The 209,977-nt window shown below is 40.9% G+C and overlaps 7 protein-coding genes across 9 annotated transcripts; 4 read left to right on the top strand and 3 right to left on the bottom strand.

Annotated features, from left to right (window-relative positions):
- The first annotated feature begins 5,002 nt into the window (after positions 1–5,002).
- Positions 5,003–12,449, top strand: LOC104261482 (cytochrome P450 2K1). The gene is made up of 9 exons (XM_009817521.2): positions 5,003–5,231; positions 7,451–7,613; positions 7,807–7,956; positions 8,243–8,403; positions 9,636–9,809; positions 10,337–10,478; positions 11,033–11,220; positions 11,713–11,854; positions 12,244–12,449. Exons 1-9 carry the CDS (start codon positions 5,034–5,036, stop codon positions 12,447–12,449), a joined length of 1,524 nt encoding a protein of 507 aa, XP_009815823.1. The 5' UTR covers positions 5,003–5,033.
- A 5,682-nt stretch (positions 12,450–18,131) lies between these two features.
- LOC104261483 (cytochrome P450 2W1) lies at positions 18,132–31,265 on the top strand. Its single transcript, XM_059826192.1, has 9 exons — positions 18,132–18,329; positions 20,798–20,960; positions 22,861–23,010; positions 23,104–23,261; positions 24,060–24,233; positions 27,920–28,061; positions 28,444–28,628; positions 29,150–29,291; positions 31,075–31,265. The coding sequence occupies exons 1-9, from the start codon at positions 18,132–18,134 to the stop codon at positions 31,263–31,265; spliced, it is 1,503 nt and encodes a 500-aa protein (XP_059682175.1).
- Positions 31,266–35,378: 4,113 nt separating this feature from the next.
- LOC104260195 (cytochrome P450 2W1) lies at positions 35,379–44,854 on the bottom strand. The gene is made up of 9 exons (XM_059826592.1): positions 44,672–44,854; positions 42,224–42,386; positions 40,787–40,936; positions 40,519–40,676; positions 38,530–38,700; positions 37,340–37,478; positions 36,837–37,021; positions 36,083–36,224; positions 35,379–35,566 (listed from the first exon to the last, which is right to left on the bottom strand). The coding sequence occupies exons 1-9, from the start codon at positions 44,852–44,854 to the stop codon at positions 35,379–35,381; spliced, it is 1,479 nt and encodes a 492-aa protein (XP_059682575.1).
- Positions 44,855–62,959: 18,105 nt separating this feature from the next.
- Positions 62,960–193,968, bottom strand: C18H7orf50 (chromosome 18 C7orf50 homolog). 2 transcript variants are annotated; one of them, XM_059826538.1, is made up of 4 exons: positions 193,833–193,968; positions 89,137–89,312; positions 67,580–67,661; positions 62,960–63,209 (listed from the first exon to the last, which is right to left on the bottom strand). In XM_059826538.1, exons 1-4 carry the CDS (start codon positions 193,959–193,961, stop codon positions 63,027–63,029), a joined length of 570 nt encoding a protein of 189 aa, XP_059682521.1. In that variant the 5' UTR covers positions 193,962–193,968; the 3' UTR covers positions 62,960–63,026. The 2 variants fall into 2 exon arrangements, with proteins under 2 accessions (XP_059682521.1, XP_059682522.1); XM_059826539.1 differs by lacking the exon at positions 193,833–193,968 and adding an exon at positions 96,959–97,051.
- Positions 144,147–149,039, top strand: GPR146 (G protein-coupled receptor 146). Of its 2 annotated transcripts, none has more exons than XM_059826434.1 (2): positions 144,147–144,369; positions 147,126–149,039. In XM_059826434.1, exon 2 carries the CDS (start codon positions 147,170–147,172, stop codon positions 148,172–148,174), a length of 1,005 nt encoding a protein of 334 aa, XP_059682417.1. In that variant the 5' UTR covers positions 144,147–144,369; positions 147,126–147,169; the 3' UTR covers positions 148,175–149,039. The 2 variants fall into 2 exon arrangements, with proteins under 2 accessions (XP_059682417.1, XP_059682418.1); XM_059826435.1 differs by lacking the exon at positions 144,147–144,369 and adding an exon at positions 144,764–144,805.
- GPER1 (G protein-coupled estrogen receptor 1) lies at positions 180,162–181,235 on the top strand. Its single transcript, XM_009816823.2, has one exon. It carries the CDS (start codon positions 180,162–180,164, stop codon positions 181,233–181,235), a length of 1,074 nt encoding a protein of 357 aa, XP_009815125.1.
- A 4,661-nt stretch (positions 193,969–198,629) lies between the features above and the next one.
- ZFAND2A (zinc finger AN1-type containing 2A) lies at positions 198,630–201,763 on the bottom strand. Its single transcript, XM_059826523.1, has 6 exons — positions 201,684–201,763; positions 200,886–200,980; positions 200,104–200,235; positions 199,748–199,899; positions 199,105–199,194; positions 198,630–198,666 (listed from the first exon to the last, which is right to left on the bottom strand). Exons 1-6 carry the CDS (start codon positions 201,736–201,738, stop codon positions 198,657–198,659), a joined length of 534 nt encoding a protein of 177 aa, XP_059682506.1. The 5' UTR covers positions 201,739–201,763; the 3' UTR covers positions 198,630–198,656.
- Between the last annotated feature and the right edge of the window lie 8,214 nt (positions 201,764–209,977).

Raw genomic sequence — 209,977 nt, 5'->3', positions numbered from 1 at the left:
ATCAGTTGCATCTTCTGGAGTTTCCTTTAAAGGTACAGTTTGTCTTAGAATCTAATATGTGTGCTTTAGAAGATTAGTATGTATTTTTCCCAAGGAGATCAGATGAAACCCCCATTAGATAATCAGTGTAAAGGAAAAAAAAATCTCATTTGCAGATTAAGCCAACCAGTTCCAAAAGATTTCAATACAAACAGTGCCAGAAAGAGCAGTGCCACAAACAGAATTAAATGCTTTTCACATATTATCTTTCAAAGAAGTGAGAGACTTTCACGGCACCAGGGAAATCTGAAATAGCTGTTTCAGTAAAAAGGTGTCCATTGTACAGGAGAGATCAGATCATTTGTAAAGCATCCAGTGCTTTACAGTATCTCTAGTCTTGAGTCCTCAGCCCTTTCCAAAAATTTGAAGGCTCAAATTAGAAGGCTCCCCAAACTAGGGAAAATCTTGGATCTTCCCCTTTCAAGTTACACAGCTTGATAGATTAAAAAAAAAATCCTTTGCTTGAATCAGAGCTGTTAGTCATTAATTATGGACTGAAGAATTATTAATTATGGACTAAAGTAACATTTAAACAATGTTTGCTCTTTTACAATGTTGTCAGATCACGCTGAAAACTTACTCCATTATTGGTGCTTATCTGTCAGTTGTACAAATGTACCTTCAGGAGGAGTTTTTACACACTCAGCGTTACTTTCATTATTTTCTCTCTCTCACCATGCTGCATCTTTTAAGAGCCTACAGATTCAAATTATCAGGTAGTTAATTTGAAAATAATATATTGACAAGCTGCGAAAGGCTTTGAGTAAAGTACTAGGGGATTTTGTAGCTTGACTTGGGATAACTGTAAGAAATTAATTGGTTGAACAAGACCAAGCACATTCAGATGCTGGAATTTGTGCCCTTGAGACTGCTGTTCCCAGCCCAGGCACAGAACACACCTCAGAGAAACATCCTTCCAGGATCACTCATTCCTACGCCTCACCCTCACGCAGCAAGCACGCCGCCAGCTCTTACATAAAGTCTCTTGCTACATCACTGCCACAGGCTGTTGTAAACCATTTTTCTACCTTTTAATTCAGGTTCCTAGACAAGCAAAAATGCAGAATATTGCCAGAATAGTCTGGGGAACGGGGATTTCTGTTGTGGATGATTAATGAAATATTATTGTTTTGCACTTACAGGGAAATCATAGTTTCATGCCAGTAAGGTCAGGGCCTTAATATGTTATGTGCTCTGCAAAGATGTAGAGAATGATAGCTCATTTTCTGTTATGACTGAGCCAAAGCCTCATCAGGTTAGAGGGGAACGTGGTAGAAATAGCAACACTGCGCTGAAAGCCAAAGCAAACTTTTTTCTTACATTGCTAGTTGCAGTTCTGGTGTATCTAAATCCACATCTCTATCTGCATCAAGATGGGGTGCCCAAAAGTAAGATGCTGGGACCCTGGCTCTGAGATACCTACCAAATAATCATGCTTCATGGTATGCCCCAAATTGCCCTTGGATTAATATAATTTCTGCAATACTGTGTTGAGATAGACTGAAGCTAGAGACCCAGAACAAAAAGATCCTTGGAGCTATTTAGTCTGTTCAGTTGTATTTTGAAAATAAATTCTTCATAACCTGACCTCCTCAATACTAACTTCCCAGGTCAGGCTGCCTTGGCTAGTTGGCGTAAGTGTGGGGTCTGGAAGATCGTGCTTCTGGCTATAGTCACAATGGATTTTTCTGCAAATATTTTTACAGATATGTATATTATAAAGTACATTACCAGCACCAAATCCCAGGATGTCCCATGTATTTTGTCACTGAGTGAGACTCATGAAGGAATGACATCTATTCGGTCCAAGAACAAGGCTTTTAAAAGCAACAGAGTCCTTGAGAATGGTTTGTTGCTAAAAGGGGTAAATGCTTAACACGAGTGGGAAATACTGTCACTTTAGGCTCTGCACAGAGACAATGCACTAATCCCATGCACAGACTTTTTTATTTTCTTCTTCCAGTGACCAGACCCATCATATACAAACCTTCAGCTCACAGTATGGAAAAAAACCAAGAAGCTTTCATTGAAAATTTGCAGTAAAATAATGATTTTTGAAAGTATGTTTCAGGAGTCTTTCTTCCCAAAGTAGATGTGCAACACACAGTGATTTGAAAGATAAATGAAAAGAAATTCAGTACAAGTTATTTGTATCAAAATGAGCATAGCAAACACTTGAGATACTGATCACTACCCTGTAGTGATCCTACAGAAATACCTATTTGCAGGGTGGGAAGAAGCAGGTGTAATCCAATAAAACTGCAATAATTATGAAAAATGGAAAGGGGTCAAGGTCGGAAAGCTTTTGATTTCTTTTTGCACTGGCAATAGTCAAGGTGAGCAAAATCCATTAGTAAGGAGCAGCCTGAGTTTTAACACATCTGAGTCTTTAAAAATGTTAATGTTTAATAGGGTGTGCTCATGCTTTATATATCCCTGCTAACAATGCACGGGCTGATAGGCATCTCTTGAGGTTGTAAATCAGTTGCAGAGCCTGGCAAGGCACACAAGCACTTGGTGTTCACTCTCATGGTTTATTATGTTATCAGAACTCATTGACTGAATTATGGCCTTATAACAGCTCTTTCTCTGCATTATCCTCCTGTTACTGTAGCATTATTAACCTATGTCCCATTAGAAGATTATATGTCCTTCTCTAGATGAGCACACGGAAGTTAGATGACTCTGTGGCTGTTTAACGTACAGGCTCATTTTCTAGGAGGAACCGATTATTTCCCTGAGCTATGCCCACAAAGTCTGCTTACCTGAAGATGGTATCAGTTCTGGCTTAGGCTGGTAGAAAGACCAAGACACATGAGCAGGGAGCAATGTTTTCTCCTTGGTCCTGTGTGGGATGCCTCACCTGCAGGCCAAGAACTCAGTTGTAGGCTGTGTTCAGGATTGCATACTGGAAGCCAAGGTATATGAGGAAGAAATGGACATGAGGACATCACGTTAGTTGTATTTTAAAACTGCAATGATTCCCTCCCACTGGAGAACTCATCCATCATTTCCCACAGTGCATGCATCAGTCCAGCAGGTTGCAAGTCCATGGGCTCACTGCTTGAGAAAGGGTTTCACCCTATATTATCATCAGGTACAACCTGAAGCTTGAAACAGTCTGAAAGCCCTTGAACAGGTGCTTTTGCTGTCTATGGCAGTAGGCAGCTCTACTTTAACAGAGCAGTGGTAGCTGTATGTAAACAGAAACAGTAAATTCCCTCTATCAGTACCCAACTGCGCCCATATAGGATTTTTTCCTCACTCTTAATGTATCTTATAAAGTCTCAGGAGTCCCAGTGGTCATACCATTTTCTCAGAGAAGAGTCTGGCAGAACAGGATATTCTTGGAGATGTCTGAGAGAAGAGGGCATAGACCAAGACCTTCATAGTTGTGCAGCAAATCTTGAGATGGACATGACCATCCATTGCCCTCCTTTCTTTGCCCGCCCTGCCTAGTCCTCTTCTGCACAGGGTAATTTCCCATTGTGAAAAATTCCACTCCTGGTAACAAGCCTTGGAGAACAGGCAGACGTGCAGGCACCTTTTTCATGTCAATCTAGTTAGAGTTTATTGATTCCCCTTGCCTTCGGCTAATGTACTTTTATTATTATTAATAAATAATCATCATTTTTCCATCAGTGGAGCCTGCACCCGGGAGCCTTGGAGGATTCTAGCAGAAGTATTATTAAAACTGAAGATTTCTAAAGGGTTGAACAGCAGCACGGCCCAGTAATCTGACAGAATCTGCAACCGGGGAGCAAAATATCCCCACTTGAGAATATGTGATAGAGCATCCAATTGATTCCTTCCCCCAGAGCCAACATTTAAAACTCTGGCCTCCTGTTCTTGATCACTTCTGCTTTGTTATCATTCCCTAAGGATGCAGAGGGTGCGGGTGGCTCTTGGGGAGCTGTTGCCCGGGCACGCAGGCTCTTGTAGGACCCTGCCCTGGCATGGCGCATGACTCAATACACCTGGAGTGCCAAAGCTGTTGCTGTGTGCTCCTCCTGGCTGGCACCCCCTCTGCAATAGCTGCCCACGTAGCCTCTGTCCTCTGTCCTCTGCCTGGCCAGCTGCAGAGCCTGATTCTGGCTCCTCCCAGGTTACAAACATCCAGGATCTCTTTCCCAATCAGGCAGAAACATTGCCTGGAGGGGACAGTTTCTCCTAGAGGATTGCATGCATCTGCTCATGAATAGGCAGGACAGCCAGGAAGGAGTCATCACCAAACTCAGAGACAGAGATGGACATCCAGGCACACAGTCCTCTGGACAGTAAACTGCAAAATAGTGACTGAAGTGGTTTCAGGGGCATTTTGGGATTGCCAGTAGAGGATTTTTGGGACAAAGATCAATAACAGCGTCAGTAATGAAAACACTGTGTTGCTCAAGGAGGTGATTTTACTGGGGTGGCAGGAAAGCAAAAAGAATCAGAGCTGTCACCTGTAAGTGGGCCTGCTCCCGTCTGCAATCCTGAATTAGCACATCTTCATGCCACCACCGTTCTAACTCCTCCTTGGTCAGCCTTGTCTTACCTGAGGACTTCCTTGCCAGCTGCACCTTAGGCCAAGCATTATTGTGGGCTTTCCCTCCTGTGTCCTGCTTCCTCCATTGCATCACCAGTGGTCCAGCTGAGTCCTGTGACCTGGCACCGTGACAGCAATCCAGCACAAGTCTTGTACCTTAATCCTGCCCCTGAAATCACGTAGACCACAACATGCCCATAACACAGGTTTTCACTGGAAAACAAACACTTTGCCCCAGTGTTGTAGATGAAATAGGAGCTCCAGATTAAGATAATCCATGTTTCAGAATAAAATAGGGTGCTTTATTTGGCAGGGAAAAAAAGTACATCTGATCTAAATGGAAGTAAACAAGACCTCAGAGTCCTTTTCTCTGTGTAAAGCCACTTCCCCAGAAGGTGTGTTCAGGCAATGACAGAAGGGCTATAAAGGGACCCCAGGATGCTCGTAGCCACAGTTTGATCTAGACATGGCCATACAGAGTTTGCTGCAATACACGGGCTCTAGCTCGCTGCTCTATTTGGCAGCAGGGCTGGTCGCTCTCCTTTACTTTCTTACCAGCTTGAAGAAGTCGGTTTGCAGTTTGCCTCCCGGGCCACGACCTCTTCCTCTGATCGGAAACTTGAATGTGGTGGACCTGAAAAAGCCGTTCCAGTCGCTGACAGAGGTAGGGTCTGAGCGAGCAGACAGGATGAAAACATGCAATTCCTCAAGCAAGCAGACAGGATGAAAACATGCAATTCCTCAAGCGAGAAAAGCAATTAGGGACATGGAGATGCGATTGTGTTTGCCTTGTGTGGAGGGCAGGAATGAGATATTTGGTGTATAGGCAGGCTGGCAGGGTGACTTTACCTTCAGAGGAACACACACACATACATGAATTTATATATATTAATATAATACACACATTCCTTCCCTTATACACACACAAGCATAGACACCCATCCCTTGCAATTAGCTCCATATTGTTGGTGTTTCAAGCTCCTCAGAGACTGCTGGTAGAAGACTTGAGCTGGGCCAGTCTGCTGACAGATCAGGACCATTTGCCATCAAGTGATGTCTCACTGCAGACAGACCTCTCCCACGGACGGACGGACGGAAGGAAGGAAGGAAGGAAGGAAGGGAGGGTATATCATCCCCACAGGAGAGGAAATGGGGTCAATATGCACATTTCTTTCCAAAGCTAATTATATCCCTGCAATGCAAAGCTCAACTCTGCCTCCCCAACCCTTCCCCTGCACACACATTGGCCAGGGTGATTTAAGACTTGATGCATGGCTTTTGAATGTCTAGGTAAACAAACTGCTTTTTCTTATGCAGCTCCATGCGTATTTTATTTCTAAAAGAGAAGGACTTACATGTTTTAAAGCCAGGTGCAATGTTTGTTTCAGAAAGTGTCTGCTCTGCTCCGGTAGGGAGGTGAGGACAATTCAATGTGAATTCAGATTTATTCTGGTTGCTGTAAAGACGGTTGAGGTGCTGTGAGTGACCTGTCACATACCCTGTGTGTGTGCTTACTGGACACTATGACAGGGGAAACTCAGTCCCCAGAGAACTCCTTCAGCCCACCTGAGAGGGCAGGGCAGACACCAAAATTCTCCAGTTAGTTGTAGAAGAAGGGCATCCTGCGCTGCGGAAGTACAGAATTCCTATGGCAGTCATGCAGTGTTCATCTGCCTTGATTTACGGCGCAGAGGATTGTGCAGAGTACAGTTTTAATGGGCTTCTGGTCCTGAGCGCCCATCTGATCATAGGGTGCCAGTATGGAAAAGCAACTATTTTTGGTGGTACGGGGGGATTTTGTGATACAAATGTCACACAAAGGCACCAGACTCATTTCCTATAATCTGCCAAGCAGCTTTCTTTTGGCTTTTAGGCCTGCCATATCCAATACTTGTCTTGCTGAGAAAAAACAGGGTTGATGCCAAGAAGTACTAATGCAAAGAAATGACCAAAGGAAGGCTGGGAGGTGGCTGTGATTCCCTGCCCCTGGCTCTGCCACACACTCTGTGAGCTTCCGGGGAGGAAAGAACCAGTGTTAATGTTATCTCCCAAGCCGTCACACCACCGTTTGATGAAAACAAATTCAATTCATCTGGTGTAATAACAGGAGCTGCTTCTAATCTGAAATTCAATTTTCAGTATGTATCTAATGCATAGCAAATGGTAACCCAGGCACGTCGGAAACAAGAAGACATTTGGAGCGGATTGCTTGCAGTGTGTTTAAACGAAGTCTAAAATACCGAGTGAATGATTAGCTTGTCAAAGCCACCCTTCTGTGTAACAGATGATTCATATTTAATTTGCTATAAAAGCCTAGAGCTCCTGTGACATTATCTACAAGAAAATGCTTCCTAGTTGGATTCAGGTTTCTGGTGGCCAGCAAATAATTTTGCGATGACTGCAACACTACCCACCTTGCCATAATTAGAGACAAGTGCTGTCCTGAAAGAAAGAGTTATTGTTGAGCGTTGTTTTTTTAGTGTTTGTGGCTTCAGCCTCAAAGATGTGTGCACGCCTGCTTGCCTCAGGTCAACAGCATTAAAATAAACAGGCCTGCCTGCTACAGCATTTTCTAACCAGCCTCCGAATGGTGGTATCGCTGTGTTGGCCTGTTACTGCAGAACACCACAGGAATGCAACGGCATTTTATTGACTTCTCCTCTGATAGGAGCAGTGATAGCAGACACCTTGTTGTGCAAACAGGGTGCAAGCAGAGATGCTGGCAATTGATAGCCGTTGCTTATTAGTTGCATTACAGCAGCACCTGGAGACTTCAGGCAGGGCTGAGAGGCTCCTTTCAGGCTAGAAACCACCTAGGGCGGCTAGTGCTAGCATTTGGGTCCAGATCTGGTTTTGAATGAACATATTTATTCACCTTGACAGCTCTCCAAGATATACGGCAATGTCTTCACTGTGCATTTTGGACCCAGGAAAGCTGTGGTCCTGGCTGGATACGAAACCATCAAGGATGCCCTTTTAAATCATGCTGAAGACTTTGGAGAGAGGGCAGAAATACCCATATTTAGGAAAATGACACAAGGAAATGGTAAGTGACCTTTTGGTCAGTTTGTTGTTTGTCTATGTTCATACATTCTTACAGCAGGAGAGTATCATCCTCTTACAGATTGCTTTTTGTTTATATAACAGTGTATCAAGCAGCTTTGATACCAGTGCGTAAGAAGGCCTTACAAACATTTATTAACCACAGGTAACATAAGGATGTTATACCTTTATTTTAGGCATAGCATTCAGTCATGGAGAGCTATGGAAAACTATGAGAAGATTCACCTTGTCCACACTGCGAGATTTTGGAATGGGAAAGAGAACCATTGAGATTCGAATCCTGGAGGAAGTAAATTCGCTTATCAAATATTTTGAATCCTATCACGGTGAGTGTCAAGACTTTAACCCAGAGACAGAAAACATGTCTAGCAGAACAATAAAGATGAATGAAAGTTTAAGTCTGAGCAAATTATATCTCATGATTTAAGTTCAGCATATGCTGAAGTAGGTTATTAAACTGAGACCTGAAAACAGTGAAACCGAGTTCCCTGCTATGCATTCTGGGTGGTGAACGAGTTTTTTCTTCGGGAGCTCAGGACTACGTTACCATAGGAAACCAGACTGAAATGGGCATACTCATGTCGTCATTTGTTTTCATTGCTTGAAATACAGGGAAACCATTTGATACGAAGATGATACTCAACAATGCTGTATCCAATGTCATCTGCTCTATATTGTTTGGAGAGAGGTTTGAATATGATGATCCTGTATTTCTAACTTTGCTGAAGCTGTTAAATGAAAATACAAAGCTGTTGGGCTCCCCTATGGTGCTGGTAAGAGCTTGATTGTACATTTTAGCTTTTTTGAGGATATCTGGTTCCCCATGTTTGTCCTTCAGGCCTCCCACATCTTGCTTCTCGAGGTGAGAACATGAACATTATCAGCCACCCAGCCTGTACAGAACACATCTGCAGTTCGGTATCCACAGCACACAGATTCCCAGGATCCTGGGCTTAATCTGTGAAGCTTATCAGTAAAAGAAAAAAACCAAAGCTTTTACAAAAAGAACCATTTCACCCTCTTTGCAAAATCACAATATGTCTCTGATATTAGAGATCGGCCCTGAAATACCATCTCAAGTCTGCCTCCTTGTATTACACCTTCAGTAACTTATGTTCTTCCTCTCCTAGAACCAGGTTTGACAAACTTCTTTTTCTTTTGTTTTGGCTACTGAAACTCAATCTTAGCAAACTAACAGCTGATATAAGCCCATTCCTTCCTGACACAAAGCTTCCGCTTTGAATGCCAGCAGAGTCGTCTTTCCAAGCCGCACTGAGGTCTGTGGCTGGCTATAACTCCAGACTAGCTAAGCCCAAAAAGCATCACCCGAGCACAGGCCAGAGTTACACACTGTGTACAGACACTATCCCAGGATGAGGCACCAGCTAACAGCGGGTGTTTGTTTAATTGTCTGGCAGGACAGCTAGTGGTCTCCTTGAAGATGTGTACACCTCTCATGGGATGATGGGGATGAGACCCCTCCTTTCTCCTGACAGCAAATATGTCCATATGACATGCTGCAATGCTGTCCTCAGTCCAGCTCCTAGGAACAGCGTAGTTGGGTTAGCTCGGTGTTGTGCCTAAGCTAATTGGCTTGGAAAGCACCATGTTGACACAGCATTATTGTCTGTCTGTGGAGGTGGCCAGTTCAAGTCCCTTCTGCTGGCACAGGATGTGACACACCTGAGGGCTTTCCCTGGAATAAGTACAATGCTCACATTCCCATCTTTCACATCTGAGACCCTCTGTCCCACCACCTACACAGCTGGAAGCCCTGAAATGAGATTAAGCTGGTGAGGCTCTCAAAAGTCATGGCAAGGACTCATGCAGAGGTATAGCAGAGAGAACACGACTTCTGCAGCAATTCATAGCTGCTTGGACTGTACAAGTGAATGTGGGGGAACTATGGCCTGAAATGTCAGGGCATGGGACAAGGGACCATCAGTGTGATCTGAGATACCAGTATGTGTTCAAAATGCCAATTAAGAATTCTCTTTCTCCACAGTTATATAATTTCTACCCATCCCTTGGATTTCTCTCTGGAGCTTCGAAGACTGTGCTAAAAAATGTCAGTGAACTGAATGCATTTCTCCAGAAGCTCTTCCAGGAACACAAAGAAGAGTTTAATGAAAATAACTTAACAGGCTTTGTTGATGCCTTTCTGATGAAGCAACAACAGGTACTTTAAAGCTAAGTCTCAGAGTCTTTCTATTCTCTTAGCTCTGACTTATTATTAGGACTGACCATCTGTCAGGGACTGGGAATGAGTGGCAACAGAAGAACTGCAGTGAGCAGAATATATCAAAGCTCATACTCACAGTGAGCTGCGCTGTACTCGCTCCATAGCTCCACTGAAACTGCTGGTTAAAGGGATCTAGTACTCAAGGTAAGTGAAATAAGTTACCACACAGGACACGTAAGGACGAGATCATCCCAAATGTTCCTGCAAGAATGGTGCAGTGATAAACTTCATTGCAGTAACTAAATTCCAGCTAACCTAATATCTGGACCTAGGGATTGCACATACGCTTGGGACCAGACAAATTCCAGACAGCATAGGCCCTAATGCTGAAATACTAAACATTTAGTTTCCCAGAGCATATAAAGTCACAAAAAGCTAAAATGCAGATAAAAATGGTGGCAACACAGTCACATATTGGTATCACTTGCTGTAGAACTTACGGCCATTATCTGTGTGTTTTGAAGGAGGCAAAGAAATCTCACACTATGTTCAACAACGGAAACCTGTTGTTTTCAACCCTGGACCTCTTTGCCGCTGGGACTGAGACTACTTCTACAACTGTGCGCTGGGGTCTTCTTCTGATGATGAAATACCCAGAAATTCAGAGTAAGGCTGAGAAGTCCTCTTGTACAATATACTGTTGCATGCTTAAGGCTTTGGTTGTGGAAGGGAGTGGAACTCATTCAGTGTTGTCTAGAGTAATTATTCTGAGTACTCTGAGAGAGATAACAACCGTTGATTTTACAAAGGAATTTTATTCAGCTGGATTGCAATAAACCAGCCCAGCCAAGTGGGAGAGGCTAAGGGCCAGTCTACAGTTACAGTAAAGCTCCCCCATCGTTATTCTCCTGCAGGCTATGGGCTTACGTCACTAAAGGTCTCCTCAGGAGCTGATTCTGATCTGGTTTCTGTTGAGGGCTATGGGGTAATAAAGGTGTGCAATCAAAGTCAGGCATGGGTTGTACTGTAGTGACTCCATTCAAGCTCCCTTGGCTCAAAAACAAACCTGAAAGAACCACGCCGTGCCCTGACTTACCCACTTCTGCTCTCCCCAAATGCCCCTCAAAGTTTTCCCTTTTCTTCATCCTGGCCAAACTGGAGGCCATTTCAGTTGCAAGATAAGAGGGCTATCAGTTTCTTAATCCTTTCCTCCCTCCAAGGAAAGATTCAGGAAGAAATGAACCATGTCATTGAACCAGGAGAGATGCCTAAGTTGGAGGACCGGAAAAAAATGCCTTATACAGATGCAGTGATACATGAAATACAAAGGTTTGCCAATATTGTCCCAATGGGTGTATCACGATCAACTCCTACCGATGTGAATTTCCAAGGCTATGTGATTCCTAAGGTGAGCTTTAAAACTAGCAGCACAGATTCCTTACAGTTTTGTTTAAAGTAGACAGGAAGAAAAATATAAAAATCTAAAGACACCATGATGCATGGTTTCATCTATGATGTGATCCTTTTTCTTGGATCCAGGATAGCTGTTATAAACATGCACTGGACTGTGGTTTGTTACAGCTGTTTGAATCCAGAATAAGCAGAGAGTTTAATTAAATCACATATTGGTTTGAATCTCTTATGCCAAATGTGGAACCTTGACTTCAGCATCTTGAAAGATCTGGTTCTGTAAGAAAGGAATGTTTTGTGGTCCAAAAAGAGAGCAGCAGCTACTGATAACAGGCAGAGCCACAGTGGGGCAGGGAAGAATCCCCCAGTTCCATTTGCCATGGCTCAGTCTTATTTGCTTCTTCACATTAGAAAAAAGAAAGCAGTCCAACTTGACTAGGAAAGTGATCTGCTCTAAACAGCTACCGTGAATTTCTTTGATCCCTTTCAGGGTACAGAGATTATTCCACTGCTGACCTCCGCTCTGAATGATGAGTTACACTGGAAAACCCCGGATCAGTTCAACCCTTCCCACTTCCTGGATGCTGATGGGAACTTCATTAGGAGAGAGGCATTTATTCCATTCTCCTTAGGTGAGAGGGGTGTGTGTACACCACCTGGGGCTGGGCTGATGGCACAGTTCTCCCTGATTCCAGGAAAGTATGAAAGTCAGGGACTCAGGACACAGGATAAGGGATTTCTGGTCATTTCTCCTGTCCACCATTGCTGTAGGTAACCAAGTCTTCTTTGGGAGATCTGGGAGACACTGATTTACCCACAGTCACTGAATAATTTCACATACCTACAGGCTTCTGTATGGTTTGAGACCAAGTCAGTAGCACCCCTAATATACAGAGAGAAGGAAAAATTTCCTACCTCAGCAGCCTGCTCTTACAGACTGTACATCCAGTTTAGACGGTCTCAGACATCAACGCTAACAGTTACAGTGCTGATCATTTACTTCTCTCCTGGTTGTTTTCAGGACGAAGGGCTTGCGTTGGAGAAGGACTGGCCAAAATGGAGCTGTTCCTCTTCTTTGCGGGCTTGCTTCGCAAATTTGTTTTCCAAACCCCTCCAGGAGTGGACAAATCAGACCTAGATCTTGCTGCTGATGTCGGCTTTACCTTGAACCCCATGCCTCACCTGGTTTGTGCTGTGCCTTATGAATGTCAAACGACATGGAGTTAGAGTAGTGAACACTTCAAGCTTGAAAGCAAGTCTAGTTACAGGGGAAAAAAAGCTGTCTGTACCTGAGCTTTAGGGAAAGGAAGACACTGGGCACTGCTATTTTTCTCTCATTCATGCGATTCTTTCCAAGAGCTCTTGCGGTGTCTGCATAATGCAAACCTTTCAGACACCCCTGAGTACTGCTCTCAGAAACAGTGTGATTCATTCCTGGAACAGCACATCAGAGATGCAGTTTTCAGGGCTGTTTGAAAGAATGAAATGGTTTCAAGTCTCCTCTATAGATGTAACCCATCAGAGGCTCTCCCCTGAGAGCCTCCATGGGGAATCTCTCAGCCCAAAGTCCAAGCTCTATAGCAGAGCTGATTAGCGATGGCCCAGCTGGAGACAACAGACACTTAATGGATCTAGAAATCTCCCCAGGACGGTTGTTCAGCTGAGCCTCAGACTGAGCTTCCATTGTGCGATACAACCTGCCTTATCTTTATTACAGAGTCCCAGACACGAGGGTGTAACATGGGCTGATGCCAAGAGCCAGGCACAGGACAGTTATCAGAAAACATCTAAGTAAGTGGTTTGGGAAGTGGGTTCATTCCAACCTGCACTAGGCACTTTATGCTGAAGAGCCTATTTACGATGGGGCCAATCTAGCAGCTTTCTGCTTCTGGTAAGAAAGGCATTTCTACCACTCCCTCACCTCCCCTGGCTTCCTGCTGGCTCTGGCACTTGTCCCATCCCCTACTGGGCCATCTTAGATCCCTAAACTGGCAGAAAATGACCAGCCACAGAAAGTGAAGAGTTTCTGAATCAGCGCGGCTAAAGCTGGACACAAGCCTGAGGCAGTGTGAGGGTGATGCAGCCTGGGGCTGGGCAGCAGGACTACCACGCTCCCATCAGAGAGCTGAGAGACACTGAGCCCTTTTCTCTGCTTGCACCTTAGGAGCTATAGTTGCTCTCTAGATCCTCTCTGCCCTCCATAGAGAGAGAGAGGATCCTTCAGTGGATGATTGAACTGTCATAAGGTCTGAATTGCTCACCCTCTCCATTGACTGCAGGGTGAACCATCATCCACAGGCTCCTAATTCAAACTTCAGTCTCAAGTATCAGGTGTGTTGGGATGAATAGGGACAATATTTTCCATTTGACTGAAAATGGGGCTTAAACTCTTTAGAAAATGTTGCTGTCTGTCTTCAGCTCTACACCAGATACACAGCCCCTGGCATTTCAAGCTGTCTTCCTCTCTAGACATTCCTTGTGTCAGGCATAGGCAGCAAGGTCTCCAGGCAGAGTAACAGATCACCCTGCACTGCTGAGCAAGTACCACTGCCATGGGCTCCCATGGAAGTTGTATGTGCTCAGTACACAGCAGGAGCAGGGCCATCACAGTAAGAACTGCAAGCAAAATTTTGGTGCTTGCAAAAGTACTTTGGCCACTTAGGCAGGAACTGAAGTTACAAATTCAGAGCTGATAATGCTCACGTTCTGCCAGCAGAGATCCTGCATCACTGTCAAGGCTAATAGGATTTTGAATGTAGTCACTGTGAAAATAGATGTAAAACTGGTAATAAAGAGTCTAGAAGGAGAAGGGGTTTAGACTTTGTTACCAAGTTGCTCACCTGTACCATTAACTTGTTGTAGGGAGGTCTCTGTAGAAAGCTGGTCACACCCCAGAGACTGCAGCTGTCCTAGAGCAGCTGTTTGATTACTACAATTAATGATTTATTTCATGTAGCAGCCATTAGGATTAGGAACAACTAGCTGTACCCGCAAGGCTACACCCATTGAGGGAAGCATGGTACGTGTGTGAAATCTGAATGGTGGTGCAGGTACGAGAGAGGAGGCTGCTTTGTGTGCTGTGAAACAGGCAGAAAACCACATGTGGATTTGGGAGCAGTGAGTCACTGCAGACACTTTTGTGTTGGTTTGGAGGCAGGGAAGGCAGGTTAGGATGAAAAGAAAAAAGGAAGAAACAGAAAGTTACAGAGACTGAGGGGGTGGTTATAGTAAATCTGTAACATAAAACTAAAGTTGCTGTCTTTGTAGCTGATCTGTGCTGCAAATGGAAGGAAAGAAAGGAGGAAGAGAATATGAAGAGATGAAAAAGTAGGGCGGTCTTTGTTTGGCCAAGACATTGACTCTTCACACTAGCTTTAGTTCATGCAACTAAAGGCAGCACTCTAATAGTTGTACTGTACCTTGTACTTGTACTGGTGTTGCACTTGTACATGCATTGTACCATGCGGCCAGCTCCAGCTTCTGGATACATCTCAAGGAGTCTGCTTAACAAGCTATGTAACAAGAAAGCCTTTGCGGCTACGTTTGCTTACATTTGTTTTGCTGTTGCTCTACTTGCAGTCTAACTACTGCAAGCCTGATAAATAAATATTTTGCTCTGTTGCTGTTGAACTATCTCGTGTTGCAGGATGAAACTGATTTTGGGTCAAAGTGATAAAGTTGGGCTGCACCACCTTTAATACACCCACATTAGAGAGGTGAGCACAGGGATCCCTGGGCAACCTGCAGCCAGAACATGTTTAACAATGCAAAGAGTGAGCAATACTCATAGTCACAAACAGCTCAAAGGAAATGATTGAATTTCTAATTCCAGAAAATCACAACAGAAAGGTCTTTTTAATACTTAAATAATTGTCCCCTTCAAAAGTATCTCCTATCAAAATCATATGCACAGTCCATGTGTTGATGCAGTTTAATTATGTAAGGAACCTGGGACCTTGGAGCTTTGTTAGCAAGTCTACACTTGGCGTTGTATCCTTGCTGACTTACAGGACTTAGAGGAACAATTTTCAGAACTCACTATCTGGTGAATTAGGGAGTCCTCCCAGATTCCCAAAGTGCTTAAGACACCATGCAAGGCTTTTTCTTGCATTGGTCCCAGGGAGACAGGCAAACTTTGAGATGGTATTATGCTCCAGATACCACATTTCCAAAAGGATATACTGACTTTAGGAGAAGTTGGGACAGGAGGAAAGAAAAATTATTATGGAGAAGGAAAACCCTTCACCCCCTACACCCTTCATACTGGCTTGGAAGATTTGGTTGGTTGCCTGAAAGTGGAGATGGAGAAGTAGGAAGAGTAAGGCCATGCAATGTCCTAGACAAGATGAGTCATCTGCTTCCACCAACCTTTTCTCATCACAGAGGCAAAATGGAAAATTAAAGTGAATGGCAGTAAATTCAAACCAATAGAAGGAAATAGATTTTTATGCCTGCTACAGCCTTTTAACTCTGGAGAAGGGATGCAACTCCATGTATTTCAACAGAAAAACTAGACTCCAAACAAGACCAGGAAAAAATATTTTCTTGGCTGGGGAATACATTATCTTACAGTGCCCTCAGAGTTCCCATGGTACCTGGGTCTGGCCGCTGTCTGAGATGGGACATGGCTCTGGATGTGGCCTCTTACATTGATCCCTGTGGCTCCTGCCCTTGCTTAAAAGGAACTTGTCTCAGTAAAAGCCAGCAGGAGTTATCTGTGGCTGCAGCCCTGGCTGCACCGCCGGTCAAGAATGGGACTGGCGGGGAAGGCACAGAGATTTTGAGGGATTTAAGTTAATATAAAGGATATGGGGCTGGTGCTTTACTGGCTGGACCTCCCAAGGCTGGCTAACTGGCAGCACAGTGGCTGCACTTAGGGGTTGGTGGATGATGTCCATCCTCCACGTTCTCACCAGCACCACCCGGTTCACATGCTGTGGCAGGGGATTGCCAAGTGGGCAGGAGGGACGGAGGACAACCCGGCTGCGAGCACCCTGAGGGGCCCGGCTGCCCCAGGAATGCACCCGGAGCAGTGTCAGCGCCTGGCAGGTGTTTTGTGCTCGGCTCTGTGTGCTCAGGCAGGGGAGCACGTAGCAGCGCAGCTCCAGAGCGAAACACGAAACACGTACCAGACACATTTTGAGACAGGAATTTCTTGTCATCGCAAGAGCTTGACTTACCTTTGTCATTTTAATGCATTGCACTCAAAGCCTGGTTTAAAAAAACCCAATACACTCCCTCCCTGGCTTTTCAGAGATAATTTAAGCCTCTTTCTGAAAGGTCTTTTCATGATTTCAGCGGCTCCCAGTGCAAGGATGAAATACCAGGAGAGCAGCAGCAACACGTAACTTTTGCACTGCAGGGTGCTGCTGGTCAAACAAAACCCTGCAGGAACAAACATTTTGCACAGGGCACAGAGCACGTGCCATCACAAGTTCTCATCACAATGCCCATATTCTGCACCCTGTGCCAGCCCTCACCCTTCTTGCCTGTCTTTACAGCCCCTCTGCCTCTTTGCTCACTTGAGTAGGCAGGGTTGAGTCATCCTAGGCATGCTCTGGGGGAAACCGTTGCCTTCAGCCCATTTCTTGGAAACTATAAAAAAAAAAAATAATCCCAGAAATGTTGCAACACACTTGCCTCTTCTGCTTCTGGGCAGCTGTAACATCTCCACACCATGCAGGCAGCTCCAGCATACAACCAAGCAGCCATTTGCCTTGGGACCTTGCTAACCATAGCTATGCCCTCTGCCACATTTGATCCACTTCCTTCCCTACCTTCTTTGCATTTGCAAGGCTGAAGACCCGTATTTGCTGAATAATAGCCTTTATATGATCTAACCTTTGGATAAATGTACCTTCAGCCTTGTACTTCCTGATCATGCAAGACAGCTCTTTCTTCCCTGAAAAATCTTATTCCACTGGCTGTTTCTTCCCAATATCCTCCTGAAAGCCACTATTCAATTAGGTAGATCTCAATTCCTTCTGTACAAGATTTAAACCTTTAAGAGGGATGCAAGCTACAGGTGTTTCATATCTTTGACTTAAAATAATTCCATTCTCCTGTCTTCTTCCCCTTCTGAAGCCTGCCAGGTCAGCTGGCTTCATTAACTTCATTAACTTCTTCCCTCTATCTCTTAGAAGCTTCTCTTGCAAAATGAAGAATCCTCCCGGAAGTTTCAAATCTAATTTTGTCTTTCCATTCCACTCATGAATCCACTCATGATCATTTGATCCAAGCTAATTTTCCATGGCTAGCTATTACATGTCCTCTACTTCAGACGCAAAGTCTGAAATCACATCCCTTCTGGGCAGTTCAGAGCTGACTTGATGAAGAAGTTTATGGGCTACAGCCCCCAGGGATACATGGGCTTTACCATTATTAACAACCTTTGATCTCCACTTGACATCAAGAAAGCTGAAGTCTCCCATAACAATACTGTTTTTCTCTCTAGTGACACGGAGATCTCAAACCCTACCCAAATCTGAATCTGGAGGTTTCTAATAGGATTCAGGGAAACCTTTTTGTTTCCCCATGTTAGCGGAGTGTTTGGAGGGTCATAGCACTGCTAATAAAGGACCTTGAGGTCTCAGGGGGAGAAGGAGGTTATAGAGGAATGCCAAGCACCTTTTCCCATGTATATGTTCTTGCACACACATGCATGGGTTTGTAATTTGAAACTCTCTTTACTTCTGGACAGGCTTTGCAAACTGCTTAGACCACATTCTCTGAGGTGTTTAAAGAGGGTGGAGTATGCAGTATTTATGTAGGTACTCTACAAACCTTAATAAGAATCGAGTGCTTGTAGCAATCGCAGAGAGCAAACAGAAAGCCAGCTGGCAGAAACCGAACAGTGCCACTGCATTTTTATTGCTTCTAACCCCCAAAAACCAGGTTATTACTAAAAAAATGTCTTTTTTAATTTCATTTATTTCTGATCCTGCATTAATTTGTCTGCTGTGTGCAGCAGTATTATTAGCTGTACTCTATTTTTCAAATGGCTATAAAAATTCAGCTTTTAAATTTCCTCCTGGTCCAACTCCTCTTCCGATCATTGGTAACCTGCACTTGGTGGATCTTAGAAGACAAGATAAATCACTAATGAAGGTAGGACAAAAACCCCCAAACCCAGACCCTCATGCATTTTAAAGCTGCCTGGGATATATCAGTGAGAACTTTTTGTCTTTTTTTAATTCAAACTAAATTGTAAAGGTATGAAAATGGCTTTATAATATTTTTCTGGGCTTCTTCTAGCCAATGTCTGTGTTGATGCAATGACATTTATGAGTGATCAACCATCAAAAAAGGCCTCTGGGTAATATGGGAATTCATTATGTAATTGTGATGATGTATATGAAGTATATAATGCTTGTGGGATTTGAAATATTAATTTGACAGCTCAGACACCCAGAAATCTTTTAAAACATTAGGACATAACTAACATGGGATGAAATTGCTTCCCTCCCCTCCACCCTGGAGAACTGGCAAGGGGAATGCCACCATGCCGTGACCCCAAAACTGCTACGGAGAGGACCAAAATCCAGATGCCCCGTTGCAAAATCCACTTCCCTCTTGATGAATTGAGTACACATTAAAATCTAGACAGCAGTACAAGAGAGGGATAGAAAAGTTGCACTAAGGAACCAGAATTAATAGCCTGTAAGCTCTTCTATTAACCTGTAATTAAGAAAACTTACCCCACTTATAGTGGTAAACTGTTCTTCAGTGCAAGACAAGGCTGGCACAGCCCAGGGCATGTATGTCAGGCTGCTGGGTGCTCCCTCCTTGCCTTAGCAGACAGTACCCTCGGGGATCGACCTGCGCCAGGGTCAGGGAGAGAGTGAGCAAACAGACAGCGGCGGTTCACGACGAGGTGTAGACACGGCTCCCGTAACACCGGTGCTCAGCAAACACTGGCAGTTCTCTGGGAGCAGCCGAGTGGTGGGTTAGCACTGCCATGGGGTGAGGCTCCCAGCACCTGGTGTTGTTATGGGCAATGTCAGGGCTGGGGTCAGTTTACCCAGTGGGGCTGGGCAGACGTTGCTGCAGCCTCTAAATGGCGGTTTGGAATTACCTCCGCATGCTTTCATCACCTGCTAGCCTATATTTGGTATCGCCTGTGTTTGCCTTGACTTTGGGGTTGCTCCCGAGGGGTTATCCCTCTGTCTTACCCCACAGAGAGCAAAAAATGGTGATTGCATTGAGCAGCAAGCACCAGCATTTGTTGGCTGGGCACCCTGATGTGCGTGTTTGCAGGGCGCAGCGGGATGCCCCCTCTCCTCTGCAAAAGCTACTGGTGGACCCGGCACAGCTGAGGCTGCACGCATACACCGTGTATTTGCTTAGGCAGCAGATTTGGACTGTGGCTTCCCATCACCTTGCTCCAGCCCAGCCCACACTCTTCTCTGCTGTCGCCAAGTGCTGTTTTCTAGCTGCTGGGGAGCAAGATGCAGCCGCAGCAGCGGGGCGGAGGTAGGCAAGAGCAGTCAGCCTCCCACGGTCCCCAATGCAGCACGGAGGAGATGCACAGACAGGGGTTGGGGGGCATGACAGTCTCACCCTTGTAAAACGCAGGCGTGTAGCAGCCCGCTCACACACAACGATCCTTACGGAGCGGGGATTCCCCCGCCAGCCTGCCTCGCTCTGCGCAGACCCCTTTCCTTGGCAAAGAGGAGTGGGGATCCACGCACAGCACAGTGGCTCTGGGGACACATGTAAGACGTGCCAGCAGGACCGCATGGTCCTCATGGGATTTTCAACCCCCTGAGGCACTTTGCCTTTGTAAGCCACCAGCAAGGCCTAACTTTGGTGGGGAGCTGTGGAGAATTTATCCTGGGGCATGTGGCAGTGAAAGAGTCTCTCTGTGTCCTGGCAAAGATACATTCAGAGCCTTCTCGGTGCAAAATGAGCATCGCTTTATGTACAAGCATGGGGCCAGCCAGCCATTCGGGCAGCCTCCTGCTCCTGCTGTGGGTTTCCCTGCTGCGCCCGGCTGAGCTCTAGGTCCCAAAGCCAGGGCTGAGCAGAGGGGCACGCATTTGCAATTTGTGGTCATCCAGGGCAAACTAAATGCCTGGTATGGGAAAAACAGCTCCTCTGATCTAGTAGCAGTGATGCAGGAGTGCTCTGGCATGAGAGGACCATCGTACCAAAGCTTTCCTGTGCGACAGCATCATTATTTGCACTGAAATGCCTTCTCCGTTCTCGTTTTTCTCTGGTTTGCCAACTTGTGTTGCCATTTGAGGTCCGATCTTTAACTCTAGGTGGGTTTTTTTTGTTTTTCATTTACTTTCTCCTTAACAACAAACCCAGATTAGTAATGCACTGATGGGGGTGGGGTTTTTTTCATGGCAATAAGCCTAAAATCCATATGTATGCCAGCCAGGCATCTGTACGAAATGCCTTGTGTTTGACCATGATGAGCTCCAGCTCACAGATGCCATTCTGCAGGTAGCGGCTCCACAGCCGTTCCCAGCAGGGCATCAGGACATAATATGTCCTTTCAAAAATCAACAGGCATTTGCCCTGTGCACGCTCCCTCCCTTCCTGACCATCACAGCTCGCCTCTTTTTCAGCTTGCGGAAAAATACGGCCCCATCTTCACCCTCCACTTTGGGTTCCAGAAAGTTGTGGTCCTGACCGGGTACGAAGTTGTGCGGGAGGCGCTTGTGAACTACACAGAGGAATTTGTAGACAGACCATCCATCCCAATATTTGACCAAATTCAGAACGGAAACGGTACTAGAGAAATGAGCGGGGGCGGGCGGGAGGGACGACACCATCGCTTAGTGCCAGCCTAACTGTGCTTTCCCGGAGCCCGGCTTTTAAACATCCCCCTTGGACCCTTCTGAAGCCAAGCCAACAGAAAACATTTGGCTTTCCTCGCTTTCATGCAATGTCTGCTGGCTTTTCACTACCATCATTTTCACTAATGCACTTGCGGCCGATCTGTATCTTAAACATTTAAGGGTGAGGAGTGGGATTTTTAAAGGCACAGTGGTAATTCTGGGGTTAATTTCTGTAAGACATCAATGAGAATGGCTCTCTACCACCACCAGATTTACAAACCTTCCCCACGGTTTCAGGGGACTTTAGACTAACTGGTTTGGCTGTTCGGAGCTGTAGGGTTTTTCCCTTTCTCCCACTGCCGGGTGCCACAATTTTGGACATCATCATCCCCCGTGCCTTGCATCCCCACAAAAGCTCTTGGGTGGGCCATGTGAAACAGGTTCAGGCAGAAGCAATAGGCTGAGGCTGGAAATTTGCCCTCACAAACAACCTCATGGTTTTTCCAGGGCAACTGAGTATTTCAGAGAACTTTTTGCCTTGTTTTTCCATCCTCTGCTTCAGCTGAGTCTTTAGCTTTGAGCATCCAAAAGGCAGCTTTATATGCTGGTCACAGGCTGAAGTTGGGATTACAATTAGAAATTAAATTACCCAGCCATAATACCAATAGATGAATTTATTGCTACATAAGGAAAAGGAATTGATGGGGAGAAAAGCATTTTTCAGAGCTAATTTACATATAAACTATCCCTGTGGGAGACTGTCAGTATTGCACTATAAGCCCTTTCACACTTACCTTCTCAGCCCAAGTCTGAGCCACTTAGAGGTGACCCAAAGCTGTATATTCACAGGGGCTGTTAAGTAACAATGGTCACAAATTTTTCAATGAAACATTTTTTTCTTCAGAAAATGCCAATTTGTTGACTCCGAAGCTGTTTGCAGAAAATTAATTATCCAGATGAAAGTGCCTGAATTAAAGAAAAATTAAAAATAAAGTTTAGAAATTTGCTTTGACATTTCTAGAGAAAGAAGTTTTGCTTTCCAAATTAAAACTACATGGCTCTAAAATAGTGTTTATTCTAGAAAAAGCAAACACATTTAAAAACCTTGCAGCCAAGATGAAGATGTGAAGTGCTGGAATCCAGTTTCTCAATTGACACAATCTGAGATAGTCTTTGGATTATTGACAGAACTTTTTCTTTCGCTATTTCCAACACTCTGACGAGATTAAATACCCATCCCTGCTTAGTGGTGTTAGTGATCATCAAGGCATGAGCCCAATGACCTCTACAAAATGGTAGTATTTTTGCCACTACTGAAAATACAGTGTTACTGGGAATTTCTATAAAACAGTTCAGCACTGGCCGGTGTTGAGGAGACTGAGTTATCCCATCTCACACAGATAAAATATCTTTATGACTGGAATAGGACAAAGGAAGAATCTTCAAAGATACAAGGTTGTTGCTTGAGGCCCTAGACTTGCAACCAAACAGCATCAGAAAGGTTGTGTGATTGACTTAGACCAACATCTCTCCCCAGCTCTACAGCCAACCAGTACTGGTCTGAAAGCCATACCTGCTTATCTTGCACTCAGGAGAGGGCTGGGGCAGACTGGGTTGGGTGGGAGCTTGTTTTTTCCAAACTACAGGCTCAGTGAGACTGGAAGAATGGAGCTGAGAGGATACAGGGATGGGGCACGTAGAAATGGGAGAACTTTAGTCCCCAAATCCATGGGAAACTGGGCAGCAGAAACACTTGTGGATATCCCTCTTCATCCAGTCCCCTGGTTTGTTTCGTCCGGTGGGGCTCCTCTGTGCGTAAGCCCAGTGGTGATGTCTCATGGCCTCCCCAGGTTTGTTCTTCTCTATTGGGGAGCTGTGGAGAACAACTCGGAGGTTCACTGTATCCAGCATGCGCAACCTCGGCATGGGGAAAAAAATGATAGAAGGGAGAATTTTTGAGGAGCTTCACTTCCTTATCGAGATGATCAAATCCTTCAAAGGTGAGCTGGAGACCATCATGGTGCTGTACAGCCTCATATGCGTCACTGCTGCTGCAACATCTCACTAACATTTCCATCCTCCTCCTGTTGCAGGGGAACCTTTTAGCTTGACATCCTTCAACTGTGCTCCAATCAACATCACCTTTGTCATGCTGTTTGGGGACAGGTTTGACTATAAGGACCCAACATTTCTCACTCTCTTAAGACTCATAGATGAAGTTATGATTCTTCTGGGATCTCCATATTTAAGCGTAAGTAACCTGTCCCACAGATTAACATTTTTTTACACTGGCACATTACATTTGTGAGCCACACAAACCATAGAATTTATTTCAGCAGTTTTCAAATATTCAGAACCAGCCTTTACACCTGAAATGTGACAGTTCTTCTGTCGTACCACCTTGGTCACTACAAGTGTGCAGCCAGATTCCCCTTTGTTACTCTCTTTTTGAACCATCCTGCACATCTGTGTGGAGCTAAAATGAGAACTGAACTATGGTTATTTTAGCTCCACAGATATTTTTTTGGCTTCTTCAAGATAATTGCACCATCTAGGCTTTCTTTACCTTTGGTGCATTTTCTAAAATGGCACATTCAGTGTTGATGTTCAGGTGAGTGAGATTTCACAGACTGCATTAGAAATGCTTCCTTGGAAAGTACCAGGAAAACTCTGCTTATCTTCAAACTCTCATACCCCATCCTTCATAACTGATGTTGGAAAAAACTAACCAGTCTCATATTGATCTAAACTAACTGGTGGTCTGGCACACGGGAGCCCCAACTCCGTTGAGAGGCTGGCCAGGCTGTTACAGGTAGAGGATCTGTCTCCACAGAACAGCATAAATGCTTAAAATTAGGTAGTGCTAAATAAAGGCTCAAAGGTTGCAAAGCCCTCCCTTATAAAAATCTGTCTGGGAAGTCCCTGGAATGCTAAGATGCTACTACTACAAGACAAAACTCAACTGATATGTCATGCCTTAAGAAGAAGCTGTTTCAACATGCTGATATTTCTGCAGACTTAATGCTTCTCTTTTTCAATTCCTCATTAGTATTTCAATTTCTACCCGTTCCTTGGATTTCTTTTCAAAACCCACAAGATTATGCTTGGGAAAATAGAAGATGTGCGTGTGATTTTAAGGCAATACATGAAGGCAAGCAGGGAGGATATCAATGAGAACAGCGTGAGGAGCTACATTGATGCACTGATATTCAAGCAACAAGAGGTAATTGACTGCTTATCTCTGTTGACTGTTTGCAATGCCTTCTTTGGATTTTCTAGCTAAAACAGTTGTTGAGTCTTGATTTCAGTCATGTCATATAAACCTGTTGAAATCTGTGCTGTTTATTCTAGTGGTACTGAAATCACATGCCAGTCTCTTACAGTTGGTGTAATTTACTGCAGGGATTTTTCTATCAAAATTCAGATATGAAAGCCACTGTCTCAGTCCACTCCTGAAATAGCAGCACTAATAATATGAGATCAACTCCTTGTTCCTAGTAGAAAATGCATGAGTTGACATGAAAGCTGACTGCCTTTCTTTTTACAACAAGAAATCAATTAATCATTGGTACTGTTGCTCCAAGATGAATGATACACTTAAAGTACTTGAATGATAAATCATCAGTACAAGTCCTAGCCCTGCCCTGCATCTTACTTTAGTAGAGACTCTGCAGTTTCACACATCAGTTGACTTCATTCAACACAAAATATTTGGGTTCTGAGTTTTTTCTTCTTTCCAACTGGATCTGGGCCAACTTTAGGCGCTAAGTATTCTTAGTGGAGGGAGGCTCAGTACAGTCCTAAAGCCCAGCAGAAATGGCCTGAAAGGTAATTTTGAACATTGTTGGGGATTCAAACCTGCCCTTGGGCAGGAGGTGTTCCTCGGAGCTAGGATTAACTGCATCTCCGTCTGAATAGGGGAGAGACCAGGCAAGGAAGGAGAGGTGGTGGGGTAGCCCTGTATGTTAGGGAGTGTTTTGACTGTCTAGAGCTTGACGATGGTGATGATAGAGTTGAGTGTTTATGGGTAAGAATCAGGGGGAAGGCCAACAAGGCAGATATCCTGGTGGGAGTCTGTTATAGACTGCCCAACCAGGATGAAGAGGCAGATGAAATATTCTATAAGCATCTGGGACAAATTTCACAGTCTATAGCCCTTGTTCTTGTGGAGGACTTCAACTTACCAGATGTCTGCTGGAAATACAATACAGCAGAGAGGAAACAGTCTCGGAGGTTCCTAGAGCATGTGGAAGATAACTTCCTGGCACAGCTGGTGAGGGACCCAACTAGGGAAGGCGCCCCACTGGACCTGTTGTTTGTGAACAGAGAAGGACTTGTGGGTGATGTGATGGTTGGAGGCCATCTTGGGCACAGAGATCACGAAATGATAGAGTTTTTAATTCTCGGAGGAGTAAGGGTGGTGGGGGGGTGTCAGCAGAACTGCTGCCTTGGACTTCCAGAGGGATTGACTTTGGCCTGTTTAGGAGTCTGGTTGACAGAGTCCCTTGGGAGGCAGTCCTGAAGGGCAAAGGAGTCCAGGAAGGCTGGAGACTCTTCAAGGAGGAAGTCAAAGGTGCAGGAACAGGCCATCCCCATGTGCCGGAAGATGAGCCGGCGGGGAAGAAGCCCGGCCTGGCTGAACAGAGAGCTTTGGCTGGAACTCAGGAAAAAAGAGAGTTTATGACTTTTGGAAGAAAGGGCACGCCACTCAGGAGGACTACAAAGATGTCATGAAGTTGTACACAGAGAAAATTAGAAGGGCCAAAGCCCAGCTAGAACTTAATCTGGCAACTGCCATAAAAGACTATAAAAAATGTTTCTATAAATACATTAACAACAAAAGGAGGGCTAAGGAGAAACTTCATCCTTTATTGGATGCGGGAGGAAACATAGTGACAAAGGATGAGGAAAAGGCTGAGGTATTTAATGCTTTCTTTGGCTCAGTCTTTAATAGTAAGACCAGTTGTTGTCTGGGTATCCAGCCCCCTGAGCTGGAAGACAGGGATGGGGAGCAGAACGAAGCCCCCATAACCCAAGGGGAAATGGTTAGTGACCTGCTACACCACTGGGATACATACAAGTCTGTGGGGCTGGAGGGGATCCACCGAAGGGTACTGAGGGAGCTGGTGGAAGTACTCACCAAGACACTTTCCATCATCTACCAGCAGTCCTGGCTAAATGGGGAGGCCCCAGTTGACTGGAGGTTAGCAAATGTGATGCCCATCTACAAGAAGGGCCGGAAGGAGGATTTGGGGAACTACAGGCCTGTCAGTCTGACCTCCATGCCAGGGAAAGTTATGGAGCAGATCATCTTGAGTGCCATCACACAGCACCTATAGAACAACCAGGCTATCAGGCCCAGTCAGCATGGGTTTATGAAAGGCAGGTCCTGCTTGACTAACCTGATCTCTGTCTATGACAAGGTGACCCACTTAGTGGGTGAGTGAAAGGCTGTGGATGTTGTCTACCTAGTCTTTAGTAAAGATTTTGACACCATTTGCCACAGCATTCTCCTGGAGAAACTGGCTGCTCATGGCTTGGACGGGCGCACACTTCACTGGGTAAAAAACTGGCTGGATGGCTGGGCCCAAAGGGTTGTGGTGAATGGAGTTAAATCCAGTTGGCAGACGGTCATAAGTGGTGTACCCCAGGGCTCAGTATTGGGACCGGTCTTGTTTAATATTTTTATCGATGATCTGGATGAGGGGATTGAGTGCACCCTCAGTAAGTTTGCAGATGACACCAAGTTGGGCAGGAGTGTTGATCTGCTCGAGGTTAGGAAGGCTCTGCAGAGGGATCTGGACAGGCTGGATCGATGGGCGGAGGCCAATTGTATGAGGTTCAACAAGGCCAAGTGCCGGGTCCTGCACTTGGGTCACAACAACCCCATGCAATGCTACAGGGAAGAGTGGCTGGAAAGCTGCCCGGTGCAAAAGGACCTGGGGGTGTTGATTGACAGCCGGCTGAATATGAGCCAGCAGCGTGCCCAGGTGGCCAAGAAGGCCAATGGCATCCTGGCCTCTATCAGAAACAGTGTGGCCAGCAGGAGTAGGGAGGTGATCGTGCCCCTGTACTCGGCGCTGGTGAGGCCGCACCTCGAATACTGTGTTCAGTTTTGGGCCCCTCACTACAAGAAGGACATTGAGGTGCTGGAGCGTGTCCAGAGAAGGGCGATGAAGCTGGTGAGGGGTCTGGAACACAAGTCTGATGAGGAGCGGCTGAGGGAACTGGGGTTGTTCAGTCTGGAGAAGAGGAGGCTGAGGAGAGACCTCATCGCTCTCTACAACTACCTGAAAGGGGGTTGCGGAGGGGTGGGTGTTGGTCTCTTCTGCCAAGTGACAGCAACAGGACAAGAGGAAATGGCCTCAAGTTGTGCCAGGGGAGGTTTAGGCTGGATATTAGGAAAAATTTCTTCACCAAAAGGGTTGTCAAGCATTGATTGGAACAGGCTGCCCAGGGAAGTGGTGGAGTCACCATCCCTAGAGGTATTTAAAAGATGTGTAGATGTGGCGCTTAGGGATACGGTTTAGTGATGGACTTGGCAGTGTTAGGTTAATGGTTAGGTTAATGGTTGGACTTGATGATCTTAAAGGTCCTTTCCAACCTAAATGATTCTATGATCCTTTCCAAACCTGTGAGGCTGAGTCTGTGAACAGCATCTGGCCCTGGGCTTCAGCCTGCTTCTGGGTGAAGATGGATGTCAAACCAAAACTCCACTCCAAACCTTCCATCTTTGGCGCTCCCATCTTTGGTGAATGCTGTGCATTCAAGATCAGGTCTATTTTATCACCCAGTTCACAAACACAAGATCATAGTCAACAGTGTTGTAGGCTATGCAATATTTCCCAAGCTTGCTGAATACTAAGACTGACCGTTTTAAGACCTTTCTTACCACTTGTGTTTTTCAAGGAGAAAAACAAGAAAGACAGCCTCTTTCACGATGACAACTTAATAGCATCCATACTCGACCTGGTCATGGCGGGAACAGAGACCATAGCCACAACGCTCCAGTGGGCCATCCTGCTGATGATGAAATACCCAGAGATTCAAAGTGAGCTCCTTTCGCCTATGCTCTGTCCGTGGCGTGGCAGATATGGGGAGGGGAGAGGCTTGGCTTCAGATCCACAGGAGCTCTTTTGCCTTAAGAGCTGAATCCTATCTGTTTATCATTATTATGAACTCCTGATTAGATGCTGATCAAAGTCACAACCAAATAGTCCTTGTGCCTTGCTGGGAGAGAAGATAAGTGGAGATCAAAGTATGATGCTGGGAAAACAACCCATCCACGTGCCTGAACTAGAAGTAGAGCAGGGAAACCCAGGCTGGCGTTTTAAGAATCCTCTCCCTCCATACCCTGGAAAAATATGTTTTTCCCAAAACCAAATCGGGAACTGGCTTCTTTGCTGGAATCCAACTCTGTTTGTTCCTTCCAGAAAAGGTGCAGGAGGAGATTGGGAGAACAGTCAAAGCTGGAAGCTGGGCCACGTATGAGGATCGGAAGAACATGCCATTTACAAATGCAGTGCTACACGAAGTGCAGAGGTTTATTACCCTTCTGCCCCACGTTCCCCGCTGCACTGCTGTTGACACCCACTTCAGAGGCTACTTCCTTCCCAAGGTAGGTAACTGCTCCAGCCCAGGAACACACCACCTCATTTTTGCCAGTGCCATTAAAGAGTGGTTTCTTTAGAGGAAATTATAGGACTGAAGCCCAAAGTAAGCATCCAAAATCACCCCCAGAAGAGTTTTTTCTTCTCCAGTGACTATGTTGAGTCCAGAGAAACTGGTACTGTAGGACTCAATTCAGTCCCTCTCATGCTCAGGACTTCCTCACTGCACAAGTGACCCTGGTTTACCTCCTTGATGCCATCTGTACAGTGAAGTATCTGCCAGGGCATTTACAGGATCTGACCCTCTGCTTGAGATTTTCACAGCACGATGTAGGTTTTGGCTTCAACCCTTGGCACTGCTGGGAAAATCTCACTGACTTCTCTCTGTACTGGCTGATCGGATAAAACCCGCAGGGCCTCCACCTACGCCAGGTGGAGCAAATCTCCTGGGACACCAAAGCCTGTCACAAAATGAACCAAAACAGAGTGCTTTTGCTATCTTTTGTGCCTTCATGTACTTTTCTTCCAGGGTATAATTGTAATCCCGTCACTCACGTCAGTGCTGCTGGATAAGACACAATGGGAGACACCACACCAGTTCAACCCCAACCACTTCCTTGATGCTGAAGGGAATTTTGTAAAGAGAGAGGCTTTCCTGCCCTTCTCCACAGGTAACTAAAGGGCTGATCTGCACAGAGCTGAGGCTATGGCAGGACTATTTTATTACAATATACACTAATGGGGTCTTCATGGCTAAGTCCTTTAACTCGGTCAGTAAGCAACTGGGTAACTGAATGGAGTCAATTATTCTGCATCCAGGCAAATGGCTGCTCTCAGAGCACACCTCTCCCACCACTGAAGGGGTTGGTTCCCAAAGGTTCAACAGGAGAGAAGACAAAGATATATTGCATCCAAAAGAAGGTGGAAAAATGCCTCAAAGTTGTCAGGAGTAGGTGGATAACCAGACAGGATTGGTGGGGCTGCCAGCATAGCTGTGCACGGGGTTTCGTGAGCTCTCCTGGAAGTGAGGGTACAACCCAGGGACCCTCAAGTCCTCTCTTGAGGTAAGTCCCACGTGTCAATGAGTCTCAACAAGGCCTCATCCATTGTCCACCAGAGCCAAGGAAGAGAGTCCCAATAAGCCTTGCACCTTGGCTGGGTATTACAGCCAGCAGAGACCCAATATAGGACAGAGTACAGCAAACCATACTACTCTCACTGTGAAATCTTAAATCCAAGGCTCTGGATTGTCTCAAAAAATCACCTTGGACGGTGTTTCTTTCAGTGGCACTTTTAGGAGCTCCCAAGGATTCCCAGAAAGACCTGTTCTTTCAGAGGAAGAAGCATAGTCCTTGGTTAGGGGAGGTGATAGAACACTCGGCATCCTGACACTACCTCTGTCTGTCATTTTGGTCAAGCCACAGACTTTTTAACTTTTTCTTTTTAATCTCAATTTCATCTGCAAAATATGATTAACATTCTTTCCCTGGCGGCTCATAAACCCACCCCGCCTTGGGACTTAAACTGAGCTAATGGTAGGAAGAGTTGTTAGATATCAGAAACTCCCCTGAGCCATCCTAAAAGAAGAAATATCACTTATGCATTGCCTTCCCAACAACCATAAATGCTTCCAAAGGTTGCTCATTTCCAGAAATGCCTGCCCCCAGCCCATGCCCTCCATGGCTGCAGCAGCATGCATTATGAAAGGGCACAGCTGGATCAAGCAGTCTTGGTGGGAGTTTAACAAATCCCAACACTGCAGGAGCCTGTAAGTACGATAAAGGGAGATTACCTGCAGAATCCTACAAATCTTTCCAGCTGTTCCAGCAACCTTATACTTTCCAGCTGTTCCTCTGAAAGGGTGATTTGAAGGGATTCCAGAATGTGCTCCAAGCAGAGCTCCCCAGCAGTGACTTCTGATGTTAGGAAGCCAGTCCTCGCTGTCCACCAAGTGCTTCACCGGCACAGGGACCATCAGGCAAGGGCTGGGAATCTAACACAAAGAGGGGGTAGGAAATAAGAAACACAGTCTTTTGTAAAAGTGGGATGTTAGGATGAATTCCACAGGAAAAGTGAGTTTCAATCCATTCTGCTTTGGGAGGAGGTGGCATTTTTCTATCAGGCTGCTTTTCAAAGAAAAAGGGTTAAAGATGCTGAGAGGGTTGGAAGAGCTAAGGAGAGGAGAGGGTACATCATAAATGCCTAATAACCCTGTAACATGGCTGTGACTTGCTGCTGCAGGTAGCTGTGGGATAAAAGATACCAGGCGGGCACACTGGGCCAGTGTGACTGGGACAGCTACCTTTAGCAACACAGGCTCCTCTGCTCTGAAACGATCTGGTGCTTTTCAGGGTTTCATTCCTGCTTCCATTGCAACATCTCAGATGCTAACATGTCCATGGCAAATATTCTAGTTGGATTTTTCCATCAAGTGAACACTGCTTTCATCTGCAGGGCGAAGAAACTGCATTGGAGAAAGCCTCGCCAAGATGGAACTGTTTGTCTTCTTCGTAGGATTGCTGCAGACATTTACTTTTCAACCCCAGCCAGGAGTTTCAGAGTCTGACTTGGACCTTACCGTCCCCCAAACGACTTTCACATTAAGGCCTCAGCCTCAGGCAACCTGTGCTGTCGTGCGTGAATAACCACAGCCTTGCAGAAGAGCAACCCAGCAAGCAGGGAAGCTGCTTAGACCAAACTTAGCTATGCTAGGACTTGCCACCCCCCATCCTGCCATGTCACCCTCTTTCACATCCCCTTCCCACTGCCTCCATCCACTCCCACACCACTGCTCTCCACAGCTACATCAGCCCCATAGGTTGCTGACCCCCTCTTTGCTCCTGTGCTGTGAGGGGTGCATATGATCAATTAGAAACCATGAGTTGACAAAGAGAAACTTCTTCTCAAAACAGACTGTGCATGGACCCAATGGAGGGACCAAGGAGGGGGGTGCAGCCCATGAGCAGTAGGTGTGACACCCAGGCTCCCATGACACAGCAGTGAGATTCATAACATCACAGAAGTCTGCCTGAAGTCCCAAGGAAAGATGAACTGCCATTTGCTGGAAGCCACAGAAATACTCTCTAATTAACCATAGATTCTAGCAAAATCCTACCAGCCTAGGCAGCCAGGTCAAACACTGAGAGTGAAAAACCAGATTGATTCATATGATTTGAGGACGAAGTTATTTCTGCCTTGGAACAGTGTCCTGAAAGATGCCCCAGAGTCTGCAAACCTGTTTAGATAAGCAAGTGCTGCTACCACCAAGTTCAACATTGCTTTACAGTCTGAACGAAACAAGATCTATGTTTCTAAGTTTGCAGTCTAAATCATAAGGCCATGTGAGATTTGTACCAGCAACCAATCATAAAAGGTTAATGATACAGAAAAATAAACCTGACCCATTTCTAGTTTTATGGATCTCTGTCTTTCCTGACCTTGTTAAATAGGAGCAAACACTGTTCCTCTCTTCAGACCTCCTGGGTAATGTTAAGCACCAACATCAGCAGTCAATCTGGTCTTTGGGATGGTCTGGCTATTGGAACCAGCCATGCAATTTCCTTGCAAATGGTGTCTAATTTCACAGTGCTTGTATTGCATGCATACACGCAGGGAGAATTGGGATCAGGGATTAGCCAAGACCTGGTTTTGGTTGTTTTCCTTTCCTCTGTGGCTTTGTCTGTCTGTTGTCTCTGTCTGTAGCACTCTTATCTGCCATCATGTTCTGCAATCTTATTCCAGTTGATGTATAGCTCAGGCAATTTTTTTCCACTTATCATATGCATTATCTTATCATGTGCTTTATTATATTGTTTGTTTCCCCCTTCATGGGAATCAAATGAAGTTTTAATCCCATATCTTCATTATATTTCATATGCCTGCCACCCAATTTTGCGTTACACAGAAATGCAAATGCCATGAAAGGTTGATCCTGAGCCCAGAGTGAAAACGAATATCATAAGTTTTACTTGTATCTCACAGGTTCTGCATACCCTGATCCTGCTTAAAAAACAGCTCGACAGGAGAACCTCCATATCTGCAGAGTGGTTTCTCCAGGGCAAAGAGCTTTCTCTTTGTGCTCAGCTACAGGCTACTAGTCAGTCCTGGGGGTAGCCTTGGTTTTTCACTTTTATGTCTTTAACTCTTAGTTGCAGAGGCTGCATGAAAGGTTGCCAGCACAGCTTCACTGATGCGATGCTGTGCCTCTGCTTAGTGCCTTGGACCCTGAGCCTCTCATCTCTTGTTCTCCCAAAGCATCGCCTGCTGGCAATGTCACTCCCGAGGAGTGGTGGCAGCAGGATGGGGTCTTCTTCAGGGAAGGTGGGGAGAAACAGGTAAAGCAACAGAGGAGCAAGCCACATATCAACTCAATGAAGGAAGTCTTGGCCTTGCTGAAATAAAAAAAGACTTTTGCCTTTGGCTTCAGAGAGACCTGGGCTGTTCCTGCTCTAGCCCCCTCCAAATGTAATATGAACTCAAAAGGCAGATATGGCAACAATCTAGTGCTCTGGGGAACAAAACTGGGCTGGGTTCAAATCTGCATGAATTCACTGGTGGAACATCAGCCCTGACCCCTTGCCATGGGCTCTCAGGTCTTGGCTTCGAAGGAGAGAGATGGATCCCTTCCTACATGGCATAGCAGCCTTCAGAGCCTGCTCTTTTTGGACACCACCTTCTGCACTGGCATTCCCTGGCAGGCAGAGCAGAGCCTGCGGCAGTGCTGGCCGTGTACAGAAATCCAGCAGACTGCGCAACACCCGTGCCCCAACAAGAGCCATGAGCTACCAGGAGCAAACATCTACAGGAAACAGGTTTCTTTGATTCCTTTGAAAAGTGCATCCTACTTGTGCCTGTGTTAGCAGATGGATGGAAGTGATGACTCCCCAGCACACTGAATTAGACAGCCGAATGCATCTCCTCAAAAGAAAGTGCCTGCCTCCCATTTATTTGTTCAGCCGAACAATGGCAGAACATTGATTATGACTCAGCTACGTATTTACCCAGCAGAAAACATTGGCTCTTCCACATTCCTCAGTGGCCTTGAGGGTCTTCCCTCTAGCTGCAAAACATGTTTGTGCCTTGTGACACACTGACCTGACTTGAAGGCAAACATCTTGGGGCAGGACAGGTGGCTTGATTTTTAAAGTAAGATCTGAACAAATCCAACTCACACCGTGCCCGTGGCTCGTGCCACGTGCAGCTGGCTGGGCAGCACGGCCCATAGCCCAGCCTGCCGTCCCTGGCGCTGCATGGTGCTGGGACCAGGGGCTCCTGCTCTCAGCAGGGCAATGATCAGCTGCAAGGATTGCAGCAACTGTATAGATCTGTAAAACGAGGGCTGCCTTATATCTGCAGCCTCTCTGTGCAGTGGCCAGAGCGATAAGCATTGTGCAGAATAGATTTTCTATTTTCTTTTTGCCACGAGATGGCACCACGAGCCCTCTGAGGCACAAACAGCCCAGCCCTGCAGTCCTTACTGGGGTAAAACGCCCTGCCAGCCACAAATTAGGGCTGTACAAGGAGGGCAGAGCTAAGCCTTGAGGCTTTATGCACCCCCAGCCCACCTGCATTCACTGGCAAGCAAGGCTGGGAGCAAAGACATACGCACTATTTATTCACCATTAACCTGGAAGAATCAGGTAGTATGCAGGGAACAGGAGGAGTCTTCTCCTCCCCATCCTACAGCAGACAAGGATCCCTCCCAGGGGTTAACCAGCTCAAACCTTTGTGGGACAATGGCTCAGCCCACCTCCCATGGCAGTCCTATCGCTCCTTCACTCAGCACTTCAGACCAAGGAAGAAGCCAGCTGCTGTGAAAGAGTCCTGTTGCCTTCACTGACGAGGGGATGCGATGAGGCTCCATCTCTAGTCATCTCAGAGGAGGGGAAGAGGTGGGAATGTTGGGAAAAGATAGGGTCCTGACAACTCTCACAGAAAGCTGGGGAGATGGACAGGTTTTCTGTCACTTTGCCTGGATCTGCCCAGCTTCTGTGAGCATTTTAGAAGCATCTCTGCAATGTTTGCATGTGTGCTTGTTCACACATGGTGCTCTGAAAAGAAGTTGTGCTTATGTATGTGAGCTATCTTTGTAAAAATGTAGCAGGTTGAGTGTCTTCACTTGTCTGGGGAGAGCTGTTAAGCCTCATGTCAATGCAGGCATAGCAGAGCCTGTACCCAGAAAGGGCCAAAGACTCCCAAGGAACCGTGCTAAGGTCCCTCAGAGCAAGGGGAACCTAAAAAGTCCAGTGTTTGGCATCTGGGATTCAAAACCAGAAGTCTGGAAAGTGTTGGAAGCGCATCCACCAGACATAGAAAGAGCAGGTGTCTGGGAATAATTTATCCCGTGTGCAGTAGGGAATGGGAAAAGAGCAGGGATTAGACGACAACCAACATTTGTATCTAATATTGCTCTGCAAGTGAAGAACTGATGCACTCTTGAGAAGCATCTTCTCCCAGAAGCTCAGAACTAGAATAACTTTCTTCTGTTGTGTAGTTGATGTGTAAAGTAATGGCTGTGCTGTCATTTCCAGTCATGTAGGCTAGAATTTTCCAGGTAACCTTACCCGCTAGTCCTCCTCTGCTTCTTAGAAAAATATTAGTTCAACAGATATTTTAAGCATATAGCCAGTACTTGCAAGGCTTTGACTAAGAAGACACTACTTGTATCTACCGCACAGGGATCTGATTTCTCCTTTGTGCATCTGCTAGGCTCTGCACAAAACAGTAATGTGGATTTTTCTCAGTTCAGAGGCTTGGGCTTATGGGCGTAGCACAGCGCAGGCACACTGTGGATGGGGTCTCATGGTGAATCCAGCCTCTGCAGTTGTGTCCAGCTCAGATTCTTTGACCCCAGGTGGAGGCTTAAAGGTAAATTTCTGAATCAAGCCTGTGAAGAAGATGAAGAGCTCCATTGTGGCAAGACTTTCTCCAATGCAGTTTCTCCGCCCTGCAATGTGAAAAGCATGGGTGTTGGTGGAGTGATTGGGTAAGTGGTGGCTCAACCTGACACCTCTTCCCTACTACTTGGTAGCAATAATGTGAGGGACGGTATAGGCCTCAGAAATGCAAAACAGCGTGGCGTAATATTCAGCAGCCATCACTGTTGGTCTCCTACAGGCATTTGAACAGGGCTGTTTCACTCTCAGCCTGCAAGGAATTCATCTGGGACACCCTAGAAACTGGCCTTCCCAAGGCAGAGAGAAGGTTGAACTCTTGCTTGAAGGCGTTGAATCTTCTGTAGGTCCCAGTGGTGTCTTTAAACACCAGGACCCAGTGTGCCTCCCAGTGTGGGCTGAGGGGCTGTTTGCAGGTCACCAAAACCCAGGGTGGGTATTTCTAAACCATCCCCACCACTGATGTCCGTGCTGTTCCCAACAGAGGCTCGGCTCCTGCCACTTGGCTAATATCTTCTGAGGGGCACTGGGAACTCGGTGCCCTGGGCAGGATCAAACGCTTTCGTTACCTGTGGAGAAGGGCAAGAACGCTTTCTTCTTTACGAAGTTCCCATCCTTATCAAGGAAATGGTTGGGGTTGAACTCATCTGGCGTCTCCCATTGTGTTTTATCCAGCAGCACAGAGGTGAGCAGAGGAATCACTGTTGTTCCCTGCAGCACAACCACGCTCTGCTTTAGCACGTGTGGATGTGGCAAACTTCTGGCTTTGCCCATTCAGCCACCTAACCATTCCTCCCTTTGGGCTCTGTCTGCAAGCAAACTTCTACTTCTGAAGAGCTAATTCCTGGCCTTGTACATGACCATATGACCCTTAGTTAGTGTGGATGCCCAGTTCACTGGAATTACTGACTAATATGTGATTAAACAACAATGGTTGTTGGCTGTTCCTGAGTTATGACGCAGAAGAGGTGGGCCAGGCTTCCTTCCTGCCCAGGTGCTCTCTGCTTACCTCAAGCAAGGCAAGGAGACAATGCCGTGGTACTCCAGAGGCAGAACTGCTCTACAGGGCACGAACAGCAATGGAGAGTGAAGAAAATAAGGAACAGACTCCAGATTATGAAGACTGAGGTATAGGAAATGGGAAGTTGTGGACATAACCCTGAAGTCACACTGCCATCGGATGCGGAGAAGACGGGGGATTAGGGAACTGGTTCTTCCCCAGAAAAAGCCCTATGCTTCAAGCTCCCCCACTCCTTGTGACATTTTTCCCTGTGGGTCACCAGTGTGCTGCACCCCCCTCTTCGTCTGGAGAGCACCAAGTACCTTAGGGATGAAGTAGCCTTTAAAGTGGGTGTCAACAGAGGTGCACCGTGGAACGTGTGGCAGGAGGGTGACAAACCTCTGCACCTCGTGGATCACCGCATTGGTAAATGGCATGTTTTTCCGGTCCTCAAAGGTAGGCAAGGATCCAGGGCCAAGAACTCGCTCAATCTCTGCGTGCACCTTTTCTGCAGGGTGAAGGAAAGGCATGAAGTGAGTTTCCCTCAGTGGTAAAGCACCTCCAAATCCCAGCTCATGCTGACTGTTGGTTGGACTACCGTAGGGCAGGAGGTTGCCCAGCAGAGCAGAGAGACAACAAGCCCTCGGATCCTTTGGTCCTGAATGGCAGCATACAATGCTCGGATAGAGGTGGACAGGTTCCAGATGCTCAGATTTTGGATGCATGAGAGTCTATGAAGCTTTTACAGGTGAGCAGCACTTATGAAGACACTGCAGAGTACTTCAGTAGCCTACATGAAAAAGGCAAAACCATAATGGTGTCTTACTTTGAATCTCAGGGTACTTCATGAGCAGCAGGATGGCCCATTGCAATGTCGTGGATGTGGTCTCGGTGCCAGCCATGAGCAGGTCGAGCGCAGAGGCCAATACATTTGCATCATGAAAAAGTGTATTACTTTTATTTTGCTCCTTCAGGGAAATAAAAATTAAAAAACCACTGCTGTTAGCATGGAAAGAGAGAACTAGGATGGGTAACCTAGTCTTCAGAGACATTACAGTGTGATGCATGTGAATTACAAGTGCCAAGGCGCACCGCATTGACATACCATTACAGAAATGCTTCAGTTTTCAGCAGAAATATTTTCACACTTGAGACTTCGCCCCCCAAAACCAAACTGGACAAATTCATTGATTTTCCAATATCACATGACATTTATCTACTCTGGGCAGTGGTTATCTGATTGACTCAGGACTTCCATCCCCTGCCCGTGGATCCTGAGAAGGTGGAAAATCGGTGAGAGGTGCAGGACAGCGCCTTCCTGAGCCGGAGAGCTGGGGTTTGTCTGGGCGTGTGCCAGGCCCTCTAGGAGCCCAGGAAAGCCATGAAGGCCCAGGACACCACTGGCACATCAACTCTGCTGTCCCTGCTTCATGCTGCTGATGGCAAACACCCTGCCCAATCCTGTATGCAACAGCTGAGGCACACGCGCAAGGTGTCAAGCCCAAGTACTCATCCTGCCCACCATCCATCTCAAGTATGCGGTTGCAAACGCTTGGAGAAAAAGGGAAAAAAATACAGACTGATGCTTTCCTGCTCTACTCCCACACTATCATTCCTGTTGGTAAATCCGCTATGTGGGACCTGGTGATGTGTTTGCACAAATGCAACAGGAACTTCGGCATCTCTGCAACTGGGAATCTGTTGCCTCTTCCCATGCCGGTAGGGAGGGATGCATCTTCCTGGAGTGTGTTGGAAAAATGACATTACCTCTCTTTCACTCTCCAGCAAGGAAGAGTCTATAGCTGACACCTTAGGACAAATTTTAGACAATCATGCAATATGGTCTAGTTAATTATTTCTTGCTTTTCCTGCAGTATGCAGTATTTAACATACTAAAGTAGGAGGATGTTTACCCAAAATTTAAATATTTTCATATAGATTGTAGTAGAGCATGTTCATTAGACAAGCAACACTGTATAAGATACCACACTAGGAATCGTCATATTGTTAAAATACCTCTTGTTTGAATACCAATGCATCAATGTAGCTTGTCAGGTTGTTTTCATTAATACTTTCTTTGCTTTCCTTGATGCATTTCTTTAAGATCACACACACCTCTTCTACTTTTTTCAGTATTATCTTGTGAGGTTTGAGGAGAAATCCAAGGAATGGGTAGAAATTAAATAACTAAAAAGAAAAAAAGGAAAAAAAATCATATTCACCCATTACCTTGTAAAACTCAAGTATCATAATGGAGAAATCATTTATGTGAAGAACCAAATGACGTGTGATTGGAGTCTCTTTTTTTTGGTAACTAAAAAATTTTAGTGTAGAAAAATGCCTGCTCTCATTAAAAATTCTCTACAGAAATGAATGGAGCCTATCAGACTTGTCTAGACAGAGCCTATAAACAGGAATTAAAAAAAATACAATTAAGGGAAAGTGATAGTAAACTCACGAAACAATGAAATTACATTTTTAAAGAGGTAATAAAGCAAAAAGATAAAGCATTACTCTTTAGCAAAGAAAACTCCAAATGTTTAGCAAGCCAAAATACTTACGTTTTAAAGTTGTTAGATCATCATTTTAACTTTCACATGAATTATAAATCAATTACACTCAGTTCTCAGCATCGTTAAATTTTACAGCACAATAAACAGTTGCATTTTATGTGCAGGGGGGTTACTTACACCATCTCTCAATGTTATAAATAAACTGGCTGCAGAATAAGATTCACAAATCTCTTGCTTTTGCTAACTGGTTATAATTTTTGCTGTTTTCTGGAAAAAGTAAACCTGCCATAGAGATTAAAAGAAAAGGGATGTTGCCCATCTTTTTTATTGTATATAGTTCTCATTCAGGTAATAAATTCACCAGCATAATTTTTTTTAACAGCTTTTTGGATGACTTTCAATATTACCTTAAGTAACTAATACTCTATTCCTTGTGATGGAGGATTAAGTTTAACAGGAGCTTTTGGCTCAGGTGAGAACCTCTTAGTTGGAATAAACTTTTTATGCAGCTCTGTACTTTGTACTACTACTCTGTAACTTCACTAGTTTCTTAAATTGTAGGAAGAGACCAAAACCTAAAAGCCCCCAAATACAGGTGCAGTTGTCCCTAAGGCAAGAGGTTACTTTTGGGATGTTCACACAGCATCCAGCAGAAAATAACTGGAACGAGCCTGGGTATTTTTGTTTGTACATGCACAAATAAAGTCATTATTTCAATAGTTTTATCACTGGTGTGTTTTTAAAGAAACAAACTCTGGCCATGCCCTCCAAGAGGCACCTGATTCCCTCCTGTCTCTTCCACCTGAGCCTTCTTTGGACTGAAAATATTAGGGAGTAGGAGATGCTGGCGTTTTGTGGTTTATTCTGACAAAACAAAAAAACATCAAAAAACGGGTAAGCAGAGTCTTTTTAAACTCTTTGCCAAAAGTGATATGAACATTTTTGAGACACACTCCAGGAACATTTTCCTGCAGTTACTGTGAAACACTGAAGACAGAAGGTTGCCCAGATCCTAGTCCTACATTAGGGTCCATTTCCTCATGGGAGACTACAATTTACCATGAACAGTAAAGTTTACAAAATAATGTGACTAAAAAGAATAACATAAAGGGCAGAGTCTACAGCGCTTCTGTAGATTTCCACTGATGCTACTGGACACTGCCCACCCTGAGTCCCAGCACTCTGGAAGCCTCAGTTATTGCATCTTCTGGCTGTAGAAGAATCAAGCCCAGTGCCAACACGTGATGTTGGACCTCCTTCACAGGAGGATTTCACGGAGGAGCAAAAACCCAAAACAGAGAATCTTGTCCCTGCCCATGGCAGGGGGGTTGGACAGGATGACCTATAAAGGTCCCTTCCAACCCAAACCAATCTATGATTCTCCCATTTCAGTACCCTAAAGATTCTCCAAAACCATCCAGTAATAGTAAATCAGCTTGACCTACCAACTCCGATGAGATACTGGAGCATCTTAGCACAGAGGGTAACTTACATGCAGGAACGGAGAGCCAAGAAGGTGCATAACTTCGTCTATGAGTCTTAACAGAGTGAGAAACGTTGGGTCTTCATAATCAAACCTTCTCCCAAAGAGAATAGCAAAGGTGATGTTGGTGGGAGCCATATTCAAAAAACGTAATTGGAAAGGTCCACCTAGAAATGAACAAAATCATAACTATGTTGGTCATTTCTGGAGCAACCCAGAGGTCTTCACGGTGGCTTTGTAAAGTAGCGTGAAACGCCTGATGCCATATCCAGCTCACCTTTGAAGGATTTGATCAACTCGATGAGAAAGTGAAGCTCCTCGAGCATCCTTTCTTCTCCAAGATGCTTCCCCATGCCGAGATCCCGCATGGTGGCTATGGTGAACCGCCGTGTCGTCTTCCAGAGCTCTTGAGAAGAAAAGAACACACCTACGGAGGGATTGCATGCCCTGTTTGCCGAGGCAGTATGGGATTTTCTCAGAAACACCAAAAGCACAGCTGGGGAGTGCAGGTATTTTGCAACCTGGTGGAGCCTGCTTGGGAGAGGACTGAGGGTCTCTGGGGGGGGCTGGCTTGGGAAAGCACCATTCCAGATAGGTTCAGGAGGGCAGGAGGCAGTATTTTAAACAGTCGGCTGCTGTTCACACTGAAGCTCTGGTTTGGCCTATTTATAGCTTTGTCTCTTTGCAGCCATACACAGTAAAAAGCTCTATGCATGGTATTTGTCTCAGGCTGACTTGTTTTTCCTTAGAAAAATGACCCAGCTGTTTCAGAGAGCAAGGCTAGGAGCAGATGACACTGCTCCCTCCCTGTCATGAACAGGACAAATGATTTCACTGAACAACTTGTGTCTTAGAGGATGAACTGTATACTGTGCAAGGGGACAAGGAGGGGTGGCAGGGAGGCACCTTTGCTTACAGCTGGGGAATACCCGCCAGCTGGCTAACCCATCGGCCAAAAAAGTGCTCAGCCAAGAGGGCACAGAGGTGTTTGCGTACAGTTCGGAAGTCCTCCTTTCCCAGGAGGGCTTTCAGGGCTGAACACAGTCTACACCTTCATACAGCAGTTGGGAAAGTAGCACAGTGTACCCTTCCTCACACTGGGCCTCACTCTTAAAAACAAGATGAAAAAAAAAACCTCACACGCTGTATGCATTATATACATATTAGGTCATCAAATCTTTTCCTTTCAGCCCTGGATTATTCCCTTCATTGTTTTTCAATGTCTCGTCTTGGGCAATGTATTAGTTTTTAGCATGCGATTCAGAAACATGCCAAAAATCTGTTTACAGAAGTAATTGTTTGAGGTACAAACAGCCCGTGCTATTGCACTCTTGCCAGTTCTTGCAGTCTTTATCATGAGTCATGTGTGATCCACGTTTTGTCTGAACTCCCAGTAACTGTAGAAAAGACATTGCATAAGGACCTCAGCCCTCACATTGTGAAAAATAATTTCCTTCCCTCTGCACGGCAAAAAGAACCCCCTTGAAATGTGACCCAAGGGCCACTAAAAGCAAAAAACTGATAAGGCAAATAGGAAGATTCCCAGAAGTATTTTTCTTAAGAAAACAAACAACCAACTGCCCCCAAGCCCCACAAAATGTAGCCCTTGACGATAAGGATGCAGATCAAGACCCTTAAATACTGTTGCAATTGAAACAACACATTTGAGAAACAGCATAGCAAGCACGTTGTTATCTTTTCAACCTGCCAGTACCGTTTCCATGTTGGATGTGATAGAATATGGGTATAGCTGGTCTGTCTGCAAACACATCTGCCGTGTTCAGAAGGGCATCCTTTACTGCCTCATAGCCAGTGAGCACCACCACCTTCTGAAAACCCAAATGGACGGTGAACACGGAGCCATATTTCTCTGAAATCTAGGAGAGAAAAATCAGAGCATGGAAGTCATTAACGGGAGCTGGGGTGGCTGAAGAGTTGCCTTCCCTCCTCCTTCTGTGGCCAGAAGGGATGGAGGGATGCCAGAGATAAAGCCCTGAAGCACTTAGATGAAAGAGGAATCAAAGCAAATAAACAGTGGTCTGTTCAACCCAACAGCTTCCATAAAACTACTGTTTTTCTGAGCCGGTTGGACTCAGGTTGGCCCAGTGGGTTAAAGAAGCAGAAGGTAACAAGACTCTTTGGACACCACCAGCAGCATAAAAGCATCACTGAGATCTACCAGGCAGCGATCGAGCAACTGCTGCCGGGCAGGCTGTAACGCTACAGTCCACCACAAGAGGATGGAAGAGCAGACGTGTCCTTATTTATTATAAAAAGTTAAATAAAAGCTTTGTTGTAATTAATGCGAAGAGGTATATAACGTGATTCACCAAGGATGGATGTATGAAGGCATAAGAAACCATTGCTCTTTCAACTTGCCTTAGAAAATGACCACAATACCACACTCAAGCCACTGCACAGCAGGACTTTACACTGAGATCTGAGATACCGGCTAGCAGGAGCTCTCTGGAGACTCACAAACATGGTCCTGCCAGGCCTTACAGGGAATTAAGTCTAGACTGAGAGCACCAGAGTTGAAACTGCATAAAGCTATCGTGAGATCAAGCCTGGTGTCCCGTGAAAGGAGACCAGTTCTGGCAATGTAAACCAGAGGAAGCTCCAAAGCTCAGCAACCCCTGCCACCGTACCAAAGCAAACAGGTAGCCCAGGCAGAGTCTAATCAATGCTTTGGCAACATAGCCAGACTTGTTTTATTTATGCAAAAAAAAATAGTTCACAGGACACTGATTTCAAGCATTTGTTCAAAATAACACTTTGGTTGCTTCATCATCTACTGTGCAACTTTCACGGGGAAATCCTTTAGGGATTCTCCTTTCAGGGAGGATTTTCTACTCCAGGTCATTTGTTTGCTAATACCTTAAAAGTCTTCTGGCAACTCAGCTTTCAGATCATCACTGCAGTTCCACAACCCCAATATAAAATCTCACCCCATCCACAGCTGCGTCTGCTCTGCCCTGACTGCAAAGGACAGAGGTCGGTGAGCGGGTCCCCCGGGCTGCAACCATAGACCCCTTTCCTGGTTGGTTTCAGCAGTAGACCCCTTTCCCAGTTGGCTTCTTGGTGCTATAGTTCAATGGGGAAAAGAAGGCATCGGCGTGGCCAATGTGCCCAATACCTCCCCCCGAGTCTGTGCTTCGTTAAGATGCTATCACCTTGCTCCTGGGTCCTCAGGTCACCTCCTTTCCAGCATCTGCTTTGCTTATTCTTCCCAGCACGTCCATGCACCACCCCAAAATCCCTTCTCCCCTACCCTTCTCTGCAGAAGGATTTCTGGTCTTGCCTGAAACAGGAACCACAGTCCAAACTGTTTCCCACCTCCCAAGCTCTTGGGTGTTGAGCCCACTGTGAGCTGGCTGGTGTAAGATGAAGATGCATCTCCACAGGCATCTTGGAGGCCCCTTGCGTGGCACAGTGATGGGAATGAGACAGGGAAAGCCAGCTCCTCTTCCCTACATAGTGCTAAGCAGGTCGGAGGGCTGCTGGTAACCTGGTGTTAAAAGGCTTGGTGTAAGGTGCAGGATATTCACACCCCGTGTCCTGACAGGGGTAATGCCCACTGAGCCACATTTTGGCTCTGAGAGACTAAATACATTGAAATTTTCCCCTTTTTTCTGGAAGACAGGTGCAAGGCAACTGTGATTCCTACAGAGAACCTTGTCTTGCGTAAGTCCAAGTCATTCACTGTTTCAAATTATTTCTCCTACATCTCTTCTTTGGGCTGTGCTATATTAATTCCCATTCTCATTAAAAACTGGCAACCCGAATAAGAAATACAAACTATTTTGGCAACGACAGTTAAGCATCCATCTTTCAATTTGGCTACGTGGACACTCAAATATTTTGAAGTATTTCACAACACAAGGAAGATGCCAAAATTTAGGTCAATGGGTCTGATCTGATGCAGATATTCATAGTTTTCAATGTGTGAATAGTTCTCATGTAAGCACTGCTCATATTTAACATCACCCTCTGCAGAGTTGGAATTTAAGTTTCCTTGGTCGTTCTGAAACCTTTAAAACATCACAGTTTTTTAAAAACACATTTGGCACTGAAAATCATCTCAGAACTGTCACCAGAGAAGAATTTTAAATAGGTACATGCTGACATTCAACACCCTAGAAACAAAGAACGCTGTTCTTACCTTCATTAGTGACTTGTCTTGCCTTCTGATGTCCAGCAAATGCAGGTTGCCAATGATCGGAAGAGGAAACGGACCAGGAGGCAGATTTAAAGCTGATTGCTTAAAAACTTTTAAAACATAGAGTGCAGCGGATAAAAGCAATGCGCACACCCCATAGATGAAGAGGGGTGTGAAGGCAGCCATATTTCGGTGGAGCTTGCTTTTCTGGCAAGCCACTGAGACACCTTTATTAGAATGCTCGCATTATCGCATTATATTTATTCAGAGTAAATGATGTCAGAGTTTTTGTTGCACTTTGCACAATCTTCCCCTCCACCCCCAGCTCTCCACAAAAATTGGAATTTATGTCTGCAAAAGGCAAAGTCCAAGCACAACTCATGGAGGTGCAGGCTTGCAGGCTCCCCGCCGAGTGCAGCGGGGCAGGTTTGCTTCATTTCCAAAGCCTAGCTCAGATTCTTCTGCCTGCAAGAATTTCCCAGCCCCTGGCAGTCCACTATCTGCTTTATTATTAGGCATCGATCATGACATTTCTCTTAAGATTTCCTCTTCATCCCTCTCTTCCATCCTTTTCATCTAACCTCTTCTCTGGACACAGACAGCTCTTGACTTTCTGCCTTCTAGCTCTTCACCTTACAAATGCCGATCCCAAAACAATCCTTCAGGGTAGACAAGCATTGCTCATCCCACGGTACAGTGAAGGAGAAGCAGGTCCTGCAGGTGAAGAGACTTGCTCCAGGGCATGCAGGAAGCGGGGTGGACAGCTGGGGGACAGCATCTTCCCTCCTCTTCCACCTTCTTCTGTCCTTGCAGTGAAGCATTTTCTCCCAGCGAAGGGAAACAGAACCGGGCAATCTTCAGATGCAAAAAAATCAGGACCCATTTGTTGCCTCTGCAGATTCAGAGCTCTGTTGCTTATCTCTGCACTCTTCCTATTTATTGACACTTTGAATCTGGGCTGTCCTAAAGACCTATACGCTGTGCAGACAGAAAGCTAATCCTCCTTATGTCAGGGTAGCCCTATAGCCTGGTTTGAATGATTCGCCAGCCCTGTGTAAAACACCTAACGAGGCACTTTTACAGTTCTTATTCTTCCTTACTGTGGACTACATTATAGAAAGCTCAATAAAATGCAGAGTTGTTGACCTCCTCTTGTTTTTTTCCCCATCAGAAGCTGGTGAAAAACTAATTCACTGCTGCAAACTCCGAAGTCATAATTCAGTGTCATGCCTCCCTCTTTCATGAGTGGGTCTTTTAGTGAGGGCATGTCCTCCTGCTCCCCATCCAGTGTTAACTGGTACCACTTTCACTCTATACACCACAAAAGGGATATAAAAATCATCTCTTGGAGTGCTGGATTACTGAATCAATATGAATGTGGAAGGCTTTGTAAAAGATCTGCTCTTCCCACTGGTTTTGGGCAGCATTTAAGAGAGTGAGACCTGTCAGGGACATCAGTGGAAACACACATCACTTTTGTAAAATTACCCTGATCTCACAAACAACGCAATGGTCCCATAGGTAGGAAAAGAGCATTTGACATCTTTTTTTTGAGCCCTTTTAGATCACAAGGATTTTGTACTGCTCCATACTGTGGCATGAGATGGTATCAGCCTTGAGGATGCTTTGGGACTGTTCCAAGGTGCAGCAAGGTTCACACTTACGCTGGACACAACACCCATTCAAACCTAGACTCTCTCATCCATCTCAGGCAGGCCACGGACAGACTGGAGAGGACGAGATCTCAGCTCGTACCCAGCCCTCTCTCAAACTCTGCACCGCCCAGGAACCGTCCATCCATCCCAAACCCACTTGTGTTACAAACAACAGCATCTGTGGTAAGAGCAGGAGACCGGCAGTCTGGATAGGCACGTTTGCGTCCTTGCTGGGACAATGACTTGTCTATGTGGCTTTGAGGAGTGCAGCGCAGGGCTGTGCCCCGGGACGGCCCCGGAGCGTGTGTCAGGGCTGGGCTGTGAATGCAGCCGTTGTGCCCGGAGCCCCGCTCCCCCGGGGCTGACTCGCTCCTACCCTTTCACTACAGTCATTTCTGGGAGGTCTTTTGGGCTCCCTGAGGAAAGGAGGTGAGCGGGACACAGTGTAGGAACGGCATCTTCTCACACCGTAAGAATTACCGAAAGCAAGAGGCAGAGAGATGTCACTCTGACACTAAAAATGTCTTTATGATTCCCAAAGAGAAGGAAGCAAGGAAGCTATCAGCCTAGCTCTTCACGCACAGCCTTCCCTCTACCCTCAGCCTGCCCAATGGCAGGAAAAGTTACTCATTACCTGCTGGGTGAAGCAACCCGTGAAAGAGGCAAAGCTGGGCAAAGATAACAGCATCTTAGATGGCCTACAAAAACATTTTCAACTAAGAGGTTTAAGTTAAAAATTAAAATGAAAATTAATCTTTATCTAGGAGCAAATGATCTCTCTGAAAAAATCAAAACCTCCCCAACCAGGGCAGGGTCATGCCACAGGAGAAATTACAGAAAGAAGCACAGAAATAAAAGCCCTTACACGAGTGCCCCAGGACCGAACCACCCATGGATTTGTAGTTGGGAAAGTAAGTCATTCCTTGGGCTGTATATAATTATTTGGAGGTCGAGCCCTTCCAAATCAGCCACTCTTGGAGAAAGAGGACCAGAGAGCAGAAACGGAGGTTTCCTTCCCTGCGTCTGCCCTTAGAGCCAGCGATGGGCAGGTGGGGTTAGAATTCATCACCATTTCTGGATGTGTCCTGCTGTAACTTTGCACAGCAAGGGGCCTCGGGAACAGCACGCCGCTGGAGCCCTGCTCCTGCAGGAATCAGAAGGAGAGCGAGCCTTCAAAATCTTGCACTGTGGTATTCGGGACTCCATTTATCGGGTGGATAAATCTGTCCCCCAAAGCATCACCTGGCAGTTCTGAGAAGCATCGTGTTATTTACCAGCACATACAGCAGTGGCACACAGAGCGCGTTGGGATGTGCTCTCCAGCCCTGCAGCGAAGTCCCTGTCACACGCAGCCGCGTCCCCAGCCTCTCCCGTAGCTGGGCAGCACCCTCGAACTAATGTCCCTTCTGGGCAGCTGGTGGCTTGGTGCAAAAAGGGGGAAGAATTTAATTTCTGCTTTAGAGAAGAGGCCTCAGTCCCAAGCCAGGTTGCCCAGTTCCTTTACTGTAGAATATTTTTCAAGGCGAGTACAGTGAAACAACCTCGCAGCAGAGGCGAAGGCTCCGTCCCCTCCCCTGGCACACTTGGCAGCTCCAGTCTGAAGCTGCTTTACCTGCTGAGCGCTGGGCCGAGGCATTCGGTCTCTCTGGGGGCCAGCCTGGCAGAAACTCGGCTCTCAGACCTCTTACTCTTTTCTGAGGCTTCAGGGTTTGCTCTTCATCATGGCACTGGGCTCCTCCTTCCCCAGCACGGGCAAATCCAGCTGCAGCACATTGTAAAGCGGGATTTGCTGTGCTTTTTAAGTTCTCCTTCCCTGGCATTCTCATCCCATCTGCCTCTGATCCCTGAAGCTTCAATCCCAGGTTTTAGCTGGTGCTGAATTATGCCCAAACACAACATATTTAAGATAAATACTTTTTCACTCCTCTCTTTCTGCATGAAGATTTCAGCTTCTCCTCCTCCCTTTTCTCTCTAAAACCCAACCTGCTCCCTGACGGTACCCGTGGGCAGCCCTGCCCTGCCTGCACGGCGTTGACCTGCACAGAAAGCTCTGCACATCCGAGCCTGTGCCTGGGTGGCAAAGCCACATTGCCATCCCCAGTGCCACGGGAACAGGCACCGCCACTGCCCACATCGCCCCGTACCAGCCTGCGACGCATCCTCACGCCACTGCTGCCTTCCTGGCATCGACAGAGCCCGAGTCCGGCAGTTCTTCCAAAGCAAACAGGAAACCACGGGCAGGCAAAGCCTCCCACCTCCGCAGTCCCGTGTTGCCACACACCGAACAAAAGCCGACCTTGGCAAGATAAAAAGGTCAGGCCTCCAGGTTGGGATTTCAGGTTGCAACCGTGAGAACACCATTCCTTCTCTCTCTTTCCTGCCCTGCCCACGAGTGGGCTTTTCCTCCCCAGCCCCACGCAGCCCCGCGCAAGCGAGCACGAGAATACTGGGGGGCCGTGCCCCGGGAAGCTGGTGGGATCAGCGGGAGGCTGCAGGACCCGCGCAGAGGGCAGATCGGCCGGGAAGGAGCCAGCAGCCCTCCGGCGTGGGTGGCCGCGGCAGCACTTTCTCTGCTCCACGGCCGCAGCTTGCAGGCGGCCACAGGAAAAGAACTAAGCCCTTCTTCATTTATTTTTCTTGCAAGCTGTGTTTTAGATGTTACCCCGAACGGCCCTTTGAAGCAGCACAAGCTGCCTCGGACCTTTCTCTTCAGTTAATTAACACGTGCTGACAGCCGTGACAGCCTGGCGCAGGGCAGCCCCGAGCAAGCTCTGGCCCAAACCCCACCGCCCAAACCCCTCCATGCCTTGCACAGCCAAAATGCTGTTGACGCTGAAACCAGCAAGCGCCTTTAAGTCATTAATCCATGTGCAAGCTTTGTCTTCTAGGCTGGAGCTGCCTATCGTGAACTTGTGACTCGTAACAGAGCTCGGGAGCACCGGCTCTTACTGGCTTTGGAGAGGTTTGGGGCTTTCTGTTCAGAGCTGCAGGCCTGGCATTTGTCAGAGGTTAAAGTGCTTAAATGGTGTTAAGTGGAATACAAGCTTCTCCAGTCCTGTGTAGATTGTCTTTTGAAAAGCCCCATCATATTTCTGCTGCACTCTCGGCTCCTGGGGTCCATCGCTCACTCCAGGGATGCTAGATGTTCTCAGCGGCAGCACTTCACCCTTCACTTGAATGTGAAGTGCACTCCAGCAAAAGAATTGCCATTATCCCTGGTTTATAGAAGGAAAATCCAAATGGAAAAGGCAAAGCATTAGTTCAAAGGCCACATGAGACAGTGATAGCAACAAGAGCAGAATCGCAGTCATCGCTAACAGGCGCACCAAAAAGGGCGACAGAGTACACGTGCCCCAGCAGATAATAAAGCAACTCAATCTATCACAATTCCGGTATTTTATCACCCATGGAGCACTTGAATCATGACTTGCATTGTAAAATCCAGACTCTGGTTTTCAGCCTGTAGTCTCAGAAGTGACAATACCGAGAAACGAGCCCATCTCCATTTGGTCGTGAGCTGTGTTAAACGAACCCAGACCTCCCCTGGGAGCATTTTAGGGATTAGCAAATTGTGGGGTTCAGAAATGCTAACGTATCGCTGCACTGCATCACCAGCCAAAGGGGCACCGCGCTCTTCTTGAGGTTACAGATTAATATCTAACCCAATCAGTAGTTTTAAGTTAAATTGTAGCAGCATTATCTGACCAGGTTAACAGTGTGGACAGTCACCAACCTGCAGTAAGCGAATGAGGCGCTTGCCCATTTTGAAGAAGGATTACCGCACTAGCCGGCTTCATTTCCCTCTTGGTAGCGATTCTTCAGGAACCAGGCAATAAATCCTTACGGGTTTGCTCCATAAAACATTAGCCAGTAAAAGCCTAATTAGGTCAGAGACATACGGTCTTCAACCAGTAAAAAATTCAACATTGGTGTCTACAATGTTATTAACCTCACAAAATGTGGATGTATTTCAGAAGCTGCTGGCTGAGCATTGAAAATTGCATCATGCCCCATCTTCATCAGTGAAACTTTTGCTCTCCTAAGCCAGCAAAAAAGGGAAAAGGCAAGAGTTTTGCTAATGAAAACTGCTTTTTTCTTGCTATCATATCAACTCTGAGGATGAAGATGACACAAAAGATATTTTCTGAACAGGCTTTTCCCAGCCATTAAAATAGTCTTAGAGCTCTAAAGCCTTAGTGGAACAGGAGGTGATGGGAAGTGAAGGCAGAAATAGTCAGTACACCTTATGCATTGCAACTTCAGAGTTATCACAATGCAAATCTAGTTATAGAAAAAAATCTTTAAAATCACTGTGAAGTATTCATAAGTATTCTCCTTTTTATGAAGAAGAGCCCACTGTAATCTCAAAAAACATTGCAAGAAGAAATTCCTGGGTCTTTATCTCAGCTCTTGACTAACCTCACAACCAAAGCTGGGTTAACCATCTGTGCAGGTTATCCAGGCTGTTACCCCAGACCTGTGAACCATGAGGTGTCAATCCCACGTCACCGCCACATCCCCATTCTCCGGGCAGGTGAGCAACCTGCAGGAATCACCACTTGGTCTCAGAACTCGTTAGATCAAGGAGTTTCCTAACTCCAGAGAACGGAGGATGTCCTCAGCTTGCCACCATGGTTTGAAAGCTCACCTCGTTTACTCTGGGCTTCTGCAGAGCGGAAAGGGATTCAGAAAGAGCTGAGCTCTGGGATGAGATGTCTTAGGGAAGATGCACCAACTTCACCAAGGCCAACTCTTGTCCCTCTGACATCAGCTGAGTTTTACCCTCAGTTTATATTACAGCTTGCCATTAACGTCAGCAGGGATTTGGGACGCGCTGCAGGGGGGCTCAGTCCCCTACACAGGCTCCAGTAACGCTCCTCTTCTCTTTCCAGTGTTCCTATGACGATGTGTCCACGGCCCCTCTGTGCCACATTCACAGCTTTGCTGGACACACTGGTGAACCGTGCGCTGTCATCACCGGCTCCACGGGGGATTTCTGAACAAGTGCAGCTACATCTCACACCCTACTCATACAAAGACATGCGCAAGAGTGACACTGGCAGAAGTTAGCCTTAATTTGCAGCGTTATGGCCCTGTAATGAGCGCGGGGAAGTGTCTTTAAAAGGAGACTGCTTTCTAATTGCTTCTTAAAAAAGCCTTTAACATGGACTCTCTTTGGCATGACTCAGGGCTGCATTTCTAAATTCAGTTTCTCCCATGAAGTTTACTCTGGCTGTTTGGTTGGGTTGCATCCACATGCTATTTTTATTTTTTTGATCATCAAGCCTGTTTACTGCATAGAGGAACAATATGGGAACAGAAATAAAGCTGGGACAAACCCAAAGGAATGAGACCATTAATGGTATTGCCAGCATCTCTGGCGTGAAGAGCAAGAGGCCCTGCAGCTGTGCAGTACCTCGGTGAGACTCCATCCACTACTCCCTTCTGGTTATGTGTTTCAAACCTCAGTTGTGTTTGATTTACCCATCATCTGCAAACTTAATACCAAACAGTTAAAATGCCTGCATGTCCTTAAGCTGCCAGCTTCATATCCGGGGTACATTATGAGAGAGAATATTTTCTGGAATATAAAGGCTGAGGGACTGACTGTCACAACAGTATCACTTTTGGCTTCCTTAAATACAGTAATCAAAGTATTTTGAACAGTAGCCTACAGCTACTGAATGCCTTTCTGTCTCAAAATAGACACAAGCCTCCTCCCACCTTCTGCCATGAGCTTTTTGGTCACTCTGAGGTTTTGGTGGTTCTGTCCAGTTTCCTTTGCTATATTCAGTGAGCCCATCTGGTTGCTGGGTCTTTGATCCAAGTGCTACCAGCTTATTCTGTGAAGCACGGAGTCAAAAGGACACAAAATGTTAGCAGGGAAGGTTTGAAAAAGGAAATATTTTCTCTATTTGCATTTACATTTTTAATATAGTCGTGTTGTCTAGAGGCCAGATTTGGGGAATGGAAACCAGGAGCCTGGTTTCTATTTTCAGCACAGCCACTGATTGCTCTGTGTTGCTGGCAAATCTTTTAATCTCTTTCCCTCTGTTTTTCCCTTCTGTAATAAAGGGATGATCAGACCTCCCCAGCTATGCCTTGTGTGGCAGCATCCTCTGATGAAACATGGCAAGGACGAAGTATTAATAATCATTCCATATAGAAAAGCCAAGGGGTCACAGGTATTTAAGTACAGTTTAGTTATTCAGTGCTCCTTTATGCACGCACCATGCCTTGATGTTAATAGAAGTTATATATTAATATGGAATGGAAAAGCAGGCCCTTCAGGGCACAAAAATAACCATATCCAGAGCACCACTGAATAAATACAATATAAAGATGAAATCACTCCAAACAGTGAACAAATTGAAAAGCAAGGAGATATTAAGGAGGAAAAACAAAGTCATCCAGCCCTCCTCCCAGCTGGCACCTAACCGCCCTCAGCACAAAAACGTGGATGGAAAGGAGTGTCAGGTACCAAGAGGGGACACTACAAGTGGTCCCGTAAACAGTTAAGTGTTCCCAGTCCTCCATTTCTTTCCCCCTCTGGCATCTTCCTGAGGAGATGTCAAGGAGGTGGGTAAAGGACTGAGCTCCCTAACTGCGATACAGCAACACATGTGCTCAATCTCACGTGGAATCAACCCTGTAAACTATCCCATCAGTCCACGCCTGCAGCCTCCAGATCTGCCTCATTGCCACTTGTCCTTTCCTCCCGCAAAACTACCCCGGGGCTCCTTCCACACAGCCCTCCTGCACCGCCAGGTACCAAACCCCCTCTCTGGGCTGCTCGGCAAATCCGCTGCCTTTCGGATCCCTGCAAGCTGGTCACAGCTGGGCTACAGCTACCTGGGGACTGCCACATCTTCTCAGCCCCCTGCCTGCCTAATGCCAGCTCCTGCACCTCTGGCCAGATGTTACCCTCTCCCCACACCCACTGTCCCCGTCACTTGTGTGAATGCTCTCTGACACTGCTGCCAGGACCAGGGGATGAGCAAAGTCCTGCTGTTCCTATCATCTAAGCCACCTTTGCTCATTTTATTTATGTGAGCAGCTGCACTGGCAGATTTGGGGGAGGATTTGGGGGATCTTGGTGATGAGCAGTCTGCAGCAGAGATCTCTTCACTGGACAACTGCAGCCATAGGAGGGTGTGTCTTTAAAACCTTGAGCACCCTCCTGTCTATTCCTTTGGTCCAGTTATTAAAATAATTTCAAACAAATCTGTGTTGCATGACTCTGTGCAACAGTCAAGCTGCTTATTCTTTGCACAGCCTCTTGGATCACGCTGAAATAATGTGCATATACTTTTGGGCAGAGACCAGCATTTATTTTAAGAGATGCTTTAGGATCAAGACAGTCACCACTAGCTCGTCACATTTACTATTCATGATTATTGGACCACAAGTGACCTTTCAGATTCTTAAGACTTGGATTATGAAGGGCTTTATATACTAAGCCTAATGACTTGAGTTATAGCCTTAGCATCCTGACAATCAGAACAGGACTATAAGCATTTTACTTTCTTCTATCTACAAAACAGCTTGGGCCAGATTTTGAATCCGTTTCAAGGGTATGTCAAGCCACTGCCCATTATAATGATCTAGTTGACTTGCAAGAAAGGTAAGATGACCTAGGTAAAGGTCATGTCTGAAAGAAATGGCAGGATTTTCCAGATAAGCCAGCTGAGACATCTATCTTCCTTCATCTGACATAATTATTTTATCATTTCCAAATATTAAAAAATCACTCTGAAATGCTACAGCACATTTTAATCCATGGGGCTGCAGCAGCAGGACATGGTATTTTGTCATTTTCAAACCTCTGCAGCAAAAAGTTTCGGGGGACCGATAATTATCTTCCTGTAACTGGCTGAACTGGAAATACCTTTCAGCTCTCAAAAAACCCCAAACAAGTATCAGCAATTTATATGGCACCTGGTATCAAGGCATGCATGCTGCAGTTGCCATTTTCAATCAGTGTTTACACAGTTCAAGGTTACAGTGAAATTTGCTTCCTGTCTAAAATGCCTGAAGCTTGCCTTCTCCCTTACCTGCGGTCAGTAGCCCTTTGCCAGGACCGACGCTGGAGTCCACAGAGCATCCTCCGAAGTACTCCTGCAGACAATCCGAAACACCAGTGGCTTGCAGCCGTATAGCAGGCCAAAAGTTTAATTTGACCATTAAAGCAATTTTATGAGGTATACAAGACCCACAGCAGTGATGCAAATAAAGGTTGACTGATACGTTCTGCTGGCTGAAACACCGTTCTATTAACAAGGAAGGGGAACATCGGCACAAGCAGAGCAGAAAAGCGTGCAGGACGTGCTGTTTGCAGAAGGACGGCATTTGTCACATTCCCTTCATTCTTCTCTTGGAGTAGTAACCATCTGTAACACTTGGGTAGGGAACAGCATAAACCAAGACTCACCTGCCATGCTTTCATCTTCAACTGGGACCCCCCCAAAAAAACCCAAACAAAAATGACCTGAGACACTCTGTCTGCTCTGCATTAACGGGTAATTCAACAAGAGTCAGTGCTTTCTCATTAAACAACGTCAAAGATGTGCTCTTGATCTCTCTGCGGTTAGTTTTTTTTCTCCCTTTGTCCAAAGACAGCTGAAATAATAAAAAAAGGATTTAGAAAACAAAGGGGCAACCCCTGGGTTTTTTTAGAGAGCCAGTGAATATTTTCTAGGACTGAACCAATCTCTGGAAATAATTGTCAAGTTCACTGTAGTTTTCCTTCCACATACTGCGTTCTACAGTTGGCAGTCTTGGCTGTTCAAAAGAAAAGCAATACCATATAATAAAGTGCAGAGAGCTATTTCATGCCATATTGCTGCACAGGTGATCATTTTTGAATGACTTTTATTTAAATACCACAGACTCAGAATCCAAATAGCTATACCTGGCCTGTTTTGAAATAAAAGTTAACTTCTGCATTTCTTAACTTCGATGAGCTGTCTTCCTCCTCCTCTTCTTTGCTAATTCAGTCAGCTGAACTTTTCCATGTATCAGCTAAAGTGAGTTATAATCTGCTCAGGAGCCCGTACAGGAAGGAAAGAAGGACACTGGTGCAATACTCACAACGCAACCGTCCGCTCACTGCGGACTGTCCATCTCTGAGATTAAAAAGCATATTAAAAGCTCTGGAAATCATCTAAATGGTTCTCTTCTGTTTGACAATAAAAATATCTGACGACAGATTGAGTTCTGATTGAGGCGTGTCCCCTACACAAACAGTATGAGGAGATCATCATTTCTAAGAGCGGCATTTCACCGTGACTGTACCTTCACCCCGTTTACCCTTCAAACCGCTGTAGCCAACTGTACAAGGCGTGGGGTGCTCTCATTAGCAACTCACTAACTTGGCCAGTAAGTGTTCATTTATATGAAGGGACAGCTCAGACAACAATCCTCCTGAAGGTGATACTGTCTGGAAACCTGTATCGAGGAGCAAGGGGAGGTGAATGCACAGAGTGAATGCTGGAAAGCACTGACAGGTATTTCACTACCCAAACAAAAGGCAGATGCTCACAAGCGTTATCAGAGCACTGATGACCTTTTGTTTGAAGGTTTCTTTTTAGTTATCTAAGACAGTCTTAGAAGTGCTTAAATAATCTCTGCCATCTCCCCCAATTTCTACAAGTCACACGAAGTCTGGGATGAGGCTCAAACTGGCATCAGCTCTTCCAAGCAAAAGCACACTACATGTCCCGTGCTTGATGGGACATCTCCCCAGGGAAGAGCTGATGGAGATGGAAATCCAGAGCCATCTTGGGAAGGAATTTGGGGTGAATTTTAAGGATAATACAGTTCTTATAGGCTATGATATATCAAGACCTTTAAATCCCAAATGCCTTCTACTATCCTAGCTGAAGTGACAAGCACCAGAAAGCATTTTTTCACAAAAAGATGGATAATGGAAGCAGACCGTTGGGTGCATGGAGATGGTGTGGGTATTGCTGAGGACCTAAAAGGTGAGGACCATCTGCTGATGATTGTTCCTGCTTACAACAGGCACTGGACGCTTCCAAAAAAATTTGGTAAGGGTTACCAAGTAACAGCTGTACTGACCTGAAAGGCACCATAGCCTACAAAGAAATGATGGGTACAGGCAGAGCTGTGCAGTCGAACTGGAAATAAGTGTTGCCGTCTGCAGTCCTCAAAGCCGCCACTGAAACGGGAGAATCTGGCTTGGACACAGGCTGCAGATTCATCACAGACAGCATCTCACATTGAGCATGATCAGGAGGAGAAGGTAATTTGTAGGGCTCAAAGGAAAACTTGAGCATTACTATCATTTCTGATTAATTCTTAAACTGAAGCCAAAGCGGTGTTTCCTTCGTGGAACTGGAAGTGACCCGCAGGCAGGCGAGGTGGGGTGGTAACAGTTCGTACTTCTGGGATGAGTTTCAATTTCACCCACAGTAACTTCAACAGCTTCTCCATTATCCATTTCATTGTGATACACAGCAGATCTCGGCCAATGGACTGCAGCCATCCAGAGGATTTACAGGCTGGTTTGAATACACAGATACTCTGTATTTATGTTATAGTAACACGATCATCACAAAAAGGGACTAGAAGTCCTTCCCGGGGCTGAGATGTCACCAGTGCAGTGAACTGGCTTGACGCTGCTGATGATCATGCTTAGACACTGGAATTTCACCCAGATTTCGCCTGTTTAACGCCAGCAGTTTGCACACGGGGCCCTGCTTACAATCAACCCTGGTATTTTCAGCTGTTTAACCCTAAGCACTAACCACAAGCAAGAGTTCAGAGAAGCTCCATACTTATTCTTTCTGGCGTATCATAGTGTCCCATTAAACAAGGACAAAAGATTTCCTTATGTAATAGGGATACTATTTGTTATTTTTAACCTTATGGCAGCCAGGATTCGTGCCAGGTGGCATTTTGCCTTAACCAGGCAACTTCAGGAGGTTACATTCCTGACTGTCATCCTTGCCCTCTGGCATGTTTGATGCCCATACATGGTTTCTTGGCTGTCTGTCGCCGTGTCTATCTGCGAGTGTATATTTGTGACAGCTCACGGAAACATTGGTCTTATTTAACAAGGTAAATCAGGGTGCTGGTCAGTCATTTCCAGGATCCAGCAAGAGCTTCTCCTCCTAAAAGAGGGTACTATCTTTGTGAAATCCATAAAGTCTATTTAGACATATCTGTGCTACCAGAGAAACACTATTGCTGTAGCTTAAGCTTTCAATATGCCCAAATAGCTTTAAAACAGTTTGTTTAGTCAAATTAAGCCCACAGAAAGTAGACAAATAAAATGGTTGCAACTCTCAGCAGCCCAAGACTGCAAACAGGCAGCAAGGCCAAGGAAGGCATTAAGCTGTGTGCTGAGCATCCTGAGCAGCCGAGATCCTGCAGCCTCACGTCTCAAAGTGCTCCACAGACAAACGGCGCTGCTCACTTGGCAAACTCCATACACAACATCACTGTACCAGATTTGGGCAATTTCATGGAGCTTAAGAAAGCCTGGCTGATACAAAGGGTGCTGCCAAAGCCTGTTGTACCTCTGGACCAGTACAGGGAAACACAGCGTCAACATCCTTCTTTGGGTCCAAAGGAGCTCAACAGCAAATGATTTTCACAGTCCCGTAGCTAGGTCTGGCTACTTGTAAGCAAATAAGAGTGACAGATCCTGTGTCCCAGGGCTTACAATCTTACAAAACACACACAGGACCATGAGGACAATAGATTTAAGTTGTCACAGCAAAAGGCTACATGATACTTCAGTGAGCAGCAAACCTGCTTTAAACAATCTGAATAACTAAAGCTAATAGGAAATGTAATTCCACCTTCCTATGAACAGAAGGGTTACTGGTAATCTTTAACTATGCGCTCACATAATTTAGGGTTTTTGCTTGTTTGCTTCTAACACAATCCCCCTTCATTCAGTCTCCAGGCTGGAGGCACAGAGAAGTAGAATTTGAATTCTTCTGGCCATTTATACACATATGGCATTTCTTGACCTTGAAGTATTTGATTTTGAAACCTATTTAACTTTTTGACGTAGGTGTTTTTGTGGGTTTTGTTGGGGAATGCCAAAAATTTTCTGTGGGGGGAGGGGCGGAATCAATAAGAGCAACTGTATGACTGTTCTTCTGTTTTTAACCGAAGGGCTCTCCCTCTGTGTCTGCAACACCAGCCAAACTTTCTTAATAGCACAAGCTTCTTATTCAGCTTTGTTTTGACAAAGAAAGATAAACCACTGTTTTGCTTTGCCCTTCTCCCACCATCTACTCATTAGTTCTACTTAGTTATGTATTCCTTGCTCCTTGTAGGAAAAAACCATATTTTAAAAAAATAATTATTTTTGACCATATTAAGTTGTTGACGATGTATGTTCTTATGAAGAATTGAAAATAGAATGTAATTATAAATCATTGCTAAAATGAGCTTGTCCTGCAAAGGCAAGGACATTCAGTTGTGTCCTTGCATGACTGGAATCACTGTAAACAACTAATATTCCTATTTGCAGGGACAGAAATAACCACCTCATTCAGCTGTACAGAAAGGAAGACATAAAAGGAAACCAAAGGCTAAATCAGAATAAGCCACTGGAAAGTTTTATGTCAACAAAACTGGATTTAAATTAAGTAACATCAATTCAGTATTTTGACTGTAAATGAATCAGAACATTAAAACATGTTTTAAAGGGAACATTTGTGATGAAACATCTATGACTAGTTCCTATACTAAATGAAGAGGAAAGTTCCTGCTTAGGATCAAATCCACACAGCAAAGTTATTTCTTCTTTGTAGACCTAAATTTTGAAAATGAGAATAGCAGTAGAACTGCAAAGAAAACACTGAATAAATGACCTGTCAGTTATGCACAACGGAAAACACAGTACTGATGACATAGTTAGAGGTTGCATCATACTACATATGCGTGAAGAAGTAGAATTAAAATTACACAGACAATTTCCATTATGTTTTCTAATTTTCTGAGTGCTTGACTTTGCAACTTAAATCTCTTTTATGATTGTTTTTTCTGACACTGATTTGCAGAAACGTGAGTAGATTTTAACATTCGTTACTTTGCCTTACTCGGTGGCAAAAGTTTAAAAAAAAAATCACCACCAAAAAAAAAACCCAAGCTCAAACCAAAGAAGTGCATTTCTAAGCTATTTGAAATAATGGGAGATGAGTCAAGAGTCACCTTGCTTTAAAATCAACAGAAACATAGCAGAGCTATTCTCCAGTGAGAGGAAATAAGGAAATAAACCACACATTCAACAACTACGATACACCCCTTCCAAATAAGAACAGAGAATTCATTTACCCAGTAATTTTACAATGGTGATAACAAATTAGGATTGTGGGCAGACAGCAGAGAACCAAGAAGATATACAATTCATAGCAAGGAGCAGCCAAATTAAAAGGAACTTTTTACATTGTCAAATTTTGAGTAATTAGTACTTCCATTAGAGGCACAGTTCCAGCTTTAAGCAATTCTAAGTAATTAATGTTCCTTTATTTTGCCTAGAAGTCCTGACTTCAGCATTCCCTTAGGATACAAATTCTTCTAGCCAGAGCTACACAATACAGATTAACTCAACTAGAAAACAATTAGAGTAGGCAGATGAAGATGTAATTTGTCGGTCTGTACACACTGTTACTTCTAGCCTTGGATGCAATTTTTATTAACACAGCAGACTGATCTAAACAGAGACATGATTTTGTCCTATCTGTATCCATATGATTGCCTAAGCTACAAGTGATGTTGAGATTTGAAAATTCTACATGACCAAATGACAAAACAAAGTGAATGAAGTGCCAGATTATATCTCCTGTACAGCTTTGACCAGCTACAGGAATTCAATAACTGATTATACATTTAAGTAATTTAAAATACATCATTCAAAATACCTGATGGAGGAAATTTTGCTGTACTTACTCATCACGCCATGTAAATCCCTAAACTAAAATGCCAGCTGAGCAGGAAGCAGAAGCTAGCCTGGTGGCTAGCATATGGAAAAGATGGAATTTGATTGCGAGAGGTGTTACTGCATTTGCACACTGTGTTGGGTAAGCTGTCTGGGTCCTCACAATCTTGCCTTTAAAATGGGCCTAGCAATATATATCTCCTCAAAGTGTGTTTGGTTTTGCATTTCATGGGTGCTTTGAAGATGAATTGCTTGCCAACCAGTTGAAGATTCTTTAAGAAAAGGGGCAAAGTAAAAAAGTGAAATGCAATTAAGTGTCCTTTCCTATTTGCACTACAACAACAAGACAACACTGAAAATACTTCATACTGAGCTTTGGAACCCAAGACATATACAGTAACAATACAAAGCAGAAGTTTTACAAGCCGCCTACCCAATTTCCAGACACCACTGACCATTGGACAGTACCATATATCAAGAGACACGTGGCAGAAAACATCATACTTCACTTTCTCTACCAAACACAACCGTGGCAATAATTACCGTCATTTTTAGCTTCTGAATTTTTCATAACTGAAGAAGCAGAGGCCAAAGACCATGTCCTTCACTCAGTAATGGGTAGCACTGAAGGGAAAGTTGGAACTGCAGCTGAGGAAGAGGAGAGCAGAGCAGGACCTCACTCGCAGAGGGCTATTACTGCACTGGTGAGAGGCTCTAACTGTTCTTTTCCAAATGTTATTGTTCACATGGACTCCAGATTGGCAGGCCTTATGTGCTTTTAATATCAATTGATATAAAAAGAAATATGACATTCTTGATCTACAAAGCCTCTTTTCTCACAGATTTATCAACATTTGCACATGGTCAGAACCAAGGTCCAAGAAAGGCAAATGTTGCCAAATCTGTCACAATCATCAAAGATTCACATCTTTTTGCCTGGACCTTACCTTTACAATCTGTTTTACAAGTCTTTTCCAAAATACGGTTGCAATGTGCTTGTGCTTTTAAGCTACAAGGTATATTAAGCGCACGAGGACCCACATTTTTGCGTGATAGAGAAATCAAAAGTGGCGATTTTCAAATATCTTAAGAGAGAACACAAATTCTTCTCTGACACCTACAATGCAATCATAAAGTCGCAAAAAGACACTCTGAAAAATTAATCTGTGAGAAATTCCTGTTTTTCCTGATGTCACTCCTGCTTGGAGTGACAGTAGTTTTTCCCAGCTGCATATTCTCAGACATAAAATATAAGATCCACTTCTTTTTATTACAGACCCTTTTCACCAACTTTTACACTGGAAGCTCAGTTTTATATAGCTTTGGGCCTCAGAACGGCTTTGACACTGCATGCATCCTCTGCAGCCCCCATCCAACTGCCACCCCATGGTACAGGAACAGCCCCTGAGCTGCTGACGAACCGTCGGCAGCTCAGCGGAGAGGCTGGCCACTGCTGCTGAATTCTGCTCACCGCTGCGTTAAACTCCATCACAGTTATTGCGTCAGAGCAGGGCATGCTGGTCTCTAGTCTTTTTTTGGCTGAAAACATCATCTTCAAGATGTCAGAAAGCATAAGTTATTTGTTACTAGTAATATATTTCATACTTTTAAAGATTTGTAGTAATCCATGACTGTGAAGGCTGTCAAATCCACTCAAATGCTTCTTATTGAAAAATTAGGCCTGCATATCCACAGATCCTCCCCTCCTTCACCCCTCCAAATGAAAGCCGTAATTCCCAAAGACAGCCACTCTTCTAAAACACTACCAGTTTCATATAGTTGTTATTAATAAAGTATGAACAATGTTTGCAGAAACATTAAAGAATCAGGTCAAGCACACTGTCTGAATACAAGTGTTATTAAATAAGCCAATCATCCAACTTTTGAGTAATTAATGTCCTTGGTTTTTACTTGAAAGCCTCATTTTCAGCACATTCACAGGAGACAAATGTCCCACATCAAAGCGACGAACACAAATTAAGTCTTTTGGATGCCAATTACAAGAGAAAGATGAAAATGCAATATTGGCAGGCTAGATACAAAATGTTGCAGCACAGCACTTCTCACTGTAGGGTAAGTTTAGGTACAACCAGATGATTTCACTACATATAGTCAGAAGGATTTGATCTGTTCCCATCTGTGCATTATCTGAATATCTAAACAATTGCCATAATGCATTTGAAAACTTTAAAATATAAAAGGAAAACTAACAAAGCTGATGGTATCTCCAGATCACCGTGTGAAGTACTAATAAGCAACTGCGTTATACAACCCGTGTTCAACAGACTGAAAATGATCTTTCCCAAATCCAAATGACATACTTCTAAAGCTGAAAGTGATAGATTACAGCTGGCTGAGCAAGCACTGTACTGTATGTTCATTTTTAAAGCTGCCATTGTAAAAGACCCTCCAGGCTTTTTGTTGGTTCCTTTGCTCTCCTTATTAAGAACTGCAAAGCTCCTCTTATTTAACAGCAGTTACACGGGGAGGTGGAAAAAAAAAACTAACAAGGGAGAGAAGTTTATTTTTCTAAAGATATGCAGTAAGATTACGTTTAATCAAAATCGCACGTCGATGGAACAAATATGATATTTTTATTTAATCAGCTCAAAACATGATAAATATTTGCAATCGGAAACAATTATGAGTACAAAATCTGAAAATTTACTCTTAGAATTCTTATTAGAATTATTACATTATTCTTTACAACTAATTTATAGTCTCTGTATAGGACATCCTATCCTTCTCTCCACCAGACAACCATTAAGACACAAAAATACCCTCAGGACAGCAGTTGCAGAACTTGTCGTATGCGCTCGCACTTCTCCAACAGGTTTGGGTCTTCTGCATCAGAACCATCAAATTCTTTCATAAAAGCTTCAGCTTTCTGCACGGTTATTTCTCGTGCGCCGCCTTGAAGCCCTTGCAGATAATCCAGTAAAATGGTGAAATACTTGTCTGGAACCTTTAAAGAAAAAAAACCTGCTTTATTTTCCTCTCTCTCAATACTCATCCACAATCATGTCAAACCATCACCTGCAAGATAATTAGGAGGACTGCATGGGCTTTTGTGTTTGCCAATGCCCACCTCGGAGTGGAAGTGTTTCTTGCCAAGGCTCAAGCTGCCGGGAGGGATGGACCGTGGTGAGAGGACTGTCATGTGCTCAGATGGGCAAAGCATCTGAGAGGAAATTCTAAGCAGATGTGGAAATGCTGATCAGCAAATGCAAACACTCCCTGACAGTGAGCTCGAGGCTGTGAGGGTTGTTGGAAGAGCAAAAACCACTAGCCAAATCCTACTTTTGGAAACATGTATGCAAACCTTACTAAATTCAGTGAGAATTGCATGCACGTGTCCGAGGAAAGAATTTTGCTGGAATTACCCTCGCCCCTACCCAAAATTAATTGTTTGCTAAAATGAGATACCACCCACCATCAAGCATTTTGACAGAATGCTTATACAAAGGAAGAGAATTTCATTTGAAAAACAAATTGAATTTAGACATATGGAAATAATTTTTACATCATGCTGACTAAAACTGATAGGCTCTACTAACATGTCTAACATTAAAAGCAGTTTAGTCATCTACAGTTGCATTACCCCCATTTCACTCCCTTGCTAATTAACTAGTCATAGGTTAAATTTTAGCTTATCTGGTAGAACATTTAAACAATTAACAATTTAAATGATCATTACATTCAATAATCTTGGCAATAACCTAGCAAAGACTTTTGAATTATTTATTCAGTTATTTCAAAGCAATCTATTTTCAAAAGTATTAGGTGAACAGATCTACGTTGGAGTGTATCTTAACTTTATGTTGTATATCTGTGGAACAGGTTTCAGCCAATAAGAGAATATTTCTGCTGTGAATCAGGAGATGTTAAAATGACCTAATCCTGCAAATATTTTTCTCCATGTTTAACTTTGCACATATAACTTTAAAAGGCATACTCAACATGACTCAAGTTAAACACATACGTAAGTATTTAAAGGATTGGAGACTAATTATTCGAGGGCTGTTTCAATTCTGCAAAGTATCAACATTTCAGAGAAGACAGAGCTTCAACAGATATTTAATTTACAACTTATTTCTCCATCGACATTTGGAAGCATAACTTTGATCACTAAAACTTCTATCACTCCAAAAGAAGAGGAAGAAAGAATATTCCAACACTGCCTTCATCAATTAGGGATATTACAAAGTAATAAATCAAAACTAAAGTCTGCATTCAGCCTCATAACTTATACGCTATGGAAAACCTTCTTCACACAAACACTCTTGCGTTAAAGAAACAATACAGATACAAAAAAAATTAATTTTACAGTGACTAACACTAAAATGGATGATATATGAAGTGTTGCTACAATATACGAATCAAACACATTTAAACATAACGAAAAATGTCTATATTTTTGAAACCTTTTTACTCACAGTAAACTAGTGCTAATAACAGACATTCAGACACAAACAATTTCAGCATGACAGTGCTCCTTTAATGCAGATGCTCAGTACTGGGTTTTTAAAGCTCAGCAACATTTCTATGTTTCAAACCTTAGCCAAATTATCTGCATAATTTACACCTCTTGTTCTCAGACCTCGTGGTATAGTCATATCTCACTGTGTGGAATTACAGTTATTATTATATCATTTAAGCAAAGCGCTTGAAGGGGCAATTAAAAGCCTACTCTAAACTTAGAACTACTAAGTGTGCAGACAGACATGTGGCTGCCTGAAGCCTAGAAAGCATTTAGCTTCAAAAAGTCTGATTTTTCCTTTAACACAGCTATTAGGTTTATTTCAGCAAGAGCTTACAATACAGTACCATGTAGGCAAGATAATATATTTTCTCCTCCTAACTTACACGTACAATAGAGCCATAGCAAGGACTGGAACATAGAAAGTCCCAGCAAAAAGTTAATGAAATCCAAATTTTAATTCTTAAAATACAGTAGCACAAGAGCTGACATTTCAGGGACTCTTGGCAAGGTTTTACAATAAGGACCACAATCTTTCTTCTAAGATCAGCTTTTGGGGAGGCTTGAAATTGGATCTCAAGATCTCCCACCACGGCTCCGGCAAGTGGAAGTGACGCTTACGGGATTTTATTATTATTCTTTTGTTAAACTATTTTGACCTTTTTCTTGTTTCTTTTTCTCTCTCACGCACCAACCCTGCCTCTGTTCTAACTAGCTAATACGCACTGGAGCTGACTAACATGGAAATATCCCGAAGTGAAATAATTACCGTCATCAGGAAAAGGGGGGAAACACTACAAAATAGTAGCAGGAAAAAAACAGTTCTCACTTTTAAATTATACTGTGTAACTTAAGAGATTTCAGACTTTTTAGACTTGCAGATGCCCACGTATTTTGCAAAGCAAATGCAGATATCTGCACAGAGAACTGCAGCCTACTGCCGCCAAGCTTGTTTTTCTCAGTTACCTTCTGAGGAAGCTTCACAAACCCCTCCAGGGCCTTGCAGTCCAGAAGCTGAAGACAGCTCATATAGTTACTTTCTAAAAACGCTGTGCCAGATGACAAAGATCAACAAATGATCTAGTGTTTATTTTATACTGGATCCTGAAGAAGTATATACAACATAGGTATACAGACTTGGCTTGGAAGCTGTCAGCCAACCTCCAGATGGATTTTAAAGGGACTTAAAAAAACCCTCATGTTGCAAAGGACTTTAAAACCTCAACTTACTTCTTACAGAAAGAGGCCTATCAGTACAGGAAATTTCATTTACCCCTTTGCATGGTTTTTCAGTAGGCATCCAAGTGACACCATGAGATCAAAGACGTGGCTTAGGAAGGAAAGAAACTCATGTCTCCTTTTATATTGTAGTCATGACTGGATATCCAACAGATTTTATTCTGTAATGGGCAGGAAGTTGGATTTGGGTATAAAAAAAATATTCAAAAGAAGCTGGTCTGCCCGCCCTACAGTCCTGATGAAGAAAAAAAACTTCATCACGTGCTTAATTATAAGCACTTCAGCAGTTCTACTAACTTTATTGAGTCTGGATGCAGATGTTAATCATTATCTAAAGCTCACATTCAATGCATCTCTGAGTATTAAACAGTACAAAATACGTGAATTTAAATAAATCATTGCGCTTTCATCAGATTTAAAAAAAAACTAGAAAGGAAGTTTCATTTCAATGTTCAGAAATAAGGAGTTAAGCTGTGTTCTGATGCATAAAACGAATGTTACTTACAGTCAATTATTTCCCAGTCTATTTCAACACAAAACCCAAAGTAAACAGGTAAAAAAGTAAAAACATCATTCTACCTGTAAAACAATTTCTAGGTAGCTTTAAAGAGCACACATTGATTTTGAAAGGTTGATAAAGACTTTTAAAGAAGAAACTTAAAAATAGAAGACAGTGCTAACAACCTAGATACCTACAATCAAATTTGTATTCTGTAACTAATCTTTTTAAAGTATTACACTGTGCGAACATTTTTGCCTTCATGAAACTCCACTTTTAATCTGGTTCTATAAAAGTATTTTTAATCATATGAGTAACACCCTATGTTGGGTGACCGGCTTAAGAGCTGCTGAGTAATTTGGGTCAGGAAGATTGGTATGCTTAAATGTTTAAGTGCACACAAAAAAATCTGCAAAAACTAACTAAACGTCAACTAAATGAATCAATAAGTAAGGCACTGTGCAAATGGCTAGATGTTTGTTCTGTTACACAACAAAATGAATGACCTGAAACCCTCCATTCAATACCACAATGGTCACACACTTACTGGAAATTCAGTGTACGTTGTTTTTTAAGTTATGAAATGAATGGATTTCAGTAATGATGCAAGCCTAGCTTCTGGTTATACTTTATGCTTTTTACAATCAACATCAGGTTTCACTTATATTTTAATGAGAAAGCTATTTTAACATCTTGGCAATATGGCTACACATCTTATATGGAGCCAGAGATATCTGAAGCAATATGAGAATCGTGGTTTACAGTATTGGGTTCCACATTCAGAAATTCGAATTAAGGATATGACTCAAGTTCTCAGTAAGCTCCAGATTTATATAAAACAAGAATCTGCTCTATTTATGCTTGACTTATAGCAAGTGTGAAAATCTAGGATACACAGGAGAATGTTCACCAACGAAATAAAAAGATTAATTATAAGCAATTAAAATGATTTATCATTTTGGTTAAAAACATAGTAACTGATTTATAAATTATTTTTTAAACATTAGAAAAGTGCACGGCTAGTACTAGCAACTTTTGGTTAATAAAGAATAGCTATAACTAATGTATAAGAATTTATATCATTTTTGTTCTCAGAAAAAGCAGTGTTAATACAAACCTTCTCTTTATCATACATGTGCAGGAGAAGCCAGGTTTGTCTTGCCTTTTTAAACTTCCATTCTTCTGGATTTTCAGACCAGCTGTAGTAAATAAAAAAAAAATGCTTAAATGAAATACTGTGTGATCAAAATATTCATTATTTATACAATATTTCCTACAATGACTCCAAGTGACTTTGTATGCACGATGTGGAGTTTCATGACACTGTGTTACACAGCTATTAGCACGCATTTTGTATGAGTGGCAAAAACAAACGTGAGAGACAGCTACCTGGCTTCCATGCAAAAAGCAAAAAGATTATAGGAAGACATTATGGCCAAGAATGTTATAAATTTTCATCAGAAAGCACTGATTTCTTCGAGTTAAAAATCAAGTCCCACTCCTCACCTTTGAGCAGTCCTTTAAGAGAGGTCATTGCCCTCATTTGATCCATGACAAGTGAGAGCCCCAAATCCTTACCCCAGCTGCAGGGCTACCGGAGTATTTGGGGAGGTGGAGTGGAGGAGGAATCAAGTTTGGGTTTCAGAAAGCTGGCATTTCCCAATAAGCTGAAATTCACATGAAATTAAGTAGCCTTTAGAGGACTGGAAGGAGAGACTGGTGCTAGAATGGTCACCTCAGCAATGGCTGAAGTCCATCCCAGGTGAACTGCTGACTGTTCTAGAGCAGAGAAAGTTTGTTTTTCATGTTTTAAGGCTTGGATTTGTTTAAAGGTGTGACTTAAATATTGACATTTACAGGCTATAAAATGCTTTTAATGTCTCACTCTCCCCAGGAATTCTGATTCCAATATTTAGCTCAAAACATCAGGCTGCTTTAATACTGTTAAAGCTGAGCGGGTAAAATAAATCATTAACATCTGCAAATGTTCTTTGACTGTTTAGCAAACGCATTTTAAATACGCAAAATTTTAGCTGGGTTAAAACGGCACATTTATGTACATCTTGTACGTGATTTTAAAGCTCGTATATTCTGTTTTAGATGAAGAAAGAGACCTATTTATTTCAATAAACAAATGAGCAAACTAGCAAATCTCACTATAAAATGAAGACTGCTTTTTAAAAGTATGTGCTTGAAAATTAGCATCTTAACATGTATAAAATTTGCCAGTACACTGAAATATCATTTAAAGATCCAGAAGAAAATATATGGAGAAACACCAGCAAGTTTTACACTTATTTGATTTTTCTCTAAAGAAAAACAAGCCTCCAGAGGGTAGCATGCAAGATGTCTTTAATGTTCCGGCTTGTTTTACACTGCAACAGAGAGCACAGAAATCAATTGAAAAGCCAGCCGGGTATGAGAATTAGTATTGTTTAAACACTGTCAAGTCTAATAAAGCAAAAGAGTCCTCATATTCGGTGAATGCTGCACCAGCAAATACATTGTTCAGTCAATTCATTGAAATAGAAAAAGCCAAGACCACAAATGTGTACAAAAGGGCTTCATGGAAGTCTGCAGAAAACTCAAAAGAAAAAAAATTATTGTCTTGACTTTCAAATTCAGGATGAAGAAAAAGCAGCAACAACTCATTAGGGTTATCACTAGCTAAACTCAATAAAAATGTCTGTAACCAACATATAAGATAAAAATCAGACAAATAACAGTAAACCAGGAAGGACAGTCAAATCATTAATAACCACAATATATCATGCTTTACATGCTCAAGTTAAATCCACAAATGAACTGATTTAGAGGTCTCTTTTGGGACATTGTCAATAAATAGGCAAAAGCTGGCAAAACAACTATTGCACAAAAGCAGGAGCCCAAGAGCTGACTGCCTAAAGTTATAGAATCACATAAAAAAATACCATCACGGGGAAACCATCCTTCTCCCATCACCGCCAACCAAAGTACTTGCAAAATAAAGATCATTCAACCTTTGGTGTCCCTTGCCTTCACAGCAAGGTGCCCAACTGGACAACGACTGTTAGAATTACAGCACCTGTAATGCGAGGAGGTGACAGAGAATGAAGTAAAAAGGGCTTTTCTTGTGGGTGCAGTTTGTGGGACAAGCTACTTGCTCATTTATACCCGATTTCTCTGTTTGCCAGGCAAACGCAGTAGCTCCTAACTGATAAAATGGAACTTCTGCAGGAAGTGACTTAACTTCTAGAAGTCCTTAAAAAAAAAAAAAAAGAAAAAAAAAGACAATGATGGTGCTTGCTGTTAAAAAGAAATCCATTCTTCTATGAGGTTCCTCCTTCTGAACAATTACGTGGAATATGTTATAAGAAATGCTGTCTACTTGCACAGCACAAAGAAGGTAAGTTTAAAATTCTTTTTTACGTTAAATAAGCCTGGAAACAGTTTACATTATAGTCTTTGCAAGGTGACAAGAACAAGCTGAATGACAGATCTGTGACTGCATCCTGTGAAAATAGCCCCTCTTCTAATGAAAATCTTTAACACATGTTTTTATTTCTTTAAACTATACTATGTATTTATACATTTGTGATTTATTGTTTAGATACACCACATAGTACTCTGAATATTTTATTCTCTGCTAATTTTATGTTTGTATCACTTAGGCGATCACCTGAGTACTGCTAGGCATTAACTTGAAAAATACAGCCTGATTTCACTAATCTCCTATAAAGCTATAGGATGTTAAAATATCTTTATTACCTAGTTTATAAACAACTGAGACTAACAAGTGAGTGCATTATGAGGTTAATTGCTCTTATTAGCCTATTACCAAAACCATATGCTCTCTTCTACACGTTAAGGCAAGCCATTATACTCCTGCATCTAAAACCCCACACTGACTTTCACTCTCGTGAATTCTCTTGTAGAAACAAACAAAAGTTTCAGCTAGTCTTCCTGAAAGGTTTCGCACTATATACACCATAATAATTCATATAAACAACAAATACTTTAACATAATTAACCATAGAAAGTATGTTAGTGCCCATAATAGCACTGGAGCCTCACAAACCGTTTCTTTTGGTTTGCGCTCTGTCCTATTAGAATCAAATGCTACATGAGTATGGTACAAAAAGCAGTATTTTCCTTAATAGACTACGTGAGTACCCATATTTTCAGAAAACACTCCCAAATTTTTAACTCATACTCTAACCATGGTTGCATCAATTCCTGCTTCTCCCCCTTGAGGAAAATGGTCCTTCTCTTGACCTTAATTCCTATCAAACTGTGGGCAAAACACTCATGATAATGGGTGTACAATCTTTGAGACAGATAATGTGGCAGTTGCTCCCTGTAATTGGAACCCCCCACAGTTATTAAGATAAAAGTTTTCCACTGATTCCTATGACTATGACAGCTTTTTTCTTACTCCTATGACAGCTTTAAAAACTATAGAAAGTATCACTCCATGACAAAGTGAGAGGGGTATCTCTTTTTATCAGAATGACATAATTAGTACGTTTTTAGAAATGCTCAACTTTTAAACTACAAAAGTTAAAGCTTTGTAACACAAGAGAGGTCTCATTTTGCTGTTTATATGCAGATAAGCTTCCTTGACATACTACAGCAGTAGAAAAGGTTTTTCCTTTGAGTGATTAAATATACAGAGTAAGACCAACAACATTAGAGTTTAAAAAAACCTTTTTATAGACAATCACAATCTCTTTCATAGTTTGAATTAATTTGGTAGCCTTTAGGAGTATCTATGCCCAGATCTAATATAAACTATGGAATTGGATGAAAAATATACATGTATAAAATATGTATTTTTCCAGTACGCCTAGGGCTAATTTTCAATATATTGTACAAACACTAGTTGCCTTCTTTACACAGTTAATGTTTGAATCTTTCTTACAAGCTCTAGCTCATTGAAAAAACAGATTGGTTGACTTTAGTTAAAGAAAACTTTTATGTTTCTGCAAATGGTCTTCCTAACTGGCTTTGAAATTGAAGATACAGAAGAAATTAATCAAATTAATCAAGCGGCTTAGGGAATTTTACATTTGGGCTTTTGGTTTTTAGCATGAGAGTCTCATGTAGAAAAGCTGCCCAAGATTCTCACTGGTCTATCTCATAAATGACTTTTAGTCTCTACATTAAAGTAATCTCACACCAATCTATTCCCAAAACATGTCTAAGTTGTACCTTCCCAGCTGCTCACCACAGATGTAATTTGCCTTTAAAATGCTTAGCCACGTCCCTTCTCAACACTGTGACAGAAAATAGGACATTTTCTGAGTACAGGCAGCACAAGTAGGCAAACAGAAGACAACTGGTAGTGTGCAGGGCAGAGCGCTCTCTGGGATGTCCTAGTAGAAAGAGAAGGGGGAGGGAAAGTAGTCAAATTGGTTCCAGAAACACAGTAAGAGAAAAACATTATTGTTACAAATTGGATTCAGGAAGACAACACAATGCATCTGCTTACACTACTGGCCAGGACAAAACACCACAAAGCTGCCACAATTATTAAACAATCTCCTACGTGTAGAAAAGCACTATGCTGAGAAGCAACCATTTTACTCATTCAAGTGGAAAGATTATTGGGTAGGAGACAAGGCTCAAGAAACCAGAAAGACAGAGAGACATGTGACTGCTGATAATCTTCCAGAAGACACGAGTGCACTTCTGCATGTCAAATGCAAGGACATCTGCATCCAATTTTGTGCCATCGACTGTCCAGCCCACCTCTGATACACCTTCCAGCCTGGATATCTATCCACAGTAAAGCAGAGTGCCACCAAGTTTAGATTTCTTCCAGCATACAACACAGGCTTAGCACCAGGGAATTCATTTGAAAGGTTTCTCCAGCCCTGAGGACCAGGTCAGAGTGGAGCCTCCTCTTGCTCTCCTGTGATTTACCCGTGAGGACCCTTATGTCTTACTCTCTCAAGCTTCACTGAATCTCAAAGGAGGGACAGAACAACAGATCTGGTCCATTACACCACATCCAAGGCTACGCTGAAAAGATCTATTGAAAACGTTACAAGCAGTGTACTGCAACACTATACAAAAATTGTCATATTCTTCCCATCCCATTTATCTGGGTACTCCTCTATTTTGATACACTCGATTACTCATCACCCTGTAACCTGTCTTTAAGGATCACCTATGTTCTTCTATGTGCTCTAGAAGGAAGGCTGAACAGAAGTTACAGTACATGATTAAGGCTTGCAGGAATCAAGTTAAGCACTTTAAAATTCCCCCAGTGCTCTGCAAATGGCGCAAAAGGTATCATTTCGCCACTCACTGCCCTATCCATAAAATGTGGATAACAGGTGCTTCCTCAATAAAGAACAACCATACTCCAAAAAATTCCCTTAAAGATATTTAAAGCCTTGCTGAAACACTTGGCACTCAAGTGATTTGCTGTAATATTTCACAATGCAATGCATACAATAGCAGTGACTTTAAAATACCATGCACTTATGTTTAAGGCAAGCTCACTGCCCTTATAAGGCCCGAATCTGGAAACTCTGAATACTGTTATCAGGTCAGTTCAGCGGTGCCTGTAACGCTACATATGGCCAACAGGTGAGGACGGGAACCCGGCACCTCAAAGGGGCTCCCTGGAGCCGCTGGAAGCAGCACGGAGGGAGCAGAAATTTGGCATAAGCTCGTTCTTGTAGCAGAAGAGCCATTTTATGGATGGAGGTTTTATATGGATATATAAAAAAATATATGGATGTGAATGGAAGTTTTATATATGCCCTACAGTGCATACAGTGAAGTAGGAATAATAATTTTTTGTCCAGTTATAACACATACAATTATTTAAAGGGAAATGTTAAAGCATTTCTTTTTATTGGGGGTATTCAGAATTTCTTCTGTTTCTCTCAGGGGCATTTAAAACGAATTTACCTTTTAAAAGACAGTTTTTGAATGTCTGTCTTTATCAACACCTGCATGCCCAGAAAGCTGCCTTGCGGTGTGCTTCAGTACTCAATGCAAGATAAGAGGAAATCTCATTTCAAGTGCATGTGATGCTGATTTTCCTCATTTGGAAAAAATATCCAAAATTTAAATTCTAAATAGATTTTCAAAGACTTGACCGGAATGGCTGTAGTTAAAATCTTAGACACACTCATCTGCGGCAGGACTCAAGATATAGATGTAAGAGAGAGTCATAGCCTTTATTTTTAACTGTGCTTTTCTTGCATTATGGATGACTCTGTTTATCTCCCATCTCCCAACTCCAGTTCCTGGGGAAAGTTAATATATTTATACTGATATTCTCAAATCCAGTTTGGAAGCTAATTAAATTATGACTCAGATAAAGTTTTCCTTATTTTCCTGGAAGAGAAGAAGAGACACTAATGGAGCTCTTTTGCCAGAAGAAAACTTTCTAAAATTGTCAACAGTTTTTAGAATCACTGCCACATTTTTGGTAGAAAATCCTGGCACCATTTCTCAATCTGTGGTTTAAAAACAGTTTTTAATATATTCTTCCATCTGGTTTAGACGCAGCATAATGACTAAAGACTTGTGAAAAGGAGGGGGGGGGAAACTTTTTTTTTTCTTTTTTTTAAATTTAGGGATCACACATGCAGGAATAAATAAACACGCTTTTTACCGTCCCATTTTTGTCCTGATGTCCAATATAGGGACAGATTGTATCTGTACAGCAAACTACACTGGTCACAGAATTTTCTTAGAAAGTATTTATAAAGCAAAAGGAAAGGGCCTTTGTGCCTTAAAGCAAAGGCTTTGATTAAATCTACATAAAATGTTTATCACAGCCTATCTTTTACTGTATGCACTTTTATCACTTGCCATTATTTGTAACGTTTTATATTATGTTTGCATCCTGAAGCTTCAGCCAAGCTAGAAATCCCCTTCCTCCCCCACTATAGGCACTGTTCAAACGCAACATGAGACATTCCCTTGAAGAGCTTCGAGTATAAACAGATGAGACAGATGATAAGTGGAAAGGAAAGTTGACCCAGAAAATTGTAACAATGCCTCAAAATCATACAGCAGGTCATCAGTAGAGCTTATATCTCTTATATATGGTACAATACACGTAGGTTATCTTACTGTGATTCAACTTGTCAAGTTTTCATAGACACCAACCTACCTGCAAATGTCACCAGCATTCCACTGGGAAAAATACTTTTCAATTTTTTTTTTTTTTCTAAATTCTTTTTCTAGTACAGTTATTTAATTGCTGGTATCTGTATTAGCCTGCCTGCAGCAAAATTGCATTTTGATCTGAAAATGTATATAGCAGTAATAATATGCTGAGAACTTTCTGTTGTTTTCAGTAATAACAAAAAGGTCAGCAGTAGGCTTGAAAGACAACAGCTAATATTAGTATATTACTAAGCTAAACATGTTTTTTATTTTACATACATTCATAAAAAGAAGACAAACCAGGAGCTGAATCATCACAGAAGAATAAAAAATAGAATTTGAGCCCTTCACAGCTGATCTCTTCTGCTCCTGCAAAAACCATACAACTAAGTGCTACCCCAATGCTGTGCTGAAGTCCCATCTCCTCTCCAGATGTCCATCTTTTCTTGCACTTAATTCTGGTCACACTGATGCTCAGACCAGAAGTAAGGGAAAGGAAAAATGAAAACAACTGTTATGCCTCCCCCCCATGAAGAACATCCTGGGGGGTATGAGGAGATAAAGAGGGCCCCGCAGTCTGTATGAAAATCATGTAAGAAACCAGCTGCGAGTAAAATCATTTTCAAAAGTTGGCAACAATCCACTTATATAAATGCTTTCTGATGATCAGATGAGGGCTACGCTACCAGACCCAGGAAAAACAAATACGGTCAATTCTCTTCTGTCTTACCATTACACCACGTAACATCCAACTGTGGTACAGAACACTCCTGCCAAAGCACGAATTCAAGCTTATTTGCAACCAGTAGCTCATTTTCATTGCTTTTTTTAATTTTAAATCAGCTTTTATAACTGTTAAAGATTCTCCCTCCTAGCATCTCAAAGAAGAAAAGAATAACAGAAGAGATTAAACAATTAAGAACAATTAAAAAAAATTTCTTAATCTTAAACTAATTGTTGCATTTCAAAGGAGGGATGTGAAGAGCATGTAGATTGAAATCAGGCTGAAATCACTGCTTCTGACTCTATAATTCCATGTTGCTGGAAGAAGACTAGGTTCTGGGATGGTTCTCAGCTAGAGCAAATAATCACTGGATTTTACTGCTCACCAGGAAAAGCAGTGCAAGTCCTTTCAAGCTAGATCTAGAAGATTCAATTCTATAGTTCAGTGCCACAAAACTACAACAGTAACACCTAGTCATGGGTATACAGCTAGTGGAGCATGAATATACCCTAATCTTGCTCTGGGTGTCAATACAAAAAAATTCTATAGTTTCAACAGTGCTGGGTCATACCTATACTAGCTATACTTAGAATATTACAGTGTTAATGAAAGAAGAATTAGACAATCTACAAAAAGCTGCTATGAGAAGTCAAATATTTACTAATGTAATAAAAGAAGTCTGTATAATTTTTAAGGTCTATCTCAAAGCTAGCAATGATAAAAAAATACTTTGGGCACCAGAAATGTATAAAAGTGTCATGGTTTTCCATACAGTGATGCTGAAAGAAAATGCTGGAAGAGAAACCAACTTCATGAGAAAATTTATCAGTGAAAGTTTTTGAGGATGGATGAAAAAATGACCACTTGGAGAGGATTTGAATACTGAAGATATTAGCTGCCCATTTATTGCTCAGTATATGCAGTTGAAAGTTTGTGTTATTTAGTTATTATGCACGGGCTGTTTCAAGAAGCCCTGAAGCTACAAAGTGAGACTGGCACCCTATGATAGTGTCTAATCCAGCTGGGCCTCTGATCAGCAACACTGCTGAAAATGTGTTGCTTTTTTGTAACCAGATGTCTTAAATTTAACTTCAGGTTGGGTGTTCCTGTGCTGTTTCTACCTTTGCAAAGACCTAATAGACTTCCATAGCCAACAAGATCAGAAGTGCTCTTCTGCAGTTCCAAACTCCAGAGTAACGTTTGACTATAGTATGAAAAAGCAACGCTCTCTCATTATGCTAACTAGATGCCCACTTGCCAAATGCCTACCTGTGCTAAGTCCCAGCACCATGGACATTCTTCCTTTCTGACTCTCAGCATCCAGGACATCTAGCCCCAGCTGCAGGGAGCCCGACTGGCCTCCTTTCCTCCCCACAAGATTCAAATCCTGTTCCTGCAGACTTCCCAACAGGGCTTCCCACACCCTTGACGAACAGGAGCTGCTTAGACCATGGAACGTGGTCTCAGTGAACTTGAGGAGTGCAAGGGGTGCAAGCCACCCACTGCAATCTGGAGGACAGCCAGGCAGGCTGCATGCCAGCAGCATCTGTGAAGAAGTACCTCCTGTGTCCTCTCCTTGCTTGACAAGCAGAGATACTCATGCTGACAAATCGCTGGCCTCGAATCAATTCCATCCGTTGTGGTGTCCAGGGGCTCTAGCTGAAGCCTCCAGGAAAGGAGAAATCCCTCCCTCAAAGGGAAGCTGAACCTTGAGCCTATGCTGTAGGACTGGCCCCACACCTTCCCTACAGTGCTGGCCTGTTCTGGTGACGATGTTCCGGAGGCATACAGAAGACATCCTGGATTGTCAAATTCTTACTACCCCCTTTACTTAACTGAGTTCTCTTAGGACAGTATTGAAGAACAGATATGTATTAATTTGGATGCAAGTCCCAGATGCACTGTTGCAAAAATTACATTTGTGGGCCTTTTTTTTTTTTTTTAATGAAATCCAAATATTTTTATTGCTGGCTAATTAGACATAGCTCATCTTTGTTACAGGAAGTTCCGCACAGCCCTCTTCAAATAACCCATCACACAGATGGTTTTTACAGTGCATCCGAGAGAATACCACAATTGGGGCTATTCTGGACCAACAGCAAGAACATATATAGAAGCTTTTAAAAAAAAAAATATTACACGTCAACCCTCCTTGTCATTTTTTACATTCCAATTTGGACATCCCATGGCTGCATTCATTAGGAAGCGTGGCAGGGGCAGAAGGAGAGAGAGAGCGTTGCAGACCCTTGGCCATTTGAATCTCCTAAGTTGTAACCTTACAGAATGATTTACTCTTCTTTTTGCAGGAGAGTTCTAAAAAGGGACAAGCCAATGAAAATATCAAGATCAACCTAAAAGTGTATAGCCGTTGACAGCCCATTTGCATTTTCTTGATTTAGCTGATATGTTCAGGTATCTCTCACTGCATAATAAAATCTGCCGCTGCACTATGGTATTCAGGACAGTATCAGATTCTCCTCTTCTAATATCCTGTGATATGCATTGCACTACTAAGATTTTAAGTAATCTATGCTTAGAGAAGCCGATCTGCCAATTATGGCTTCCTGCAGATGGCTCTCATTCCAATTCAATTTTATTCATATAAAAGTAATTACTGACACCTTTTTGGGCATCATCATATTAATAAATGTGTGAAGCAGGAGATGACTTTTATTAAGGATCCAGTTTTATTATTTCAAAAATACTGCTTGTTATTTAACTCTGGCTAGGAAACCTTGACAGGTCCCTGGAGCTAATTGATTAATAATCATTGCCAACTGCATTTTAAATTTTAATTTTGGCTTTGGCTGACTAGACTAAATGATTCCCTAGAGCTACGAAACTACTTGCCACTATTTTGAGTATTTGGGCATTGGATGAATAGTTTGAATGTGTTTGAGGAAGTGAGCAGCAGCGCTAATTCTCCTAGATCTAAATTTTATGACACAGAGAAAACATAAAACCTTCCTTTTGCATTTCTGCCACATCAAGAATGTAGTCTGAATGGAAGAAGATGGGTGAGTACAAAATGCCTTTTCTCAAATCCAGAAAACAGGTTAAGGATGGGATGCCTGGTCTCGGAGCCAGGCACTAGGTAAGAAGTTTGGAGAGCCAGGGGAGAGCAGATTTCAGAGGCTGGGAGGAAAAAGCTATGCCTCATACTCCTTCAATGAAGCCTCAGTGCAGATGAAATTTTATTAAAACAAAGTAAATGATCCCTGCAATCTGCTTTTAGCATAAAAATATTAAGAAGTAGTTTGTTGTAATACCTATATGTGAAATGGGTAATTTTAATTATTCTGGTTTTATCTGACCTGAATAGTGCACAAGTTTTCCTCAAGACAAATGGAAAAGGTCAAAGTGATTGTATGAAGCGTTGAGCACTCACAACTTCAGTGGGCAATGAAGGTTGTCCAGTTACTGTCAGGATACAGTGCTGAAGCAGACTGGCCTGTTATTAAAGACTTCTGCTTCTGAATCTCCCTAATGTATCTTACAAGATTTCTAAAAGTCATTTCAGATGAAATAATATATTAAAGCTGCTTAATTATTCAATTAGATGCAACCTCTTTTGTATAATACTATGGACAGATGAAAGCTGGATCTCAATGAGAAATATCTAATGGCTACATTTAATAAACTGTTAAGAAAATCCATTTATAGTAAATTTTATTTTACTGGAAATGAGAGTCATTAAGAAAGGATGCATTAAATTTTCTTAACTAGGTTTGGAAATAAAGACGTTATTTTACAGGAAAGAGAATCAGGCAAAAAAACCTTACCTATTTTTACCCCAATATTTATGGACTTAACACATGTAATCTAGTTTTCCCCATCTGAGGAAGCACTTTACAGCATGACAGTTAATTACTGCTAATACAATTTATAGCTGCAACAACATATATGTGAAAATTTATGAGGAATCTTAAAAACCCTACTGAAAAAATATAAATAAATAAAAGCAAACTAAACTTCGAAAAAATCAGTTCACCAAGAATGCATGGGAAGCCTCCTCAGGCACATGAGAATGAGTCATCTTAAGAGCCACCAATCTCATCTGATACAAGATCATATGCAGGAGAAAAATCTTATATATGTGACTGAGAATGAAAGTGCTGTCTGTAACCTCCAGCTGGCTAACTCAGGAATTTTTGTTCCTAGTTTTATCAGCAGCAATGAAGTGGAATAAAACTGCTCTAGTCATTTGCAGCAATACTACAAAGGACCACAACTGCAAGGAGACCCCAACCACGGAAGACGGAAATCTCTGCCGAAGTAGCTAGAAGGGTTTGGAATATTAATCCATACATCGCACACCCACCCAAAGATTAGTATAGTTGCTAGTGGCTTTTAGGGATGTCTTGAGACGCCACTACAGAAAAAAATCCATGCAAACTCCTCTTTCAGAATAAGGAATTGAGAAAAATCCTACAGGTCTGTTGGGACCAGACATTGGTATAGGGCCAAAGAAAACAGAGCCTGTGTTCAGATGAGAAGAAAGTTATGTCTAGTTTCCCTCGTGTCACTTGCTTGAAAGGAGACCTTTGGATAGTACAAGGACTTTGGTGAGTCACAAACTTCATCACTGTTTAATTTATCCATCTGAAAAATGGGGTAATATAACAATTTCTCAAAAGCTGTCATAACAAGAGTGAATAAATTAGTGTCAAAATATTTTTCATTTATTTTGTCAAAATACAGTCATGATATGCTATCAGGAAAGGTATTACGGAAAAGCAAATTACCATTACTATGACGGGGAGAAGACAGAGAAAATATTTTTAAAAAAACAAAAATAAAAATCCCTTTAAAGATGGGGCTGGTTAGTTGATAACACATTTTTCAGCTGATCATGTAAATGATAGATGTCAGATGAAAGGATTTGTGAATTCATGCTAATGATGCTATTAAATACAGTATTTCCCTATGAGAATGTTTCAACCAAATGCCCAAGTAAATATTTTGACAGCTTTGTTTCACACTGAAAAAATGGCAGAAGCGCAAAGAGACAGAAGATTTCACAGTAACTCACTCTGCAGCTTTTACTGAAATATGCTTTGAGATATGTACTTGTGACCTTCCATAAAATTAATTCAAAGATTTAGAAAGATGAATTATTTGATTTGGAGCCATAAAGCAGGATTAGAGCTTCCTAATCACTTTCTCCCTTTTTGTTAAATTTAGTGACCATTTATGGTTGTGGAAATTACAAGAAGAAATCTCTTTCCTCTGCCATAAACTAAATAGGACGATGAGCAGCTTTAGAAAGACAGAACAGCTACCGACTCTGACTGAGAAAAATTTAGCATGGACATAAGCTTCCCTTGCTTTCTCCTCTTAAGCCATACATTAGCGCTAAGCAAAGGGGTAAGAAAGCTACTCCAAAACCATTCCCTATAGAAATGAGTTTATCCAGAATATTATTAATAGCTAAACCATAAGAGGTTTGGTTCAGGGAAAGTAGTGTTAGTCTGGCTGCTTTTCCAAAGCTCCATTGAATGAGTTGCATCATAAGCATTTACTCATTTGGCTGGAAAACCATGCAATTGTTGCTGTTTCTAAAACCTCCTATTTCTGAATGAGTTGAAAATACCACAGAAATATCTGCAACATCTGAGAACTTCCACGTATAATTAAGCTTAAAAGTCTTAGAACCTGATGTTTCAGAATCTTCAAAGCAATCATCTGTTTTGTCCAGAGTTGCTTACCCAGCAAGCTAGAAATGGCAAAATACATCCAAAAATATTTGTAAGTACCTAGGATCTTCACAACTTGATACACCAGTATGGACAGGACTTGCTAGAAATGACTGAAATTATAAAAAAAAAAGTAATTCTGTCCATCTGGAGTATTTCCAGGGTAGTATTACAGATACCCAGAATATATTCCTATGGTTCATTTTCTTCCCAGAAATTCTTGGTAAAAATAGCTAAGATCGGCTCTGAGCTACTTGAAGTTGTCTTTTGTTCTTACTTTTGGTTGCTGTTTTTAGAATTATGTAGTAAATAATACTATTATTTGTCAGCATTAGCTTTAACTGACAAGTTTATCTTCAGTAATAGCTAAAGAAGCCTCGGTGCCCACTGTGGCACTGGAAGCGGTATAACTTATAAATCAGCTCCGTGCAGTGCCTGAGCTCATTTGCAGAGAGCCATGACTTCTTAATTCAGGCTCATCTGGGTGTTAACCCGGTTATTCAGCTTCCAGACCCCAGTCAGTATTTCTGCACAGCACTGTGTCATGCAGGCACCTTCCTCTGTTCAGCGCCGGCATCTCCTTAACCGCCTGCATTGCAAAGCTGGACTCACATGGAAGAGCTGCAGACCAACACTGTTGCCTTCCTTTTATTTGGGGAGCCTTCTTCAAGCAGAGCCTGGATCACTCAGTCTAGATAGCTGTAATATTTATAGGTGGGAAAAGGGATGAGTTATACGTAAGTAACAGTAATCTGCACCAACTCACTAAATTAAAAGTAAGAAGATAACGTGCTTCTTGCAGAGCAGCAAAATTGTTCTATTAGAATGATAAAAAGCAGCTAACCCACCAAGAAGTTAATAACGGTTTAAAAGCAGTTCCTGCACAATCTGACATCCTGTGGATGTCATGCGGGGGTTAGAAAAACACTGGCATGGCTCCAGCACAGTTCTGCATATCACTTGCCACCAAGATACAGAAAAGTGAATCCAGAAGTCAATGAGTGTATCATAGGGACTGAAAATCATCAAGTCGGGCTGCCGTCAGACATCTTGATTACACAGGCAAAAGCTACATGGTGCTATTACAGAAAGTGTAACGTGACATTCATAGAATCCTAAATGCATAGTTTGAATAATCAGATGATAATGAGAACACTAACATCTGGAAATGTATATCATAAAGCCAACTCTGAAACGGTAGGGTATCTGACTTGCTGCACCCAGGCTGAAGTAGGATGGGAAGCACTGTCCCTTTTACAGTCAGTGAAAAATGCATTATGGCTGTAGTTGGCATGTTCATGCCAACACTATCATTAAGACAAAACTGAATAATAGCTTGGGGGGAGAAAAAATGCAAAGGTTTTTAGTGCGCAGCAAATTAAATGTGGAACCTCAACGTGCTATGGCTTAAAGATCAATCCAATGTCATTGCCCACAAACCAACGCCAGAGTGACAGGGAGCAGGAAGGAGTCGCAGACTCTCAGTCCCTTCTGCATGAAGCTGGAAGGCGGCTCCAGTAAAACAGAGCGTTTGCTTCCAGGTCTCACATTTCCAGAACAATCACAGACACAGGAGTTCAAAGAACAGCAATAGAGCACATCAGCGTCTTGACGGACTAGCAACATCTGAAGGATTACGGATGTACTGCTTCACAGAAGCGGCAGTGTGATTGAGAAAACCGATACAGTCACATGCAGGATGTAAACACCAGGATGGGGAGAAGTTATTTACAAAATGTGGGGCAATGCAATGATTTAGAAAAGCTTGCTCAACAACAGGTCCAACACAGCAGAACAAGTTTTCTGCTTCATATACCCTAACAGCACATTTTGCCTTCTGCAGAAGAAAATATGCTTGAGTGCGTTTACAGAATAGCCCTAAGCAACACCAAATCTGTAGAGGGAACATGCCCTCTCCATCTACCCCCACAAAAATAACTGCCGGCATACCGGCACCCTAAAAATAGGAAAGGTGTGGGCATTACAACAGAGAGCTTTGTAGAGTTTCTGAGTAATGCCGGGGCTGCTAGGGAACTGCAAACAAACTGAGGTGGCTTCATCAGATGCCATGGAGTACTGAAGTTACACAAGGGAGTGTAGGATAATGATAAGGTAACTCACTCTTAATAAGACAAGACTGCTTTTCTCTGCCACAAACAGAGACAGTGGCATCCTCTAAAATGAGTAAGATCTGTCCAACTATTAACATCAACTGGAAAACGCTCAGTTTTATGGGCATGCTGATTTAGGTCAGGGAGAGGAATCCCACTTAGAGGCAGGTCAGGCCCTAGTAGAAATTAAAAGTCAAGCAATATAGAAAGTTGGAGAAGTGTTAAAACAAATTCACTGATCTCTAGAGTATTAGGAAAAGTGCAAGCTTTTGAAATCAGACAGTAGCAAGTGCCTGCCCAAGTTCATATAAAACAGCCATAGAACAATGCCAAATGCAAATTTATCCTGTGTCTGATTCCCTGGATTCATGAGGCTTCTTATGGAACTGATGAATGTGACAAAATGACTAAAAGCATGTATGAATAGATTAATTGCATCCATAGTTAATGCTTGCCCCAGAACCTTTAAAAAATAGCCCTATGATTATTAAAGCAAAACTAGCCTCCATCACTATTCCCCTAATCTTTGAGGAAAAGCTGCTCATTCAAGACACCTTAAAGCACCAGTTGTTGAAGGGAATTCAGGAACATTGCTGTCTCATTACAATGGTTTCTCTTAAGTTCATATACTATTTTTGCTACTGGCTAATTGAGATTCACTACATGAGCAGTTCTCCAATACTTTATGAAATTCAAGATAACTGATGAGCTTTTATGTATGCTGCACCTCGCTATCAGGAAGGAAACTCATTCTCCATCCCGGAGGGTGGGGGAAGGAGAAATGACACTAAATGCTAATGTTAGTCGCTATCAAACCCAAGGAGTCTGTCTCTGGAGGGAGAAAAAAAAAAATATGTGTATGTTTAGATTTCTAGTGCATCAGTTACTCTTAATATCTAAAAGCTTAAGCCATTGATGGTGAAACATCAACACCAGTGCCAAGTTTGAAATTAGTAAAGATTAAGGCCACCAGCAATGAGAATGACTTATGTAAGTTCAAAATCAAACATCAAAAGTCATCACAGACCACAGCTAAAAAAAGTGCTTAAACTCTGAGAAGAAAATCAGCTTCAAAATGTTATGGATCAATGAAGCAAACTAAATCTTACACAAGCCCATTCAATGTAAATTAAGAAACTATTTTTCAGCATTAATGAGTGTGGTTGTATTTGCGCAGAAGCTCTCTCAATATAGTCACCTGGTCCCAAATGCGGTAGGATGAATGGGTTTGTGATTTCCTGAAGGTCCACCTTCATCTCAGCTATTCAGCCACAAATCTCAAATGTTGCTGCCCTCTCTTTACAGTCCAGCACAAGCTTCCGCTGATTCCTTAAAAAATCAGAAACTTCCCAGATGCTAACACTGAATGAACCCTTAGCTATCTATTAATGCCCTTCTCCAGATGGCCTCTGCTCCAGTAGGAGTAAAAACTTGTTACACTTTATACATGTTATATTTATATTTTATATATATACACTCATATACAAATATATATTATATATTTAAAAATATCAAAGTATCAAAATAAATGCTTACAGCAATGCCCCTCAGGTTTCTATAGTCTTTGAAAGGAAGAACAATGCTTCAGCTTTAAAATCTCCCATGCTTGGCACCGTTTGTAATAAAGTTTGACCGAGGATTGGGATCTGTTTCCATTCTGCAAACACAGCAGATAAACAACTGCCCTGGGTTGTACACTGCTTTCAGCAGTATTGCCACTGCGCTCAGCAAAAACCACCTTGTGTTCTGCAGAGTCAGACTATTCCCCACTTGATAGGAAATTCTGACTGCATCTCACTTTTGTGTTTCTGTAATATATGCCCTTGCTTTGTATTATTCTTATAAGCATCTTTTTCTTTTTTTAAAGTCGTCTCTGACATTCTCTGAATCTCACCTAAATTTCAATTAGGGATGAGAAAAGTAAGATCTATAAAGGAAGCTGAAAAGATAGTGCCTTGGGAAACATTCTGGTGACACATATTATTAGTATAACATAAATCATTACAGAGAGAAAAGAAAAGTAGTCCAGCAGTTTATTTTTGAAATTTTAACACATGATAAATAATACTGCAAGGCTTAGGTAATTCACAGCAATATCCAGATAACTATATTATCTATTACTTCTACTTCAGATTAGATCAATCTTGTAGTTCCACATACTTTTAGTGACAGCTTTTCAGATCTCTGTCTATTCCTTTGATGGGTGATGGAGAAAACCATATGTACAGATCCATATAGTAATGAACTTTTTAAACCAAACACAAGAACAAAAACGTTTTTCTAGGAGAGAGTGGCTTGCCAAGACAAACAAGTTCTGCCAACAGTTTAACACCACAGAAGGTCAGTTAGGTTATAATTAAGTCTAATTACCATTCTCATGAATTGCAACATCTTTTCACTTGAAGGCGCTTAATGCTGAGAAAAGGATGAATTTTTATTTCCTATTTTCCAAGAATCAAAGTAATAAGACATTCTAATCTTGGCTTTAAACCTGAATCATTACTTACTATCATAAAGAAAAAAGGCATGTCATCATTAAAAGGAAGAGATTTGTGCAGTTTATTCAACCACTAATACTTCTTCACTCCTGCTTTTCCCTATTACTCTGCAGTAATTGGGTTTTTGTCATTATTCCACATTTTCTTCTTTCTTTCTCATAGTTTTATAACATTTCTGCTTCCCTTTTTGCTTTAACTCCCTGCTTCTAATCCTCTGTATATCATCAGGTCTTCCTCTCCACTCCCCCAGCAAGCTGGGGAATCTGACGGTAGTAGACCTTCTTCTGTTTCCACAGGCCTGCAGTGATTGCTGTGTTAGACAGAACTGCACTGGAAAACTGCCTGAGCTTATCTCATCAAGGAAAAAGATGAGATAAAAATTGGTGAAGCAAAGACATTTTTTTCTCCCCTTTTCCTTTTCCCACAGGCCAACAGTAAGTGAGAGAGGAAAAAATCAGGAGCCATTTGGCTTCTTCTCCTCTATCAGGAGTGCAAAACCTGGTGCATGCCTGTCCTGGTCTCATTCAAGTGAGAAAGCAGCTGAAAAGCCTGGGCTATCATTGGCACCCAGCTCACAGGGGAACCCTTCAGCAGCCTCAGACCTAGCTGGGGGCTGCAGTTTGCTAGTTAGCATCAGCTGCTGTTGCATGTGGCCATCCTATATGCATGGGGCAAAAAAGCCTCTCTCAATTGCTAGGATGGTCCTCCAATAAAATCATGATTTGGCCTTTCTGGAGGCTGGCAAAGCATCAAGGAGTATTTGGTTTTAGACTCAAATAACAAACCTGGAAAATAGGAAGAGCTGGTCAGCTTGTAGCACACTGTGCCCAGCAGTATGGAGGTTTACAAAGTCCCCCAGCAGTCCCCGGCAGCAGGGGCACACAGCGGCAGCGCTATCAAGGACAGCCATGTGCCTCGGTCTAGCATTGCTCTTCGTGCGAAGCATCACTCGGAATCTAGCTGCGTTGCTGCAGTGCTGGTCTCAAAGGCATCAGGAAGGGCAGTATGCATTTAGCGGTCCTGCCCCCTGCACGCTGCGTGCCTTACTCCCTCTCCTCAATGCTCTCTTCATTAACTCATCTTGGCTAAAAGGATGAGGCACGTCTTTATGAAAGTCACCTTGTGCCTCAGCAAAGAGAGGAGTGCTGCCTGTGGGCTGCCTGCTACTTCCATTTTATTTCTTAAATGGAATAAAGCTATTGCAGAAGCAGGACTTTCTAAGCACAGGACCCCCCACAAAACAGTAACTAACTATGTTTTATTTCCTCCAAGTAAAATTTTGCTTCTTCTCCCTGATCTTACTGCTTGAAACAGAAATTTATTCTCCTGGTGAAGAATCTCACATACCAGAAAAGATGATTCTGCACTCTGAGGAAACTACTACCTCTTAAAATATGTACGACCTACAAAATAAGTTTAATTTTCCCTTGCATGTCAAAAGTCTAATGTGTAACAAAAAAATCTTTCACTAAATGCTTTCTAACATTTTTCTTTTAGAGTTACCAAACAAAATTTCACTAAAACAAATTCAATATTTACCTGTCATAGGCTAAAGCCTCATATGGTATGCTCTCATACTGTGAATAGTCTCTTAATAAAAATGACAATTTTAGTTATCATACAGTACTTCGAGTTCCACCTGTCCTACAGGAGAGTCACATGTCATCAGGGAATTAAGAAGCCACTTCACTTAGCAACCCTTATGTCATGTAAGGCTTTTTATTGTAGGTGGGGCAAAACATAAATCCACAGCGCCCTTTTGTTTACTTCCAATTATATTAATCTCTTGCATCTATAAGATTAACCTATCCTCCCACATATTATTCATGCCTGTAGCCCTACAAAAAGACGCAGACTGAAATCCTTGACCCACTGAAGTTGCTGGGGTTTTACAATGAACTTCCAAAGCTTAAATTTTAGTTTCCCTTCCCCAGCTAATATATTACTTCTCCGATTACTTTACATTTCTTTCTTTTTCCAGTCTTGCTGGGTTGAAAAAACTTCTGAGGTGTAAAAGGATTAAGTTGTTCTTCTGTAATTTACAACAGTGTAAGACAGTCCTGGGACATTTGGGTCTTAAATGCTGTCTTACGGTTATGTTTGCTTGGCAGTTCAGCATCTTATGACTATCCCTGTAAAATCTACAAAATTCAAATTGTCTGTTGCTGAAATAATCCCTCACAACCTCTTGCCATACATATAGCCCTTGGACTCTGTGTATTACAAGACCAAATGACATAATAGGTTTACTCTTTCAAAGTAATTTGGTACAGGTTAAATGAAACTCTGGAGTCGAATTAGTTCAAATACAGTTTCATATTCTCTCACCTAACAAGGCAAAAATCCATACAGATAACAGCAGAATATCAACCAAAAACCCACAGCTTGTTCCTTTGCTTTCCAAACCTGAAAACCATTATCTCTAGATCCACCACTTACTAGCACACATACCAGAGTATAGTCTGAGCAGATGGTTCAAAGCTAACTGTCAATCCATTTGCAGTTCAAAACAGTGGTGAACTACTCCAGCTGTTTTCCAGATCAAAAATATTATTGTCATTTTGCTATCGCTGCGTGCTGAGGGTTATGTAACAAAAATGCACATGTCCCTCTGCCTGGAATGCAATTAATTTCCTCCCTCCCCACTGCGAGTGGTAAGTAACAATTCAGACAGTCTGGATGCTTCAGTTTTGCGTATGGCCAGAGATGCAACCCTGGAATTATTCCACGTGGTAACCCACTATTTGTAACACACCAGCCTTCTGGAGGTCTTAGGGTATATTTTGCAGTTTGGAAAAAAATAAACACTATCATCCTGTTTATACATGGCCTCTTACTGTCTGTAGGGTACTATGAATGCTTTGTTGTAGTTCTTTATTTTAACCATAGACTTTGCTTTATGGTGGAATTTTAAGTATTCTAAATAAAAGCACTAACTAGATGAAGTAATTGCTTCCGATCTGAAATTGGCCACTATACTTGCTATATATTTTGGTATGCAAAAATAAGGCATTGTACAATACTATCTTTAAAATAGTGGCATAATCCCATCCTAATTTACAAATATCCAAATATCACACAGGCTGTTAAATTCAGACTCCATAACACTTAACCACTTCATGGAATTTGCTTATATAAAGAGAACAACTGAAACTCCTTTGCTTAATACAGTGCACTTAAACAAAACTAATTTCCTCAATGCAACCTTTTCTGCCATGTGCCTTTCATCTTTGTAAGTGCAGCTAACTCAGTGATATTTATATACAACAGTAAGATCTTCAGGACAGGAGCTGTCTTTCCATAAAATGTCTGCACCGTACTTAACATCCTTCAGTTGTTCCTGTGATATAAATACAATGGGGTGATCAACTGTATGCTAGGGTGTCAACTGAGATGAAACATTAACTTAGTACTTAATTGCAGCAATTCCCTTTAATGTGATATTACTTGGTTCAGCTTGGTCTGGATTTCTGGCACGGTTTACAGCTTACTTCTGTAGGGGGCACCTGCAGTGGCTTTAGTATTCTTACCTGGTTAAATAGGCGAGAGCCAGCTCAGATCCCGACTGCTTTTGGGGCTTCACCTTTTTAGTAGAGATTCCAGCTTCTCTCATCAGCTGTTTTTCTTTCTTCTTGCGCTCTTTTTTTAATTTTCTTTCCAGTTTCCTCCTTTCCTCTGCAGTAAGTTCTTCCTCTTCTTTTGTTGCCTGAAATAATCAACATTTAAATAAAGTGTTTATATTTCTATAGGAAAGTGAACAAAATATGCATAAATGCAATTGGAGGGCACAGGTAATATTTAAAACGAGACGCTTCAAGCTTCATAATTTTTCTGGTCACTATACTTCCATCACCTCACTACTCTGCTCAATTCACAGAACTGTAAATACTGCGCTTGCAGAAATCTGTAGAATTGTCCTCTATAGATGATTATACTGTTCTCAGCAATACAGTAATCTGAGCATCTTCTAGTTATGTATTAAATATCATATTTAAGATTCGTTATACTCCTACTATTTGTTCTCTCATACTCAAACAGTAGAGGGGACTGTGAAAAGCAGAGGCTGTTTCATAGTGAAGGAAGGGTATGGATTTTTTTTTAGCATACACATATTTAAGTGGGAGAGGCAGGGTTTCCTTAAGACCCCTGGTTTCTGGGGCTGTTGGTTGTGTAACCTCACACTGCTCCAGGCTGAGAAAACCTCTGTCTGCCACACAGGGGCTTCATCTTCATTATGCCAAAGGAGAAGATTGACAACTACCATCTTCATCCAAGACCTCTTGGAGATCCTTTAGCAATCTTGGGTAAACATAAGCACAATCTTGCATAAACATATACACATATATCCCACAAAGGTTGAAGTTTCTTTAGGTTTGCAGGCAGAACAGTTAATTATTCACATTGAAAACCAAATTTCTATCAATATATGCATAATTATACCCCAAATGAAAACATTTATTTTATGTACAGATGAAAAGCATTAAATAGATCTGCTGAGTTTATCAGGGAAAATCCAGTGTGAGGTCACACAGTGCAGAAATAAAAATCTGTTCCATAGCAAGATGAGACTGACTCCAGGGACTCCTAGAAGTCTGAGAGGTTCATTCATACCCTTCCAGGTAATAGTCCCACTGAATTGTTAAGTATAAATTAGAAGCCTAACAAAATTGCCGCTGGTCTAATACTATATGGCTGTTTACTCAATGCCCTCCTCAAGGTTTCCCTGAGAAAGATTTACTCTTTACAGAACCCTAACTCCTCTGATGATCGTTGTATACAGACCTTCACAAAACTGTAGACAAAGTAGCTTGTGGGTATCCAAACCCCTGCTTACCTCAGGAAGCAGGATGGATTTGGACACTGTGAAGCCATCTCTTCTGTGCAACCTCCCAGTAACAACTGAGCAATGAAAAAAGTATGAAATTCTGCAAACAAGACTCTTACACTGTATTGGTCTTGCTTTTGGACATTTCCAAGTCCAAGACTGAAGGTATGGCACTAATTCTTAGCTTGTATGACAATTATAGATCTCACACAGTCCCGAATAAAACTTTGATACCTTCATCGTGGTTTAAGGAACTGCTGCTTCTTAGCCACCTCCATGGGTCAGGCACTGCGATACAATGCAGGCTAAAGGTATGAATGCTAAGGACCATTTAAATATCACCTTCTCTTCCAACAGAAGAGAAGAGAAATCCGGTAACAAAAATACTAAAAGCATTAGCTTCTGTGATGAGCTCAGGGTTTCTAGCTCCTGTTTGCTGTGCTTCTCTACTATCATTTGTAGCCAACTCCAAATTGCAAACATTGACACATTTCTAAATTATGGGCTCAGATTCGAATAGGTTGTCAGGTTCCCATTTTTTATCTAGTTATGTTCAGCATCTTCTGTTGAGATCATTTAAATATCCTGCTCATGACATTTAACAAGAAGAGGTGGGGCTATGGGCAGCACTGTGGAAACATATGCATTGCAGTAATGTAAAATACGATAGAGACATTGCCCAAAGAGTAATGATTTGCCAATGACTCCATTAATTAATCCACTTCCTCAGCAACAGCTGTACTAGGTTTGTTAAGACAACCTGAGCAAGGAACAGTTTCCTACGAGGCCAGGCTACATTTATAAGAAGATGGTGTCTCTGGGTGGGAAAAAACCACCCACCACAGCAGTGAAAATGGCATGGATGCAAGGTGGCCCAGGAAATGTCTACCTTACCTGTACACAAGTAGACTTTGAAGCAGAATCCTGTATGACACGGACAGAAAAAGGCAAGATTACATGCAAGTGTTTGTTGATTTATTTAAATCTGTAATAAAGTACACTTTCTGATGTTTCTGCCAAATCCGCACGTCCCTCGGACACTTCAACTATAAGCTGATGAAGGTGGGGGATACAGAGACAAGGCAGGCAGTCCGGAGGAACCATCCATGCCTACAGCAGCTGTATTAGCATCTCACATCCCAAGGCTGGGGAAGATAATGGAGTCTAACCACCACCAACATTTCCAAGAAAAAGAATTACATTCACAGAGTGGACTTGGTTAAGATCCAGCAGCTTTACTATAGCATCATACTTGCCAGGGGAGGTCCTCTGCCAGAGCACTGGAAGCCCACAGAGGCCAAACTGAGTGCAAAAGAAACACTCTTCCTCCTCTCCCTGCTCCCTCCTCACCTGTTTGAGGAATGCGTAACTGAAACCTGAATGCACAAGAAGATCAAATGCTTTCTGGAAAGATTGGTTAAAACCACTTTATAAACTGACAAATCCTTAGCGTTATATCAATTTGTGTTAGTCAAGTGCTTTCAAACGAAAACCCAGAAATGGTGCTAAATAACATTATTCTTGCTGACATTCAAGCAAAGGATGGTTAAACAAGACAATACCTGAACACAATCTTATTTGCCAAAGACACCTGCTGAGGACTAAGCATTAGTTCAGTGTCAATTCACGTATCATCTAAGTTTACTCTGACCCACCTTTTCAACTTTCTGTTTTCAGAGAGCAAAAAAGGGCAAGAAAGCAGAAATCAGAATAAATGGGAGTGGGACAGTAAAGAGGATTTGCTTTTTTTGTTTAAAATACTTTCTAGCGACTTTTATGGAAAAGCCAGCACTCATGCGCAAACACATGCAAAAAAGCAACATATGTTGCATTTGTATAGAAGACATTTTACAACTCATGCTGGGAATAAAACAATATTTAGGGTGAAGGTAGGTATGTAATTGTTATACAGGAAACAACGTTTTCATTTGAAAAGCCACCCTGGTACTTACTAAAATAACAATCCAGCCGCACAAAGCCCAGGAAAACACTGAGGGTGGTCATTTATAAAGTGTTTGTAAAAGATTACCACAGCAGCTGTCCAACAGACGACACACTACAGTTAATCTTCTTTTAAAAATAATGTAATGAATTTGTTTACTTTTCTGTGAGCCATGAAGCTTTCAAATAAAGTGACTGTGGCACATCATTAGAGCCAGGCTGATAAAGAGGCCTCTGCTTCTTCATACTTACAGTAAATGCGTATCTCTGTACCTTCCCTTCCCCCCCACATTCCTTGCATTATCAAAAAGCTTTTTATCCCTCTCCCCAACCGCTCCATTAAAAACAAAACAAGTTGCTCCGTCCCTGTAGGTCCCAATGCAAATACCGAGCCCTAACAACATTTGTTCCCAGCATCGCAATTGATGTACCGTGGGCTGTCTGAAACAAGAGCGTTGTTCTCCCTGCGGGGCTGGCGCTGTCCCGGCCGTGAAAGAGTCAGGATTTACAGCTGGAGGTACCTTCTGCTAGCCCACAGCATCATCCAAGGAAAATCGGATCCAGCAGGCTTCTGTTTGGGACTCCCAGCACACGTACTGCGAAAGCGCTCACAACTTTACAGCTTAAACAACTTTTCTAGTTGCAACTATACTTTTCATCCATCCATGTCAACCTGATTAATCTAGTAGTACGTACCACAATCTGTCCGTGACTGGTTTTTAATTTGAAAGCCTCATAAAATACCTGTATTTGGTAGTATATTCTTCACTGAAGCTGATGGTAGTCATTACGATTTAAAAAAAACCCAACACAAGCAAAAACAACCTTCCCCAAAACTTGGGACTCGAAAGAAAACAAAACCAAACCTTTCACTGGAATTTAAAGCTTAGCTGTATTTATTTTAACTTGGATGATCTCTGTTATGATACTCTACTGATGCATCTCTCCTTTCTTTAAATCAACAGCCTTATTTCTTAATTTTGCCTTCCCTGAACCATTAGTGTGATTGTTTTTCAGAAAGATGGGTCTAAAGTTTGTGAGCCATTTGGATTATGAGTTTTAGTATTATGTATAGTAACAAATAATTAGCAGCATTTAAATTAAAAAAAACCAACCAACAGGCCTTCATTGTTTTGAGGTCATAAATATTCCACGTTGTCTCCTTCTATATTTATAGAGTGACATCACAATTTGTAGCACTGCAATTTAGTCTTAACTACAACATTGTAAAGTCCATATTTCAGCATGTGAGACACTTGTTTACTGATGTGATAAATTTAAACCACGTGCATACAGAAAAACACAACACTTGCTTATTTGCAAAGCCTGCTGAGAGCTACCACACCACCTTGGATCGTGGGCTCATTAGATCTCAATCTAAACAGGGTCAGGCTAGGTCAGTACACTTGAATGAATGACATTCAGAGGAAAGCCAGTGTTTTTTCTTGATTAAGGAGGTGGGAGTCTTCCACTTGGAAACTTTCCAGAAGGCCTGAAAAGGTGCTAAAAGGGATATTGCCACTGGACGCCACATTTTGAATAAAAGACAGACTCCCAAATCTTTAACACTTAGACTCATAAAAACCCATGTCGTCTTTGCAAGGGTATGGAGATGTGAGCTCACACATCTTCAAGCAAATTCCCAAAGTTCATACTATACCATGTCCATCTGCGTGCGAAGTGCTGTGACTGCCAATACAGCACCTTTCATCAATGCCAGTCTCTAAATTTCTGAACTGTATGTAAACATAGTAATATACTGTTAATAGTCTAAGACATCTGACTCGAAATATCTGGAGGCTTCAGCTGTGGCAGTTTTAGGTATCAGTTAAAGTTTTCCATTATTCTTTGTAATCTTGAAATATTGCACAAATTCAAAACATTTTGTAAGTGATCTTTATAAACTAGCTTACCCATGATAAAAGGGGAGCCATCTCAAACTGAAGTAAAGCATTTAATAGTGTAAAGCAGTCCTGCTAAGCAATTCAGAACAGAGAAAAATAACTATCACTGCAAGAGCAACTGGCAGAAAGATGTACCCAAGACAGGATTTCTTGAAGATATCTGACCCTCTTTTCTGCAGCAAGAATGGCAAAACCAAACAGGTGTAGTTTTTCAGAGACTGCATCTGCATAAAAGCTTATACTGCCAGGGGACTATGAACCACAATAGCTGGGCAGCCAGTGCCAAGATGCTATTAACAGCACACTAATTGTATTGCATTTCAGCAGAGCACTAAGTGCATTTTTAAATTTGTTTCCAGATTTACAGTTACCCAAAGGTCCTTGACTGCCTCATACTTGAGTAGAATTGAAGACATCTTCTAAACACTTCTGTTCTTCCTCCTCCTCGCTCGTCACTGTTTCAAAGACTCCTACATTTGCATCCCTAGTTGTCCATTGCCAGCACAGAATAATGTTGACAGAGTCAGAAACTCTGAAGAATTGCCACAACTAACTGAATACTCATTTATTACAAATTTGCCTTTGGGCTTCGCCTGTGTAGGTCTGAACTTTCCGCATGTTCAGGGGTTCAACTTTGCTGCCAAACCTGTAGCAGTAACCACAGACCAAGCCACAACACCAAATTTACTATTTATTAGTACCAGTGAATCCAGCTCCTCCAAAAGCCAATAGACTTTTATCCTTTTCTACCAGCACGGCAACACAAGTCTGTACAACAGCAAAGCAAGCAACATCAGAAATTCAGAGGAATAAATTATAACTTGACTAACAGTGACAAACGTATAAAAACAGCATCAAATTTTTGAACTCCAAAGAGAAAGATGGGGAAATGGATGATACTGCCTATTTCATAGTAGGAGCATTGTATCACCTTGTTTGTTCATTAAGCTCATGTTATTTCATGACTTTTAATATAGAGAAATGTCAAAAGGGGCTTTGTTCACTGACCAAGAGCTGACGAGGAGCCACCGACCCGTCACATAATGGCTTCTGCTTACAAGTAGCCTTTTGCCCCAAAAATGCCCCGTGCATGGTATCAGCATGCAAAACATTCTGCTTCTGTCTTACGTAATACACATGAACCCAGATAAATAACTGGCCATCTGCCAGCTTAAAAACAAAAAGCGGAATCTATAAACACAGATCAAAACCTACAAAGAAGAAAGGCTGGCAAATCCTTAGATGCAAGGTTCATAAAAGGAAGATTGACAAATGATTTACTATCCGAGGCTTGCCAAAGAACTGTGCTACAACTACAGCTACAGAATTTGCATAAAATAGTTCACAGCCATATTGAACTTCAATAACTATTTTCTATCATTTAGCACCATATGAAAAGAAAAAGTATGACCAGACAGGGCATATGAAATTTCATTACTATGCAGAAAGCAAATTTTGAATGAAAAGTAACATTTATAGAAGTATACCTCCTTACATTACGTCTGTAACACTTAACAGAGGAAGATTTTTTAAAAATTATACGTTGCTCAAAGAAAAAAATAATTTTTTTCATAAAAGCTAAGTGTTTTTTGAATTTAAACTCCCCACAACCAAAACACCGGGAATAACTTACATTTAGTTGATTTGGAAAGGTTTCTGTAGAGGCAACCCAGGCAGAAAAGCCTCAGAAAAGTTCTCCAGGAAGCCAGATTTAAATAAGAACAAGCTTTTTATCTTTCTGATCCAGGAAAGGATTCTTTTAGTGGTCATGTAAACGTGGGGTTTTTTTACAAAAAAAGTGTCTTTGTGTACACAGCTATGGTGTCTCACAAGCACAAGTGATCAGGTAGCACCCTAAATTTGCAGCTGTAATAAAGGTGCATCTATGCTAAATTAACTTGAAACCGGGCTTAATTTACAACTATGTGACCCTTACATGTTTCATAGATTTACAGTCAATTCTGAAGAGCACATGAAGCGTTATCATTAGGAACTGCTGAATAAGAAGAAATTGAACAATTTACTAAATTAAATGAAAGCATTTATAGGTACACAGAACAATATGGTTTACAGAACCTAGCTTGTTGAATTCCACTTTATAGATTGTTTGCTCCTATAAAATACATACTGCGGCAGATTAAGTTTTAAGGCATAAATTAGTACCATATTTTATTTCTCATTTTTCTCCACCAGTATCACAGTCCTGAATACAACAGAAATATTTAAGACACCACCACGGCTGCAGGCTTGGGGAATGCAGTTTTGCTTCATTTGCAACTACAGCACTGCCAGGAATTTTCACATATTTGTCGAAGGATTTTGCTTACTCTCTTACCCTTAATTAAACCACGTTAACCAATCAGGAGAAGATGGAATAAGAAGAAAAAAAAAAAGAAGAAGGAAAACCCTAGGAAATCATTTGTATCCACACCCCTGTGGCTTACACACAGCCCTTTTAACCCCTCCCCAGAAACACGCAGAGGAATTTTAATAGAAGCAGCACAAGACTTGTCGCAGCACTCGGTGTTTTCATCGCCACCAAAGTCGTCCCCTTTAGGGGTGGCTGACAATTTCTTCCGAAGTCCAAAAAGGCTTCGGGCTGCGAGAGGAGGTAGAAGCAGAGCGTAGGCTGTTTTGAAATCCTTGCTGGAGAATTAAAAAAAAAAAAAAAAATAAAACAACCCCAAACCACGAGCTCGATCTCCTCCAATGAAAGAGGTACCACAGGGTGTAGGCAGGTTGCCAGGCGAGCTCGGCAGCGTGACCGCACTGCATTGAGTTTCTTTAATGAAAGCCAGGAAAGAACACATTACACAGTGTTTCTTCTGAGAGCCAGCTAGCCTCCAGTGATTGAAATCAATAAAAACAGTCGGCAAGGGGCCCAGTGGGGGAAGAGAGAAATCTCCACTACAGCATTCAGTTTGCTTTCCACTTTCTCCCTCCCCCCTAAAGTTAAACTCTGAAGATCACCATGACAAGCTACTTCGCTTCCAGCCCGGGGAAGACGCTGGTGGGGATTTAAAGGAAGCAAGCACTTTCCTTCGCCTCCCTGCCTTCGCTCTCCCCCCAGCGCGAAGGAAATGAAAGGCTTGTTTGGAATTTGAATCCCGCCTGGAAAAACTTCATCGGACAAGTGCATCGTTCTGGATTTCAGGAAAGGGATGGATTTTACGGTCGGAGAATGCTAAAAGGTGAGAGGGGAAAGAAAAGCAAGAATCTGATTCAGCCAGAGCCCACGTACAGGCTAGGATGTCCACCGCGGCGGAGGGGACCCCTGAAGCTGCAGGAAGGACTGCAAGCACGCGCCTGAGATCGGCACGATCCGCATCCTAAAGCGGCCGAAACATTCGGGAGCACGTGACCGACGCGCCAACTCAGGTAAGCAGAACCTGCTTTTAATGATTCTTGTGTCCCAAACCTTCCTGCTTCAGCCTCTGTAGACTGCCCCACGTCCTCCCTCATTAACCTCAGGCAAGTTAGCACCAAGCTTGTCCCGTCTGAAAATGGTGTTGGGCCACTAATCCTCACTGAACTATAAAACACACACAAAAGCCCTTTGTTTACCGTTTTCACATTGAATTTGCTGGTTGACAAGGTAGGACAGGGCCATTGCGTAACTCCAGCCCCTCCAGAAGGAGCTCCCGCTCCCAGTCCAGGAGGGCCCGCTCGGAGTAAGGAAACACGACTGACACCGCACGCTGGAGCTGACTGTGATCTGAGAGAGTGCCAGTAATGAATTTCTAATATGGTCCATATTTATCTATTTTATTTATGTATTTTAATCACCATAGCAGCCACATACAGTACATACTTGCATCGAGTTCCATGTGCTGATCTGTACCACGAATTACAGCAACTTGCATGCACGGGGGCTAGTCTAATTGTTTTGTCGAAAAGAACTTTGCAATTACTTGTTAATACAGCCAAGGGGGATTTCTGGCACATTGTTTAGGAATGACCGACACAGGTTTACCCAGCACATGTATATTTCGCCATTACCCTAATGCAGTTTTTATACAGATATCCCTATAAAAATGGGAAAGACACAGATCACAGCTGTAGATCACAACATCCTTCTCAAGCTTTTGGCCAACTTCAGATGATTTATCTAGACTTCAGTGAGACACGAAGGGTGAAATCAAAGCCTGCCTTTTGCAAGGCAAGCAAAAATGATGATAGCTACATTTCTTTTCCAGCAGTGGCAGGAATTCACTGGTACAGGCAATAAATAGGTGCCTACAGATCAAGAGCAACTATGCTTGCTCCCTCCGTGCTGGCCGTCGTTAGATGTTGACAGCAACACACATGCTCACTGCCAGGGAGAGCTCGGAGGGACTGGATGCCTCCGGTTCCACTCAGGACCCCCCAAAGGGATGTTTCGGCACCTCATTATGCCAAACCTGTAGGGTACAAACACAGTCTGGATGACTCTGATGGTAGAGAGAAGAGACTTCCCAGCATCTCCTCCATTTCAGTACCACCAGACAGATTGCAAGAATTTAGTACAGCAAGTGCATATGCATTTCTGCAGGTGCAAATGTTGCTCTTTCTTTGGAAAAGGCAGCCTTTTAAGGGTGATTTTATTATTTTCACATCACATGGAAATGGAAATGACCCACACACTTGAAGACTGTCCTGAAGAACACCTCCATGACCAAAAGTAAGGGACTGTTATTTCTGCACATATGTTTAAGCATTTTTAAAACATAAACTGTTCTGACCAAGCTATGAAAATAACTGAGGATATATTTAAACAGTAATAAGTTTTTATGCTGATTTTATCAGTCCAGTTTTGAACTGTTCACACAGAACAGTCACAAAGTTATAGCTGAAGATGTAATTAAAGAACAGTAATATACAATTAAAAAAAGCAAAGTTGTGATTCATAATAGAAGATGGCCCCATATGAGTTTTTGGGCATATCCACAGACCCAAGAGTCACAGTTTTCAAAATCTGTTCCATGTTTTGCCTCCCCCTTGCACAGATCCTTTGCAGAAATGACAGCTCCTTCATAGTTTGGGAATCACAGCAATCACTCCCACACCAATCAACAAGTCTGTTTTGCACTGCTCTTGGAACTAAATTTATCCTTATGCAGAGGGAAGTCTTTACTTAAAATTTCAAACAAGGAGAGCTTAGGTGAGACTTAGACAATGCATATCACTTGTACTGACATTCTCAAGCTCAGATGATATTCCTCCCCATTACTCTCTTAGCAGAAAATATAAATATTATCTTTAAAGCAGAGTGCAGGTTATTTTTGTTCATAGTGATGCATTTTTCAGAAGCTAAGTGGTATGAGTTTCCACAGCATTTACTGTTAATGGAATGTGTTCTTTTTCAAACACACAACATAGAAAAAAAACTATCATGTGTTTTCTTATGCAGAAGACATTTTGACCAAATACAGATATTCTAGCAGGCATACCACAAAGCAAGACTTGTCGAAGTTTTTCAGTCATGCCAATGTTATTAGAGCAGATTCCCTGAATGGTGACCCAGTCCTTCAGACTCTTCCTTTAGAGTATGGAGATCTGGAAGATTCCCGTGTTGCTTTGGTGAGTTGGATACAACAAAATAGAATCAATGGGAACCTATTTCTCACATTTCTACTAGTCTTGATAGCCTCATATCATCAAGAGTACTTTGTCCTCAACAACAAATCACATCTTCACCACAGTGAAGAGTTCATAATAGTTCATGCCCATCGTCCTCACAGCAACAGATGCTGGTAAAAGAGCTTTTTGAAAACAATATATAAGGGTTTGTAACAGTCAGCAAAGTAGATGAAACACTTTTAAAGGTGGAAGGACAAACATTTTGTTTTAATCTCACCTATCTAAATCTTTATGAAGGGAAAGATCTGGGATTCTACAAAACAAGTTGAATGGCTATTCCAAAAATGCTGAAATTCAACAATAAAAGCACAAATATCAGGGTCTGCTAAACACCTGGATAGCCCATCTGGGGTGAAACATAATACTTTGTCTGCACTGGTGGAAAAAGTGTTGCTATCCCTTTCAAATGAACATGATCTGACACTTCTTGAATACTGTAAAGCTTCAAGGTATCTCCTTTCTTATTTACACCAGTGGTTCATGTTCACAGTACTGAATTCATTCAGCTGAGTATATTTAGTTTGCTCAGTCTCAAACTGACAGCTTCTCCATGATGTACCCATTCTGACTCAAAAATGGAACATAATTAAATATACAGTTGCACAAGGTACATTTTCCCCCATCTCTGGGAAAGACTAGTGAAGCAGAAGACTAATTATTAAGTGAAAAATAAAGGGTTATCAATCCCTAGGAAAGGCAGTTTTCCTTACGATTCAAATAGGAATCCTTATGTTTTACTTAAGAAGAAATCTTTTGTTAAAAACAAAGAAGTTATCAAAACCCCTAAAAAAACTCATACCTCTTTACCAACAAGCTGTCATTAGCTTCAGCTCCAGAGTTCAACAGGATGTGCAGCTAGAGGGCATGTCCTGGTACATATCCTCTACTTTCAAACTCTCTGTGTTCTTCCATTCAATTAAAAGAAAAAAATAGTATCTCAACAAATTCCTATTCATTAATTTCATATTTAACAAAACTAGTATCACTGTACTTTGCTCTGCTAAGATCTTTTTTTAAAAATATTTAAATATTCCAAAATGTATTTCATACATACATCTATCTAAATATTCAACTGCAGATGCACACATATGCAGGAACATGCAATCTTCAATTTGTGATGAGCGAGACCCAAAGGGGGACACTAAAGGAAATGGAGCTGGCAGGATGCATTTCTTTAGCAGAATGTATTCATTTCATGATTCAACAACCCTAAAATAGATGCTCAAAGCAACACCCACACACAAGCAGCCCCTCAACTGTCCTGCATATTCATACCGTGACAACTGAGCACAAGGGTGTCAACAACCTTTACTCATGTCTTGCCACTCGATTTGCTTTACAATAGAATAAATGGTTTGGGAGACAGAGAATTGGACCCTAAGTTTGGTTATGAAGAGAGAGACATCTCAACACAAAATAAGGAATGGATGTGATGGACGTTACAGATTTTTGCATTCGACTTTATGCCTTGTGATAACCAGAGAGGGTGACTGAGACTGTGACAGTTAATTCCTGTGAAATTATTATTCTTGTAAATATATATATAATTTCTATGAATAGACCTTTGAACACCTGTATGCAGAATCTGAACCTGTTTAAAGAAACAAGTACTATAAAGCTTCACTCATATCTCGTGTACAGTTCAGTTCCCACCAAACATCCTGTTTTCAGAAGTTTTGTCTGAAGGAGAAATGTAAAGGAATAATGGGTCTAAGAGTTGGCATGAATTACACAGTTTAGCTTTCCTCCAGGTCTGCTTGCTGCTCTTCCAATCACAATGATCAAGTGCAAGTAGTACTGGCTCATTAAACATGACTGGTAGGAAGAAAGAATTTGAATATGTTGTTTGTCAGTTTGAAATGGTCTCCTGAAAGTTCCTTAAGAAAATTCCATCCACATTTTCAGAATTTTTAAAGTCTCTGAAATTAAAGTGCAATCCAATCCCATTTATTTAGCAACGCTTTACATGTTTTCTGCTCTTGTGAGCTCCCTGATAACTAGATGTCTATGATACTAACTCTTAAGCTCTCTAAATTTTCACACAGTCCTGGAACACTGAAATGACATCTGGTTTTTATAGCATCAGGTGTGCCCTCATTATGCTTTTGTGAGGCAGAGCAGAAAATTGAAAAACAATTATGATTTAAGACCCTAAATTAAAACCTGTCGACTGTTTAGTAAAAATACTCCATAAAACCTGTTTGTATTTCAACAGACCACACTGAAGAATAACACTGTAAAAGCAGCACAAAACAAGGTGTGGTGGTGGTGGTTGCTTATTTTGGAATTAAGGCACCTAGCAAGTTATCCTAAAATAAAATTGTATTAATCCACATTTCAATAATAAGTAGCTTATATATATTTATAAAATAAATACTATAATTTATGTGGCTTGACTTTACAACATGTTAGTTTCAAAGTCAAGCTTTACATGCAGAAGTTACATTTTACATCTTTGATAAACCAAGTATAAACACAACAGAAAATGGCAGGCGCCCACATAATTTTGAAGTATAAAATAGAGAGGATAATTACAGACGGAATAACACGTGAAATACAAGAAAGCATGGCCCAACCCACAAACAGGAGGATTAAGTTCATCACATACCTGTTCTGTTAGGTATTTCTGCAGGGATCAAAAGAAAGGGAAGTTTCAAGGTAGGAAAAGAAGCAACTTCTTCACTGCACACGGGGCAGCACAGCAAAAAGCACTGGAGATAGTCACTAGACAATGCAGACTCTCAAAGGCGAATGTTGGAATTGTTAGTGAAAGAAGAGTCAACATTTCCATAGCGCATATGGGATAATGGCTAGAGCGGGAATAGATTGCAAAGCTTCGAAAGTGAAGTAGTTTATGCTTGGCAGAAGAAAAGGAGAGCAAAGGAAGAGAGAGATTAACAGCAAATGAAAGGTCCATCTCAAGGGAAATTCTGATCTTCAAGAAATTTTTAAAAAAATTTAACTAGTCTAGAAAAAAGCCAAGATGTCATAATTCTTTTTTGAATGGCAACAGAAAAGCCTCATATTTCTTTTTACTTGCAAACAACATGCTTTAAAACAGAAAAATCAAACTAAAATCAAAATTAAAATAAAGATTCTACCTTAACATGAGACATTCCAGTATTATGAATGTGAAATCAGAAAGTAGATATCAGACTTCTCTGCTGAGAATTAAATTAAAAGTCAATGTTTTCTAAAACTCTTTAAATAAAATTGCAATCTCCAAAAGAAAAAAAAAAATCAAGTTTGACAAAGAGATTTTCTCATTTTTTCCTTTTCTTTTTTTTTTTTTAAACTTTCTTTAGAAATGAGTACTTTCCCTTGGAATACTGGGAGCTAAAATCACACTGGAAGGTCATAAGGTAGAAATGGAGAGATGACCTCCTGCCAGTGATACAGGCAGCATGGTTACTGAAATGTGAAATCGAGGAGAACGGGGAACACTGGAAAAGTTGGAGAAACCAGGGAAGTCAACACCTAGTTTTCTTTCAACATAGCAAAAGCAAAACATTGTACTTCCTGCTCAGGATTCTTCCAGATTCTTTGAATGAACTCTTCATTTATTTAATGCTTTCATAAAATCTGATATTGACCCTTAAAAACTTCTGTTAATTGACTCAAAACATTCCAAAGCAGTTTTGAAGCACTGACTTACCTCCCAGTGTACATGACCAACCAGGCATCCAGTAACAATAAGAGGTGCAAATTCCCAATAAATTCCAACTTTCAAGTTATAAACAGGAGCATGAGAGCATGATTCATACTTTTCCTGGCTTTGAAAATGTTCACAACATACTTTTTTTTTTTTTTTTTGTACCTCTACACCCAGATCTTGCTATGATTAGACTTGGTATACAACTGGAAATGAAAGATAATGATCCAATTCATCAAGCACTCCTGACAACTTTCATGCCAGGAAGTATGGTTCATGTTGGCAGTTTTAAGGCAAACTTTGCAACTTGCCCAAGTAACATAAATTTAAACCAATTGTGGAACTTCTCTGCTTAAAAATTCCTAACTTTCAGGCATGTGTTCAGCACAATATATCACAGAACTACATTTTCTCCTTTCGTACAGTATGTATTCATTTTTACATACATAAAATAAAAAATGGCTATAGCTCCTAAAGCCTCCAGCTAGATAAACATTCCCAAACTATTTTGTTTTGTATACATTTTTGCATGTCAGCTCTCTTGCACATTTGTGTCTGCCCTACTGAGCTGCAATTAGCATGGCCCAATGCGGCAAACAGAGCTGACAGCCACCGCTGACTGCACCCCAGCCAGGGCCCTCTGCGCTCCCCGTCCCTTGCAGGGAGCCCTCCGCTCAGGAAATACAGCAACAAAGCCTAAAGCCCCGTTGTGCTTGCAAAACATACACGACAGAGTTCTTCAATAAGGTGGAAACACTGCTCAGAGATCAAAAAAAAATATATATATATATTAAAAAAATCAAAGAACTTTAAAGAGTTAGCCATGACGCTGTTCAGTCCCCAAAGGTGATACAGCTCCTCTCTTCTTCTACATTTTGTTACATCAACATTTAAATAATTTGATTAAGCACTTGATATCTTAAATCCACCATACCTTATGAAAAATAGGAATAGAAAATCTGAAATAAATACATGAAACCACCTGGACAACACTCCAGAGTCTTCTGCACACAGAACCAGCAGGAAGGCCACCAGAGATGACCCTCGTGCAGAACGACCATAGACCTGGGCCCTACAAATTCCACGCAATGTAAAGCTGGGCTTAGCCGCCAGAGGAGTTCTGCAGGAGAGAAACAGAGCGAGCAAAACTCCCAGTAGTAGGTAATACAGATTGCAAAACATTTTTCAACTCCCAGCTAGTCGTTATTTTAGGGAATCTGAGAGTTCAGAAAGGTACCAGACTGTGTTTTAACTACTGTAATTAACATACCTAACAGTTCTAGTCTATGCTTTCTGATGTTTAGACATATGATTCAATTCTAGCTGCAGTCAGGCCTTCTAAATTTCATGTGTTTTTAAGCATCAGCAGAGCCTGCTATTACTACACTGCTAGGCTAGGCTTGGCCAAGGGTGAGATATTGTGGTTAGATCTTAAACATTCGTTTATCTAATGACTAATCTGAGATGCAATACATAATTACTTTGAAGATCCCTGCTGCTCTAAAGAAGGCCATGGGACTTATTCTAATGAGGGGGCCAAAGAAGAACGGTGATATATACTGGAGAATTCTAAAAGCGCACAAAATGGAGAGAAAAATATAAACTCTGCATACGTGAGGCCCTCACTGGCAAAATATATAGAATGTTCTTAAGTTGACAGTTTTATAACTCTAAATGGTTTCGCAAACGAAATGCAAACAAAAGAGCAGAGATGTACTCTAAATCACTCAGCAATTGCTGCTTAGAAAAACCAGCAACCAGTAACTCCAGCAAACAAAAAGTCACTTTAAGTAAGCTTAATGAATGGAAAAAATGTCAGGATTTTTTGTTGTTGTTCTTTCAGCTTTCTTTTTCTATATTCTTGAATCTATAGGCATAATGATTCAGTTCACCCTGACAAATATTGTATAACCAACTATCCATCACATCAACTTTTTATATGTTGAGAGAAGTCAGATACCAAGTGATAAAACGAGTTCAGGCAGAGGGCACATGTTAAGCAGCTGTGAGTCCGTTTAAGCTGTCTGTACGCCTAAAACCTTAATGTCATTACACAGAGCTCTGATTTCTTCCTTTCCCGCCTTACGCTAGAATATCCACATTATATAGAATAGAAATTATTAACTTACTGGAAGAAATAGAGTCACACAGTGACTGCAGCAGTATAAACAATATGCTTATAAATTAGATGTAGTATATTTTGCTTAGAGTGAAAGATTACACAACCAAATACTTCTGTTTAGGCTCTAAAGAAAGCTTTACTTTTACTAACAAGAATCTCAGGTAATAGTTTCAGGAACAATTTAAACCCGCATAAGTTAGTACTGCTGCCAAAAGACACACTCTCCATTTTCTCCCACCTCTTCGTTGGGTTGGCACAGGCGTTTGTACAGTCTTGTAAACTCATCTGGGTTTAAATTACCTCTCTATCCCCCCCCAAAGGTTACTTTAAAACCAAATCAGTTCCTCAATTCAATTCACTGTGAATATTTCTGCCAGCAAAAAGAGGAGGTGACAGAAAGGTGGAAGCAAGTGGCTGTGGAGCTTGTGGGATCCCATTTTTTGCAGCCTCTGGCTGAAGACGCCATTCCTTAAAATAAATCTAAGTGTAAAATACGTAATGTAATAAACATAAGTGTAAAATACATAATGTTGCTATGTGTATCCTACCTTTTAAGTACAGGAATGATGAACTTCAGCTTGCCAGCTCTCAAATTATCACAGATCTTTTGGTATTTGCTGCTTTTTAGGAGTGCCACGCATTGCATGGTTTTGGGCTTTCAATTATTTCCCTCTAATTTCAAAATGACCGTAGAGGCCTGTACAGGCAGAAAACGTAATTTTTGCTTGTGAGGGCCTGAACTCAGGCTGCTCCCATGAAGAACGAGGGTACGTCAGTCACCAAGAGTCTGGTTCTATTATCAAAGACCGGTGACAACATTTCCAATGACCTCAGCCAGAAGCTGCAGAAAACTAGACAAAGGAGGGAGCGGGGAGTGGGAAATGTGTTAGTAAAAAGCAACAAGACACTGAAGGGAGTCAGAAGAATTGACGTTTATATGCAGGAGGAAACAGAAGGAGAACTGAAAGTACAAAGAGCAGGAGTATCTGCTAAGTGCACAGGAGGATGCCGCGGGGCAGGAAGGGGGACCCTGTGGAATAGATGGGGTAACACAAGGAGCAAAGAAAGGTTGACAGATGTGTTAAACCATGTGAAATACCACAAAGGGAGAGTGCAACTGACAAAAGGGAAACAAAGGCAAAAGTAAACACATGAGAAAAGTGGAGGACATAAAACCCTTGAGCACCTTGAGTAATATGACTGGAATAGCTGTTGTTCTTCTATGTTTAGAGAGATGGTCAAGAGTAAAAATGGCATCTCCCCCAACAAAGCACAGGACAGAGCAGGTAAACAGAAACACCTCCAAATGGAGAACAGGCAGCTCTCCCTGCTCGTTGGTCAGAAATGGATGCTTAACATTGAGTACAGAATCTGAGAACATCATCCAGAAGGCAGCTATTATTTCTCAAAGTTAAGCAACTGAGAAAGCAAACAAGGAGGTGGTATTCTTAAATGTATGTTTTCCGATTTGTGATTTAACCCAAGACTACCAATAATGTATGCTTTAGATTTTTATTATTCAAAATGTGTCAGGCAAGAATCAGTCTATTGGGAATCCAAGAGAACTATTTTCCTTCTACACAGAGGGTGAGCATTTGCAATAGGACCGTAACAACATGGACCAAGTACCTTCACTAGGTATTTGGTAATTTTGAAAAAGGTATTTTTCTTGCAGAAACAAGCAAGTAACCAGTATAGCAATTCATGATTTTTTATAGTGTACAGAACTCACGTTTTCATAATACTGAAAGTATTAGTATAAAAGAGAAGTCCCTCTCTGTTCTTCATCCTCTTAGGTGAGCTATTTGTTCAATTATTTTCTCCCTTTAGATGATGTTCTCTGGCTGCTAGAGCTGTTATTCCTTGAGTCGCAGTGTTTAACTGTTCAGCATATACACTGACTTCCTGCCCATCAAAAACTCTGAAGCACAGCCAGGAAACAAACATCCAGGGAAACAGATAGACTCCAGTTGGAGTTGTCAGGTTTTGAAGCCTTTTCAAGTTATAACTGCAGTGAGAAGATGCTGGTTAGCTTCCTGCAGTTCAGAATGAGCGAGAAAATCCCCTTCACTTACTACCCACTGATCAGAGGTCAACTAACACATAAGAAGCAATTTTTTGCCTTTGTTGCAAAAATTCATGGTTTTGCTTGCTAATTCTGGCATGGATAATGGTAGCAGTCAATTATTAAACTGCTCCAGTAGTTTAAACAGATGATGACTGACTTCAAAATAAAATTTCACTTTTATCATTTAGCTAATTAAATAAACAAATGCTATCATCTAATAATAACCCATACCCATAACTTTATTAAGATATCTAATCTAACAAAGAAAATAAATTATCTTCACATACTATACAAATGCAAATGTATGACAAGATGTGGTCAAGGCAGTCAAAGATAGAAGAGAACAATATGCATTGCCATCCTCTGTACTTCCCTTCGCATTTCCTCGTGGAGTTGCATCACGTCTGAAGACATCATTCAGTTCAGCAATTACTGAAAGCAAGCGGCAGTACCCCGTTAAACGCGAAACTCTCGCAACCTTTTAAAAAGGCTCACGATAATGTAAACAGAACATATAATAATCACTGAAGTTTGTAACCTCACAGCGGATACACACTGCGATATGCTGTACAACCAGCAGAACAGAGCAGAGCAATCGTAAGTGTCAATTGAGAATTAGAAATCTTATTGCAAAAACTTTAATTTGGTTTACTTTAAAACTCTTAGTCATAGGGAGCATGCAAAAATCTATTTTACATGCCTATGTGTCTCTGAGTACACTTGTTATTAGCTACTTAGTAGAAAAATTACACTAACCATGCGGAAAAGGAGTTCACAGCTTCTACTTCAAGAACAGGAAAAGGAATGGTATCTAATACTAATGATTTAAATACTATCAGGATCTTGAGGCACAGCCATTGAGAAAGAAAGTAATCAGACATCTAAATCAAACACCCCTCAAAAAAAAAAAAAAAAAAAAAGGAGAATTTCCACCTGGGACTGTTGTTATTTAGTATCAGGACAGAAGACTGCTCTGCCTTTTGAACCCACCCACTTAGAAATGTGTTTATCACAAAATTAAACTGATGTTCAACCATCAAGTGAGGGGGTGTGCCAAAAATATACAGCCAATATAAAAGTAACCCAGCAAAACAATGTACCTACAGTAGAAGTAATAACTTAAATTTGACACACTGGTGTGCCTTTCTCAAAAGCAAAAGGGTAAAAGAAAATGAGTAAGAACTTCCATATTTTCCTTGCTTTATATAGAACTTCATAAAAAAAATTAAAAATCAATAAACAAGTTAGCTTAGTAATTTCATTCAACTTTGCTGAAAATTGCTCCATCTTACCCCTTTAAATATTACATATATGCATATGAAACTCATTTCACCCAATACCGACAGACTAACAAAACACTAATTTTAACTATTCTTTATATTTTCAGTTCCTTCGGAAAAAAATTCCACATTACCAGCCTTAAAGAGCACTGCAATTTGACTGGGCCTTCCCTAGTTAAAGTACTAGAATTTAAACATACAACTGCCCTAATTTAACACGAGTGCACACAACAGTAAGAATTATCCAAGTTGCAAAAATGTTTGTCTGACTAATTTTCATCAGAAGGGTCTTTTATTTTGACCAAAGTACTCGGGGTCATTGGCACAGAAGTAACGACACAGAAGAGTGTCCAGGTACAAAATGTCTAATTCTTCAAATACTAGGTTAATTTGTTTTTGAAACCTAAACCAATATTTGATCACTGGAACAAATATTTGAAAGGCATTTGGCTAGTTAGCTATTTAGAAAGAGAACAAGTTTATTTAAAAGGACTTTTTCCCCCTCAGGCACCACAGAACAAAATTTACATTGAGCTCACAAGACTTCAAGATTTTTTTACCTGGTCTGGGATTAGACCCTTCCTAACAGATTATCGCTGTAAGGACATTAGTGCCTAATGGGAAATGCTTTAGGAATTAGGAGTGCTTTAACAGGAAAGAACAGATATGCTGTAAGAACTGATATGGCAAAATACTCTTATCTACTACTTAAATAAGGAGAGCCAGTTCAGGTAGTAGTTTTACCATTGAATCAGGTATTATTAAGTACGAGCTGCTTTTCGTGATGATTTCTACAGCAAAAGTAATGTCTGGAGGAATCACGATGTCTTCCAGTTACGCCTGCAAGTAAAATTTGTTTGTCTGTTTAAAAGAAATGTTCAGCCTCTATTCTCCTTGTAATTCCCTCCAAGCACATCTACGATATTTAGATGTATTTCAGATTGTCTCCACCTGTGCAGCTGATCTCTTCCCCCTCATGTCAGGGCAAGAAAGTTCAGTATCTGAAGAATAACAAATTAAATTTGGTCTTAGACCAAGTCTTGAGATCAACTTCTACAGCACAACAAGATTTCATCAGAGACAGCTTTGATAGCAATCGCTGTATGAAGGTGAGACAACGTGGGGGGAATTTGAGCAAGCAAGGGGCATGCAGAAATGGGGATCCGCTCCCTGCTCCTGGTCCACCAGTGCTGGCTGCAGGCGAGGTGACTTGGGGCTTTCTCCAGCTGGGTGTGGGAAGCCTCCCAGAGCAGAGGGATTCCCCATCCTCCCTGGGCAAAGTGCTCTGGTGCTTAATTACAGTGAAAAACGTTTTCCTCATATTCAGCTATAATGCCCTGTTTCGCTTTACGACCATTTCTCACATTCTCCCGCTGTGCACCTCAGCAAGGCGCCTGGCTCCAGCCTCTTGATGAGCTCCTCGTAGGGAAGGGATTTAGCCAAAGTAGAAGAGGAATTATACATCAGTTTCTACATTACTATTCTACTAGAATTTTTTTATCCACAATATTTAAATAAATATCCTTTTGAACAATACAGTACTCAACAAGTACATATTTTAAGCTCAAATCTATAATGTTTCCATAAAAATAAAGATGCAATGAATAACATGCCGCTTAGGTACTCCAAAAGCTTTATTAAAGAGCAGCTATATGCCACTGCTTGCTAAATTTTGAACCAGAGAACACCTATCCTTACTGCAGTGGAATACATCACTATACCATTTAAGTGAAAGGAACATTTGACAGTAGAAACACTCATATTAAATAAAACCTGTGCAAAATTTATGACAGGCTGAAAAAGACAAAGTCTAAAGAAGTGAAAAGCGTAATCATCTCAAGGTTTATCTTCAGTTTAAAACTGGAAGTATGATCAAAAGACTGAAAAAGAGTTGTTATTTGGAAATGAATAATTAACCTGGAATGCCCCCTAATCTATTCAGCCTATAAATTTAGTAGATATAAAAGCAGAAAAATAACTTTCTAATACAGTTCACTGATTCCTCTTCTAAGCAATTGTCTAGGTTTTTTAAGCATTTTTATCTATTCAAAGAAGAGCGGATCTACTGCCAAACTGTTTGTTTATCCTTCCTTTTAAATAAAAAACTGCTTTAAATCCTACATTGAGATGTGTCAGAAACATAACCCATATAAAAGAGCACACAGACCTCTAAAGGCTCCTGAAATCCTTCACCCATAATAAAAGCTTTAAAACTTTCATTAATTTCTTTTTAGCTTTTTAGAATAAGGTTTGTATTTGGATTTCAATCAAATTAGGCTTAACATTCCTGGTACTGTAACAATATCAAATATTAATAATTTTCATAATTCTGTCCAAACACTTTTAAATCATCTGTCTTCCTTACAAAGTTACGCGGTTACAATAGGACACCAACTGTAGGTTCTCTGAAATACTTCAAAAGTTACACTGAGGGAGACGCCATTTGTGAATTCTGCTTTAGCATATGTTCAGTATATAAAGTTATTTAAGTGCTGTACAATAAATAATACTGCAACATACGCTTTCAACACATTTGGAAGTAAAGTCATAAAAACAGTCTTGTTTTGGCCAAAGTGCAAAAATTTACACGCAACAAATGTTGCAAATAGGAAGCCGCAAAATCCACTACAAAGATAGAAAGTTTTGTAGCATTTTTGTGGCTCTTTCTCCAGACTGATAATCAGAATTAAAAAAACTAGACCATAAAATACCTAACTTGCTGGGTTAGCAGAGTCTTTTGTAGCTGTGTCTCCATCTCACACACTTGTCTGTACATGACAGCCAGCAGCATGAGGAATAAGCCACAGCAGCACTTCAGTACCTTTGTTAACCCAGGATCCAGAATACATAATAAGTGGGGAAGAAAGTGGATTTATGGTATCAGTACAGGCAATACATTTTAAAGAGCTGTAGTGGCTCCACAGTAATTAAAAACTTCTTGGGATAATTGTTCACAGAGTATTTGGCTTGTGGTGACTCTCAGGCAGCGATCTTGCAGAAATGAATAATTAGAAACTATTACAGTAAGACTACGATGGCTTTGCCGAACAAGCATTGGACACAGCATCAACCTTCAGGAAGAAATGATGGGTGAAGATGTAAGCTGCACTCCCACCAGTTCTCCTGCAAACTCTTAGGTGGAGACGCCTTTGACAAAGCTGCAAATATTGTTTCAATGCTCGTGGGGGCACTCTGGTCTACACACACGTGCCCGGTTGGTTCTGCAGTTGGTGGGTTGCTCAATGTCCACGTCCAGCAGGGCAGTACCACTGAGGGTGGGAAGTTCTCCAGGGTTAGGACCAGGAACACTGCTCCCGGTACATGATGTAGCACAGGGCTTCTTGGTGTCTCTCACTAAGAGCAGTACTGTTCGTTTCTGGTAGTGCTGAGTATCACCATACTGGTTGGTTTGATGCTAGCATTTTGTATGATGCCCGGATCATTTGGGAAGCTTTTGGCATGAGATGTCAGTAGGATCGCTGGCTTAGGCTTTCCATTTTTGTCTAATGAAGGAAGAGATCTCTTTCCAGTCACTCAAGATCAGTGTTCCTTTCTTCTCAGCTTTTGAGTGAAATGAATTGAGAAGGGGAAAGAAGTAAAAATACATCTAGGGAAAATTTGTCCTAATAATTCAGTTTTGAATTACAATACAGCTCACATGGCTGACAAAACCCCTCCCACTTGTGAGTAATTAAAAACTGTAACTCAACAGATAAAAAGTGTTTGCAGGCAAAACCACAATTGGATCCTCCCTTGCAGTTTGTAAAACTGCCTAGTAAGGTCTGAACTTCTATGTTTGCTCATATTATATCTGAAGGCATCTCAGTTCAAACGGTTTCCTCCCTGCTTCCTTATTAAAGGTAACATATGGGACCAGAAAGAAATGAGTCTCTCCAGAGCTGTAGAATCATTGCATGTTCAGCACTGAATCACTACAGAACCCTTTAAGAGGAATGTTACTGAAATGCTATGCCTAATGCAGATACCAGAACTAAACTAAACTTGCTGTGCTGTGCCTAAAAACTGCAACAAATCAAACAGAAGAATTCATACTCTCTACAAAGAGGATCTCTGAAGGGCGCTTGCACCCTGGGAGCCAGCTTATCAAATACTGTTCCAGTCTGGAAGTTCAGAAAGGAAAGGAAACATTAGCATTTTTCTACTTCAAGAAAGAAGGGGAAAATAAAAATCTTCAAATACAACTCTCTTTCTCAGCACCTGATTCGTTATACCAAGTCACCATAAACCCACATATTCCTGGTTACTGAAACACTGGTGGGTGGGTTAACATAGCAGGGAAAAATGCACTAAGAAAGTCAGAGTTTATCTGTACTGTTCTTACAATGTGGATGACATAATGTAATAATTTGAATTTTTTCATTTTCAGTATTATCTCTGATACATTTTGTTCCTTCTGCTCTCGTTTACAGTGTAAAATCCCAAAAATTATAAAAAAACATTTCTATTTCAGTCTTCTTTATTTTGCTACATTTATTGCTTTATCAGGACTTAAATCCTAGGAATTCCCTTGCTCTGTCTGAAAGAAGAAAACTAAAACGCTGTTACGTACACATGCAAAAAGAAAATTTAGTATTCAGTCCTTTTAGCTGCAAAACCAAATGCACCCAATGGAACACAAAAAGGAACCAACATCAGGCATACACTTCAAACATGTTACACAAGTGATCAAAGAAAAAAGGGAAGAAATCTAAAGTAAAGCTACTTGCCTAAGAGACTGTGCATAAACCGTTGAGTCTGAGTGGGATAAATACGTTTCAGACTGTGCCACTAATATGACGTTTTAACGGTGTGAGAACTATGAACAAAACTTCTTAAAGATAGATAATAAACTATGAAGTCTGCTATAACATTTAAAGGACCAAATAAACAAATACACATCTTTCTTTTCCTGCCAAAAGTGGACATCACACAAATCCTCGTGATGGATGCTACAGAGTTGAGAACGTTGTCATTTTTTCTGGACAATGAAACAAAACCACAGAAACCAGCAGGAGAAGCAGTCAAGTTTAGCCACCATATTTGAGCATCAGGATCCTATAAATATACACAGAGCATCTAAACAAGGCTACGATTGTCATTCCCCTTGTAAGAAAATGATTAGTTGTACTACGCTAATAATATACTCTGAAACACCAAGGACTCAGAATCCATTTTCATGGAGTAATACCAGAATGTGATTCCACACTTCGGTAATAACATTCTGCTGTAAATGTGCAACAAAGATGTGTGCAGTGAAGGCTCAGTAATACAGATCCAGAGAATTATGCAGCATGTAGTCCAATCCAGTTACCAGTGAGGGCAGGGGAGGAGGACGCAGGAGGACACATACTGAGCTACGATGGCTTACACTGACAAAGGAGCTGGCTGGAATTACTTCTCGTATGAGCTCATTACATACTGTGAGCATGATGCTATTGCAGAGAAGTGCTTAAAATGAAAGCCAACAACATAGATTCCTGTTACTTTGCTCGACTCAAAAAGAAAAAACACATTTATGCTCAAAGCTTTGTCTTCATATCACAGAGAGTACAATATACAATATGTTATCACAAGAAAAGCATGTCACAAGAAAAACCTCTTGATTTCATTTCATTTAAAACGAGACAGAACTGGGCCAATTTGATATACCATCATGACTCTGCTTTGTTTATCAACAAATACCATGTACTACTGCCTATAATTCAATTTTAGGAGTATATTATCTAGCAGTTTTATAATCAAGATCATTTTTACTACTGGAAATGATACAAACTTGGACAAGGATAACGTTCAACATTATCAAATGGGAGGCATCAGAGTTATGATTTCTAGGCACAAGTGGTAATTGGATTGGAAGGCAAAGTTCAAGAAAACAGTAATACTCTTGTGTATTAACAGAAGGCCTGTTCTGCTCCATAGTGCACTACCCAAGGCCATTTCCTTCCTTAATATTAAAATTCTAATCAGCCTTCATTTCATCTACAGAAATTTATGACTTAGTCCAAGTTCTGTGTATAGCTTTAGAAACAAACAGACTTGGAATATGAGACCCAGCATGTTATAAATTCTTAATTCAACTATAAAAATCTGTACATGCACAAGTGGAGAATGTTTAAAACATGCGGAGTTCCACACTGTGCAACACAGTGAACTATTGCTATAAACACTGCAAATGTTTTAGTCTCTAAATGCAGCCGTATTAATTACAGATTTGATGTTAAGATCCTAGATATCAAACACTGAGGAAACTGGGCCCACTGTAATGAAATGAAAATGGATAACTACAACCACAAAAAGAAATTCTTTACAAATTTGTCTTTAGCAACGCTTTCCAAACTGTGGGGCACTCACTACAAGCAATACGCCTGTTTTTTCTAAGTGGCTTGTAAGCACTGCCAGAAAACCTGAGCACGTTCTCCTAAGCGGTGCTGCAGTTAAAGTCGGTGCCTTTGGCAGGACCTGTGTTTGAAGACTTGCAGAATACTGAAAAATAAGCCGTTGCTTCTAAACAGAGAAAACAGTTAGCTCACTCAAATCCTTAGCTGGTTTTTTCTTTCGCTCCCAAAGAGACACTTACCACTGACTTGAATATCATATCTCAAAATTAAGCCAACAGCAAAGAAAAGGAAAAGGAAGTCTGGAAAACGGAAAGAAAGCATGTTTACTCTGCAAGGTAAATCAGGGAAATGGCTAGAAGGGCAGAATTATAAATCCAAATGCTTAAGTCTCCAAACAAAGTATTAAAACATCAAGCTCAAACTTCAAAGAGTAATAACAAACCCTTAAGAGCACACGTCTGAAGGTATGTGTCTAGTCTTCATGCCTCGACACAGCTCGAGAGCCAGGTATTTATGTCAAAACAAATGAGTGGGCCACTGAGAGCTGTGCTGTAGCAATACCAACCACACCAATTCCTCCTCATTGCAAAACCCCATTCTTCTCTTCTATCATAACAACACGTTCAACCCACCTCCAGCTTCTCCATTCATGAGCACTACAGCGCGCACCATCCTTTCTTCTGCCTCCCTTCTAGAATCCTTGCCTCTAGTAATGCCGATTACTAATAAAAGACACAAAGACAGCTCTCTTCTGTTGCTGTCTGTCCCAGTAGCAGGTTAGCTGAGAAATAATCACGTGCCGCCAGGCATATACCAGAAAGGGAGGCAATGCAGACCTCCCAGCTGCAGCTTGTCAGGAGGTGGTCATGTTCAGATGGGCCAGCTGCTTGGCAAGAAAATGCCCGTGTTCAAATCAGCTAGCGAGCCAGGAGGCACACACGTTCCCTTTTGGGGAGCTGCCTGGCCAGCAAAGGTGTCATTTAGCCCAACAGCACCCGCTGCCTCTCAGCTGCCAGGAGGTTAGAGAAAGCACTCTTCGAGCTGTAAGCTCTGCAGGTCTGACTTAAAGAGACATGAGAAATGTAAGCTTTGTGTGTACCTATGTGTGTGAATATAAATAAAATCAGATCAGCCTACAAGGTTGGGACATCGCACAAAATATAAAATGGAATGGGCTAAATCTCATGGCATGTAAATAATTTTCAGCAACCATGGGCAAAAAAGAATGGATGGTGAGGTGCAAGAAACTGCTCCAGCTGGTCATGTAACCACTGCTAAAGAATTCAGCTAACGTCCCTGGGCCATAGCATTGCTTTCAGACACCAAAACCAGCTTTTAAATCTGGAATAGTTGCACTGGCTTACACCAAACTCAACCAGTATACTGCATTGCCCTGGGAGAGAGGGGACATAGAAGGAGGAAGAAAAACCTCACTCAGTACATGCAGTTTGGCAGCAAGTAGAATTGCCTAAATCCATCAAGTAAAATTGCATCTTAATTGTAAGGCCATTTTCAGTATCTGAATGCAATTTCCTCAATAGTTTTCCATGCCATAAGACACGCCTGACAATTAGAAGCAACACTGCAGACGCCCTAAGACTGATCCGCCTGCATGTTATCTGAACAAAAATCTTGATTTGCCAAACTTAGCATCCTGTACTAGCAGGTGCTGCTGGGGCTACCTGTATTTCAGACTGCAGCAGCAGTTCACTGATTGACCAACAGCTCTAAAATATATTTGGGAAAGTAACTTTCTGTTTAGTCTCTCTGAGCATTTATGAATAAATAAATAAGAACATTTACAAAATACGACTACGAACGGGCAATTATAAAAAGTGAAAGTAAAGAATGTAATTAGATTATGATAAGTTTATAAGCTTAATTGCAAAAGATTTCTACAAATTACAGCTTGTAAATACATCTTCATTTTTGTAATGAGTAATGGCAAAAACCTCATTGGACATACTGGCGATTTAGACCGACCTTCAGTGATGGGGTGAATGTGCAGACCCTCTTGGGTGACTTCTGATTCTTTCTGCTACGTCTCAATTGTTTTAATAAAAGGAGGGTTTTGCAGTTTATTGGGTTTTTTTTAAACAGGCTACAGCCATAGCAAAGACTGTTTTTTCATGGTTTTTTTTAATTCTACATTTTTAAAGCATGCCATCAAATATCTTCAGACAGGATGTGGCACAGCATTTATTCTGCCTACTTACTTCGGATTAAGTTACTCTTAAAAAATAAGTAAAAAAAACAACAAGTAATCCCTTGCTCAACTGATAAGCACATAAATTTCAAAGAGAGAACGCCAAAAGAACAGGTAGTTGAGAGGAGCTGACACACACTGCACATATGAACCTAGAATTGAGAAGTTGAGTGCCATATTAAAGTTGTCTTGTCAGAGAAATTAAGATTTCTACAATGCAACAAGTTACATGCAAAGGCACGAAACTCTGACACTAATATTTGCAGTGATGTTATTTGTGGCGTATAGACATCGTATATAGACATATAAGGCAGCAAGCATCTGCCACTTACAAATGCTGCCTGAGTGACTACAAATCTCACATTTGTGCACATCTATGTGTACTGTAATCTAGCATAAAAATATTAATTGAGAAGCATATCAAGTTAGGCTTGTCAGCCCTTATATTTTCTGGTGATTTGAACAAGGCCAGAGAATAAGATACGCATCTTTACAAATCCAGTTGGCTTTACTTCAAATCCAAAAGCTTGTTTCTAAGCTGCACAAGGACAGGAGCCCACGTAAAATCAAATTTTGAATGCAAAGCCAACCCAGTTCTGCTCATCATCCTCCGTTCTGAAACCTGTCTGCAGCAACAGTTTTTTGGGAGCTCACTGTCCTTCACTGAAATACTGTGTAACATGCAATTATTTTTGTAAGAAATCATGTTTGCATCTGAGCTACACTTATCTTAGGGACAATCTTATGATTTTTTATTTTAAAAAAACCTTTTGTGTTTTTTAAGTTTATGCTAATGAAGTATTTTCATTGGCATTCATGAGTTAAAAATTACTTCAGCTTTCTTTGCAGTTTACTTATTCTTTTTAAATCAAGCTGGTAAGTACTCCCAATTTACCAGTGCAAATCAGCTTAATTTACTTAGGAGCGAAAACTTGGAGTGAACAATGGTATTTTCAAAACAAATATATCAAGTTAAAGCAAGGGCAGTCATGGTTCATCTGAATCATATGGCTCCAGATTTCAAATCTGAGCTAAGGAAATAGAGGTTATGACATCCTGCAGCTGGGACAAGTAGTGTTCATAAAGCAGCGTTAAATCAAGACCACTTGGCCAGTTCAGGCAGTTGCTTGTATGAAGTGAAAGAACCCATGAGAGCATTTTAAAAAAAAAAAAGAAAGGTTTTGGTGTCCTAGCCAAACCCCCCTGCCTTCAGTTAATGCTACCAGGGGCTAAGTTTCTTCTGAGCAAACGACTGTGGAAGGTTGCTGCCAAGTAATTGCTACTGATTTATTTACATCCAATCACAGAGACCAGGAATTAAACACTTTACAAAATACACGTGCAAGTTAATTACAAAAGGTCTTCCCATGCTACGCAAATGCCAAGTGACTGAGCCTGCTGCTTGGTAGGTTAGTTTTCAGGGACATCAATTCAGTGAGTTGATTCACCAGAAGTCTACGCAGTGCTTATGTCACCACAAAGACAAGATACAGTGGCAAGGAGAAGCAGCTGGGAGATTTAGCAAGGCGGCGGTACACGTGCTGGTCGTAGGGGCATAGGCAGGTAAAAGTTTTCATTCCATCCGGGAAACGCAGGACAGAAAAAGCATCAGGTCCAGAAATGTTATTTTCCAGTCTCCCACATTCAGTAGCATTTTAAGATCTATTTATTGATACAATAAGCTTTGATAAAATACCTGAGAGTTGACATTTTCATTTATAACAGATGAAAAAAAGTTTGTTTTCTAAATTTTGTGAGAATAGCAGTGGCTGAAGTAGAGGGACCATTCACTGCTTCCCTGAACACCAGAATAATTGTGCCTGTAGCTTTTTTTAAAAAAAAAAAAAAAGTAGGGAGGAAGCATGAAACAGTAGTACTGATTGGTGTCTTTGACGACACTATCTGGATGCCAATGTCATGCTGTGTAAACATGTGGATCCATTAGACAATTGTTGGAAGCAGTGAATTCTAAATTTGATCTAGTGATAGGACTCATGCTGTTTCAAAAAAAAAATATGGGGTTGCGAAACCACACAAGGAAAACGTTTCAGACTTGTTAAAAAAAAAAAGTACAACGTGAACAATGATGTATTGGATGGCCTGATGGCCTGCAGATCTCAGCCTCCGGAGAGTCCTGACAGACAGAAACAAAGACCTGAACTCTTGGCTCTCAAACTGTTAAATAAGTTTATAAAATGCATTCCAACCTGAAAAGATAAAAACATTTTCATAGAGAAAAATTTATATTCATGTGCAGAATACAATAGAAGATTTTCCTTGGTAAAAGACAATCTGAAACAATGATTTATATCTTCTTCTGCATTTCTAGGGCACACTACTGCCTGAACTAATGAATCCATTTTAGTGAAGCCTGAGCTGTACGGTATCCCCCGTGATGCTGGTCCAGGGAAGGGAGTGGTAGTTAACTGCTTTCCTTTGGTTTGTGCTGGCTTTTTGCTTTATAGTACTTAATGGTCCAAAACACATGTTGAAATTAACTCCTTCATTAGCTATACTGCTTATCTCTTTCATTTTTCTTAATTATAGCACTGCAAAATTTTATGTTGTGATTCAGAATTATATATGATTAATATGATACATTATTTATATTTGTTAGAATATAAAACACAGGCCTCATGAATCAAATTATACATTACATATGACATTTGAAAACATATTCCATTCTTTAAGCTATCTAGAAATACTATGCTTATTCTGTCCGTGCTACAACTTCATTTCAAACTGATTAACCAGCTTTTTATTCCACTCAAGTTGCTTACATTAAAAGACAAAAACCAGTGGGTTCAGCTCCCAGCAAAACTGCAAACCCACTTCAAGTCTGTCACTACAAAACTTGTTATTCATCTCCACAGGCTTATAGATGTGAAGAGCAGTGTGTATAGCTCAGCATTTCAGTTATGATTCATGTTGTGATTTAATCATTCCTGAAACATTGTTTACTGCATAAAAGAAACTGTACTTCAACAAGGATCAGAAAGCAAGAAAATCTCATCAATCCAGAAGAGCTACTGAGTCACTAAGGAGGAAGGCAACAAGACACACGTTATCCTTGGGAATCTGGAATAGGTCAGCAGTAGCAAAGCTTCTCTTTGGTGACCGATGGGTGACCACTGTGGACAGAACCTTCCTCCAACCCACCCCTAAGAGCTCCCTGAGCACACGACAGCCGTCCTCGGAATGCAGATCTCAGTACTGCACCTTGCCATGCATCTGAGTTTGTGCAACTTAGCCAGCTGAATTCACAACAATTCACGTGTCTAATTCTAGTCATATCCATACACACATTGATATTGAGGCCACAGGCCACAACTAAGGCATGAAGGACTGCATTAGTCAGGAGAAGTCATCTCTTACGGCCTGTCCCTACGTGGCTGGAGCTCCCAGAGCTCCAGAAGGTATTACAGCTCTTCCACAGGTGGGACTCCAGCAATGAGAGCCAGGCCTTTTCACATCCACCACAAACTACTTAAATGCTCCTTCCCACCTAACAATCACAGAGGAAAAGAGCTCTCTGCATGCATTTTCTGCTCTAACTCATGGGGCAGCTGTCTTACTAGGACCTTCAACACGACTTAAATTTGTGTGAAAGTACAAACAAAAGATCCACTGTTTCTTCACATGAATTAGTGACACATTCACTTTTGTGCTTGAGGAGAGATGTCAGCCAGAGTCTGTGACCAAACAGCCAGCCACCACAGCATAGTGTAAGACCACTACAGTTGGTGTTAGGTGATTTCCACCTCTGTGACACATCACAAATACAATTTAGCCATGGCAGATACACAGAAATCCCTTTCTCCTAAAATCAAGACCACATAATAATAGCAGTTTGTGCTTCTATTTACAAATTATGAAACTCAAATTGCAAGCAAAATACTGGTTGCACTGTTTATTTTTCTTGGGTCCTTAAACATCAGCCACAATATGTGAAACCGAGGACAAAGAGAGGCCAAGCGGAGCAGGGGAGCTGGGTAGCGCTGGCTGTAGCAGTGGTTCTGGTTTTTACACTTTACTACCACGTATTAATAGTACAGAAAAGAGGAAGGAAAAATGTGTACCAGAAAGAGATCAGATCTTCTACAGACCACTACTGCACCTCGCACTAAAACTTTAATATAAAAAGAACAGAGTGGCACAGGCTGCTATCTTAATCCATTTTTTCCCATAGAAAGTATTCTGTTTACCTCAAAATCCAGTCATAATTAAGTACTCTTGAACTACTTAATCTTTCCTTTTAGGGGAAAACTCACCTTTGATACTGTGGGGACAATCTATTCTTAAGAGTTATATTGCCCTCCAAATACTACTGTTCAATCATTTATCTAAGCTAAAAACCTTAAACCTCTTTAATGCCTCTCTATATATATTTTGCTATATATATGTATTTTTTTTTTAACTATAAGACATAGGGAAATTAATGCTTTACTTAATTTTTCTTCTCCTTTATGTAAGTTACATCTGCATATTGAAATACTGGTTACAAATTTTGAGTGGTCAGATATATCATACTTTTGTTTTTATAATTTAATAAAATATACTTGTTCACCACATTTTTTTCCCTACAGTGTGCAAAGAAGCAAATATATGCTCGGTAACCAAAGCTAATTAGCATAATACAGTATGCCAAAACCACTACTTTTTACAATAACAAACCAAACTGACATTTATCATAATATCATATTACATGACAAGTATTTCATATCGGGACTGTTGCATGTCAGTTTTAACCCACCAAGCATGACATCTTCAATGAGAAGGAAGTTGAGTTTCTATTTTTAGATCAATATACAGCTTTTATCTGAGAACCTCAGTTCACCTCACAAATGTAAAACCGTCAACACCACTATGATACATTAATTCTATCAACCATTCAGCTAGAGTCAAGACAGTACATGCAGCAGTTCAACACCAAACATCATGAATAATTATGTTACAGATTTCCTAATCACTGGATGAAAACACTGTATATTGTAAATGCTACACAGAGCATGGTACAGCAAGACATAAGAAAAAAAAGAAAGTGATCTGTATTTATCAGAATTTATTAAATTTTCTTTCAACCACCTACAACAATTGCTTCACCTTTTCTTTCTTTTTTTTTTTTCCTCCCAGTGGCTCAATCTCAGGCTGACATTCTCCTGGGCTGCACCTCATGTAAGTACAGCTATAGCAATACAGCGTGACTATTACTGTGTATCTTTATTTCACCAATGTACAACAGTGAAAAAATTTACCAAAACTGGGACTTCCAGACCTGCTATTTATTACTGCGAAAAGGTACTGGAAATATTAAGTCCTCACTGAAGAGTTAACAAAGGCAAGCAATATTTACTCCCAGATCATCCTCCCTCTCAAAGCTCACAAACCAGCCACCTAAGTAGGGTCATACAAAGATACATCCAATTTACTACTTCCTTATAGGTTTGTGAAATTTGGACTTCATGGAAGTGCCCCATGGTCCTGAGGCACGCCAGGGCCCCTTGCCAGGCAGGGGGACCCCGTCATCCAGAGGAACTGCAGAAACAGACTGGAGGAACATCAGCACTCAGAGAGTTTAATGGGCATCATCTCTGCAAACTGCCTGCCAATCCATGCGAAGAAGGAATCGAGGCTGTCTGTGTTGCTCTCCCCACCACCTCTACCACTGGGCCATTGTGACAGTTAAAACTGGCTGAAAGCCCACAGCCCACATTAAAGATTTTCATACACTGACAAAGGCTGATCAAGCAGAAGGAGAAAGGCAAAGCCAACAGCTAGTCAGTCAGCTTGGGCTAACTCTGCAGGAAAGATTCACCTTTAAGAAAGCCAAACAATTAAAAGGAAAGAGACACAAAACTCGGTCTTCTCCAAGTGGCCAATACCATTCATCTGAGCACTGATGGTGCAAATACCATCAACACTCTGAGGGTCTATTTGCGTGCAGCCTGAAGAACGTGCTTGAGCGCAAAGGTTGGCACCTGCTCAGAGTGGTGGGGAATAGGTGAGTTGTTCACCCCAGTCTAGTTAATGAGCAAAGGACTAGAAGCCAGGAATTATTTAATGTTAATCCCAGCTCTACCAGTACCAAGTGCTGTTCTATTGCTCTCGGCAAGTCACTTCACCTTTTCATGTTCTCCTATGTACAATGAACGTAACATTTTTGTGCCCAGTGCCCATCTCCCCAGTGTTTAACTCCCAATTTAATATTCTAGTCATAAATGCACTGCCTCCCTTTTACTTTGATAAAGTACAGTCAGTATCAATAGGTAACACTATTTAAAAACTTATTTCCAACTATTGTGAAACAGGAGCTGAATGTTTATGGAGTAGTTATTTTTTATGTCAGTTTACCATAGGGCCTCTTTAGCCACAAGCTTACAGCCAGAGGCCCCAAGGCATTTTTGGGAATGGAAACTTTTTGAGTTCAGCTCCTAACAAATTTCCAGCCTACAGTATGTTTTTCATTAGTCTACATGGTGTTATAATATGTGATGCACTTCCTCTTTCATTTTATGATTTTTTTTAAACATGCAACAATTTTTCTGTGTCTGTTTTCTATTAGTTTCAATGTATTCAACCACACTAATCTTAGAGTGTATGTGTAAAGTCAGAAAGGGTATATTAAGATATCAGCTACAGCAAGACAAGCTTCTAGTTTAAATTCTTCACTAAAGGCCTGTCATAAACCCATTACATCTATGCAGCTCCATGAACAGCCATCCTTTTAGGTGCCATTGTTAAAAAAAAGTGCATTATCCCAAAACCTAAAGTTGGCCTAGAAGAGACTCCTCTAAGGTATACACCTGCAAGACACTCAACTAAAAAAGTTTGATCCTATTGGCCAGATACAAAACATATCAAAACATCCCTAAGCCTCCGTGTAACAGAATTATAAAAAGGTCTTTTTTTGCATAAAGACCAACCTGATACTTCTCTGTACAGTTTTGGGGGCCCCAATACAAGAAAGCTTTCAATGAACTGGAGCAAGTTGAATGGAGGGACACCGAGACAGCCGGGGGCAGGAACACCTGCCCTGTGATGAGAGGTTGAGGGAACTGGGCTCGCTGAGGCTGGAGAAAAGAAGGTTTTGGGTGGACCTAACAACCACCATGTTGCACCTCCAAGAGGCTTATTGAGAAGACTGAAAAACAGACGGATTCCAACATATAAGGGAACATTTACCTTAATGAGTTTTGGACATGCAAGCAACTTCACAGTGAAATACCTGTGCCACAGCTAAAAGACTTCTTTTTTTTAAATGACGTTAGCTGCCTTTCCCGGAATGTAGCTCGTAGAGACATCAGGTCTAATCCTTCCTAGGGTGAAGGACCATGACCCTTTGACTGCCACATTGGATTCTTTGTATCACGGTATAAATTTGCCCCAGCAAGTACAAACATACAGATAAACAGTAACCCAAACAATATCCCAAATAAAAATATCCCAAATAAAACTAGCAATATAAACAAATCATAGTATAAGGGGAAAAGAAAGTTTGCAAAAAAACCCCCTAATACCTAACATTTTAGAATTTAAGTCTCCATCCTAAAAGCACAACTACTCACATTTAAAAGCCAAAGTTCTTTGTGCCGTCTTCTCTTACCCAAACTAGTTTGGTGAGCTCTACAGGAGGTCAAAAGCAAATCGAAAGCAAATGCCTTTAACATTGTATTCTCAAATATCAGCTCTGAAATGTTTTCAAGGAACGTTCATCTCCTTTCCGGATGCATTTCCACACATCTTTGCTAGTAATTTAACTCAACACATACATAACACAGACACTGCAATGATTCAAGACAGACAAGATGAGCATGTCAAAAGGGTTACACCCTTCTAAGCTCGTGCAAGCCAAGCTAACTGCACGTACTAGGGATTCTCTCGCATTCCCCTGTCCATCCCGCTGGCTCAGTATACGTGCCACCTTCCCATCCACAGCCATGCCAAGGGCTCCTTTCATTATCCATGCCTCCTTCACAATTTACTCCTCTCCATTTATCACCATGGAGCTTTAGGTCTCCAGCTTGCCCCCAGTCTCCTCCCTGCTGCCTGCTAAGGTCTATGTCCCCTTCATACCCATTTCTGTATTATTATAAACCTTCATTCTCTCTCTCCCTTCCAGCTTCCTTCCTCTCACAATTAAGGGCTTTGTTCATCTTCCCTTTATGAAGTTTCAATCTCCCTTCCTGGCAGAAGAGGCCACGATCATTTTGCAAAAAGAATCGTTACTAATGTTTTCTATTTGGGAGAGAGGTTGAGGTTCTCAAACATGTTAAACTTGACTGTGAGGATAGCAGAGGTGAGATCAGACATACTATTATGCTGGAAATCGTTATAGATGCCGCCAGCGGGTAGGGATAACTGAACCCATAGATCTGCAAAAACTGAAGAAACTGCTCTTTCTTCTTTTTCTCTTCGATAGCTAAAATCGATGCTTATTATCACTTACTGCCATTTACCATCCCCAGCTGCCAAAAAAGGAAGATACAAGATTGCCTATACATTTGTTTCCAAGATCATTGGGAGAGGGTTTCTTTCGGAGGAGAAAGCTGAGAGATTTGTGAGAAAGAATATGAAATAACATTAATGAACATGAACTAAACTAGGGTCAGTCTTTAAGATATATTACCCCAGCAAAATTTACACAGTTGGTAAAAATACAGAAAATACATCTCTTTCTATAGGGTATATACATCTAGAAATACAAACAGTATTCCCTCTGCTGACACATCCAAGGAGGAGCAATTCTCCACTGCATATCCCACTGTATATATTTGCCTATTTTAAGTATGTTTTATATATAGTTGATACACACACTTTTTTTAAGACAGCCTTCTTTTTATATTTTCCCTCTATACATAATTTTTAATAAGAATGTATTCCCAGGGGCTGACAGCATCAGGAAAACGAGGCTATGCCAACAAGAAGGGATTCCAGTCAAACATCATCATGTCTAGCATAGTGTTTCATTTACAAATCTTTGATTTCTAAATGAATGGCAGTTCAAAGTACACATTAAACACAGACACTTTCTGCTTATGTATGTAGAGATTGTTAGAGATTAAGTCACTTTTAATTAAAGACTTAAGCAGGTGTCAGTTCGTGATACTCTTTGAATTTGGTTTAAACAGATACATGTTCCATGACTACCCAGCAGCGCACTTTAAATACAAGCAGAATCAAAGAGATCTTCCTAAACAAAGCGAAGGAAAGCTACTTTGTCGGATGGTTTGAAGTTTGGTACTACTCATCTGTCATATATGGTACATCATATATTTAGTTGGAAAAAGCATTCTAAAACACTTCAAAAATAAACACAAGCACTGCAAACAGCCTTACGAGACAGAACCCCAGGCCACACCAGACCTATTGATTTCAGTGAGCTTTTGTTCTGCCTCTACATAGGCATCTAACTATCCAAAGTTAATTTGCAGTATCGAGGCCTAAAACAGATAATTTAAAAGCATTTGGGACTCAAATAACCAGAGCTTTAAACATGGAAACTGAATTATTTCTAAGTATTTTTTTCTCTCAGTGTCATACTTCAGAGTGATAGCAACATGAAGAGTACCCTCTTTCTCCATTACTCAAAGTTTCTTTATTTTCTTTTTTTTAAAGGAAATCCAAAGATTAATTTAAAGCCATCTGATGAAAATACCTTAATATTTACCTTCATATTTTGTTGTAATATATACTGAATTCAAGTGAAGGGATTTGAAAAATTATCCTGGATGCTTCTCATTTCAAGATGTTAAATATTGGCTCTTACAAATTTCCATTACACATTGTCTGACAATATTTGCTGCTCTGGACTACATGAACTGACTTTTAATTCTTACAGAAGTAATGGTAATAAAGTTTGTAGAAGTTAGGCACAGGTGACATTTTAGAATTTCATACTTATTATAAGACCCTCCTTTCCAGGTCTAATTTCACATAAAGTAAGTGTAAGAAATGATTAGAACTGCCAAATGCATAAACTCTCTCAATCCTTTTTACCTATTATGTAATCAGTAATAGCTATGCTCAAACTGGTCTCCTAATCATCCTTTGAATGATGGCACTGTACTTCTGTACACTTCTGTACTACTGTATCTCTGCAGTGATGTTGCAGCTGACACCTGAAGACAATGAAAGAGGACACATGTAATTCCAGAATTTGGGAACTAGTAAATCACAAACTGGAGTCCCAAAGCCAAGGCCGTTAGCAGAGCTGCGGGAAGAAAGTAACAAGTGAGACAGTGACAGCAATCCGCCAGCTGACTAGGTCAATGCACAGGATGTAGTGTAGCGGGTAGCTGGGAGGATGGCTAACATGGACAGGCATGCAAAGAGCACAATTGCCAAAACAAAGGATGCTGCCCAGCTGGGGCTGTCACCTGCAGGAACAAAGTACCAGCCTGCATCTAGGATGCTGGTTAATGGAAGGTAGAGCATGACTCCAAAGGCAAAGTTGAAAAATAGCATAGGATGATTAGCACGAAAGCATGATCCTCAGAGCTTCAATTGATCCTAAAGGAAAGGCTGAACACTCTTGTAAAAATCAGGCTTCCATTTTCAGATACTTTTTTTTTTTTTACTTCTTTAGTATTAACTACAGCAGTATTACATACAGACAAATAGAAAAAATAAAAAGTGGTAGAAACCAAGATCTGTTCAACTGCTTAAGCAATAAGGTATAAATCTGGAGTAACCGCAAAGGCTTGAATCTCAAATATGCACCAGTGGAAGCAAGAGCTACAGCTGGCTCCGGAATTTTATCAGTTTCATGTCTGGAGACAATGTGAGGAATCTCCCTTACCCAGGAAGGGAAAACTATTAAAGTCAGGTAAGCTTCTTCTAGCAGCTATGGTAGGCACAGGTTATTAAGCAGGTCTTTGTATGGCTGCTCCACCCCCAGTTTTATTTGCTGGGAGCTGGTTATGTAACTAATACAAACTAAACCAACCATTTCTAGGTTGTTTTCCTTTGCCAGCTCTGGGCTGCCAGGAGGAACTGAGAGAATTCAAAAGCAGCTTCCCTTCGGTTGCTCTTTTGGGCGTTTCTCTTTGAAGTGGCACCCTAAGTGGCTGCTCATCCACCAGTTTTGTACGTAGTCTTTAAAGCAATAATTCCACCTTTCAAGCTTAAGTACAGAAACATACAATTAATTAAAGCAAGTTAGTGGTGGTGTTATTTCAGCCTTTTATTTCTACTTGGTGTCAGACTCTAAGACGCAAGTACTCTTTGTAGTAGGATTTCAGACACTCTGGAGAAAATGCTGAACTTTACAGACTGATCTGATATGGTTCATGTAACACACAAACAATCTAAGAAAACCATTTAGCTATCGCTTAAAGTAAAAAATAATTCTAAAATCTAGAAACAAAGAGTCAAACTCCACAATGGCTCTAACTACTCTGCAGATTCAAAAGAAGAGTAAACCTAAAATTAAATTTTATACGGAATGACTGCAAAGTAGACTGGCTAGGAAATCCTACTTCGTTAACAGATAAATGGACCATTTACCTGTCAGATGGCTGTCATGCAACAAAAAACGCATCTAATGCTGTTTATAATAGTAGTAGCCAAACAGCACATTACTAGTTTCCAAATATTTTCCTGGTGTGGAATGTTTGTAAACCATCCTCTTGCACTGCTGCCAAACTCTAGGAACACTCTCCAGGACAGTTTTAGTCCTTAACTAAAAAAATATCCCCACATTATTAAGAATTATTATGGAGAAAAGATTTCAGTGAATCTGTCCTAATGTAATGGCTCTGTCCCATTTCCACATAGCGTGTATGTTGTTTATTTTCATTCTTTGAGCACAGGATTTTATAGCCATAATTATCTCATTTTCTCACAGTGCAAACAGTCCAATTTTTATTCACTGAGGTCAACATTTTTGTTGAATTCTTCCTCTGGTTTTTCTCCCCTTTAAAATTTGCTATTAACAACAAATACAATAGATTTATGCTATCAAACTACCTGTTGCGGTAAAGATTTATTAATAAATTGTATTTTCAAATGAACGTAGATCAAAAGTGGCAATAGTAAAATGGACAGCTAGAGGAAATGATGTTTTAACTCCATTTCCATTCTCCATATCCTTTAAAAGAAATAGTTCTTCAACCGTCGAACCCCATCTTAAAAGATTTTTGTGCGAGAATTTTCACCAAAATCTGGAAGGCTTCAAGAAGTAACGTTCAATCAAGCAGATTTTTAGAAGCTCGGAGCACTTCATGGTCAGCTGGCTATGAGATCCTGCTAGCTAGCCACAGCCTTGAGCATGCGACCTTGCTGTTCTACATCTTTTTTAAAGGGCTGAAGGGTGGGAAGACTGCACCCAAGCATGTATTAAGGAAGACAGTAAGGCCCTGGACTTTTTCCCTTCTTATACATCTCCTCTCCTGTCTCTCCTGTGCTGCGAAGTGAGCTGTAGTGCCTTCAGCCTGTCCTGTAGCGTTCACAAAATACACCCAGAGGGTTAAAGCCCTTCCTCCATCCCCACCACCTGAGGTCCACAAAGGAAAGAGCAGCTGAAAGCCTGCTAACAGGAAAAGGTCAGGAGCACTGTATTACATTCTGTATGTTTGGATTAGCCCACAATAGCTAAATAAACTGATTTAATGTCTAATGACATTTTCAAACAACAGCTAATATAATTATCCAAAGTATGCAGAGACAAAAGATGCACACAGACACACCAGAGTAAGTCTCTAACACATCTACACAAGCCATGACCTAACAGTGAATTTCAGCAGTTTGGCCATTCAAATTAGAGGTCAAATATAAAGGAGCCCAAGTTAAAAAGCCTACTGACTAGAAAAAACACAAATACTCCTGCCTTGCCCGTTATTATCACTCCCATTTGTATACAACTATCAGGTTTTGTCCTATGTTTTTAGAAGAGAACCATGTTTTTGAAACAGAATCATGGTCTTTTCAAAATAAATAAAAGGCATGCTACTGAAGTGAATCACAAACTCTGAATACTTTTGGAAAGCTCTGAATTAGCTGGGTTAGCAGGTCTGAGGGATTTTTGCTAAAACCACATGAGGATCCTGAGTCATGTCAGCAGAGGAAGGAGCTGCAATGGATCCAGATGCTATCGCTCCTCTCCCAGCCTGTTTGCCACTGACCCACTGGAGGTTCCCCCTCCTGTAGTGATGGAGCCGGCACAAGGAAAATAACATTCACGCAGCTGTCTCAGCAGCTCGAGTTCACTGCAACACCCTTTAAAAGGGTGCACCTTTGCAGTCCATTTTGGAAATTGAGCTACGAGAGTGCAGACTCGCGCGTCCCTCCACTGAGGCTGCTGCGAGGCCGGTAACCCTCGCCAGAAGGGAGGCTGTGCCGTGCCGTCGGGGCCGTGGCACATCCAGCCACCGCAGCAAGTTTCACCAGAGCCTGTTTGTGAACAGCCCTTAGGGGAAGCTGGTTGAATTTCTCAAACCAGAGACGCTCGTTCTGAAGAATGAATGTATGATTAATGGGGTTGCACCACTGGTACAATTGTGGCTGCCTATTTAAAGTTTTCTATTTAAGTTCTTACAATCTGAAATATTGTGGCAGATGAAAAAATTAAAGGGACTAAAAGTTGGGCTCATATAAAAGGCAGTTCTAAAGCAACTAATCTAAAATTTGCAAATAAGTCTTGCCTACTTCAGCTGATTTGCACATTCAATTTCAATTTTTTTTTAAGTCATTACCAAAGCATTTTCAAACATGTTATGACCAAATATGAACTTGCTGAATACTCACACTAAGATAAAACACAAATAAGCAGTCCTGAAAGAATCCCATTAATATTACATCTTACTTCTACGCTTAAAACAACAGTACTGAAAAATAGGAAGAAATGTCAGTGTGGACTGGCTGCATTCTGTGCGATGAACAAGGAGATATTTGCCCACACCACAGTCTCTTTATCACATACCACCAACTGTTTGCGCTCCTCTGAAGGTATCATCGTTTCAGCTTAAGATAAAAGTATACTGAGGAATATTTCTGATAATCCTTTTATATGAATAACTATTCTTTATAGACAATTTACACATAGGTATGAAGGGCTCAAATGTACATCCACTAATTCACTAATGCCATAGTGATGCTTCAATAAAACCACTTCAGCTCATAAAAATATTCTGGCAATCACAGTTCTAAATAATTACTTTCACCTTAACCTTGTGATTTGTTTAATCCATCTGAATCACTAACTCTACCTAAGTCTAAGCTACTGTGCACAGAGCACTCCTAAAAGATGGACTTTGGAAAGTCATTATATTGCCAAAGAAAATTGAACCAAAATTCTTAGTTTTTAACTTATTTAGCTCCTATAAGTAAAAAATATTACCAGAATTGTCTATCAATGCATATCAGATGTAGCAGCGCGTCAGAAACACCAGCACCTCAAACACGTGGTGACTTCATCACCTGAACCACTACAAATTATTCTGTAAACCTGCAGTACTCAAATACAACTTTCATATTAACAAAGTTACTTGTAATTATGAACTTCAGGACTGTGTTAACTTCATAGAATCATTAGCAATGAGAACTTGGGGGAGAATGGACAGGGAACTGCCATATTTAATCCAACATATTAATCAAGCCAATAGCAACAGTATACTGCATCTGAAAATGAAGCATGTGAGGAGACCCCCAAGGCTTCTGTGATCCCTGCTGCTTAGCGGCAGTAAAGAAAAAGTGCGTTAGGTTATGTATGTGTTTTATGCTCATAAAACACATACTCTTTTATGCTCAGCTCCTGTCCAGCTGAACTTCTACCAACCTGGCTTCTGTTTAAAGGTGTTTTAAGTATGGGCTAATTTTCCTGGCAGGTCACAGAAGAGGCTCCACCTTCACTGAGGCTGGCACTTGCTTACTTTGCAATGAGGCGGTGTTAAAAAATAAGTCACTAAAGTAAACCTCAAACATCCCTGTTCACCATTTCACTCAATCCCCTTGCAGCTGTCTGGCCAGGACCAAGTCTCAGCACAAAGCCCTGTGGGTCTGCCACAAGAAATACTGGCAAAGTTCTACAAGTACAGATATTGTTAAAATTTGGACCTTTTTAGTCAAAGCCTGATAGTCCCCTCTGCCCCACAACTATCCCAAATAACTCCAGACGATCATTGGCAAGTGATAGTTAAATAGCGTAATTGTGTAAATGTATCTCTACATTCAAACAAGCCTTGGGGAAAGCGAGCTAGACAAACCCGACCAGGATAATGTAAAAACTATCAGGTTGTGGGCACTGCAAACTGAAATAAGTGATAGACTGGTGGGGCCTATAAGAGGAAGCAGTCGCCTCTATAAAACCAAGAGAGCAGCAGACTCGAAGGAGCCACGTTATTACCCTCTGCTCTCCCTAGAGACCGAAGGAGTATTATTCCATCTCCCAATCTCTGCATTTTTCTCCTGCAAAAAGTCTATGCACTGAAGTTTATGAGGTCTGAATTTCAAAAGGAAAGCACACTTCACTTTAAATACTATGCCCAACTGTCACTGTTATTTTATCATACGTAAATCAATGTTTGGGGGGTTTGCTCCGTGTTTCAAAATACAAACCCTACATAACGGCTTAACCAAATGAGTGATAAGCATAAAATATTACAAACCATAAACAAAAAAGGAAAAAGCATAATCCTGGGCTACCCCACATTATCTCCTTACAGAAATATTACTTCTGAGATTAAAGAAATGCTTGTTTATTTAACGATTTGACCAATCTCCAACAATAGAGCATTTAATGGAAAATATTAATGTGGGACCTACAAACAGAGCACTATGGTATAAAGACTGTAAATAGAGACTTGGGGGTTTTTTTACTTTAATGTAAACAATAGAAGTTTAGCCAAAAGGAACAAAAAATAACTGAACTAGGCAAATACTTAGATCGTAAATACTGACAATCAAAAAAGCTCTCAGGTGTTAACCTTAGAGTCTGTTTCAGAGTCCTATTGTGAGGTTTTCGCTTATAAGATACTGTAAGAATAAAAATAAGCAACTAATGGTATAAAATAAGAAATCACATGTATGTTAAATACATTAAAGAAAAGACACCTGCTACATACATGCCTAAAATGAATGTCAAATTCTTCATTCATTTTAGGGGTCAAGTCCTTTTTGGTTGATAAGTAAAAGCATATAGTACACTTTACTGCTTTGGGGAGGAAGGAAAAGACATAAATTAATTCTTCATTACAGTTTAAAAAGGCATATTACTTAAGACCTATTTGTATTCAAGCTAAGTAGACAGAATCATGATATTACACGCTTTTTATTCAAATGGAAAGAATTTACATTTACCTACCATCTCATTAAAGTAAGATTATATAGCAGTAGCATTTTCCTTACATGTTTTTTTTTATTTTAATTAAAATGTTCTTTTTGAATGCTTAAAATAATTCTGAGGCTAACAGTAAAGTATTTTTTAAAGCATACATTGGCTCTTTTTCAGATCTAATGTTGGTTACTGCCTAAACTCTCCGGAGGCCAAGTGGATGTTACAGGCTTTTGCTAAATAGCATTGTTTTTCAAAGGCGGGAAGGGATATGACTGTCAACACACACAGCTGGAATAAGCAGCTCTAAAGAAAATTTTACTAACACAATATTTTTGCCAGTTTGGCTTATTTTGCTCCAGGTTTATTACTCTGTTAACACGCACAGCTTTGCAGAGTAGCTACTCCTATGGTAAAAATTCTTTCCTCGCACCAAAAAAGCTCTCCCGATTCGATGCAGCCGCTATTTGTCTCCCGTTACATGACTACACCAAAGGTTGAACTGTTCTCAAATCACAGTAATGTCCTTCCAGTTTGTCCTTTCCAAAAAAAGATCCCCAAAATCTCCTTTCACAATCAATTATGAGAACAGTACAGAGAACAGTCCTTCTGGCAGGATCAGGCCCCCTGTTTTTGCAACAGCCCTCTGCGCCAATAACAGCATGCAGCTGAAGCTTAAAGGATTATGTGTCTGTATGTGTAGGGGAAGTCACATGTATACACAGAGTTCGGTGCCACTACCGAGGGCGGTGCAGCGGTGTCAGCGGTCTTTTTCTAAGCTCTCCCATTGTTTACTCCTACTAGAGAAATGAGATATTGGAGTTTCTGCTGAGCTCACTTTGAAAAGGGTCTGACTTGATGGGCAAAATGTTTCTGCCAGCCATCGAGGAACAATAAGGCACTGCCTACTAGGTGAGATGTTAAGAGGTTCACTTTTTGTTTCTAGGCTCTTAAAAACTGAAAGCAATCTAATTTACATTAATGCATATAAACCTTGGATCAATGAAAACAAATAGTGCCATCACTAGAAACCAATGTTCAGTTTTTAGATAACAGTTCTTTAGGAAAAACATCATTGTTTAAATTTGTCACTCTCCTACTTTTATCTGGTTGTCCAAAAGAAAGTTACAGTAGGCTTTTTCTTACACATAGGAATTTTTATGCTCTTGTACATTAGGCTGGATTTCTCATTTACTGTTTCTTTATGTACTCAGTATGTGCTTTCAAGTTTTTTATTAATTGCTCTGAATATGAGATCTCAATTTTTCTGTATATTAAATCTAGAAGTATAACAGTATAGCAGAAGTATAGCAGAGGAATTGATCAAAAGTTAATTTAATTAGTCTTTAATGAAGCAAAAAGTTCTCAATGAAAGTGAGATACTTATGAATCTTCTATTCATAGCATAGCAATAAAACACACAGCAAACCATACTGTGAAATATTACAGCAAAGCAGCTAAAAGACAGCAGTAACTAATTAACTAATTAATCGCAATTAAGCTGCATTTTCATTTATATTATAAAGGAAGGTAAGCCAAAGGCAAACTTCAAAGCACCAAAAATTTCCTAACTGCTTTCAGACGAAGCTTTGAATAAGCAGAATGACTGCAGTCCTTTTTAGCCCCCATAAGCATTTTTAACTATGCTAATCACCATGATATTTGCAAATCTGTTTTCTACTGTACTTAGCAGAACACCTACTTTCCTTTGGGGCTCTGTCAGCTGAACTTTATGTCCTTTTTGTATAAACGCTAAAGCAGCACAAAAAGGCAGAACCCTGTTTCTCATGCCAGCATCACATCCTTCACGTATTTGATTGGCCCCATCATTTAAGTCAAAGCAGTATCCCATGGATTTCAACAGAAGTCAAACTGAGTCTGAAATGATGAAAAAAAGTTAATCAAATGTCTGGACAAAGTGATTCATGTGAACGTCTATGTCCGTGATATGCACATCAGAATGATTCATTTGAACTTTTGCGTGCAGGATCTGAACATCAGATAAGAGGTCATCAGAATATTCTGCATATTTTCCACAACAGCTAAAACATGTAAGGCTCATTTAAGTGAAGATAGGCTAGTAGGCTCCAGTGACCTCCCTACAAACTGTGCTTTACTGTTGGTATGCACCCTGTGCCTGTGTGGGCTCTGTAAAAACAACCATTTATCAATCATTACTAAGAAACTGGCTCTGTGACAAGCTAATTACTCCTCAGGCTTCCACCCATTAGCATAGGAGGAAGCAGATTATAAATTTATTTTATATATCAAGGCTCTATACAGCTCCTGCAGTAACAAAATCCGCTACAGAAGTCGTACTTCCTGTGGTATGCAAGATTTTTAAAAATGTGTGTACCTATCGAGGACACTAAGAAATCTATTAAAAAAAAAAACCTGTTCAAATTATTAAAAAAAAAAATCAGTAATTGCTGAATGGCATGTGAATCGATACACTGCAATTAGTAAGCACTGCTATTTATTTCAATGTCATTTATTTGGCTATAGTCCCAGGCATTTGTACAAATCCTAACCATGGCTTCCCAAAATACTATGAATTGGACAGAATGCGGGTAACAAGTGGCTACAGGTAGTATACTCAAGGTGTAACTTCACAGATGTTTTTCTAATGAGAGACTTTAGGTTTAGAGTGTCCTGGTTTACACAGGTCCCAGACTCCTTTGCACTTTTGTTCCTCCAAAATTACTTTTGTTTTTTGCCCTTGGAAACATTTGCCCAGCCTTATACTGGGCTGGAAAAAACTAAGGAAGCATCCCCATCCAGACACCTGTGAAGTACGGCCAAGGACTCAAATCAAATCATCAAATACTTAAACCTGTCAGACCCTTTGCAAACATCCTAGAACATAAAGTGCTAAAGGTTATTAATGGCTTTTTCAAGTTTGATGGAAGGTTCACTCCATACATATAGGTGCAATAGGGAGCCTTATAAGAAATCAAGATTATTGGTAGAAAATTTTGATGACTAAGGGGTAAAAGACCCTGTCATTGATAAAGTGGAGCAGGGAACAGTACATGACAAGCAGTAGATGGACAAATCAGAACCCATTCGTATCAGTACAATGCCTCTTAATTGATTTCAAGCCCCTGGCAAATGAAAATTCCTACTACAAATCTTACAGTCTAATAACAGACACCCTTAGATCAGCATTAATATTATACTAGCCCTCCTAAAATGTTCAAGTAAAATATTTTATTCAGCCATTATAAATGGAACAGTAAGATGCAATCAGTAAATATGCAAGTTCATCCAAGAGCCAGCTAGAAAATGGTATTTTCCTTCACCAAGGATTAGAAATTAAAAGCCGCAGGAGTGTCAAGAACAAGAAGTCTCAGACTTGCTGACAATTATCAGAAAGACATCTGTTTATCTCCAACGGATGTGACAAATTTTGAAGTCATTTCAGCCTTAGTACAACTCAGCTGAGGGCAGATTTTCCCCTCAAATTCCAAACACAAACCAGTTTAATACTCATTCTTATCAATGTTATCTGAGAAAGAACTATGTCAATATTTTTGCATTTACTGGAAACCTGGTCCCTGCAATCTGAGTCTGCTTCACAAGTTTCCTACACGGCCAACGTGATGTCTTGTTGATAAGTCACCGGGTCAGCTTTCACCGATGTTTCTAATAGGAAATGGCATTATATTACAGTTTCCAGGAAAACTACCATCTGTGCCTCCTGTCAGTCTTTGCAACTGGCAGCAAAATATCTGTGGGGAATGTTTTCATACTGCCAAATTTGAGCAGCATTCCCTGTCACAAGACCTAAGCATGGGTGAAGCTAACAAACAGTAGGTTAAGATAAGAGCTGCTGTTTCCACCCTGCCAACTCACTGGGCCAACTCATTTACAGAGTAATTCCAGCAGAGTCGGTGCGCCTTTGACGCTCTGTCCCTGGGATAAATTCAGCCTGCAATATCTAGAATAGGAATGATTTGCATTTATTTTGATTGGCAAGAATCAGTCATCTTTACTGGAGTGATGCTGATTTACGTGGACCAGAAGCAGAATGTTCAGTTCAAATACATTCCTTACCTGAAACCTGAGCAACTCCAAAATGCTGGAAACGCAGAGATCTAGCCACTTGCTATCTCGTAAGAGGTGCAAATGATCTGTTTGCACCTATGAGCTAAACAAAGAAATTAGCTAAACAAAGAAATCTACCATAAAACTGTCTTGTAATTTTTTATTTTCTCAAATATTAAAAAGGCCTCAGCAGAAAATTATAAATTTGTCTCCAGGATCTGATGATCTTTACACAGAAAAAGGAACGTATGTGTTTCATAAACGTTTTTTCCCCAAAGCCAGTCTTAACTGACTTGTTCTGTCGTTTAAATGTCTGTAGATGCTGGGGGGAAAAACCCCTATAGTTAAACATTGATGATTTTCATATAAGAAAGATCCTTTAATGAAATCGCCCAACTAGTGTATTCCATCCCTTAAGTCAGAAAAAATGAACTAAAATACTTTCATTAAAAACAGTGGGACAAAGGGAATCTACTATCTAAATCTAAGTCCCAGCCACTCTGAACATCAACATCGTGATAGTAAGAATGCTTTCTGAACATGCGTGTAATCCTTGTTAGATTCATTGAATTGAAGTATTTCATACTAAAAGACATTGCAACTTACATCCACTTTTAAATTGAATGAAGATATTTGCTACAGTTAATGGGCTTGTGTGCTCTCCAAGAAACTGAAATTGTATGTTTTAATTAAGTCTTTTGGTTTCTGTGGCTCACCAGTTATAAGCACAGTGGAAATTCTGCCACAGGTTAAATTTTTTAAAAGACTTTTTCACTTAACCATTTAAAAAAATTGAATGTATGTAGCAACTTTCAATCATCTTGATACTGAATTTTGTTTAAGTTTGTTGCCACTTAGTTTTAAAGTAGGATAGCTGCATCAAAATCAGCTTCCAAGCGCTCTGAAAACACGGACCAGGCACTGCAGTAGTATTAATGGGCTGTTTGTGCTCAGCACTCTGAACGGTGCAGTCTACTCTGCTGATGCTTAAAACCTGTCACCACTTCTATTCCAATTAGTCAACTTTATAAAACCCAGAGCTCGAAACATCTTAAGAAGCCTGTTTTCTAATACTACACTCATTCTAATTATTACTGTTCTTTAATACACCATAAGTTACTGGAAGTGAATATGAATACTAGGAAAGCTACAGGGTTTTTGTTTTGCATATAACTCGTTTTTTTAAGAAACGTATTACCTAGTGGACATTTGGGCATTTCAAAATTGTATCTCATTTCAGAAACCCAGGCAGCTAAGGCTTGTTGACGAATACAAGTAACTGCTGCATAAATTCATTCTGCCTGATGGAACGCCCTATCTTTAGAACTGCACAAAATAAGATATTTCACTTTTTGCAGTAATGAAATCTTAACCCACAACACATCTATAATGTATGAAAAGCTGCACTGTTCACTCTACGGTGAATCCTTTCTCACTGCACGTATACGTTAAAAAAGAAAAGATATGTCAGGTTTTCCATACAGAGGCTCTTTTGGAATTCAGTGATAAAGCTAAGTCAGGAAGAGGTGGAGCAGGAGACCAGTCACACTCATCTGATACTGGGACACTGAGAGAAGTTAACAAAACATGATGGAGTTTATAGAGTTAACCCATGCAGAGCCCCCAGTGCAGCTGCTGTTCCTGAGCAGCTGAGAGGAGGGCACAGCCATCAGCAACCGAACTCCCGCAGAGGCTCTATTACAAAGAAATAAACAGCATAAAAAAGAAGGATTTTTCTGGAGCAGCAGATGTGCCTGGCAGATAGCACCTGTGTCTGAACATGGGACTCCTTCCACACAAATCTTTAGAGACCTCAATGCTGGACTATCTCCTCTCCACAGAACTTAGTCTCCCCATTTTGCAGGAATTTCATTTGTCTCTTCTACCCTGTAGTACTTGGTTATTACAGCCTTCCACACCACTACCACACTGCCACTCTCTAACAGATGTAACAGTCTCTTAAAAACACCCTTTGGCAGTTTTTATTATGGTTTCCACAGTAGCTGATCTTTTTTGTCTTTCTTTACTGGAGTATATTATCTGTTCTCATAAGCTTTAAGCTGCTTAAAAATTGAGGGGGGGGAAAGAGAAAAGAAAGCAAATACAGATATCCATTTCCGATGGATACACACGTTGTTTTGAGCAATCCTCTATGAACTCTAAAGACAGAAGAAAGTTTTTCAGTTCTAACCTAATAGACAGAAGATGCGCATCTTGACAAACAGTTGCCACAACCTAAAATCAACTTTTCCTCTCGTTCTTCCAAACCAAAGGAGTATCTGAACTCATTTGTTGATGCTTAGTGATATGTGACAGCAATTTGCAGAGACCTGCTTCTGACATGGCTTTACGTGAAGTCAGATTCCCAGAGATGAGCAATCTAAACAAAAACAAAGTGTGCAGCTGACATTGTTAATAGTTTTCTATTATATGGAATAATAACAACAACAGGTTAAAACAGAAAAACATTGCATATATTTAGTAGGTTGCTAAAAGGGCAGGGGCAGTAAGCAGCTTATCGTGGCACCAGGGGGATCTGAATGACCAGGCAGCTGCTATGCAGATAATTTACCACAAAGATGGTGCTTACAGAATGAAAGAAAAAACAACTGACAGCGGTTGCCAACATCTGTGAAACAATAAAAAAGGTCACCTAGCAAGTGAGACAGGGGTCCACAGGAAGGAGCTAAGTTTTGAAGTGCTTTGAAGACAACATATATTCAGAATTTCTGGAAAAGCAGAGAGTGAGCAACCTGGAAGGTTGACCAAAGCAAAATGCAAAGACAGATTTCAGAAGCATGGGTATCTCTGTACTCATTCCTCATGTGACAGAAATACACCCTTATAGTTCTTGAGAATTCAGTTTTTATTGTTGACTCATCATGCCTAAGAACAGCCTGCCATGTTCTATGGGAAAGTAACAGAGAAGTAAAAAGTGAAAGAGTATCATACTTAGAAACCATGTGGTAAGTCTGATATGGTATCATATATGTGTCATATCAGCAAATGATGATGGGAGGTGCAGCGTTAACTGTAATGGAGTCATCAGAGAGAGATAAAGAGGAAAATAAGGGCCAGGCAGATGTGAAAAACAAGGTGTTTTTCTTAAAAAAACAGGGGGAAATGTACGTTAGCATTTATGCCTGGACAGAAGGAATGCTTAAGGAATCACACTGGACCAAGGGGAGGCAAAAAGCCATAAAGCTGGAAATGTGCTCACAGCACTCAAATTTTGCAGAATTAAGCAGGAGTAGGCAATAGTTGAGTGGTATGAGTCAAAAGTCTTTTTTTTTTAATTATTGTTATGCTCCTACTAAAGCAAGTTCACTGCAAAGGGAATGGGTTTAGAAAACCAAAAACTGAGCCTAATGACGAGGGTGAAATCAGCTGGGCTAGGAGGCTGGGTGCCTGCTCTTCCCATGAGTTCACCTGCCAGGGGTGGCAAACTCCTTGCTCTGTGCTCCCTCTCGCAGGACCAGGGACAGACAGCGCTACTGGAGAAAGAAAAAAACACCCCTCTTCCACCTGACCTACTCTTGCTTTTTTATTTTTACTAAGACAGGGTTATATTCAATGCTACTTTATATCAATAATTCTTGTTATTTAGTCATGGCTTCTTTCACATTATATTGCGCTGAATTAACTACATTATAAAATGGAACCGGTATCAATTATAAACATACCACCCGTCAAACTGGTCAATGATTGCACCACAAAGACAGAAATGATAGGGTTGGAAAGGGCCTGTTTTTCAGCCCAGCACCCAGTATCAAGCAGGATTTTCTTCTCCACTAATGTTAAAAGCATTTTATCTGAGCTGTATCATTATACTATAAACAGCAGCAACTCAGCAACTGCATAAAGAAAGTATATTCTGAAACCTACTTGCCTGCGCTGCTGCATTTTTTTCCCCCTTGCATCTAACCTGGGCAATCTAGTTTTACTTTTCTGTATATCCAGCCAACAAGTCTTCTGGTAATCCCTATGGCATGTATATAAGCTAGTAAGCCTAAAAAAATGTCATGTTACCCAGACTGCAAGGTAACAGCAGTGTTGGCACTTCATTCCCTCACACTTGAGTTCCCCTTGAGGTACAACTAACTACAGGTATGCTATTTTCCAGAAATACCAATCATCCATTATTTAAATTTTTAAGAATTAATCCATAAATAATAATTAGCATGTCACTTTCAAAAAGCACTTTACAAACTGATGAGTAGATGACAATCTACTAAGTCATAGTTTATGCATATATTTAATACTTCTGGCCAAGCTTTTCTGTTTTCTCAGTCTTGATCTGAAGCAAACCTCTGCCATCCAGCAAAGCTCTACATAGCGCTCAGCCTTCCCCTATGCAGGGCCCTCGGGTTCCAGTCTCTGTAGAAATTAAGAGATCCTGTGGGAAATCTAGAAAACCTAATGAAGGTAGGAGTCTTAGGCCTGTTTAGAGACTTACCTTCTTGGCAACAGCTTCATTAGCTATGTATACTTTATAATGACATTACAGCTTGTGAAAACACATATTCAGAGGTTAGATAATCTAGATAAAAGCTATTTCATGTACAGACGATAACAGAGCAAGTAGACAAATCATTTATTGTCTGAACAAAAAAAAAAAATCTGCAGAGCAAGAGATAGTGCTACAGCTGGATAAAGGTCTGGGGTTTTTTAAGTCAAATAAAACAACCAGAGTGTAGAATGGTCATGCTTGAAACTGTCAACCAACCTGCTCCGCAACTTAGTGCTGCATCATGAATGAAAATGTCTGAAAGACATTGACTGCAGCTATGGACTCTGCAATACAACTGAGCAGCACTTCATTTTTTTTCTCATTAATTGAAGATCATTCTATGCATCTTATCTAAAATAATCTTTGCCATCAAGTGCTCTTAACTTTTTGTGCAGTGTTGTAAGAAGTGTTTCTTAAGTACTTCATACAAATTTTTCTCTAAATAAAACTACATTCCGTTTTTATGACATGTAAAGAAATTGGCTTTTGGCCAAGTACCAGAACTCTAAAAGTACTTCTACACTAACGCCTTTCCTACTCTGCTGTTTCACCAGTGAACTTATGATGATTGAAGCCCTCCTGAAGTTTTGAGGTAGCAAAGACTTGATGCCACAGTTTGTAACACAGAGTTATCCATACCACATACGCCATTCCATCCGTAGACTATGTATAAAATAGGAACATAGTATTTTTCTGCCATTTGGGAATTGTAGTGGTTTTACAATATTCATAATAAATTGTTAAATACAAACCAAGAAGCACATACGTTGCCAAAAAAACCAAACTGCAGTCAGATAGAGTAAACTCAACCCAAACTGAGTAACCATTTTTAGCATTTCTCTAGTATTTATTCCATAAACACCTGTTTAATTTTTAATTAAGGGATTTTTCATTGGTGTTTATTTGCTATGGAATAAAGCCTCAGAACCTCTAAATATAAGACACGTTATTTTGAAAAAGTAAGGTAGCTCTTGGTCTTGGTCAATGCTGTCAGTTAAAAACATACGCCGAAGGTAATAACTTTAGGTCATTAGTCTGAGGATTTTCTATATAAACAACAGAACAACCACAGCACAAAATTCAGTATGGGATAAATTACCAACCTACAGTTCAAAAACTCTTACAAGAAATTACACATTTTAAAGGTGTAGAGAATATACACACTCACATCCATTAATTGCGAGTGACATGCAAATACTCTGAGAACAATTGTCTTTTCAACCTCTCAAAAAAGGAGACAGAATGGCATCCATAATACCATCGCAAAATGCGGCTTACATGGTAATGCTTTTTTACAACACCAAAACAATCTCCAAATTCAAAGTAAATGCTCAGAAACTTTTCTTCCTAGCTTGTATTACAAGGTAGCTTCACCTTCACAAGCAGCACAAGCACCTGTGTGCTTCGTAATACAGTTAATTTTAAAATACTGATTGTTTAGGATGTATGGCCTAAAAAAATGAAACCTCAAAGCTACATATTCTCATCCCAGGTTAAAAATAAAACACACGCTCTTGAACGAGAGCTGTTGATTGCACTTGCAGGGAATGGAACAGCCTCTCCAGTGTCCCCGGAGAACCCCAGCGCAGATGACAATACCGTAACAAACCTGCGCGCTCCAGCAGCCTCTGTATTTTAAGTAGTAAATCTGAAACCCAGAGACTAAACTGAGCTGGATCCAAGAGCTCGCTCCCCTCCGAGCACAGCCTCTCACTTCTTGAAACTGGCTGTAAACAGGGGAAGGGAGGGGCCTGCCGCCTGCCAAGCCAAGCAGAAACTTGTGAGTAACTTATAGAGGAAAAACAAGTGCAGCGCAGGCAGGCACGCAGAGTTGCACGCTGCCCGGGCGCTGGCGAGAAGCGATCACCATGTTTTCAAAGAGAAACAAGACAGGGCTTTGCAGCCGGCTTCCTTCCTCGGAAACGCTGCTTATCAAACGTGTGCGGATCCGGCAGCGCGGAGGAATGTAAAACGTGAATTAAAGGTAAGAGGCTTTACAGCAACGCTGCTGAGATTGGGGCCGTGGGAAAGGCAGGCTGGAGAGCGAGCGACGCCTGGCAGGACGCTCCTTCCTTCTACGTTTTAAGTTCTGATTCTAATTTTCAATGGGATAAAAGTATAAAAGCAGACAAGACCAGGGGAAGCATTAGGGACGGCTGAGTCAACCCACAGTAAACAAGAGGACTGCAGCATTCACTTATGCAACAGAGTCAACCTGGGACTGCAAAACTACTTTTGACTGGAGAAGGGGTTAGTTTAGATTGATCAAGTAAAACTGCTGCATCCGAAGCATCATAAGGATGTATCCAGACGCGGTCTGTGAAGACAAAACTGCCTTTAAAATGACAGAAGACACGGCTGGGTAAGAAATGCTGAGCTGGGCCTGTACAGCACAGCAAACAGGTTCAGTGCCTTCACAGGTAAGTGACAATTAAAAGTGGGCAATTTCTACATCACTAGCAAAAATACCTCATGCGGTAATTTGGAAGTCATCAACAAAATTTCTTCAGAAAATACTTTTATTTTGGATTTTATTTTTGCTCATTTCGGAGGTACGTTTTGTAATTTCATAAGACTACTATTTAACACAATGAATTGCCTACCATTTCTATCATTAAAATAGAACCGTCTTATTTAACTGCAGTTAGAGGACGTAAAGAAAAAAGGGGTAATTACTGAAAAAACTTGTGAAACCAGACCCTGCTCTATAAAATACAAAGTGTGGTAGCAAAGACTGTTGATCTTCTGAGACAATATACAGGCAAGTATTCTGTGGCTGATGTAATTCAGTCTGGAGTAATCAAAGCTACATGCTTAAGGATAAACCTACATAATGGAATTACGTGATTGTATCCATGCCTGTGCTTAGTCACCCTTGCACTCACCGTAATGCATATATTTGCAATGTCTAGTTCCAGTCTGCTGCTTTGGCTGAATTAAGTTTTAACAGTTCAATGAGATGTAATTTTGGTTGCCTTCAACTGTGCAAAACAGCTTTTCTTAAAAAAAAAAAAAAAAACACCAAACACAAAAACCAAAAAACAAAAACCAAAAAAACAAACCCACTTTCTTAAAAACTTAAAACAACAGATGCATCCTGAAAATAAACTGGGTTGTTTTCAGTGCTGGAAAACAGTGTGAGGATTGAAAGACAACATAAAGATATCACACGTTCTACTCATATGCAATACTACAGCTGAAGAACTGATTTGAGAAAACAAACAAAAAAGTAAGTTTTTCCACAAAGGTGAAAGAAAGCTTTGGAAACAACAGAACTGCATCTTGTGCTGCTGCCACAGAAGTCACTTACCTGAGGAAATCCAACATAGGACAGTGGAACAAAAATTTGTTTACCCAGCTAAAATTACTGTATTTTTAGCCTGATTTCTGGCACAGGCGATGGTATTTAGGAAAAAATGCACACAAAACAACTGCAATGGGAAATAAAAAATGGAAGTTGACATGATTCTGGAACAAATTCTGTACTATGGCTGAAATGTCAAAAGATTAGCACTAGAGAGATGCAACCATGTATCCGTATACTTGCAAAAACCATACTGTGTAATTTAGCCATATGGTTCACAGAGTATAGCATGTTGTCTAGTAACATTCATTTTAATTGCACAGTGTTTATTGTGGATTTGATTAAATCTTGTTCTCTCTCTGGAAAGAATGCAGGTACGTGTACTTACACTTTGCTATACGTGCTAAAAGGGAAGCACACAAACAATGCTGAGTATCTGACAGTATCAGAGTACACGTGACATGGGAAATCACCTGCTGCATAAATTCTACACTGTCCCAGAAATGGGCTGACAGGAAGAACAACCATGATTCTAAGGCTGTGAATATTTTCAGTTGTACTTTAGAGATTACTTATTTCTGTATTTTGGAAAGAGACTTTTCATGATTGCTTTGAAGTTCACTGATTCAGTTAAAATGTTATCTTTCTACTGACAATAAAGCAAAGATAGCTAGACAATAACTACTGATACTAACATACTTTTTAAAGAATTCAAGCTATTTTGAGAGTAAATGATAGATAATTCTTGCCTTTTTGGAAAGTCAGGCTGCCCTGATATTAGGTTCCCTAGACTACAGAGGTCCATTGTTTTTTCAGAACTAAATGGTTATAGGTTGGAAGTCTGAATATGAACTGACCTATTAAAAAAACCCCTTCACATCATTTCCCAGTTTCCTCTAGTCTTTGTCAATTTTATCAGTAATCCAGTATACATCCACCATACTGCCTTGGATGTGCCTCCTAATAAACGATCTTTTCAAGAGAAAGCTTATTTAACAACTTAGAGAACTCTATTTTCCATCTTACTGCTCAGATTTGTGCTTCAGCTTAAATTCTTCAGTTCTTCAGCAACTACCCTTATATATTATTAGCTATATAAAAGGTACTGTTTAATAATTTTAAAAAACATTGTACTGATTTTCATGTGTATTACATCAGAACTTATTTTAAGTTTATGATTTACTTCCGTTGAGTGTCCTGTATCAATCTTCAGTGATACAGAAAACTTCAGAACATTTACTAGTCTCATGAAATTTTGAATCTCAGATGACTTTCTTCTAGACTAACAAGATCAAAAGGCATTTCAGTCACTAACCTTAAATTGATCAGTTATGTGAAGCATGTAATCTCTATCTTTAAAATGTTTTCTTCATACTACATTGCATTTCACTTACAATCTAATGTTTCAACAATACTTTCATTATTTCTCTCTACAGAAAAGCTGGTAACCAGCGGAGAAGATACAAAAGCTAAAATCACTATGTGGAGCTGTGAAACCTTAAACAACAGGACCGAGAACAGTGAGGACCAGCATCTCTGCCATGACTTCCACCTTGTGCTTTCCATCTTTTCCCTACTCTACCTCATTATATGTTTCCCAATTGGCCTTTGTTACAATGGCTTGCTGGTCCTCGTTAATCTCTATAACAAAGCTACCATGACTATGCCAGATGTTTACTTTGTCAACATTGCCATTGCTGGTCTCATCATCAACGCTCTGGCACCAATGTACCTTCTAGGTCTTGCCAATACAAAATGGGCCATCTGGAATTCTAACAATGAAGTTTATATTACCTTACTTATTTTATTCAACGTCTCGTCTTTAGTTACCATGTACTCTACTACATTACTCAGTCTGGACTACTACATTGAACGTGCTCTACCTAGAACTTACATGTCAAGTGTGTACAACACTAAACATGTTTGTGGATTCATATGGGGTGGTGCCATGCTTACAAGTTTTTCATCTCTCCTATTCTACGTCTGCAATCACGTATCCACTAAAATAATTGAATGTTCCAAGATGCAGAACAAAGAAGCAGCAGATGCCATTATGGTCTTTATCGGGTATGTTGTACCAGCTATCGCTGTACTGTATGCACTTACATTAATCTTGCGAATACGCAAAGAGGCTACACCACTGGATCAAGACACTGGACGATTAGATCCATCAGTGCACAGGCTTTTGATTGCCACAGTCTGTACACAGTTCACGTTATGGACACCCTATTATGTTATTCTCTTGGTAAGCACATTTACTAATGCACAAGGAAGAATTGCAGATGAAAATTACAGTCGAATATTACATTTTACCAAGATTTTATCAAAATTCTTGGCTTTCTCAAGCAGCTTCGTAATGCCGCTGCTCTACAGGTATATTAACAAAAACTTTCCCAACAAATTACGACGTTTGCTTAAAAAGATACACTGTGGGAATCAAGGGTGTTCTCATGAACGTACAGTAGTGCAGCAAGTTATGACGTAGGTATGAGAAAACCCTCTGGTGCTCTGTTACTGCAGTACTTAGCATACCAGTACTGGGACTGCGATATTGCTGTGTTGGCGCTCAGAGTCATTAATGTGAGAGTCCCAACCAAGAGGCTAGAAGGAGCTTTCCATTACAGTTAAATGAAACAGTCTTAATTTTCAAATAGTTAATTGTTTGCTGAAATCTTGCGAGACTCTGACCTATGTGCTGTAATACCTGTGACATCTAATACGTTCAGTGCACTGAATTGGTTACAAAGCATAAACTCTGTCGTCTTTGTTCTAATAGTCCTGTCTAAAGAAATCACTAAGCAGTTTATTGAAGTCTTGACTGAAGACGCAGCACCTTGTATCTTGTATAGAAAAAGGCATTACCTTATTTTCTGTACAAAGAAGTAACAGTGCTAACCTTGATGAAGTAAATAACATTTTTCAATGAAGACGATATAGATGATCTTTACTAAAGATCATGTTATCCAGTTATACACGTCCAAGTAGTAAATGTTAATTATAAATTAAATTATTTAATTTCTTTCTCCATCACGGAATCCCCTCTAAAAAAAGCCTAATTTACCATTTTCAGAAATTATTTTCTCGCACAAACTAACCTAAGTTTTAATGTTTATGATAAATTGATTTTTCTAGATACAACAATTAACAAAAATGTGGTTTATTTTTCCAGTGCTTTGTTTGCATCCTAAAACATTTCAAGAATTCAGAAATATTTATTAACTAATTCTAAGGAACTGAGAGATGTTTGTTCCGCATATTAAAATGAAGGACACAGTGGTTTACAAAGTTAAATCAAAACTTAAGTAGTAAAGAATGTCTGGCTAAGTGTTATGGTCCACATATGTTCATGTAACGAGTAATTATCTTAAAAATAAATATGTTTATGATTAACTTTTTGTATTTTCAAGGGATATGCTTGCAACAAATAAATAAAAATCTCTTTAATCTAGGGCATCACTGGAGGTTTGGAAACCATACAAAATACCCCTCAATACATACAAGATTTTAAAATGGGCGTAATACATAGGAATCCCAGTCAGCATCAGCTTTTTGCTGACCTCTCAGAAATGGAGTGCCTCCCAATGTGATTCTTGAATATACAGTAAAAGTATAGTTTCTGTATTTCACAGTGGGGATGAAATTCAGTCCAGATTGCCAAATTTTACTGAGTATATGAAACGCGTAAGAAACACAAACATGCTGCAGGAAGCAAATTAACAGTTGCCCACAACAGCAAACTACAAAACATTGACCCAAGAACTACCTGTTCCTATGCTGTTGTTACATTATTAATGACGGAGGGGGAGTAGAAGTTAAACTGATATTCTCCCACTAGTTTGGGGGCAGCAAGACATCTTCGTCACTCGCCCTGCAACACAGTGGAATCATTTTGTTGCTTAATCTGTGACAACACAACTCAAATTCCACATGACTTCATTAAAAAAAACCATGGCTTTTCAAGCCTCTGGTATAGAAAAAACATGGAGCAAAACCAGAACTGAACCTTTTCCATTCTTACAGCACAATCTCATCTGATAATTGGTCTGAATTTGTCAGCATAGAGACATACTTAAGTTCTAAGTGGGAAGCGGGTGAGGAACAGCATTTTCAGAACTTTTCTCTTCAATGTTACTCAAGTAATTTCGTCTCATAGCCATCTTTGCTTATCTTCATACACAAGCATCACTAAGTTACCAACATCCTGGTGGAAGACTCTCCATTAATCTTTACTTTTTTAATAGCTTTTCATATTCTGTTGAATTGTTTTTAACCCTTAAACCCTATACAGTAAATCATCTATTTCTATGGCATTTTCTCCACCCGAAAACTATCCAGTGCAACTACATCAATTTACCGCATAGTTTTAGCCTGTTGATAAAAACCATGTTAAGAAATGAAGTCTTTCTTTATCATTGTAACTGATTCACACACTAATTTATAGTGCCTCTGTGCTGACATGACACTGGCTGCTGGTTTTTCCTCCTTGAGAGGTTTTCTGTGAATTTCTACACATCTTGAGCGTTCAAGCCCACTTCTACACAGAAGTGCTTAAGAAAGAAATCTTTCCTTACAACTGTCAAGCAAATAGGCTCCACTTCTTCCCATCTGAGGAAAATTAGGTTTCCTAATGCACCACATTAAATCTCTCATGTAAAATCAGTTAAAGAAATTCTGTTCCATTATGCAGGAAGAATTCCAGCAGGGAGGAACTGGCTTATCTGGTGTGAATAGAGGCTTCTAGAACTGGGACACTGCCAGGATGGTGTGGCTGAACAGGCAGCTTTAAATGCAATTTTAACTTCCATGTTGCTTCCTTACTTCTATTTCCCCCCTCTCCTAAGACATCTTACTTACTGTCTCTAACAGGACTGTTGCACTTATTTCTGTTTCTTTCTCTCTATGTTAAATTCCCAGTTCCATATCAGGGCTCTTTTACCATTTCTCTTTATCTTTTTCTCTCGTCTTTTTCACTTCTCTGCGCTATTTATTTACTTTTCATTTTGCTCCTCTGTTTCCATCCATGCTTGGTCTTGTACACTTGGTACCATTCACCACTCACATTTACTTCATTAGACTGACTCCTTTACAATGACCCAAATCTTATTCAATGATTTGACATTACAAATGGGTTTATGTAGTAAAATGGAAGCTGCTATTTAAGAGGTGGAGAAAGAACAAGTTGTTACATAATTTACCCCTGAAATCTCAATTTTGAAAATTTTTATAATGTTTTTATTGCAGCAGAGTTAAGTACGTTTACGTGTGGCCTTGATAATATACTAAATGTGATGGCAATCATATAGACAAGCAACTTTCATAATTTAATGAACAAGACAGATATCCGCTCAAATTTTTTTAAGAGTTAATTTGCTATATTAGTTGCCTCAAAGAAACTGTGCCATGGAGCTGCCTGACTGCTATTCTCGTAAGGCAATTCTGAACTTAATTGCAGCACCCTCGCATGATATCTCTTAAAAAGCAGTATCCCAAAAAGCAAGAGCTTTGCAGTATATATATAAAAAACAGTAGATGAGCAAGTGCAGTAAAATACTTAAGGAAATACATGGTGTCATAAATATGGAAAAACTTTTATGGACAAATGTTTAATATACAAAGTTCTCAAGAATGGGGCCTTTCCATTTCACATACCTGAAGGTTTCTGATGACTGTAAATAAGGGCTTATCTATGTCACATTTAAATAAATATGAATAAAATACTGTATATATGCAAGATAAAAATCAGCCTACTGATGTAAAAAGAATTTGCAAAGAATTTATTAAGTTATTTCTTAAAGTGTATCATTTAAATGTAAACCTCTGAACAGTAAGGTGTACTGTATGTTTCTGTATGTATATACTGTATATTAGAAAGTAAGCACTAGTTAAGTGCCATTATTAACAGTGTTATTGTCTCACAAAATTAAATTTAATATTTGAGTTGATCTATGGCTTATAACCCTCTTGCTGAACTGCCAATTAATTCAAATCAATGAACTAACAAAAATGTTGCTCTCTGCTTCTGCTGAAATTATTAACGTAGCTAGCTCAAGACAGGTCCTTGTTGACTAACCTAGTAGAGGTCCTAGTTTCAAAAGTTTTCACTTGAGAATCAAATTTAGTTGGTCTCTGAAGACATAATTTCAGTTAATGAAAGACAGTGATCAACCCCTAGAAAATTTCTGGTTCTATTAAAATGGAAGAGATGTGGCCTTCTAATAGTATGTCAAAACACTATAGAAATGAACTTTCTGCAAAGCCTCACAAAGGAACTATTGACTTATAATAAATTCTCAATAAAAAGTGTTAAAGTGTATCTGGTCAGTAAGGTGTGTGATTTTTTTTTTGGCCTTCTTGATAAAAACCTATTGTAGACAAGGTTAAACCCATGTTGCTTCACTGAATCAAAACATAACAAATTGCATGACTCTGATGTCAAATCAGGCATGTTAAGTTATCAGATTTTCCAGGCCATAATTTTGACATCATTAAAATCTCATTATTCATCAGCGTGAAGTTAGCTAGGAATGAAAGCAAAAAGGCACACACACCCCAACTCTTTTCAGCATAAAGAATCCTGCAACGAAGGGGATCAAGTAACATTGCACCACAGAAATACAAGGCTGGTGATTAATGCATACATTGGCCATGTCCTTGTGACTTCCTCTCCTTTGTGCTGCCACAAATGAGATCTCGGAAATCAGCTCTCTGCAGAAATTCTCTTGGTTCCCAGAACAATACAATATAATAACCCATATCTTTGGCATCCCGAAGAAAATTTAGCTTTAAGAATATAACATAAAACATTTATTGCAGTAACCACTGCATGTAACCAAAAGATCACTCACCATGGAATAATTAGTTTACCCCACATAGATGAAAATATTTTCCTTGCTATACTTTCAAAATTATTAATTTGTTCCCTTTAAATTTTCTGTAACATGTAGGAAGACAGCAAGTAAAAGCAAACTATTTAAAACTGTTATTGGTGAATTCCTTAAAGAAAAAAAAACCTTAGTTCAAGGCAATGCTGAGTGTTAAGTCTCAGTGAGAAATAAATGAAAATGGCAACTGTGAAAATGAAGTTGCAATATTATATCATTTAGTCAAAGCCTAGGATCTGAAAAGATGCTCTTACTTCCATACAATGGTTTAAAGAGTATTTTCTGTTACTCTAATTGGAGAGCCAGCATCTCTAAACAAACACAGAGTAGTGATTTTCTGATGCTTCATTCCTCAGAGCTTTAAGATAAAACCATCCTGCATAAAAAGGCTATGTTTCTCATCTGGATTAGTAAAACCCCTTTTGTACAACATAAACTTGAAAGATCTTAAACGAGAACAGTTAGTTAAAAGTTAACAAGCCTACAGGTTTGCAAACGGTGAACTTCTACATAAATGCAAGTAAAAAGAGTTGATCAGGTACAACCAAGTCAATAGGTTTGCACTAGTACAAACCAGGCCAACACGGCATCAGAATCTGCCCTTTTCTGTGAATGCAGAGATTTCACTGAAGACAACCACATTTTGGAGCAGTCGCAGAAAAGATGCATTTAACTATCATGTAATAGGAAAACAGGCCCCAAGGTTACCAAGAAAATATGACACCGCTACCAGAAAACTCAAGGGGAAGTAACACCTTTTAAAAAAAAAAAAAAAAAAAAAAAGCTATGATTCAATTACATTGGTTTTGTGCTATGGATAAGTACACAGCTAAAACCCCATTTCTCTTTGCTCATTAAAAATGAAAGCAGTACAGTGCTCAGGCTGGAGACCTTCTCATGAGCTTTACCACAGTGGCACAGGACTGGTAAGAGAAAACAGAAGCAGAATCTGGCCAAGTGCTGCTCTCAGTTCTGCTGTTAGCTGAAGACTTTGAGAAGTACTGACTTTCGCCTAAGTTTCTGCAGCTGTAAAGTGCTCAACGCGCTGATGAATCTGAAACATATGCTCTAAGATTAATTTCTGCAGTTTCTTAGTAAGCGAAACCTTGTGTATTTCTTAACTATCTCCTGCAATACTTTCTCCAAGTGAAAGCAATCTGAAGGTACAAAACCAGCTGTGCAGACTGCCATGGCAACAAATTTGAAGTGTGAAATGTTTCCTCTGTTGTATTTCCTTTAGCTTTCCATTATATATCAAAACACTTTGATGTATGCCAAATACATTCTTTTCCCATCAGGAGAGAAGAGGATTTATTATCTACGTTGTTGTTCCACTTTCTTCCCACCTTACCTTTCCTTACCTTGCAAGTCCATGTGATTTCCTTATAGTCTTTCCTTCTAAAAGAACTGGCACTTTTAATTACATTCACAAGAATGGTCAAAATTATTCACAGTCTACAGCAGGCAGAATTCTTGCATTATTACAAATCATGACAGTAAAATATTTTTAAAACACCAGATTCTTATCAGAGTATTTATGAATTAAGTATACAAATATATTTTAAAAAAATACTTCCTACCAAAAGTTCTTTAAAACAAACACAATTTATAATCAGAAAGATAATCCACTTTATCCAGTTTAAAAGTACTTGATGATGCATTATATGAAAAGATAAATAAGCAGCAGCATAAATACTCCCAACTCAGAGACCTGGAGAGAGGAGTAATAAGAAAAGAAAGAGAAACATATTTACTATTAGAGATATCTTGCAGGAACTGTACCTGCAAGTATACTGCCCAACAGTAGGAATAATTCTGCTATAAAAATGCAGAGAAACTGCTCAACTCAGGATAAAGTTAACTTTCAAAAACACAGAATTAATCTCCTAAATTAAAGTGATTTTATCACAAATCTCACTGATATCAATAGGAAGTTCTTCTGCTCATCACTTGTATGTTAGCCTATGCATTACCAATTACAAAATGAATTGAAAAGCCTAATTTCAGCAACAACATTTGTGAATTTAAGCTAAAGTTTATCTTGAAGCTGGTGGAATTTCCACAACTGTTTCTTAACTCAGCTCCAAAACCTTTAAAACATCATTTTGAAATTAATTCTGCTATTAGGTTATCAAAGCTGTTTTAGAAACTCCATCTGGTGGTCACTAGCAGAATACTCTTGCCTTTCCCAAAAGCAGTAAGATCAGTAAAACTAATTAAAGGATTTCAGTTAATCATTAGGGGGGGGAGGGGATCAGTCCAAGTTTCTGATTAAACACAGTTTTGTACTAGCTGGTCCCGTCTGCAAGCAGTAAGGGTATTGCTGCAAGTATTTGTAAGAAGAAGCAAAATTAATCGTAACTTCTACAACAAACTGCTGCTGTGAGGATGCGGCAGGTAAGAGAAAATTCTGTTGCAAGAAACAAATCTCAACAATGGTTAATTTTGGTTTTGAACCTAACAGAAGGATATTTAACCAGGCTATTAGGTCTGATTATTCAAAAGAAAGAAGTATTTATAAAAAAGCATATGTTTCTTGTATTGTTTTATGAAACATCTGGTACTAGTCATTGTGGTTGACAGGATGCTCAAAGATCAAAGGATGTGCCATTCCCATTCAGCTCCAGAGCATTGTAATTCTTTCTAATTAAGTTATGGTTTCACTAGTTCACAATGAAATAGATTTCATACTTAATTAATACAGAAGTTTCTGAATTTTTTCAGGTCAGCCTATGTGCAATTAAATAAACATTCTAGCACCTGCAGTGCTATGCAGAGACCAGCTCTTTTATAAAACTTGCCATTAGAAAAAGCTTTTTTCCATCCTTTAATAGAAGTAGAGTATTATTTGGAAATACAGGCAATTTTTGAGCTCTTGTAGCTGAGTTACACTGATGATGTACCCATACTGAGGAATTTACTTTGTGATTGATAGAAACATTACTGTATAGTAATAATAATAAAATACTGTTTATAAAACAACTTACATTACAAACAATGCCCAAATAAGCCAATATAAAATCACTAATAGTGAATCATGGGCAAGCAACCCTGAGATGTGAAAGCAGCAATCACACAGCACAGAGCATGGCTGTTCTAGAATAAAAGGAAGAAATGTTGATTTACAACCAGCCTCTGAGGCATAGGTAATTATTAATACCAGTGCTTATGCGTACACATCTCCAACTTGTGCTTTTTTAACCCTATCCAAGCAGAGAGTTCCAAGGACAGCCAATAAGACTTACCAAATTTTAGAAATTCACATAGCTCCATGTACCTTATAAATCAGCACAAGCATCTGAATTCCATTTAAAAAACACCACACTCAAAAAAACTCCCAAAACCAAACATGCAGGGAATATAATACAATAAAGACACGCAAGCTTTTTATTCTAAAATTCATCCATAAACGAAATTGTTTTAACTTTCTTCAAGCTAGCAATTCTTGGTTTTGTGTACAACTTCCCCGCTTTTTTTATGTCAAAGGCCTAACGTTCTATGGTCTTTTAATCAAGGACACAAATCTGCTTGCTGTCAAGTAAAAAAAGACTAAACATACATAAACTTCCGGAGGGCAGACTTTGCCCTGTTCAGGACACTGGTCGGGAGGGTCCCTTGGGAGACGGTCCTGAAGGGCAAAGGGGCCCAGGAAGGATGGATGTTCTTCAAGAAGGAAATCTTGAAGGCGCAGGAGCAGGCAGTGCCCGTGTGCCGTAAGAAGAGCCGGCAGGGAAGACGGCCGGCCTGGCTCAACAAGGAGCTTATGCTGAGGCTTGGGGAAAAAAAGAGAACTTACCACCTCTGGAAAAAGGGGCAGGCAAGTGAGGAAGAGTACAAGGACCTCGTTAGGTCATGCAGGGAGGGAATTAGGAAGGCGAAAGCCCAGCTAGAGCTCAACCTGGCCACGGTCGTGAAGGACAACAAAAAAAGCTTCTATAAATACATTAACAGCAAAAAGAGGGCCAAGGAGGATCTCCATCCTCTACTGGATGCGGCGGGGAACCTTGTCGTGAAGGATGAGGAAAAGGCTGAGGTACTTAATGCCTTCTTTGCCTCAGTCTTTAACAGCCACACCGGGTATCCTCAGGGTATCCGTCCCCCTGAGCTGGATGACAGGGATGGAGGGCAAAATAGGCTCCCCATGATCCAGGAGGAAGCAGTTAACGACCTGCTATGCCACCTGGACACTCATAAGTCTATGGGGCCTGATGGCATCCACCCAAGGGTGCTGAGGGAACTGGCGGAAGAGCTTGCCAAGCCGCTCTCCATCATTTATCAACAGTCCTGGTCAACGGGGGAGGTCCCGGATGACTGGAGGCTTGCCAACGTGACGCCCATCTACAAGAAGGGTCGGAAGGAGGATCCGGGGAACTACAGGCCTGTCAGCCTGACCTCGGTGCCGGGGAAGGTTATGGAGAGGCTCATCTTGAGGGCGCTCACGGGACACGTGCAGGTTACCCAAGGGATCAGGCCAAGCCAGCACGGGTTCATGAAAGGCAGGTCCTGCTTGACCAACCTGATCTCCTTCTATGACCAGGTGACCCGCCTAGTGGATGAGGGGAAGGCTGTTGATGTTGTCTACCTGGACTTCAGCAAAGCCTTTGACACTGTTCCCCACAGCATTCTCCTAGAGAAGCTGGCGGCCTGTGGTTTAGACAGGTACACTCTTCGCTGGGTAAAAAACTGGCTGGATGGCCGAGCCCAGAGGGTTGTGGTGAATGGGGTGAAATCCAGCTGGCGGCCGGTCACAAGCGGAGTCCCCCAGGGCTCGGTTTTGGGACCGGTCTTGTTTAATATCTTCATTGATGATCTGGATGAGGGGATAGAGTGCTCCCTCAGCAAGTTTGCAGATGACACCAAGTTGGGAGGGAGTGTTGATCTGCTTGAGGGTAGGAAGGCTCTGCAGAGGGATCTGGACAGGCTGGATCGATGGGCTGAGGCCAACCGGATGAAGTTCAATAAGGCCAAGTGCCGGGTTCTACACTTCGGCCACAACAACCCCAGGCAACGCTACAGGCTTGGGGATGAGTGGCTGGAAAGTTCCCCTGCAGAAAAGGACCTGGGGGTGTTGATCGACACCCGGCTGAATATGAGCCAGCAGTGTGCCCAGGTGGCCAAGAAGGCCAACGGCATCCTGGCTTGCATCAGAAATGGTGTGGCCAGCAGGAGCAGGGAGGTGATCATGCCTCTGTACTCGGCTCTGGTGAGGCCGCACCTCGAATACTGTGTTCAGTTTTGGGCCCCTCACTACAAGAAGGACATTGAGGTGCTGGAGCGTGTCCAGAGAAGGGCGACGAAGCTGGTGAGGGGTCTGGAACACAAGTCTTATGAGGAGCGGCTGAGCGAGCTGGGGTTGTTTAGCCTGGAGAAGAGGAGGCTGAGGGGAGACCTTATCGCTCTCTACAACTACCTGAAAGGGGGTTGCAGAGAGGTGGGTGTTGGTCTCTTCTCCCAAGTGACTAGTGACAGGACTAGAGGAAATGGCCTCAAGTTGCGACAGGGGAGGTTCAGGCTAGACATTAGGAAAAAGTTCTTCACTGAGAGAGTGGTGAAACACTGGAATAGGCTGCCCAGGGAGGTGGTAGAGTCACGCTCCCTGGAGGTATTCAAGGAGCGTGTGGATGTGGCATTGTGGGATGTAGCTTGATGGACATGGTGCTGTGTGGTGTTGGGTGGGTTGTGGCTTGTTATTGTTGTTGTGTGGCGTGGGTTTTTTGTGGTTGTGTTGTGTTGGTTTTTTTTTTTTTTTTTTTTTTTTTTTTTTTTTTTTTTTTTCCCCCCCCCAGGTTGGACTCGATGATCTTACAGGTCTTTTCCAACCGTACTGATTCTGTGATTCTGTGATTCTGTGAAAACTAAAAGCAAGGCCTTTCACAAGAACAATTCTACAGAGTGACTGGCAACTGTGCATTAATATAAGAAAAGCCTTAAAATAGATGCTCTTCTCAAAAATTAAGGTTTTTTCCAGGCATCTTGAATTATTGCATTAATACAAGTATCCTTAAGGTGCTAAAATGCCACCAAGAAAAGCTTCCAATATGTAAGCTCAGCCATTGGATAGAGAATCAAGGCAATCTTTGACTAATTCTGTGGCTAATAGTCCACACTCAAGTTTAGGGGTTTTTTGTTACATGACAGTAGAGGAAAAATTAATATGGAAATACATGGTAGTTTATGAAAAATATCTTTGAAAAAAATTGTAGACTATTTCACAATTCAAAATTCCAGTAACACAGTGACTGCTTTTCACCATAATACACTGGGGAACAGGCAATAACAGCCATTTAATATTCCAAAACAATCCTACCATACTACACAGGGACAGTTTTCTTGATAACATTACATCAAAAAGGCAAGAAAAGATATGTTAATCAAGAGCAGAAGACAACAGCATACTCTAAAAACAGATTTCAGGCTTCTCATGCAGGATTAGCTCCCTAACAATAATCATTACCCTAGAGCAATCCAGTCCCATGCTTAGACTAACTGCAAGCTTACTGCAGCTTGTGGTCCCTGTCCCTGATGACTGTGGCTATTTGATGCTGCACCAAGCAAACAAGAGCTCCACCGCTCAACTGAGCGTTGCAACTCTTCGCTGAACAACTGATCATGAAGATTCAGAAGGAAGGTGAGCAAGACAGAATCACCATCTCCATAATACTTTACTGGGTGGATCTGCATTAAGCCAGAGAATAAAAAGACTGAAATCTCCATGGTTTCAGCATCTCACAAGCCAGAAGCATCAAACGGTGTTTGTTAGAGAAGATGGAGAAGTTTCTCTCATCTGGCATACATGTATATGAGAGAAAGAAACCTCACTTCAAATTAAACTTACTGTCAGGGATCTGTACTCTGCTAAACACATCAGTAATACAGGTCAATTAACAGAAATTGGACCTGATCAAAAGAAAAGTGGCTCACATCTGCTTTCTTTAGAACATCTGCCACTCAGTAGCGGATATATTTATTTTGCCATAGGAACAATAAGATGTGTTAAAAAATAAAAAAGAGTTTTGCCCACTGCAACACACTGTAGGTGGCTAGTGGAATTGTCTATGTTATCAGCCAATCCTTAAATATTGTCACAGCATCTCACAATTATTTAACTTCTACCTTTCCTGCCTCTGCCCTATCCAGGGCATCATTATCATACATCAACCTTTTCCATTGAGAGCATGTATACTAATCACCAAGAAATCATAAATCCATAAATCACTAATGAAAGTAATAGTAAAATTATGCATCATCCCAAATACAGTCACTTAACCACCATTTTCTGCAGTTTTATTACATTTTATACAACTAAACTCTAGTCTGCTTGCCACTGTTCTCATATGACTTGCAGCCTGTGATCATTTAAGCAAATTAAATAAACTGTTTTATTGTTTAAGGAAAGACACAGGTGGTCACACAACAGCAATATCTTGCATTTCTTTTAGTAACGCATTAACTGTAACAATAACAGCACAGTGAGCTGCTGCCAAAACCACACCATATATCTGTTAAGATACCTCCAACTAAGTATTGTCTGTTTCCATAGAAGAAGCAGAATTGCAGGTATCAACATGGGAATCAGCATGGTTTAAACAGAATAAAGAATACAGAGTTGGGAAATCTTGATTTTCTAACCTCTCTTTCTCTTCTGACTTTCAATGTATTCCATCACCTTGGAAGAATACATTTCCCAGCAGTCAAGTTTCTCCACCTGTAAAACAGGGGTACTTTCTGATGTGATTCTCTGAATCGATGTACACATTCTGAAATTGTGATGTGCTACTGATTCAAAGTAGGATAAATGTTCCCTCTAAATACCACTGACTAATAAGGCTTAATACAGTTTTCAGTCAAAGTATGAAAAATATTTGTAAATGTGAACGTCCTTTTGAAGATGGGAGCTTTCTCTTAGATTATTTTTTCTTTTTAAAGATGGGAGGCATAAGAAATCGCTTTTCTCTTTTTGCTTTTCTGGTTCTATTTATACAATTTTTCTCATTAGAGGGTAAGCTCCCTTGGACTCTGCTTTACTACACCTTGCATTGTCAGAAAAGCGGTTACTGAATAATAGGAAATGTAGTCTTAACACTGCTGTGTTAGGGCATACGTTCACTTGAGTTACTCCTTGCTCACTGATTGCTAATTAACTGAGAGTAATTTAAACCGTTGTAAAGAGTGGTTTGAATATTTGTTAAACTTTTGGTGCAGCCATTGATTCGCCTTTATTTTAGTAATAATCACAAAGGGCACAGCCAGATATCCTTGTGTACATCCACCAGATCAACTTCCAAAAAAAGCACAAAACCCAGCTGTTTGCTGGTGGCCCTCAGCCAAGACATAACTTTACTCCCTCCCCACCCCCAGCAGAGCCATGGTTATCAGTCACGTGCCTATTCAGACGACTTCAGTGGGAAGTACAGCAACAAACCGACGCCATAACCGTTTAGCGTTGCCTCATGTGCACACGTGATCCATTCTGGAAGCTAAAAAGTCAAGTTAATATCTACCAGTTGATTACCAAATACTTTCTGAAATTTTACTGCAATTTCAAAAACAATCATTTGACTATGCTTACGTAGTTTAATGTGCTCTCTGCACAGCCCTAAGTCCTGGAAAGAAAAGGGTGACATTTCAAATTTGCATCTTTAATGGAAAATCAACAGGGAAAAAAAAAAAAAAATCACCTGACTTGCATACAGTTACAATGCTTATTTTTTCTTTACCATTCTTAACTATGAGAAATTAATACCAACAAAGTGAACCTGGATCTGGGTACACCTCAAAAGCAAATGCTATATACAAAACACCTACACTACACTACCAGCTTTATCCAAGTTTTTCAGTAACAGTTTGGAGGAACTACTGTAAATAAAAGGAAAAAAATCTACCCAGTTCAACAAACTACTATTCTAAGATGATCCAAAATAACAAAGTCAGTACGGGAATTAGAGTATTCCGAATAACATGTGTAAGCTCATTGGAAACCACATTTCACAGAGCCACTGAACTACTGAAGAGCTGTTTTGGAGCACAGCTACTGCACAAAGAACATGATCACTCAACCTGAAAGCTCAAATGTCTCTTGGCCACTGCTGCAGCCTAAGACCTTCCAGGCGCATCTCTAGTTTCAAAAAAGTATTTGGAGCAGTAGTGCTAATTTCAGGTGGAAATGTAGACCTAGTGCTGAAATGTTTTCTCCAGGTAACCCACAACTCCAATTTTGAAATCTAGACTCATACGTATTTGTCTCATTTCATTTCTTTGTTTTGGCTCTTTCCACATGTTTTTCAATAAAGCTTGTTAAAGTGCAACAAGTAAGATGCCATGAAAACAGAGAGCGCTGATCAAACACTGATCACAAATTATCTTCTCAACCTACGAAAGCCACTGCAAATTATTAAAAGATTACAATAAAAATGTTCTTCCCCATGTGCTAGTATGAGAAAACATGATGCTACCGACGTATTCCAGATACGAAGGCTGCATGTGCTAAAAAAAAAAATCATGAGCCAACCCTTTCTTGCTCATTTATATCTGAGGTTTTAAGAACACTATTCAACATAGTCACTAAGAAGACTGATGCTGAGCCAGACCCAAAACATACTACAGACTCAAAATTCTGTCTTTTAACACCTCATGGTCATTGCAGAGCATCTGGAAAAATAATTTAATGCATGTGTACGATACTGGGAGTGTTCCAAGAGCCAGGACCTGTGGAAAAACAGAAATACACCCTATTTTTAAGATGGGATCTTAATATTTTTGACATGCACTACTTCTGTGTCGAGTTTTTGTCTTGTTAAGCAAGGGGCCTTGCTTGGTATTTATTCAACAGGCTTTTCATTTTCTAGACCTCTAGCACTTAAAACAGCGCACTAGAAAAAAATGTAATTGCAAAGGCTGGCCAATATGCGTAGGATTACTTCATGAACAGGAAAACAAAATCCACTGGATGGCCTCACATACTTAGAAATGGCAGGGACAAACACTACTTTTCTGTTCTAAAATATCTCACTGCAGAGGATAATTTGAACTTTAAAGTCACATGATGAAACCATAGGTTTGCTAAACATGCAACGTGTATGGTTTGAATGACTTAAACCAAGTTCCTGCTTTCTTTACAGAACCCTATGTTTTCGTAGTCAGCGAGCGTCTGGATTTTTCATCGCGATGCACAGCAGCTGAAGAAGTTATAATATATACACCCTGCTTTCTTCATAAATAAAAAGGGCTATATGCTCCAAACAATAATTATATTTCATCTGACTATTCACAGTGAAAACCTCAGCCCGTTGTATCTGTGGAGCATTTTCTTGAAAAGGTAAGTGCTTTTTATTACTTTGAATATGCAATGTTTTATTCATCACAAGAGGCTCAAACTATGAAGCTAAGGTTAAAATTTAGAGCTTTTAGTTTTCCTTTCTTTTACAACATGTGAACTATGCAAAGTAAAATACTATATCTGGGAAACATCCTCAGAAAGCTGAAATTTATGATAAAACTGAGCATTAAATAGAGTAAATGTGAAGACTGTTTTCCAGTAAGTACTTAACTCCCATTGAACCGATGATAGCTAGATGATGAAATACTGTTCAGTGGTCTGGACAAACGACTCCAACTATTGCCTAAGAGCAGTCTTCTAAAGGATGGACATTGTTGGATAATCCTAACCACACAGCAGGAATTGTAAAGGACAGGAAACAACGTCAGCGATGCTGCTTGGAGATTATGTTCAGTTACTGCTGATTCATTTATATTCTGGAAAAGTAAAAATAAAAGCTTTCGGTTTCTCAGAAACTGGTAATTTTTCAGAAGTTAAGGGTAGGATTTCCTAAATCTTTACAACCTCAAATACTTGCCCAAGTGTAGGAACTTTGACATTACAAGAAAGATGAATATAGTATTTTACATTTCAGTCTTTCATATACTACAAGCTGCCCCCATCTTTTAACTTGGCAGACGTCGTACAAACAGAAAGGACAAATTCAGCCCCTAAATTACATGCATTGTTTTCATGGGTCGATGCAGGACATGCCCACCAAGAGTCGAGTTTCACAAGGAATATTATACGTATTGCTCTATGGCTGGATGAAAGAATATTTTCCTTCTAAAGGCTGGTGACAGAATGCAGAAAGACTGCCCTGCCAAACCTTTTATAGACACAGAGTTCTGGCTGCCAGGGAGAAACTCCCTGTTTTAGGAGCTCTTCTTTCTAGACTTTAAAAAAACAAAAGTTTCCTTGAAACCAAGCTCTCTGTTTGCATGAGTTAACCGTCAAAGTGGGGACGGGGGACCAAAAACAATGAAATCTTAGAGACTAGGTCCTCTTGGTACTGAAAGTAGTCTTTTCACAACTTGCTGTTTTTAAACTGCCTTCTGAACACTACGCTCATTTGCTCAGCTCCGTCTGTTGGAAGTGAAGGATAACATAGTCGCTGTGCTTCAGAAAGTAAAAATCAAATGTATTTGCTTTAACTGCTGCCACAAAAGGCAGAGTGGATGAAACAGGGCCAGAAAGAGGAAAAAAGAAAAAACAAGGAAAAAAGTGAGGCCACATGAAGTTAAGGAAGGATTCACAACGTACAAATGATGGTCAAATAAAGTGAGGGTCAGCAGAAGTAAAGAAGGGACAAAATATTGGAGCATGACAATACAGGGAAAGATAATGCAAGTAGCATACTGCAAGTTTCCCTCATTAATTAATCTTAGGAGAAACAGGAATAAGCCTGGGTTCTCCAATAACTTCAATATATGTGAGCTTTGACACACTATATATTACTCTCAGTTACCAGGGAGTAACTAGAAATAGCAAAGTCACTTTATGTCATAGCATGTTGTGAGAAAAAAAATTCATTCAGGTCTCAAGGTGTTCGCACTCTAAGCTGACAGATTTCACTAAAAGACTAAAGGACTCAGGCCCCCCACCAAGCAGAGCGTAAACTTTACATGCATTTAGAAATAAAATGTATGTCCCTGCAGTAAATCCAAGAACCAGACAAAGAACTGAGGGAATACCAGATTTTCTCACAGCAGACGAAAATGACAAAATAAATTCCTTATTTTTCCTATGATGGAAACTCAAAGTATTTTGACAAAAAATGTGGCCGGCTGCATGGAGATTCTGAAATAAAATATGTGAGAAATAAACCACCCTCCAGTACTCTGCTGCTGCCATGGAACATATCTTTTTACTTTAAATTAAATTAGTGTTACCAAAAGTCTATAAAAGTTTGCAAATATTTTCATCTTACTAAAGCAGAAGTTGTGGCTCCTTCATCACATTATTATTATAAGCATACATTTACTTTAGTGGAAGGAATGAACTTGATGCTTTGGGAATGTTTTAAAACTGTAAAGGCTTACAATTTCTAAGAGGTGCTTTACATCACAGATGAGCACCTTAGAGTCATAAGACTCTCTAAAGCTATCAGTTCTGATGTCAACAAATGTATAGAGAGGTTATGCCATCTGTGACAATATTCAGTCAATCAGCTGCAGAGGCTGCAAAGGAGTCAGACTTTTCTGATGGGGTCCAATATATAATTCCAGCTAGAAAACCCTAATGCAGCGACTTCATGAGGTGATGAGCAGTACATCTTGTAAAGTGCTATTTATCCACAAATTTCACTGAAAATACTTAGGAAGAGACAAAACATTGCAAAAAATAAAATTAGATTGTAGGAGTAGGTCAAAAGGCAGAATTATATATCTAGGTGTGACCATGTTAGAGAGAAGAACATACACGTATTAGCCTGTATGAAGTATTAGGCATATTTGATTGCAGCCACCTGCACACAACCTTTCCTACCAGAATCTGAACTCAAAATTGCCATTTGCTCTCATTCAAATATTTAGTGAGACACCAGAACCAGATAAGAAAATAGTCTGACATTATCATTGTGATTTTTTTAAAAGCAGAATAAAGGGGGGGGGGAATTAATGTCTACAGTGTTAACTTTAATCTTATTTGCCAAACCAAAAATAAGCTACAAACTGCTAGCAGATATTTTTTTCTTCTGTGATGAACACTTTATTGAATTCAAGCAAGCATTATGTTCAGACTGACTAACCATAGCAAAGCTGCAAACAGTTTGTTTTGATAAAATTTTGTTTGCATGGGTAATCCTAAGGCGATTTTCTGAAAGTTCGGTTTAAAACAGCACACCTAGAAATTTTTCCGTAAGTCAGAATTTTAATACTTACATTGATTATAATTATACACATATAGTTGCACTGTTATTTTCCCCCAAGAGTATTTTAATTCTAGGTTGAATAGATTACTTTTGTTTAGTTTAAATCCCTCCCCAGATGAGGTAAATTAAAAGACACACACTTATGTTAGAATAAAAATGTCCAGGTGGGAGTAAGAGTAATATTAACATCATTGTTGTTATTTAACAGTGATGTTAAATAATGGTCTGTGGTTATAAACAAGACTTGCAACCCAACTGAGACTATTCAGGCATTTGTCTTGACACCTATGACAAATGAGGCCTGAACACATCAATAATCTCTCCCTAATACTGTGCTGGTCCATCATTAAATATCACAACATGCAAACTGGTGGATACAGAAAGAGAAACCAAGATGATGCACTTTCTTACGCAATTAAGTTGCTACTACTGGAATACGCTGCATTAAGTCTAATGTTCCTTACTTTGTCTTAAATGCCCAAAGAATAGCTAAAATAAAATAAAAAATACCTTGCTATGGTCAAAGATGAACGCAGTATCAGTACCAAGGCCAGATCCTGAGCAAATTTAACAAAGTTTTGGCATCTTGTTTTTCCTGTAATTTGATTTAAGGCCGTATGATTTCCTGTGAAACCCAAAACTATGTCCTTTGTTTCCTTTGCAATTATGCTACCATAAAAGTTGAATGTTGCTAAGCTATTCTGAGATTCTCTACAAGGACAGTGAGCATGGTTAGTTGGCCCATGGTGTGAAAGTTGTTGAGAAGATAATGGAAACTTTCACAGTGCCAGAACTAAATTCAAACATTCGATCCTGGAAAAGGCCTGCCAGGACTAGAAGGTAGCCCCACTGGAGACTCTGGTGAAAGAGCTTCTCAAAATTTCTTAACTTCCTGAAACTACCATGTGGGATGATAACAACAAGCTTTCTGCAGACGCTCACGTGGTTCCACATTTTCTTTCTCTATTCATCACAAAGTACCTATCCTTTGCCAGATTAAGCTTCAAATCTCTCTTCTAATAGAAAGTCAAAATTTGACTAAAACTGTTTCCATCATTCTTGAGATTTCTCCTGAGTATTTAAGAAGAGATGAATTGTAGAAGTTATTATTTCCTGGAAATCTAAAGGCCATGAAATCCTACAGAGAAACCAAAGCAGCAGAAGAAAGCCAGAAGCAAGTCTGCCAAGCTCCATGGCTACAGCTGACTGAATAGCACAGTAAATCACTTTCAGCCATAGAGCCAAATGGAAGTAGAGAGCATTGCAGCTACTTGATTAATGAGACATTTTCCAGATTTTTCCCCCCCCCGTGCTTCAGTATTAAGCATGGAACGTAACTTAAAAATCAGACTGATCAGCTTTATTTCAAAAGAGATACTTTGAAATTAAAATCTAGAAGTAGGAAATCACTACTATGAAGAAATACAAAAGGCCAACCACTTGACTACAGTTGTGAGGTTTTGTGCGTGTGGTTTGGGGCTTTTTTTCTTTTTAATTATTCTCACTCTTCAGTTTGAGCACTTTAGTACAAACTTGAGTACTTTTTAGTGGTTCATATTAAAAGTCAACTCAATAGAAACAAAAGCTCTACTGCAAGCATTTAAGATACATTTCCTCAATTAACAAGACAACAATATTTCCTCCCAACACTTATCATCTTAGAAAAGATTTTCAATCCATTTTTCTTGAGATTATTCATATTTAACAATATATTTTTAAGCTTCAAAATTATATTGACTTTTAACTTGCTTCAGAGACTTCTGCCAGTTTTGCCCATCAATGCTTTCCTACATGGTGTACTCCAGCTCAGAGGTTAGAACACAGCCAGAGTCTGACCAGCCAACTTCTCCCCTCCCGCGAGTGTACCTGTAATACAAACACTTCCCTGGGTGCATCAGTCCTTCCTGTAGTGGAACCTCTCTAAAAATAACCTTTCTAGAAAGGAAGAAACTCTGTCTCTAAAAGGGGACAAAGAACACTGCTGAATCAAAACATAACTCCATGGTTTTATATAAATGAAATTATAATTATATAAGATTATATACACACTTAATCAAAGCCACTTTGATAAGTCAACTTTTCTAATTAAAACCAGTATTAGAATTCCAATTTTGAGGAGAGATTAGAAATATCAGAAATATGAAGTAGCGTCAGAGGTAACAACCATAAATGAACTGTCAAACAGTATTAAGACACTGACTTATCTATAATGAACACTGCTTAAAAACATTAATGCATCTTTATGAACTTTTACCAATTTAAAGTTACTTTCACTTTAAGAGTTAACATCACTAGAATCCCTGTACGGAAAATGCATTCTGTACAACTAAGTATATCACTCTTGTTACTAATATGACTATATAGAAACTTCTATAAGGAGAACTCCACTGTCCTGTCTTTGCCTGATGTACTGTCTACATACATTGCTTGTACAGACCAGCTTTGCATACAACGGAACAAAGTAAAACCACCAAACTCTTAACACAAAATTGAAATCCATGTGAATAAAAAAGGATTTTTTTTTCCCAGAAAACAACATTCTACACTGTAAAAATGCCTGTATGTTTGAACTTTTTCCAGTACTACGGACCATGCTTAATCAGACATTTAAAATTCATTAGGAATACTGAGTTCATTATCTTACGTTTAAAAATATTTATCCTTTCTAACTAAAAAAAAACCTATGCTATTTTCTGCATCAATCAGTACAAGGTACACAGAAATTTTCTTTTAGGAATTGAGTTAATTATGCTTTTAGGTGGTCTGTAAAATTTATATATTCATATCTATTACACTCAGTTTTTCATAAGTACACATTACGTTGTTCTATAAAGCTTTTTTGGCTTAAAAAGGATCCTCCAAACATTTATATGGTAGCAGAATTATAACATCAACATATCATAGAGTCATTACAGCTAACAGACTATCCATATTACTCTTAAAATTCCCTATTTTCAGGAATTTATAACTCAGCTGTAAAAAATGTTCCTTGCTAAAACTTTATCAATAGGCCCATAATGCACCGGTAATCATTTTCTCAAATTTGAGCATGCAGAAAAGCATTATTTTTTGCAGTTTTATGCAACAGCTACATCTAAAAATGACAGTATTATTAATGTATAAACATGTTTTAGTATGAAAGCAGTTTGTTCATAACAGTTCTTAAACATTCACATTAATTTTATATGTGCTTCTCAGTACAGCCTGCAGTTATGAAAGGCTTTTTTTCATAACAGAAAGGAAGCAAAACTAAAACAAAGAAAGGAATGTGACTCTTGCCTCATATTGTGATTATCTTTGCATTTTCCTCAGTATGTAGTGTGAGCCCTGAGACTGTCAGCTTGGTTCAAATTATACAAAATTCCCACCCTTGCGACAGTACAGTGAAGCTATTTTGTGTCTGTAGCTGCAACCCACACAGTGCAGTTGCCCTGCGTGCTGCCTTACCCTTTTTTGGCAAGATGGTGAGGAAAAGCGGCTCCACCTAATCACAGGGCCACCTCCTTCCTCACCCACAGAATGGCCAACTCTCCCATTTATTCTACTGGCGACATGAGTGTGCTGAATCCTGGCTGCTGTCTACCAAGCCGAGCTGCAGTGAAGTCCTGGCTGCATCAAGGGAGGAAAAGGGGGTAGTGCTGCGAGCAGGAACCAGACAAAATAAAAAGGCAGATTTCTCTGGCTAAAAATATTATGCCAGTTAGCTTGAAATTAACATAGGAGCATAAAATCCACCAAGAAAAATACTACATTTATTCTGAACAAATGGTTCATACTCCTGACTGCACATAATATTTAACGCACAAATTAGAGACAGTACAAACCGTACTGTAAAACCTGTTTCACCTTCCTTTTCCATTTCAGTTTCAAACTCCATTGAACAGGAAATAAGCACGGTGTGGAAGTAAGGATGGCTTCTCACAACATGACATGGATCAGCTACCCAAGCAAGAACTTGGCTTTCACCTCCCCAGAAGAAATCGAAGCCTTCATAGCTTCTCAAAACATCATATCAAGACTTATGCACTGTTACATGGCCTTTTTTGTACCAACGGGATTAATAGCTGGCATATGTATTTTGATCATTTTCATAAAGAACTATTTGCGGTACAAAGTCATAGAAAACTTAGACTTACTTCTTCTACACTTCACCATCAGCAATATAATAATGATTTTTTTATCATTTACTGTCATTACTAGACCTGACTATTTAAAAGCAACCCACCTAGCGTGTAACGTACTGTCATTTTTTTTCAACTTCGGTTATTTCACTTCTCAGTATGTTTTGATTTTGACACTTCTCATACTATTACTCAAGAGATTTCCATCAAGGACTGCTCTCAGCAAAGCAACCCAAAGACCCATATTGTGTGTTGGATTTGTACTTATATATGCCTTCTGTTTGTCACTGACTGAGGCAGTACTAGTTGGCACAGATAACTATCACTTGGAAACAGACTGCCAGTTAGATCCATTATTTGCATGGCCTGAATATGAGATCATTAAATTTGCCTTTGGATTTGGAATCCCATCATTTCTTCAGATACTCTGTTTTACTGTTGTCTTCACTAAAGGAGCACCTGCTGAAGCTCCAGCCTTACAACAGCACATTTGTACTTACCCTGCTGCGTACATTATAAGCATAACAATATTTATGTGCCATCTATTTTATAACGTTATGATTCTCTTCAGGACAACATTCAAATTACAGAAGAGCATTGGAACTCCAAAGGATGAGCTTGTGATGAATATTGCAGAAATAGTGTTGTTCTGCGAGAGCTGTGCTAATTTGGTATTTATACTTTGTTTTCATAAACCATGCAAGGATGAAATACTTAAACTCATACAGAACTGCCGAAGGGAAAACACTGCCAACAATCACTTTGAAATACCAGTAACAACTACGACCCATGAAAGTGGATCTCAGTAATACCTACTGTTCTGAAGAACTGTCAATCCACTTTTTAGGTTGTTTGTGGGGTTTGGTTTGGATTTTGTTTTGGTTTTTTACTTCTTCAAAAAAGGGTAATTGTTCCTTCCTTAGAACCCAAACTTGGACTGTCTTACATCTAGCAGTACTGGAAGAAAAAAAAAGATACTTAGTTCTAGTATTTGCAGCGATCTATGAGAAAACATGTAGGGTCTGGGGCTGTTTGGGGTTTTTTTCATATATATATTATTTTTTTTTTAAATCGCCTATTTTCTGCAAGTGTTACTTAAAGGCCATGTAGAAAGAAAAGTACCGTTGCCATAGAAGCATGCTTTTGTAATAATATTAATGCCCTGGCAAAGATGCAAACAAAACCATAGCAGAAAGCAGCTTCAAACAAAGGTAAAATTCTGCAGCCAAAGCATTCTCAGGTGTGCTTCCTCTTTAGACTTAAAATTCTTGCCCTACAAACTACTCTTTCCAGTAGCGGCAGCAGTAAGGTATGGCTTAAGAATCCATTATAATCCTGAAATAGTATGTGATACTATAAGTCTACTGTAACACTTTTTTTATATTTTATATATATATACACACACACACACAAACTGAGCATTTCTTCCCTTTTTCCATTTTCCTCTTATACTTCCATTGGAACCCGGAACGTTTTTGTCTGAATTCTTGTGCCACAAAAAAATTCAAATTAATGGAAACGCTGGTCCATAAAGAAAAGCTTTGGGTCCTTTCTGAGGCACTGAACTGGAAAGATCAACAGGATGGCTAATTAAAACTTTGTTCAAGAATGAAAGCTTTTTGTTAATGTACTCTCAGCTTCAACTGTGCATTAAGACTTACAGCAATTATTGATTTAAGCCACTCTTGACGAGTTCATTCAGAAGCATGAAGTTGCATGCCTTGAAAGAGTCACATTCAATAATACACTAACTAAAAAAAAAAAGAGAAAAGCCAGCCCAGAACAGTATTACTGGGGTGCGTTTTTAAAAAGGCAAACAAAAGCAGAGCCCCAGTTCCAAACTGAAATTGGGGCTCTGCTGGAGACAAGATAGGAGCATTATATATTTAGGTGAGAATTCATGAGCATATGGTGCAAAATGGGGAAAAAAATCTGAATCAGAGAATGAAACGGCTGTGGTACAAGAGTTCAGGTGTAGTCCTGCAGAATCAGTAGTCAATGCAGGCTGAGATGTAGGTGCAGAGTTTTAAATGCTTGCTTTGAGTACACTGTTACTGTAACCGAATTTGGCCAGGAGCCGTCTTACACATTTGGCCTCAGTTTCAGCTTTTCCTCTCATAGAGGTGGAGAGAATGGAAACAACAGGGAAGGCACAAAATTGTACTAGATTTTGGATAAAGACATAGACTTAGATTGCAAAGTTAGAAAAATACAATGATGTGATGAGGAAGGCTCAAGTGACCTGAAGGGTTCTGAGAAAAGCCCCTTTGATGCTTAAATATGTGCCTTTGCATGACACCCGGATGCTAACAGAACTGATAGATTTTTTTGCAGTTGTACGCTTTGGAAGGTCTTCCTGAGGGGGTCCAGATTTGCATGGAGAGCTGGTGCAAATCAGCATGGACTGCCTAAGACAGAGAAAAGTGGGCATGGAACGATCAAGAGGAACATCTTCCACACAACAGTCATAGCGCATAAATGGGAGAATAAACATTTGTCCAATAATAATACAATATACAGATCTAGTATCTAGATATATGGATAGTCTTAGACATCCAAGTCCTGAAATTCATGGACCATGACTGTATCACATGCAAATAAAGGGCAATACCTAGTCTCACTATGACCATAAAGACCAACATTTCTGCAAGATGTAAAAATCAACTGGTAAGCTATCTGCATTGTATTATGACAGCCTGTTTTCCTGTTTAATTTTGTTCTGCTGCCAGCATGAACAGATGGATAATTAAAGAACACTACATATAAACAGACCATTATAGAACCTGGTCAGAAAGGAAGTACGTAGATAAGAATCACCTCTTTGAATACAAGAGTCAATTTTATACTTGTGAAAGGACTTCTCAGCTGGCATCAGAGGTTTTGTTCTGCACTTGAGAAGAAGGAGATTAAACAACATGGACTGAAGATCAGCCCTGCAGAAGGAAGTTTGAAGAGATGAGTTGTAAGAGCTGTATGTCAGCAAAAACCTGACAGACTGAGTGAAAGAGTATGTTAAAAGAGGCAAGCTGTTTATGCCAATTCAGACAGAATATCAGTTTCAGCTGTGCCATGGATAAGTAGGTTATTTTCTAGTATGGGAATTATGCATAAAGGATTTTACTTTATTCACTTCTTCCATATATTTTCTATTTGAGGATGAAAGAATAAATACTGTGTTGTTTCTGAGTCCTGAGTTACTGTTAAAGGTGCCTAAAAGAAAACGCAGTCAGTAAATGTTGGCTCTAGGTAGTTAACGTTGCCTGGGACCTGGAAACTGCACAATAATACACCTGTAAGGAACCTGAAGGTTCAACATGGGTGGAAAGATGCTTCATGATACTCTCAGCAAGGTACACAGCTAAAGCAGAACCATAACCAAATGTCTCAGAGAAATAAAACCTGTAGTGGCCTACTGTCAGATCTAGCATTTGGAAACAAGTACGTCTTGTCAAGAATGAATTACTAGGTATAAATCTGTGAGTACTTTTGGGTATAGCTTCTGGCTGTCATCCGTGAGATGCGAATGAACATACTCTGGTCTCTTCCCTGCTCACGGCTACTGTCGTGGGAAAAAAACAGTATTTTCTGGATGGCTGGTTATATTGTCATAAAGAAACCTCTATATACAATGAAAGGACTTTGTAACCAAATAGGAGAAAACAAAAGTAAACAGGAGAGAAGAGGTTGAAAAATGCATAACAAGAATTCAAATAGTTATAACTTACAGCAATACAGAAATGTTTTGTTACATCATTCTTAATAAAGTTACTCAGAGCTTACATTAAAATTCAGGACAATGAACATGCAGTCCTAGAGAAAAAAATCTTTCATCCAGCTAGAGTATGAGGGCAAACACCGCTATGCACAACAGGGGAAGGAACTGCAAAAGTCCCCAAAAGGCATTCTAAAATAGTCTGATACGAGGGGAAAAAAAGCAGCTTTGCCTAAGAGTAAAAGTAATACTTTTTAAGTGACTAATAATTTGAACTGTATTTTTAAGTACAAAATAAAATCTCCCTGCTCGGAGGTATTTTTTCCCCCCATACCAGCAACAGCTTTGTTGAACACTTACTTCTTGCAAGCTTCACCTAGTTTTGAACAGTATGTTCCAGAAGAAATAGAGCATGTATTTTTGTAGGCATGCTGTCAAAATTAACTAAAGGGATATACTGGAAAATTCAAAGAAGAATATTTTACTTCCGTACTGGTAATTTTCGTATCTTTCTAAGACTTTAGCCTGCTTTTCAAAAAACCCTTCCGATCAGTAAAAGAAGAGAAATGGAAATGAGCAGGGTGCTAAAGATTAAGCATGAATTTCTGAGTTTATAATACGTTTTGGAAAAGAACATGTAGAGACTAAGGACTCATCTTTGCTGAACCAGCTGGCTCAAATTTGATCGGATCCCATTGCAAAACAACATCTGAGCTAAACAGAGACTGGATTTGCACACTTGAATCATAACTTGAGCTGCTACACCCCTACATATATTACTAAGCCTGGCCTTAGTTATATTCTAATTTCAAACTTACAGACCTTAAAAAGGCTACGGCATTATTTATCTTGATTTTGAGGCAGTTGCAGAAGATTTGGGGTAGGGTGAAAGCTCAAGCAATTCAGCCAAAGTAAGTACTCTATATAACATTTACACCATATATGTTGCACGACAAATTGATTCACTAATTGGCTGGAATGAAAGAATGCATTTCACTTCCATAGTACAAGTGTCCAGCAAAGAACTGCCAGACTCAACTACTAGAGTAAAAAACAATCGAAAATTTGCAAATTTTGTTTTTTAATGGCATTTGGATAGACCCTGTAGTCCTATGATGAATTATCTTTCACTATACAATGTTTTGTGGTCCAATTTTGTAATATTTTTATATTATCCCCCAAGAGTTTTGCAACATACACTTTAAGAAAAATGAAGAGTGTTTACCAGAACAGTTTGAATGAGTACAGGTGGTGTCCCTGCAAAATAAAAGGCTGAACTTTTAAAAAATTATTTTTAATAAGAAAAATGCATTCTCAGAATTACTGGCAACTAAAAAGCCTAAACACACAAAATACACTCTTATCCAAGCTTTTCTGCAGGCACGGAACACAATTCCAACTCAAACTAAGTTGGATTATTTGTAAGAAAGGTAAAATTACTGAGGCGGGACAGGATAAAGTATGAGGGTGCTCTAGAACAGGGCAATGGATGCAGACAGATGTCATTCAGTGGTTGAAAAAGGTCAGAGTCAGGATCCCTGCTAACAGAAAGATGAGAGAGAATTTGGACAAGGAGATCAATCTACTTGCAAAACTCCATGAACATTACAACAGCATCTCTATTTCCTCTGGAGATAATTTCAGTAGAGATTCTTATTCAAATCTCATTTCTTCTGCATATGGTTATACTACACTGTAAACATTCCAACATCATTTTAATTTATGCTTCCTCCCCCTTCCATGCAATACAGTACCTTACTTTTTTTCAGGTTTACATACCCTGGCCCTGATCTAAGAACTCACAGCTTCATACCCAAAGCACTTCCGCAATTTTGACAGAATCCAACAGCTCTTACATCCTACAGGGCTTATCCTGCTTATCATCCCGCTGGAAAGGCTGCCGTATAGCGGTGGCTCAAGAGCTGTGATACACCTTACGTTGTTCTCTCCTATACTCACACCTCCAAATTTCTTCCTCCTCAGCTGTCACCTTTTGGCAACACAATAGCAGGCACGTATGTTGAAGTCTGCTAAATTACATAAAATATCTTCTGTTATATCCCACTTTAAGCCTCTCGGTGCACCTAAGTACATCATAGACAATTACACTAACACGTGTTCCTTAAAGACTTTATAGTGTTAGACAAGTTTATTGAGATATATACAGTGTTTTAAAAGTTGACTACTACAGATTTAAAAATAAACTGCTAGGAAAACTTTAAATGCTGGATTATTGAGGTCTGACATTATATGAATGCTATCGCACCAGTTGCTTTCACTCATGTTCCCAGCAACAATCAAGATAAGGTATGACAGGCAGAACTGTAATACTCAATACTGTCACAGCTGTGACTAAATATGGATCATTAAGGCACTCCCTATAAAGTCCCATAGAGTATCAGCAACTGGCAGGGAAAGAGAAAGGGTACAATGTTCAGCAGCTGCTAAAATTAGTTTTAAGCATTTTATGGAATATGGAAGTGACGAACAGGGAGATTAAGACAGATTAATCAGTAACAATAATTTGACTGCATAAACAAAAGCCTGAAGATGTTGTCATCTGTTTTAGGAAACAGGAGTCTGAGAATTCACATGATCATCTCATAAAATATTTAGTGAAATGCAGAACTCACTAATTACAAAATAATAATGCAATATAGTAATACTAGATTTGGCGTGTTATGCTTCATAGTTCTACTAGCAGGAAAAACAGCTATTTCATGGGTCTTTCAAAAAAGAATTTATTAACCATTCTGGAAGTATGGTGAAGTGATATATTTCTTATCAAGAATTCAAACAAGAAAATTAGCACTCATAACAGAATTATACATTTTAATAGCAAATCAGCTGATATTCACGGCTAGAAAAACAAGGACAGACTGACCAGCTGATTATCAAATCCAGGCCCCCATAATTACAAACAACTAACACCCTGAAGCTAACATTACGCATAAAGGAAAGTAAAAAATCCTTCTGGCCCTTACAAGATCAGTGAAAGCTCTGAACAACAGAATTAAGTATAGCAAAACCACATGATCAACAAACAACAATAAAGACTCTTTATAATCCTGTTCTTTAGGACAGCAAACAATTAAGACCTTCAAAGCTGGTATCACAAGATTTTTCTAACATTACAATTATTCCAGCCCTATAACGCAATCATATTTGTACACTTCTCAAAGCAAAACAGTTTATGCTCTCTGTCCTAATAACCCTGTGGAAAGACACTCCAGAAAGCCATTCCACACACAGTCGAACTCTTCTGTTCAGAAAATCTTTACCAGCACTAGTTTGCACAAGCTTTCTTTTAAGCTAAATAATAATTTATTCCAAAACTATTTATGAAGAGCCATCATGTAAGAGCATCTTAAAAAACATTTTTAGTAACACTGCCAAAATCCTGTGTTCGTATGCACAGCATGTTACAAGAAATCAGCAAATAATGTATTTGCCTCAATGGCACTAGAAGGCAAAGTGCCTTTACTCCCAAAGCTACTCGTGTAAGAACTTTTGCTTCACTTTTCTACTAATGAGATCATTCATAATCTAAGAATATTTTACCATTGTAATAGATGTAATACATCCATTATGATACCATATTAATTGTTTACTCCACGCTTCTGAAACTGTAACATTGGCTTCTTGAAATCCTAAATCCTGAGACCGAATTCATCTTATTCCAGTAGCAGCAGAACGCTGCATCGATGTACAGCATATCCGTTAATGACACTTAACATTCAGGTATTAGATCAATATAATCATAAAAAGCAACTTACACAAATAAAATACTTCTCTTTTATGAGAAAGAAAGGTTTTAACTGTCTTTCCGTCCTAAGAATTCTGGCCACCAGCAGGTGGTGTTTCGGGAAATGTCAAGTCCCTTTTCCCCCCCTACAGATGAAATGCAAAACTCCACCTGCAATACTGGTGGGTTTATGCAAGACTGAGGCTCCACATTCTCTGCAAAATAAGCTTACTTCATCCATGTGATTTTGAGCTGAGCAATTCTAAGAAGTGTGAAGACAACGATGTATAGCTGCCAATTAAAATACGAACAGGCAAAATGGGATCGACTTGAAGGTAGGAAAACTGAAATTTATATTGTCAGTTTAGCAAATGACCCTTCTCAGCTGCTAATTTCCCTCAATCGAATATTTCTCTTTAGATTGCCCAGAGGCTTTTAAAAACTACCACGTATAACAGTAATTATTGCTTTATATCTATGTAAAATATGCTTAGTTACGATTTGCAAATAAATCTCTGAATTATTGATCATCTGAACTGTAGGTTTGAATGGACTAGATAATTTGAAAAAAATACTAGAGGCAGAAAGGAGGGTGAAATGTACATTAGGCAAAATAAAACTGACAAATATGAGAGACAAGATGCTTGACTAGTTCTAGTAAAAAAGAAACCAGCAGAAACAGGGTTAATTCTAGCCTTATAAGGCTGTTCAGCAGCACTTCAACTGCACACAAATTAGAACAACCCTGGGAATCTATAAAGCTTGTTTTATTGCCAAGGACATGCAGCAAGATCTGCATTTTGCTGTTGTAAACTATCCTTTATTTAAGACGTTTTAAAACAGAATAGACTTTTATATGTTTGTTTTACTGCTGAATCGTCAACAGGTGGCATTCACTGCGGCTTTGCACACCTAAATACAAGTTTTTACTGACACGACAGTCGAAGTTGACACATCCATCAAGCGTGCACCGGAGCAAGAACCAGCCTTCTGTTGTCTGGAGGAAAACCAGCTCTGGAGAAATGGAATTAAGGTAAAATAAAGTGTTTCACAGTACACGTTACCTGTAATGCTTGTAATTGCTTGGCTTTTGGTGGCCTTTCAGATGTAATTAAAATGTGACCACAGACCTTTTAAAATCAATTGCTCAGACTGTTAACTTACCTTTCATTGTATTTAAAGAAGTTTACTGCCTGATTCAAAAATAAAAGGATGTTACATAAAAGACAACAGTTCGTGTCTGACTTCCATAGCTGCTTGAAACAAACACCAAACCTTCTTCAAATAAGTGTAATTTTGTATCAATATTTTAGCATAAAGATTTGCATTATGAAAATGTTTCAAAACATAGCAACAGCTACTGTGTACTTCTGCCTATTTCGTTAAGAAATAAAAGCTTTGGAACAGGTATCTTTATTGTCTGCTAGCTACTTCTAATAACTGGAATACATTTAAGCAGACTCAGAGCTGTATTTGACTGAAAATATTCTAACACTCCTACTCCATTAGTGGTCTGCTCCTTTTTCCTCTCCCAGACTGTACATCAGCAGGATTTAAGTCATTAAAATGTGGAAATAGGCATGAATTCTACTACCAAACAATTTAACTTTTTTTTAATATGTTTTAGTGTGATTAAAATCAAGGTTTTGGTAGTAAGATGAAGATTAAAGCAATTCAAAATATTTAAAATTTAACACAAAATACCCTGGGTTATAATTTTCTTGCTGTTTTATTTGTTTGGGGTGTCTTTTGTTTGTTTTTTTTTTCTTTTAAATAAACTTCTAGGAATGCTTCAAGTCCATAGCATTCAACATTTATAAGTAAACAAATCAGATAACTGGTATTTTCCATTCCTATCCGGAAGTCAGTGCAACATAATTAATCACAAAGAAAAGCAAACTGAGTGTAATAATGTTGGTATAAATCAATATGCTGCTTGTATTACCTTCATTTCTAAAATTTGCCTTTTCCTTCCCCCTGAAAGCAGAAGGAACCAACTGCTTTTCATCTCCATTGCCTTCTCAGCCACAGCATCTGCTACTTAATAGCCTTACAAGCTGGTGATGAAATAAATATATATTTATATAGAAATTAAAAAAATAAAGTTTTTCTTCAGTAGGCTAAACTCACTCATCTGATTTTCTGTATTTCTACATTTTCCAATACTGAATCCCTGAAGGGTACACAAAATTATAACAGTATATATAACACAATATATCATCATCTAGAACAAATTCAAATCTTTTAACTGATCCTTTGTGTGTGTGTGTATGTGTATATATATATAACATGACGCTTCCTATAGCCTCGGCTGTGTATGTTAAGTTAGCAGAAGCATATGGTAAATGGTACAACGCTGGAGAGTGAAATTAATGGTTTTCCATTTGCAAATTGCAGGTCCAAGGATGTTCATTGATTATTAAAAGAAAACAAATGGAGCTAAAATTCTACTACCTTCCAACCTGCATGAAGAAACACTGCTGATGAAAAGCTTTTATTAAAGAGATTCAAGTACCATAATGGTAAAAAGATTCCTACATGATCTTAAGGCATACAGGAACTGCAAATTCTCTCATTTGCAATGTATATAGTGTCCTGTAAAACATGTAAGAAATTTACTATTTGTACTCTTGTATTTCAGTCTATTTTAAGTCTAATTAATTCAACTTCTAAAGACCTTTACTTTCCTATACAAAAGTGTACATTTTTTTCCATTCCAAACAAAATGCTTGCTATGAACTTAGTTGCAAACAACCAAAAATCTGATTTTTTTGGCATTCCCACCAAACTGTGAGTACTAATATCTTTTCTGCAGATATTTTAACCATGGAAACTTACTCTGCCTCAATATCACCTGTTCTATGTAACAGCACAACTTTTAACCTAAATGGATCACATTTGTGTAATGAAAGCATATCTTCTAGATTAGCTGATAAATCGGAACACCAACAATATGTTATTGGTCTTTTCTTATCATGTCTTTACACAATATTTCTTTTTCCTATTGGTTTTGTAGGAAACATTCTGATTCTGGTTGTCAACATAAGCTTTCGTGAAAAAATGACTATTCCAGACCTTTACTTCATCAATCTTGCAGTAGCTGATCTCATTTTAGTTGCAGATTCTCTCATTGAGGTTTTTAATCTTGATGAAAAGTATTATGATATCACTATTATTTGTACCTTTATGTCTTTGTTCCTTCAGATCAACATGTATAGCAGCATTTTCTTTCTGACATGGATGAGTTTTGACAGATACATAGCACTGGCAAAAGTAATGAGGTCCAACATATTTCGCACTATGCAACATGCTAGATTAAGCTGTGGTCTCATATGGATGGCGTCTATTTCTGCAGCACTAGTTCCATTTACAGCTGTGCATTTACAGCACACCGGAGAGGTCTATTTTTGTTTTGCAGATGTAAAAGAAATCCAGTGGCTAGAAATAACCTTGGGGTTTATTATCCCCTTTGTGATCATCGGTCTTTGTTACTCATTAATTGTTCGAGTTCTCATAAAAGCACACAAGCATAGGAGTCTTCGTCTGCGGCGACAAAAGGCTCTTCGAATGATTTTTGTTGTTGTCTTGGTTTTCTTTATCTGCTGGCTACCTGAAAATGTCTTCATTAGTGTTCAGCTTCTTCAAAAGAAAAGCGAGCCTGTCTCTTCAAGCAGCCCATCCTTCAGACACGACTATCCTTTAACAGGACATATTGTGAACCTAGCAGCTTTTTCTAATAGCTGTTTGAACCCCTTAATTTACAGTTTTCTAGGGGAAACCTTCAGAGACAAACTGCGACTGTATATTGAACAGAAAACAAAAATGTCAACATTACATCGCTTTTGTCAGGCTGCCTTAACGTCTGTCATTCCTGACAGTAATGAGCAATCAGAAGTCTGATTTAGTAGTGGTTGTATAAAACATATGACTGTGAAGTTGTGCAAATAGTGAACAAAATGCTTGCTACTAACAGAAAAAAGTGCATTTGTGTGTGTATATATGTTGTATTGCTTTACTGAGTATTGAAGGTTTATATTCAAAATGTTTCTATGACAAGACTTTAATGTAGAAGAATATGTTTTAGTCAGATTTATATTTAATTATGAACAGGATTATTGAAAGCTGAGCACTGAAGGAGCTTTATTTTGTATTATACATGTATGAATGACAATATAGAAGAAAATTTTATCAAGTTAGGAAGACTCTAGATGTAACCTGATTATCAGAGATGCTACTTTGCCGGTGTATATAAGGTACTTCCACTGAAATAATGAAGCTGCCATAACAGCGGAGAAAAAAATCATTACAACGTATTGATGTGGAGATGCAGAAAATACTGATTTTTTCATCCAAATATGTTAAGATAAATTACTTTGCTTAGAAGAACTACACAGTACTATCGTCACTGTATTCTAGCATGTCTTCCACGATTAACTTTTTGTAAATCTTAATATAATCTAGCACGGTGGTGAGTTTTCGTCTCATAAATGTAATCTACTGTTTACATCAGTACTTGATCAAAACTGAAATAATCTGTAACTATATTGCTCATCTCAAAGAACTTCACAGAAGCAAAATGTAATGCTCTATTCTGCCTTTCAAGGACCACCCCAGACAACCCTTCCCAGGACAGACATAATTGGGCCTTTAGTCAAAAATGCCTGTGCACATATACGTACGTTCATATCTACCTTCAGATTTAACTGAAAGTTGCATTAGATCGCTTTACATTTAGCAGGCCTATTTTGATGGCCAGGACAAAATGCTGTGGCTTTAAAAAAAGTCAGTTTCTGCAAGAGAGTTTAGGAATTGCTTATGAAAATGACAGAAGCCTCAGTTTTCAGAAAGGAAGAACTTACGTTATGGGGAGTGTGATTAGCTATCATCAGATTTGCATTTAGTGCACCATCTATCCCACCTCCAGAAACCACTGGCCTTTCAAGATCTTAAGATGCATGTTGGTTGCTTTGTTCATTTGAAGATTAATTACACTAAGAAAACAAACATTAGCACCACATACTTGAAAACAATCGTTTTTAATTTCTGCTAGAAAATAATTGGGTTTTAAATCTGATTCATGTTTAGCACAGGTTACTGCTTAACTTGTTCAGAGAAAGCTATAAAGTTCCTAGAGATTAGTGTGCAAGTTCATTAAAACATCACTTGCTGCATCTCTGAAGTCAACAAACTCATTTCACCTCTGGGCTTATTGGCTTAAGCACCAGAACTCTGCAGAACAAGATGCTTTGTCCTATTTTCAAATGTCTTCTATGAATTAATTAGCACATGAACAAATTTTAAAGGATTTTTAAACGTAGACACTTAAAAAAAATTACTAAAGTTACTAAGCAATAAAGAAAATAGTGAAAACAATGATTCCACTCATATTTCTCACAAAATACTTAGTTTCCTAGTGGAACCTTTGGCCACAAAAGACTTGACCTATAAACACAAAGGCCACAAGACGATAGCTGAATTTGAAATAGATAGCTAGCTATTCCTGCAACTGAAACAGGAACTGGAGGGTGGAGTCTGCAGCAACTGCTGATTATTTGCAAGTGACTGCTAGTCCCAGTCTAAGGAAAAATGTCATTTAGTGACATCTTTCCTGTAGAATACCAAATATATCTTCTCTCAAGAAAGATGCAAACATTGGCTCCTCTACATAGAACAAGTCACTAAACACCACTTAGCAAGAAATCTCACACCATTGTGCTACATGGCACATAGCCCTTTTTCCTCATTATTTTTCACTTTTGGAATTAGCCACAATTACTCATACCCTATTGACTGCCAATGTTCATTAATCACACCTTCAACGATGGCTATTTCAGACAACACAGAACTGAAGGAATGGATAATTCTCTTGGCAATGCAATTCCATGAAGACGCACCTTACAGATATATTAGGTCTGTGTCATCTTGACTCTTGCCATGAATAAATAACTTACTTGGGGTTACAGGAATACACTTTCCCAATTATAGTTGTTGCTTATTTTGTTTTTATAGGAATACACTCCTTTCCCTTCCTCCCTTCCAATATAGGAATTTGGGTTTTGATCAAGGCTATGGTAGAAGCCCTTTCATCACCCACTGTAGATCACAAATCAAGAAAGTGTCTTTGCTCAGCAGCTTACAATAATAAACAGACAGTAATAGCAAATGTCTGTTCATACATACTATGAAATAATTTGTTTCTACATGATCATATTCAGTAATGTCCTGGTATTACAGTGAAATCTAGGAAAGATCAGATTACTATAGTATGAAGAAAACAGTATTTACTCAACCTGAAACAAACTATTGCACATTTAAAACCAAATTACAAATCTAAACTACCTGATGAGTTTCCTACTGGTGATATTTTGGTGCAGGCTTATGAACTGTGCCTGAAATGACTAAATTTAAACATACTAGTTACTTTAAATAAATAAAAAGTCCTCTCCCAGGTGAAAAAATGGCACACTTCTCAAAACTTTTTTTTTTAACAGCAACTATGTACAAAGTAATATTTACAGAAATGCCATACAACTTTCAGGTATTTATATATACAATGTGCTTTCTGCAGCCCATCATCTTGCAATAACTCGTTACCATTGCTTATCCAAGACCTGTGCTTTATGTAATTTTCTTTAAAATTAAAGAGCATGATCATCAGTAAACAAAACCTTTTCTGGAGTGTAGGGGAAAGGGGAAATGAGAGTAAGAATTTTGATCTAACTACTTCACTTAACTTTTCTCTCTGGTCTCTCACAAATTGTTTAATTTAAGGAAAGGATTCCATATGCCTTTCTAAAATGCTGGACTGATGACAACTATGAGATTTAAGAACCTGTTTATCACAGATGCTTACACTCTTTGCTATAATAGTCTGTATCAACTCTCCAGACAAGGAAAATCTAATATTAGGAAAAACAGAAAGAAAAAAAAGAAGAAAAAAATAATCAAAGAATCCCTGAAATTGTTAACTGCTTTTGAAAATCACACAAAAATGTCTTGAATGCATAGTGTTACTGAATATCTAGAAACAAAATAAATCCAAACAGCACAAAGCAGCACCAGTCTGAACCTGATGCAACTGAAATCAGTCTTCCCTCAGCTGTGTAGAAAGATATGAGAAAAATAGTCATCTGAGACCACTGTAACATGTTAAAGAGATGCTGTAACTTTGCATCCTTTTAACAGTTTTAGGAGATACAGCACTAAATACCAACTCTGCAGGCACAACACATCCGCATCTAGAAAAAGCACAGTCAGTCTGAAGATGAAGTTTGATTAATTTATGAAAAGCATTACATGATGTGAGGGCACGTGAGAGGGAATTTGAATCAATGAGTCAGGTGATCCCAGATTCTGTACAAGACTTTGACATAATATGGGCAAGATGCAAGAAAAGCTACCCCTCCCTTCCCCTTTCGGCTCCACAGAAAATCAGAACACTAACATTCAGAATAGTCAATCCACCAATTCCAAAAGACAACATACAGTATAAAATAAATTTTTAAAAAAGCAAAAATCAGAACTCTTAAAATATGGTTTTCTTCAATACCGTTCTATCAGATGAAAAAGATACAGGTTCATGTTATATTCCCCCAATGTAATCTGACATTTATATTATTAACTGAAAATGGCTTATCTGGCATAGAAAATCCATTCTACTAAACTTGCAGATAGGCAAGCTTTAAAAAAAATTGAGCACAAAGTTTTAACAAGAAAATGCTTTTAGAATTTCAGACAAAGTCTCCATGTTTTAAACAAAATTCACTGGCTGTACAGTGCAGGTTCTAATCTTTTTTCCAGCCATCAAGTTACGTTAGAAGCTAACTGAATTTTTTTCCCGTGTAAGGATTTTGCTGTATTCTGTCAGCCGTTTATTAAGATTGTAAAAGTGAAAAGGTTGTCTAGACAATTTTAAATGGTTGGGATTGACACATAAAAAAATGTGTGAAAAAGTGGTTTACCATAAGTAAAAGTATGTCAAGTTGAACCCTGATTATTATTTAATTCCATTTGAACTTGTTTCTGCATAAGTAGGAAAAACAAGTGAGTGTGTGAAGAACGCAGGTTTGAATTTTAACAGCTATTCATGAAGGTGAACCAATGAATTAATTTTATTTTGATTGAAAACAACAAAGATAAGGATTTGGTTTTAATTTAAGGGACAGTATCCTTCCCTTCCACTCCAAAAGTCTTACCTTACCCATTCAGACCGCCAGACAAATATTTAAAAGTTTCATCATAGAAGAGCATAGGGCCAAATTCATTGTTTAATTCAATCAATTGAATTATATCTTTGCAATAGAAGTTTACGCTTACATTACCAATTACATCTGCAGCAGCCCATTGGTACACAGTTAGACCAGCCATTCCTCATTCAGAGACTGTTTATGTTAAGAAATTATTATTATTTTTATATTCTGTTTAATAAATATGTCATCAATAAACCATTTCCATTTTGGAACTGCACTTTCTCTTTTTCATGTTAAATCTGCAACAACAGATGATCAGGAACAAGTCATTTTAAGACACGCATACAGACCATCTTTTCTGTATACTCCGAAGCTCTGCTGTCGGGGAGGTATATTGTGGTACATGCCCTGTGCTATGTTTTAGAGAGACACATGCTGGATTTGAAAATCTGAACACCCTCCATATTCATGGAGGAGTCCTTTCTCCAACAGTATTGTCCAAACTATTTATTCCACATTGACATATGATACACCAAACTTTTAGCCCTTGGCTTTTGGCTTCCTTTTAGACTTCCATTCCATCATATGGCAGCACGACACAGCCAGGAGCTAAGAATAAACAGTTGCATACTGAGCCAGCCACCCAAGATGACAACAAAAAAGCAAAGCCTTCTCAGGACTTCAGACAGTGAAGGATCAGCTCATTACTTTCAACTCAGTCTCTTACATGCTGCTTCAGTTATTTTACACACATCCAGTGAATTCCACTACAAAATTTAAAGATGATTGTTAGCGTCTCACTAAGTAACCTGTGTATTTAGAATGGCTTTTGAAATTGTTTGATCCTGGTGATAACAACCGGTTCTGCAACCACCTAGCTATTTTACAAGTGGGTAAATATGAATAACTCCTATTTGTGATTCAGTACATAATGTAAAGGTAGAATAGAATGAGAGTTATTAAAAGCATGTATTTTCCCCACATACTTAAGATTTTCTATTCTCTTTTATATAACCTCTCTGCTTCTTTTTAAGCGATGCAGCTCTAAGTTTTCAGTACATTCTCTGAACAGTTTTGACATGTTTCAAACTGTAAGATGGCAGGAAAAGAGCTTTGTCTTCCCTTGTGTATATATGCTGTTTGCAAAAGCCTGGTTTACAGATGCAAATTATTAAGATAATGCTGAAAAATTTAATAAAACGTTGATTGATGATCTTCTGTTTGATGTCCTACAGAACTCCTGTGGGATTCAATTAGAAACAGGTAAACGCATTCAAAGACGGAGTCTGGTTCTTGAGGCAAGAGGTTCCTGTGTCAAATACCTTCATGCTTGTACCCTTGTTATTTTCTGCTCTAATTACCTGTTGGATGTAAGAGACAAGCACTTTCCAAGTATTTACTAATCTGTGTGGCTTTGATCTAATACCCAAGAGCCATTTTATCTATGCTGTAATTTATTAATAAACATACATAAATACACACTAATCTTTAGTGTGGTTCACAATATAGCATCTAAACACAAAAGGTATTTTGGAGGAGGAAACTTCTGGTGAAATAATTGTAGTTTCTCATTCATACTGTGGAAGTAGCCATCATCTCTGTTTTATCTGTTCTAAAATGTTTGGGGTTTTTTTATTTTAAAATCTATTCCATCAATACACAATAATTTGTATTTTATAAAAATCCGTATACCAGACTCCTACATTGTTTAAAAAAGCAGTAGCATTCTGTCAAGGACAGGGAAAACTGCTGCTTTTTAGAATAAACATATTTTAAATATCCAAATCTGTGCCATTTTCACTTTTTTTGAACAAATTAACATTAACAAAACAGTACCAAGAGCAATAAAGAGGAAGTAACAAATCCACAGGAATCAGGCTTGCATTAATATGTTACACACTTCCAAGTTTCAAACCCCGTCAAGGACAATTGCCTTTGAATGCCCATTTCTCTCTTCTTTATCCTGTATCAGAATGTAGCAAACATTTATCCTTTCAAGCTTACAACTTAATTTCTTGCCAAGTGGAATGTGTTTTGTGAATTCAAACATGTAATGGGACTTTTTTTTAACTGAAGTTATACCTATTTGGAGGTTTTGTGCCAAATTTTCTATATGCAGCAATTTGGGCCTTTTCCAGCAATTTTCATTTATGATGCCTCTCTCTCTATGATAAGTTAGAAGTCATTTACATAGAACCAGAAAAAAAATCATAACTGACAAAGGACAGAAAAGTGTGTTCTCACTGTACTGGAGCTGGGTAACATGTAGTCAAGCAGACCTAGCCTCTGCTCCATACTTCAACAACTGCCGGAAGACCGTTACTCAACAAATTCAGCCCACCAGCGAGAATTCTGTGCTGACTTTCAATTTTGTGAAGATATTTGCAGCCAAGTCATAAAAGCAAGGATTTATACTGGAAACCTAACAGGAACCATCAAGGAAGGTCTCACCACTGAGTAAAGGATGGCAGCTGAGAGGAAACATCAAGTGATTGGTCCGAGGAAGAAGATTTTCCCCTCTTAATACCAAAGAAGGGATGGCTGTGTTTCACCACCAAATTCCCCATCACTTTAATACCCTGGCTATATTAATAAAAGTAAGGAATTAACTTTGAATGTATACAGATTAAGGCAAATACCCGAAATTAGCATGAAACTCTTGCTAGTTAATGTGTAATGAAGAATGCACAATTTCTTTAAACAAAAGTAAGAAATACACCACATATTGTTTATACCAAACACAGTTGGGGACGTGAGCCTTTCGCCTGGGAAAACCATCTTCAAAGTAGCAACTGTTTTCCCAGCTGTGAATACTCTTTCCTGGGAAATCTATTCCTACCATTACAAAAATAATTTTCAAAGGAATGTAAAATTATTCAGCCTAATCTATGCATATCCGTATTTCAGACACTATTTTGTACCTTCTTAGACATGCCTACTATTCTGTGTAAACACTATATGGTGTCACAATCAAATTTACCTCTTCTAAAAAACAAATAAAAGTATGGTTAATTTAATAAAATAATTTAAAGCAACTCTATCAATATTCTGATGAAAAACTGTTAGCAGGAAACAAATGTTTCAGTCCCATAAGCAGTCACCCTCAAAGTTTGGTTTGGGCTTTTTTTATTTTCTTTTTCCTGTTTTGAGAAATATTGCATAGATGATAAGAAAGCAGACAAATCAAGAAAGATCTCACATGGTAAATCATAAATGCCAAACGGGTTTATAGCTTCATCATTTTTTTTCAACTATCAGGCGGCCATCGTGCAGCGAGGCAATCAGAAGCCAAGGGCTAGCAAACTTGTCTCTTTGTGCAAGTAAGAAAAAATACAAATAAAACAAGAATAAACATTCAACTGAAAGGCAGCCCAAAGAAAAGAGAAATATGCCCAACATTTCAATTACAGACTGATCAAAACCAGCAAACTAACAAGAGCGCACTAATATCTATACTGACATTTAACTTCAGCATTTTGAGAAATAGCTGTCACCCCTGCTTTATGACCAGACAACTGCTAACTGCTGATGTATCCTTACATCAAGGCATGGGGGGAGACAGAGAACGGGGGGGAGATGAAAGATTCTGTCATCTTCTCTTCATAACATGGACAAAACTCTATTTGCATGTTAGAGATATTTTTTACATGGTCAAAAAAACCCAGTACAAGACAAGATTCTTATTTTTGGAGGTTATGCTAAATAAAATTAACTTATGGGAATTTATTTCCCTTCCTTCAAAATTTAAGATTGGTTTTCTACATATTTCTTAAACAAACAAAAATTAATAACCACGGATAATACTAATGCATACAACAGAAAAGCAAAACTAAACAAATGCAGGAAGATTTTATAGTGGAATTGCAATGCAAGCAGTTTCCAAAATATATTTTTAATGTATATAAGATACATCTAATATTGGTTGCCTGGTAATCAGAAGAAAATCCTGCAACATCACACTAAGTTGTAACTTCATGGCATTTTTTAGAATGGGAAAATACAAAACAAGTTATTTTGATGGTTACAAGATAAGCTTCCTATTAATTAAAAAAAAAAAAAAAGTGGAACAATAAAGGATTACTGAGTTTGTTTGCAAATCATCCACAACTCATTCTTTCAACAACAGGCTTTAGTATGAATTAGTGGGTTGTCAAATAAATAAATACACTTTCTGATGATAACTTTACAGTATCTGCTTGATAGCTTTTGTAGCATGAATGTCTGGTTTGCTCTCATTAAACATTCAAATTACTACCCCAGTTACCTGATTACAAGTAGCATTAGGGATCGTATCAAAGTAGCATTCCTAGCTATTCCACCAAGCTCATGCCAAAATCTATCTCCACAGCTTAAACATAATTTTATGGGGGTTTCTATCACTACAAGCAAACAATGATTTTAAAGAATCAATTTTTGTGGTTTGCTTTGCTGTAGTACTAGCTTAATAACTCCTTATTGGCGTTTATTATAACCTCCAAAAAACTGAACAGAAAAACCTTTTCCCTACTAATTTTGCCATTTTCCATTTAGTAAACAGATCTTACTGTTTGGGCACCTGCACACTAGCCCTCTGATTAAAGAAACACCATGAGCTACTTGTTTATTTGCCATTGTTTGTACTATCTGTATGGAATCTCAAAAATTAAATTCCTTTCCCACTGATTTTGCCTTTATCTGGGGAAAATGTTGATTCTTCCTCCTCCAACCATTTGCAATGCTGAAGATAACAACGAACATACAAGGAAACACCCACTGATGTATGAGCATTACCTAAAGTCCCCTTCAAGCATGAACAACAGGATTTCATTTATAAAGATTGATTGCCTCTTAGTCATTGTAATTTTCCCTAAAGTTACAATGTTTGCTAGACTAAACTGGCAAGGAACAGGAAATTAATATTGTTTACTATGGATTATGAATTTTGAGTCTTGCCTAATAGATGTTCAACTCTGGGCGAATTTCTTACTGTTCTGTAGAAAGCCTGCAGGTCTGAAAACAGCACTGGAGAAACAAGATCTACCCTTAAATTACAAGGTTAAAAGATCTTTTGATACAGTAAGGTCATTCTGAGTAGAACTCAAATAGCCTTCATAAACAAAGCGACCACAACATGTTGTTCCCTACCTACAGTGTTGTAAGTGTCAGTACTGCTGTTTCGATAAGCTTCATGGCACTAAGGCAGCTGAAATTTTGAAGGGTGAAGAAATCCATAAACAGAAGCAAGACACGGGTGATTGCAAACAAGCACTTCTAATGCTTCTGTTATTTCAAGATGACACGTTAACAATATTGTAAATATTTTTTTCAGAGAACTGAAACAAAATTAATTAGTCTCAGACAAGGTCCATCAGAAAGTTTTTATTTAAGAAGCCAGTATTTAACTTCAGACCACCAGTCTAGATGGCACATTTTAAATCTCTTTTCTTTATGCCTATGTTATGTGACAATTCAAAAGAATAATCTCCAACTATAGGAAGGTTTAACATATAAGTATGTTAGTAAACTACAAAATCATTAAAAAGCAAGTAAAACTAATGTCCAGGCATTTAAAAAAAAAAAAAATCGATGTTTAAAATGTGGGGTTTATTGCCAAGTAGCTAAATAAAACAGTAACATTATGAAAATCTGTCAGAAAAAACACAAGGCTGAATTAAATTTAAAAGCTTGTGTTGCTCAGCTCCACTAGAAATGTGTCATTTAGAGTTGTGTGGTTCTAAGATCATTCATGAAAACATTTATATTGGTCTTGAATTGCTCATTGCTATTTAATGTAAACAGAAGAAATTGAGTAGATGAAAATCAATAAAACATCAAGATTACTCTGAAAGGTCAAGTTGTTCCAAGGAAAAATGCTTTAGTCTTAGGCCAGTAAGAATTTTTGAAACAAATTTCGTGAAGGAATGATCAATGTATGCTAAATCCAGTCACTTCAGACATGTTTCAACTTGCCTGCCTGCAGCTCTATAACAAAATCAATTAGAGATTTACATTTTCCACTTTGAAGACTAAAATTGCTGTACTAGAATAGGGAAAAAAAAAAATCACAGGAAAGTAAAGTGACTTAATGAACCAGTGAAACCTCTCTCTCACTGAAAGCAATGTGTTATAGAGCTATCTTTTGACTTCCTTCCATCACATACGAGACTCCCGAGGAGAAACTGGAGTCTACCCATCCTTACTTTAAGAATGCCAAAAAAAGTTTTCTTTGATTCAGTTACTGCATTAAAAGTCAATCACAGCTCATCAGAATCCAATTGTTATGCTTCAGGAATTTCTGTAGATGTATCAAGGTTCCAGTTTATTTTAAAGTAACAGAAATAAAATTAAAGAAAGTAAGGCTGCAGAATAAACACTCTCAGCAGTTGCCTTAATTTTTGTTCCAAATTTCTTCTTTGGAACCATCCAGACTAACTGAGCACATCACTGCAGCCTCAGAGTTCTTCCTGATCTTCCTGTACACACAAAGCAGTTTTACCTTGTTTTCTACAGCATTTTCCATGCTGACAAGGTTTGATGACCAAAAGCATTTTAAAGCATAACTGCCATTGTGACTTAGCCAAGTATTTCACACAAAGCTGGGAGTACGCATGCTGAGCAACAATCATAAACTCCTAAACAGCTAACTTTCATAAACAATTTTACTTCAGAAATGGTTAAAGATCTGCCTAACATTTTTCATTCTCAACAGACGTTTCAAACAAAAAAAATGTGGTCTACTAACTGAGACTTTCCTGCTATCAACAGTTATAGTTTATAAAGCTGATGCCAAAAAAATGGCTTGTCGTAGACCTTATATGGCATTCCCTAAAACAAACACTATATACATGTTTAAGCCACCCACTGACACCAACTTTTATAATTCTAAGAACTGTTGTGCCTAGTGGTGTTCCCTAACAGTATTAAGGATTCTTCTTTCCATTTAGTATTTGTTCTTTCTTTCACAGTCCTACAGTCTGCATGGCCAACAAAAACTAATTTGGGGGTTCTAAGAACTTATCACTTGACATCAGATGGTCCAAAAAGGCCCCACTTGCTAGGGATTTGAAGCCCACCTGGGATTTGTTCCACTTTTATGTGAAATTATACAGATTGTCACAGGCAATAAAATTTTGATTTTGACATTTCAATTTCACACTTTTTTATCCTGGAAAATATTTTTCACTCAAATTGAATTATAATACTGTGAATCTAATACACACCCTACAAAGGAAAGGAAAAACATTCCCTCTTATTAAGCTATAAATACCAGATATTCTATTTTTGCTTTGATATAGACAAAGATGCACTCTTTCCCTACTTTACTTAGGAACATTTCTGCTGAGTTCAAAACCGCAAGAATTTACAGACCTCTGAATAGCTAATGCCAATAGGTTGGTTTTTCATATATTATGCTTCACAAACTCTAAATATAATAGCTATTTATGCATGCAAAAGCTCTCAAAAATATTCTTGCCAATGAGCTTAAGTAAAGTCTAACAACAAAACAAGAAGTACTACTTTTTAGTTCTACGATCTCCATTGAGCTATACATCTCATGATAAATGAAGTAACAAGCAACTTTTGCATCTATTTTATGTTATACCAGGAAACATGAGAGAATTTTTAAGACCATGGCTTAATATCACCTCGAGAATTCCTTATGAAAAAACCTTTGCCTTTCCTTCTCCACTTCTCAACAGTATCAAACCACTTCATATTTCTTTGATCCACATTCTACATTAACCACTCAGAACAGCAGAATCAAATCACCCTGTTTATGTATCGTTTCCATTATCAAAAACTTACAGCTCTAAGTTTCCACTTAAATAACATCTCGATATTGCTAATTTCTTTCTCATAAAATTAATTGATAAAATGTTCAGTAATACAAAGAGACTGCTGACACCTTCTGGCCACTTGACATTCTGTCCAAAAACCAAGAGGATTTCCAAGAAAACATCTTGCATGTTTTTCCAACCACTCAGGATCACATGAAGACTTAAGCTATGCCTATATTGCCATATGACAGTTGCTTAAAGCTATTTGGTTCACCTTTCACCCCCATTCTCTCACCCATTCTCTGTCTTTCACAGAAGCATCCAAAACAAACAGAGATCATGTACTCTGACTGCTACAATCATATCCAGATTTAGCTTAATTGATCTTCTCCTTTTAACTTTCACTCCAGGCACATCACATCCAAGGAATCATTGCAAATTAATCAAATAGTACATTCAGATTCAGTACTGAATGTCTAAACCCGTCACATCATAGGTAACAATATATCCACATTTTATTGAATTGAACAGTCAAAACTGGGAGTACCTACCTGCACATTTTGTTTCTTTTTCTTTGGTTCAGTTTCTGATTCCAGCTCTCCCTTTTGGGCCACACATTGCTTTGGCCTTTTTCTTTTTTCTGCCTTCTTTTCTTTTTTTTCCACACTCATTTTTGGCATTCTAAAATAGAACTATTCTGTAATAGAAACCACCAAATTGCAATTAGAACCTTTTTTTATATTAAGTGGCAGTCTCGTATACAGAGTCATACTATAATTACACTAGTACGAGAATTATGTGTGACTACTTAACTATGAAAAGGTGTGTCTGCACTGAATTTTGATCCATTTTGGAGAATTTTCATCATGTTTCCTTTAGGTATACATTATAGTTAAGCTACAGTAAAACTAGAATGTCATTCTCCTGTAGAAAACTCAATGCCTATTGCCCTCACAGGCCCCATTGTGGAAAATGCTTCACTGACCCTCCTGGTAGAAATCCCCCATAACTGATGCTGTGCTTTCTGCAGCTTATAATGCACCACATTTAACTGTGTGATCAATTGTCTACCTCAGATAACACCAATCAGGCCTCTTTCTCCTCAAAATACATTAATGTGACTCTTAGTCATCCATTAATATACGTATGTGTGCATACACATATACCCACAAGCAAAAAGTAAGCCTACTTTAGTAATAAACAAATAGTTTTAAACCATCAGTTCTCTTTATAGTGCAAGTTTTTCTATTTTCATATAGAATATGGAAAAACTATGCTTAAAGAATTATGTCTCACGAGTTTTATCTTTCATTTTACACTGACGTAAGGGCAAACAGGAATTGCAGAAAACCTGGTTCTGAAACCAGGTCTAGTTTTAACTGCGTATTATTTCTCTGTAAGAAAATCTGATTTAAGTGGCTCTCAACAGCTGCCCCAACACAGTCACTCCCTGTGTAGCAGTACAAACACAACAGTTGACTCAATCACAGAGGTTTAGCTGGAAAGACACTCTGAAAGACAAAACAACCCACAAACCCAGGTTGGTAGGCACCCATACAGCTGAACCCGCACCATCAAGGCTACGAACGGCCTATGCCACCTGACAGAGCAACAGGGACCCAAGTCCTGGACACCCCTGCCACAACGGCACCTCAGTTAGCGACGCTCCTGCCAGGCCCGGACCTGGGCCCGGACACCCCCAGGCCCCGGACACCCCCAGGCCCCGGGCAGGAAGGCACGGCCTCAGCCGGCGGGCAGTGCTTGGGAGGCGCCCACTCGCCGGGTTCCCCACGCCAGACCCCTGGGTTTGCTTTCCCTTTTATTGAGGGGTGAACTAAGGCTTTGTGACTAGAAAGTTTTTAAATTTGAGTAATGTGTTTCAAGAGCAGCCACCAGAGCATCTCTCACAGGAAAAGCAACGTTAGTGTCCTGTCTCCAGCACCACCCACCAGCTCCTCGGCGGCGCACGCCCGGCACGGAGCTCCCACCCTCTGCGGGGGTCGCGGGCAGGCGGCCGAGGGAGGGAGGGAGGGAGAGAGGGAGGGAAGCTGCACCGCGCGGGGAAGCGACCCCCTCAGTCACGGCCGCCGCGCCTGTGGCCGGGCCGGGCCGCCCCGACCCTCCCGCAGTCCCCGGCCGGACAGGGAGACTCCCAATGTTCCCGCCGCTCCCCGAGGCGGCCGCCACCCCCGCGGCTGCCCCGGGGGCCTAACGACGACCCCAGGGGGGTGGGGGGGCACAGAGCACGCGACGTCCCCTCAGCCCCTCCGCGCACGCACCTCTCAGACCCCCCTCCTCTGCACGTTTAACTGAGCCTCACGCTTGGCGCCGCAGCCCGCCCCCTCCCTCTCACTGGTTACAAGGAGAGAACGGAGGCGTCTGGTTGGCCCTCGGCATGCCAATCTCCCGGATGGCCAATAGGAAGCCACGCTCGGACTTAAAGCGCCCACCTGGAACACGCGTGCTGAGGAGTGCTCGGCCGGCTTTTGGAGGCGCGCTTGACGTCACCTTTCCGCGCCGAGATGCGCCACGGAAGGCGTCCCCGCCTCCCGCGTAGGGGCGGGGCGACAGAGCTTGCCCCGCCCCGCGTTGCCTGGGTGATTCCCGCCCCCCCGGGCCTGATGGGAATCCACCCGCGGCCTGTCAGGGACCCCCCCGGTTCTGACGGGGATCCTCCGCGCCCTCACAGGGAACGCCCTTCCAGGGCCTGACAGGGATCCCCTCAGGGCCTGGCAGCACCCACCCCTGCCCTGCCCGTGAAGGACACCCGGTGGGAGGCCAGCCCCAGTTCTCCCCACATAAGCCAGGGGTGCTGCTGGCCACAGCAGGCCCGCGCATCTCCCCGGGGGTGCCGTGCCAGCTGCTAACACAGTGGGATGCGGTTCTCTGGAGGATGGCGGTGAGTCCTTTTAGCCAGCAGATCCTAAAGGCTCTGTGTCTGAAACAGCGTTATCTGCTGTCCTGATCGGGTCCGAGGGAATGCGCTGGGAAGAGGCGGACGCTGCGGTTTGAGTGGATGAGAAAACATCTCTGAGGACAAGGTTTCCAGGGAACAAATTGGTTTCCATGTTTTCATTTTCTATAAATACCATGTGCACAAACATTTCTATTTCCCCTTGGTAATTTAAGGGCAAAAATATTTACTGAAACACACACATAGGTGGAGCATTTTTTTCATGACAACCTGAAACAGGGGTTTTGTTTCCATTTGCTTTCATCCCAGTAAGAGCTGAGACGCTGGCTGTGGCAACAACTCCCCGTACCGTTATATGCACTGATGGGAAGAGGTAAACCTTCACACCTCTGCTTCCTTCTCTTGTCCCAACCAGGGTCACACCACCTGCCATTCCTCTCCTTCCACCTCCTCCCCACACCGTGGGCTGCCAATCCTGTCCCGCACCCATCGCTGCTGGGTTGGGCAGAGCCTCTCGGCTCTGGTCCATGTCCTCACACCATGGTCAGCACCTGCTGCTGCTCTCCACGGGAAACCCCTTCCCATACCAGCAGTGGGGTGCACAGCATCGTTTGGAAACCTGTGGCCGGTTACTTATTGTACAGAAAGATTACAAAAGTCCTAGTACTGTAGCAATGCGCTAGGGCTGAGTTAAAGCATACAGAATCATCAGTAGGCAGTGGTATCTAAAATTAGTTGTACTTTCAGCTTTTGTTCCAATGCGAATAGGGACAGCATATTTTCTATGTTTAGACTTCCTAAAACAATGATTGTTTTATTATGTATCCTGTTGTGACATCCTGTGGTTAAACACAGTATTACAGATACTGTCGTATCACAATTTTGACCACAATGGCATAAAATTAGACTAGATGGAATTAACAGTGGTAACTCATACCTACACGACATAGTCAGTTTGACTAACTATGGCCTTCCATATAACTTCGATCTTCGCCACAAACTTCTCCTGGATGAGAAGAAATCACATTGGGCCAAACACAAATACAGGATAGCTCAGATATTTTGGTTTGTGTTGGCCAGAAATTACATTATCTCTGCCTTTTCTGATGAAAGGCCTACAGCTCAGTATGTTGATTGTTTACATGCTCTCCCTGTGAAGGACCATAAACCCCATTTCCTCTTTAGGCAGCATTTGCACTCTTAAGGATTAAGCCTCTTCAAAGAGAGGCAAGAGGCACACAACAGTCTTTGCACAACTGCAGTACACCTCAAGGTTGTATAAAACATACACATTAACTGCACTTCTGCTCACATCTTTTACGGTATTATCAAAGATTATTTTTCCCAGGTCAAAGAACACAGCATTCTCTGCTATGCAAACTGCTCATCCTCCCACCTCAGCAGAACACCATTGGGCACTCATAGCTGCAGGTGATTCAAGGGACTGCAATTACCCTTCAGTTAGTCCTAAGCCAATGCTCCAGCCCACAAGCCCCAGTGTGCAGAGGAATGGCTCCAATGACACATGAAATTGAGGTCTTGACCCCCTGACATCATCAGTAAGCCTTGGCATTTTTCTCACAATTAGCTGGATGAGAAGTCTACTTAGATCCCAGCTGGGGAATAAGCATTGTTCATTAACAGCACATTTCCATTTCATCAACCTACAATATTTCAGGCCTGAAGCTAAGCAGCTGGATGGTTGTGTAGTTTTAAAGAGCCAGGATAGCTGATCAAGATAATAGATGGAGTATATCTGTTATATCTTCACTTGTTTAAGCTGTATTTTGGCCTCATCCTTATTATATGAGACACAAACAGTAACACTACTTTCTCTGGCTTCCTTTTTCCACCCAAACACAAAATACACCCATGCAAATCTAGGTTTCTATTTAAGGGGCAGTAAATTATTAAGAATTATATTTTACATGCCTCTGAGCACTAGCCTTCAGTGAATTGCTTAAGGTGGGCCTAGAAAAATGAGGTATGGCTTTATAAATCAAGTACTTCCAGTGACATTCAGAAACCAAGAGGCAGCTGATGTAAAAACTTGCTTCATGTTGATGTATATTGTTTGTCAAGCAGAATGCTGCATTGTGTGCCTGTTCACTTCCAAAAGGATTGAGACACATGGCAGTAACTTGTAGTTCAGACTTTCACCTTAGGAGACTCCTAGTTCAGACTTAGCATGACCTAAGCAAAGCTGGCTGTGTTTCACACTAATTATATCTTCTTCCTACCACCATTCTCAAAGTTTCCTCCACCAAGCATTTTTCATAGTATTGAAGTTCTTATTCCAAATATAGGAACAAATAAAGTCAGCTTGGAAAGTGTGACAGTTTATTGAATGCATAAAACATGATACAAAAATAAGTTAATTGCATAGACAATTTTAAAGAGCTATAGACAATATTAACTTTAAAAGTAGACGGAAGTTTGATCCAGAGGTGAAGAGCCTCTACTATCTGCATCTGAAAGACATAACAATGCACTGTTAAGAGTTACACAACTAAAACTTCCAGTCAAAAGGAGATACACATGGCAGTGAAGGGCTTGAGCCATTTCTCTGAAGTCAGATGCTTGCTACACTTTTTCAGCATTCTGATGACATACCATTTTCCCAGAACTTGACCAAGCCTCATGCTGAGCAGGTGGAAGACCAGCCTGCTGTTAGAACAATTTGACATCCTAATGCTTGTGGCTATATAGCTATTTTAATCACTACAGTATGGAGAAGTAAAGACTCACTTCTGCTGTCAAAACCCCTCTACCACATTCCCAACACCTATTAAAGGCCAACTACCAGCTCTCGAGCAGTTAGAAGTATGACAGTGGCACTCCTACACCATGTTGACACAAGACTATTTTTAAACAAGCTTGTTTGTCTTTTCTCATTCTATAGCTTATACCTGTTGTGCTGAAGACTCCCGTTAGATGGCACTCCAATTGCTCCCGTTGACTTGAAGGCAGTTTGAGAGGCTCTCATCAGAGCAGCATATCTACGAAGAAATACAACCAGGCTCAGCATCTCTAACACACACTGCCAGTAGTTTCACTCTTCCATCCAGTTTAATTATCTGGATCTGTCACACAAGTCTTACAGTCCTATTGCACAGAACAAGGAAGGTCCATCTGCCTGCAAGAGACAGATTTTTACTAAAACTGAAGTTTAAACTTTGCTTAGCAAGGTATTGATTTTTGTTCTTTGTTACTTCAAGGTGCTAGGAAAAAGACTTTAGGATTCTAATATTTAGATTAGACCCCCAAGGGTACTTGAGATGGCCAGTGTCTGTTCACAGTTAGGAGATATGACAGTCATGCTATGAAGATAGGTAAGCTTGGTAGAATTTTAGGAAGGCATTTGACAAGAAGCTTTTATCTTGGCTCACAGACTTTCAGAAATTAGGCCCAAATTCAAAGCGGAAATAGCAGCTATTTTATTGACATGACCAGTAGTTCACAGAATTCTGTATTTGTCCGAGCTCCTCACCAACCCCTAATACTAGCTCTGAGATTTCAGCATGAGCTCAAAGTATCATAAATACAGCTTACCCTGCCTTGGAGGTGGGGTGGCTGCTCCCTTCACAGTCATGATCCAGAGGATGCCGATGTTTGATGCAGAAGTTGCCACCGCACTGTTCACAAACTACCTTCATCATCTCTTTCCTTTTGCAGCCTGGCTTTAAGCACTTGTTCGTGAAGATCTAAATAACAGAGGACATGAAGTTGGCAATGCTTGATGCTTTCTGTGACCAGCTTCCCAAGTAATGACCACGCTGAAGCACAAATGCTCAAGCGCCCTTAGAATCAAGAGGAAACACAGCAAGCTGCTACACATTCTGCTGCCAGAAGACCCAACTTCACAAGCTTTAGGCAGGCAGTTCAGACTTCAACAGCAGCTTCCTTACCCTCTGCTTTTGCTGTGCTGGATTGTATTTGCAGTCCTTATCCATGTGGGCTCCAACCACAATATCTGGTATTTCCCCCTTCTGTACTGGGATAGGTGCATTACAGAGCGGACACACTGGAACCTGCACGTTCTAAGAACATACAATACAGATTAGAAGTCCCACCCAATTTTTTTTTGTCCTTCCCCTTCTCTTACCCATGGGTGACAGAACTGTATTCATAAGTGTTATGTTTTACTCATTTACTAATGCTCTTGAAGATATACTTCACAAATGTAGTGCAAATCATTATCTAAAAAAATAGTCAGACATGCTTTGTCAAATCAATCTGTAGCAACATATTTGGTAAGTTGACTTTAAATATGCTCCTTAGGTTTTCCAGAATTACAGCCTTTGAACACTTCAAAGCCCAAATATGGGCCAGAGATCAATGTTTAGCCCCACTTATTCTACTATTTATTTCTTCTGCAGTTTCATGTTTGCTGCCCTTCAACTGAGAAGGACAGAGGCTGCAGAAGGTTTTAGGCCACAATACATTACTTAAAATACAAAGCACTCCTCTCTGGGAAGATGGGGTATAATTGGAAGAAACTAGAATCTAACAGTACTGAGCTCTGAAATGTTTGTTTCTATATATTTGAAATTCAGCTGTGTCATTAACTTACATCTCATTGTTCTCCCACCCGCTTTTATTGAAACCACAGGTCAAGTTTCAGAGCAGCGTTTATATATGACTTAGCAATTCTGCAGTGTGAGTTACTGACTCATGCGTAGGAACTTACTTTCTTGTAGGCAGAGGTACACTTGTGGTCATCGTAACGGATGTGATCTTTACAGAAGACTTCCCCACATGCATCACATTTCAGAGGAAGAAAGTCTGGGAGAAGAACAGACAAGAAAACAGATTCTCATGTAGCAGAGCTAACAGCTGTAAGACTACTTGCAAAACACTACAAATAAGTTCTAAAGCAAATATTTGTCTAGCAACAATGTAGTTATCTCTAGAGAAAGCATATTATTCTTCATTAGTATGAAAGCTAAAAAAGTAAGAGTGGTAAGTTTTCCCTTATTTTATCCAAGCTTTAATATTAACAACTAACACAAGCCATAAATGCCTCAGGAGCTCCCTGAATGCAGACACTTTTGGTGAGACATTAGTCAAGAGTTAGAAGCTGAAGTACAAATCCAAAGCCCAAACTCGAAAGTATTTTCATTCTTTAGAAACATCTCTTAACAGTTTAAAAACACACGAGAACAAAATACAGTGGGCCCAGCTAGTACTCTTTTACTAGACCTGCTGAAGGGGGATTACAGAAGCAGCACCGGCACCCGCCACCAACCACAGCACCCTCCTACAGAGCCCGGCTTACCGAAGAGACTCGGGGTGCAGGACTCGCCCCCCCCCCCGGAACACAAGCTATCCACCCCTTAGGAGTGCCCTCCGGAGGGGTGCTGCCCGGGGGGAGCCAGCCCACCTCCCGGAGCCAGCCCCCCGGGGAGCCGGTCCCCGCTCACGGCTCCCTTCGGACAGCCCTGGAGCCCTCAACCGCGCCCCGGGGGGGCTCACGGCCGCTCCTTACCCAGCTGCTTGCAGGTGCGCTCCGAGCAGTGCTCGCCCAGCCCCGGGAGCTCCATACCGGAGGGCAGCGGGACCCCCGCCCCTGGGGCACGGCACGGCACGGCACGGCACGACGCCGCCGCCGCCGCCTTTATGAGCCTCGCGCTGACTCAGCCCCCACCCACGTGCTGAGTCACGCTCCCGCCGGCCCAGGCCATCGCGGATGACGTCACGGCGGGCCGAGCCAATGGCGCCCCCCGCCTTCCGTCGCCGTCTGCTGCGCGTTCTAGGCGGACGGCCAATCGGCGGCCGGGGGGCGTGCTGAGTCATGCGCCGGGGGCGGGGCCGGGGCGGAGCTGGGAGGGGGGGAGCGGGAGAGCGCCGCGGGGTGGGCACGGGGCCGGGCGTGGGTTTGGGGGTAGGGGTGGGGAGTGGGTGAGGGTGCGCGTTGGGATGGGGGAGCGGGCAGGGGAGGCCACAGGGCATGGGGGAGGGCAGGGAGATGACTTCAGGGTGGGGCTGAGAGCGGGTGGTGATGAAGACGGGCCTCGCCAGCTTCCCTCGGGGAGCGCGTCCGCATGGCGCGGGCAGTCCCGCTGCCGGGAGCACCCTCTTGTACAGGGGCTGAAGGGGGGAGCGTGCAGGGCTGTCCCGGCCGTGGGGCACGTGGGAGAGTGCCCTGGGAAAGCCCGCGTGGGGCTGGTCTGCTCCAGAGGGCACTGGAGCGTCTCAGCCCTTCGCCTCTTCCGTTTCCATCACATTTTTCCATCAGGGCTCAGGCTGCTGCACCGTCCCTCTGGATTGTGATGCTCCACTCGCGTTACTTCCAAACTTTGCAGAAGTCAACTGAATAAAAAGCTTCCCAGTTGCTCTCTGTTTTTAAGTGCTTACCTCACTTCCATGAGGCACCTCAAGATGAAAGTGTAATTTAGAGACATTGACCTTTGAACGTGTGTAACAGTACTGGCTTCGCACGGAGGAGGTGAGGACCATTGATTTAATTCCATCTGTTATGGGATTGAGAAATGACAAAGTGTTGTTCTGCCCCTGCTCTCCCCAGAAAACACCGACTTTCTCCTGTAGTACATGACTCAGATGCAGAGTGGAGCTATGAGGTGGAAGAGGAGCTTCAGGAAGGCATGTGGTGACTGACTGCAAAGGCCAATTTGTGCTGGCAAAGCCTGGGAATGGCATGTGCCACTCGCCCGTCTGCCACGTCACCTGACCACGCGGTGTTCGCGTGGCTCCCGCTGCGCGTGCCAGTTTACAGCCGGCCACGCCGGTGTTACGGTCTTCCCGACAGCACAGTCCTGCTGGATTAAATGATACTATGTCATCAGCCAGACACTCTTCCCAGGCCTTCCCATGCATACTAATTTTCCCACCTGGACCCATAAAACTACTGAAGGTCCTCATTTAAAGCCATTCCTCCAACCTGACTGACAGAGCATTGCAGCCTGCTGGAGGTCCTTGGTTCGTGAAGGGCAAACTCCGATTTAATCTCCTCCACTGCAGCGCTTACTGCATGGCGTCTTCTTGGACAGCCGTGCCACGTCCATGCTGGGAGCACCCCCAGCCCGCCCTGGGGACACCCCGGGGGTGTGATGTAGCCCCACGGGGAGATACCAGCTCAGGTCTGGGAGCAGAGTGAAAGGTAAGCTGTGCCAAGCGGACCGAGTCCTGCCCTTCTGCCTGGCATGGCTATAGACACGTAGACTTTGGAGACTGATGTGAGAAGAGACCTTCTGGGTCATTCAATTCAAGCTTCTATTAAACAGATAACTACTTCATGTAATTCCCTTCATAAACAAACGAAACCCGATCTTAAAAGCAGTTTATTCCCATCAGAAGGCTGTCCTACAGCCCCATTGCTCTCATGAAAAAAAGACAGCTTTAGGTTTCTAGTGTAAAAGTTTCCCTGGCCACCTGCCTTCAAAGCAGCGTTGTCCTTTGGTTTTCATCGTTTCTTCTCACCGTATCTGTATAACCAGCAGCTGAAGGAACCAGGCTGACGAGGCTTTGAATGTGTAAGTTAGAGCCATCGTTGTCCGGCCGTGTCCTGCAAGAGCGTTCTGCAGCGGTGGTAGATGTTTCCATCAGACGTTGCGCTGTTCATCTGATGATGGTCCCATCCTTGGGCTGCGGCTGCCCTTCTCCCTGCCAGCAGAACCTGCCTCTTGGGTCACGTTCGATGCAAACCCTGGTGGTCTCAAGCCCAGGGAGATCGTTAGCAGTCGGTGCTCCTTTTAGTGCACAGAAGTGCCAGACGGTACTTGACAATACAGTCACGCAGCATCTTCCACCGGGTTCCTTTGGCCAGTGGCACGTGATTAAAAGGATTTCCCTTGCCCGAGCTGGGCCAGGTACCTGGTGTCTACCAGGGCAGTGGCGGGCAGCCGGAGCATGGCACTCTCACCCACTCTGTTCTTCTGACCTGGTTGGTTTTGGCAGTTGGGGATGGGGGAGTGTTAAAAAGAAGGAGGAAACAGCAAAAAGTATCCAAATACAAACAGTAATAGAAAGTCCGGCTATATGAGGTACTTCAAGACCTTCGCTCTATTATGCATCTATACATCAGCTCCATTACACTATTTACACAGGTCTCGAGAACTTGGGAAGTACAAAGAAAATCACGTGCCCTGCTGAGCTCGCAGGCTGATTTTTCTCATACAAAGCACCTACCCAGCACCAAGAGGACCAGGACCCCAGTGATCTCCCCAGGAAGGCTTGCCAAAAAGTGGTGGGGTGAGCTAGGCAGAGAGGAAGAGGCTGGTGACTTCGCTGCCTGGCTTGGCTGACGCTGCCCTGCAGACTGGAGAGCCGCTGCCAAAGGGATCATGTTTTATGGTGGGGAAGGGAGGAGTTTGCGTGTGGGTAACAACAGAAATGGCTCTGCGCAGATTAAACGCTCTTAAGGAAGACTGCAAATCCCAAGTCCAGAAACCCACATAGTACAGGCAGCCGTCTTAATAGAAATGAGGATTAGAAATTAGCCGAGGTCTTTAGTGATATTTTTAGAAGGTTGCTCCTGACAGGTTAGGCTGCTGAGAACCAGAGGAAAGTGCCGAGCCCTGTATTACTCGGGAAAGGATCACACAGTGCAGCGTGTGATTAGAGGCTGGCTAGCTTAGCGACAAGGGGTAGGTGGGTTAGAACTGATTCGGGAGGAATTAGCAAGGGAAATTGCTTGAGAGGCAGAATTTGATTAGGGGCAGCCAACATGGATTTATGAAAGGAAAGCTACGTGTAACTAACTTGCTGGAGTCTGGGGGAGGCATCCCTCCCCGGCAGCCCACGGCACGTGGGTTTTATATAACCTGATCTGCAAAGGGAAGGCCTGGCCTTTGCCACCAGAGCGGTGATGCTGGGTGGGATGGATGGGGGTCACCTCCCTCCCTTGTCTCTGCACCGTCTCTCTGCCTCCTCTTTTTCCCTCCATCCGTTTTACTCCTTTTCCATTTTTTGGGGGGGAGAAGGGCTATTGCTTTTTCCTTTGTCCTGTGGTTCTGCTCTTTGTCCTTCCCTTCCTCTCCCCTGGGATTGCCTCGTGGTGGCTCTGCCGGGGGCGAGACGCCACCATCCACCCCACCTCACCAGCATGGTCTGCCTCAGGACCCACACTGCATCCTAAAGGGGGAATAAAACACCTCTGAAGAGGATCACAACCTTCCTCAGCTTCACGGATGTTTGCTCCTTCAAACAGGGCCCCCAGGAGTCCTTACTTTGGAGGAGCCTAGAATTGTTCTGCAGAAAACAGAAAATCCTTTGAGAGCCTCAGACCTGCATGCCACTGTCCTCCAGTATGGCCAGTCCAGCCTGGCGGAGGTCAAGCATAGAGGAGCAATGGCCAAGGGAGACTTGACCTGGCCGAAGGGACTGTCACGCTGCCCAGAAGAGAGAGAGAAGGTCTTCAAAGGCCTTCCCTGTCCCCTCTGTCATGGCAGCTCTAATTGCATGGCCGGAGAAAGCCCTTGATGCTTTTGAATGCCATGGCAGACATGATGAAAAACCCAAATGGGACAGCCCAAGGGTGGCTTCATTTCCTCCTGTGCTGCCAGCCTGTGAGGGCAGGGGGACATTCGTGGGATCGCAGGGGGGTGACTGCCCCGCATCGCTGCCAGCTATGGACATGGCATGGATGGGGAGCCAGGGATGTGGCTGGCTCCATCCTATCTCTTGGGGCAGGGTCTGTCCCCTTCCCACCAGGGTGTGTTATGACGGGCAGCACAGCACAGAGATGCCCGTGGATGAGACAGCCAGATCCATCCACCTCCTCTCCACCTTGTGTGCCCCAAACTCCTCCCAGCACTGTCCAGAAGACATGGACAAGTCCCCTATCCTGAGGGCCACCCCATCACCTGTGGTCCTCCTGCACCATCCAGAAGCATCCTGTACTTGCTGCTCCAGCTGTGGAGCCACTGCTGCAGCATTAACATTCGGGTGACTCCAGCTCACATTTACCTTTCCCAGGTCTCTGAACTCCCATCCCATTGTTCCGCTTTTCAGCTCATAATTTCGTACCAGGCTTTTAAAACTGAATTTTATTTTTATTGCAATGACCCTGTGGTGCTGCCAGATCCCTCTGTGGAGGAGACGTGACATCTCCATTACATAGCTCAGATAAGTGTCTTAAAGAGACCACACACAAAGGAACCTAATGGTACCTATTTTTATTAGGTTTATTACAGGAGGGGAAGTAAAGCAGTCCGATCTCCCCACAGGATACTCCTTTAACAGCAGCAGACAGAGAGGAGAGATCTGTGGAGGCGGATCAGTTTTCCAAGAATATTAGCTACTGCTGCTCTAAAATTAGAGTCTAGGGAGAGCAGACAGGTTGACATAATTGAAAGGGCTGTCTTATGGGATGACATAGTTAAACGAGCCCATGATCAGCTTTAGAGTGACAGCTCAGTGACTTCCTCTAATCCCCAAAGGAGCACTGAGTTGCGAGGCTGTGATTTAACTAGTCCTGGATCTTATCTTGCGATGATGTCAATATTATTAGAACCCATTTCTAAAGAGATGCCTCCAAAATCATTGTACATGAACCGACTGCTTTTACAGGCACGATCCTTCTGCAGCTTCACCCTGCAAAGCCTGTAGTTGATACAAACGCTTCTCTGCTGCCCTTACACACCCGATCCTGTCCCCTTGGGCTGGGCTACAGGGGCAGACCCAGAAACAGGATTAAGAACCTCATTTCAGGCTGGAGCTGAAAAATGTCCTTGAGCTGCCCATTTTATTCAACATAATTTAATATCAGACACAAACTAACAAAGTTAGAGGTGAAATATAATAGCAGGAACCCCATAAAAAGTAACCTAATCTGTAAGATAAATAGACAACACTTTAGCCTGGGGAGATAGCAAATAAAAGAGAAATATGAGCAGAGCCATTCTCAATTCATAAGTAACTTTAAAGAGAAATAATGAAGATGAGTTCTCCAACTTTTAATGTCCTAAGATTCTTCTCAACCAAAAAAACCCACATTGTTAATGTTTTCCTCATACACTTACACAAGGTAGATGTCCCCAGTCAAATGCCCTGGATCTTTCCTGCACAAGCAGACACCCACTGGAAGTGGAAATGGTTTGGAGGGGCCATCCTGCAATTCCTGATGGGGCAGGAGATATCAGGGATGGAGCTTTTCTGAACCCTCATGCTGGTGGAGCCTCACAGTTGCCTTCAGTGGCCACCTCCCACTGCTTTGTTTTGGGTGCAAAACTCAGAACACCCACTGCTTTCACGGCGGCGTTAGCCTGACTTTTTTGATTTTAAATTTTTTTAGCCGTTTTTTGTTAGTGCCTACTTTAACTTCAAAGGCCGGGATTTTCCAAGCAGCCTAATGCATTTAGGCACCTAAATCCCATTGAGTTTCAAGTGTGTATCAGCCTTTAGGCTCCTTGGCAAATCCTTGCTAAGTGCCTAAGGGCTCATGGCCGCAGCCACTGTTACGCTGCCAGATTTACACAGATACTGTTATACCAGCATGAGCTCTCTTCTCCGATAGAAGAGTCTCTTGTTTAAAACCCCCTTCCTAAATGACAAAGTAAACTGGAAAGGGCCTCCTCTGCTGGTTAATATTTGGTGATAGATACCTGTACGAGAATGTTAAATTCTCTCCTTGGGTTATACTAAAATAAAAAAAAAACCCAAACACACCACTTTGCTTTGTAGACCAAACTTCTTCAATTAAAGAGACCAAGTGCTCCTAATCCCCAGCTCTTAGCCCTCCAGGGGAAACCTCAGATTTGGTGTTTTGGATGTAAAACCTACCATACCTTCCACTACCTCTGATACCCACTATGTCTCCAACCCCCTTTTAGAGCATCCAGGCATGATGCTCTAAAAGGAGCATCCTTTTAGAAAGAAGGGTCTTTTCCTTCTTCAGTAGCACTGTGCACTGTATAAGAGGAACAAAAAAAAAAAAAAAAAAAGATCAGCAGAATCAAGCCATTTGCTTTGCTGCTTGGGAATGTCCCAGCCCAAAAGGAAGGAGCACAGATGGCAGCTGAGCTGGCAGTGGGACAGGTACAGAGGGCATGTAGCTCCCAAAAGGCTGTCTCAAAGGGTGGGAAGCGTTGCAACAGCCTTTCTAGTAGTAGCAGAAGAATAAATCCCTTATCAGGTGATGGCTTGTCACAGATCAAATACTAATGTCTTATAATGTCAGCTGCCGATACCTAGCAGAAAACAGATTAGAGGTCTCCGTGGCAGACTTCCCTGGGATAACAACTGTCTTTTTGTTGGGTCCATACTGCAAACGGCACAACAGGACCCAGTTCATGACTACTGAGCCCCAGATTTCCTAGGCACTACAACGATGCCATCAATCAGCAAGGGAAGTTAGACCCCAAATCCTCCTTATTCATTGCATTGCTGGTTTCAAATTAAAGCATTTCACTGAAAACTGAGACTCTGTCCTTAAGTACTTCAACTGGTGATGATTTAACAGCAGTGCCAAACCTTAGCATTGTCTTTATTTTTCTTTTTTTTACGTAGATAAACAGAGCTATCCTTCTTTCCTGTTCTGTAGCACCAAGAAATAAACCTGAACCCTCATAAGTGGGCTTGGTTTATGCTGTAGGTACAGAACAGGACCAAACCCATTTCTGGTTTGGATGAGTGGTCTCCTGCGGGTTAGCAGGGGAGGGTGGTCAGGGGAGTCCTGGTAGAGCTTGGGAGCCAGAGGGAAAAAGATAGATCCAGGCAGGGAATAGCTGAGAAGGGAAGGAGACCCCTTAATGCATGGATCCCATAATGGGCAGACAGCCCTAAAGAAATCATCTCCAAAAGTGATGGCTCTGAGCCGGACAGCATGAGTTTGGGTCATACCCTGCTTTGCAGCCGCTACTCGGACTAGGGGGTAGGATGACAGTTTTAGCTGTTTCCCTTGTTTTCCAGAGAGCAGTCCCTCATCCACCAGTCCCAACCACCCATTTACCGGTTGGCCTTTACCAGCCCACGGTGCAGCCACATCCTTGGAGGCACCAGGCAGCCCTGGGAGGTGGCGGAGCACCCGCAGGGTGATGCTGCCCTTGGAAAGATGTCCATCCCACAAAGACAAGGCCAGGTGCCAGTCGGAGCTGCGTGCCACGAGGTGGCACCATGTCACTGCTAACCCGCACAGCGGGGTCACCTCTGCAGCCAAGGAGCTTCTGCAGGACCCTGCTCACCCGGCAGGCCTTGGAGCAGCCCCATCATTAAAATCCTCCCACTAAGCTTTTTTTTTTTTTTTTAAATAACTGGGCAGCCCTCCATTCTGTAAGACCCAGCCGAGGGAGGAGGTGGTGCCACTGCCCTGTCCCATGGAGCATCCTCCCAGTGGGACCACTCATCTGTGAGAGCCCTCTGCATCTCCTGCGGAAATCCGGTCACCCTGCAGCCGAGGGCACAAGGTTTGCAGAGCCACGGTGCCATCTCCCACTGGTTACAGCTCTCCTCAGGGGACTCCTGGGCTCCTGTCCCTTTTGTCACAGTCGTTTGTTGGTACTGGGAGAGACATCGGTGTCATGGTGGTGAGCGCACCTGGCTGGTGTGTGCTGTCCTGCCGGCATGCACTGGCTGTGCCCCCACCCTCCAGGGACCTGTACACGGGAGAGCTTGTTTCTGCCATAGAGCTTGATCATGTCAAGGTAGGGAGGATTTAGGTAAACCTATACCCCTGAGGAACTAAACTTCATGCGTTGGCACATTCAGATCACCTCCATCTTGGGAGCACTGCTGCAGAAAAGAAATGCAGTGGGTGACAGTCCCCAACCCAAAAAACTTGCCCAGCACCTGATTAGGCTCCTGAGCTTCTGTTTGCTGAGTTGC

This window comes from Gavia stellata, chromosome 18 (assembly GCF_030936135.1).
Source record: "Gavia stellata isolate bGavSte3 chromosome 18, bGavSte3.hap2, whole genome shotgun sequence".
In the NCBI taxonomy this organism is placed as follows: Eukaryota; Metazoa; Chordata; class Aves; order Gaviiformes; family Gaviidae; genus Gavia; species Gavia stellata.
This window is presented reverse-complemented; position numbering and strand designations above follow the sequence as displayed.

What these genes read in the sequence shown, in the direction of transcription:
- ZFAND2A (XM_059826523.1), bottom strand. Translation starts at nt 201,738, where the DNA reads ATGGAGCTCCCGGGGCTGGGCGAGCACTGCTCGGAGCGCACCTGCAAG. An exon ending in GCGCACCTGCAAGCAGCTGG is followed by an intron (nt 200,981 to 201,683) that starts GTAAGGAGCGGC and finishes TTCTTCTCCCAG; the next exon opens with ACTTTCTTCCTCTGAAATGT. An exon ending in CAGCACAGCAAAAGCAGAGG is followed by an intron (nt 199,900 to 200,103) that starts GTAAGGAAGCTG and finishes TCTGTTATTTAG; the next exon opens with ATCTTCACGAACAAGTGCTT.
- LOC104261482 (XM_009817521.2), top strand. Translation starts at nt 5,034, where the DNA reads ATGGCCATACAGAGTTTGCTGCAATACACGGGCTCTAGCTCGCTGCTC. An exon ending in TGGGCTCCCCTATGGTGCTG is followed by an intron (nt 8,404 to 9,635) that starts GTAAGAGCTTGA and finishes CTTTCTCCACAG; the next exon opens with TTATATAATTTCTACCCATC. An exon ending in TTCTGATGAAGCAACAACAG is followed by an intron (nt 9,810 to 10,336) that starts GTACTTTAAAGC and finishes TGTGTTTTGAAG; the next exon opens with GAGGCAAAGAAATCTCACAC.
- GPER1 (XM_009816823.2), top strand. Translation starts at nt 180,162, where the DNA reads ATGGAAACTTACTCTGCCTCAATATCACCTGTTCTATGTAACAGCACA.
- LOC104261483 (XM_059826192.1), top strand. Translation starts at nt 18,132, where the DNA reads ATGTCTTTTTTAATTTCATTTATTTCTGATCCTGCATTAATTTGTCTG. An exon ending in TGGGATCTCCATATTTAAGC is followed by an intron (nt 23,262 to 24,059) that starts GTAAGTAACCTG and finishes ATTCCTCATTAG; the next exon opens with TATTTCAATTTCTACCCGTT. An exon ending in TTTCCTGCCCTTCTCCACAG is followed by an intron (nt 29,292 to 31,074) that starts GTAACTAAAGGG and finishes TTTCATCTGCAG; the next exon opens with GGCGAAGAAACTGCATTGGA.
- GPR146 (XM_059826434.1), top strand. Translation starts at nt 147,170, where the DNA reads ATGTGGAGCTGTGAAACCTTAAACAACAGGACCGAGAACAGTGAGGAC.
- LOC104260195 (XM_059826592.1), bottom strand. Translation starts at nt 44,854, where the DNA reads ATGGCTGCCTTCACACCCCTCTTCATCTATGGGGTGTGCGCATTGCTT. An exon ending in GTTGATCAAATCCTTCAAAG is followed by an intron (nt 40,677 to 40,786) that starts GTGAGCTGGATA and finishes GTTCATTTCTAG; the next exon opens with GTGGACCTTTCCAATTACGT. An exon ending in CATTGGTATTCAAACAAGAG is followed by an intron (nt 37,479 to 38,529) that starts GTATTTTAACAA and finishes TCCCTGAAGGAG; the next exon opens with CAAAATAAAAGTAATACACT.
- C18H7orf50 (XM_059826538.1), bottom strand. Translation starts at nt 193,961, where the DNA reads ATGCCAAAAATGAGTGTGGAAAAAAAAGAAAAGAAGGCAGAAAAAAGA. An exon ending in GCTCTCGCCTATTTAACCAG is followed by an intron (nt 67,662 to 89,136) that starts GTAAGAATACTA and finishes TATTTACTACAG; the next exon opens with CTGGTCTGAAAATCCAGAAG. An exon ending in ACATGTATGATAAAGAGAAG is followed by an intron (nt 63,210 to 67,579) that starts GTTTGTATTAAC and finishes TTTTCTTTAAAG; the next exon opens with GTTCCAGACAAGTATTTCAC.